The sequence below is a fragment of the Thunnus maccoyii genome, chromosome 12 (assembly GCF_910596095.1).
Source record: "Thunnus maccoyii chromosome 12, fThuMac1.1, whole genome shotgun sequence".
Lineage (NCBI taxonomy): Eukaryota > Metazoa > Chordata > Actinopteri > Scombriformes > Scombridae > Thunnus > Thunnus maccoyii.
This window is the reverse complement of record NC_056544.1, coordinates 25,541,361-25,803,416: the sequence shown is the minus strand read 5'-3', so window position 1 is coordinate 25,803,416 and position 262,056 is coordinate 25,541,361. Positions and strand designations below refer to the sequence as shown.

At 39.6% G+C, this 262,056-nt stretch overlaps 8 protein-coding genes and 3 long non-coding RNA genes across 47 annotated transcripts; 3 read left to right on the top strand and 8 right to left on the bottom strand.

Annotated features, from left to right (window-relative positions):
• Positions 1-44,718: 44,718 nt before the first annotated feature.
• Positions 44,719-61,496, top strand: LOC121909024. Of its 4 annotated transcripts, none has more exons than XR_006099355.1 (4): positions 44,719-45,266; positions 55,945-56,067; positions 60,061-60,181; positions 60,758-61,496. It is a non-coding gene; the product is annotated as an uncharacterized LOC121909024 (long non-coding RNA). The 4 variants fall into 4 exon arrangements; XR_006099354.1 differs by lacking the exon at positions 44,719-45,266 and adding an exon at positions 54,358-54,422; XR_006099356.1 differs by lacking the exon at positions 44,719-45,266 and adding an exon at positions 55,129-55,189.
• Positions 61,497-62,473: 977 nt separating this feature from the next.
• Positions 62,474-131,647, bottom strand: LOC121908136 (rho GTPase-activating protein 12-like). Of its 5 annotated transcripts, none has more exons than XM_042427871.1 (18): positions 131,327-131,647; positions 120,450-121,215; positions 81,047-81,316; positions 78,804-79,010; positions 78,211-78,291; positions 77,521-77,649; positions 76,631-76,705; positions 75,784-75,845; positions 75,027-75,108; positions 72,892-72,993; positions 72,325-72,423; positions 70,665-70,767; positions 70,269-70,388; positions 69,635-69,733; positions 69,321-69,398; positions 69,033-69,167; positions 68,240-68,345; positions 62,474-63,980 (listed from the first exon to the last, which is right to left on the bottom strand). In XM_042427871.1, the coding sequence occupies exons 2-18, from the start codon at positions 121,140-121,142 to the stop codon at positions 63,806-63,808; spliced, it is 2,616 nt and encodes an 871-aa protein (XP_042283805.1). In that variant the 5' UTR covers positions 121,143-121,215; positions 131,327-131,647; the 3' UTR covers positions 62,474-63,805. The 5 variants fall into 5 exon arrangements, with proteins under 5 accessions (XP_042283805.1, XP_042283803.1, XP_042283807.1 ...); XM_042427869.1 differs by having other exon boundaries at positions 131,337-131,647; XM_042427873.1 differs by lacking the exons at positions 120,450-121,215; positions 131,327-131,647 and adding exons at positions 110,002-110,162; positions 119,494-120,238.
• Positions 131,648-135,446: 3,799 nt separating this feature from the next.
• Positions 135,447-155,315, bottom strand: LOC121908635 (kinesin-1 heavy chain). The gene is made up of 26 exons (XM_042428811.1): positions 154,913-155,315; positions 150,294-150,381; positions 150,081-150,154; positions 149,888-149,992; positions 149,016-149,064; positions 148,381-148,436; positions 148,183-148,270; positions 147,961-148,085; positions 147,723-147,827; positions 146,181-146,326; positions 145,719-145,867; positions 145,412-145,599; positions 145,027-145,095; positions 144,166-144,372; positions 143,503-143,646; positions 143,019-143,210; positions 142,802-142,919; positions 142,141-142,196; positions 141,708-141,817; positions 141,340-141,441; positions 141,119-141,179; positions 140,713-140,784; positions 140,480-140,584; positions 139,994-140,210; positions 139,641-139,776; positions 135,447-138,532 (listed from the first exon to the last, which is right to left on the bottom strand). Exons 1-26 carry the CDS (start codon positions 155,036-155,038, stop codon positions 138,529-138,531), a joined length of 2,892 nt encoding a protein of 963 aa, XP_042284745.1. The 5' UTR covers positions 155,039-155,315; the 3' UTR covers positions 135,447-138,528.
• A 5,327-nt stretch (positions 155,316-160,642) lies between these two features.
• LOC121908252 (sodium- and chloride-dependent betaine transporter-like) lies at positions 160,643-168,354 on the top strand. Its single transcript, XM_042428150.1, has 14 exons — positions 160,643-160,959; positions 161,037-161,171; positions 161,382-161,519; positions 162,094-162,196; positions 162,606-162,738; positions 164,431-164,565; positions 164,846-164,949; positions 165,204-165,328; positions 166,269-166,381; positions 166,476-166,613; positions 166,709-166,811; positions 167,203-167,303; positions 167,494-167,664; positions 167,776-168,354. Exons 1-14 carry the CDS (start codon positions 160,806-160,808, stop codon positions 167,881-167,883), a joined length of 1,761 nt encoding a protein of 586 aa, XP_042284084.1. The 5' UTR covers positions 160,643-160,805; the 3' UTR covers positions 167,884-168,354.
• A 2,722-nt stretch (positions 168,355-171,076) lies between these two features.
• LOC121908331 (sodium- and chloride-dependent betaine transporter-like) lies at positions 171,077-180,465 on the bottom strand (the record flags this gene model as incomplete). Its single annotated transcript, XM_042428247.1, has 14 exons — positions 171,077-171,554; positions 171,768-171,938; positions 172,120-172,220; positions 172,639-172,741; positions 172,838-172,975; positions 173,070-173,182; positions 175,156-175,280; positions 175,538-175,641; positions 176,055-176,189; positions 176,805-176,937; positions 177,339-177,441; positions 179,839-179,976; positions 180,184-180,318; positions 180,396-180,465. Coding segments are annotated over 14 exons (1,677 nt in total), but the record flags the coding sequence as incomplete, so codon positions are not given.
• A 4-nt stretch (positions 180,466-180,469) lies between these two features.
• LOC121908256 lies at positions 180,470-183,403 on the bottom strand. The gene is made up of 6 exons (XR_006099203.1): positions 183,272-183,403; positions 183,093-183,171; positions 181,907-182,011; positions 181,672-181,777; positions 181,518-181,591; positions 180,470-180,541 (listed from the first exon to the last, which is right to left on the bottom strand). It is a non-coding gene; the product is annotated as an uncharacterized LOC121908256 (long non-coding RNA).
• Positions 183,404-190,142: 6,739 nt separating this feature from the next.
• Positions 190,143-199,248, bottom strand: LOC121908330 (sodium- and chloride-dependent betaine transporter-like; the record flags this gene model as incomplete). The annotated part of the gene is made up of 14 exons (XM_042428246.1): positions 190,143-190,366; positions 190,580-190,750; positions 190,923-191,023; positions 191,439-191,541; positions 191,638-191,775; positions 191,864-191,976; positions 193,939-194,063; positions 194,321-194,424; positions 194,838-194,972; positions 195,588-195,720; positions 196,122-196,224; positions 198,622-198,759; positions 198,967-199,101; positions 199,179-199,248. Coding segments are annotated over 14 exons (1,677 nt in total), but the record flags the coding sequence as incomplete, so codon positions are not given.
• A 4-nt stretch (positions 199,249-199,252) lies between these two features.
• On the bottom strand, positions 199,253-202,427 carry LOC121908255. The gene is made up of 6 exons (XR_006099202.1): positions 202,353-202,427; positions 202,055-202,275; positions 201,876-201,954; positions 200,455-200,794; positions 200,301-200,374; positions 199,253-199,324 (listed from the first exon to the last, which is right to left on the bottom strand). It is a non-coding gene; the product is annotated as an uncharacterized LOC121908255 (long non-coding RNA).
• A 6,503-nt stretch (positions 202,428-208,930) lies between these two features.
• On the bottom strand, positions 208,931-225,445 carry LOC121908250 (sodium- and chloride-dependent betaine transporter-like). 20 transcript variants are annotated; one of them, XM_042428139.1, is made up of 20 exons: positions 224,518-224,597; positions 224,375-224,421; positions 222,893-222,964; positions 220,714-222,815; positions 219,294-219,633; positions 219,140-219,213; positions 217,961-218,106; positions 217,749-217,883; positions 217,404-217,541; positions 214,904-215,006; positions 214,370-214,502; positions 213,621-213,755; positions 213,104-213,207; positions 212,722-212,846; positions 210,647-210,759; positions 210,421-210,558; positions 210,222-210,324; positions 209,706-209,806; positions 209,363-209,533; positions 208,931-209,149 (listed from the first exon to the last, which is right to left on the bottom strand). In XM_042428139.1, exons 6-20 carry the CDS (start codon positions 219,148-219,150, stop codon positions 209,042-209,044), a joined length of 1,764 nt encoding a protein of 587 aa, XP_042284073.1. In that variant the 5' UTR covers positions 219,151-219,213; positions 219,294-219,633; positions 220,714-222,815; positions 222,893-222,964; positions 224,375-224,421; positions 224,518-224,597; the 3' UTR covers positions 208,931-209,041. The 20 variants fall into 20 exon arrangements, with proteins under 20 accessions (XP_042284073.1, XP_042284066.1, XP_042284076.1 ...); XM_042428132.1 differs by lacking the exons at positions 224,375-224,421; positions 224,518-224,597 and having other exon boundaries at positions 220,714-220,792; positions 220,893-220,958; positions 221,036-222,815; XM_042428142.1 differs by lacking the exons at positions 224,375-224,421; positions 224,518-224,597 and adding an exon at positions 225,357-225,445.
• Positions 225,446-227,265: 1,820 nt separating this feature from the next.
• On the top strand, positions 227,266-239,684 carry LOC121908248 (sodium- and chloride-dependent GABA transporter 3-like). Of its 3 annotated transcripts, XM_042428123.1 has the most exons (15): positions 227,266-227,354; positions 229,889-230,037; positions 230,114-230,248; positions 230,461-230,598; positions 233,658-233,760; positions 234,180-234,312; positions 234,901-235,035; positions 235,598-235,701; positions 235,951-236,075; positions 237,255-237,367; positions 237,462-237,599; positions 237,695-237,794; positions 238,718-238,818; positions 239,055-239,225; positions 239,459-239,684. In XM_042428123.1, the coding sequence occupies exons 1-15, from the start codon at positions 227,347-227,349 to the stop codon at positions 239,615-239,617; spliced, it is 1,812 nt and encodes a 603-aa protein (XP_042284057.1). In that variant the 5' UTR covers positions 227,266-227,346; the 3' UTR covers positions 239,618-239,684. The 3 variants fall into 3 exon arrangements, with proteins under 3 accessions (XP_042284057.1, XP_042284058.1, XP_042284060.1); XM_042428124.1 differs by lacking the exon at positions 227,266-227,354 and having other exon boundaries at positions 229,765-230,037; positions 230,555-230,598; positions 233,678-233,760; XM_042428126.1 differs by lacking the exons at positions 227,266-227,354; positions 229,889-230,037 and having other exon boundaries at positions 230,157-230,248; positions 233,678-233,760.
• Positions 239,685-241,983: 2,299 nt separating this feature from the next.
• On the bottom strand, positions 241,984-259,292 carry LOC121908253 (sodium- and chloride-dependent betaine transporter-like). 9 transcript variants are annotated; one of them, XM_042428155.1, is made up of 21 exons: positions 259,213-259,292; positions 256,025-259,116; positions 255,882-255,947; positions 255,693-255,781; positions 254,352-254,457; positions 254,197-254,270; positions 254,039-254,119; positions 252,275-252,337; positions 252,042-252,176; positions 251,716-251,853; positions 247,543-247,645; positions 246,995-247,127; positions 246,249-246,383; positions 245,736-245,839; positions 245,358-245,482; positions 244,355-244,467; positions 244,123-244,260; positions 243,925-244,027; positions 243,491-243,591; positions 243,135-243,305; positions 241,984-243,023 (listed from the first exon to the last, which is right to left on the bottom strand). In XM_042428155.1, the coding sequence occupies exons 7-21, from the start codon at positions 254,094-254,096 to the stop codon at positions 242,916-242,918; spliced, it is 1,728 nt and encodes a 575-aa protein (XP_042284089.1). In that variant the 5' UTR covers positions 254,097-254,119; positions 254,197-254,270; positions 254,352-254,457; positions 255,693-255,781; positions 255,882-255,947; positions 256,025-259,116; positions 259,213-259,292; the 3' UTR covers positions 241,984-242,915. The 9 variants fall into 9 exon arrangements, with proteins under 9 accessions (XP_042284089.1, XP_042284091.1, XP_042284092.1 ...); XM_042428157.1 differs by having other exon boundaries at positions 255,693-255,947; positions 256,025-256,077; positions 256,220-259,116; XM_042428158.1 differs by having other exon boundaries at positions 255,693-256,329; positions 256,429-256,488; positions 256,956-259,116.
• Positions 259,293-262,056: the final 2,764 nt, after the last annotated feature.

Below are 262,056 nucleotides of genomic sequence, written 5' to 3'. Positions count from 1 at the left end.
ATCCATGACAATACATCAGAAAACAAAAAGATGTGGCCTCTCATTCAGCCTAAAACAAGACAGCCTCATCAAATGATCCGCACTGCAGATTCTGGTGAGAATTTCCGCAACGACGCTCATCGAAACAGATCATCCGCTCAGCAGGTTGAAGCTCCGGCGGTCAGGACAATATTCGACTGTTTGGCGGTGCCTGATTACCGACCTCTGGATGCCTTCAGTGTGACAGCAGAGGATCCTGGGCCGGCCCCATGGAGCGAGGCAGAAGATATCTGTGAGCTCTCTATCAGGCTGAAAGAAATCGAGTTATGCAACATGATAGGAGAGACCTCTGTCATCCCACAATGTAAGTAGACAATGATAATAATTACCTGCGCTGCTATTAGACAATTCAATAGGCCATTAGTTCCAGGGTTGAGTTGCTTTGAAGTCATCGTCAATATATCATTTAGACATGATCAATAGAATAAGACAGCTTTACAGTCTCTTCAGTTCATCTGAGTCAATGACATGCACAGAGGAAAAGAGATATTGGAGAAAAGGAGTGATGTTGTCATTCGTATACCATATTTTATTTAATCGGCTCTGAATCTGCCTGTCTGATGGTCTCTCTCTGTTTCAGATACATTTCTGAGGAATATCAAGTATTGCAGGGTCAAGCAGAGGAGAAAGCAGAAATGGAAGAACCCGTCATGAAGCCAGAAAGACATTATTTTTAATAGATGCAGCTCACTTCTTGTGTAAATTTATTGAATAAACACCTGTCAACCATCTTTAAGCCAATATCAAACCATATACAAGCTTTTTTAAATCTAACATCAGTGACCTTTCTCAGTTATCTAGCAAGAGATTATGTGGAAGTGTTCACATTTAGAATAAAAATGTTGTTTTTATGAACTTGTATGTATAAATTCCAGTTAGATGCACTGTATGCAAGTCATTTCAATAACTATAAATGGTTCAGTGCATTTATAAGTTTATTCAACTGAGGTTTGTGGTTATAATTACAACAGGTGGGTCAAAGCAACGTTGATTCAACACACAGCAGGAGTTTCTAGACCAATTTGTGTAACACAGAGCCACCTGGGGACGAGGTTATGCTGTCACATTAAACAGAGCAGCTCCAGCGCTGAATATCAGCTGAATACATTTATGAGGGAGAAGCTTTTGGTTTGAATTCTGCAGATGGTCAAGAAAAGGCCCTGAAAACAGAAGAGAGGGGTAGGCATGCAGAGAGAGCCAGCAGAGCAATCTGATAATGAAAAACTACTGAGAGTATAGACAGCAGGGGAATCAGATGATAAAAAAAAACCTGTTGAGAGCAAATACAGTGTGGGAATTCCAAGTCCTGTTCAAGAAAATCGACACAATAGGTCATAATGTCAGTCGCCAAAAACGACCTACAGTTACGTTTGAGTGACAGACGCCATCTAGTGGCTGTAGTAATTATGACCTGGAGAAGTGGCGCAGTTCAGATGACGTCTATATAAGGTGGCGGGTTGTGTGGCAGGTTAGAACCTAACTTGCAAAAAGTGGACTTAGTGGACTTTGCTGCATGAGACTGCTGTTAGCTTCCCGTTTGCAGCTGCGAGATGGGACAGTTTATTAAAAACCGTGACTATGATTGTTGTGGTCTGTTGTGTGTACTGTTGCCATGATTAAAAAGGTTGCCTAACTTTAAGGAAGTAGTAGCTTTAACTGAGTGATCAAGTGATCATTTTAACGCAAACCATGATCTTTCCCTAACCCTAACCAAGTGGTTTTTGTGCCTAAAGCTAACCAGACCTTAACCACAGCGTTGTCACATCATAAAACATTGTTCACTAACTGAGACCACACCGAGAACATTAGATTTCAATAGTTTAATTGAGATCATGAAAGAGAGCTGATATGTCGATGGATGGGTTGGAGAACCTGATGAAGGATTAGGGATGGAGGGATGAAGTGATGGGGGGAGGAAAGGGGTGAGGTGTGAGAGCTGAGGCTCATAGAATGGAGGGTTGAGGGACGATGATGGATGTATGGTATGTCGACTGGACGACGACTGCCGACAGTAGGGAGGTAGGAGGGAACAGGGGGGAGAGGTTGAGACTCTGAGTGGGGGAACTGTCTCTCCAGTCCATCGCCTGGATAGAGCCCCCTGTTCCTGTGTCAAAACGGAGGAGAGAGGATGGTTGATGAAAAGAGAGGGGTTAGGGTGGGAGGGACTTTCAACTGAGACGAGGGGAGAAGAACGGATGGGGTGTGCCTAAATACTTTGTTGTGCGGAAGTGGAATGTGTACTCGGCGTGGTCTCTGTTCCCGAACCTTGTTTATGAATCTAGAAACTTCATTTATTTTTAAAAGTGATTAGACAAATTATGTTGTCCTACAGATTAGCGCTAATAGAGGCAGTGTCGCTCCTCTATTAAATGTTCCTATGTGTCAATCTGGACCGCATGGTCAAACAACCTACAAGGTTGTTTAATTTGGAGGACTTGTTTGGGGAATCAGGTAACACTGAAGCCAGAGTCTGTCAGAAACAAGGGATCACAACTTGTACTCACACACAAACACTCATCACGAACATCACAAACCTCGGTAGCCTGCGGGCACACTGCACACAGAGAAACCAGCTGGCTGTTTAATGTTTAAATCAGCCGGCTGAGGCATTTTAAATCTATGTGAACCTGAGATGTACTAAAACATAAAGGAAACAGCAGGCTCCTCAACGCAGAAAGATTTGAAAGACTTAACAATGAGAGTCAAACACAAACAGTGACACACAGCAGGAGAGTTAGAGAGATACAGAGAAAAAGAAAATGGAAATTCATAAAATTTAGCAGCAGAAAAGAGAGGAGAACAATAGATACTCACATACTCAAATAGCTTTGCTCTCTGGGGTTCAGGGCCCATATTTATCAAATTTCTCAGAATCACTCCTATGAATTTCACTGAAAGTGATCTTAGGACTGAAAATACTCCTACCTCAGAGTAGGACTTAAGACTCATTATGTCAATGTCACTGTTTTACGACACTCAGAGCCACAATGTAGAAACTACAATGACATGTTGTAGCTCTCTGATATAGATATGTACACCACTGTATGGCATCTTCCACTCTCCGATTCCCATTTAACTACACCTCCTGTTAACTTGGACCTTTAACCTGGGAAATGCACCGTGTGAACTAGCCTGTATCTAGCCTAGATTAAAAAACATAAGATTTAAGAACTTATACAAATATTTTTGATGTAATGAAGTTGACATTCAGCAGTCTTTCCAGCAAGGAGGACATGATTGTGTTCATGAGTTTTTGTCCTCTTGCGCATGCGCAATATCTATATAAGCGCAAAACACCTCAGTCTTTCAACACACTTATTCTAATCAAGCTTTCATAAAACATCTCACAGAATATCTCAGCCTGAATACCATTTCCTGGACCTCTCCTAAATATCGACCGAGATAGGAGTGATTTCCTAAGTTAAGAAAATTGAAAAGATGCTCTTACTTTTGGCCAGTTAGGAGTGATTTCCTACTCTGAGAAGTTAGATAAATATGGCCCCAGAACTTCTTCTTTCCTCTAGTGAAGAAAAATACTTTACCATCTCAGTTTTATTAAGTTTTTACTATGGATGAAGTTTCCCCTGTGAAAAGAGAAACTAGAATGATTCTATTTCTGTTTTGTTAATTGAAGATTAGTTGATGCTCAACATCCCTTTGGGGGCCAGTTTCACAAAGAGATTTTAGACTGGTCTTAGGTATATACTGTGCTGTTATGGGCTGTACCAGATGAAAGATGACCAACATGAAACGTGGCGATATCTTTGGTTGTTGCTTCAAAACAGCAGTCCTACGTCACACTGTGAGAGAGGTTCAAAGATGGCAGTTGTTACGGTCTTGTGACCAAAGATAGCCTGGGACAAAATTCTGACAGTGTCAGAAACTTAGGATAAACATCTCACAATGTGACTGCTGCTACAACCTACATTTACTAACCAACCAATAGGAATGCTGCATGAAATGACGCACTGATCAACGCGACACTAACCTCAATGATGGAGGTAAAACGAGCAAAATTAAATGTTTGGGATTGCCACAAAGAAGAAAGTCTTGTTGAGTTGTGGCAGCAGAAGCCTTGTTTGTATGATGTGTCATGACAGCGCCAAGAAGGATGTAGCATGGAAAGCTCGATTCTTGCTTAGCTTCATTGTTTACCACTGTAGCGGCGCAGATGGATGACACACGCTGATGACATTTTTTTGTATATTGACTTGCGGCATAGCCTACGATTCAGTAGGTGTGATCATCACACTACATCAAACTTGATGTCATAGTTTACTAGAACCATATCACAGTGTGGCTTGCAATAAACTTATAAGATTGCTGAAATCTCACAGTCTGTAGGCGCCTTTAGCCAGACTTGATTTTACTCTCAGATTAGTCTAATGTAAATTAGACACTTTCACAAAAATAATGAAAATCAGTGACACCTGCTGACCAGTGCCATTGACTCAAAACAGCAAACCATGGCTCATAATTTGTGGTTTTCTAACAATGATATGGAGCAAGTAATAAGAGGGAAAAGAGTTTTTAGAGAGCAGTGAAACTGCAGCGAGGACATTGCCAGAAATTCTCCTGAGCCTGACTAACGAGTTAACAGAATTACTAAGTCCTGCCACATTAGGTTGTCACAGCATATGAGCTCGGCAAAAGGTCTGTACGGCACTGAAATTTTATGCTACTGGAAGTTTTTTGTTTCGTTGCACTCTGTTACATTGAATTTGCCCAGTAAAATGTCCATGACGCTTTGGGAAATTATTTTCCAAAATATTTAACAATTCTTTCAACACCTGTCAATTCAGATTTGTTTCCTGCAGTTTGTTCAGATTACTCCACATTTGTCTCGAATGAAAGTTGAGTTTTTTCAGGTTCATCAGTTAACTGGTGCCGCTAGAGACCAGATGGCCTCACTCTCACTTGGCCAAATGAATTAAACTAAGCTGAGTAAAGTGTTCAGAAATGGACTAAACACTTCCAAACATGCTTGTGTTTGATTGAGCGCTCGTTCAGCCAGTAACTCCCAAAGGGTCCCTCACAACTAAACCATCTTCCCTGTTTCTGCCAAAAACAGTTCACAGAGGAATTTCTGTCTCTGAGCTGCCAAGTTAGTCGGTCAAAGCTGTCGTTAGGTTTTAACGAGTGTTTGCAGTGCTGACTTTTAGAGATACATGCCGTGATAACAACCTCTCTGTAAATGTCAATAGGACAAAAGAAATCAGGAGAGGAGAGGAGAAAATCACATTTCCATCAGTGGGTCATCTGGTGAAGTTTTTGATAGTTTAAGGATTCTTGGCATACACATCTCAGACTCCCTCACACGGTCTGTCAACACCAATTGCATCTTCAAGAAAGCACAGCAGAGACTGTACTTTCTGAGGCGACTTAAGAGGTTTCATATGAGCACCAAAACTCTTGTGAACTTTTATCTCTGTACCATTAAGAGTGTCCTGACAGGCTGTATCACAGTGTGGTTTGGCAACCCGACTGCTCAGGACTGCAGACTGCTACAAAGGAGGGCAGCGAAAATCACTGGCATGGAGATACCGCAATTTAATAAGATTTACCACCACTCGCTGCAAAAGGAAAGCTCAAAACATCATTAAGGACACCAGCCACCCTGCTCATGTTCTGTTCTCGCTCCTTCCATCTAAAAAAAATGTTACCAAACCATCAAATCACACACCAACCGTCTCAGTAACAACTTCTCCCCACAGGCAGTCAGCTTACTGAACAGCTGATGCACCCATATGCACTTTGTTGTTATGGTGTACTGTATATTGTGTTTATAATGCATACATATAAATGTGTACATGTGTAGGTCTGTAGTGTTTTATATAGCGTTTTGCTGTTTTGGGATGATGTGTCCTTTATGTTAAGGTAGAGAGAACCATAGCATAAGTATTTCATTGTATTTTTAATACACAGGACAATAAAGATGAGCTTGAACCTGAACTTGATCCCTGCGGAGAGACAACACGTTACTTTTGCACCACACGGTCATCAATGGAGTGCTTTTTTCCTCACCATGGTAACCTCCAAAATGGCTAAATAGAGATGTTGAATGGACTTTTGAAAAACAGAAAGGAGAGAGGCATGAGAATGAGCTGAGTGAGAAGCTGTTTTGGTTGTGAATAAAACAGAAACTAAAGGAAAGATTATGAGTAAATATAGTACATTATGTAGTGATTAGTGTTTTCACTTTGCTAAATTTCTACAGCTAATCATTATAGCCATCAGTATGTACTATATGGGGTCAAAGCTGCAGTCTGCTCTCAGTTATTAGTAGATGATGGAGTAAACTGAAGTATTAAAAGCTCAAAGTGTCTCTGACATGAAGAGTCAACTTGCTGTTGTATGATGTGAGTTTTTTTTTGTGGCTGTTCCTGAGCCACTGCCTCGCCTTTTTGTCCACACTCGTATTTATGTTGAATACCAGATGGAGCGAGTTGGTGATCGATGCACTCTGACTCTGCTTTATATTCACAGCAGCAGCTGCAGGCTGTTGGAGGCCTGCTGCCCGACCGGCCGGCCAGTTGGCTGAAACAGAAAAGACACTCAGAGTTTCTTTGAGAGTGGAGCAGAGATCAAGCTGCTGGCTGCCAGACAAGAGGGAGAGAAATCAAGGAGTTTCACAGAGAAGTCAGCTCTTCTGGGTACTGTACACTGACGTATAGAATCATAAGTTGCGAGGACGGGAATAAGGGGGTTGCTCCTCTGTCTGCTGTTAAGTAAAGACCCATTTAAGTCAAATACCACTCTGAGTTATGCAGTGTCTACATGAAAATTGCATTTTTTCTGAGCTTTCTAGACATAGTTCAAAAATGCATGCATGCTCGTTATCACATAAGAAATGTTACAGCTTCCTGTGGGTGTGTATGTGTGGTATCAAGGTGGAGGGGCGATGATGTGGGTGCCGTGCAGAGGTTGGAGTTTGAAAGTGATGTCAGATTATGTTGACACTTAGCATATATAATAACCCCGAAAACTCTCTCAAAATTCTGCTCAGACATGATCAGGCAATGAAAGAACTCAACATTATAAACTGTGATAAAGCCAATCACATATTGTCATTAACCTGCTTTTACTGCATGTTTATTTCATCAGACGACAATACAATTACAAAATCGCGATTTGATTGTTGTCTCAGTGCATTGATGCAGGAATCATCCATTCACTTGGATAACAGGAAGCATCTATAAAATAAGATTGAGTCAATTTTATACCCATTCAGTTGTTTGACAACAGAAACTGAAAAATATGTTCATGAGAACAACTTATAAGTTGAAACTGAACAGAGGTTTAACCAACACCAGGTGCATCAGCTAGGTGCTTTTTCATTCACTGGTTTTTATTTTCATTTTCAATTTTCACATAAAAATGGCTGAAAATTCGAAAAAAAAATCTCTAAATATTTCAAAAATGTTTTTACACTTGGCTGAGATGAAAAGCTGGTGTATCGATAGAAGTAAAATTCAATGGAAACAGACTTAAATCATGACGCACGGGAAGCATGTGACGTAATATCCACTGAAACGTTTTCTCCACTGAGGAGACAAAAAATATCTGCAGGTGATCTGTGTGGACTAATAACGAGACTTTAACTTTCCTCAAATCAACACATGAAACCAACATAAATGTCATATTTCCATCATGCTTTCAACATTATTTTTCACTGTGTGAGGTTTTCTTTTGCAATGGTTTAATGAGCTTGAGCTGATTTTTCATATTTTTCCACACTAAATGTGATTTTTTTTGGAGGGGAGTTTCTCTTTTATCCGAATTGAGGGTTTAAGAATGGAGGATGTATGCTGTACAGATTGTAAAACACACTGAGGCAAATTTGTGATTTGTGATATTGGTCTAAAATTGACTTGACTTGACTTCAGGCGCTATAGTGTGGGTGGAGATTTGTGATGTTCTCTTGAGGTTGCTCCAGTTTGTGCTAGTGGGTGATCCTTACTATAGTGTTTCCATACAAACTGTATAATTCCTTGTTTATAACCTTCAGAAACCAACCAAAGGTCATGGCTTTGGCCTGCAGTCTTGTCAATAACACATCAAAATGGAGGAGCGGGAGGGAGGGAGGGAGGGAGGAGGGAGTGTGTTTGTGTGAGTGAGTATGTGTGTGCGTGCATGTGTGTGTGTGTCCTGAGGTGCCAGTAAAGCTTATTTCAATGTAAACTTGAGTTTTCCTGTCCTTGATAATGAAAACTGATTTGAAAAACATTCCTGTGCAGACTTTTAGCACTTGACATTTAAAGTAACTGTGTGAGTCACAACAAAATTATTTCTTTGAATTACACATAAATCAAACTATATTAGAAACAGTTATAAAAATCATACTAATATTCTAAAACATCATGATTTCACTCTGGTTTTTGCAGAGTGAGATTAATTAAAGCCTGTTATGCAGATCATAAACATATGACAGTAGACACATTTGAATAGATTTCCATTTCAATGCAACTGATACCATTTTTTGCATGTCTTTCTGTGAATCATGTTCCAGTTTTATTTAGATGTAATGAATTTATTCATGTAACACACATTTTATTTTGGCAAAGAAGCACAGAAAGTTCCCAATGTTTCAGTGTCTCAGAGTCACGCTGTTGGCTACCAACACCTCCTGTGTTCATGATACATTTATGTTTGATTCCAGTTTATGTTTCTTTCTTTAAAGGTGCACTATGAAGAATTTAGTGGCATCTAGTGGAACGGAAATGCAATATAATATTCAAAAGTATGTTTTAATTAGTGTATAATCATGTTTTCGTTATCTTAGAAGGGCCCTTTATATCTACAGAGGGAGCGGGTCCCCTTTCACGGAGCATGCCACCATGTTTCTACAGTAGCCCAGAATGGACAAACCAAACACTGGCTCTAAGATGCCACTAAATTCTACACACTGGTCCTTTAAACAATTAATTGTGGTTAAACTTGTAGTCTAATTTTAGGGGGCAGACGTGTAGTTAAAGTTCAACTCTGAGCCTCTACACATTTTAAAAACCTTTTTTTCTTTTCAGTAATATTCTTCACCTCATAGGAATTAAAGCTCTTTTCATTCACTTGTAATCCACACAGTCTGAATGAACAGCATGAAAAAGACTCATTTCCACTTCAATACATAAAACCATTCTATTTACTACAAGTACAGGCATTATACGACATGACCCTGCACAAATTGCAACAGAAACTCTTTTCTAGTCTCAAAATACTGAAATTGGTGATGCCACAATTTCCCCAATGCCACCAATCTTTGGTGGCATTGGGGAAATTTAGGGCTTTATAAACAAACAGCAGAACCTTAAAATCAATTCTGAACTGTGCAGGCAGCCAGTGGAAAGAGGCCAGGATTGGGGTAATATGGTCCCTCTTCCGGGTACCTGTCAGGAGCCTGGCTGCAGCGTTCTGGACCAGTTGCAGGCAGGACAGGGACAACTGAATAATCCCAGTATACAGGGAGTTGTAGTAGTCCAAGCGGGAGGATATAAAGATGACTTACTCAAGATCTTTGAAAGGGTTAGGGTTAGAAACAGCTTGATTTTGGCAGTAGTAGTAGTGGTAATACTAGTATCCTAGTTCAAAATCTGCTAAAAAGTCAAAAATAAACATATTTCAAATGTGAACTCATTCTTGTGTGGACCAAAATAGAATACAAATCATTATTCTTAACCAAAATTATGAAAATGGCATATCTTTATTATTCTTTAAAACACATTGATTATAATATGGGTTATTTTGACCCTCTTATGGATGGATTATGCATCTAAAGGTTAACAAATTGAGTGACCTGCAAAATTCATGTGAACAGGAGTCATTGCAAAAAAATATCAAGTTGAAGGTTGCAAAATTTGCAGTTAGTGAAGTTCATTAATTATTTGTCAGTTACTGTACTGTAAAGATTAATATCCATCTTCTGTTTGTGATTTTAGCACCATGAGTGCAACAACGAGTGACCCTCCAAGATGTGCCATCTGTAAGCAGCCTGCAGAGAGAGGAGAACAGCCATCATCTACCCTTACTGAAAAAGGAGAGTATCACCATCAAGTACAAGAACAAGTACAACACAGGTACGAGTTGTTCTGGAGTGCACGGACTAACGACATCTTTTGTCATTAAATTTGGAGGACTTGCTGTATATTTAGTATATCTATTCCTGTCACTGTGATGAGTACATAGAAACAAGGTTGAGTATCATTGAAACGGTCCTTTCGAGCGAAAGAAGTGCTTCTTTCTCAAGAAGGGTTAGAGATTAAGGTTAGCGATGACAAACAACCTCAGAATCCGCTTTCTCTTTTGGCCTCTAAGCAGCGAAAGAGTCGAGAGTATAGAGTCTATTCAAGTTAATTTATATAATACACTTGTAGAAACATCTCAGCCAAACACTGTCAGTATCCAGGTGGTGTAATGATGTCGAGATGTTCATCCTGTGCTGATTTCAACGCGCTGTATCCTAAAAACAATCAGTACACAAAATGGGATTGCAGGTGTGTTAACTGGGAGCAGCAATATTTTACTTTATGTCCAAGAAAATTGCATAAGGCTCATAAAATTTAACAAATTTAGTGATTGACAGCTGATAATGAGACTCTACATTGTAATTAGACTCATTGCCCTGATATGAAATGATATAAAATCTTCTTGCACTTCATTCTATGTTGACAACAAATGAATAGCACTTGAATTATCTTCACGTTTTTTTTGACATAATCCTCTGACAATCGATAATTAATCACGTTCCTATCTTACGAGATCAAATCTAAGAATATGTAATATTAATCACGGATTGACGAAAAACACCTACCAGCCATGCACTTTAATGACTTATATAATTACCTCTGCTGTCTGGATTTAATGACCTTCTCTAAGAATTAATGACTGAAAAAAATCTCTAAAAAAGTGCACAAAAAGTCCCCGACACACTTGATCCAGACTTTGCTTTTTTTTCTACCTCTTTTATGTGAGAAGGTAGATTGTTAGCGTGTGTTAGAGAGCCTCAAGAATGGATAGTTCAGTATTGTTTAATCCTTACCTGACAGATGGTGTGAAATGCCTGCAGGCTGCCCGTCAGATGATGAAGACGGCAGCAGGTTTCCTCAAAGAGGTACTTCCTGGCTCTGCCAGGTGGAGTACAGGTGTGCTTTTCTTCATCTGATCTTAAAGAGGAGAGAAGTTTTGTTGAGATAGTGGTTTCATGTGTGTCTGAAGCTCTATGTCTTCATCACTGCTGGCTCCGGGAAAAAAGAAATCAGTAGTTTGAAGTCAATATTGTAAAGGTGTGTTCAGAGAGAAAGCAAAGCAAATTCTCACATGAATTTATCCACTGGACTATTTGTGCAGTCAGTGTTTATCCAACCCAAACGGCCAATTTACCAACTGTGCACAACATAACATGTTTCCTCATTTCTCTGTCTGTTTCTGAGGCAACGTTTGATTCATAAAGCCCCAAATGCAAAGTTTTTGTTCAAGTTAACACATTTTCAACCCGTGCGGATGCGTATTTGTCTCAGTTCTTGCTGCCCCAGGCGAACTTGTGCCCGTTCATGTCTTTCCATCAGCTTTATACTTTATGCAACTGCACCGCCTCTAAAATTCGCATTGAGTTTTGTCTGAACACACAGTAAGATCAATGTCCCTGGTGTATCTGTAGCCAAAGTTTAAAACTCTCACATTATCAGTTTTTACTCGTCTCTAACATGTTAAATATTGTGCTGGTGGTAGGCAGGTTTTAGGACTTTGAGACTTTTTGGAAGAGCCAGGCTAGCTGTTTCCCCTTGCTTCCAGTCTTTATGCTAAAATAAAGACTCCTGGCTCCAACTCAGTACTTAAAGCACAGACATGAGATTGGTATTAATCTTCTTATCTACTGTAACTCTCAGCAGAAAGAAGAAAGTAAATAGGCTTAATTTTTTCCTGAAAATGTCAAACCTTTCCGGTTGCCATTTGACACAGCCACCAATTAGCATTTAAACATTTGTTCCTAGCAGAGATGCTACTTGTGCAGCTGTATGGATTTGAGAAACACACCTTTGAATTGTCATTAGTTTCTAGAGAAATTACCAGTGAAATTTGAAAGGTCACAACATTAAGAAGAGCAGCTTCTGTCAGTCTTAAAATACTTAGCAAGATCTGAGTCAACCACTGAGATTATTTCTTCCTCCCAGAAATGTTTCCTTTATTTATACAGAACCTTTCCAGTCCTGAGACATCACAGAGTGCTTCACAGAAGAAATAAAGCATAAACATAAAACACAATAAAAGCAGAATTAAATAGAAAACAGAAAAAAATAATTAAAGGCAAGTCTAAACTAGTGGGTCTTGAGCTGCTTTTTAAAGGCGTCCACAGATCTTAAGTCCAAAGGGAGAGAGTTACAAAGTTTAGGAGCCACAACCTCAAAAGCACAGTCTCCTTTAATTTTAAGACTAGATCGAATAACAACAAGCAAACCCTGATCAGAGGACCTTAGAGACCTGCTGGTGACAAAAAGCAGCAGAAGATTTCTCAAGAATGCTTGGAGAATAGTTTTTGAGTCTGAGTACAGGAAGTAGAGCAGAGATTTTGTCTGTTTCTGTGTAATCCAGGAGTAAACGTGAGAAACCTGAGTTGCCCTTAAAAGAAACCAACAGGCTCAGTGAAGGCACCGTCTGGACTGCTATTTTACTTTCCCCACACAGATTTACCCCGCTGTTCTGGGGATTGAACCAACAATCTTCTGGTTATATGCTCGCTTCGCTAACCTTTAGGCCACAGCTGCCCACTATGTTGCTTATGTATCACCATGAGCCTTTGAGCGAAGTATTGAGCCCCTTTTGCTCTGGGTCAGAGCGTTAGATGGAGGTGAACGGATCTGAGTTATCTTGTCAGACTTTCACTCACCTTGCAGAAACTCCTTTCTGATGCCATAAATATGAATGTTGTTTTTACTCAACTCGCCTGGTGCAATAACAGCTTATGAAACTCAAGGTGTTTTATAAGCCTGGATTTATGGAAACCATGTCAGAGAAGAAAGAAGATCCAAGTGGCATTAAAAGTGAGCTCAGTGTAACCTTCTACTGTTTTATCCTTGAAACACTGAAGTTAGACAACTACAGACAGCGCCTTTCACTAATCCTGTTGGTTCCTCTTTCAGGGCAACTCAGGTTTCTGTTGTTTTAGAGCAAAGCTGATCAGCCGGGCTGCAGCCTCCTGAAGCTTCAGACAGTCGATGTTAGTCGGTTCAGCGCAGCCGGTCTCTGCCAGGAATTAACAAGCTTACAGCTGGATTACACAGCAACAGACAACAGCTCTGCTCAGACAAAACTATTTTTTGTGACCAAATTTTTAGTGGATGTTTTTTCTCTCCTGGGAGTGAGACATGAGAGTTTTCCCACTTGCCTGTGGTTACATAAGATAAGAAAAATAAATAAAACTCAAAATATTCAACATCAAAATAACAAAAAAGAAGTCAGTTGAATAAATGTAAATATTCTATTTTTCTCTGTTTCAAGGTCATACTTGAATAGCTGAATGCAAAAATTCACATTGGAAACTGTTCAACTGGTTTATGTTCTGCAGTAAATAAAAAAAATGGTGTTTTGGTGAAGTCAAAAGAAAAATCCACGAATCTGAAGATTCGTCAGTTTTCCCTTTTTTTTTTTCCATTTTTGTGGTAGAAATTTCTGATGTGAGTGTTGATACTTATTGTTTAATATGATTGTCTGTCTCTGCAGTTCAGCACTTTACTTAGTTTACTTTAGTTTATTCATTTGCACAGAGGTTACAATAAAATATTACACAGTAAAAAAAAAAAGTTATATTAATCATGCAGGAGAGGAAAGAAGCCTAGAGGGCTTAAACAAAGTCCTCCCCTTCATTTCAACAAGTCATTAAAAACACAGTGAGTCATAAAAACAAGACAATATCAAATAGACAAGGCAGAAATTTGCACACTTTAAATGTGTAAGAGATATAATACATACCCAGTCACACAAAATTCTATTTAGATATTTTTTAAAATGTGTTTTGAAAGTCATTAAAAAAGACGACGACTTCAAAGTTGTACGTATTGAATTCCAGAGATGGGGACATTTAATTTGAAAAACTGATGATTGGAAGCGCAACAATAAGGTAAATGAAAGTTGTTTGAGCGCCTTATTGAATAACAGTGAATGTCTGACGATAAAAGGAAAAAATTATGAAAGGTATCTGTAAGGTTTTGCTTGTGATCTATGAATTTAAACATAAACATGCATTAGAAGAGTATTTACAGAATAACAAAAGTTTAAATGTACTAAACAAAGGTGCAGATGGCTCTTGGCTAGTGGAGTTTGAAATCATTCTTAAAAACCTTTTAAGGAGGTATGACGGATATGTAGCAGCCAAAACAATATTGCAATAATTGATATATGGATAGATGTGACTATAATTATAAAGAGTTAAATGAGAAGAAAGATGAATCAGAGAATATCCCAATCATTTTCATTGACCTTTTATAAACATATTCAATATGTTTTAAGTTAATCTTTCATCTACAATAACTAAGAATTTTGTTCTGTATCATTTATGAATACTGTAGCATCATTTTATATTTTTTGTTTTTATCGCAAAATATTATTGAGAGTAAATTTGTTCATCCAAAACCATTTAGAAATTGAAGATATTCCATTGTTTGTATGCCGGATTAGTGCTTTGAAATCATCATGAGTAGCTATGAGATTAGTATCATCTGCAAATAAAATATGAAAAACATCTTCATAAACCATGGGCAAGTCATTAATGTAAATCAAAAATAGAAGTGGGCCAAGAATAGAGCCTTGAGGTAATCCACAAAGTAATTTTAATCTATTTGAAATGCAACCATTTATGCATACATGATTTAAATAATTGACTAGTCATTCAAACATCTTGTAATCCATATTTGTTAAGCTTGGAAATAAGAATATTGTGATTAACTGTATCAAATGCTTCGGATAAATCTAAAAAGATGCCGAGTGCAGAAGAAATCTTGTCAACAAGCTGCAACAGTGCCAATTCTGTTGAGCAACAACCATACTGATGTTTGTACAGGATGTTGTTTTTGCATAAACAACATAAACAAGGTAGAATAGAGATTGGACGATAACTTGTAAAAGTGTCATAGTCACGTGATTTGTAAACTTTAGCAACTTTGAGAACACCTGTTTTTAATGATAAGAGAAAAATATAAGAAGATGAACGACTGAGTTAATAATTTCTTTTATCAAGTTACTTCTGATTCCATCATGTCTCTCAGCAGAATCCTTTAACTTTATACTAAATACTATGTATTTCTTTAGCAGTGGGTGGCTCGAAATTGCAAAGCGAGGAAAATTTAAGTGTGATTAAATCAGCTGGAGTCTCACCAGAATCATTAAAATTCTTGGCTATGAAAAATCCTACATTTATAAAAAATGAATTAAAACCATCAGCTTTCTGCCTGCGGTTAAGAAGAATTCCATCAATCCTCAACATTTCAGACGGCCCAACTACAGGAGCTTTTTCTCTATTTAGTAATTGATTGAAGAGGATGATTTAATATCTTCAGAGGCTTGGGTGAATTTTCCTGAATTTTTTTTTTTTTTTTGGCTTTTCTTAATAATTGGGTAAAGTTATTTTTATACTTCTTATAAGTAATAAGTTATAAGTTTAGAGCAGTGGGGATTCATAATAAATTTCTTATATAATTTGCTCTTTATAATAAAGGATCTTTTTAATTCTTCAGTCACCCGAGGTTTCACATTTGTGGAGTCATTTGTTTTTCACTTATTAATCAATGGAAAACATTTATTAAAAACAGAATTGAAACCAGCTGAGAATGTGTGATAGACTCTTTCAACATCCTGCTGATTGAAAACCTCTTCCCATGAAACTTCATTCATCAATGACTTGAAAAACTCAATATTCTCTCTGGAAAACTTATGATATTTTATGATCTCTTGTGCAGTATTTTTAGATTTGCTGTGCTTATTGACCCTGGTTTCAACTGAAATACCTACAGATGATCAGAAATATCAGTCAGCAATAATCCTGCACTAATATTGTAATCTAAATAATTCATATGTTGTCAACAAGCATAGCAGATGACCTTGTTATTCTAGTAGGTGTATGAATCAAGGTTCATACGTTGAAGAAAGTATATTGAAAAAAATCAACAGTAGATGACAGTTTGTCTTTATTGAAATAACCAAGTAACAAACACATTCTTTCTTCCTTACATATCATTTCCTGGGTAAAGTAGAGGGCATCAGCCTGGTCGCCAGAATAAAACGTCGGCATTGTATGTTTCTGCAAACCACAGAAACGTTGAATATCTATGTTTCAACATGTGTAATACGTAGCATATTAACATTTCAACAATACGTATCATCTTAACATTTCTAAAGTGACGTAGTTCACATGCGATCTATATGAGCTGACTTTCCTATTAGGAGGAGGAGGGGTCAGTGGACGGTTAGGAAGTTTCTTGGCAGTAAGTTGGAAATCAGCAGAGAGCACAGCTCGAGACCACCTCGAAACCACTTCCCGTTTCAACCGACAAAAGCAGGTGTTTTTAGTGAGACGTCAGGACATTTGCAGCCGTTTTTATTTTATTTTTTATTTTATTTTAACCCAAACCATGACCTTTCCCCTAACTCTAACCAAGTGGTCTTTGTGTCTTAACCTAACCAGACCTTAACCACAGCGTTGTCACACCATAAAACATCATTATTCAACAGATAGAAATGTTAATATGCTACGTTTGTAGAAATGTTAATATGATACGTATTACACGTGTTGAAACGTATATATTCAACGTTTCTGTGGTTTGCAGAAACGTTCAATGCCAACATTTTGTTCTGGCAACTAGGTTGAGGGCATCCATGAAAGTGCTGATGTCAGAATCAGGTGGTCTATAAATACTTCCAGTTAAAATACTTTTGCCATCAAATACTGAACAACAGGGAATTTCGATGAACAATGACTCCACATCAGTCTTATCTAAACTAAGCTCTTTTCTTTCAATGAAGTTAAAATTGTTTAGTAAATAAATTGAGACTCCACCTCCTCCTCTGATCTTCCTGCAGGAATGAACAGCACTGAATTATGACGTTGGATAAAGATAAACTAAATCCTCATTAAGCTTTCTGATAAAGCAATCACTTCTTATCTGCTGAGCAACAATAAACAAACTAGTAACTTTCTATAATATCAGCATTACATATTTATGTGGGTCAAAGGTCCCAGACAAGTGATGTATAAATGGATCAAAGGCGGTCTTTGTTTTTTGGGGTATTAATTACCGACGTAAAAGGCTGTTGTTACGGTCACTACTGCATTCATGGTATTGAACTGTCAGTGATGCACATAACATCCATGTACTACAGTAAGATGATATCCTCTCTGATAATCTATTGATCAATCTGTGCAGTTACTGGAACACACATGGATTCACATTTGCTTTAAAAAAGACACTAAAATAATAACAACTAAATCTAAAAACGGAATTTGTGAAAAGAGTCTCAAATTTGATCTGTGAATGGTGTCCAGAAGTAATTAATCAACTCGTCAATAGGCGCTCTGTAGATAACCGGAATGTCAATGGATTCCACCAGAGCTTTACCAATTTTGTGCATTAATGACCTCATTAGAGGAATAGAGGGGGAAAAGTTTAATTAAACCTGAAAATAGCATTTCAGTTCACCTTCATTAAAAGTGTTTTTCATTTGAAACTTGTCTGAAACCAATTCATTATTATTGGGGAGCAGCAGCTCTACTATAGTGAGGATTTAATCATGAAGTTCATACATAATCAATGCACAAGTTTAATATGATTTACTTGGACATATTTTCTGTTGTAATGTGATGTTATTGAATGTAGATTGGTTTCTTCATTTCAGTCACCGCTGCCAATGTGCAATTCTTCTTCACTATATCACTGTGCTGTATAGCGCAGAGAAGAATAAGAAGAGTTTTATCCAAAATAGCTCAATTACCCAGAATATTGTCCGGCTAACATGGTGCGCCGACAGACAGGCAGGCAGGAAGAAAGAAAGAAAAGAAGCCAGATAGACTGAGGGACTGGCGGCTGCACGGACAGCCAGCGGAGTCCTGGGAAGATGAAATTATTCTGGAGGAAAAACCAATTCGATGCAGTTTCACTTCCTGACAACAATCACCACAGTTTCAAGGTGGGCTCCTAAGATTAGTGTCACCAATTCAGTATCTGACCAAATGTGAAACATGGTCACAATCTCCCCTTCTGTTCCTGCGTGGTGTTGAATAACGACCAGAAAAGTGTTCTTGCAGAGTTTTATGATGTCACAGTGAAGTTGACCTTTACTTTGACCTTTTGGATATAAAATGTCATCACTTCATTATTTTATCCTATTAGACATTTGTGTGAAAATTTGTCATAATTAGTGCATGAATTCTTTGACCTTGACCTTTGACCTTTGACCACCAAGTTCTAATCAGTTCCACAGATCAAGCCTGCAGGAATACAGGGACGCTCTCCAACTGATTCTCTGAAGACCTGAAATGCTCAGTGGATCATGAATGCTGGGCTTGACAACACAGAAATAAATGAAGGGCTGACTGACAGAGATGCTGGTCAGCAGTTGGACTCCTACATACAGAAGTCACGTGGTGGACAGGTGAGGAACGGCAGAAAAACACACAGGCAGTAAAACCAGAGACAGCGCAGGGAGGCGAGAACTGAGGGCAGAGAAGGAGGAAGGATAGAAACTGTCCAGGACAAGTACAGGACACCGTGCTTTAGCTGCACTTTGTTGTGCCATGCTGTTAAAATTGCTGTTTTCATTACAATTTCACAGCAGGCGAGGCATGATGGTCAACATTTTTAAGCATGAGCATTGCTGAAGTCTATTATTTCCCTGCTCCGGCAGACAGACCTCTTACCTTTTCATCTCTCACACTTACACCTCGATGCATTGTGAGTATCCATGACCAAAAATATAAAGGATTAACCAGAACTGTCTCTGGAGAATCTCCATTTTTCCTGCATGCCTCCTCCTGCAGACTGAGACGGTACGCTCTTAATTCCAAATGGTACATGCCAAAACTCTACCAGGTATGACAAGTCAGCACCTTATATTAAAAAACAAATATTAGCATTTTATCCCATCTAGTTTATCATAGTGGAGGACAACCAATACTGCATCTTGGTTGCCTCATGAAGTGCAGACAGAAAAAAAAGTATTTCTTTCAATCACTTTTTCCCTTTCTTGTCAGAAGAAAACATGATGTGCGAGTATGTGGATATAGAAATGAGCCACGACTGTGATATCGCCTTTAATTTTAGATATTAGAAATAAAGTTTAGGATTTGGTTGAAACTTAGACAAAACAGTCCCAACCCAAGGTCCACTTAACAGCCTCTGAAGCTTCAGTCGTCGGGTCAAGAATGAACTTTGATTCAGAGTCCAGTTTGGTCACGAGTTAGTAAGAGGCTATTTCAAAAATGTAAAACTTTTACTTTTTACCACATCAGTTCAAACTCTGTCTTTAAGTAAGACAACTCCACAAAAAATTAAAAAAAAATTCTCTGTTTCCATAGAAAATCATTTATATGTCACATTTTGGATATTTCTGTATAAATTTGACTCTGGGGTTTCATATTTTGATATCTGTACCAGCAGTGGAGCTGAAATGATCAGTGATGACAACAGAGATACATACTGCAGTCATGGTGTTAATAATAGGAGGAGAAAAAAATCACCCTCAAAGGGGAAATTGATTTTTTTTTTTTCTGAGTCTTGGAAGCAAAAATGACTATAAAGCATGAAATATCTGCACTTCTTTAGGTGTGTAACACCCTCAGAAACTGAAATATTCTTTATTGTATCATTACTGTTTCATTTCAGATCTCTGTTCACTTTACTCAGATGAGATTTATTCACATAATATCAGACAGGAGTAAAAATATACATGAAAATGTGAAGTGTGAATTGTCTGAAGCTGCATTTAGTTTATCTTTCCTGACACACTAACAGCCTCAGAATTGGAAGCATCTGTTTCATGATAAGGGACAGCAGAACTCCTTGAGCTTTCTCGAATATATGAAAGATATAATAACTGTTTATCTCACATCAGCGTCTGGCAAATATCTTTTGGTCAAAAAAAAATCTTATCTCCCAGCATGCATATTCCTTTCACTTCTCCTGATATGAAGAAAATAGGATCCTGAGTTGAGTTTTAACTTGAAACAAACTCAACAAAGTCCCGCTCACTGACATTTATTCAGTTGTCTATATACAGTAGTTTATTTTTTTGGTTGAGATAATTGATCTCTGTGGATCTGACAACACGCTATGAGATGATCTTGTTGTTTCTGATGATTATCTCTTCTCTTTTCAAGTGAATAAAGGTTTGCACGACTGTCTCGTTTACTGTGAGACACTCAGAAAGAGATTAATAGAGAAATAGAGTCGGTGAAGCAGCATTTGCCTGCAGATATTTTCCACAGAGAACAAGATGCTGCAGTAATTTCACTGAGGACAGTGAGACTGATACCGGAGTCAACAGAGAAATGTTTACCTGCTGTTAAATCTGTGAGCACCTCTAGCTATTGAAGCGGATGAGAGAGAGGAGAGAAATGAACTGAGGTTAATAGAAACAGACTGAAATACACTGCTGTAATTATACCCGTGTTCAGACACCTTTAGTGTGATTGGTGAAGAGGCAGGTTATAAGAAGGCATACATTAGATCGATTTTCTGCAATAGATTTAACCGCAGGACCGAGCCTGAAGCTGCAGCAGCAGCGGGACTAAAATATCTTTCAGTGGGGGGGCTCTGTTGTCGGGTGGAGTTTCTGACACAAGCTTAAATCTGTTGGTGGGAAAACTGACAGGTGATTTTCCACTTACTGACAGACTCAGCGTGTAACTGACTGATGGATTGAGTGACTGTTACCGCGTTTCTTTATAATTTCATTCATCTGACACTGAAAGGTCAAAGAGGGGATGTTTATCATGGAAACTGCTCAACTGACCCACTTTTCTTTTTTTTTTTTTTGATCTATAACATGTCAGAAAAAAGTGAAAAACACGGATCATAAAAATAAATCACAATTTCCTGAATACCAAAGTGACATCATCAAATTGCTTGTTTTTCTTCGACCGACTGTCCAAAATCTAGTCACCCTATTTTTTCAGTTATAATCAGTATATACATTCATAAATCAGTATATACATTTAATAAATGGTTTATAACACACTATAATGCCAGCGTGTCACTTGTTATATGGAGGAAAGGGCAGGGAAACCCTCTTAAATGGAGTGCAGACGGCTGATATGACCTTTATCAGCTGATAGTCAATGCATGATAATTGGAGAAAAGCTGGTTGAAGATGAGATATATTGCAGGATAAACCAGATATCAATCTGAACAATGTCATTCTAGCAACTCTGTAAGTTGGCCACACTTATTTGCTTTCATATTAAGAAGCTACAATGTCTCTGCCTTTGAGTTACTTTAAAAGGGAATACATTAAATATCACTGACTTAATTTTATTATTGAATATTATCCCAAAGAGCACAGATACCGAGACACCATCATAATTTCACATGTTATTTTATTTAAATTAATCATGATTTCCGAGATTAATACACTAAATCACAAGCGGCATGTCCAATTTTGTGTGGTGAATTTAAAATGTAGCAGAAATCACATCGTTAAACAAGTTTATTGGTTGATTCAACTTATTGTTGGGAGTCGGGTTAAGGCATCTAGCGTAGACAGAGGAAATTAAAAGATAATTACATAAAAGGACATGAAGGGACAACACTAATAAAGCTGCTTGTGCTTCTTGTAATTACGGCTCATACACTGTAACTTCACTCTGAACAAAACAGGCTTTGATGACCTTTCATCAGATTATAGAACAGTGAAGGCTGGAAGGCAAAGAAAACTTGCAATGCAAATGTGCTTCCAATGTTTTGGAGGGGATTTTGGGAGAAAGCTGCTGAATTAGAAAAAAAAAAAAAAAAAAAAAAAAAAACTTCTTGTGCAAATTTAGAAAGCCTGAAGCCATCCTGCTGAGTGCCAAGGACATCTTCAGCTGGGAGTCCAGAGCTACAGCTTTGTGTCAGACACAGCTTTGTCCTGTGAGTTAGCTGCACTCTATAACAAAAAAAACCCTTCTCAATTCAAAAAAACACATTATTAATTCAACACAAATCAACCCAAGGGGACCATCATCACCAAATCTATGGAAAAACTGGCCCAGTTAGAAGAGGTATGGGGACTGAAGGCTCACCAACGAGCTCATGCAATAAAAAGTTTTAAAAAATGTCCTCAGGAGGAAAAAATGGCGGCTGAGAGCCACAGACAAGGTGAAAAAGTACTGAGAGACAGACTAACGCCTTGTTGTTTTGATGACAATAAGATTATAATATAATGCCATATAATGTCTTGAAGGCAGCTACTCATATTTCAACTTTTACAACCGCAATAAATTTATAATACCGATGAGAAACAGCTCCTAAGCTCCAATCAGCCTTAATGTTGCCCTGAACATCACTCACACAGTCTCATGTACAGATGTTCTGCATCACAAACATCCAGAGGTTTTGTTACACCTGGAGCTGCAGTAGTTCTTGTGTATGATCCTACACTGCAGAGCCTGGAGGTCACATTTCTTTATGCGCTAGTGGTGGGTGTTACTTTTCCGCTCTACTGTATGACATGTTGCCAAACGTCAACAAAACCTTTCATGTTTTTGTTAACTTCAGCATCGTTGAAGGAGTCAACAGACGCTTTGAGGAGACGCTGTGAGGAGATTCAGAGGGAGTTTGAGCGTGAATGAAAAGTCTGACAATGAAACGGGCAGATGAGATCCTGAAGCTGCCATCTGAGCTGTAAACTGACATCTGCTGCTGCTGCTGAGATTTATCTTGCAACAAACTGCTACAGGAATTATCACCGCTTTTGTGTATTGTAGTATGCTGAAAGGAGCTTGTCACAACATTTCAGTGGAGAGCTTTTTTTTCCATAACTGACAACTTTCCTTCAAAAAAAAAAAATGCAGGATTCATCACGATACAAAAGTACATCCACTGGCCTAAACTGCAGAGGACAAGAGGTAGCAGTTTGGGTCTTTTCTTAATATTAATTGTACTTTATTTGATCTAATGCACAATACTTTGCAAGGCTTTTACCTTCTACAGTGTAGAATCAGCTGTGTAAAAGAAATGTCAGAATCACCTGCAGCACAAGAAGAAGAAGAGGATTTACCTTGTGAGGCAGCTGGATTCACAAGATCACGAGATTACGTGGGAATCCATCTCGCCAGGCTTCAAGTTAAACACTTGTGTCCAAACCACCGGTGGTTCAGACCAATCAGCAATCCTGTGAGGATTCTCGCGTAATCTCGTGAATCAAGCTGCCTCTCAAGGTAATAGACAGACGGTTCATCCGATCTCCTGCCAAGTATTTTTTGAAAGCGCCGGCTCTTTGCCAAACAGTTTCCAAGGACTACTTCTCAGATGGTTTTCTGTAACAAACCATCTGGCAGGTTAGAGGAGGATGGCAGGCCAAAGGAAAAAAAAAACTGACTTGAGGAAAGTGGTGATTGAACCATCGCAGCAAGACAGGAAAAAAAGCCCCCGACTCCCCCTGCTGAGACTCTTCTTACAATCTGGAAACACACTGAGAAGTGGTCTCACATGGCAAAACTCACTCAGCCCCAAAAAGTTCCCAAAATAGCAAGAATGTAACTGTCATGATTCTGTCCCAGTCTACGTCTAGCTGCCATTCTCCACCAGTCCTCCAGAGACCCTCTGACTTTTCCTCTTGTTTGTTTGGACTGGACTGCCTTTATTAGTTAGTCTGCTCTCTATGTCCTCCTGGTGTTTCTTTTCCTCTGCCTCCCAGTCTGTGTCTGTCTGTGTGTGTGTGTGTGTGTGATGTGGGCATGTCTGTACACACTTTCCTTTCACACCTGGCCGGCATTATCCTCGTTAGTCCTGCCCTGCTCCAGGTGTCTTCCCCAGCCGGTCAACTCCCAGCCTGCCCTTGTGTCTCGTCACCTGTTCCCTTATTAGTTCTGTCTGTATTTAAGTCCTGGTTTTCAATTCAGTCTTTGTTGGATTCTTGGTTCTGTTCGTTTTTGGGTTTTTTTTTCAGATCAGCCAGCTTTGTTTCTTGCCTTTGAGCCTTTAATAAAGAAGTTTCTTCAGATTTTGCTCTGCCTGCTGCGTCTCATTTGGGTCCATTTCCTGTTACTCTTCATGACAGTAACACTTAAAACTAAACACATCCCAGTTTGTTTATTATACTTGTTTAAGGAATAATATGATTATGTTAGAATGTAGAAATATGGATGTTTTATCTTTAGTTAGTTCAGCCTGTATGATAATATTTATTGATTTCTATTTCTTTATTCATTATTATTTTATTTTTCTATTTAGATGTTTGTTATTATTTACATCATTATTGTTTTATTACTGTTGTCACTGTCTTTATTATAAATGTTACTTTTACAAGTCACTAAACATTGTCTTGTTTTGTTTTTTTTGTATTCTTTGTTCCTCTGTAGACTCTGTTTATTGTTATGGTTAAATATCTGTCAAAATGAACAATTTTGATCATTAAAAAATAACTGAGGGATGACGATAAGAAACACCTGGGTGAAGAGATCTTCATACTGTCTTTTACATCTTCTGTTCATACAGCTTGTATTTATAAATCTTCACATATAATCTTTTAATTAATATTTGACACTAATATTAATACATTTGTAATGACATTAACCATTTTATGGTAAGAAATAGGTCTGAGGTGACCTTTTGATGTGTTGATCTATTGGCCCAACAAAGCCAATCTCATGTGTCCAAATATTAATTTTAGAAACCAGATAAACTAACCTAAATAAACTCACTCATTATGTTTGTCCTTGTTTTACACTGATTTTCATCTCTTAAGATATTTATTTTTCATTTAATTTAAATGCTTTTGGACATTTTGTCCTAAACTGACTCTGCAACTGGCTCTAAATATCTGTTTTTACCATCGACTGGCTGCCTATTTGACTTTTCAGGTTTACTGTATATCCAGCCGGGGAGCTTTGAGGAGTGTTGTGAAGCGTGATATTAGACCCTGAGCCTCACAGCGGGAGGCGTCAGAGTCCTAACAACCTCTGAGCATCTCTGACCCGTCAGCTGTGACTGACAACCGCTCTCATCTGGAACAAAACACCGCTAAAAGAGAGAAGCAGCTTCGATGAAATGAAATGACGAGGAGAGGGTCAGAGGACCAAACCTGCTATTAGAACAGAGTGACTGTCTACAGATCATCGAATGCTTTGAGAACACTGATGGATTTGGATGAGATTGAGGGAACTTACTGTTTTAGGACAGTGAACCAGGAACCAGGAAGGAAGGAAGGAAGGAGGAGACTTGAGGAAGACACTGAACCCTTGTCTGCATGTCCAAAGCATAATTCAATGCACACTGCTCTACTGCTCCCCCTATTTCAAGATTCAAGATTCAAGATTTTTATTTGTCAATTCTCTACATGTGCCAAACATACAGAAGAATCGAGAAAACGTTTCTCAGTATCCCGCAGTGGCAACATTAAAGTAAGACAAGTAAGACAATAAAGTGCACAACAAATAGACATATACTATAATAAATAAAATAAAAAAAATAAAATATATATTGTCCTGTATAGTGCAAATAGTGCAGCAGCATGATATTATGCAGTAGTAGTGCAAAAGACAGTCCGTTTCTGAGGGTCAGGGTTCAGAGTCCAGGGTGTCCAGGAGGGAGTGGGAGGGTGGGGAGAGAGTTCAGCTTCCTGACAGCCTGGTGTATGAAGCTGTTAGTGAGTCTGGTGGAGCGGGCACGGAGGCTTCGGTACCTTCTCCCTGAGGGCCGGAGGCTGAACAGACTGTGTGCGGGGTGGCTGGTCTCGTGCACAATCGCGGTCGCTTTGCGGGTGAGGTGGGTGTTATAAATGTCTTGCAGGAAGGGGAGACCATGTTGTGTGTCTCCAACAAGTACAAGTTGTCCTGTATCGCACACGCTACTTCCAAAATCATTGGTCTTCCAACCCCTGACCTATCAGATCTCAGTAACATAGCCATCACTTGCATAGTGCTCACCGTAACACATGACACTAGACACTCCCTCATCTTTCACTCTAGTCCCATCTGGTTGCAGATACAGGACACTTCGATGGAAAAAGCCACGTTTTAGCAGAAGTTTTGTCCTGTCTGCTGTAGTGGTTTTAAATTGCGTTGCCTGCTAATCACAAGATTACACTATGCATTCATCTTTTGTCTGCATGTACTGTACTAGTGATGAAACTGTAAGTATCTATGTTTTGGAGTTACGTAAAACATAATGGACCTGAGGGAGGTTATTACTACATACAGTGGCGAGGAAGAAAAATCTGTAGCACGCTGCTGTTTTGGTGAGTTGTTTCAGTGGTTTGAGGTACAGGACACTTATTCTTTGATGCTTCTCTGCCTACTGATAAGAAGATGAAGGCCTTCATGTCTGATTATTTATAATTATTATTTTCAGGTTTTGTTCACATCTAGTATAAAAAAAAATATTTCCACAAATCTGAACTCTAAGCTGCCATTTTAGCGCGACCAGTATTCTTGGAAACATTTGCAACTGAAAATCAGATCCAGTTAAATTACTGTAATAACAACCTTTCAAAGTTGGGCTTACACAAAAGCTGCATCGTTGGGTTCATGAGTTTCAAGGAAGGCATCGTTGTTTCAGTACACACGAGTCTTTAGTGTGTGAACATCAGGGTTCCTGCAGGTATTTTTCTTGGAAAAAGGGGGCAGATTTTGGTGAGAGTTCCCAGTATTCATCCCTACTAGTAAACTGATTTTAAATGGGAATATGGATTTCGAGAGGACTGGTCTGACTGGTCTGAGGGTTTAAATCACAGGCTGGTTGGAGTCATTTCATGAAAGACTGCAGCACTGATGTACTGGTTTCAGGGCTCAAACCTATAAAAAGGAAATTGCCCACATATACATTCGGACAATTATTCATTTCTAATAACCTGCTTCACACTCCTTGGTAATAACATAATTTCCTGCTCTTCACTAACTCTTAATGCATTTAGCATTGCCTCGGGCTACATTCTTCATGTAGATTAAGTTTCTCTGCACACATGTAATTTCCGTCACTGACTCTCCTCCCATCTCACTGCGTCTCTGCGTCCTCCTCCTGTCTGTCTCCCTCCATCTGTCTATCTATCTCTCATCAGTTTCTTCTCTCTTTTTTCCTCTCACTCCTCCTCTGTCTTTCTTCCTGTCAATGTCGGTCATTTTTCTCTGCAGGGTTCCTTCCTGTCACAGCTGACACTCATTTCCCCTCCACCAATCTCCTGCTGACAGCAGCCGGGCTGATCTGAGCAAACTATTTCTCTTCCCATGTAAACATCCATTACTGACCACCGAGAGATAGACAGAGCGAGAGCGAGGGCGGGGGAGGGGGGTTAAGGTGCTATGAGGTGTTTCTGCTTCCACAGCTGACGTGTTTCAGACGTCTTCGACAAGAGAAACTTTGTGAAAGTTTGACCTTAATTCTACAACAGGTGAGGACATTCCCATACAGACATCTGCTTCAATTCTTAGCATCAGTTGTTTCCAACAGCAGCTCACTACAAGGTGAAAACATGATCTATACTGTACATGTGACAACTGTATAATCAGCCTTATGGATTGGATAGTGACATTATATTTATCCCCCGGGGAACACAATCTTTATCATGATCAAAGTTGAGAAATATAATCACACATAAGCTGCATTCATTGATTTTTTTTGCCACTATGAGGCAGAATCATGCACACCATATGACATGTCATATTGGTGTGAATACAAGACAATATTGTATTCTAGAAATTACATTTGAAAAAGTGTGAATCATCATATATATAAGACAATTATGTGTTCACAAGATTGCATATTCTTTTTGAATGAGAAGGTTTAACACTGGCTCCTACAGAGAGTGTTGCATTATGGGTTCTTTGTTAGCCTTAATGTTGCTAAGCTAGCAAGTGTCTTCAAGCACTAGTGTGTTTTTTGGAGTCACTCAGCCCTAAAAGTGTTTTTCATTAGCCCAGTTTAACTTGGAGGAGTCTCTGACAGCTCTTGTGATGCATTTTTTGCAATTTACGCCAAGTTTATGTAGTTAAGAGAGTTTGATGAATCAAACTTGGAGCACTTCCACGGAGGAAATAAATTCTTGCCATTAAAAAAAAAACAACATATCCGAACCGCCAGTGCAGACACACACTCTGGGGACTGAGGTACCGCTGTCATAGATGAGGAAGACGAGGAGCTCATAACGACAAAAAGACAGTCTGAAAAATGCTAACTGCCAGAGAAAATAATTTTGACCACTTCCGAGAGCCTGACGGGAGAGAATGTGAGTGTGTGACTGACAGATAAGCTACACAAATGTGGGATTTATGTTCTGCTTTAATGGAAGTATTTCACCTCTTTCACTAAGAGTGAAAAGGTTTCCAGGATGGGGGACTCTCTTCTCCTTGAATTGATTCTCACTAGCTACTTAAGAAAATATCTGGCTCTTTAGCTCCTATATGTTCCACTTTCTTTATCAAGAAAGGTGTGCTGCCCGCTCGCTCGGTCCAGGGCAGTCGGCATACACTTGACATGACACTTGAGCTTATTTGCTGCCTACTTCTGATGGAAACAGGGTCATTAAAATCTAAACTCACAGGATGTACAACCAAAATAAAGTGCAATTGGAAGCTCCATAGCTCCGTAGAGCATTTTTGAGTATTTCAGCTGATTAGACTTTCTTAAAAGTTGAAGTTGAGTGCAATCAGCTACTCTGGGAATCATGTGAGAGCACCGGATAAGGGTGTAATTTCACATCTGAAAAACACTGTTAACAGCCAAATTAAGTTTGGGAAGGCTGTGTCCTTAAATATAAAAATAAGTGGTGCTTTAAACTGTGTGGAACATAAAGTAACTGCCAAATCTCAGACATGTGCTGTAATTTAGAGATTCATCAAAGCCATGGCTAATTGCGGACTATATTAACACTTAATGTTTTGTAGCAGTATATGTGAAAGCAGGAAGCATAAGTCACCCTGTCCTCATTTTTGCGGTCATTTCGGGTTCAGCTTTAATTTTCCCTGTCCAAAAAACACATTATACATCTTACGTATCATCCATCATTACGCACGAAACATCAAATGGAACCAGATTTAATGAAGTCTCAGATGATGAAACGTTGTACAGAACATGATGCTCTTGAAGTGTTGACACCTGAGTGTAAAGCTGTCAGATCCTTTTTTATTCCTTCATGTCCTGCTCTGTCTCATTAAAGGTGCTATATGTAAGAATTACGTAAGAATTTCAGTTTAAAACATTCTTTGCTATAAAGGCTCATGCACACCTTCAGTTTCTTGTTGGCAGGTGCATAGGAGGAAATGTCCGTAGGCAAAAGAAGAAAGAATTCCTGCACACGATCCTTTTACTTGCAAAAAACTTTATTAAAGATATAACGTTTTGGTCCTTAGACCTTCATCAGGTAAAAGTTTTACCTAGTTTAAAACATTTAAAAATTAACTGAAATCATCAACCTATTCATCAACCTTCTTGGTTGCCTATAACAGCCTGGGGACTGATTTCTATGTGAAGGACTGTATGTGAGGCCAGTTTTTCCACAAAAATCCAAAAGATGTGACGTTTATGCACGATCCCAAGTGCCTTGCCTCTCTCCCGCTACAGTACCAGCAGGGGGCAACACTCGCTAGCTAGTGTAGAAATGGAGTCCACTGACATCAACAAATGACCGGCACCCACCACAACACAGAGTCCGACACAAAGTCCTAAGCCCAAAAAACACAAAAGTTTTATCAAGTGAAGCCCGTCTGTCCAGGTGTTATTGCTCCAGAAGCTCAGGCTCTGCAGCTGTCTGTTAGCGAGCAGCGGCTCTTTACCTCCACTACGTCCGGTTCCCCACACTAACTCTCACAGACTCAGTGCTGAAACATCAGCTCTGGCTCCTGCAACACTAGCTAACATTAACTAATGACTTTCACCCAAGCTGGCTTTTTTCCTGTTGGAAAGGTGAGCTAACATTACTGCAAAGCATGTGAAATATATTACGATATTGTGATTTTAGCTGCTCACTCGCACTGACACGTGCAAGAAAAAAGGTGCTGTCTGCAGTTCCCCACCAATCATCGGTGTCATTAATGAGAAGGCATTTCTCATTCTTACATATAGCACCTTTAAAGGTCGGACTCAAGCTACAATGACACTAAAGCTCAGACTCACACAGAATAGGAAACACACAACCAGGTTAAACACCTCATTTTCCATCAGCACTTTCCTACAAAAGGTCAAGCAATCACACGACAATTCAGCATTTTTATCGGTGAGCTGCTCTGTTCATCAAAGCTCGGGACTGTCTCAACACTCGCCATCAAAATGTCACCAATCATCTGTTGATTCAGTATCTTAATGTTTGACTTTCACAGCTACACTTTACCCGAATTGTGACTTTTTCTCCGAGCCGAATCAGGAATTACTCCTCTTCTCAGTAACTGAAGACCTGCTTGTTTAGTCCGCAGGCGGTTTGAATTTTTGTCTACAGGAGGTGAACAGCTGAGTGTGGAATTAATGGAGACGCTAATGACTCTACTGAATCAGAGTGGAGCTGTTTGTGGTTCAGTGGCTGTGAGTTCAAAGGGTTAATGGCTTATTTCTCCTTCAGGGCCAGAAAGGCAAATAATGTGGTGATATGGTAATCAGAGGAGAGGAGAGGAAACTTGAAGAGAGGAGAGGAAATGAGAGAAGAAGAGAGGAAACAAAGAGGAAACGAGAAGAGAGAAGGAGAGATTCCTGATTGGATTTACAGATTGAACAAGACCATAAAAGGTGTGTACCATAGTCTTCCTCTTCTATATGTTCTTTCTCTTCTAAACTGCTACTTCTCTTCCTCTCTAAAGGTGCAACCTGCAAACACCTTTTAATCCTCCTTAACTGTGACAGCTGTGACGCAGCAGGTCATTTATTTATAGTTACACTCGTTTATGTACTACCAAGACTAATTATCTGCTTAATATTCCTTTTTTGTTACAGCAGATTTAATGAATGCAAGCAAAGAGAAAAAAAAATCTCATACTAAATCATCTGTTTCTTTCTGTAATGAATAAATATTGTGATGAAAACTGGCAGTGTTATGCTGCCATTCAGCAGTTCAAAGACCTAATTGTGATTAAATGAATGCTGTGTACAGTGATTAAAAACTCATTTAGGTGACTTTGAAATCAACTCCGGCCTATTATGAACCCAGGGCCTCTTGGAAATAACCACCGTGTCAAATTCAATTAAATAGAGAGATAATGAATGAAGTCTTTGCTTTGTGAAGCTCTAAACTCATAATTCTTGAAATCTAAACCTAAGTTTCCTTTTTTTAAAGTATGTGCTATACAGAGTTCCTCCCTCTTGATCTGCAAGTTAAATGGTTTCAAGACTCAGATAACAGAAGTCTCCAAATTTGACACCTAAAATTTATAGTAATGTTGCAAAAAAGTGGGTCCTTGATTTTAGACGAAAGTAAACAAACTCAGTCTTCTAATTTTAGCCAGAGACCACTGATTTTGACAAGCAACACAAAGTTTTGGTTTATTATTAGTATTATATCTTTATTATTAGTAGCATTTTCAACCCATTTCAGTTTTGCAAGAGAATGTGAGGATGATACTTCAGAATACATTTTTATTACCACTGAGTAACTTGCAAAACAACAACAATTTTTACAATTCACTTATAATTAACTAATAGCCTACTTTATTCCCTGTTAATATTATAATATACTGTATGTTAAAACACGAGACAAAAAACAAGTTTTAAATGACAAATGATAACAAATAAATAACAAATGTAGTACCAATACTTTAGGTATTGATCTGCAGCCTGGTCGTCAGAATAAAACATAGGCAGTTTACGTTTCTGCAAACCACAGAAACGTTGAATATCTATGTTTCAACATGTGTAATATGTAGCATATTAATATTTCAACAAAACATATCATCTCAACATTTCTAAAGTGACGTAGTTCACAAGCGTTCACATGGATGGTTAGGAAGTTTCTTGGCAGTAAGTTGGAAATCAGCAGAGAACACGGTTCGAGACCACCTCGAAACCAATGTCCGCTTCCCGTTCCAACCGACAAAAGCAGATGTTTGTAGCAAGACGTCAAGACATTTGCAGCCGTTTTTCTGCCGAGAAAAGCGAATGTTTTTAGTGAGACATTGGCCGTTATTATTTTATTTTTTATTTTTATTTTAACCCAAACCATGATCTTTCCCTAACCCAAACCAAGTGGTCTTTGTTGTCACACCATAAAACGTCATTACTCAATGGGTAGAAATGTTAATATGCTACGTTTGTAGAAATGTTGATATGATACATATTACACATATTGAAATGTATATATTTAACATTTCTGTGGTTTGCAGAAACATTCAACATTTCTTCTGGCGACTGCGTGATCTGACAAACCTATGATCCCCTTACCTTGGAATTAATCCTAACTTACCACTGTAGACGGTGAACTAGTACTTAGCCAAATGTTATCAGTGTTATACTTTTGCTTGTGTTCTTGGCTTTTAAAGGTCGGGGAAAAAGACACCAAACTCTTTGGATAATGAGTATAGCTCCTAGGATCTGTCAAGCTATTCGGTTGAAAGGGTTTTAATGAAGGATCGATTGAACTTTATATCAACAAAAAGTAAAACGTGATCCTCCTAAATGTAGACATCTAAGGTACACAGTGAACGTTGGAATCACAGAGATGGTTGTCCTCCAGCTTCATCTGAAACCAGCCAAAGGCAGTCTGCTGTAATGACACAGAGCAGTGGGTTGTGCGCCGTCGGTATCCAACCAGGCTTCCCATCAGCAGAGATGGACTGGGTTCAGTCACATCATATTGGCTGTGTAAGTGGGACTCTCACAGCTCTGTGTAATTATCACCCATTTGACACAGTCTGAGCATCTCGTCCGGAATATGAATGAAAGAGATAAAAATACTGAGATCACAGTGAACCGGAGCCTTGTACCTGAAAGAATTATCAACGGCTCGACTCCCATCAATGTCCTCGCTGAGCCCTCGCTAACACACAACAATTATCTCGTTTGTGGCCGCTTTGCTGCCTCTTCAGGCTGGTAATTTATTTCCTTTGAGATGTGAATTCCTGCTATAATTCCTAAACATCAGCTAGTGTGTTGCAGATTTGTAGAGGCTATATGGCACAAAGCCCAGACCTGCTATTGATGTGTACAGCATTTAGTGATGCAGCTAATAGGAGCTTAATGATTTGTGTGTGTGTGTGTGTTTGTGTGTGTTTAGGTTTTTAATGCTTTCTCTCCTGGGAATCTGGTTCCCAGATATCAGAGGTCATGTCCAGGCAGTTTGTCATCACATCCTGTTTACTGACCTTTGTTAAAACACAGGAGAAATCAGGCCTTTTAAACATCCTCTTTAGCCTTGACCTTCCTAAATTATGCTAATCCAGAGCACTCACTGGTAAATTAAATCCAATCCTTTCGTTTCACTTCCATTCAATGGCTGATATGTGACAAAAGAAACAAAAATGCATTTGAAGTAGCTGAAGGAAAGCGTGTTAATTGTTCAGGCTGGTTGAGGAGTGAAAAGACATGTTGATGGAGACATACATGAAGTTTTCCACTGTTAAATGTGGGCTTTATATGAAGGTTTTCACCAGTTTTATTAATTAGATAAAATAAAAACATTCTAAATACAAGTATCTGTGTTTTTAATTCCATCCAGGAATTATCCTTTATGTACTGTCACAGAAATATTTTCAGTTTTATGCACATTTCCAGGTCTATATTTATATATCTTGGACTCTAATGGAATATCTGTGCATGATTTACAGTTCAAAAAACTCCTTATTTATCTTATATTGTTCCTTTATGCAGCTCCTGAGTTCAGCCTCTGTCTGAAACACTGATTGGTTAGCAGCCAGAAGCGTCCGTCGGCTGCAGAGGCTACGTAAACAAACAGCAGTAGTAGAATTTCACTTATTTTCCTTGTACTTTAGTCAAAATGTCAACTTCTCAAAAATACATCTGTACATGTGACAACCTGAATCCGGTTCCGAAATATGCGAGTGGACAACATGAACAGCCCACAGAACAAAGATCGCGGACAATCTAACCTCAGTTCAACGGGGAAGTAGAAGTAACGAAGTAGCAAACGAAGCATTCAGACCAGGTTGAAGCACTGGCTTTTGACTTTCAGGGAGCATTTTTACATCGATCACCTCAAGTTTTGGACTTTTGACCATGTTTACTATAGACATCTGATATTATAAAAGTATATAAATGGCAGAAAATCACAAAAATTAAAATATTTCACTGTAAAGATTCATTGATAAAGAGGTACATGTACTGAACACCTCTGACAGAGACATTTAGTTGAACTCAGTACAACTAAATGCAACCTCACACACACACACACACACACACACACACATACACACACAACCATCATATGAAATTGATTTGTCCTAAAAGGTTGAACCCTGTATTATCGACCCGATGGAAACAACTCGTTCACTAAAAACAGGATGTGATACATCACTGAGAACTGCTCGCCAACAACCTCCACACTCATCAACCACTGTGACTTCATCCTCACTGTGTCATCAGCAAATTTAACAAAAATATGTGTGTTTGTGTGTGTATGTATGATGGCTATGTATGGTACTGTGGGTATATGGCTGCATTTCAATAAAAAAAACTCTTTCTGATGGTTACCGCAGATCCATCGAGAATGTAACCAACCACAAAGAGAAGACGGAGAAATTCAGCGCTTTCAAACTGCTGTCAGGTACAGTAATGGATTTCAATTGAAGGCAACAGTGGCAGACAAAGAGAGAGAGATAGAGGCAGGAGAGCAAGGTAATAAGAGGAGGAGACAGACGGTGAAAGAAAAGAGAACGAGAGAGAGAGAGATGAGATGTTTTGGAACATTCGGCCAACTTGCATGTAACGTATCCTAACGTGGACATAATGGGAGAGCTAAACAAAGAAAGAGAGAAGATAGATGGAGAGAAATAAAGGTTGTTTTTTTTTTTTTTGTCCGACACGTCAGCTGTCCAGGTGTCTGTGTGGAAATAAAAAGAGCGAGCAGACGGGACACTGGAGCTGTGAGCTCAGCTGGTGAGTGGAGCTCCTCTGGGAGATCACATTTACTTTCTCTCTAATGTTTATCGAGGGTTGAATCTCAGTCATCTAATCCAGAGCGGCTCCTCAGATGAGCCAACAAGCATCGGGCCTCATGTAAGAGACGCTCATACAGACACATTTCTCATAAGTTGCTTGTATCTGTATTGTTGTGCATGTTACACTTTATTGTAACTTGACAGACAGGAACGACATTTTACCCAATTTTACACTTGTATAGATTAAGACAACACAATTGTTTAACTAAATCCATCTACATGACTATCAGTAAGTGATGCCTAAGCTCTAACAGATGAAATTAAATATTGCAAACGGTCTAGTTCTGCATGGTGAAATTTAGTTTAATTTCAGATGACTGCTTACAAAAAATGATAAGGAACCAAAAAGAAGGAGACTTGTATTTGTTCCCAGTTGTTTCTTAAATAATTTCCTCCTCCTCTCTTCACTCTCCTTCTTGCTGAATGGTTACCGGAGTCTTTTGGAGGCACAGAAAGAGGAGGTCCTGTGTAAGTTCAGATGCTCAACTCAATCAAAGATCTTCAAGCAGAGCTTTGATTACATTTTAGAAACAAAAATCTGCAGTTTGTCCGATTGACGGCGGAGGAGATGCTCTGGATAACTGCTTGAGATTCTTTACCAAAGAGGCTCTGATTGGGAAGATTTCCTCTCATCATCATCATCATCATCATCGTCATCATCTCCTTGTAGATTAATGCACACACACACACACACACGTCAGTCTCTGAAGCTCTCCATTACGTAGCGCTGTGAAATTGAAATAATCAGTCTCGGACTGTGAGACGTGACCAGTAATGTCAGTTATGATACAGAGCTGTGCTGAATAGTAATGATGCTGCAACTACCTCTGTCACACCTTCACCATCAATTCTCTCTCTCTCTAATATCCAGCGTCCCTCTCCTATATGAAACTACTTCGCCTGACTCTCTGCTCAACGCCAACTCTCACATGACTCATTTGTAGTCGACTTTCTCCGGGTCTCTGTTGGATACAGTAACAGGTGGTGACAATGAGCTTGGCTGCATATTTTTAAAGTAGACTAACGCTATGTTCAGCAGTGCCAGAGAAGGAATTACGTAACCAAGTAACTGAATTTGTTAGATGTTGTCGATAATCCTAAAAACAACAAACCCTGTATGTTTTTAATACTATTTTGTTTTTATTGACAATATTTCAGCAAAATTTCCTTTTGGGCATCAACACAGTCTAAATTCTTGTCTATTCCCAAGTGAAAGTATAATTTTAGTGTTCAACAAATGTACAGTTTCTCCTGAAACCTGTTATATATATAATTAATGTGTGAAGGGGTGCAAGACTATTTAAAAAAAAGCATCAATAGGAAAAGAGTTATTAAACATTTTGACCTGACGGAGATCTGACTTGATTGAAATGTTGTCTATTTGAATAAAAATTGTGGTTTTGGAGTATTCCTTTAATGTGGACAGACTAACCCAAACCCAGTACCTCAGAGGTGACGTTTTGCCTCATTAGGACCAGGTTTTGGCCCCCATGAGGACTATTGGTCCTGACGAGGTCAGTGTTTATACTTGAAAAGGTCCAACTGAGGTAACAAAAACATGCATGCGCGTCACACACACGCAGGGCTGTGTGGGAGTAGATTTGATGCAGCCTTAATTAATGATTTGTTAACCGTCGAGGCGTTAAACTGAGTGCAAGGAAAGCAGAGAATCCCAGATGAGGAGTGAAAGCAGAGCCGAACCTTCTGTTAATACAATGTTAGTCTCCCCCTGCAGTAACACAGTGTCTTTCAATCTGTCCTCTGTCTGAATCAGCTTCTCTTCCATCTCCCTCTTTCTCTCCCTTGATCTCTGTCTCAGATCAGCACAGCAGGACGCCTGCAGCGCGCCGCTGGTGGTACTGTAAAATGTGGAGGAGGAGAGCTATCGTATCTGCAGACTCTGTGATCGCTGCGGCTGCCGTTTCATTAGAAAGCAGCAGTTGTTATTTTACCTGGACAGAGTCAGATTGTTAATGAAACGATCTGTGAGTCAACTTCAAAGAAAAAGTAACCGTGAGGAGCAGATTCAGTCTGAAGTTTGTATTCTCAGCAGATCATTTATTGCGGGTGGGCTACAGTCAGCAGAGGTTAAAGAGGGGAATGTGACTTTTATGCACACGTTTATGTTTTTCAACATGATCATTAGGGAAGAGTATAAGTAATAGATTAATAACTAATTAGACATGTGCCTGATCGATCTTTTATTCCCCCCTATTTAATCCTTTTCCTTTAGTATCTATGGACTGTTTTTTCTGGAAATTATGTTTAATAAAGCAGAGGCTGCACCGATTAGTCGATTAATCAGTTAGTTGCCAACTACTAAATTAATCGCCAAAGATTTTGATAATCGATTAATTCTTTAGGGAAAAAAATGTCACATCCTGCCTGGCCTTTATTTGTGTTTTTTGGAGTTTCCTGTGTTGCACCTCTGTCAAGTCCATCTGGTGGTGGTTTTCTTTGTCGTGATTCGTGTGGTGGGTTTACAGGACTGCCTTTGTTTAGCCTAGGGTGTTGTGTTTTTTGGTTTTCTGGTTTCCTTGTGTTTTCTCCTCCTGTGTTCATGTGCTCTACCTCTCACCTGCCCTGCATTACCCTCGTTAGTCCATCCAGCCCTGCTCTGTGTCTTCCCCACACCTGCCCTGTATCAGTCTCGTCAGCCCCACCTTGCTCTCAGTGTCTCTCCTGCCTATCAGCTCCCAGCCTGCCCCTGTGTTTTGTCACCTGTTCCTCGTTGTCTGATTAGTTTGGTTTATATTTAAGGTCCAGTTTTGCATTCAGTCTTTGTCGAGTCAAGTGTTTATGGTCCGTTTTCTTGTGTCTCAGTGTTTCATGTTTATCATTAAATGTTCTGCATCTAATCCTACCTACCTGCCTGCCTGGCATCTCCTGAGTTTGGGTCCACCTGCTCCACTCACTACCTGTCCAAAAAAATGTCCAAATTCTCTGATTCCAGCTGCTGAATATCTTTGGGTTGTTGTGGACAAAACAAGACAGTTGAGAACGTCACCTTGGGCTTTAGGAAACAGCAATCAATGTTTTTCACCATTTTCAGACATTTTATGGACCAAACAACTAATCAATTAATTGAAAAAATAATTAAGAGATTAATTGATAATGAGAATATATGTTAGTTGCAGCTGTATTATTCACAGCATCAGATATTCTTTCTGTCTAAATGAAAGGTGTCTCTTACTAAGAGCGTCATGTCATGGGTTGTTTGTAGCTTCATTGTTGCTAGGCTAGCGAGTTTCTCTTTAGTGAAACTGCCCTAAAAGTGTTTAGGGAAGTCCAGTTCAACCGATAGGATGTGATGGCTTATGTAACATGTTTTACTGCCACCGAGGACGTAACACCAACAAGAGCAAGCATGACACTTGGAGCAAATCCACAGCAACAATGGTATAATGCTTAAAATGTAAACAAACTAAATTAAATCCCTGCAGCCATGTGAAGGCAGAAGGACACATATGGTGATATATCTGCAGCCCCCAGAGCACAGTACCATTACACAGCTGTTTACTGTGTTTACCTTCATTAAATCACATGCAGATGACACCAGGCTGCTACAGAACAACCACATACACCTCTTCACACATCAGACCGGTCTGCTGTAACTCGATATTCTGCCTGTTAGCATCGAATTACAGGAGCGCATTAATCCTGTGAGTCATGACCTCCTATTCAACTTCATGTTGCGTTATGTAAACACTGCTGCGCCACACACAACATGAGTTACAGTAAAATTTTTAAAAAAGCATCGGATTAATGCAATCATAATAATCAGCCCGGTCCCACCAAATGGTGTCTGAATAACACGCCAATTTCTTCTCATTTCGCTTGGTGTCACTAAGTATTTTAAGCTTGTTGCGTGTCGTTTCACGCCGTTATGTTTAAGTGACAGAGGAGGTGACGCACTTCAGATGACGTCAGTATAATGTGACTTAGTTTTATTTTATATGGTGATTTTGGCTTATTAGTAGGAGGCGGGTCGGGCGGATGGCTTGATAGCTTGTTGACTAAAAGTTGTACAAGCAGCAGAGGAGCACCATTCGAGACCACTGATCGGACAATCTCTACTGTGACAGGACATTTTTACTAGACATTTTGACCGTCACACATCGGGCATTTTAGTGCCGTTAAATGGGACGTTTTGACCATGACCTCAAGACATTTTTGCCGCATTTTACTGTTTTAACCCAATCTGTGATCTTTGAGATTAAAGCCCTTTTCCACAACCCTACACTGAGGGGGTTCTATCTGTAATGGAAAACAAAGTAGAGTCGAGTAAAGCTGGAAAAACAGCAATGTAACAGCAAGAATTCACACATGTAAGACAGTAAAAATAAGCTTCATACGGTGATTGATTGAAACTTAACTATATGTTTTCGTTGGCTCAAAAAGAGCGTAGAGAGGTAAAAGGTTTGATAAGAGATTCATAAGAGTCTCAATGAATCCAGGTATTTTTTTCCCGACTGGTACAAAATTTAACCAGCCATCCTTATCTGGGACACATAAGAAGTGTACAAATGCTATAGATCAGCAGGATGAGAGGAAGTGGGCATAACATAGAGCAGCAAAAATTAGTTGGTTAATTAATTGGTCAATCAACAGAAAATTAATCAGCATCTATTTCGATAATCGATTAATCGTCTTAGCCTGTTCATATACAAAGATTTGATGCTTTTATATAATTATACACTGAATATCTTTGAATTTTTGACTGTTAGTTGGACAAAACAAGAAATATGAAGATGTGGGTTGTGGGGAAATTATAACAGATATTTTTCACTATTTTCTGACATTTTATAGACTAAATGATTAGTTGATTAGTCATGAAAAAAAGGCAAATTAATTGATGATAAAAAAAAAGTGTTAGTTGAATTTGTGAGCAGCCCTGGTGCAACAAAAATAATTACAACACAGCACCACAAATGACCTCTTCATGAGTCAAACAGATTGAAAACATTCCTACGCTGTGAGGAAACTTCAGTGTCTTAGTTTGGAGTCATCAGTGAAGCAGGTACAGTAACAGTAATTTGTCAGTGTGGCTCTTCCCCGCTGTCATTAACAACCTGGCCGCAGCTCTGATCTGCTCTCTGAGCTGCAGGCAAAGTCAGCCAATAAAGAAACAGGACAATTACACACATAATGAACACTGCCGAGAGGAGGAATTAAAGTTTAAACCGAGCCTGGTGTACTGCTGAATGAGAGAGAGAGAGAGAGTCGAATGTGCCGGCAGGTTTATGAAATTAGACAGATGAGAGGCAAAGGTGGGACTGAATAAATGATCAAACTGAAGTGAGGTGAAAATTAGTCATGATTTCAGATTTCTCTTCATCAGCTGCTGGTTCCAGATCAGATGGCGTGCGGCGATGGACACAAAGAGATGAAAACACAGAGAGAGAGAGAAAACACATTATGTCTGTTATATCTCTCGCTGTCAGCTGCTTTCTCATCAAACATTTGTACAGTCAGTTTTGAAGGTTTTAAGGTTTTTGGATTTTACAAAGGCTCCCGCTAATTAAACGCCTTCCACTGTTTTTTTTTTTTTTTTTGTTTAAAAATCATGTAGCTGCAGACTTTTGCAAATGTGACTGTCTGAAGATCAAAGTGCTTTTTATTCAAGAGAAGGAAGTTGTGTTCACTGCAAGCGAGAGAGCTGCCTCGTAACTCTCTCTCTCTCTCTCTCTCTCTCTCTCTCTCTCTCTCTCTCTCTCTCTCTCTCTCTCTCTCTCTCTCTCTCTCTCTCTCTCTCTCTCTCTGATGACCTTATTTTCTCTAAAGTATAATTCAGAGGTCTTCAGCTAAGCGGCCTTTTGATCCAAATGATGTTATTAATCAGCTCCCAGAGGAGAGCAACTGCTAATGACCTTTATAATGAGAGGGCTGGAGTCAACATGCGTCTTCTTCTTCTCCTCTCCTCTCCTCCTGCTGTGCACTCTTCCCCCTTCAGTGTCTGCCCTTTTGTCTTCTGCCCTCATTTCTTTTCTTTTCCCTAATTTCTTTCCATTCTCTCCCTGCCCTCCTCATGCTTTTAGTTTTACATAATTATTCATTTCAAGTGTAAAATCTCCTTAGGGGGAAAACTGAGAGATTGAATAAGGAGATGGGTTTTGAAGGGGAATAAAGTACTTGTCAGTGGATGCTTTAATCCTGGGTGTTCTTGCACACTGTGACTGTATACGTTTTGTAGAGCATGTATCCTCAGTGGGAAACAAACCCCACGGCCTGCTGCCATCCACTGAACCTGTGAGTCTGTGTGACAGCTCAGACAGCTGCAGTCTGCATCAGAGGGTCCAGCTGGACTTTGGGATGTTGGAGAATCCAAATGACTTCTCAAACTAACTAGTTTCTCCTTGTTACTTTTTTCTATGTAGTATTTTTAGTATATAATATAGTATATTTACATTACTCTACATATTTTAAATAGTAGCCAACAATGTAGTATGATGTGTTGCAACATGCAAATGCAAAAACAGAAAGTTGCATACATTTTCTGTGGCTGAGCAACACTAAAGTATATTTTTCAACAACCCAACAGGCTTTTATTACACCTGGCAGAGATCGTGTGTGTGTGTATCTGTCTGCAGTTAATCTGGCATACCACTGGACGCATCAGCCTAATATTTTTTGTGCACTTTTATGACTGTATGCTCAAGGATCTCTCCTGGTTGCGGTGATTCACAGGTGTTGGAAAAACCCTATTTTTATAACGCATTTTATATCATTATGACTGCTGACTCCTCACTCATGCAAAAGGCATTTCCAGCAATCGGTTAGGCTAAAAACAAGTCTGTTGCAGGCCACGTTTTTTGCCTTTGTCGTGGCTCAAAACCTGACATCCATAGAAAAGTTTGGTCTCATCTTGAACCGGAGCATCTGCAGATTAATTCTATACCTGATATGTTATGATGCACTAAAGTTAGGCACAATATGAGAAGAATAAAGAGAGCCAGGAGAAACAACTGAGTGAGATTCAACTCTTCTTTGTTTGGGAGAGGAGAGGAGAGGGGAGGTAGGGAGGGGTTTTATTTTGTGTGGTGTGTTACAACAAAATGTTCTAAATTATTAAGTTTATACAGTTAGGTGAACCCAGGAGGAAGCTCAGTTATAATACCATCACACTATTCTATGCATCTTAAAGAAAACAGACTATACATGCTCCCCCAGACACACCTGGCAGAGATCTGCACTCCTCTAGTTTTGAAGCTGTAGTCCTCTGTGATACTTATGATATATTCTCACTGTGCAGCAAGTAGCAAGTATAGTTTTCTAAGATTAATATAATGACCCAGTTTTTCTTCTTGGCTATTAAAATACATATTAGGGAATAAAATAAAACCACATATTAAGGAATTCTTCGAAGGAAAATTAAAATACATAAATACAGATTTCAGAAACTAAGATAAAAGTGACTAAGATCTGTTTCCATAACTTGAAGAAATAAAGTTTTTACGACCATAAAGAATAATCTGAATACTTTAGCATGTTACTATTATACCAGCCTACTATCCTTCCATCATAGCCCCGTTAGGGACCGTCTCACACAGTGTGTGAGAGATAGTCGCTGATTCAAACACTAATGACTCCAAACTCAACTCGGACCTGAGGTGTGTCAGGTCAATGATGTAAGAGCACAAGAGCCAACATTTTGACAAAGTCTTCCTCAGCACTCCACAGCGCTTTGTTTTCTGTTTGTACTTCTTTGTCATTGACCATGAAGCATCACATCTAACCCCTGAAATGAATTGTTCCTTGTAGTCGAGGGTTTGTAAATCCTCTAACGACTAGTCAGCTCACATATTCTCACATCAACCCACTAACCAAGCAGAGAGATCATAAAAACCCGCCGGGAATGAAGAAAAAATATTCATTCTCAAAACCCGACTAATTTACATTTTAAGAAAAACTGTGAAATAGAATAAAGAAGATATGAGAAGTTTCTGAATAAAGTAATTACTGTTTCTGGTGTGAAGAAAACAAAATATCACTGAGAGATGAAAACACAAACACACACACACACAATCAGCAGCTCCACCATCCAAAACTGTAATCATGCTAATCCTCCTTCTGGAGACTTTGTCCTGTTTGTTTCCTCTTTGTGAGAGCATCTGTTTGGAGTCGAGCTCATTCTTTAGCTGATTCTGTCTTCTAATGTTTGGCACACGAGCCAGGAATCCACACAGCGTGCAGCTTTCTAAGTACGAATACAGACTGCAACGTCTCACTCCGGGAGACACGCAGTGAATATTTAACGCTTATATGTAAAAGTGATAATATATTCTGTTGTTTCAGCTCTTGTTCTCTCCTATCATGTGTGTTCGTCTGTGCAGTGTTATTCTTCTTTTTACATTTTACTACAAATGCAGAACATGATGCAAATAAGTCTGTTTGTTCAACTGAGCAGTTAATTCATGGTATAATGATTTACAGATGATGCGATGTTCATTTCCTCTGGACCACTCATTGATCAGATGCTTTATTTTTCCAGGCCCATAATTTGCAAGCGGCAACAACCGTGGCTTGAGGCTGAAGCCAATGTGGAAGCACCCTAAAGCGCAATACCACCAATGGTATCTAGATGCTCCAATTGACTCCCATTCAAAAAGCCTCAACTTCTCTCTAGAAATACAAAGTCAATCATTTTTTTCAACATGTCATTACGGTCTCATTGTCTAAATTCGGACCCTCTAATAAGTGTGCTGGAAGTCATTTTTGAAATTATTGTTCCGTTAATGAGATTTGAAGACTTATAGTAGCTTTGATGTCTGCTGTGTGGGCCTTGATCGACAGCTGTGATTGACAGTTGGCTCACGTGCTGCTCTCCCCAGCTCCAGGTCTCACACTTAGTGGGACTATTGTAACAATATTTTAATAAATTTAATGTTACTTGTTAGCACAATTTAGCTCAAGTAGCTAATGTTAGCCCAAGTGTGTTCCCAGTAAGCTAGTGTTAGCTTCAGTCTAAAGTAGCAGGGCCTGTTTCACGAGCATGAAAGTCAACACCTCGCACTCCTTATTTGGAAAGTCCTGAATGGCGTTGACCATAAGATGCAACTTTGGGCTTCGGAACGGCTCCGATGCAAACCAATGGGTGACATCACACATCTCACTACGTCCATCTTTGTATACAGTGTATGACAATTTCCAAGAAATTTCATGGACCAAAGCTAAGCTATGGTAGCTCCTAGCTGTCAAAGTTTAACAGCAACAAGATGATTGGCTCACACAGTTTGTGGCAAATTCTGATTGGTTTAACGTAGAGAGTGTACGCCCTCAGTCAGCTGATTGAGTTGGAAGCGGGAAGAGGAAGAGACAGTTTAGATACGTAGAGTAAGATTTTGCTAAGCTTCATAGCAACATACAAGTTATTAAGTAATAAGTTGATGATTTTCCAGTAAACAGTAACATGCCTCTGGCTTCCTTTAGGCAGACAACAGGTCTGGGATATTTTACCGTCCTCCTTCTGTTCTCCAGAGCTACAGACTCTTGTTTCATTCTGCTGCAGCTTTAAAAGGAGAAACAGCTTTGGACTACAACTAAAATACCAAAAGTACACTGGATATAGATCAAAGTGATCCTCTGTTCAGAATATTTTTCTTCTTATACAGAGTTATGGCGACACAGAGAACATATGAATGCTGTCTGGAGACTCAAAGTCACCCCAGTGAAGCGTCTCTTTTATCAGAATTCACTGTTCATCTTGTCTCCTCAGACACTGAGACTGAAGTTTAGACCAAGGACACCAACAAGCTCCAGTTACTGAACAAGTGCAACTCCCACCAGAGAGAAGCACCTCCTGTTGTTGTTGTTGTTGTTGTTGTTGTTATGGCTGCGATGAAGTGACCTTGGACTTGTTGTGCTGTGAGAATTCAAGACAAAACTCGTGAGGAGTTTTTGTTTTCCATCAACATTCAGCTGCAGCAGATAAAGTCCTCAGAGAGCCAGACGTCCACAATCACAACAGGTTTGTTTGTAGCTTTTCTCTTTTATATGCAAGGCTGCTGGCTTCTTATTTAATAGTTAAAGTTGCAAATTTGCCTCATTAGTTGCTGATCATTTTCCCAGATGATGGTTATCGCGTTAATAAGTAATGAGAGTCAGGTGTGTCTGCAGCAGCTGTCGCCTCAGCATGTTCATATCAGAGAGGAGGAAGTCCGAAAACGGGAGCAGGAGCAGCTATAACATTTACATATTTCAGCTTGTGGGACACCTCCATAGATGATTTATATTGTATGAATTATAGATAATAACTGTTACTGACAGTCACAAGCCACTCCGGTGATCACAGAAGAAGAAAAAAAACTCTTTTATATTCCAAGAAGTAAGTTAAAGTCCTCATACTTCAGCATTAAAGTGGAGTTTGAGAGTGTAAATGTATAAATGTTCTGCTTCTGCTTCACCGAGAGACTTTCCGACAGTCCTGAGGAGTAATTATGAATCTTCGCTCTGAATGGCTTAAAGTCATCAAACAGCTCCGTCCTCTGCGCCACGCCTGAGCAAACTCTAAAGAAGCCATTTAGTAAGCAGGATTTCCCTTTAAATCCGCTGATTAAGGCGCGTTGGATTAAAACCGACTGAATGCATAAAGAGCTGGAGAGCAAACTGTGTGGATGTTTTTGTTTCGGTGTACAGTGAATTAACTGACTTTGCATTGTTTATCTCTGGCTATAATTTTCAACAAATGTTTCTAAAATCATAAATCTTACAGTAAATACATAAAGCTTTATTTGTTGTCCCTCACGGTGACGTCAAGGGAACAACTATGGATCACAAAAACACACATTCTCAGAAGCTACTGTTAATTCACTAAAATTGGATGCATTTCCTTCATCCAGTCTTGCACTGACTGGTTAAAGGAAGCGTAACATTTCTTTAAATGTACCTCTAGCAGTGCAACTGAGCATTGTTTTTACGAGTGTGTCGCTGTTATGTTTGCACACACACAAGCAAGCGGACCATGCAAAATTAACATCTTGCCGTTGTTTTCACACTAATCCGCTAATTGACAGTTGGTGGAGGTAACATGCAAAGAAGTGCAGCAATGATGCACCAATAAAAGCAGTGAAGAAGAAGATGGCAAGCTAGTTAACATGAATGAGTCAACAATGAACAATAGAATATATATTTTAAAAAGGCTTTTTGTGACATGTAACATGTTTGTTAGATACACGCAAGGTGTTTTGGCGAGTAACAGTGAATGAAAACATAACTTTTGTTTGTTTACAAGAAAACCCCGCAGGGCAGCTTTAATTCTGGTCCATGTGTTGTGCAGCATTTCACACAATGCTGGTGAGATTTGATTAAAAAAAAAAAAAAAATCTCCTTTTTAACAAGCAAGGAAAATATTCCAGTATCGAGAGAAATGTGCATCATCACAAACAAAGGGAACTGCAAAACATTATTTGACCTTAAAGTTCCTGGTGGCCTCAAGGTTTACAGTGAGCCACAGAGTCCACGGTTTATTTATTGCTTGTCATCTCTCTCTATAAAGTGTGAAATGCTCCAAAACAAAGTAAAGAAGACATATACACAACAAAACTTCAAATACAAGATGAAGAAGCTCAAACCTTGATCATCTCAGCCTTAATTCAGCTTAATTTATAGATATTATGACTTTCTTGAATTGCCACTTTTGTAGTATGAACATACAAACTCAATCAGATGGTGAGGCAAACTGAAACCATCATGATATGTCGTTTTTTCTGAAGGATATACTAACTGACATTGAAGTGTTTTTTTTGTTTTCATGTTTTATTTATGTTTCTGAGCTCTTCAGTTCTCTCCATGTGTGCCTCTATTTAGCCCCTCAATGTTAAAACTTTAGATGACCGGAGAGCAAACTGTCAGAAAAGTGTTTGATGGAGCCACAGACAGCAGAGAAACAGATCCAAAAGTCCTGTGAAGCTCAACCAGTAGAGAAACTCCTCCACGGTCAGTGGTTTTATTTCCACTGGGACTCTCTAAACTCAGAGTCCGTGCACTCTCTCTCTGTGCTGTGAGCTGCTGCAGATAAGAGCGACATGTACATATGATGACACCGAGGTGTCGATATCTGTCTCTGTCTGCTGCTTCTGTCTTCTGTTCACATGCTGCGTCATCCTGTTGGCTGTGTTGGTGCAGAGACAAAGAGGAAAAACTACTGCTACCAAAAAACCCTCCTGGCTGAGCCAACGCTTTCTGTCTGACGGCCTCCTGATACAATCCAGATGAGACTGGACTCTTCCAAAGGTTTATCAGCTGCAAACAGCAGCACAATTACACCACAATCTACAATGGAAACGCTTACTGGAAACAGCTTCTGGAAATTTACATAACTTAGAACGAATGCCTGTCTCTTTTTTATCGTCTCTGCTTTTCTTTTCGTTTTTCTCTCTTCAGTCTTGCAGCTTCCCAGCATTATTCTCAGCTCCACGGTTAAACCCGTTAACTTGCATTACACGGAGCAAAAGGATTCCCTCAGTGTCATTCACATTGCTGTGATTTCCAGGACTGTTGTGTTGTGCTGGCAGGTTTCAGTTACACAGCGATTAGTGAAGGAAACATAGAAAAAACATCGTCTTTTCTATCCAAAGCAGCTTAACACACACAAACATCTTCCCAATCCATCTTTGCAGACCACAGGAAGTAGTTTCTGGGATGCATTTCTTATTTGTTATTGTCTTATTTCTGTCACATCACAAGGTTTGAGATCTTCGTAGAAACAGCAGGATGGTGAAACGGGGGGGGGGGGGGGGGGGGAGATAAGCTGTTATTTACCCCAGAGGCTCATAGTGAGTAGATAGGGCAGCTTTAATGCAAATGACTCCAGAAATCAAAGCGTGTGATGTTTTCCGTTATAACTTGTTGACACTGAATGACTGGAGAAGTGGAACTTGTTGGGAGTAATCAGGCAAGACAGCGAAGCTCGAAGCCGACACGGTGGACAGACTTAACTGAGCATGTAAAATCACAACGTGCTGTTCCTCCTGCTTTGTTCGACAGTCTCCCTGCAGAGCAGGAAGCTCGCTGATCTAACCAAGCATGCTGTGTTAGCAGATGCTGAGACGATCTGCAGGATTTCTTTAATGATTTCAGATGCAGGTTTGTCTCTCAGTTTCTTATGAAGAAAAACAACTACAAACAAAAACAAAGCAAAACAATCATTCATCCTTGAAGACCCAAGTTTAGGAGGACATGATTTTGCTCGTGTTTTTTTTTTTTTATGCAGTGAATATATTTACTGCAGACAATGTGCAGAAGAAGTGTGGCGACAAATCCCTGAGCTGATTCTTGACACTTTATGCTAATCTGCTCTATTATTTGCTTCCATTTGCCCTTGATGGAGACAGCTGCACCCTCAGGCGTGTTGGAGAAACTGTTCTTGGATTAATGCATGCCACACACACACACACACACACACACACATATCTGACTTTCACTACTGATCTGTGTCACCACTACAGCCAGCAGATATTTATGAAATTTGTCATCCAAAACAACAGGAACAGTTTCTGTGAATAAAAGCATCTGCTTGAGTTTAATATGCCGTTGGAAATGTAAAAAATGGATTATTATGATAAAATGTTGAGAGGTTGAACACAGCTGATTGTTTTTTCAAAAGAAGAAGAATACAGTCGGTACATTTACCTCCATCTGCTTTTATTCGCATATTCAATTTCAGTGGAAACACTGAAAATTCGGAATGATTCCAAAATACTGCAAAAAAGTTTTTACACTTGGCTGCGGTGGAAAAGTTGGTGCATAGAAACAAACTTATAGATTGAATGATGTAAATGAAGCATGTGACTTCCACTGAAGAGACAAATACATCAGATCTGTTTGGAGCGATGAGGAGACTGTAACGTTCCTCAAATTAATATATGAAACAAAAACCAGTTTCACCGGTTGAGGTTTGACTGACACTCTACTTTAATTACATCATCTTGTTGCGCCCTTTTCTTCTGCAATGGTTCGATTACCACTAACTGGAAAATTAGCGCCACCAACTGTTTATCTTAACGATCTAACTCCAAATATTTACATAAAAGCCGTGGATGGCATCGTGTAGTAATTTGAATGATCTTTTACTGATTTTTTTTTTTTAATTTTTTTAATTCAGTTTAAAATTACTCTATTGAGCCACTCTGTCAGTTGGAGCAGTTAGGGGTTAAGCGCCTTGCTCAAGGGACCTAAAGTAACCCCCACCGCTAACCTCCACCTTCTGGATAAATCCACACTCCTCTAAACTTAACATCAAATTCTAACCCCTATTGAAGTTTTAGATTGCGGCGGCAACAAATTATTGTTTTTCATTATCATTTACTCTATTTTCTTGATTAATCGATTAATCATTTTATCTATGAAAGTGTCGAAAAATGTGAAAAATGCACATTCTAGTTTTATAACGTTCAATTAAAATGTGCAAATTGAAAATTCAATGGAAAAATCCAACATAGAGCTCAAGGTGACGTCTTCGAACGTCTTGTCCGACCAACAGATCCAAATGACACATAACAAGCTTCACATCCTCATAGCTGCAACCAGCATTTAAGCTTTTAAAAAAAAAAGTTTTTTATGCCTGGCTGTGGTGGAATGGATAATCAGATGTGTGAACTGGGAACAAACAAGAAGAGGGAAAAAAGGCAAAAAGAAAATTTAAAGAATGAATATTGGAGGCAACATGACTGGTGTCTGGTGATGAAAAAACAAATTTTAATATATAAAGTCTAAACCAGAGGTTTACAGATTTAAATGCAAAATACAAGATGAAAAAAATACAAGCAGGTATTAACAGGCAAGTTGCTTAAAACTAAATAAACCACAAATACAGACCTGGAGTTTAATTATGGAGTTTATTCGCAACAAAATATTTAGCAGGTCTCAAAATTAAAACCTAATTATTTTCTATTTTCTATTATCTATCAAGGCATATTCAATGTGCATATGCATAAGTTTAATTGTGGCATTTTGTTATATAGTTGCATGGATTGAGAGGCTGACATAGCCAGACTGTGATCTGAAAGAACCGCAAATAGAAACACACAACCTCTGATTGTAATAAGGTGTTTCGCACGCTGATTTTGAACTAGGAAAACACACCTTCTCTTCTAAAGTTTTTTATTGCATATTTTTTTTAACGCACAAAGAAGTATGTTTTGTTTGGTTCCAGTTAAACTTATGTTTTCTTTTTTGTGCTTTAATGTTTAGCCTGCGGGTAAAATCAGGCCACTTATCGATCAATCTACAGCGAGAGAAATGTCACAGTGTGGCTGTGGATCAGCAGATTTGGCCTTTCTGGATAAATCTCATTAACTCTGTAACATTGCCGTTCTGCTGTCAGTCATCAAACCAAAATGTCAGGAGAAAGCTGGCACCTTTTGCTCCGAACGGTGAGGTGATTCAAACAAGGTGATCAAACATTTAGGAGGCAGAAACATTTTGTTACTCATTTAGTTTATCTAGCAACAACACTCTTTAATTTTCATAGAAGTATACTGAAATATTGAGTGAAAAATGTGTATCCAAAGACTTTCTATGTAGAGAAGAGTTCATTTCAGTTTCAGATCAAATTCAATCAGCCATTCTCTTTCAAAGAGATTTCTTTCAAAAGACATTTTTTTCTTTTTGGATTACGATCACTACCTGAAGTTTACAGTATGACCTAATACCATAGACTGTATATAAAGATGGATTTAGTGAGGTGTGACGTCAACTAGTGGTTTGCATTGGAGCCTGTTTGAAGCCCAGAGTTGCAGCTTATGATCGGCACCATCTTTTCCATTTGGAGCCAGGACCTTCCAAATAAGGATTGTTTCCTTTCATGGTCTGGAAACACGCCCCGCTACCTCAGACTGAAGTGAACGCTAACTTACTGGGAACACATTAGCTACTTTTAGGTGAATTGTCCTAACAGGGCAGGCATCATACTCAAGTAACATTAAACTTACTAAAACATTGCTACAATAGTCCCCTGGAGCCGGGGAGAGCAGCAGGTGAGCCAACTGTCAATCACAGCTGTCAATCAACGCCCACACAGCAGACGTCAGAGCTGCTATCAGTCTTAAAATCTTACTAAGGGAGCAATAATTTCCAAAATAACCACCAGCACACTTATTAGAGGGTCCAATTTGAGACTATAATGACTCATTGAAAAAAACTATTTTTTTTAGTATTTCTAAAGAGAAACTGAAGCTTCTTGAATGGGAGTCAGTTGGAGTCAGGATCTAGCAGCCGTTGGTGCCACTGCAAATAAGGGATTTCTGCATTGGCAATTTAATTTTAATATTGTTTATTTCATTATTATTATTACCTTACTTCTGTCTATTCTCATTCTTCTGTGTTGCATTGTTGGGAGCAAACACCAAGACACATTCTTTGTATGTTTACATTGGCTAATAAAACAGATTCTGGTTCTGACTGAATGGGTTATGTCATGCTGACATAACATCCCAAAACCAAGAATCATAAAGATACAGTAAATCTCCAAGGTTGTGTAAATAGCCTATTAATTTCTGTCAGAAGCTTACTGGATGTGTTTATATGCCCAGACATCTTTGCAGCCTTGTTTCTTCCCTTAACGATAATTAAAGTGATATAAGGCCTTACACGCTGCTACTGATGTTTCTAATTTGATCACATAGCCTATGGCATTTTGTTGAAAAGCGGCCACGGTATAGGCGAAGCGAGACGATAAAGTTCATGATGATAAATAATGAAAGTAAAGTTCATGCACAAATCATTCAATCATACTGCTTGCTTTTGTTTATTTGCACATTATCGGTCACACAAAGAGACAAATCATATATAAATATAATGCCTGTGGATCCTCATGTCGCAGGATTACAGATAAATGTAGCATGATGCTTATGAAGCAAGATGTAAGAAGTACATTTATATCTTAATTGCACATATTGTGTTGTAGATGTTTTATTGGAAGCCAATAAAGTGATGAAAGCAGCTGTGCTCTGTGAGATCACCTGAGCCAGAGTGTCAAAAGGGCTTCCAAGCATGCAGTATCCTGACACAACCAGTAAAGGTTTGGTTATTGTTTGCATATTGCGTAGTAAACATTACTGTTCAGGGTATACAATATTAAAATCACCTTGCCTGCCCCACAGAACTAAACCGTTGTTATGACTGTGGTTGTAATTTGTATTAAAATGAGTTTTGCTTCTTCAGACTGGATGTGTCTGTGTCAGGTGTGTGTGTGCATTTATGTAAATAGGCAGACAAGGGAGGTGATTGGTGGATCAGTTTCCAGCTCCAGCAAGTGATTGGCTGCTTTAAGAGGAAGTCAGCTATATATAAAGAGCCAAGATGGCGTCACTGCTGCGTAAGGGCATCTCCCATCTTCCTCCTCTCCCAACCGACCACATTTCTTATCCTGATGTTGTTTAATCATGGTTTTGTTCTCTTTTTTTTAAGCTAATAGAGTTTGATTTAACTTCAGGGTGGACAAAGGCAAACATAACAAAACAAAACACTTCTAACTAGGAAGTAACCGATATAAACTCATGAAAACAAAGAAACTAAAAGACAACAACTTACCTCCCTACTTAACAAAACATGAGAAACCAGAAGTCCACTCCTATCTACATTATTTAACTTTGTAAATAAGCCTACTTTCTTTATATTGAGCCAGTTGTCTCTGTGGCTTCATGGGACTTGGGGAAGATGGATGTTGTATTCATGTTGTGTCTTAGACACTCCTAGACTGGGTATAACACCTGTCTAAATTGGCGGCTTCAAACAATCAATCAACTTGTGAAGGAGGTGTCACTTTACCCTGAAGAGTAGATCTTTCATTCTCGAGACAAACTTCTCGATTAGTGCCAAATGAGTCAGGCCATCTGCTCAGTGATGCTTAGCATCAAAAGCACTAAAAATGACAGATGAAAGACTAGAGTTGAACGCCCTCAGAGGAGTGTGAGTTTAGGTCAGGCTTGACCAACTTTAAGAAGGAGAAAGATAATAAAACAAGCTTTGGTTTACAGTCTGAATATCAAAATATCTGATGTAAAAATAAGCAGCATGACACAGGAGTTTTATACTTGCCCTCCATAAATACCGTTGTCAGTGCTGTTGAGCCTGAGATGAGCTGCACAAAACCTCAAAATGTCTTCTTCAAGACATCAATGACCGCAGTGATGTACATCCGAATGGCCGTGACTGTCCTCTAAAGAAAAACGACATAGTAGGTCGTAATGTCAATTGGCCAAAAAACAACTGATGACAGATGCCATCTAACGGCCGTAGTAATCATGACCCGGAGCAGTGGAGCAGTTAAGATGACGTCTATCAGTTGACAAATTTCATTTTTTGGAGGAGGATGAGTGGATGCAGGATTTAACCCAACTCTGGGACAGCTGCGAGTCGGGACACTTTTTTAGAAACCACGACTACGATCGTTCCCTAACCTTAATCCTGTGGTTATTATTGTTGCCATGACGATGAAGGTCACCTAACTTTAAGGACATCTCTTTTTCTCCAACCTTAACAGAGTGATCATTTTAACCCAACCTAACCATGATCTTTCCATAAACCTTACAAGTGATTTTTGTGCTTAAATCTAACCAGACTTTAATCAAAGCGTTATCACATCATAAAACATCATTATTTTTGTGATTTGTGACGGTTTTGGAAAGCACAGACAAATGATGTCCTGCTGATTGCTGCCAATAGGGGCGCCAGATTAGAAAACACTCCTATGTGATGTTCTGGAGTCACATGGTCAAACGATGTATTTGGTCGTTTAATTTAGAGGACTTGTTGGAACGGCCCAATGATTACGTATCAAAAATATCTGAAAGCTCTGAGTTCACCTATTCAACATATGCTAATATCTTTCTTTTCATATTTAAATTATCGTTGTTAGCTTCCCTTTTCCTGCTGCTTCATACTGACATGCAGAAAACTTATTTAGCTTATTATTAATATTCATCTAGCAACAGCTTTCTCACAAACTTAAACCACATAAATGCCACTTCTTGAGTGGAAAATATAACCACATGATTATCACTTGAAAGCAGGAACAGATATGACTTTAAAGCACACGTTGGGTGTCTCTGCAAGAGGAGGGAAGACTCAGGCAGGGAATCTGGGTAGGGAGGAGCAGGGTGTGAAATATATTCCTTTCTGACAGGTAAGAAACAACTCTTCAGTCCTGTCTGCGATTAAAAGTGGCAATTCAGAGCAGTGTTCTGAGAGTTTAAGCAGCCTCCGAGCAGATTTTATCCTTCTGGTTAGCTGGTTTTTCTCCTAGTACTGACTGGCTTACGCTGTCTCCCATCACTGCCAACCAGAGAGAGAAAGAGAGAGACTGTTAGATACTTGAAGCTCTTGTCACTCAGGTCAATCTTAATAGAGATCTTTCTCACAGCCTGGAGAAACCGCTGAAGCTCAAAGCCCTGCGGAGACAAAAAGCTGGCCCGAGAGTCCATTAGCGCCTTCCAAAACGTCACATGACAGATGTAAAAAGAAGCTATATGAGTATTTTCTATTCTTCCACCTTTATTGTTAAAGTTAATTCAATTGGATGTCTGAGCCTCGGTGTGTAGAATGATGTATGTGCAGAGTTTGAAACTAGAAGGCTGTTTTCACATTCATCTACTCAAGGGGGGAGAAAGTCTCTCTGAGCTCACTAGAAATCAAAAAACAGTCTCCCTGAAAGGCTCTCGGAGGCAGTCAAAATTGTCTTTTTGAGCTCATCGTCGTATGTGGAAGTGGTAATTGACAGCTCGACAGAGGATTGAGTCGTCTTTACTGCAGTCTGTTTCTGCAGTAAAGACGACGGAAGACGCTTTGGACTCATTTTTACCCGTCATAAATTTGGCAGAAAAAACATGTTACGCAAACCTCCTGATACACTGACAGGACTCAGACTGGAAGAAACTCACTAGCCTAGCAACAGTAAGGCTACAAACAACCCATAATGCAACACTCTTTGGAGGAAGTGGTGTTACACTACTATCACTCTAATCACTACTCTCTCCATTCAAAAAGAATATCAAATATATCATTCAATATCATTCAAAAAGTGAACTTATAACTGTCCAGTCTTCAAATATAAAACCACCCCAATGTCTTATATTCTGGCCAATACGGTACTTACATACTACATACAATTTTAATTATATGTAGTATCATTTAATGCAGGACTTTTACTTGTAATGGAGTATTTTTTACATGGAATCACTGATATTTTCACTTGAGTAAAACATCTGAATACTTCCTTCACTGCTGATTAAAGCACAGTGCAAATTGACTTTCCCTTTTATGAGTAAAACCACTAATTGCAGTGATTCCCCTGAAATGAAATGAAGCATTATTTTAAATTATTTTCCAGCCATGTGGTTACTTGTGCCATATTATATTTATAAAGTTGCTGAATTGTGAAAAAAAAAAGTGGATGAAAACTATTGATTATACCGTATGTACTGGGAGAGCTCGATACCGCTGGATAATGCTGTTTGTATTATTAATTTCTAAACCAAGGTTTGATATTTGAGTCTTGAAAAGTCAAAAGTCAATACCTTCAAGGAACTTTTAATAGAGCAGAGCAACACAGCGTGAAGTGGTCGTACTGCATGTTAAGTCTCTCTCTCTCTCTCTCTCTCTCTTTCTCTTGTTGCATGTCGACACACTCCGGCCCACCTGGCTGTTAGCATTCAGTCTGGGTTAAGAGCAGAGAGGTGTGCCGGCGTCAGCAACATAAATGACTGTTGGGAAGGCGATCATCATGCAGAGCTGCTCGCTGGAGTCAGAGAGAAAACCCTGTCAGCCTCTAAGTGAGTGTGTGTTTGTGTGTGAATGGCTGAAGAAACTGTAATCACCATGCAGGACTGGTAGCGAGAGTCACAGAAGAGGTCTTGTCTGGATTTTGTGTGTGTGTGTGGACGGTTTGGGAGATCCTCTAAGGTGGTCAAACACACACACACACACAGAGGAGATAGAAGATTATGCATTGACCTGCCTGTCATTATGCGCTTGATGTTCCTCATGCTGATTGCGTTGATGTCTTTTCATCCTCTGAGGCTGTTTATGTCACTCAGCTGCTTAATGAAAAATACATTCATGTCAAAATATTAATTACTGTAACAAACAATCAGACACCTTATTAAAAAGAAAACAGAGAGCCACGAAAATTAAACCTAATTGGATGAAGCGTGAACTTCTTTCCAAGACAAAAACTAGAGGTTATTAAACAGCTCAAACAGATTAAAATTGCATCATGTTTAGAATAGTTATAATGGAAAATTATTTGTTGACTCATATACTCGCTATCTTCATCATTCATGTTAGTTTTCTGTTGATTGTTTGATCGTTAAATCGACTGTTAAGTTAATCAACTAATCGTTTAAGTCGTGTATCAAAATGCCAAATATTCCAGCGTCTCTAACATGAGGATTTGCTGCTTTGCTGTCATGTATCTCCGCTGCAAATCTTTGGATTTTTGAGTGTTGGTCGGACGAAACAAGTAAAGCGAAAATGTCACCTTTCAATCTGGGAAGCTGTGAAGGTCATCTTTCACTATTTTCTGACATTTTATAGACTAAACAATCAGTTATTCCTCAAATTAAATGACAAATGAATAGCTGATTTAAAAAAAAAAAAAAAACAACCCTTGGCTGCAACCTTAATTCATATTCAAATCACGTCTTGTTTGTCATTTTTTATAAAATAGAACAGCTGTAAACACATCTGCATGAACTCTACCACATGTGAATTATAAGCACTTCATGTTACCATGTACAGTACATCAATCAGACAATTAAACCTCATTGATTGCAGCAAACATTACAATAATATTTACTATAAATGTCGTTTGTTGCAGTCTCAGATAACATCAGAAAAGGATGTTTAATCATAACTTGAATATTGAATCCAATTGCATTTTTGTGGCTAGATTCCAGTTTCTGATATCCTGATAGATGGACAGCAGCTCAGCCTGTGTTTAGAATTTCCCATGCAGCCAGCCACAGAGCAGATATTAGCTTGGACTTATCAGCAGGAGCCACAAAGGGCTGCGGGTGAAATGGAGCTGATACCGAGGCGGGACACGGCTCCGCTGGGAGGAAGCTAACGATCGTCCCCATTTACGGCGCCTGACACTGGGCCTGGGGCACTGCCACAGCAGCCTCTCTGTGGAGGAGCGACAGCAACAGCAACAACTGGTGTATAATTTTAATGTTAACAGAAGAATCACCTTATTCTATAAAATGACTTAAAACCTCTCCCTCTTCCACATTAGATCATGAATAGTGCTGAAATGTTGATTTATTAATTAGTTCATCACCAGAAAATAAATAAAAGTGAATCATTAAGGTCATTGGTTTCATCTTTTCAATGTCTTTCGCTCTTTAAAATAGTTGTAAATTGAATTTACTGTGACATTTAAGAAAAAAACTATTTTATGACATTTTAATTACTGTAAATAATGGAAAAAATAACTGCAAAATAAAATATTGTTCTAATCACATTAGATTTCCCCTCTGACGACAGTAAACCTTTTCTTTCTGTCATGTTGAAATTGTGTCTCAGCCTTGTGAGTTGATATGTGATTTTAAAAACTTAAACTCTACTTCAAGCCAATTTTATTTACAGTATATGAATTTGCCACAATGGGCTTTACAAGCTGCACATCATAGTCATCTATTCATCCTGTATGTTAAAAGTAGATTCAGTTGGTTTAACTGAGTCTGATTGTCAAATGTGTCATGGCAACGCATATGAGGTATCATGTTGTCACAGTTTAAAGATTAAAATAGATTAAAGATCCCCCCCAGACATGTTTTTAGACATATAAAAATACTCTTCAATTGGCTTCCAAACTAGTTGTGATGTCACAAATCATGCTCTTGGCTACACGCCTTAAACTCAGATTTAAGGTGAGCACAGAGAAACTTCCACCCCTTCAGTAGATCCATGTGAAAACAAACTGCATGTTTGATGGACTCAATGTGCAAAATGACCTGTAATATTGAGGTTAAAGTCATTAGAAAATGCTCTACATGGCAATATCATATTCAATCAATGACTACCAGAGGAACAGTGGCTGTCCTGACCTCCTCTCTCAGGTGTAACTGGAGCAATTTAAAGTAGGTCAATTCTAAAAAGAGCAGCATGCAAGCTCAGCAAAAAACATTTTTCCAGAATAAAAGAAGACGCACTGTTGTGAGAGGCCGTGAGGTGGTTTGCCTTTTTTTAAAAGTCGATACATAAAGTAATGTGCGTCAAGAGCCGTATCTCAGGGATATAAAACACTCCACTGAAGTGATTTCAAACATAAACAAACAAGTGATAAAAGGCAACTGTGTGCCAGTTTTCTCACTGTGATTACAGTGTGAACAGACCTGTGACTAAGAACTGGAGTTGGTGAGAACATCAACATATCAGGGATGCAGGAATCGTGGGAGGTGTTTTTCAGCTTTTCTCGGTGGTTATCCACCTTTTTTTTTTTTTTTTTTTTTTTAAAGTGGTTAGACTGCACAACCTCTACTTTGGTGATGATTCCTGCTCTCTGTAAAACTGTATCCTGATATTTCTGAGTGAAACATCTTAATAAATGATGATTTGTGGTCTGAAGAGGTTCAGCAGTTGCAGCAGCTGTTCGTAAGTTCAAACTAGCTAAGTTAAAACATAACTGTTCACTACGTGGAGATTTACAAATTAAAACCAGTTGCATCACACAAACTAGTTGTTACATAGAGATTATTTGTTACTAAATATTAACTGCTAATAATTAGTTATACTAAATACTGAAATTCGATATTTTCCTCTCTGTAAACTGCATGAAAAGGTTTGAAGTTCTGGAGCCGGTTGCACCAGCTGTTCATTAGCTCAAACTTAGCCTAACATACTGTAAGTGTTTATTAAGTGGATATTTACAGATCACTAAATTAAAGCCAGTTGCACCATACAAACTAGTTTTTACATAGAGATTAGTTGTTACTAAATATTTACACCAACGAACTGTTGCGTAAGACAGCTGAATGAACCAACTGACAAAGCTAATGTTAGCTTGCTAATATCTGACCCGTCTAGATTGATGAGTAAAAGAGGTAGCATGGTCGATATATCTGACCTGACACTTTACATCTCAAAAACACACACTAGACCTCAAATTACAAAACTTAAAGTTTATAAGTAGAATAACTGCTAATAACTAGATAGCGAGAGTAAATGACCAAATAACAGTTAGCTCAGCATAATCGGATATTTTCCTCTCGCTGTAAACTGCATGAATACTACAAATTCTAAAACACATATTTCTCCAGGTATGCAGATATAAATAAAACAAAATCACACCTCCATTCACAAAGGATTGGTAGTTACATTTTTTTTGTTTTTTTGTTTAATTGTTTGTTTTTTTTAAATCTTTTGGCCCCTAAAACAGTTATTTTTGGAGGTTATGTTACAGTTTGTGATGCTAACAGTGACTCCCTGTTTACTGGCTGCTTTTTATTGGACAGCACTACAGATGTTTCCTAGCAACTGATTGACATATAACTAAAGTGATTACTAGCTCAGACAAGTTTTAATGGTGCAACCTGATTTAGTAAATCACTAGTTTGAAACTAGCTAGTTACTAAGAACCTAAGAAGGACTTAATGCACAAACTTATGGATGGATTTACGATAACATCCCCCCTGAGCTGCTGATGCTTGGAGATTTTAAATTATAAAGCTAATCAGAATGTTCTGTTGAGGGAATCTTAAAGCCTGTTGGAGAGCAAACACTTGGATGTCTAATAGATTATATGTGTATCTCTTGAAAAGCAGATACTTCCTTCTCTGTGGATCTGATGCACCGAAGCAGTCAAATGGTATATCAAAGACCAGAGAACAGCAGGGGAAAACTCAAAATTTTGCCAGTTTCTTCAACATTTTAGATATTTCCACGGTAAGATATGACAGCAAACCTTTTGCCCTCAGCCAAAAAGCTTTGCATCTGCCTCTGTACACCAGGAAAGGTCTGATAAAAGAATCCATTATGAAGGTTTAACACAGAGCCAGACATTAAAGATCTTATCTGGATCGATGAGTCACAATACCGCTGTCTGTTTGAGCGTCTGCGTTGCAAAAATTTGACTTTGTGCTTTGCCTCGATGCGATTTCCGATTGTAATCGTGCTCAATTGAAAATCGTTGTGTGACGTAGCTGTGTGTTTATGTAAAGCTTACTTTAAAAAAGGCACCAGACCATTTGAATCTAATCTCATCTCAGATTCTTATTTGTTTTGCATCGACACCACAATATAGTTCTGATCACAAAACATCACTTACTTTAACTACATGATACTAATGTTGACACACATTTAGAATTATTATATATATCTTTCTTCACTTGTTTGTTATTATTTGTTATTTAAAAGGTTTTTAAATGTTGTTTTAAATGTTTTTTACTTTACAATAAGACGAAAGCATCTTAAACATCTCTGATCCATGTGAAGATTATAGTTTCTCTCTGTGTCTTCGAGGTGAGACGATGATTCTCCTTCTTCATCACCATGCGGGAAATATTTTTACCTCCTCTGCCGCACATCGCTGCCCTCCTGTTTGACATTTCTATCAGAAGTCGTCATGCAGGCCGACCGTCTTCTCAGCAGGACAGTGAGCTGAATATTCAGAGCTGGCTCACTCTAAATATTCTATCGGGATCATCTGAGAGCAAAAAAACACCTGAATCAAACATCAGATGTGCAGTGTATGAGTCAGATTCATTAACAAGTTTGTTCAAAGAGCTGAATTTGCTTGTGGTTTAATCACTGAAAAAGTGTAGTTTTTATCTCACCTGCTCAAATATAAATAATTTTGATTCTCTATATTGTTAAAAAAAGATCATCTGAAGTCTTTGTTGTCTGAAGGAATGTAACTCTGACTGGTTTTCTTATTTATTTCTTCAGTTAAGAATGTTTTCAGGTTTTAATAAACACAACATTGTTGTTCATTTAACAAACATAGATATTGCTTGGCCCATAAATAACTAAAGTCAACTCAGGATTGACAGCAGCTCATGTGTCTGCAGCAGCAAACTGTTATTGTTATATCACTTTCTGCTTGTTGACAGGCTTCATTTGAGACCTTTAGCTTCTTCTATTTGTGTTACAGTATATTTCCTGGAACATGTATTTGATATTTGTTGAGATATTCTGAGATTTTTGACTCCAAGCTAATGCAGAAGAGGAATAGTACTCTTTTTTCTCCACTTACATTAAACTTACATTAAAAAAACAAAAAAACCCAGCACATCCAGAACATTTCCAGTTTTACTGTTGATTTAGTGTCTAGAATCTCATGTTTTTAACTTAACATTTTTTCCTTCTGAAGCTCTAAGTGACTTACAAATTCAATTAAGTCATATTTTTTTATGGCGTTAGCTGAGACTGGTTAATCAAACCTCACTGTGGTTAACACAACCGCAACTGAGCAACTTTACGCTGCCAATATGAAGTGTTTTCTGGCTGGAACCAAGTAACATTAACGTGAATAAATACAAATAAAAACAGAAAAAGTGATTTTTGTTTATACACTTATTATTGTTATTATTATTATTATTATTATTATTAATATTAATAAAAACACTTTAACAATTTGACTCCTTCTAAAGCCATCCAATCTCAAATATTTGAAGGGTCATGTGACATCTCTGTCTGTAGGCATCAAACATGGATTTATTAACAAGGCTCAACCTTGAATTTTTCCAAGTGGTTACAAAAAAAATCCCCTGCAGCCCAAAAAGCATTTTCCCAAAGACCACCATTAAAAAAGAGACGTCTACTGTATAAAACTGTTGACAAGTCATCTCCACCTGCAAACAAGGTCAATTATTACTCTTTGTATGATGAATTTTTTTTTAAAGTTTTACATCTGTAAAACTTTCCTAGAGCCTGGAAAAGTGATTTTAAAATCTTTAACGTCATCTCAATGTTAAGTCTGTGGGCCGAGCGGGAACTCATAAACGGGTCCAGCAGGAAAAACACTACTGCAGGTATTCATTGGGCCGCACAATGCAGAAGGTAGAAACTTTTTAAGGTTATTAGCCAGGCAAGCAATTTTTCATTTTTGAGTCTGGTATCCAGTTCCTATAATAACATCCATGGAATCAAACCTCTAAATCTGACAGTCAGTATCTTGATCTTCTTGCTGAGTCACATGGAAACAACACAGGTGGAGTAAAACTAATCACGAGAACATAAAGACTATCTCTAGAGTTCCTCTCTCTAGAGGTCTTTATTCCAGTTTGACAAAGCAAACAAATGTTATTTTGCAAAATTACATTCACAATCATCCTTTTACCTCACTCACAGTTATACCTCCACATCCCCACCTCATAACTTTATTCCTCACAACTGTTGGTTACACTGCTCCCTCATAACATATTTTAACACTCTGTAGGTGTGTACGTATTTAGTATTTGTACAATATAAGGTACATTGAATCCATTCATCCATCCACCCCCCAATTACATGCATACACATAAACACTGTACAAATGTTTCAATAGAGAGATGTTTAAAGGCTGTTTTTAAACATTTCATATCCATGAGTCAAGGAAAGACACAGCTGAGTACCGTTTGTTTGTATTTTTCAAGTTGATGTTCTGACCGCTACAAGATGATTTGTTCTAAAAGCCAAATGGAGAAGGTGTCGTGCAGATATACTGTAATACAGACAAGAACACGATAACCTGTCATGTGTTCAAAGGACCCTAGTCCAGTATTTCAGGATTTCAGAAAGGAGAAACAGATTGGGAGAGAGATGGAGAGACAGCGGAGGAGAGGAAAACATTTAAAATAAAGAGAAAGTGAAGGAGAGTCAACAACGTTGAGCAACCTATAGTTCCTAAATAAAAGACCTCCACGTCATCCCTTCTTCTCCTTGTTCTAACTTATTTCTTCTCTTAGTGCCTAAACATCTATAGTCAAGCTGAGGGTAGAAGGAGTTTGATTTCTTCAGTTGTATCCCAGTGTGGTTCAAACAGGAGTGATTGAGTCTATACAAGTGATTAGATTTACAGTACGGTACATACAGGGTGCAGCCAACATCATTAACCTCCAATACTGACGGCTCCTTCCTACGAGGCAACAAAGGCTCATTATTCCGCAGCTCCTTTGGTCTCAGTCAGTCTGTGCACCAGTAGCGGCTTGTTTGGCCCATCTATCAGTTTTTAGGAATCCAGTGTTGGGACAGGAGGACGCCACCTTTTGCTTCAGTGGCACAAATGCAGCCGCAGGAGAAAATGAGATACTGAAAAGTGCAAAGAGTCTAAAATTTTTGGTCGCTAGTTAGCTACATGTATTTAGCTACTATGTTTTGGTTCATGAAACATTTTGCGTGGCTTTGGTCCAGAGGTTGCGAGATTTGGAGAAGCCGGTGACCACAGGTTGGTTTGAGATGAAGAGAAGCTGCCCCGTGCCAGGCCGGGCCGATCCGGGCTGTTTTTCGCAGGGCCATGCTGGGTTAGGAAGAGCTCTGCGTTGGTAGAGAAAAAATAAAAAGAAACGGCTAATCCTTTGGCGTCTCCGTCTACCTCCCGAAAATGTTCTCGTACTCCAGCAGTATAAGCTCCACTATCTGGTTCTGGTAGACCATGTGGACCGCCATGTTCATGGTCTCCGTCTCAGGCCGCAGCAGCGTGGGGCCGAACACGATGGCCACGCTCTGGGTGGTCATACGGTTTTCCTCACCGTGGTCGATCACCCTGGAGGGATGGAGGAGGGTTAGATACAGTCTGACAATAAAAAATACATTGGTTCACCTTCCAGAGGCTGGTGAACTAAGAAGATTTTACTAAAAAAACAGTTTTAACAAGCAAAAAAAAAATAAATTAGTGCACCCTTCTCACAGAAACACTGAATGTCAATCTGGCCAATAATGCAGTTTTGTGTAGTCAGGTTTATAACAAAATAGAGTTCACATTTTTAAAAAGGCATGTGAGGAAACAGACAAACACATATGCACAAAAGAAGGTTACATATTGTATGTGGACTTTTTGCAGTAAAGTGTATTGAGACTTTAGTGACTATGCACAATACATACATTTATTTTGCTGGTGTTGTGGGTGACCCAGTTTACCTTTCAAAGGTGCATTTTTCCAGTGTTTTGGACCTGCAAGGCTATAACTTTTGGGCCCTAAAATTTATAGTAAAATCATTTACGTGGAAATCTCTAAATGGTCAGAATTGCTGAAAATACATTTGAATCTCTCTGATACACACTGTTCAAGTGTAGAGAATTGTGCCTTTTTATTGGGACTTCGTATTAAAACTCATGTTTGACCTCTTGTTTTGGGGGACAAATAAACATCAGTAAAAATAACAAGAAAGAAAGAAAGAAATCATGACTTCTGGATGAGCACGCAGTTGGAGTAGGCGGGAGATTCGTAGCTCTCCCATGTTTTTATAAAAAAAACTTTGTCTGCCCACAAGTTTCTTTCCTCTTTGTTAGCCAAACGACTCTTTCAAGACTTATTTAGTCACATCAGTGGAGACATGGCTCAGAGCTCACAGAGAAACACGTCAACTAAATCTGCTGCTTCCACTCAGCTAGGGGCACCTGGGCTAGCCAGAGAAGCTAACATTAGCCCTAAGAAGCTACTCAACGACCTGGAAAACTTCCAGTCAGTGACTGACTCCCTCTATCAAAGAGACAATTGTTTCACATGCCAATACAATCGAGACAATCGAGACCAGCCTGTCAACTTACAGCAACAAAGTTACCAAACTGGAGTCTGCCTATTGTGAGCTTCTCTTGAAAAACGACATGCTGACAGCCAGACTGGACGACCTGGAGAATCGCTTGTGGAAGTGGAACCTGAAAGTCACCGGGGTGCTGGAGAAGCTGCAGGTTCAGTTCATGACTTTGTTTTTCCAGGTTGTTGTTGGCCTAAAAGTGTTCCCTCATCCCCCCATCTTGGACCGAGCACACAGACTGAGGAGAGCAACGGACGCCGGCCGTAAATCCTCACCTAAACCCCAGAGCCTTCATTGGCTGCTTCCTCCGCTACCAGGATAAAGACCTGATTCTAGCGAGGTGGTGAGAGTTGCTGACTTTCCGGGGCCAGCGGATTAATATCTACCCCGACCTCAGTGCAAGTTTGGCTCAGCAGCACGCTGCATTCAATACGCTTTGCCATCCTGCCCGGCTCCGTGTGGAGTTCAACGGTGAAATGCTTTTCTTCAACGGTCCTGAAGCGGCCCAGGCGTTTTACGAACAACACATTGAGGACTGACGTGAGGTTGGCTCTGTAACAGTGTGTGTGAAACCACTCTTGGAGCAGTTGTAAGTGACACTACAAGTAAGTGTTACTGACTTGAACTCTTTCTCCATAAACAAGCTACTCCCTGTCTCGGTGATGCTCAGTCTCCCCGAACAAGCACTGAACTGATTTAACAACAAGTGTAAGCTCACGGAGCAGCTGTAATAACTGACACTACAGGTAAGCGTTACTGACTTGAACTCTCTCTCTCTATAAACAAGCTACTCTGCGTCTTGGTTATGCTCATTCTCCCCGAATGAGCACTGAACTGATGTAACAACAAATGTAAGCTAACAGAGCAGGAACACCTTTTTTCCTTTTGTTGTGGTTTTGAGCTACAATCTGAGTTAGGTTTAAAAGATATATGCGTTAGTAGTCATTTGTTTTTATTTGCCTGTGGGTTTCTTAGTTTCTGGAAAGGAATCCTAGGACTGTTCATCTGTCAGGGGGTTTGGAGGGGTTGAGGGGTTATTTAGTTTAGATCTTCCTCTTATTAAGAGTTAGTGATGGCGAGCTTCAGGCTCCTGTCAGCCGGTCGTGCTCCGTGTAAAACTGGTCTGCGGTGCACACACAGACACAGAGCAGACACTTTCAGTTTATAGTTGTAGCGTCCGTCGTCCAACTAAGTATTTACAACGCGCTTAGTATTTTACAAATTATAGTTTTTTATTTGATGAACGTGGATGCTGATACACGAAAATGAACTAAATGGGTTTTATTTCTATAAAAGAAACCCAAAACGACGGTGGGGGCAGAGGGAAAGTATTGTAATTGGTGTATACCTGAACACCGTTTAACACCAGTAACACATTTTGCTCAGCTCCCCCCTCCACACCTAATTTAAAAATTCTGTTTATCACAAATAACATTACCTCTGACCCTTTTTCAACAACCAGTTTTGCTTGCCAACGTTTACACTCCCAACTGGGACAATAAGACTTTTATTAAAAAAACAAAACAACTTTTGTCCTCCTTTCCCAGCATAGACACACACAAACTCATACTGGGTGGCGACTTCAGTACTGTTATTTATCCAGTCCTGGACAGATCCAGTCCAAATGGTCACTTCTAAAATAGCTAAATCATTGTCCTATTTTCTGAATGACAATGGGTGTATTGATCCTTGGCGGTTCTTAGATCCTTCCTCAAAATCTTTTTCTTTCTTCTCCCACATCTATTGCACCTACTCATGAATAGATTATTTCTTCATAGACAGGAACCTTCTCGACCACGTTTCATTTATTGACTACTTATCTATAGTTATCTCTGACTACACCCCTATACAAATGGATGCTGTTTTCAACTTTTATCCCAAAGACCATCCCCAATGGCAGCTTGTTCGGGAGAAGACATTCTTAAACTGTCGTACACCTCTCGAAAATTCATCTCCAACATCGATAGTAACGTTAAGTCTTTGGGAAGTGATTCTGCTTGGTCCGATGCCTTACATAGGATCAATCACACTCCTCCTGCGCATGCCTGAATCTGATCCAGCTCGAAGTGACACATAGAGCCTATCTGTGTGTGGCAGAACTCTACCATAACGTTAGTCCAATGTGTACTCGCTGCTCCGTTGGCCCTTGGGAAGACTAATTTCCCTTGGGTAAACAGTCATACCAATGTTAGCACAAAAGATTATACACAGGAGAGCTAATTAAAGAATCAACAATGTGCAGCCATTGTAGAGACCGTACACAGAGGGGTTAATCAGTAACATGATATTTTGGTTATTTGCTGTGTGATTAAATGCCAGCAGGCCCAATTTTATTTATGGATTTTGGGGAAGTTTGAGAAACCATTGTTTCCAAGCCAGGTGAAACTGTTAAAAAGCCCAATATAAGCTCCACAACAGGGGAGTTATGAACAGTATATAAAATGATGTTCTGTGATTTTGCATTAGGTTCTCATCCTGGGACTGAAGTCTCGGTTTGCTCTGTATTACACTTGATGCACAATAAACCTATTCACATTGAACTCTTCTTTGAGTCTGAATATATCTGAGTCTTTCTGAGTTTTAATGATGTTTGGGAGACCTGAAGATTTTTCACAGCACCCTGCAACTCTTTTACAGATGTTCTGGTCTTGCTCAAAGCTCAGAAAGTTTTGATCTCAGAGGGGTTAAATGTTTGAACTTAAGGTTGCCCTTTGCTAACCGTTTTCAGTGTGTCTAGAGTCCCACTTCCCTGCAGCACTGTTGTGTCTGACACGATCGCTTTCTTAATGCTCCTGGCCAGAAGAAGGATACTCTTATCCTGGAAATCTCCCACTCCACCTCTAAACTACTATCATGTTCTTTCTCCAGTTGGAGAAAATCAATTTCACTCTCAAAGGATCAACAGACTTATTCTGTAAGAGGTGACAACTGTTTTTTGACATATTTTCAGAACCAGTCTGTAAATTCAGACTTACAAGACTTACACTGCCTTATCTTTTGGGATCACATATGTATGCAATGTATAGATGTATGTAGATTTTGGCGATTCGCCAGTTTTTTGGTCATTTTTGTTTTGTTTTTTTCCTTTTGTCTTTCTTTCTTCTTTCTTTCCTTCTTTATTTATTTACCTTGGGGTTGTGGGGGTGTTATTGCTAAAATCCCTACACAGTGTGTACCTTTCCATTATTGTTTATGGTGCCCTCTTTGCTTTGCACAGACATCAATAAAACGTTAAAAAACAAAACACAAAATGATGTTTTCTTCTTACCTTCGGAGGTGTTTGAAGAGAGCCTGCATGGTGTCGTGGTTGGGCTTTGGCAGCTGTCTGACCAGCTCTTTGATGGCCTGAACTCGCTGCTTATAGTCTGGATTCTCTGCAGAACAGAAAACAAAAACAGGAAAAGTCAGAGACTTGGCAGCTTGCTAAAAGCAACAGCAGTCTTCTGTTGGTTTACTGATGCAATGTTTGGGAAAGCATACTTTGATGCTAATGTTTGTGAGATTGCAGAGCATTTGCAATCAACTCTCCCTGATCCAGATATACTTATTCACCAGGTAGAAGATTTTTTTAAGCAGGATCTGGACACCTCAGAGGTCCATGAAGGGGGTTTCATAGGTTCCCCAAGCAAAGTAATTTAACTAGAGGACAAAAATTCAAATCTTCTTGTATTTAGCTTAAAATTCTTCATCCTTAATTCTCTGAAAAATCTTCTGGAGTTCCTGGGTTAAAGTGATAGTGATACAGACATTAACAACAATTCATTATGTGAGTAAATGCATCAACAAAAGACTTTCTTGTCCAATCTGCAGATAATTATGTGACGTGTGTAGAGCTGCAACAATTATTTAGACATAAAATGAATCGCCAAGTATTTAGATAACTGATTAATCTCTTAGTCACTTTTTAAGACAAAAAAATTGCTGATTCATTTGGATAATGGGCGTCACCTTGGCCTTTGGGAAACTGTGATATGTTTAGTCCATCAATCAAGAAAATAATCACCAATTAATGGATAATGAAAATAATCTTATCTAACTGTGTGTGTGTATTAGTTACGCACTGATGCCGCTGACAAAGTCGTGGAAGAGAGCGTAGGTGAAGAGAGGCTCCGGCAGCTCTCTGAAGTACATCTTTAAAGCTCCAGTGGTCACATGGATGTCCTCCCACTTCCCGTCTGCCAGGTTCACCTTCTCATCTGGACACACACAGAATACTCTAAACCCTTATAACAACTTACATGACCGCAAGAAACTCCCGAAACATTAAAGTCAGAATACTTTTAAATAGCTTTTCAGTCTTTTCTTTCAAAAATAATGAGGAGAAGCTTTTACAGAGGACAGAAACGTACCATGATTGACAGCAAAACGTAGTTTTTGTATGACAGCAAGGTTTCCACTAACTCTGTACAGCCCGTCCACACACAGACCTGCAGGGGATCATGGGAGGAAAGCATTGATCATTTCAGTAAGAGCTGAATCCTCCAAAACAACAACATACAGTAAAAGTAAACAACTTTACAGTGACTGACAACTTATCTGAAATTACCTGTGTTATCAGGTGCTGTAAACCACGTCCCTCCTTTACTATATGCAGGTTATAAGAAACTAGAAAATAGTTTTCTCTTAATTCGAGTCTGGTAAAGTGACTGAGATCAGAACCCACCGTTGTTCTCCACATGGTCGATGCATGTCTTGACAAAGATGGGCACTGTGCTGTTCTCCCTGTGACACAGACTGGAGAGACTGCAGCCAAACACCTGATCTGAGGTCACATAGAAAACAAAAACACAGTCACGAAGCAGTCCAAAGTCCTCCATTTATTTATTAGAGATAGAAGAAAGGAAAAGTTTCTTTCTGCGGGTTCTTTAAAATGTCATTTAGGCTAAAAGCTTAAAGAAACAAATTATTATTATAGAATTACAAACTTTTACTTGTCATGCTTCCTGTTGGCAAACTGGCCTGTTGCGGGAATAATATACAAGTTTAAAGCAAATAGATTTATATCAAGCTGTAAATTTAATTTATTCATAAAGTCAAAGTGTTGCTTTCTGTTGTTAAAAATAGCAGAAAAACCACCAGCTTATACCACAAATATATCTGAACCTAACCTGTGTCTTAAATACTTTCTCCTATATTTCTGTAAAGTAATCTGTTAGTAAAACTCTGTTATTTCTAGATTATTCAACTAAAAACTCAAAATTTTTTCATTAATATTCCAGGAATCTCAAGAAAACCGTAGACACAGAGCATACTGTATATACTGAAATGTGAGCAGAGGTGATGTTTTTCTCTGGTACCTTTGATGTATCCCTTGTCTCTGACGGCCTGCAGGGTCGGACGGCGGGTGAGGAACTTCTTCAGCTTGTGTCTGGTCTTCTTGTTGTCGGAGGCGTCCATGCTGGTCGAGGTCTTCATGGCTGGAAAGGAGAGATGGGAAAAGACAGTGTTGTCCACCACTCGTCTCAGCACGCTGATCGGCATGACGGCAACGGGATGCGTTTGGGGACTTAAGCTGATAAGCAGTTGTTTTTATAGTAGAAGTATCACACGTGACGCTGTCGAGGAACTGATTATTTATGATCAGTTCACCCAAACTTGTATGTAGTACTTTACTCGCTAAATACCTCAAACATGATATGTGTTTATTTGATATGTTTGAACATCTGTTTAACAGCATTAAACATCACACAGACCTCTGCCTTTCTTGGAGTCTCTGTGTTCTTTCTCTTTGTCATGTTTCTCCACACCAGGTGACTCAGGCATGTCTTCTTCTATGGCCTCATCAGACTCCCACGCCTACGACACACACACACACACACACACACACACACACACACACACACACACACACACACACACACACACACACACACACACACACACACACAAGGACATAAGATACAACTGGTTGTAAATACCTTCACATGCACCTTTGGACTTTCAGTGCAGAAAAATAAATAACAACATAATAAACACGTGAAGACAAATAAAGTGAAGCTAAACTGATGACAGTGATATTCAACTTTTACTTTACTTAACTTTTCAATAATGTAGGATAATAAACCCAGGAATATAAGAGGAAAAGTTTAATTCTTTCAAAAACATTATGACGTCTTTTGGCCTCACACACACTCACACATGGACCCGATGACCTAAAGTCATATGGACGTCAAGAAAACATTTGACAGGACTAAACACCACCAGTCACAGAGAGAAAATGAACAGTTTTAGAAACGAATGACTTTGTTTTTCTTGAGAGACAAACAGACTGCCACAACGTGGAGGGGCCTCCCTCCTTTCTGCGGCTCGTTCTCATCTCTTAAGTCGTAAATTTTGGGAAAAGCTGCATTCCTTTCAGTCACTCTCCTCCTCTCTTATTTTTTATATACAATCAGTGTCTGAACTGGTCAAAAATGCCACTAAAATGGTTAACTTTTCATGTGTTTAGAACAATTTAATTAGTTTATTATGGGAATAATAAACCCTTTATGGGAAGTCACACCTGTTATTGTATTTGATTTATTTGATATAAATGGATTATATATAAGTGTATCATTTGATTGCTAGGATAATGCTTTCTTAATAGATTTAATTACAGATTAGATATTTAAGCTTTATTGATTTTATCCTGTATTTTATGTGGTTAATCAATATTACAATTTCTAAGTGTTCTCACTGTTTCATGATGATGATGACATTGACGACAGATTGAGTGAGTATTCAATTTGCAAGCAGGTAATTTTCAGATATCCAATAGGAATAAAATTATTCCCTTCAAAGTTCATTTCATTTTCAAGGAAACTTTAGCACTTTTAGCTTTTTCACAAATGTTTTAGTTTTACTTTCAGTGTTTTTAGTAGGGCTGGATAAATAACAGATGACAAAGTCCAAATTTCCTTTTTCCATTACCCTGCAAATATCACATATTTTTAGTGTTTTTTGTGATCCTGATGTTGTCGAGGATGAAATTCATTTTGTATTTCATTGTCCTTTGTAAAGTGACTTATGTTTAGTGTCTTGTAAGCTCTGTGTTTTTCACACTTCTGTTTGTTTTCTAAGTTTGCCTGCAGTGCTGAAAATGAGCAGCTGGTGTTCAGGTGGAGATGCTGCTGAGTTCAAGGACATCTGTCCTAAAATATGTAATTTAATCAATTAACATTAAAAATTAAAATGCCCGCAGTATAAAAGGTAACTGACAATCCACTCTCTTCTCAAATATCTGGCTCGACCCCAAACTCTCCTCCCTATTGACTAGTGACTGGGAATCTTCCTTTAAGCCGCACAACAAGTCTTCTCATTGCAGACATCCATATTTTCTGATCTGATCTTAAATCCGAAGCTGTTGGTCCTCACATGGGTGCTGATGGTGTCCTGCAGCGTTCGGTACCAGTCGTTGATGAGGCTGTCGTTTTCCGACTGGATCAGCAGCTCTGTGCCCTGCCGAGTCTTTAGCTGCGACCGGATTAGAGACACAATATAATCAATTCCAATCATCAGCTCATCAAAAAAAGACCTAATGTGTCAATATTGTGGTATTAAGCCATCAGTGTCATGAGACGAGTGTGTGTATGTGAACGCAGCACTCATTAACTAAATGTGATTGAGTTCTGGTTCACTGTGCATTGTCCATATCAGTTAGTTTATCAACTAAAAAAATAGTGTTTGTTTGGTGTGTTAACAGTTGGAATGAAAAGTCATTTTCACATATTTATTGCCAAATTTTGTGTTTGAAGGCAGAAACATTTTTCATTTTCCTGTTTAGACATGAGGACCAGTGAGTTACTGTAATGAAACTACACTTGAAGGATGCTCTCCTTTGTATTTGAGACATTGCAGTGCTTTCTTTTATTATACAAATGGCATAAATGTAGATTCGAAACAAACAGAAGATCGAGGTAGGACGAATAAACTCTCCCTCACCTCTATAACATGCTTCTTGCTGGATTTGTCCTTGGAAGCCCATTCCACCGAGCCGCCCCTCACATCCACAGTGAACTCTGGTTTGGACTGACTGCCTCCAAACTGGACAGAGAGAGAGAGAGAGAGACAGACAGAGAATCAAAGGAAAGCAGATTAACATACAGAGGAGCTATTCAAATCATTTACATGTGTTCAGCCTCAAATGTTCAACAAAACAATTTGTGAAAGTCAGAAACATTATTCTACTTTGATAACGGTGCACATGTAGGCACACACATTCCTAGATGTTTTAAAACTTATCTAACTAACTAACTACAGTAAGCATGGGTTGGTCATCTGTCATTTGTTGCTGCAGAATGAGGCATGTTAAATGTAGGATTCCTACAACATCACCATTGCCTTTACTTTAACAGCTCAATACAAAATTAGTTATATGATTTGGCTGGTGATTTTATTTCTTTCGTCAACAAATCTCATGTGCAGAACCAAACCAACAATGAACTCATCCTACTTACAAGTATTGTGTGTGTGTCCAAAGCCTGATATATCTTATTCCTTACTGTGCTGTAGACCTCTGAGAAGTCAGGTGGTTGTGATATGCAGCACAACAAGCTATTGAAACTCTGTAAACAGAACCATGTTCCTGCACATGCTCAGTGTCTGCCTTACACAGAACTACTCTCTGGAGACTGAAAACATGATCGCTGTTATTAGTCTTTGGAGCCGTTTCTAAACATACTAACATGCTCAAACTCTTTGTGTACAAAGAACATGTCACCCAGTCAACAGTGTGGCTCACTGTTATAATAATTTATAATTTATAATAACAGTGGCGCTCTACAGCACAGAGGAATGAGATATATCAGGCTTTGGATACACACACAATACCTTTCAGTAGATCAATTAATTGTTGATTTGTCTTTGCACATTTGTTGAAAATAAGGAAAATATAGAAAAAATTGAGCCGTATCTACAGCCAGCCATGTCCTTTAACACACTAAGACTGGATGCAACGTTAAAAATATTCTGTATATTTTACTTTGTAGAATAATAACTGAAGTTCCACTTAAGCATGAGAGCTGTTTGAGTTTTACATAATCATCCTACTTCAGACCACACACATGCAAACTTGAATGCAATCCTGCTTGTGTCATGCTCTGTCCATGTGATGGCCAATCAGAAAGCACAACACCCACGAAAGATCTGATGTATCCTGATCAATGCCTCAACTTTATGATTTCTCCATTTCCACAATGTGTTTAATGTACTCCAACTTATCTCTCCTGGTAAATCATCAGCTAAATGCCTCTAAAGCAAAATAAAGATGCCTGTTCCGAAATTTTTAATGATTTTGCAAAGAACTGCACCATTGTCCCTAATCGTTGCCTCATGCCAGTGACTGATAACACACAGAGGGGGTTGGGATCAGAGCATGACAGACAGGAGGGAGGTGGCATGCAGAGGAGGAGGAGGAGGAGGAGGAGGAGGAGAGGGGAGCACACATAAGGAAGGAGGAAGCACATACAGAGGAGGCTCGGCTGGGCCCAGAGCAGCCATAGGAGACAGCGGGACGTTTCTTAGCTGTTGGCCTCCAGTTACTCAACAGTGACAGGAGCAATTCAGAGAAGGAGCCACTGTGGTAGTATGGCTGCATGGAGGGATGGACGGGGATGGGGATGAAGAAAAAGGAGGGTGTGTGGGTGAAGCCGAGGGTGAAGAGATGGAGGTATTAAGAGAAAAATGGAAAGAGAAGGAAAAAGGAAACATCGAGAAGAGAGAAAATTCAACCCCAACTCCCTAAAGCCCATAATCTAAAGTTTTAGGCACAGGCAACACAAAGTGAGCATACAAACTAAAGAATGAAAACGACACAGGTGTACATGTCTTTATGGAAGTAATTTAAACTGACACTGCTGAGATAATAAGACTTTTAAGCTGTTTTAAGATAATCTAAGAGATTTCGGTGGATTAAAGAAGTCACTGGAGAAAGCTTTATAATGCAAGAGAGCAGCACAACAATGCAGAGATGACATTCATCCATCTATGTTAATAAAATACTATTTCTACTGCATGCGCATTTGTCTAGACAAGATCTTATTGTCCTCTTTTAACAATCAAAGGTCTCTGTCACTCACCCAGCTGGTCCCGCCTCCCTGGCCTTTGGCAAACAGCAAGTTGGATCCTTGCAGAACTGTCCAGGAGGAAGTCCAGTTCTTCCTGCAACACATATTCCACAAATACTGTGAGTAAATCTGTATAAACCTTCTAATTTATTTACTCAGTAGTAAGGTCGGGTATCAAACTCCAATTTCTTTTTGGGTAAAGACCACATTGTGTCTGTGGCACCAGGTTTAAAAAAAACTGTGTCGAGAATCGGCATCAAATGCTTGGTTACACAGAACAACTCTCTAGAGAGTGAAAACATGATTTTTGTTATTAGGGTTAAAGCTGTTTCTAAACAAGCTAACGTGACCAAAAGTCTTCGTGGCCGAGGAACATGTCACCCCGTGCAGCAGTGTGACGTGTCTCTAATAGTTTCTGGATGACAGAGGTCTACTGCACAATAAGGAATAAGATATATCAGACTTTGGATACACACACAGTACTGTCACCAGGGAATACTGTACTATAAGTAAGCAGGATGAGTTCATTGTTGGTTTGACTCTGCACATGAGATTTGTTGACAATAAGAAAATGATCGCCAGCCATATCCTTCAATGTTTAGATATGATGCTTCTCTTGTTACAACTTTTTGAGTATAACTGGTAGGAAAATGGGGAAACATAAACAGAACCAAACAAATACATCTAGCTTAAAGCAAAACTAACTCAACATAACACTGTCAAATGTCAACATTGGTCTAATTTCAGCTATAGATACTGTTCAACTCACCGAACTTTCTTGCCGTTCTCTGTTATCTTTGTCACATTCAGAACGCCGCACTTTTCAGACGGCTGCGGAGAAAAACAAGTATTACCGGGGAGGCGAGTTATAGGCATCAATCCCACAAACCATGATTGACAACCACAGCAGGATCACTGGAGAAGAAGCTGCTATCAAAAATTAATATTGGTAAACATTATGCATGTATCCTGCGACAGAAAGCAGCTCCATTTAAAAAACACACCACCACCAGACGATTCCCCGCCACCGACACAATCACCACTTTCAGCTCGAGGGGAAAAAAAAAAAGAGTCCTATTATTATTATTCCCATTCAGGAAAGCGGCTAAACACAAATATGTGCATGGACAGACAAAGGACAAAGGACAAATAAATTAGAAAATGTAAAAGTAGACCAGGGGATTCTGGGTTGAGCTACTTTTACAGATTTTAGCCAGTGATCTTTCATATTTTTTTGTGACACACAGGGACATTTTTAGGGCAACACAGATGATCAATTCACCCAGAAACAAAGCCAACAATTTATCTAAATGTTCCTCGGCAAGAAAAGACTCCTCGTTGATTTAACAAGGCCAAGCGATACATCAGGTATCGGAAGCCATAAGCACTGAATATTAACAGGGTTTCTACACAGACTCAAGATTCCTTTCAGATAAAATAAATTTCCTGTAACAAATACAGAATATGCGAGATTGAAATTTGTTTTTTGTTGAATATACAGAAACATATATTTCCTGTGTAGGAACCCTGCAATACACTGCAATATGTGTCACTGCCTTCAATTGGGGCAGAGCCTGGTGGGCGGTGGTGGCGTTGGTGGTGGGGGGAGTACTAACAGAGGTGGGGGGCTTGGGAGATGAAGGGCAGGAGTCAGAGTCAGGAGAAGGGGGCTTGGGGCCCAACGGTGCATCCTAGTGAGGAGAAAAGGATGAAAAACACACTGTCACATCAGTGAACAACAGGAAGGTTAATGAGAAGATTGTGCAAGGTTAAGAAGACACGGTCAGCTGAAAGAGTGTGATGGCAATTAGCGGTGAGATCATAACGCTTTAAAGTGTATCGAGTGCCCCTGTGATGTCCAGGAGGCACAAATGGATTATTAACGAGATGTGGAAGCAGGTGTTTCTCAGAAGGCTGCTACTGAAAACTGCGTCATCTTTAGGTAATTAGTATTTTCAAAGTAAATCGATCAGTGTTGTCATTGTGGCAAACTCTTCAATATACAAGTTCATCATGTTCATGATTGAATGTCAAATGAGCAGGTTAATCAATTCAGTGAATCAGGTGAGAAAAACGGCTGTATTTGTTGATGAAGATAGGGATTTACTCATTATTCCTGTTGTGTGATTTGTTCATTCATTCATTCCAGGTGATTGTCTGTTTGGATTCAGGGCTCTGATTGGTCTGTGGGAGGTGATGGACAGGCTACTGACTTGGTGTTTGTACGGGTGTAGACGGGCAGAGCCTGAACGGAAACGCCTGGTTTTGCGCATCCGCTGTAAAACAACCAAGTCTACAACTGAAAGTCTGGACTCACGTCACTCAAGTGGATACATATGTAAAGAGGAAAGATTGAGCACAACTGGCAAGTGTGAAAGAAATGGGTTGTAAGATTTTCTGTGCTTTTCTATTACCATTTTCACAGGGGGTTATTTTTTGCTAGCAGTGATATGAAACATTTGATAGTGAAGCTGATCTTTAATCTTTGTGAACTCGGGTATCAGACCTTGTCGCTTGGCTCTTGGACGTAGGCGCTGTGTCTCCACTTGGTCAGGACGATGGGCTCCGCGTTTTTCCTGTCCAGACTGCGACTCTTTGGAGCATCTGCGGATGGCTGTGGAGGGGAGTGGTTGTACTGGAGGGAGGGAACGGGAATCAGTGTTCACTCTGAGTTAAACCTGATTCAGCCTAAATTTTACATTAGTCTATCGACAGAAATTTAATTGGCAACTTTTTCATAAATTGATGAATTGTTTTGAGCCCTTTAAGAAAAAAAAAGCCAAAAATTCTCTGGTTGCAGCTTCTTAAATGTGAATATTTTCTGGTTTCTTTAGTCCTCTATGAAAGTAAACTGAATATCTTTGGGGTTTGAACTGTCGGTCGGGGACAAAACAAGCAACATCAATGTCACCTCAGACTCTGAGAACTGGTGATATTCACAATTAAACACTAAATTAATAATTAAAGTAATCATTATATGTAGCCGTTTTGCACTCAGACTTACTTGGTGTTCACTTCTTAACCAACCACATTGATAGCAGGCTAGAAGCATCACATTATTTTTGGACATTGATCTGCAGTTACCCCTATCTCCAGCATGCAAAGCTTGATCAGTACAGCTTAATTATCTACCAAGTGCTTCGAATTTTGTAGAAAATACATTCAATAAATTGAAAGGATTGCTTCAGACTCTTACCTTTGGCAACTCCCATTCTGACCTGGAACCGTCTGCACTGTAGTAATACGGCCTGCCCTGGTCATCAACATGTTTTAACCACTGGTGGTGCACACACACACACACACACACACAGACATCAGAAACACAAGACTCTGTGATATTTTTGACCCTAAAAGTGTATGTGTGCAACAACTTTAAAAGGTTAAAGAAGTTTAATCCTCTGATAAAATATACATTTTGTCATATGTCCATGTCTGTTAGAGTAACTTAAACTGTATGCACCAAGAGCACAAACAACATCACTTTTACATCTCATCTAATGTTTCAGCTAAACAAAGATGATTCATTTCTGGATACTGAGGAAATAGCTGTGTGTGTGCCTTATGAGGAAATGGCAGGAAAACTGTTCTGTACAGTCATAATTTCTCTAATAGAGGAAACTATTCTCATGCTGTGATTGCACAACACTGCCTAATCAATGTGGAAGAGGAAACATCTGAGTATTGCACTATTAGCAGAATAATTCACCACAAATGAGCCCGCTTCCCTCACGCAGCTCCAGAAACCACGACATTAAAGAGCCAGCAGAGATCAGTTCAGTGCAGCCGTACCTTCTCATTAGTATAGTCGCTGACGTACAGCGTGTGGCCGTGCTCGTCCATCTCCTCTGACCAGCCACGTGGCGGCGAGCCATACTGACTGTCTGATTGGCTAGAGTAGGTACTGAAGCAGGTGTCCTCCGACGACAGAGGCTGGAGACGACCGATGGAGAGCGAGAGGAAGGGGAGGAAAGACGGCGATAGCGAGAGAGGAGTGGTCTAACCATTAGTGGAAAGAGAAAGAGAGAGAGAGAAGAGAGAAAAGAAAAAAAAGATCTTTCACCATGGAGTTACAGAGGAGAGGAATCATGCACCCAAAACCCACCAATTTAATACACAGAGCAGTACAGAGAACCAAAAGACCCATCAGAGACAAAAAAAAAATCACCATTTCTCATGCTTGATTTTGTACAGTAAATCTAAAAAGGAGGCTGCTGCAGTGTGACACAGAGCAAATGAAGTGACAGGGACTACTTTTTGTCTGTAGGTGGCAGTGTTGTACAGCTGACTCGAAACCAGAGATGACTCCCTAATTGATTCAGGCTAATCTGATATGTCAGAACGTGTGTTTGTGTGAGAGTCGGTCATTAAAACATATATCAAAACTGTGACTGGTGAGATATCTGGGTTAAAAAAAGGCCACATGTGTTTTTAAATCAAGAGAAAAATATTCTGATGTTGGTGTATAAACAAGCTGCATGTCAGTAAGAGAGGAAGAAAAAAAAAAGTTTCATTTTCTCTGAGATGTATTTTTTCCTGACATGTTTTGTGTCCACAATAAAATAAGAAGATTATAGATCCGTGAGTGCTGGTGTTTTGTTTGTTTTGATTCTTGCTACAACTGTGCACCTGATACTGTGTTCAAGATTTGGGGCTGTGCGTGCAGATACTTTTCACTATAACAACTCAAATATCCCATAACAATCTGTCAGAGCTGTGTCTCACTGTGTCTGCATGTACAGTGTTGTTAATCATAAGACAGTCATAGTATTAGATGAATGCTAGCGTGCGTGCTGTGTTGCTATTTATTTAATATTCGTCTCTAATGTTAAGCAGCTCTGACTCATGATGCTCCGACACCGGATGAGTACAAGTCAGCAAGTGTGTTTTGTAGTAACCAGTTTGAGTGAGTCAACAGTGTCAACAGTTTTTACATTACAAACACAAATTCACTGATTTGCTCAGGGGTAAAACTTTCAATTTAGCTATTAGACACTGTTTTCTATTCTTTTTTTTAATTCTACGGTTCATGAAATTTGTCTTCATTTCATTTTAAGGATGTTTTTAAACAATTACTGCTGTAATTGTTTCAGGTTAGTGATTTGGTTCCCTTTTAGATTGCTTGTTGCAGACATTGCCTCTGGTGTTTTTGTTTCATACTGTTCATATTGATGCCTGACGAACCAAAACGTCGGCTCTCTAATAAACTCAGCGCTCAGCTTTTAATTCTAGAGCAAAGGTTAAGGGCCCGTTCTTGCTGTCTAAAAAAAGAGCAGCTGAGGCAGTCTGAAAGCAATGAAAAGCTTGTGTTTCAGATGTTCAGAGAGGAGACAGTCTGACTCAAACAACTTCCTGAAACTGACGTTCAGACCGATACACCTGCTTTCTGCAGTGACCAGATGTCAAATTTGCAAACTATTTTCTTTACATTCCTCAAATTCCAACATTCTCCGCTGTCAGCGCTTACATTCGAGCCACGTTTTTTGATGGGACAAGGAGAAGTGAGATTTAAACCAGAATAAACTTTTGAACTCTACTTCACCTTTTTCAAAGTCTCAGCTGCTATTAAACACAAACAAGGCATTGATCTACCTGTGTGTGTGTGTGTGTTACTTGTAAAAGCTGTATTTTATTTTCTGTTTCTTGTGTTTTAATCTCTTGTAACCGTGACTACCAACCCTGATGACCAGTTTCTCTCTCCACCTTCGAAGAAGCCACTTTTGAAAAGTTTGACCCCAGTGTGCGACACATCTGACCTTGTTGTGTATTCTCACTTTTTGACGTTAAAATAAGTTAACTGCTCTTCAAAAGAAATGATTTGGAGTTTCACTCCTCTTGTATGACCGTCCAGTTAGCCAACTAACAGCCTCTTAAACCAGAGTGATTGTTTTTATTGGCTCATAATTGGCTTTTTACTGGTGTTGTTATGAGAAGTTACCAGCCACATTGTTGATTTATTCCATATATTTATTTATTTATCTAAGAGAGAAGGACAATATGTATGTTTAGTTGAACCCTCTGTATGTGGTCCCTACCTCAGAGCTCTCTCCTGCGCTGTGGCTGTCTCCTCTGGAGTTCCCGCTGCTGGTGTCTCTGGCCCGGGGCGGCTTCCAGGTCCTTTCCTGGGTGGAGCGGTTGTAGTAGAAGTGCCTGCCGTTCTGGTCTTTGTAGGTCTCCCAGTCTCCCAGCACATGGAGGGGGGAGCTGGTGGGCAGAGGGGGCAGGTTGGACTGGGTGATCTTCAGTTCCTGGAGGTTGGTGTAGACGGGAGACTCGGAGCGACCCTGGCCTGACGAAGATACCGTCTGTTGGGGGGGGGGAGAAAGAAAGATGAGAGAGAGGTGGATGTGTGAGTAATCTGTGAGTGGATACAAGTCTGTTATATAATCGGAAAGAAAACTTAAAAACTTCCCGGACTGCGAGTGACAGGCCGTGATGTAGGAAATTCACAGCTTTCAGAGTGTAAATCAACAGCTGCGTGAGGAAGCTTGAGCACTTTTAAATACCGAACATACAAACACCTCAACCCCCACACTGTTAATGCCAGGTTTCTCCTCATGGTGTCAATCAACTGAAGTTTTAAAGCGTGTATGTGCTTTACTCGACTCATTGAGCTGCATCGGTGCAAAAGGGAAACGGCTGAAAGGTCATGAGAGAAATAAGAAGCTGCAGTTCAAGCTGACATTTGTTGGTCATAAAGGAGCCAATGCATCAAATGAACTCAGAGGAGGACAGGGGGAAGGAAGTTGCTGTTGTTATATAACTGAGAGTTGCAGGGACCCGTGTCAGGTAGAAATAAGGAAGTAAAACTGACTATCAAGATGCATCCTGGATATTGGGTGGACAGTGTGTCCAGGCTCATTCTTACAGCTGTGAACAATGTAGAAATATTTCCCACAGAAGAAAAAGCTAAAAGACATACAAGTATTCTGGAAAATGTCGAAATATAGATCCTCTTATTTGTACATCAAATTGTGCAAGTACTTTTTGGGTGTTAAACTGGTTGCTATGTACTGTAGATGTCAAGTAGATAAGTCAGTCATGATGAACATTCACTATGAAACAATAATCAACAAAACAGTCAATGAGCCACACCGCTGCCCCGGTGACATGCTTTGTCGCCCCGGAGACAACGGCTACCATAATTTGTTTAGGAGCAGCGATAAGATTGTCATTCTCCACTCACTGACATGTTTTTTTAAATAGTTTCTGGACCACAATGGAGGTCCACGACACAGAGGAACACCATATATCAGGCTTTGGAGACACATACTTGTAAGTAGATGAATTCATTGTTGGTTCAGCTCTGCACGTGAGATTTATTGATAATAAGAAAAATATAGAAAATCACCAGCCTTAATGCCCATCACAATTTCCCAAAGCCTTTCAGATCTTCAAATTGCTTGTTTTTGTTTGACTAACAATCAAAAAAACCCCAAAAATGTTCAGTTTACTACAATATAAGACAAGAAAAAGCAACAAATCCTAACATTTGAGAAGCTGTTACCGTTAAATGTTTTTGCATTTTTGCTTGAAAACAATTAATTTCCCGTCAACTGACTACTCTATTATTAACTTTCATCTCAACAACAGGTGATGATAACCATTTTAATAACAATATCTTTTGTAAATGAATACCTTCAGTACAGATTGATAGCAAACTATAATTACTTTGTCAATCCTTTTTTAAAAAAAAATAAAAAATCTCATTTTAGATTCTGGTCTATTCAGATTAGATTTTCAGTTGCTATTTTTATTTAAACAAGAAACGAAGAAAAACCTCTGAAAAAATTCCAACTCTGCAGAAATGGACAGAAAACCAAATGTCTGTAGGCTGTTGCTGGTAAGATTGGGATGGTCTCCTTTACCAGTTTGGCAGGTGTCCAACTACAATTTGCAGGTGTCAATATATTTGAAATATCTTGGGTTAATAACGAGTAAAAAAAAAAGTCTAGTGGATGTGGTTATGAACTACAGCACTATTGGTAAAGTTGACAAATAGACCAGTCCTGTATTGAGTCTAACTACAACATCTCCACAGCTCTAATGACAGAACATCCGTCTTCAAAAACCCTGACGCGCGACTGATCCAGTCAATGGGCTGCTTGTCATGATTATTTCATGCTGACATTACAAAGAAGCTGTCTGGCTGTGTGCAGCGACAGGGCAGAGAGAGAGAGTCATAAATAATGCTGGTGCCCCGTGGCTCTTAACACTGGCTCTGTGATGTTTTTATTGCACGGGGGGGATCAATAGGGATGAAATATGCAGGAGTCGAGCAAACAGCTGGAGGTACTCATGAGAATCGAATATTCAGTGGACTAGGAGGAGCGGCGCTGTTCAATACAGTATCAAAGCACTACAAAGTCAAGGTGCAGAGTGCATATATTATACATAATATACATGTATTTACAGTAGTTTCTTCTACCTGTTATTTTAACTAGAGAAGTCAGCTTTTGACAGTTCCTGGTTGGAAAGCTGAGACAAAACAGGGAAACTTTCTTTGCAAATGCAAAGACCTCCAACGTCAAAGACTGTAGTTTTACTAGAAAGCTCTGTACTGCTACTCTGCAGGACTGCAGACTGTGAAGCAAAGTGCAGCTTAACAGTCGTGCTGAATAATTAAAAATATATATATAACATTTTACCTCCGGCGGTGAGCAACTAGTAAACACATCATCGTCATCTTCGTGTAGTGATATAGATCGAAGAAAATTTCTCAAACGGGGAATTGCCATTGTGATTTTCCTCCTTTACAGTGTGCAGCGTTCCACACTGGCGACACTGCTCTGTGGTCTTCCTGTATAACGCTGTGCAAACATGTGATTTAGTGCGTGGATCTGTCAAAGAGGAAGTCCTGGTAGTCAATCGACCGTTAAGAAGCCAGTTGGATAGTATCCCACTTCAGTGTCGGCCACAAAACCACGTCTTCCTCTCGAGTCTGAAATGGAACTTCCACTTAAAAGCGAGGAAACCCCCAGAAAACTGACATGCTATGAGATGTTTAATTACCTTTCTGTCACAGCATCATATGGATTTAATATTTTCTAAGATTATTAAGCAACTGATTGTATACGTAGGTGCCAGACTTGTGCAGGACTCAAACAGTGTTATCAGTGTGTGATAAAAAATACCTGCTCACACCTAATACTACGCAATCTGCTCTCTCTCAACTGATTAACCGATTTCAATAAAGGGAGGGGAAGTTGTGGATGAAAAAGAAAGACGGTTTAAGAAGGTTTTTAAGTACAGAAGCAATTGAGACATACATGGATGCAACTCAATATCTTCAAATGGCAACTTAACCGCAAGCAACTTTATCATCAGACTGTCTTCAGAGCTCTTACGTATTGGTTTTCAACTGAATCCCTAAAACTGCAGAAAGGTCTTCCGATGACAGCGGCAATATGCTCTTCATCAATAACAGCGCCCTTTATGTAACTAAAGGCTGCACTGCCAGGTTGGCTCATTAAAAATGCACAGAGAGTGTCTTAACTCCGTTATATATCCCTGAGCAGCTGGTGCTGGACATCTGGTGTGAACAGACTGACCATCTAATCAATATTGAGCTCTAAAACCACCGAACCACAGTGGGACATTACGAGGTTGACCTCTTACACCGACAAAGCTGCTCTCTCTCTGAAAACACACTGTGCTTTAAGTAAAGGTCGCCAGGTGGACAAGTGGTTGCTGTGTACTACGGAGTCGCAAAGTGGGAGGAATTATTTACAACATCCGGGGTTTCGGAAGCTGAAGTCATTTTCTGCATAGACGATGTTATGTGACCGACAGTTGAAGCACTTCATAGGTTTGGACGGGCATGAAACTCTCCCAGTGGAATCATACAAATGCATTAAAATCTACTTCTTTGATAAAGTGACACGTAGAAGCTTGTGTGCATAAAAAAGTTAAGGGGGAGATGCTAGCTACAACTCCTGAGGAGAGTTATGCAAAGAAAAATCCAATCACCAAGCTCAAAAACCTGTTGCGTGTGCTACCAACAGCGAGCTAAAGACTACACCTCTTATTCAGATATTTATCCCAGAAGGGCAATTCAGTTCTACAGCCTACCCAGACCACACACAAGAACAACTCACAGGCAGGCAGCAACACGTCAGAGACAACAGATCAGCACATGGGTAACAAGGAACACGGGTAACAGCAAACACACTCTGGCACCCTCCAGTCGCCCCGTATATGCAGGCTTACACAAGGAACCAGTAGAAAACAAACACAACAAAAAGTAATTCACATAAATTTAAGGAATGAATCATTCAGCAACACTCTGGTACCCTCAGGTCACCCTGTAAATGCAGGCTTACACAAGGAGACGGCAGAAAGCAAACAAGGATAAAATAGTTCACATAGGTTAAATGAATGTGTCGTTCATTTAAAATGACTCATGTTGGCATTTAGCAGCCTGATAGCAGAAGGAATGAAGGACAGAACATGGTCACTTGCTCTATAACAGCTGGAAAACCTGATAAAAACATTCAGCACTTTTAATCAGTTCACTTTCACATTCTGGGTCAGTTTAAGAGGAATTAGGAAGCCAGTTAGGTAACATCTCTTGATGCACCAAAAAAAAACATGGTGCAATTTTTTGTTTTCACAAGAAAGTGTTCAGAATGTACCTAAGCTCTGATTTGCGTCAGCTGTTGGAGAGCAGTTTGCAATACCAAAGTGACAGAAAAAAAAAGGGGACTTCTCATAAATGAAGTTGAAATATTATAACTGACGGCCATAATACAAAGCTATAGTATCATTTGATTATGCAGGAGACTTCAGAATTTCTCTGTGATGAAAGAAACAAGAAGCCTTAAAATAAAACTTTCAAACTACTTCCTGCATTACTGTAGTTAAACACAGTTCCACAACCAGCGTCTCCTTTGCAATTAAGGACAAACCTCTAACAGTGATGACATGAGCAAACAAAAGCTGATGGTGAGGATCAAGGAGCTCCTCAAAGAGTGATTATAAAACTCTCTAACTGCTGTTTGGTTTTTAATTTCTACAGATACTCTTACAGCTCAGCTCAGAGACGGTCATAAGTTCAAGACCTCTAGCTGAACTGATATTTACACAGTCTGAACCCTCACAGCACTGATCATTAGAGCCTCAATCACACCAAGAAGTCAGCTGCAACTATAACAACACATACTGTACAGTCTGGTGACAGAAACACTGAGGGCGTACAGCGCTGCAGCAGCCAATTAACAGCTTTGATTGCAGCGTGCTCGTAATTTCCTATTTCAGGCCGGAGCAAGGGGTTAATGGGTAGAGAATGAGAAGGCACGACGGAGAGTGACGCTGCCAATTCCAAACAGAAGACCTGCATAGTCTTATCTGCACTGCCTGCAGCTCTGCAGTGGAATAATAATGAACCGGTCCAGTGTTCTTCAACCGGAGATAAACCACATCACAGCCAGAAAGACAGACTGAGTGAAACAGAGATAGAGAGAAGACTTCAGCTTCAGGCAGCCAATGCATCAGAGCTAATATTAGACAGAAACGGCCGCAGACGCTTTAGCATTACGTAGTTTATATTTAGACTGGGATGGTGTAAGATTTAGAACAACGTGTTCATTTTATGCATTTATTTAAGTTGTTGTTCGTGTTAGAAATAAGTTATGGTTGCTTTGTCTGCTAGTTTGTTTCAGTTGCGGTTTCAGTTGCTGTTTCGTTGGCTGTTGGATCAGCTGGTTCAACTTCTAGTCTTCAGATTGCTTATTGTCTGACAGTTACATCCCCTAAAACGTACTCAATTTACAATGATAAGAGAGAAAAGCAGTGAATATTTTTACTTTGCTGGAACCAGCAAATGTTTTCAGTTAATTAACCAACTGATCTTTTGACCATCATCACTTCTATACTACCGTTTAAAGGTTTAATGAAATATATTATGTACTATTATTATTATTATGAATTATAATGATATACTGAGCAGTTTTTAACCAGCTTAAGTTGACAGTAAGGATGTCAACACCTCTGATAGCCATCTGCACGGCATGCACACACAATAAAACAAGCTACTGGGAAACATCTAAACTTGAGGAAATACATACTACAACCTGCACTCTATATATGTGTTTAATGCTAAAATGATTAGTTGATTAATTAATTAGTTAATTGACAGAAAACAAATCGCTAACCATTTTGATAATCAATGAAACCTTTCAGTCATTTATAAATAAAAATGCCAACCATTTGCCATTTGCAGCTTCTCAAATGTGAGGATTTGCATTTTTTCTGTTCTGCATCATTGGAAATTTAATTTCCTTTGGTTTTGGACCGTTAGTCAGACAGAACATTTCAAGATTCTGACTTGTGCTTCAGGAAATTCTGATCTGCATTTGTCATGTTCTTTCTTTTTGGCACAAAGTTTGTGAAGACATTTCATAGACTAAACAACTATTGCACAGTCATAGTCAATATGACTGAGCTGTCTAGCCTTCATCAGCTGATACCTAACAGAAAGGAGTCACAGATCGATGCAGGATTTCTGAAGTTAACTAGTCGTCCGACTATAAGTAGAGGCAGAGCTCTCATTGACGGTGACATCTCTCAGTGAGAAGTCTATTCTTCTCAACAGCAGAGAGAAAGTCACAGCAGACTAAAGGTGCAGGCAGCAGTGCCCTTTAGGTGGCAGCCTGACAACAAACTTTGTGAAGTGTTAAAGGGACGGGCCAGCGATGGAGGCGGGATCCAACGCTTTCACCTCCTCTCTCTCCCAACCTCTTTTTCTGTTTGACACAGACGAACCTGCTCAGCTGCATACCGCAGGGAGCTGGGCCATGCAAACACAAAACATACACACACACTTCGATGACAACCTTTAAGTACATGGGTTTGACAAATAAACACACGTGTGCAAGTTCGCACATGTACAAACATGCCCACAAACACAAACATGTACACAAGGTTTAATTAAGTCACTTTTGGTTTACTTACAAAGACTAGCATTCATTTCCTTACCCTAACCATAACCCTAATCTAACCATAACCCTAATCTCAACCCTATAACACACACCTCTCTTCCACTCCCTTGTCCATTCAGTATTTTGTTACACTGGGTGTGCAACGTTGTATGTATGTTAGTGAGGCTGATATGTCTGAGGTCAACCGCTATATTGCACAACATAACAAAGACATATTCATTATATTTCCTTCTTTGACTGCAACGTCACTATAGCTGACAGAGGCAGAAATTCAAATATTTTCTTTCACATGTGACAGAGGTTTGATCTTTGAATAAGTCAGCAAAAAGCAGCACCGGGTCACTTTTCTAACTAATTTTGAATCTGGACGACATTGCTGTAGGGTACAAAATTTGATACTGATGCAGGAAGTCTACTGTACATACAGCTTATACATCACAATGTGTCTGCCAGAGACAGCTATCATAATTTTGACAGCATTGCTGAGCCACTGTAGCATGACAGACAAGAAGAAACACCAACATAAACACAGCAAGAAAAGCAAACAGACGGTTTTATTCATGTTTGGGCAAAAGGCTCAGTGTAACATTTAAGATTTATACTGTTAACAATATTTGTTCAAAGCTATTTCACATTGAATTTTAAAGAAATCCTTCTAGGAACAAAAATGGGGAAAATGTAGCTTCAAAAACAGACCTGGTGCATTGTTATTCTTAATATGTGATGGTGTTTCTTTTAAATCACTGTCAGTTCTTTATTCTTTTTCTGATGTGGTTTGAATCAAGGCTTGTGGTGAAAAAAAGCTGAAGTTGTTGTTGGGTGTGTCCGAGATAAGCAGCTACACTAACAGCTGAACATGAGACAAGTGACCAGTGAAACCAGCCAAGAGGTGTGACGGCACCTGATCGAAACAGGAAGTAAGGAGATCATATTAGTGTTGTAAACAAGGGAGAAAAAAAAAGCCACAGATGTCACAGATGCTGTAATACACTTAGAGGTGTGAGTTAGATGAGGGGAAATGAATTTATTGCTGCATGATTTCGATTTTTTATATAAGTTTGCAGATCTACTGTTTTTATTTGTAGTTTCTTTTTGTCAGAGTCTCTACATTTTCTAGGGGAAGGACTGAGTGTGTGTGTGTGAGAGAGGAAAAGAAATAGTCAGCGTGCAGTAAATTAACCACACAAAAAGACAAAACATTATCAGGACTGAATGACTTTGAGTCCAAAAACAGACCTTGAAAAACCTCAAGCTTGTAAAACAGATGCCCATTACAGCCTGGTGGCTCTCTGAGTGTGGTCTGAGGTAATCTCACTAAATCTGACTGAAATGAAATAACAAGGAAGAAAAGCCAAAAGAGGACAAAACACACTACAAGACAACACAAGAAGGCCTTGAAACACCGGCACCACCCAGTTCTATTACGCAACAGTGGTGCAATTACATTCAACAAGAGAAAAAGAGCAGACAATGCAACAGAGGGGAAAACAGTGGCTGCAGCGAATAGCCTGAGGTGAGTTTGTTCCCTGACCGACCTCATGAGGCTCAGCGCTGAAGTCAGGGAGGAGTCGGGCTGACCCAAAATAACACAGAGCACTTATCAGGCTGATACGTCCATATTTAAATGAGGAAACTAACTATCAACTCTTACAACAGAAACTAAACTATCTATTTTTGGACAACATCCACTTATTCACACATTAATTCATAACACAGCCCAGTGTGACAAAGGCCGAACACAACGAGGAGATACGTTTGAATTGTGCAATAAGAGGGCGTTTTACATTGTCGAATAAAATCTCAGGAGGAGGAAAACAAACACAAAAAGAGGAATAAAAAGGAGAGAAAAAAGCACATCGCTGACAAAAGGCTGAGTTTAGTTTGTCCTCTGAATTGACTATGAAAGCATTTTAAACACATTGTGCATTACTCAAGATTAGAGCAATTTAAATGAGGGGAAAAAACAACATTGTTTAAATAAGCTATGGATGGTGTTGAATGCGACTGATTTAGAGCTGCAACTCAGGCTGGATATTAACAATAATCTCTGCATTCGATTACATTTTGATCCAGAAAGTTTCAATTCAACTCAGTTTCGATTCTTTAACACTGACTGAAATCAGATGAATACTAATATTGCATAAATAAGAGAGTGTGTCTGAGAATTTGCCAGTATTTTGCTGATCTGCGTCCAGTTAGCGCTGAAGCTGCTGCTATTTTGCCGTTCCAATACCACGGCATCGAATGAAGCCCTGCTATTCTGATAATCAAATAATCGTTTCTGTCATTTTTCAAGCAAAAACGCCAAATATTCTCTGGTTTCATCTTCTCAAATGTGAGGATTTGCTGCTCTTCTTCGTCACATGTGACAGTAAATTAAACATTTTTAGGTTTTGGTCTGTTGGTCGGCAGGGACCGTATATGTAAATTAGCTCTATAGCTAACTCTGGCCCGACAGCTGTGTTGTGCATGGCCCCTGTTAACTCTAATAGTTTGTGGGTGTGTTTGATACAGCGATAACAATTCTATTTTCTTTGCAGTTGTGTGATCTACATATGCAATAATCCGTTTGGAGTTGGAGAAGAAAAGAAAAGGTTTAATAGAACATCAATGTTCTTTGTGGGACAGGGAAGGCAACACAGTTACAGATCAGAGAGAAGAGATGTACGATGTCCTCTTTTACATAATCCCACTTCAGCGTTGCATCCCCGCTGTCTGTCAGAGCGGCGGGTCCACAGAGGAATCCTGGTCTTGTTCCGAATCTAGCTCTGATCTACTCGTGTCTCTACACGAGCTGCAAATGGGTCAAATGTAAGAAACAGCGGGAGGGAGAGAAAGTAACAAAGAAAGTAAAGGAGGATGGGAGAGAAGCTGTACGAAGATGTAAATGTTACATGACTTCTGATGGGTTGTGTGCATGCAAGTTACGTCGTCATTTACTGAAATATAATGGAAAAATGTCAACCTTTATATGCTTATGGTGCAGGTACAAGGTACAACTACAGGTACTTTGTGTCAATCAAATTATAATGCAGCTGGGTCTGATTGTGTATCAAAATAAAATCTATTAGAAGGAACGGTTTTCCTCCCAGTATCTCATTTTTTAAATCATCTCTAAGCAGAAGTTTATCAAATATAAGCCTCATTAACTGGTCGGCACACAATTCTTCATCATCATGCTGCAGCTCTGTGTGTTTAGACTGAAAACAGGCCTGCATTGATAAAATGCAACAGGCTGTGTGGTGGGGGTGTGTTGTTTCAGGTACCGGTCACGCAAATAAATACGATCCAGGAAGTGCAGTTGGAATAATTGATCCATTAGTATAAAGGTGTTTCAGACACTAAAACAGTTCACAGCAGCACTAGAAAGTTAATACATGGGCATTTATCTTATATTTTGCAACAATCACAGCGTTCACATTACAAAGTAATCTTGCGTGTGTTTGATTGGCCACCTCCTTGCTGGATGATGCCAAGTTACGGTTGAACCAGGTTCAAGTTTTTGGCTGGACAACACTGCATTGTGCATCCAGCTCATGTCAGACTGTCTTGAGCTCTGCGTGAAAAAACACTATCATTGATTTGAATGGGAGCGGTCAGCTGATGCGGCGAGGTTGCCGATGCAAAGGTTTTCGGCGAAACAACGCCGTCTTCCAGCAGAAAGTTGAACCAGGCTCAACTTTTGATGCATGACATCATCCGGCAAGGCGAGATTATTTTGTAACGTGACACCGTGTTTCCACTGTTGACCTCGTGATTGTTGTGACCAAAGATAAAATAGTTTCTGCTGTGATAACTTTCCAGAGCTGTAAAATCCTGTCTGTTAAACTCCTGTAATGTGTTTTGACATCTGAGAAGCCTTTAAACGCATTCATATGTTGGTCCAACTGGACTTCCTGGATCATATTTCACTGTCTCACCAGTACCTTGAACAACATACCACCACCGACCCAGCTCCATGCTTTAACGCAGGGCTGTTTTGGATCTGAATGCCTGCTGACTCTGAGACAGACGTCTGACTGCTGCTCTCTGTCTGCCTCCTGTGAACTCGGGCCCTGTCATCACAAACAAAATAGAAAATCTTTTTACAAGTTTCCTCAAGTAAAGTCATTTTGAGGACTTTCAGAAAAGCATAAATCCTGAGACCAGCTTTGCAAAATAAAAAGGATGTTTAAAACTAAATTTGAGTCCTATCTTCATGATGTCTGTTCCACTAGATGCCACTAAATTCTACTTACTGCACCTTTAAATATATCTCTTGACATTCTTTCAGCCCCTTTAGACTCACCTGAACTTGTGATAAATCATCTTGATAATGGAACAAACTGACGCAAAATAATAACGTCTCTCCCTCCAATGATTTAAAGCAATACATCACATTTTCCAACAGGGCACGATGTGCTTTTAATAACCTCATTCTCTGTAGGGAGTGGGTACAGTCGACTGGATTGCGTGACTAAATATACAAAAGTACACGAGAGCGCGACTGACACAGACAGAGAAAAGTGATTAGTGTTGGCACTGCCCAAATGTAAAAAAGGAAATGTACTTTTCCAGATGTGTGTGTGTGTGTTTTTTTAGATTCCAGAGTGTATGACCATATGCCTGTGAGTCTGGAGCAGCAGCTGTCTGGATGCTGCTCTGCTCTGACCTCTCCACAGTGGGGGGGGGACGAGGGGTATTCCCTGCAGACTGAGATATGATGACTGAGCCCGCGGTCACCCTTTCTAAGCAGAGGAAATCTCATTTTGTAACAACACTGTTGGTTTTTCGGACACTTTATTGACATTTGTAACCAGACACACTTAAACCACGTACAGTAAGCAGGCTTCAGTGTGCTCAAGGAAATATTTTCACTCTCTGGGTTTGAAGCTTTGCCCACAATGACACATGCTTTTATAATAAATGCTAGAAAACGTCTGTGTAATATTCTCAAGAGATGACTCAGCCTTGTATGATCGGTGACGTTATTATTCGAGGCCGCAGAGCCCGAGGGAATACAGGGCAGCCGGGCAGCTGACGGCCTCGACCGAATGATTAATCCTCTAATTCCATCTACCTGACTGGTCGCAGCTAATGACGCTAATTCTCCTGCGTGGTGGTTGGATGGGGGCTGGAGGAAATGGGTATCCGCTCTAAAGACAGCTGGCGTGTATGCGCTGTATATGTGTGTGTGTGTGTGTTTAGGTGATTATGTAAGAGGGTAGCTAGGGGACAGGTGTGGTCACTGCTCAGGACACATAATGCAATGAGATGTGACTTAGGAAGAAGAAGCATGCTGTGTGTAGCTTTCTGTGGACTATTTAATGTTATTATCTAATGCATGCATGCTGGGCTATTAAACCCTGTTGCCAGGTGGAAAAAGTCTTTAAAATCCCTTCTTTTTAGCCTGACATGCATTATAGACCCCATTTACAGTTAGTAGTAACATCACCTTCTTAAAGTCTTTTCAGGTACCTGGTTGTGGAGGCGGGTTTATGTTTTGTTTTTTTCCTATTAGAGGAATTTGCAGGGATTCCACCTTCAGGGGTGGGGGTGGATGGGGTGATGACCTCTGGTGTTGTCTTTGTCTTGCTGTGTGATTCACCTGCTTGTTTACTTGTGCAGGTGATTATTAGCACAGCAGGCAACACCCTCCCAGGTTATTTAAGTCCTGGTTGCAGCGCAGCTCACTCTCTCCCGGACTTGCTGCCACTCTCTCCCTTGTTTGGTTCAGTTATTATGTTTTAGTTTATCCTTATGTTTTGTTTTGCAACCTACAACACACCCACACACACACATCCTCCACTCACGCACATCACACAACACTGACTCTACCGATTTCCACACTTCATATTGTGAATATTTAGTTAGTTTCTGGTCTAATCTGGTTAATTTGTGTTAATAAACGTATCTTTTGTTAAACATTGACATGGTGTATTTCCCTTTTGTTGTGGCCACTTGAGCCAGGTCATAACAATACATTATCTAGATAATGAAATCCAATCCATGGGTCTTTGCATTTACAACTGGTATTAAAATGCATTCTCGTTTTCAAGCTGAGTGGACCTCAATATGGAAATTAGCTAAAGAGATCTGGCGGATTTGTCAGTTAACATGTAACTAGAGCTGTTATGGTATGATTTGGTGGTACTGCCCAAACCGCACTCAGACGAGATTAGCCTATCTGCTGCTCTTCAAGTTGTATCTCTTAGAAATAAATGGCTAAACACACCACAAGAGGCTTTGAAGACAGTATCACCGCAGATGGATGTTTACATCTTGACGCCCGTTATCTCGATCCAGCTCTGTTGAGCCAATGGAGCTAAGAGGGATGAAGATATGAGGTAGAGATATAGTAACTCTTCATATCTGTCTTGTCCTGCTACAGAGTTAATGCCAAACCCAGTCTCAACATCCTCCTGTAGACCTGTACACAGCTTATCTGTTTATTCTGCGCCACATCGTGCGTATTAAATAGAGAGCTTTATGAAAGTCCTCTGCAGAAACACCCAGTTTACTCTGTGTCTTTATTTAAACAATTTATTTATCTTGGGATTGTGTGGCTCTACAAATAAGTTTCTTTTTTCAGCAGCGCCATGCTTTACATTAATAAAGTTGCAAACTCTCAAGGCCTGAGGAAAGGACAGCAGCTGGGTGTTACATTCACTCGCTAATGGGTAGTGTGTTCAGCTTCAGGGACAAAGCGATTTTTATTTACCTCCCACTCAGATTTATCTTAGCTGGTGTGGGGATTTGACTACTGTGCAGCTGCTCTCCAGTGCGTGAGTTTGAGCCGACCGGAGCAGCTGAACTGACCTAGAAAAATCAAAAGAGCAGTAGCTATGTAAGCCAAAAAAAAAAAGAGACATTTATCTCCTGTTCTGACAGAAGACTTGTTGCTGCAATAGAAAGCAATTACGGGTTGAATTTTTGTGGGGGTCGCGACCTTCGAGGAGTCACGAGTTAAATCGGAGCGGTCATGGGATGTTTAATTAAAACAGGAGCGAAGGAATATAAACATTTACGATGAAAACACTTTTCTGACCCGACTCAGGCCTCTTAAAAGTGTTATAATGAGAAAATCTGAGGAGGGAACATCACTCTTTGGTTGAGCTGCTTAAAGTTTGTTGACATAAGCAACCTTTGAGGATCGCAAGCAGACACCGCTTTTCTATAGTAGCTCAAAAACCCAAAATGTTGCAACTGTATTATTTCCCTAATTCACACTAGTAGCATGTAAATCCTCCGCAATTATTTGTCTACTTCTAAAAATGTACAGTTTTTTCTTCCTGTTATCGAATGTATTTCTGCCGAGATACACTTTACCGTAACAGTGACAAAAATAAAAATGTAAATGGACAAAGTGAGAAGAGGAGGTGAACAAAAACAACACTCACTCCTCATTGTCACCTTCCTGCAGCGGTGAATGTAAACAGAACAGCCGGCGGAGCATGCCAGACATTTCATACTGAATGAGAAATGGGGAAAATGTGGTTTAGAGAGCTGACGAGGCAGTGAGACAACAATGTGGAGCCTGATACACCTGTACGGTCCGGTCTTTCACTCTGTTCTGTAACACCGCACATCACCAGTACAGCACCAGCACAGCGGTACATTTTAACCTAGTTAAATCTGACCTACGGTAATACGGTTTAACCCTTGTCTTGACAGTTTTATGTGCCGGTTTGAGTCACCAAAACCTCTGATTGATTTGAAAGTGGGGAGGCAGATGGCTGCATATATGTGTGTGTGTGTGTGTGTGTGTGTGTGTGTGTGTGTGTGTGTGTGTGTGTGTGTGTGTGTGTGTGTGTGTGTGAGAGAGAGTGAGAGTGTGTGTTGTAATCCCTCTGTGGCAGACAGAGCACATTCAGTTAATTTCCTATTCAGCAGCACATTACAGAACACAAGCGGGACACAGCCTGGTTTCCACTGAAGTCTGCTAATAATAACAGGATTACTTTTCATTTACATTTGGTTGCATCAGTTGTTTATCTCGACTTAATGAACCATTACAGTTTGGGTGTGGCTACGTAGACTTTTAGTTTGTCATTTATATACCGCTATAATGTCTGATGTCTATGTTAAACACGATCAAAGTTCCAAAACTTGAGGAGAACGTATGTAAAAATGCTCCCTGCAAAGTCAAAATCATGCAAATATATATACCAGTAGAGCCCCAGAATAAACATATAGATCTGGAAATGCTCATGCTACGTCCCTTTTAAGTTTATTTCACTTCTAATTAAATATTCTTTTGGCTTGAATTAAAAATAGTCAAAGGTGAACGTGGTGATTTTCGGTGTTGCCCGCTTGAAAGTTTCCATGATCCACGATTTCCATGACGATCTTACTACCTTACTTTATTAACACTTGATGATTCATCCGGCAGAAATGACTTTATCGGATGAGTTAGCGTGTAATTCTATTTTATTCTACATACTTCGCAACTGAGGGAAGCTGGAAACAACAGGCCAGCTGATTTAGAAAACCAACACACACACACACACACACACACACACACACACACTGCATTGAGGAGTTAAAGACATTAGTTTCCTCCCTGTTCATCTTGTCAGATCACATTACAACAGACACAGCTTCACTGTTGTGCAGCCTGACCCAGCTGGGCTCAGTGAATGGGTTAAGACCAAACGCAGCGGGGTAAGGAACAGGACTGAGTATTATTCCTTCAAAACACAGACACGGGTCCTTTAAGGTCATCGGTCCAAATGTGTTGGATGTCCGTTCATGGGCATGAATGAGTCTGTATGTCTATTAACCCGGCGAACAGGGAGACAACACGACTGATGATGCAGTGAGCTTATAGTGTAACTGACGGAGATAAAAGCAGGCTCAGTGGGGAGCGGTAAATATCTAAGTAGACTTTATCCATTCAAAGCTACATGGCGGCCTCAAGGCCACAAGCTAAATTACAGTCTGTCAAGAAACGTCTTTAGAAACTGTTGCATGTTGTCTACTTGCAACTAAAAAATGCTTGTCTTGTTTCTGGGCCAATGCTCCATAAAAATGAAAAATCACATTATTTTCGCAAACTATGGTTTTCAAAAGTTAAACCCTATGGAGTCAAAACCTTCAAATGCAGGCAGTTTGTAATCATTCAACGCATAATATGTAATTTTCTGCTGCTCGGGGTCTCTCAGTCAAAACAATAACAAAAGACGGAGTTTGATGACGTCGTGAAGTAGCGTGGGATCATGGGCTTCATGGCAGCTTCTCTTGGTTAGGATTCCTACAGCGTTCGTCTTTCAGGAGGTTTTTTACCAGGAGCTGAATTATCTGCAGAGGTCTCCTCCTCTCCGAAACAAACAGACTCTGTAATTAAAACTGGTAAAAACACTGAATAAAGCAGTTTCACATTAAAAATCAGTGTTTCTCTGATGTCCAGATGACTGAACGTTTGTTCAGCTTGTTTCTCTGATAACTTAAGTTCCAGACGTCCAATGACTAAAATCCTTCATCTGGTTAAAAAATATAGTTAAAAAAGACCAAGATCTAAATGTGCATTGTAAAAACGTGGCTTAAAACTGGATAAAAAGTAAATTTATAACAGCTTCTGGCGGACAACCACAATGCATATGCAAAGGGGATATGACGCCATTGACAGGCGACCAAATAAAACGGACCATTACCTTGATTAAAACTACAGATTTCTCCAGGTTTGAACATTGTTGGAAAGTTAAGTGCACGACTCAACAAAATATATAACATAGGTCTAGTTGTTTTTAGACAATTTAATGTGGAAAAGTTACGTACTGGTCCTTTAATAAGAGTCTCAAGAGTTCCTAAACAAAACAGTCACAACCTTCCAAACAATGCTCTTAGTGACCTTTGTAGGAGGTACAAAGAATTTTCCGACACATTACCGACTTCCTTTTTTGTTTGCAAAGTCATGTGTTGTTCTCGTTATTTCCTTACTTAAGTATGTTACTGTAACTTTCAGCAGGACTCTGCAAAATTCTCCTGACTTCAACAAAAAAGGCTTGTTAAATAAAAACACGATTCGTAGGACTTTGTAATTGTCCAAAAGAAAGACAAAACTAATCTATGTGGCTTTATCCTCTTAGATTATTTTCATTATTGATTAATCTTGTAAATTGATTATTTTCTGGATTCATCAATTCGTCGTTTGGACTGTAAAATGTCAGAATATAGTGAAAAATGTTGATCAGTTTCCCAAAGCTTTTTCATGTCAAGATTTTCCTTCCTGAGACTGGGTTCAGTGCAGAATTACAACTTTTAACCTAAGAGGTAACGATGTGTAAATCTTTCATCAGAATAGTTATTTTGCTGAGTGAAAAGATTAAATTAAGGTTTTCCTCATATTCTTGTGAATACCTTGCAATAACTTAATGGACCCCTGGGGGACCTCATTGTCAGAAGAACAATCTAACCATCAGTAATAACCACTAATACCACCCAACGGCAGTCTTCAAGCTTTAGGCCACAACTGTTTCTTCCCACTTCAAGCCACATTCTTTTCCTCTTCGCATTAATAATGAATGTGGGATCAAACGTGTGGGTGAGAAGTCAAATGCCAACAGGGCTGATGACAGAGATGTTCAAAGAGACTGTAGGTAAATAAAAAGACAGCCTACATTTAGTACGATGACTCAATATTGCCTCAAAAGTACCCTAATAAAGTGACATCAAAGGACAGCAATGAACAAACATGGGATGAAGATAAGATCTAACCAAATGTAGACATTACAGAACGGAGACGAAAGATCTGAGGATAGAAAGTAGAGTGAAATACAGTCTGAAACACATGAAAAAAACAAGCAGGGAATATAAATCTCTTATTAAAATAGGCTAATACATAAAAATAAAGAAATGATGGGAATGCTAAAAGTCATACATTCAAGGCACATACCGACATTAGATGTCATAAATGAGTGGGCAATGGAAAAGTGTGAGTCATGCCTGAGACATGACACAAGTGGCTTTTTCTTTTTTTTTTAACAGACAGCACATCATTACAAAACCCAGAAATTAAGGGATTACTGTAAATAAGATGAATATGTTACACAAGAGGGAGTAGTATGTTACAGCAGCACTAACCCTGATGGCATTCAGGGTTATATATTAACTTACTTCTTCTTCCTCACAAATTTCCATTGAAAGACGGCTTAAAAAGTGCTTCTTCATCTACAGTCCACAGTATGTGGAAAATCACAAAATTTAGCACCAAATGGAAACCAGTTTACCAGCAATCAAGCTTTTAAGAATAGAATCAATGCATCAGTGGAACTAGATAAAAAAAGCAGAAGTAGTGGATTGAACCAACGTTTGTCTTTATTTGGCTGGAGTTTTTCTATATTTTGCTGATAGTGAGCCAAAATACAACACAATCCACTGTGCTAGCTTAAATTTCAATGTCTCACAAGGTTGCAATTTCAGTAGCAAATGATACACTGCCTACATTGAAGAGGTCTGTGCGGCGCTGGCCTGATTGGGTTTAACTGGGTTACTGGCTTGACATTTATATAGGACGCTCTCACTGATGGACCCAGTTATATTTAAAGCTAACTGGGCTTTATTTAGAAAGCCAAAAGGCAGATAAGAGATGAGATAATGTAATTCATCTCTCATACTGTCTTTACACATAGAAGCAATGCTGACTGTTGATCTGTTGTTAATGTAGATACACATCACAGTTACTGGAGATAAAAATCAAAGGACGACACGAGTTTTATACTTCGTTTCCTGTGTATCACCAGTGTTTCCTAAATGTGACAACTTTAAGATACCATGAAGCGGGCACTAGAACCGTTACTTCCTGGAAAACACATCAGTGATGATCTCCTGTTGTACTAGTAGCTGCATCTAAAAAAATCAAACCAATAAACTGACTGGGATAAAACATTTGTGATGAAACTACTAGCCTACCGATTGGTTTGCATTAAGGGTGCTTTCACATCTAACCGGTGCGGTTCAAACTAACTCTGGTGCGTTTGCCAGTTTAATGCAGGTATTATGGGCTGGTGTGAAAGCTGTCAGTCGAACTCTGGTGCAGACAAAACAGCTGGAAAGATAATAAAAGGGAAGGTCTGCTTCCAAACAAACTCTGTTGTGGTTTGTTTCTAGTGTAAAAGCAAAGCAAACCAACCACAGGACTCAGTGATAGTATGTGAATATATTATTTTAGCATGAATTCAAAGCTAAACTACTATTAAATTCATCTGCTGATCTTGAGCTGTTCTTCCAGTCTGTATAAGCGGAGCGATATAGCCTTTATCTGACAGTTCCTGATATATCAGAAAGTAAAAAGGAGTTAAAACAGAGCTGTGTTGAGCTCGTATGCATACTGTGTACTCTGACCAAACTATATAAGTACAAGTAGAGCTGCAGTTGGAGCCCGACTGATATATCAGTCAGCCGATATTGGCTTATCACAGATATATCAGTATCCATGAATATGCATTTTTTAAAATATTTTATGTATATTTGATCCTTTTTCTTAATTAAAGTGTAATATATACATACAAATGGTTTATTATTGTTCTGTTTTTTTAATTTTTTGTTATTTATAATTGTTAAATTCCCAGTGAAGTTTACTGTTTCAAGATTATCGGCTAATGTATCGATATCGGTTGGGCCCCTAGCTGCAATCGATCAGTCACTCGACAGAAAGTAATTGGTAACAATTTTTATAAACTAATAATTGTTTAAGTAATTTTTCAAGTGAAAAAGCCAAACATTTGATGGTTCCAGGTTCTTAAAATTGAGAATTTGCTGCTTTTTTTTTGTTTTTATATAATTGATCGACATTTTAAACTGCTTTCTGATGTTTTATAGACCAAACACAGCACTAAGTATAAAATCAGAAGTAAAATCAGAGTGATATTTGACAGTTTACAACAGAATAGAATATACAAGGAGATCACTGCATGCCTGTAGGTTCAGACAGATAGTTGAACACACTGTAATACAGCGAGTTAAAAGACCAATAATTACAATGCAGGAAAGCTGAGCAGCAGCATGCAACAACAAAATGACAGAGCAATAAGAAAAGCGCAGAGTGTAATTAAGCTTGACAATGTGCCCAAATACTCCCTTCCATGTCTTTTCACAAGGTCAACAACAGTGCAAAGTAGTTGGCCGTGAGTGATTAGACAACAATGAACAACTCGAGCCGATCTGTGCAAAAAAAAACACATCTGGTCATGGGACAACTGTGCTTTATGAAACTCGATTACATTAAATGTATCAGCTTTGTGGCTGTTTTCTGTGGTGCTGAAGTAGATCTGAGTGAATCTGCTTCTTCCTCCGCCCATGTAGGTTATCCTGCTGTGTTTTCCTGCCTCATTGATCAAAATGTATCCCAGTTAAACCACGAGACACTGCAGAGAGCTACTTCTAGAAAACAGGCCGACCACATACGTACTTTCCTTTAAAGAGGAAACCACAACAGACAGGTCACTTTGTATGAAAAGAACTTTTACGGTCAGTTTTGTTTAGTAATAAATCACCGATTGCCTACACCACAACCGCTGCTATTAGATAATGTTCTCAGTGAAGTAATATTTAATTTCATAGCGGTTTCCTTGACAAATGAAGTGGTGTGATGGGCCACGAGCTGGTGTGAAAATCTGAGTAGTTTGAAATACTGAATATCAGCTCTTGTTTCTGCTCTTGGCAGCTTTCAACAACATAACGGTGGAGCCTTTCTGTACTTGTCCCTTTGAAAAGGTCTTCTTTCTTGTCATGTCCTAAGTGCCAACTTTTTAAAATTTGTTTCCTCTCCTTTTTGCCCGTTTCTGAATCTCTCAAAATTGTTGTTGCTCTCTTTTTGTTCATCAGGAAATCATGTATCAACCCGTCTCTGCACACCTTAAAGAATGTGGCGGAGAGGGAGAGGAAAAAAAATAAAAACTTTTCGCCTCCTCCAGCTACACAGAAAAAAGCCACGTGTCCCAGTTTCCTTTACAGCCACATGCCTGAACAGCGCACCTCTTTATGGAGGAGGAGGATAAAGGGCAGGTATGAGGAAGACAGATGCAGGAAGAGAGATCCCCTTGGCTAATGATGATTGTACATTCAGCTTGTAGCATGACAGGAAAAAAATCAGTTCATGGGCTCAAGTTGAAAGAAATTTATGTGCAAAATTGACAAAAAAAGCCCTGCTGTATCCAAAGAAATGTAATTAAAGATAAGTATTTAAGTATAATTAAGCTCAACAAATAGAGTGTGATATTACAGGGAAAAATCCACCCTAAAACAAAACTTCAGTGTCTTCACAGGCAGACCCTCGATATAAGTTATGTACTTCTCAACAATAGCCGAAGTGAACTGAAAAAGTATGTCATGTGGCTCAATTCGTGTTTAAATAAGGACTGTAGTTTTTTGAAAACTTTGTGATATTGTTGTTTATTCAACATTTTTCAAAATTTCACTAAATGTCACAGTCCATGAGGGAGTCAAGGTGTCGCAGTGAGATCAGACATGTCTGTAACAACAGCACGACAAGGAGGAGAAAACAATATGGACATTTTTAGACAGCAGATATTACAACTAGAAAGTTGAAGTAAAAAACTACTTTAGGAGAAAGAGTTGGTGAGATTTATTGATATGAACGAAACCAAGTTACAATGATGTATGTACCCGCACGACTATAATTTTATCTGTGCTAAAAAATAGTTGTTTAACTGTTAAAATCACGAAGGTTTCAATTTCTTATCGCAGCTGTAGTGGATGACAAATTGTCTTAGAATATGACAATGCAAAGAGATTGTATTGTGAATCAGAAGTTAGTGGAAAAGAGACTAGACCAGACATGAGATCATGACTTTGGCTCCCAAGAAGAGAAAAGAGGAGTAACAATAGAAAACAACTGTCACTCCCTGATTCTGGTCTAAGTGGGTAAAAAAAAAAAAAATCTATAACTGAGTCCAGTCAGCTGTCTACTGTCCTCAAAGATTAAGGGGATACTTAACAGAAAGGTGGGCTTGTGACTGCAAGGATGCTGTTAAGATACAACGAGGCGGACATGTGAATGAGGAGCCCTCCAGGAAGTCAAAATGTGGGGAACTAAATGAAAAAAAAAAAAAAATAGGGTGAAAGAAACTGCATCACACAGCTGTTGACAGCTGCTGTAGCTCGTCTCTAAAATGACTCCCGGCGGTTTTTCATCCGCTGGCTTCCACTCCGGAGATGAAGCAACAACACAGAGAGAGAGAAGAGGCTGAGATAGGAACTGCTGGCTGTGATTACTTCAATGACCATTCAAATCCTGCAAGGTTATTCTGATATGCACACAGGGAGGCAGAGCGGTAGAAACAAATAACTCTGCTACAGTTGTGCAGTAGTGAGAACAATTCGACAGAGAGCTTTGAATATATAAAAAAAAAAAAAACACGGTAGCACTCTGCTGTTTCCCCTGAACATGTTCCAACCTGAACAGAAAAATGAGACGCTGCCCAGAAAGCATTCAGGAGCACTCCCACGTACTGTAAGTGCTGCAGTGAAAAAACTACTTAGTAAAGTAAACCCTAAACTACCACAATCTAATCAATCAATCCGCTGGTGTTGCAGCACATTTCCTACTTAATGAGTCTCCACCACACTGCCCGCTATTCATAGTTTTTGGTGTCACTTCCCTGATCTAGAGTAAGCCTGAGAAGTTCAACCTTTACATCACAATATGAGACTTGTTTTCCAGTAGGCCATGATACAATGTTCCCTTCAACAAAGGGCCTGCAGGTCAGACTGAAAGATCAATCTGATAAGTGCTTGTTTTTTCCATGAATGATCTGAAGCCAATAGGCATCAAAAAGCAGAATCTTTATCATTTGTTTATACAAGCAGCCGTGTTGAGAAGCAATCATTTCTTTAGGTCTGATTGTATTCTAAAACTCCAGCAAGGTGGTAAAATCACAATATTCACTTGTGATGTTTTGGGATTTACCTGAGTAGCAGGATTTGTTAGAGGTAGAGGCTGGACGATAAAGGGTAATTCTGATTTATTACAACTTGACTTTTTGTAGTTGTGTACATTCTGTCTTTCTAACCCTGTTCAAACCAAATTAATTGCTAAGTTCTGGAAACTTTGCCTCATCGCTATGATAAAGTCTGCGAATAGACAAACTGTTTAGCCAAATTATCTAAACCACTTTACCTGGTGGTAAAGCCATATATCCATAATAGTTTCTTATTTCTCAGGAAAACTGTGTGCACTCAACTGTTCTGTAAACTGTGAAGGATGTTTACCACAAACAGTTTGGGTAATATTTAAGAGAAGCCAACCTGGAAGTTTTTTTAAAACCTGTCTGATTGCTTGTGTTTCTTGATGAGTCTCACTTCTCTTTAACGTTGTCACAGCATTCCCAGATCTCAGCATTTCACTTAGTTGGACTACACCTATAAGACCCAAGTTATACTAGACTGGAATTATTCTTTCTCCTTTATACTGGCAAACACTAACCACGGTCACGTGGATGTGAATAAAACACTGAATGCCTATTAGCTTTAGGGGAGCACTAACCCATTGTTGCTAACTTCGGGGCTTCACTTTTCGAGCAGTTGGGGAAACAACTGACGAGATTTTTCTTTGTCTTATTATTAACTGACACATTGTAACCTAAACTGTACATTTAGTGCCAAATTGACAACTTACTGCTAACCTTTTCCTCTACTCTGCTCGCATACACTGTCACTTTTCTGCTCCTCACACTTGCTCAACCACACACTCACTACACATGCACATTACGTACTGTCCTATTCCTTAAAGGAGCTCTGCTACCAAGAGTTTCCAAGGCAATGACACAGAGGTTGACACATTTCGGAACAACGCTGCACAGAGGCTCCCAAACGCTACTGATTTCTGAAGTAATGGATATTTGGCGTTATTTTTGGCATTAAAAGACAGATTTTTTTGGCCTGGTGGGGGTTCTCGTTGGCCTGGCAGCCCACCAAGCCTCTACAATTACAGGGGAAATGCTGTAGCCTTATGATCTGACCTCAAAGATGGCCTTTTAGATGCCAGTGGTTCTGACACTTTTCATCTCATTTTATCATTTGCTCTGAAAACTAAAATAAAGTGCTGGTATCTCTGTCCCTTGTCCCTCAGCTACAGGACTGGGTCAGGATGAACCCTGTTCATTCGCAGCCTGCCTGATCTCAAAACAAGCTGATAAAACACAGAACCAGGCCTGCAGAGGTTTGCGGATTGGTAAGATTTTGTGGGGCAGTCTCGACACCTTACAGATACATTTACTCTATTACTGTGTGAAGCAGAGCGGTAAGGAGGATCGGATTCAGCTTGCACTTTGATAATTACAAATGACCAGAATACTGTGAGCAGAGGGGCCGGCTCAAGGTTTTGTGACACTGACAGATAACAACAAGCGCTGTTTGATTTGACTTCAACCGAGAAAACTAAAATCCAACTGTCCTTGGGGAAAAAAACACTTGCTTTTCCCTTTTCAGAATACCAGCCATTAATTAGGCCTAAACCTGTATTTCTGGTCTTGAGAGCAAATGAACGAAGGTGTGCATCATGTCTTTAGCATCTCAGACAGCAAACCTGCTCACGTCAAACCAGTTCAACAAGACAAAGGGGGCTCGCTGGGTTTTCTCTGTAGGATTTAAGCACATTTACACTGAGCTACAAAGGCAGGACATTACACAGATAATGTGGAATGATACGTGATATCAGTTTAACACTTATTATGAATCATCAGGGGGCAGTGTTAGGAGGAAAAGGGAAAAGGAGGAGGAACAGGAACAGGCAGGCAAGTTTCCTAGAATAATCTACTAATCTAATCTAAAATGGAATTATCCCAGAGGCACGGTACCAAACAGGAAGTTAAGGAGCTTTTTTTTTTCCTGCAGGAGAGGAGCTGACATTAAACCTAGAAGAGCTGACAGTGTGCAGCCAATTCCCCAGCATGACGCTGCAGGTCCGTCTACTCGTGCTGTAATCTTTGTTTTATCAGAGCAATTCAATCACAGTGTTCCAGACGGTGCATTTGGGGAATGATTTTGTAAATCACTCTGAAATGTGCAAATTGCTCAAGGATTCAGACAGATGCATGGGGAGCGAGCAGACGTTCGCGGCTGCACAGCTGCTTGATGACAAATTAACAAATACAGATGCTGTAAAACTACGTTTGAACTTGTTGCTATATAGATAAATGTCAGAGCAGTCCAACTATTTCGCCACACTGCGAGCTACCATGTGTGCTGAGGAGGGACTATCAGCAAATACTTGTAATACATGCATAAACATGCCTCAGCTAATTTATGATTAAACTCCAAATAAGGAGGTCTTGAGCCTATGAAGAAACATTCAGGCCTGTTTCATTTCGAGAACATCAGAGGCTAGAAAAGACAAAGAATGCATAAATTCAGTTTGTTCTAACCAGTTAAATGAGGCTCTGATGAGCTGGTTGTGTCATTTAGTTATAGTTACATCCTTTAAATGATGCTGCTATCCAAACAGCATTGTAGACAGGTGCTACGCTTGTCACCACAAAGTACGAACTGCTTAAATCTGCATTGAGATCATTCCTCTTGTGACTCCTCTGTTTTTTCTCTGACCAATCAATTTGGATGTAGAGACAGTCAAGTAGAAGTTGACTTTAAAATTAAGCTCGGTCAAACACTGAAACGAACTCAGATGAACCATGCATGTATTATAGGAACTGGATACTAGACTCAAAGACGCCTATTTGCTCAAATGAAAATTGCTCGCCTGGCATATAAGCTAGAGAGCTTTTCTATGTTCTGCGTAGTGTGGCCCACTGTATATTTGCACTAGTGTTTCTCCTGCTGGTCATTAGCTTTTCTTAGCTCTGGGAAAGTTTTGCAGATATAAAACCTTCATGGATTAGAAATCATAATACAAAAAGTAATAATTGACCTTGTTTGCAGTTGGAGGTGTCCTGTCAACAGCTTTACAGGCATCTCTTATACAATGTCGATCTATGGGGAAAATGCTTTTTGGGCTGCAATATCGCAAGTGATCACTGGGGGAAATTAGTAGCAAGGCTAAGTGGTGGCAAGGTGTCCAGTTCTCTCAATACATCCATGAGTTGAAGAGAGATGATGATGAACTGGATGAATGTTTCACTTGACTGCAAACTGCCATCTCATTCCCCATTGTTTTTAGGACACATTTGACAATGTGGACAACAAATGGATCTTTTTCAGGACCCGAAAATGAGATAAAACGACCATTTGTTGTCAAAACGTGTCTTGCTGAACTCAGAAAGCATGTACACAAGTACATGAGATTTGGAAATATGAGTTTTACATAATCACAGGTTTACATGCGACCAAGAGTTTCTAAATTATGAAAAAATGAGGTCTTTACCAGCCTGTTTGCCATGCACAGCACTGGAACAAAGCTTAAGCTGGGATCACGCTGTAATTGATCCCCAACCAGATCATAGTCCTCCCATTTACACACTGGTTTCTTTATCCCGTGACCTTGTGCCCTGCGTGATTATAACAACACTGTAAACCAGTCTGGACTATGTTGTTAAGCTACGAGGAGAGGGTTTAAAAAAAAACTCATTTGCTTAAGATGCGCTGACCCACTGACATCAAACCTCCAACTTGTGACGTCTATAAGAAACTCACTGTAAGCCCTGTGAGGAAAGTAGGTCTTTGTAATTGAAGGCTAAACCAGCCTGACTGCCTAACATGCATTGTCCTCATCTAGGCTTTAGTTGCACAAACACACACATAACATATGAATGACTCCTACACATTCCTTACATGCCCCATGCCTTGCAAATTAAGGTAATTGTTAGCCTCATGTTAGCAACGGTATGGCATGATGACAGTGACATTATCAGAAAAATAATAGAGAAAATATAGCAGCAGATGAAGCAAATTTCCCTGAAATCAATCATTTTTATCTCAAATACAACTGGCATATTCAGCAATATGTAGCAGTTTATTTATTGAAATAATTTTACTGAAGAATCATTTTTATTTTAGTCTAAACTTTCTTCATCTTTTGACATGTAGATTAAGTAATAATTGTTCACGTTGAGATCTTCAAACGGCTTGTTTTGTCCAAACAGTTTACAATGATATAAAACAGAGAAAAGCTGCAAATCCTCACATTTCAAACACTGAATCCCGAGAATGTTTGGTGTTTTGGCTTGAAAAAGGACTACAAAAAAGTGCATTGGTTATAAAAATAATTGCATATTTTTTAATTTTCTGTCAGTCATCTACAATTCTGTACTGTATTCAGTCGATTTTCAAACAGATGCGACAGATACTTCACAGAAAGACAAAGTGAAAAAAGAAAATAACAACAGATAGTTAAAAACATTACGCACGTGCATTACAATCAGATCAAAAGGCTAAATGTACATCTAAAAAAAAAAAGTCTGTTGCCAAGTTAATCATCTCTGAACTACACTCTGGGGGCAAAGTACAAACAAAGTAAGTCCTTTCAACTGGAAAGTGAGAAATTATAGTGTACACCGCCATCGGCCAGACAAGCATGAGTACACATGGGCAGGGCCACAAGGAAACCTTTATTTATGTTGGAGTGGGAGATTATATGGTGAGAACGGCTCTCTGTCATTTAGAGGTGCTCGGATATATACGCTGGGTTATGAAGAGATAGATTTCATAACTTGAGGGAGAGCAGTCTATAAACAGTTGCATTAAAACAGGACGTTTTTCTAATGTATTATGAACTGGTCACATTAAAACTACAAATGTAATTGTAACAGTATATCTAATAAGAGGTGAAAGGTTTCTTAAGATGCTGGGAATTGTTGTCTTTTTTTTGTGCATTTATTTTTTATAGTATGTAACACTGGATAAAAAGGGAGAAAATGAAGGAAATGTTACTATTAGTATGTCAGTTGAAAGTAATGTTATGTAAAATGCATATAATTGTAATTGGAAACATCAATGATTAAAAAGCTGTTTTTAAAAAAGGGTTTTAAGTGAACTGAACTAAAGAGTTAATGGTTTTAAGATCATTCATTTTTAAGACACTAAACATAAGTTAAGTTAACATTCAGTTCTTGATCATTTTGAAAAACAAAGCACTGTTCTGTGAAAAATATTCTCTTCAGTGCATTAAATACCTAAAATATAAGTCATGCTATCTGTGTAAATAAAAACTATATCTGAAATCCAAATAAATATCACAGAATATTCTGTCCTGCGTGCCAGCCCGCTTCCTCCTCGTCCTCTCTCCTATCGTCACCGCTGCCCTGAGCTCGTCTCACCAGCCAGCTGTCCAAACAAATGTTACGTAGCTGGCGCTTATGTAATGAAGCATGCCAAGTGCTTAGCGCATCCTCTTAGCTACCCTGTCGCATGCCATCATCAGTTTTGAACGTTTCTGGATACAACTGAACATCCTGTCTTCTTCCTCCTGGCTACTGATTTTATGGACTCAGTTAAAAAAAAAAAAAAAAAAAAAAAAAAAGTAGCCTGGATTCCAACGATCAATGTTATGGATCAGTGTGAGCACTCTTGGTGAACGTATGGATATTAAATACAAGTCTGCCCCTGAGCTTGTGAACGCAAGCTGCATGATCAGCAGCTGTGATTGTGTGTATGTGAGAGAGAGAGAGAGAGAGAGACAAAGACAGAGCTGAGAAAGAATAGTCACATAAGCTCTGAGTGTGTGTGTGTGTGTGTGTATGACTGAAGCAAGATAACTTTAGAGCTCAGCGCTCTCTGCTTGCGTGACTGGGATGAAAATATCAGAGCTATGTATAGGAACACGCCTAATGAAATTTAAAAACAGTCAGGACTTCATTTAAAAGATAATTCTCTTAAGAGTGCGACAAACAAGAGCAAAGGCTATAAAAGCAGCTGTGTGCATCTGTGTGCTTCCTGCAACCCCCCCGCCCCCCCCCAAAAAAAGATGCCTTGCAATGAGTTGCATTGTGTTAAGAGATATTAACAAGCATTCATCACTGCACGATACATTGTCTGATACAAAAATATACAGTATTGAGTCACTGTTGTACTGCTGTGACTTGGCAAAAAAAACTGACTGTTTCTGTAATTTTTGAGTGTTTTCTGGCTCCGGTACACGTATGTGAATAAAGAAGCTGTCTTACCGTCTCATTCTCATCTGGGTACATACTGTCCTGTAGCAGAGTTGCCGCTGCAGAGGAAATAAGTCTTGTAGCCGGCGCTGCTGCTGACACGGACGCTGATGATGCAGAGAAACACAGCAGCCACTGCCTATTCACAAACTCTCTCCCTGACTGACATGTCACTGTGGGCAAACCAGATAATGTCACTCTGGGATGCTCTCTAAAAAATGCACACACACTCAGAAACACGCACGCGGACTCTTCTTCACTCACACGTTCTTACATAAACACAGAGAGAGAGAGAGAGAGAAATAGAGAGAGAGATCACACAGGGCTCAGTGATACTCGCTCTCCCTGAACTACCACAACACACACACCGCTTGACCTGCCCTCCCATAATGTCATAATGCCGCTCTGCACGAACACACACACACAGCACAGGACGCCCAGGCTGACATAATAACTAACATGCATGTACACACACACACACACACACACACACACACACACACACACACACACACACACACACACACACACACAAATATCCAATTGAAGCTCACAGAGGGATTAAGAAAAGCTCCATAAAGTGAGGAACTGTTTGCCCCCTGCCCCCCCCACCCCACACACACACACACACACACACACACACACACACACACACACACACACACACACACACACACACACACACACACACACACACACACACACTTTGCTTCTCTGTCTCTAATCAAAGAAGCCATACAGGGCAAAGTAATGGTTTACACTGGATGATCTCCTATAATCACTATCTAGAATATCTATTATACCGCTCACAGTTGTGGTTTGTTTATCTTCTTGCTTATCAGGAGCATGATTCTGATCATACAGGCTTAGGGCTGGGTGTTGAACTTCAATATTTTTTTTGGACACACAGAGTATCTATATAAATGTATTAAGCTGTCAGCTAATATTACAATGTTATTCATAGGAAAGCTGGTGAAGGTAGTGGATCATCTAAGTAACCATAGATCATTATAAAAAAATTTAAATTTAATTTAAGCATTAATTAAAAACAAAAAAAACAAAAGAATTAAGTATATTGAGAGCTACTTTTGGACAAATCAAGCACACAATAGGGACATTAATCAACAGATTTGACTAAACCACTTATACCAAAGCAGCTCTCACTTTAAAATATCTAGTACTTTTAGGCCATCTTAAGCAATATTTTAAAATAATAAGCTTGAATGCTTTATGATATACAGTATATACTTTGACCATTTTATTCACATGACCCACTGCCTGCACAAAATATGTACAATTTTGCAGTATTTGAGTTACAGGGAGCTCATCTTTTTTTAAAATGAAGAAAGACATTACTGCATGTGAGCCTATTTTTTGCAGTGTTGAAGGGCGGTCGAATCACAGTGCTGCATCATAAAGAGGTTTATTCCGACTGCTAGACAAGAGCTGGAAGAGAAGCAGGTGAATTTGAAATGAGGACAGAAGAAAACAGACAGAAACTTGCCCCTGCTCTTTTACACAAGAACCAAGCAGTGGGTCAGCTGCCAGACCGCCTGAAGCTCGGTGTGTTTGTGTGTGTGTGTGTTCGAGGTGAGCACAGTACAGAACGGTACTATAAACCCCTCGGGGCTGCTTCATAACGCTGACAATGAGCACACAAACTGACACTCCCACAGCCTTCAGTACTCCACTGAGACTTCCCTTCTTTTTTCCCCCCAAATGAACTACAGTTTGCTGACAGTGATTTTCTTGAAAAGGAGACATCTGTGAAGCCTTTTTGAGGCTCAAATCCCAAAATACATCAGAATTCATGACAGACAACAGTGCATCGAGTGCACCAAATATTTTGTCTTCATTAAAGGACCAGTGCCTGGATTCAGGGGGATCAACTGGCAGAAATGGAAAATAGTATTAATAAGTATGTTTTCATTAGTGTATAATCACCTGAAACTAAGAATCATTGTGTTTTCGTTACCTTAGAATGAGCCCTTTATATCTACATAGGAAGCGGGTCCTCTTCCATGGAGCCTGCCATGTTGCACCGCCATGTTTCTACAGTAGCCCAGAACGGACAAACCAAACACTGGCTCTGGAGAGGAACTTTCATGTTTTTTGTGAGTTTTGCAGCCACTGTAGGTTCTCTTACATGCTTGAAAGAGGAGGGTTAGATGAGGGTATTCAGTTGGTTGCAATCTACAATCTCATCGCTAGATGCCACTTAATCCTACGCACTGGTCCTTTAACCGATACTGATGCATTTCAAGAGGGGACTAAGACAACCAACAGTAGAGCTGAAGGTATTAGTAGGTTGACAGAATATTTAACTCGATTCTTTCCACTATCAATTAATCTGTTGATTATTTTCTCAATTAATCGATGTTTGGTCCATAAAATGTCAGAAAATGGTGAAAAATATCGATCACTGTTTCCCAGAGCCCAAGATGAGGTCTTCAAATGTCTTGTTTTGTCCTGACCAACAGTTCACAACCCAAAAATATTCAGTTTACTGTCAAAGGAGACGAAAGAAACCAGAAAAGAGAAGCTGGAATCACAGAGTCTGGACTTTTTTTTCTTACAATGTGACTCAAAACAATTAATCAATTATCAGACTAGATTAATTTAATAGTTGGCAACTAATCAATTAATTGACTAATTGTTGCCGTTCTAGAAGATTGTAGAATAGTAAATAGACTTTCTTTGGGTTTTGGACTGTTTTTCAGCCAAAACAATCAATTTGATCTTGGGTTCAGGAAAGTGGGTATTCTTCATTGTTTTCTGACATTTCATAAACCAAATAAGTTTTTGATTAATCAAGAAAATACTGCAGATTAATTGATAAGGAAAACAACCGTTCAATGCAGCCCTGATAAACAATGAACACTGAATGGTGGCTCAGATGCAAGAGAAGTGGGTTTGTGACAGAAGGTCATCAGTTATAATCCTCAAACAATCTGGCAGGAAACCTGACAGAGTAAGATAAGAAAGAATATAAACCCACAGATAAAAAAATTATGTAACCAGCAACTTTAGCAAATGTTGGGAAGATAGTGAGTCTGTGAAAGTCTGCAGGTGGTTTATTTAATTTCGGCGTTGCTACACTCTCCTCCTGTCGACAGTTCAGCGTCATTGTGCCCTTGAGCAATGCATTTAATTGCTGCAGTGCTCAGTATCCAACAGCAGAAGCAGAGAGAAAGTGTTTAAACTGTATAAATGTAAACCAAGTCAAAACTAGCAATAAATTCGTGCTCTATTACATTTTTTTTTAACAAATTGGAGCCGGTGGTTTATTATTTTTCCATCTGGGGGTCTTGAAAGAACATTTGAGACCCTCTGAAAGAGGATGATTTAGCATCTAAATAACTCTGCAGTGAGTTCAGACCCTCCCTGCCAACTTGTGATATAATAAGCCTTTTTAATAAGGCAGAGAATGAGAATTAACAGTAGTGCAGATGGCTTGGCTCCCATAACAGATCCTTCTGACTATGTGTGTGTGTGTGTGTGTGAACAAATTTGTATGCATGTGTCGGCTCACGTGTGTCTCCGCATAACCGAACAGCGATGAATGCTAAAAAGTGAGCGAGAGAGAGAGTGAATGAATGACTGACTGGATTAATAAATGACCGATTTTATGCTCTAAGAACATACGTTTATGTGCGTGGGTGTGTTCGACAACTTAATGTAAAACAAGGTGTGACGGTGTAAAGACGCACACTTGCAAACTCAACTTCCTACCACTCTAGGTAATCAAACAAATGAGGAAGTGCTTCCTCCAATCAATCATCCTGGTGAGAGTCATTAGAGGTTTTTAGTTGATTACAGCTGTCATAAAGAACGATGGGAGTCTACAGGGTTGAGTGGGTGTTATTGACTGTGACAATCAAGAGAATCAGAGAGGGGGGGCGAGGGGGTACAGACAGAGAGAGACCAGACTGGCTCCAGGTCTTATTTATGTAAATCTAACATTTGAAGACTTTTAAGTGCCTGTCATTTTCAAAAGTGAGACACTGGCCAGAAGCTTCATTCTTCTACTTTGTTCTAATTAATTTGACATCAAATGCATCTCATATTTGAAGTTAACTGTTAATTTTGTTATATATTTTCTTGCTTCCTACTGAAAAGAGTGTGCCAAGCAACACGAGCAACTGATTTACAGACTTAATGTTGATCCTTATGAGAAGATCCTTTTGTTTGGGGGGTAATTACAGACTTCTTAGGCTTTTAATATCAGTTTTGAAATCAAAGACTTAAAGCTTCCTCAAGACTTGCAGATTCTCTGTGAACACACAGTAAAGAGAAAGAGAGAGGTTCTAGTTGAAAGGGGGACGTATCATGCACATTTCAGGTCTATATTTATATTCTGGGGCTCTACTGGAATATCTTTGCATGATTTACAGTTAAAAAAAAAAACACCTTTTTATCTTATACTGGCCCTCTATGAAGCCCCACAGTTCAGACTCTGTCTTTTTAAGGCAGTAGTAGGATATTACTTCTTTTTCTTGTTCTTTACTCGAAATGGAAACCTCTCAAATGCATCCGTGCGAGCCTGATTCTGATCTGAAATATGCGAGTGGACAATGTGAACAACCTCAGAAAAAAGGTCACGGAACGAACGGCTGTTTGTGGGAATGCACGAACGATCTGATGTCATCACAAGCAGGCTGAACCCTTGACTTTTGAATTTCAGGGAACATTGTTACATACGCTCACCTCAAGTTTAGGACCTTCCGACACCATAACAGCATGAAGGAAAAGCATGAAATGTTCCCTTTTACATCACAGTGTTTGCTGAATAACAGCTCCAGGTTAATTCAGGGCTAAGCTGGGCTGAATGAGGATAGAAACACAGGGCTAATCTATTATAACACCAAGGCAATCAACGCACCAAAACATCAAGCTGAAGTTCAAACTCTGGTTCAGGTACAGTAGTTTTTCCTGAACATAATAATGTTCAGTCAATATGCATGCTTTACATGCCCCCACATTTTGTGTGAGGTCCGGATATCCTCATGTATTGAGTAATAAGTGAATATGATCTTTGCACCAGTGTCAATGAATGATAAAAACTCATCTGTAACACACCCCTTTACCATATGAGGCCTGTCATTAGATGCCTTTACTACATTACTCAACTCTTCAACAAGCTGATTCAGTTTGTAAGACATATAAGGAGCATTTTAAGCTCTGCTCTTGAATCTGGAATATTTAGTCTGTTATTTCCCCACCTGAAGAGCCAATCTCTTAAACTCTCCTTTTTAAATTAATTTTGCATCATAGAGGTCCACATATTTTTATGCTTCAACTGTAAATTTCTCCTCATGCACTGTGACAGCTCCAAGTCCATCCAGTGTGCAATCATAAGACGAGAAAAGGTCAGGGTACAGTAGCAAGGATGTTACAGTGTGAGTCTGCTGTTTTTGGAGCTGAAAACTGAGTAATAATTTCCCCAAAGTAATTATACAATGTTTTTAAATTCAGAGCATATAGCATAGTCGGTGTTTCTCACATGTGCTGTAGGATTATTATGATCCTGAAGGAAGAGGGATGATGAAAAGCAGAATGGATGAGGTGGTGCAGTGAAGCAGCAAATTAAAATACACTGAGACCTTGACAGCCATTATATTCAGTGGCTGGAGGGAAACATCTGCTTCAGTGAATACAATGATCAGTCCCCCGTGGCCAGGGGCTTTAAGAGGTACTGTGTGCATGGAAGTATCAAGTGATATTTCAGTCGGTAACTTCAACATCTTTCAACTAAGGATCAATGGCTAATGGGCTTAGAAGAAACTCAGTAGTAATGTATTGAGAGCTCTTTGCCTAAAACATTTCTTTTATCACTTTATAGTTGTGTTGCAGCATGTCTCCTCTAAACTATGTGCTTTCTGCTTTGGATTCAGTGGGTGCAGCAGTACTAAATGGGGACAACATTATGGGAAAAATATTGTTTACCATCTGTTGAGATTAACTGCAATAAATGCCTGCTACTTTTTACCAAAACACATACCTATACTGATCTGCCAGTAATGCTCAAAAGCAAATTTCCACTCACTTCTAACCTCTGTTAAAACCTGAGCTAACCCAAGCTAACTACCAGCGGTGAGTACGACTCAACACTTCCTGTAGCTATCAATTCTCTTTGCTGGAATGTCAAGAAGCGACAGGAAGTGGTGAGCTTACAGTAATAGCTGGACTTTGTCCCTGTGATGCCTTGTACAAAGCAGTTGGGTAGTAAAAAAAAGGAAACACAAACGGCCTTTCTCACAAGACAGAATGACACAGTGGGTCCTTATGAAATAGGCTAATGCTTGTTAGCTTGGTTGCTAACAGGACAATAAGCTGGCACAGTTTTCAAAAGATGTATTATGTACCATCTTATCTCATAAATATCTGTGAACCATTCCTCTTTTGTAGAGCAATTTATACTCAAACAGAAGAGGGTTAAATAAAAGTAGATGACAGAACAAAGCTGATCAGCAACCGTTTGACTGTCCAGCTCTCTATTCCCTCAAAAGGTCTGCGCTGTCAAGGTGGCTTGCTACAGGTCAACAGCACAAATTCAAGTGTGAAAGTTCAGCTAAATTTAATTATGCCACAGATTTGCACAGATTTACTCACCCTCCCTTGAGCAAATCCACAGATCACAGAATTCCACTGAAATTAGGCTAATCGATTTTAAATTCCGGTGTGACCCGGCCTTTAGGCAAACTGGGAAAATCCTCTTTTTACACTAAAATGGAGAGGAAATAACTCAGTAAAAGCCCAAATCATCCAAATCAGTCGTTCAGATCTAATAAAAATGTCAGTTTAGAGAAGGACCCATAAAGAGGAGATACGACTAGGGATGGGTATCATTAGGATTTTATCAATACTACTACTCCTACTGATAATCCTTATCAGTCCGGCTCTTTATTGATACTCTTATCAGTTCTTTGTCATTACTAATGAACTGCTTTCTAAAAAATATATACTGTATATATAATATTTTTTAAAAAGAATAAATTCAGAACAGGATTAGAAATTATTTACATTTTAAATGTAGCTAAATACTGTTTCCAGAGCAGCAACAGTACCTCTGAAAGTCACTATATAAACTCAATAATATATATCTCACTGGACACAAATCTAAAATGTCAATAAAACAAATATCATTATATTTATGATATATTATATTATCATATTCCTGACATCAATACTGAGCGAAGTTTAGAAAGGATGAAGAACATATAAATGAGTCACTATCATTCATTCATCCTGTCCTCCTCCCTCGGCTGCTGATATGATTCACTGCCTGCAGGTACCGCTGGTAAAGAGAGGAGGGGCTGCCGGGGCTGTGGTTATGTAAAACATACCAGCGGTGGATGGGATACGGCAGGCAAAGCAGTTGAAAATAACGCTTTTCAACACGTTTATGCTTGTAGGACAGGTGTACTCTTATTGGCTTTTTACTTTGAGGGGTTTTATGGCACTTACAGTAACAAGCGTAGCTGTCGTCAACTCCAGTAAAACGTTATCTTTCACTTCACCTGGTTCAGTTTCTCAACAGTGATCTCCCTGCTCTGCTGTCCGCTGTGTGTGGTGAATCAGCTGAGTCCCACCCTCAAGTTAAACACCGAGGTGAGGCTGCAGCACGACCATAAATTACACCAATATGTAAAAATTTAGAACTGGTTACAACTCAGAACTAGGTTTCAGGGGGGCATCCCTATTTACAACTCTCCCGAACCTTCTTAAAAAGCAGCTCAGCTGTCTGAGATAATGACGAATAGATGGTGTAATCACAGTCATGCACTCCGTTCCAATTACAGTGCCAAGGAATGAGGCTTGAACAGTGGTGACTGTTGAAAGTGGAGTAACCACAAAAGTAGCGACAAAGTAGGCCTGAGTGTCAGGTCCAGTGTAGGAGATAAGAGCCTGACAAGGAGTCGCTCTGCAGACACACTCATCTTAGGCCTGACCGAGCAGCTTATCGGAGTTGAATGCTGAATGAGGTGGCAATAAGGAACAACGCCCGGAAGCTGGAAACATAAATACACACACACTGCTCTACGTTGTGCATTTATATTGCTGCTTTGGTTTCATGTTAAGTCATTCTTCTCCTGCTTTATCAGTCACCCCCTTATTTCCTATCCTTTTAAAAAATTACGCAAAAGGAAAAAAAATAGGTAGATAAGATAACACATGAGAGGAGAAAAGATAAGATGAGGGGACGGGCAGGGGTGGGGGGGAGGTAAGGCCTGCATATTTTAATAAGTCCTGAGTCACGACTGAGCTGTTTTTACCTGCATCATGCTGTCAGGACAGAGGAAATACAAACAAGCAAGTCGGTTTCACAACACCAGGCTCGTGCAGGGAAACACCCATTCCCTGGCTCGCTCACATGGCTTTGAAGGTTTTCACCTGCCCAAACAACAGTCAGTCACTAAAGGAATAGCATGGTGTTAACAAATTCATCACTCATCTTATTGATGAAAATGGTACTGCACCAATATGGAGCCCTATATATTAAAGACAGAACAACACAGAGAAGGTGAGTACAGATGAAAGATTTGATCCATGAAGATAATTCACAATTACATGTCCTCATATAGGAAAATATTCAACAAGGTATAATTTCACAGCTAACTGTGGTGTCCCTCAGAGTGCTTTATCACAGTTAAAAAATTAAAACCTATCATGCAGAACTTAAGCATGCTGGTTTCACAAAAAGTTCTGATATAAAAAAACAAACCATAAACAGCATCGGGAAACTTTAAAAACTATATGATCATTTTTGACTTCAGGTACCAAACTACGGATTGTACCTTTAAGTGTTTCACATAGAGTATTAGTGCTCTTACTGTGATTAATTGCGGTCTAAAACAGATGTCAGTTCAAGGACATTCATTTAGAAGAGGAACTAAACTGATGACCATAGCTATGTATCTAATTTTAACAGCCAATCAGAAATAAATACTTTCCGTTGCCGTGGAATAGAAGAGCTTCAATCATTAACTGAACAAGTACATGAGGGAGGAACACGTGTTAAAAAACACACACATGTGATTTTGTATTTGCTGTGATATTTGCATTTTGCTGATCAAATGACAAAGACATGAGAAAAATCACAACAGAGTTTACTTGGTAGTGAAAGCTGAACTGGTTGTCTATATAACCAAAACGAGCTTTACTACTCTGACCTTTCTTCTCCCGTTTACATTACACACAGGAAGGAAGGAGCTCCATTGTGACGTGGAACTGAATGGCCTTCATGGTGTATATGGACTTTGAAACTCACTTTTAGATAACCTTTCACAAACAAAGGAGTCTGTAGTTACATCAACGTGTAATGCGTCACAAATCAAACTAAAGTTTCAGTAGGTCAGTAGATTGTGTTGTCCCTGCTAAGTCAGCTTTGGGCGTGTTGAAAACGTGTCAAAGAAAAATATCAGTTCAGCATCTTACTGTCTTACATTTGTTTTTATTAACCTGTCACTTGTTATAACACAAGATGGTTTTAAAACATCTCACCAAGGGACTGCAGCTGAAAATGCATCCGCTGGGTAATACTGGCACAGAAATGCTGATGTCTGTTGTCCTTAATTAGAAAAGAAGAAATATAATAACAATAATAACGTCATCTCTAGAGGGTAGTTAAATCATGGTTATAACACTTGAAAGAAGAAGGATAAGAATAGAAAGAATTGCTCTGTGAAAATGGACTATAGTGGGCAGAATTCCTCTAAAGTGGTTGACAAAAAAGTGAAAGGAGGATGACATAAGCGCACACCCAATAACCCAAATGACATTAAGAAAATCTGCAATAAATCTTCAAAGTCAAGTGTTTTAACACAAATAACTTTGCAAAGCAACAGCGGTGTTAGAAGACTATTCTTGTTTGCCATGGTACCGTGGCAGAATTGATATTTATGACACATTAGTGCTGGTATTTAGGTCACAATTCCACAAACTGTAAAAAGCACATGTAACTTGAACACAACCTTAACTGTAATCCACTCCTTTGCGTACACAAAGAGGGGTTATACCCGGTGGCAGCGCTACACAGACCTGGTTTCTATTTTCTCACAGGCTTTTGTTCAGCAGCAGACTGAGCTAATGATCTCAGGAACAAACATCCCCTTTGACCAAGCTCGCTAGTAATCAGCTGTCTCATCCCGCTGAGGCTCGCTGTCGGAAGCTGCATTTAGCTGCTCCGCAGAAGCTTTAGAGCCTGATTGACACAACAAAAAGTTCTTCAGTCGGTGAAAAGGTCAGATCCCCTAAAAATGTAAAATACATGAAAAGGTCATGAGAGGAATAAGTAGAAACTTCTGCACAAAACGTGGAGGGACAATTCCAGCGTCACACAGGAAATCATCTACCAACAGAAAATGGTAACACCGCTAAATGGGAACTAAAATTAGGGTCAAGTTTCAAACATATAAAACCGTTTGACAGCGATTCAATCAAATTTTCTCTGACTTTACCTGAAGATGTTCGGTGGAACTGCTGCTCAGTTCGTCTCCGGACTCGGAGTCATTGGTGCGTCTCTCTTCACCCGCAGAGTCACAGTGTTGGGTGCTGTCCACATCCAGCGGGGCTCTGATCATGTTCGGGGATCGGGCTCGGGTGCGGGGTAGGGACCCGCCTCGGTGGGCGGGCTGGGGGCCGCCGCCGTGGACGAGGATGTCAGCCAAAGCTCGTTCGTGGTCGGTGGGAGTGCTCGGAGGGTGATGGTGGTTACTGTCCCTGCGCTGATTCGGGGGACTGAAGTGTCCAGAAGAGGCAGATTGAGCGGAGGGTGAGCGCCGGTAGCTGGACTCGTGTCTGTGAAGGTTCTCGGTCGAAGTGTTGTGGAGTCCCAGGTCTAGATTGGTTGGTTTTACCCAGAGTGCTCCGCCGCTTTGTGGGGTTGTGTTACCGGTGGCGGCAGGAGGATGTGGCAGAGGTTTAGGAGGAGGCATGAGGGCCTTGCGGACCTCTCTGACATACTGAGCAGGTACATAGATAGGTTTACTCCCCTCCTCCTTCTTCACCTGCCACCAGTCGTCGTTGGTTTTCTTGACCAGCATGTAGCATTCCCCCTGTTGGATGGTGATGAGGCGGTCTTTGGACATGTATTCATAGTCGTACTCTACCTCGATGTAGACCTGGCCCGGGGCGATAGGCAGCTCCGCCATGATGCCTCTTACTGTCCACCAGACAGCTCACCGCAAGAGGAAGATCTTTATTAGCATGGCCTCCAGAGCAAAGCTGAGGGAACACAAACAGATTCAAAGTAAATATCAATAATAGTTCCATGTAAATACATTTCCATTTATATACTTTTGATTGTAACTTTATATTCCAAAATAATTATCGAATCTGTACCTAGATGTCTAATATGTCTACCGTTTAACTGCAATGTCCTTGGTTCAAATCTGACCGGGGACTTTCTCTACATTTCCTGACTGCTTCTCTACTTTGTTATTACATCGAGGCAAAAATGCCAAAAATTCATTTTAATAGTGTTTTCACTGTTGTGTCGCTTCCTCTAAAACACATTTCACTTTGCAGCAGGAATTTGCTTCAATATTATGCAAAGATAACAATATACATCTTTACAAACAGTTTCATATAATCTACTTTTCAAATAATAAGTTTTCAGGCTGTAAATTAGTTTACTTTCCACTGAGAGGTTGTATTTTACTTAAATGAATTCTTTAAGGAAAACAAATTTTAACTTTACTTAACACTAGAAAAAAATCCTTCAGCACTATGAAAGTTGTGTGTTTTACATTTCTATCAGAGATGGCAGCAGTTAAGATTTTTTAGATTAGATTAGATTTAGATTTCCTTTAATGGTCATTTTTATGCACTTTCATACATAAAAATGAAAAAAAAACGTGTTGCTTAAAAACACCAGACAAAAATAAACACAAGACACTGCAAGGGTCAATAAATAGTCAATAAATATAGTAGCTAATAATTAAATGAAGAGGTGGCCGGTGAAAATATGAGTCACATAAAACAGTTCACGCTCCATCTGATCCAGAATGATCACATGTTCAGGTTGATAAGATAAAGAAGAACTGGGTGGATACCGTAGGAAGCAATATAGATTGTTGCTGGTCAGCTAAAGAAATTCAAACATCATGAAGTAAAAATCAAAGGGAAAAGGTGTTTTAGTAACGGATAAGCTGCCAATTGACCTCTGGGAAGGACAATACATTGCATCAAAGATGGACTTTAAATCAAATTAAAATAATAAAATGTTTACAAAAAAAAAAAAATAGATAAATGAGAATGGTGCCTCTTCTTTTTCCATCTCTCTTACACATCACACGCTGAATCAGAAGCAAACAACCATGTCTTTCAAAACTCAGTTAACCCAATCAGAACAAATGAATGAGATACAAACTGAAGAGCTGTAATCCTCTTCAAAGGCTGTGTGCACAGTCCACTCAGAGCTTCAGAGCAGGACATCAGATTATACGGAAGAAGGGAAGACAGTAATGTGACTCGCATTGTCGTCTTCCACTACTCTTGTCTCTGTTTTTCTGTGTCTGTCTTTCTCCCTCCCTGTTCCTCTGGCTGCCGCTGACAGCTAGTCAAGCAGCGACTCAGGCATGTTGCTGCTGAGCGGAGAGATTAGTCGGATGGCACACATAGTTTCCCGCTGAAGTCACCTATGTGTACACACACACACACACACACACGCACATGCACACACACCATGAGGTGACGCGCCAGCACACCTTGAGCAACACGTGCTTTGAAGTGTTTTTTTTTTTTAAACTTGAGCAATTCAAAAAAAAAAAAATCCTCATAACTCTACTGACGGTGACCACAAGAATTATACAATGGAGCCAAGCCTCAGATTAAAAGGCATGTCTTATCTGTGTTGAATGTTTTATTAAAGTTATGGTTCAGCTGGTAAGCAGGAGTGTGACGGTGCAGATTGAGTTGTCATGTTCTGCCTCGGGCTACCAATGTACATGGGCTATTTTGATAGAAAGACATGGTGTAATGTTGCTACTGATGCTGGTTAGAACTTCAGAAAAGAAATATTTCATGCTTTAAGAAGTTTAAAGGAGACAAAGCACACACATTTCCAGGTCTATATTTATATTCTGTAATTTTTGCTGGAATATCTTTGCATGATTTACAGTTCAAAAAATTTCTTATTTATCTTATACTGACACTTTACGCAGCCCCTCAGTTCAGCCTCTATCTGAAACAGGCCGTTTTAGCTCCTATCTCTATAAGGCCCCCGCCCCCGATGAGCCCACTCTGTTCTGATTAGCCAACTTCAGGAAGCTGAATCTCAGAGGCTACGCTAACAAACAGTAGTAGTAGCATTTCACTGCTTTTTCTCATTCTTTACTGGAACTGGAAACTTCTCAAAGACATCCGTACATGTTTGTACATGTACATGCTACAAAACGGACAGGTGTTTGTGTGTATCCACAAACAATCGGACATCATTACGTAGAGGAAGTAAAGGTGACCTTGGCTTTCAGGGAGCATTTTTACATATGTTCACCTCAAGTTTTGGACCTTTGATCATGTTTAACATAGACATCCAACATTACAACAGTGTAAAAATAACAGAACATCACAAAAACCATATGGTGTCCCCTTTAAGAATTGAAGGACGTGTATCTAGCTCTGTTTATTGTGTTTTGTGTTGTGATTTTAACAGCACTCAGCCCATAGACTTCACCCTGCTCTCTATGGCCATATTGGAATTGGATGTTAAGTTTTGGCATTGCATAAAAATGCCTCATATACCTCTTTGTTGGCTCTTATTTTTTAATATATATCTAGCCCCAGTGTTTGTTTTGCGTTAAAATCATAGCTAGAGATAACTGGGATGTTCATGATCTAGGAGATTAAACTTTTGCAATCATTGTAAATCACTCTAAGACCGAGTGTGAGTCTTTACTTATGCCTAAATGTACACTTTAACAAATAAACGTGTCAAGTCATCTAGCATCAACGAGCACACATATGAAAACAATGAAATAACTTTTAACCAAATTAGACCGACAAGAACACTATGCGTAAATCATGTAAACTTGACAAGTTTTAGCAAAAAATGAATTTAATCCGCATAGTATTTTAAAAGCCAAAAACAGCCCAAACAGCCCAAAGTTCATATGTAAATGTCTGGAGTACAACATGCAGAAACAAAATCAAACTTACCGTCTATGCTGAACACTTTAGCCTCTCTAAAAATACATCTTATGTCTCCTCTAAGAAGTTTTAACCCCAGCTGAGCGACACCCTGACAAGACAGAGGTGCAGTCTGGCTGGACATCATCTTATATTGGGGTGGCAGGATATTACAGCGTCAGCAGCAGTTACGTCAGGATATGACAATGACAGTCGTAATGACAATTCTGCAAAGTCATCATTGAGTAACATCCAGTGAAACATTTGTCCTATAAAACATGTGAAGGTGAAGGTGTAGACATTAATGAGTAATCAAGTCTAGATATGTCTTTATATTCATGACTCACACATACACAAACACACACACACAGATCCACATGTCCTATGATGGACTTCTTTAATAAGAGTCGCATCCTTTTTTTCAACCCAGCGCAATTGCTGCAGATTGGGCACCAAACCGAACACACAACAAATAAATTTCACTGCCAATTCTGTGGGTCGTGGCTGACAAAATGCTACTGGATCGGATCTATTTGGGTGGCATATTTTGCAAGCCTATTCTTATCTAGTATGAGACAAAGAAGGTGTGCAAATTGCACGTGTATAAAGCCACATTACTTACGCCCTTTTATTACCACTTGAATAAAGGTCAAATGATGTCATCATAGAAGTTGGCGCTGAGCAGTAGGGCCTTACTCATTAACCTGTGACCCAATTCATGTGGGTGGCCTGGCAGGAAGTGGACCACGTTTTTTCTGTTTCTATCTAATCCTCGTGCTAAAGACATGTGGACTCCAGCACACACAAAAAAAGATAAGCAACCTGACTAATGGGGTACTTTAAAAAAAAAAAAAAAAGGAGAGCAATGATTAAAAATATGCAAAGAATAAAATCAAAGATATTGGAGCCTGTTGATGAGACAGCGAGAAAGTGCAAATGAAAGAGTGTAATAAAATAATCACGTTCTTTACATCATTGAGAGCAATCAAGATAATCAATGATTAGTGCTTATTACTCACAACTGGGCGGCCATACAGCACTTTCTCTACTAGTCTGCACCAATGACTGTACATAAATATGGACGTCATTGCAGCTCTAGGTCATAAGTCCCGCCCCCTCCATGTTAGCAGATGGGACATGAGCCAAACTAAAAAAAAAACAAAGTACACGTGAAATAAATTTCTTCCCAAAGATGGTTTCTGTCATTTTAGGTAGTCCTTATCACACTGATGTTTGTCCAAGTGCTCATTTTTCTAATAAGTTTGTTTTTAATTAGTTATTTAACGATATAAAAAGGGGGTGTGACGTCATGATTGACAGCTGTCACAGCTGCTCTCAAACCTCCGTCAGATGGCGGGAAAGCTGAGGAGGCGTGTCCCGTGGGCCGTCATCCCACCGCCCGTCTCTACTGCGCAGACTCTGGTTTCCGAATGATGTCACACGAGCAAGATGGCAGCTCCCAGGAACAGAAGTTTGACTTTTGCATAGCGGTGGGAAGTGGAGAGGCGTCGTCCATATTTATATACATTCAGTGGTCTGCACTCACATCATCCACAGTAGGTGTGAGATTTTATCTGTGCTCTCTTCCACATCACACTATCACACTATCTAACATGATGTACTGCATATCAGAGCTCTGTGGTCGGCTCAGAGCTGCCACAGGCGGATCTTTCCTTTAGTTCTCCAATACTGGAAAATATAACTAGGAGAAGACAGTGAGCCTTTCTTTCTACACCTGCAAAGTCTGCAGTAAACATTGTTCTTTGCTCTACTCTAGAAGTGTTATCGGCTGATGAATTAGCCCCGGTGGCTGGGGATTTCTGGGACTTACAAGTCACTGTATCTGTTGCAGTGAATTTCCTGTCCCACTTGCACAACATTTCCCCTTGTTGTTTTCATTTCACTCAGTTCAATTCAATTTTATTTATACAGCGCCGAATCACAACAAAAGTCATCTCAAGGCACTCCTCTTCAATGTTCTGCCAAAGTTTTAAAGTAAATAACAGACCAGTCTGACAGCTGTGGGTTAAAAAAATTCATTTAGACTGAAACATGTCACCTCAGGTGATGGAGTGCAACTAAAACCTTGACTGAAGTTACACTAAAATGGAAAACTACAATACAAACGTTTTCCATGATTTTACATCTTCTATGTAACAATAAATGCAAGAAAATTTGACAGTTGTCCAACCACATTTACTTCTAGGATAAGGGTTTATCTTTGATGGTTAACTTATTCTGTACTCTAAAGCAGAAACAAAACTTTTAAATGTTAGAGCTGCAACTAACGATTATTTTCATTATCAATGAATCTGTTCAAGTTGTTCAGTCTCTAAAATGGTGATAAATGTCGATCACTGTTTCCTAAGATGCAACCTAAAATATCCAGTTTTGTCCTGAACGAGTCTGACAGTCCACAAACCAGAAAATATTCACATTTAAGAAGCTGGATCCAGCAAATTTTGGCATTTTTTCTTAAAACAATTAAGCGATTATCAAAATAGTTCTGTTGACCGACTTCGGCCACATTCAGACTAAATCAGGCAGTGCGGCGACAACACCAGTCCTCCCATTCATCTGAATGGGGGTTGTGTGTTTAGGCTGGGGGAGTTTTGGCCGCAGCAGCGAGAAAGCAACTTATGGAGAAATGCAACCTGACGTCACGCTGCAGTGGCCAATCACAGCCGACGATAAGACTGCTGAGAGCTGTAAAACTCTGCCGTGAAGGAGTACAAAGACGTTACTAGGAGGAAGGAAGGACATTTCTCTTTGATTGATAACGTTAAAAGTTCGATTTTGCTGTCAGCTTCCTGACTCATTTAAAAAAAAAGATGAGAGAAAAATTAAAGAGAGAGAAATTAAAAATGTATTTTAAGATGTTTTCTAGACTAAAATGTGTTATACAAGTAGCCCCGCCCCCACCGGGTCTAACAACTGAGCATTAATATCAATTTATGCTGTCAAAATGTCTTCTCCCTTGAAACTGTGCAAGTCTACTAACAAGACAAATATTAATTACGACTTTTTTTTATCACTCTTATTCTTCATACTGAATAGGATTAGCGATTGAAGTCCCTCGGGCAGTTGTCTCTCTCACTTATCCTTGCCTAGATTAAACTTCAGCATCAGCACCGCGTTTAGTAGACGGCACAGATCTTCAGACTCCGGTCAACAAAATCAGAGGAAGGGCCTTAATTTGATGTGATGGTAGTAAGATTTACAGCAGGTTGTGGAGTGGATGGGTGGGTCTGAGGAATAAAACTATCTATGGCTACAGGACATCAAGGAAAGGCTTTTCTTAGCCGAAGCGCTGGGATTGATGGGAAGAGAGAAGAGTCTTATGTGGGTCTGTTTGAACCGATATGTGGTGGAAAATCTGCCGTTGTCAGCACATGTAGGAAACACACCCTCCTATTTTCTCCCACCTCAGCAAAATAGAAAGCAACACCTCTGAAGGGGTTTTTTTTTTTTTTTGACATGAGCGCAGGAAAGGTTTCCACTGAAACATGGACAAGTCGGGCTGAGTGAGACTGCTGTGCATCGGGTCTCACATGACTCTTGTTAGCAGACTGTTTCTATCCAGAGCTGGCCTGCCAGTGATTACTTTAAGTGAGTTATTTTCATCAGAGAGAGCTAATTTCTCTTCTATAATGGAGGTATTTATAGAGGAGGGAAAATAGGTTGGAGAGATGGTTATCAGTCTCACAAAGCTCAGCTTCAGTGTTCACATACTGCTGCTACATAACAACCAACATGTCAACTTTTCAGAGAAATATAAAACAAAACACTATGATTTTTTTTCCCCCAGTTACTCTACATTATCCACAAATGTCAGCTTTCATTGGAAATACATTTAAGAAACAGTTCTTAAAAAAACAGTTGAAAGGGAGTACATTTACATCTACCCAGGGTCCGAAATTAACACCCGCCAAGCGCCAAATGCAGGTAGATTTTCAGAGTAAATCTCAGAGGGCGGGTAAATGTCTGTACCAAAATAGACATGTAATAAAAATATCTGGCGTGATGGCTCAGAGGAAATTACGCAAGTTTGTCCCTTTACAGTGTAAACACGCCCATCATAGTGTTTTTTCACGTGTCTGACAGTCTGAGGCGATTGAGCGCCACCCACAGACCGTCTCGAGTGCTGCTAGTTTCGTGGCACTGTTTACCGTACGGGATATCAGCTAATCGACATCGCAACTCTCCGCTAAACTGTCCTTTGCTGCCAGTCTGCTGCTGGCTACCATTAAAAAGGCAATTTATTATTGTGGCCATTTAAAAATATGAGTGGCTGGTGGATTTTTTCATCTACCAGTCCTCTCGGCAGGTGAGTCAAACACTTAATTTGGGACACTGACGCCACTGTATCAGCACATAAAAGCAAAACTATCAGCATGGATAAGTGAGGAAATATGTATTTAAGCCTTGGTGCAGGCGACAGCTGTAACAGGAGGCATTATGTTTTCAGGGTGTCCATCCGTCCATCCCATTCTCATGAACGTCTACTTGGACTCAAGGATGAACTGATTAGAATTTGGTGGTCAAAGGTCAAAGGTCATAACCACTGTGACCTCACAAAACATGTTTTTAGCCATAACTCAAGAATTCATATTCTAATTGTGACACAGTTTCACACAAATGGAAAAAATGATGAAGTGATGATATTTTATGTCCAAAAGGAACAAAGGTCAACTTCACTGTGACATCATGTGACACTGTAACACCTTTGTGGCCTTTATTTGACACCATGACTCAGGAACAGAAGGGACTGGAGATTGTGATCATATTTCACATTTGCTCAGATGCTGAACTGGTGACACTAATTTTGGGTGTCCACTTTCACACCGTGGTGATTGTTTGGATGCGCTGCCGGGTTGAAGATGTGTGAAGCATCCATGTTGTTGAATTTGTAGCGTCTTAGCAGCAACATCCTTATCTGAAGCTTTATCTACTGTCACAGCTACAACTTTGTGTTCTATCAGAATCAGCTTTATTGGCCAAACATGTGAACACATACGAAGGAAAATACACTTAATACCTTTTATTAAATCCCTTCAAAATCTTCACTACAATTATAACATGAGTCTGGACAGACATGGATGTTTTTTGTTTTTGTGGTTTGGGTGAACAAAACAACCCTTAACCATGAGAAACTGATTCCACTGGTTGTAACATCAGGAACAAGCTAAAAACAGTCAAATAGTGCACTGTGACCTTCACACGTGGTCACACCAAATATAGGTTCCTGTTCCCCTGAACTGCTTAGATTCAGCACAGGCTGCTCCAGTTAACACCTCTCACCAAGACTTTCCTCGAAACTCAGCTCCCCGGGGTCTCATACGACTGCTATAACCACAATCTGTCACACCTCAACAAACCTCAGCCAGCTGCAGCTCATCTAATGTGAGCATCTCCAGAGTTCACACAGCATAGATTAAACACACAAAAAAAGTAAATGCTTTGATGTAGGCAGGTTTCCCACAATATAAACAAGAGCGGGGACTTCAGGTGAACAAAGTCATCTGAGTATGACATAATCTTCCTCCCATGTTCCTGTGCAGGAACCACTCAGTAAATAGTTCACCTCAGTTACAAGTAAATAAACCAGTTCACACGGGCATCACAACTGTCTGTAGCCAAAGAAAGTCTATGATTTATGGTGTTCAAACAATTTGGTGATTAGCTCATTGACAGAGAATCAGTTTTAGAATTATAACTAACCACAAAAGTACAAATGTTTTTTTGATGAACTGACTAATTGTTTATAAAATGTTTATAAAATGTCACAAAATCTTCAACTGGCTTGATTTCTCCGACCAAAAGTCCATAACAGAAATTTGTTCCATTTACAACAGGAAAATCCTCACATCTTTTAAAGCAAACATCTTGCACTTTTATTTGATCAATTAACAAAATTGTTGACAACTTATCCTCTCGACACTAATCAATTTGTCATTTCAGACATAAGTATAATGATGTTAGCAATTGCAAGTAATTGTTGTTGATATTCTCCAATTAAACGATTAAAAACTGAATACTTTTCGTCATTATATGACATCACTTTGGGCTGTAACAACTTCTAGGGCTGCAACTAGTGATTATTTTCATGATCAATTAATCTGTTGATTATCTTCTCAATTAATCGATTTTTTTATTTTTTATATTATTATTTGGACTATAAAATGTCAAAAGAATGTGAAAAATGTCCATCACAGTTTCCCAAAGCCCAAGATGCAACCTAAAATGTCTTGTTTTGTCCCGCCCAGCAGTTCACAACCCAAAAATATTCAGTTTACAATCATAGAGGACTAAAGAAACCAGAAAATATTCACATTTAAGAAACTGATCCAGAGAATTTCAGCATTTTTTCTTTCAAAAAGAAATGTCTCAAAATGATTAATCGATTATAAAAAAAATACATACAGAATAATTTTCTATAGATCAACTAATTGATTAATTGACTAATTGTTGCAGCTCTAATAACTTTTGATGGACGTTGTTATTATTGTTTATGTTATAGGCAAAATGATCTACAATAACATAACACAAATCAATAATGAATCGACCAGCCTCGCTGTGATTTATTTTCCACTTTTCACTGCTCTTAGTCTCAATTTAGAAAAGGAGAACATTTGAAATCTAATCTTCACCTTGAATATTGTCATTTATCACATTCAAAAGTTTAAATTATAGGTCACCTGCTCTCCTCAGCAAGCTCTGTGAGCTGCAATAACAAACAACTGCTGCATCATGACAGGTTCATTTCACTGGTGACAGCTAGTGAAGTTCAACCACAACCCAAATTTCACCATTTATGCCTAAATTAGCGAAATACCAGCATAACATCAACTTCATAGTACAAGCAGAGTCACCTTGTTACGCGTTATGGGAGTTTTTAATTTATTCGTTACCCTTGGATGACATTTGGCTTATTCCTGAAGGGATTAACTTTCAGTTCCTGATATTTGTACAGCATTCATCTCAACTTCACAACTATGGGGGCACTTCGGTGCAATTTCTAGTGAGGATATACAAGATTTAACTTATCTTTAATTTATATCCACGTTTTGTAATCTAGCCGTGAAGTTACACCTCCTCGCTGGGCGTGTGTCTTGGGTTTCCAGGAGCTAATTTGTCGCTAACGTTAGCTTGCTAATTAGCTTTCTGGCTACATATTCCTGGTGTCCCGTAGTCAAAAGATCCACACCTTAACGTACCTTCTCCGCTGGTGTCAGACAGTCCTTCGGAGACGATAAAACACACTCCAGCGGTCCCGGCTGACGTTTAATTCCCCGTTAACTTTCCTGTCGACCGACCACCGTCTGAAAGTAGTTCTTCACTTGTCAGGTTTTTGAGACGGCAGCGCTCCCGTCCTGCTCTGTCCCGGCCGGTGTAATCCGCAGCAGCGCGGTGCTCGCTCCCGTTGACTCCTGCCTGCTCTGCCAACTTTGGCAACTACCTTCAAGCAAAGATCGTATATTAGTAAGACGAACCACTCTGCTGCTTTTTCCCCTCCCGCACCCGCCCGATCTGTGGACACCCCGAGTAAACACTGGTGTTACCATGGTGACCAATGTAGTACAGAGGCACTGCCGGTACCGATGTTTCGAGCAAATAATAAATATAGTTTTATTTGACAACCGTTTGTTTCTGTGAAGAGTATTGTATAGTATAAGCAGTGGCGGAAACTAACTAAGTACATTATTTGAGTATTTCCATCACATTTCAGAGGGAAATATTGTACTTTTTACTCAATTTCTACATTAATTTGATAGATTTTGTTAATTTTCAGATGAAGATTTGACATAAAGTAATATATTTTGATATTCTAACTGTTGTTTAATTGTTCTTTTCTTTTTTTATTTGATATGCACTTTGAGCTGCATTAATGTGTGGAAGATGCAACATGAATAAACTGTATTATTAGTATTGTTATAATTAAGAAAACATATGATACAAGCATATAATTATAAATAATAAGATATGATACCCAAAGTATCTAAAATTGACAACACTGAAATGCTCTTACATATATTTGTTAGTGATGAAAACAAACAATGTAATATACTAAAATGTTATATAGTCTAAACTGTAGTCTAAATATTTATATAAACTATTTAGATTACAGTATTTACTACTTTTACTTAAGTAAAGAATCTGAATACTTCTTTCACCACTTCTAAGTTTCATTAGCATTTCCATTAACAGTAATTTAAAAAAAGTACCACGTTTCGATGAGCGAAAATATGTTCAGAGTGAGGACTCTTGTCTAATTTGTACTCTATGGTCGGAGCCCTCAGGTGTTCAGGGTGCAAACAGGCAGTAAGCGCCACCTGGTGGTGATCACACGGAACTACAACTATATAGCTGTGAGGTGGTGTTGTTCCTGATAGGAGGGAAGCTTGAGTTATAGGACAGGTTCTCCCTTTTTCAAGTCTGTCTTAAAACAACAATCAGGTGCCAAAATGAACATTGAAACAGGTTTTTCTTGCTGTAATGATTCCTCCGGTTCATACGGTCCATTAGAAGATCCCTTCATGATGCACTTACAATGTAAGTGATGGGGGGCAAAATCCACAGTCCTCCTCCTGTGCAAAAATGAAGCTTCAGCGTCCAAATGAATCAAATCAAGTAGATATCTTTCAATGCTGCAGTCTTTTTAGTGCCAAAGTCCCTCTTTTTGTTACTATACTCCCACCGCAGCTCAACAGGGAAACACTGTCAGAGGAAACACAAAGAGGGAATGTGATGCTAAAAAGACTGTAAATGTGGCAGATATCCACTTGATATGACTAACTCAGACTGCTGAAGCCTCATATAAGCTTCAGATAAATACATTTTTGCACAAAATGACTAAATTACGCCTGCTTCAGTACAACTGGATGCAGACTCATAACTCCTCTTACATTAACATTTCAAATGTTTGTTGTTCTTCATATTGTGATGCACTTCTGCCAACTGTTGTAAGACTAAAGCAGTGATGCAGGTTTGCAGAACATTAGGTGCTTGTGAGTCTTCAACTCACAATATCCTCAATCTCTTCCCTAATGAGAAGAGAAATCTCTTCTTGTATCAACTGTAACAGGTGGAGAAACAGGCTATTTTTAGGGGTGGTTATCTAACTTTATTAGACTGTCATATTAGAGAGAGTCAACTGTAGTGTTTCAGGTTTTCAGATACCCATCCAGCAATAACTGCATGGTCAGACACCTGTTTCAACTATAGCAGTCTGACCAGAGAGAATATCAGGTCTATATGAAAATTCATGACGTGACGTAACATTTGATAAAAAGTCAAGCTCATATCATCATTGTTATATACCATCATTGACCAAATTTGCATTTTAAAATGTTTCATGGTCTGGCCCCTCCTCCGCTCAATGAATTCATTAAACAAAATCAAACTCATCTACCAGAGGGGATTGTAAAAAAACCACATAGAAAAAGGACCTTTGGGCTTTCAGCCTTTTCCTAACGAGCAGCACATAACTGGAACATTTCACCCATCACAGCTCTCAACTCTTTCTCCAAATCTATAAAACTCTGGTTACTGGATAATCAAACATGCTGTCATAATCTGGAGTAGTGGTTATTGTTTTACTATTTTTCTGTGCTCTTGTATGTTTTCTTTTAATGTTTCTTATATGCCACCAACCTGCCAGGAACTGCAGATGAAAATTAAGTCTAAATCTGGAATATTTACACAACGGACCCAAGTGCTCATGTTCATTAATGTGTCTAGTCCCTTCCTCAATAAATAACCAGTAAACACAGGATACTCCCACACAAACATTAGGGGGAAACTCACCATGACAGTCTCAGGTGTCTGCTATCTGCATGGACACCAGCATTAAACTGCTGGGCGGATTAATAGTCTGCTGTGCTGTAGCAGGTGGGCAAACATTTTATAACTCCAGGCAGATGAAAATATGTTTCAAAATGCAACCTGTTGCTAGGTAACATGTAAATAAATAAATAAATAAATAACTAATGTTTGCACTTTTCCCCTAAGATTTGTAAAGGGATTGCTATGCGAGTGCTGACGTCACAAATGGGGCCACTTCCACCAGAATGAGACGTTGGTTGCCTTGGTAACGAGGTAATGAGTTAGTGCAGCTAGTAAGAGTGAAGTCAAACATAAAAAACCTTCACTATGGTCACTTGACAATGTATAAAATTTCCAAATTCTGTACTGTGACTCCTTATTGGTACAGACTAAAATTATTCATTATAGAGTTCAGTTTTTGTTTTAACAGCATTAAGTTTTGACCCTGATGAACCAATAACTACACCGGGGGTTTTCAAAGTCTCAGACTGTGAGCCTCCCCTCAGACAACACTTGGAAAAAGTCGCCCCCTCACTCCTGCTTAGTTTACTTGCTTAGTTTCACTCAATTCCTGGATGCCTATGGGATCATGATTATGTTGTTATTTGATCCCATAGATACTCAACAATTGAGCCAAGATAGCATAATATTAACTTCAGACTACAAAAAGGCATTGATTAGTTTCTGGCTCTGGGAAAGTGGGAAAAATTCCCCAAAACTACTGTATCTTTTTAACCAAATCACACACATTTAAGCTGTTTTACATGTTCTTCTTTTGATAACTAATCTAATATTTTTTCATTTCCATTCACTGAGCCTCCCCTGAAACTGTTTGGAGCCCCACTGGACTACAGGATCTTAATGACCATTTAAGAGCTGATCTACACTACACTTGAGGATTAAGTCATTCCAAAACCACGGACATTAATCTGCCGCTATGGACCCACAACCTCCTTTCTTCTAAGACGGCGTTCTACAACATTTTGGAATATCATTACTGGAATTTGCTCCCAGTTAGCCACTGATGATGGGCGATAGGATCTGGTCTGCAGCTTTTCAGTTCATCCCAAAGGTGTTGGATGAGGCTGAGATCAGGGCTCTGTGCAGGCCAGTCAAGTTCTTCCACACCAAACTGGGGAAACCATTTCATTATGGAGCTGGCTTTGTGAGAGCACTGACATGTTGAAAGGGCAAAACACAAATGCTGCCAAATTGGAAGCATATTATTGTCTAAAATAAAATTTTACGCTGTAGGATTAAGATTTTCCATAATTGGAAGTAAACAAACCAGAAGTACACAGAAGTATTGGCCATATAACATAGACTTCATTAAATAACTTTACTACAAGATTAACAGTATCAAATATGATTACAGGAAGTTAATTTGTGAACACAATACCTCATCAAGATTAAATGACTTGCAATTTTGTTCTGACGTTTGACTGGCTGTTGCAAAACAATCAGCGAGTCTCGACCGAACGCAGGAAGGACAGAGATGGAAGTGTTTTCTCATAATTATTTAATCACACATACATTTACATCATGCAGTCAATCCAAAACTGTGATCTCATTAACTTCCCATCTCCGTTCATATCAGAGCCCTGCTATTTGTGCCCCAGTTCTCCAGGAATGATCCAGTACCTCGTCCACTGATGGATCCTCAAAACTGTCCTTTAAAACTTGACCGACTATTACACAGTAATAAAAAAAAGTAGCTACACTTTTTAAATTTAGAATTAATGCAAAATTCAATTTAGGTAAACACCACAAATATTCTTTGCTGTTTTTATTTTTAACTATATTTTTTTTTCCCCATTTCATATCCAGTTTTGGTTGGAGGTCAAAGGATAAACATTTTGAGGTCCATGCTGCAAAGTTTTAACTAATCTAGAAGATTACACAGAGGGAATAAACCATCTCGATAGACACCAAACACTGTCCTGTCATAGATACGGGGGGGGGGGGGAAGCTACTCCTCCCTGCAGCTTGTACAAAGTAATTATTACTAGTTAAATTATTTGCCGTCAACAAACAGATCCATTTACAGGGCTTCGGAAACTTCTTTTTTTTCCTCCAGTCAAAAAACAGCCACATATGGAGTGTTTTTTCTGAGTGCAGATATTGTGAAGAAGTGCTATTAAACCCAATTTTCCTGTTCCAAGATGACAGGTTTTACTATGACATCAAACTCCCGTCCCCCTTCCATTTCGAGCTAGATTTGTTCCACTATTGTCAACAGAAAAAATATATATTTTCCAGCAGTTTCTTTAAAAGCTGAAACTTAATTGTTCATTTTCTAATTTAAATATCTACTACTGCACTGGATGGAGTTTATCTTTCAGCACAGAAGTAGATACTCCTTAATCTTAGAATATGGACAGAAAAATCCCTGTAATCATGTTTCAGCTTTTAAGAAAGAGCAAAGAGAAAAAAAACCAAAAGTTAGTGAAACAGACGCTAAAAGAAAAGTGGGACAGGACTTTGACTCTGTATGGCAGGATTACCGCTGCAAACGCACCCTGATCACACCTGCCAGTCGACTGATTTACAGTGTATTTAACAGTATATTGCACTTGCACAAGATGTTAGTGTTCTCATGCTGGGATTACAATCACAACAAGCTCTTTGCCGATGCACTGGGGCTTCACAGGGTAAAAAAAAAAAAAGAAAAAATCAAGCCGTAGTGGGATTTAAAAGGGGGGGAAAAAAAAAAAAAAATCATGAAAAACACTCTAAAAAATACATTAAAGACAACAAAACACAAAATAAATCCTACACCGCTGACTAGATTTCGTTAAATAAACCCTTCCCTCCAGATGATGACAGAAGATTGTTGTGCAATTTTAGACCCTGCTCTCCTGACTGGCTGATCAGCGGCAAAAAGGTCCGAGCCATCGACTGACACCCCCCTGCCCGCCCGCCGTTTCCCCCCCCATCAAATATGCATCTAAGCTTTCTGATCTATGGAACAATGAAAGTGATACAGTACATAAAACCCAGCGAAACACATTGCTTTATGCAAATTACAACAAAAAAAGGGGTGTGGAGGGGGGGGAACGTACAATTACAGGTCCTAAATCTATTCGAAACAACCAAAAGAGGGTGTAGGGGGAAGGAAGACGAGAAAAAAAAAATAATATAGAAGCGAGGCACCCTTGAAAAAGAATTCAACTTGATACGGCAGGGATCAAATGAGGGCTTACGACTAAAAAAAACAAAACAAGGTCCTGAATATGTGAGCGAAGGTGGTGGGAGGAGAGGAGAGGAGGGGGGGACGCATGTTGGGGACGAGTGAGTGACAGCGACCCAGCTAGGACAGGACAAGCATCGTGTGTGCTATCAGTCTATATGCCTGAAGTCTATGTGCTCCGATGTGCGAGGAGATATAAATAGCGTCCATTAAACACAGCGTTTACTAACCACTGAGAGAAGTAAAAACAGTACATTTAGCTACTGAGCATAACGTCTATGCTTAAAAGTGGAAGTGTGTCGTGTTAACCGGATCATTCTCATCTTTCCGTCCTTCCTTTTCTACATTCTTATTCATCCTTCTCATGAAGTCACCAATAACGAGTATAGGTTTTTATTTTAACTTAATGATAAAAACAATTGGCCTCCACAGGTATTTAGTTAAATACATCTACAGTACACTGTCGCACGTCTTGGCTTTTTATTTTTTTTTTTAAATCCTTCTTTTTAGCCGTTTCCCCTATTTCCATACAGCTCTCTCTCACCAGGGAAGCGTGTGCAGTAGTGCCAATTTTACAATCTGTACATCAAGACCGGACAGAACAGTAGTGCTCGACGCCATCTAGTCATTTCAAAACCGTACGTATTTTTTTTTTTTTGTAGTTTTTTTTCCTTAAAGAAGCATGTAAAATCTATCCAGAGAAAAGTGTGGTTAACAACCAATAGTAGTAATGTTGAAATGTACAGAGGTTAGCCTATAGGGTCAAGCTATTTCTCGTGGTAGGGTCTCCTTTTTTTTTTTGTTTTTTTTTTTAGTCTTTTTGTTTGTTTTAGGTGTGTTATTCATTTTTTTTTTTTTAAGTCGGATCTTGCTACCGTTACATTCAGCTTGGCACAGTGCAGAACTACTCGCACGACGACGACAGATGACGACAGACTGTGCAAAACAAAAAACGAAACCGAAGCTACACATTCCAGTCGTGTGCGGTTTCGCTCGCCGAGGCTGCGCTCAAGACTGCGTTTGGTTCGGTGGATAAGAATATTATCTTTTGTAAAATTAAAATTTGTTGTCTTTTTTTTTTTTTTTTTTTTTTTAATTATATCCAGTAAGAGAGGAAAAAAAAAAAAAAAAAAAAAAAAAAAGAGATAAGTCGTGATGAGAATTGAGGGGGGGGACATAGGGGTAAGTGGGTTGGTGAAGGTGGGGGATTGGAGCTGTACAGGCCAGGAATATTTATAATATATATATATATATATTTATAATTCAGAAACTCCTTCGTGGCTCCAAAGCAGCGACGAGGAGCTTGTCCGCTGTAATGGAATGACAGGTTGTCGGGGTGGGCGGGGGGTGATATTGGCTTCTTCTGTGATGTCGTCCTTCTATCCAGCTGCTCTTCAGCTGCGGATAGACACAAAGAAAAAGGTTGGTGTTAGTGAATGTCATATTCTACCATCGATCATGAAAGTTACATCGATAAAACTCTCAAAAAGACGTCTGTCAGTGTGAAAACGGAGGCAGCTTGTATGAATGCAGCTGCTTTTTCACAAAAGGAACTAATATACAAATAAAGTCGATTTTATTTTGCGTAACCCAATATCACGAATCACAGATTTGCCTCAGGGGGCTTTACAATCTGTTCCTCAATACAACATCCTCTATCCTTAGACCCTCGATTCGGAAAAGGAAAAACTACCTGCTCAACAAAGAAAAAACTGAAGAAACCTCCAGAAGAGCGACAGAGGAGGGATTCCTTTTCCAGGACGGACACATGTGCAACAGATGTTTTCAGACTGTTATCTTCTAATTATGGACATTCACATTTAGACAATAAAAACTGATTACTACTAATATTTGATATAAACTTTCATCTGATTACTGAGGTAAGGGTATAATCAGTGTAAAACACCTTCAGTATTTCATTATTTTATATTCTCTTTCCTTCCATTTGACATTTTAATCCCTTGTATTATTATATAGACTGGGGCTTTTATTATTATCATCATTAATAGTCTTACTGTGTTCTATTATAATCCTGTTAAGCTTTGTTAACTTCATGTTTTGAAAAGTGCTTTTCAAATAAAGCTATTATAAATTATAATGTAATTACTGTTTTCTGTGACAGAGGTTAGAGTGAACATTTCATTTTTCTGTTGTAGATTTTTATTTCCAATCTGCAGTAAGTCAGACGCAGCAACGCTAGCTCACGTCTGTAAACCCGAACAGGAACGTTGTAGTTCCATGGTACGCTTCTTAAAGCATTGTATCACCAGGGTGACCTTCATCTTGAGATGTAATGAACTTTGTTTCAGTATTCAATAAGGGGAATTCATCAGATCATCATAGCGAAACCTGAATGTTCACAGTTATGGGATCTTGGTTCTGTATTTTCACCAGAATGTCCTTTCACAGTTGAAACTCGCTTCCTTTTCCACCAGTTCACAATTCTACAGCGCGTTAACCACATCCCTCGGATAACACGTTGTCTTGTTAACGCAAAGACACTTACTTCTTGTCTGGCTTGCCGCTGCTTCCTCCTCTGATGGACACCGTCTGGCTGTTCTGGTAGAAGCTTCCTCCGCTGCGGTTGATGTTTGGGTGAGTGGGTGATGCCACTGGCTGCTGCCCAGGCCGGATGGGTTTGGCTGAAGCGGGGAGGGAGATGAGACGATTGAGGATGGGATTTACAAAGACTACGGCCGTCAAGTGAAACCTAACAGTATGGATCACGTGATTCTGGTAGAAATCTTTCTGTTTGTTGCTTTGTGGTGTACAGTTTGACTCTGCATGTCTGAGATCTCACTGTAGAGAATAAGAGCAGGTGTAGACGTATATATCTCGTCCAATCCTCCCCGTACTCACCGATCTGGGCCGAATGTCCCCTCCTGGCCATGTTCTTGGCCCTGACGGCCTCCTTGATGCGGTCCACCTCCTGCTGGTAGCGCTTGCGGTCGCGGGCGGCGTTCTCCTTGGCCTCCTTCAGAGCAGATTCCAGGGCCTTGACCCGCTCAGCTGTAGCGCGAAGACGCTTCTCCAGTTTTGGAAGCTCACAGCGCAGGTCTGCATTATCACGCACCAGCTGCAGGACAGTTTATATCGGTTGAAAACATTTCTTTCATCTACATTTTTATCAGTCTGACAGGAGGAAAGTACAGGAGGAAATAGGCTTATAGATCGAGCAAAGACAGCAGTGGCAGGAAAGTAAGATAAAGGTGGTAGAGCAAATGTGGAAAAAAGAGAGAATGGCTTATACAGGGAAGAAGAAGAAAAAGAGGAAAACTGCGAAGAGATCAATCGGAGATGGGCAATGTGAATATTTAAAGCAGAGTGTGTATATCAAACTCCTACCTGTTTGTGAACTTTGGTGAGCTGCTCAAGATTGTTCTCAAGAAAGGAAATTTTCTGTTTCTGAGCTGCACTCCCACCTGTGTCGTCTGAGTCCATCTCAGCGCTCTGCAAAACAACAACAAAAAAACATATGCATTATAACTGCTGTGTTATCAATTGTGTAGTTTGTGCCTTTTTTTTGCAAAACAAATTATCTCTTATTGTAAAGAGCTTTTCTTTTCATGGTGCTTCACCTTTTTCACTCTGGTAGCCAGGTCCTGGACAAAGAGCTTCCTCAGGTTATGCAGGGTCTGCAGCTCCTTTGCCTTGAATGGAAAAAGACAATCAATCAAAATCAGAAAAAGTCAGGTTGAGATAGTTGGAATAAACTGAACAAACAAGTGCAGTGTCTGAGACTTTTATCAGAAATTACAGGTAAGACTTTTTCCTTTTGGAGCTCAACAATACAATCACTTCTACTGATGGTAAGAACCTCTAAATTTTAAATAAGTGAATTAGAATAGTTCTGGATGTGGTTAGAGAGGAAACATGAGTCCAGGTTGTAGTCTATGTCTGATGTGAGATTAAGGTTGTCGTCCATCTTAATGTTGTTTCCTTGTATCTGTGTCTTCAATCATCAGTTAATTCAGATAAACTCACCACTGTCTCCTCCAGTCCCTTCAGGTCCTGTCTGGCCTGCTCCCTTCTGTCCTGCATCACCCTGAACAACAACAACAAAAAATACTGTTGTTAAAACAATGTTGTATGAAATTACAGACAGTAAACATGTACATGCAGCTCAGTTTCTGTTGTGAACATTTCAACGATTCTGAGCCGACAAAACACAAAAGTAAACCAGCGGCCGACGGTGTGAGACTTACGTGAGCTCGTGCAGCTTGCGGCTCTTCTCCTGATCGGTGGATTTGAGTTTCTCATGCTCGACTCTGAGTCTCTCCTGCTCCAGCATGATCTTCTGGTTCAGACTGGAAGAGACAACATATCCTCATGTTAATATGAACGCACTGACTGGATGTGAGTATTTTGTGTGAATAATGAATATGTGAGTATTTTTTTTATGGCAGGAACAGTCCTAAAGACAAGAAACATTTCCCTGTATCTGCCACGGTCTTCCTTATTATTTAAAATGTCCCTTTGTCTGTTTATTTTAACCTTTATGTGGTAATTTCATCACTAACAGAGGAGTAACTGAAGTAAAACAGCAGAACACAAAGTTAGACAGAAGTCTTACTCCTGCAGCTCAGTGATGAGTTTCTCCTTGTTGTCCAGCTCGTCTCTCAGGCTGCTGATCTGCTTCTGGTGAGCTTCGCGATGGGAGTGGATCTGCTTCTCCACCGCTTCCTGTACACACACACATAAACATACAATATGTACTGCAATATTTGACAAAATTGTTGACAAAAAAAGCATTAAAATATATAAGGAACAAAAAATGTGAAAATGTTCAAAATAAAACAAAATAGCACACATTCCTTTTTGCCAGATATTGTTGCAAAAGTTAACAGGGTTAGCATTAGCATGTTGGGATTATTTACACAATATTTTTAGTCGTACTAGATTTAAACTTTCATAAATTTCCATGTGTCAGAACAGACACTAATCTGAAGTCTGAATAAAACTGTGGTGAACACTTGTATCCTGTTTAAAAAGACGGAGGCACATACCTTGACTTCATTGGCCGTCTGGATCTCGTTCTCTTTCTCCATAGCATGAACTTTCTCTGTAAGACAGAAACATATGATTCCCCGTTATTTGATGATAAAGGGATAAACTTTTGAATGCAGCAGTAATGTTAGTAAGAAGTTAGGATTGGGTATTGTTTACAAATAAATTTGTGTAAGAAAGGAAGCAATGATATGTTGAAAGCAAAAAACGCATTTATGTTCAGCAGATTTAGGCTTCCATGAAGTTAACCTGCTACATTTCCTGAGATTTATTTCATTTTCCTCCCTGTTAAAGAGTTTTTCATTCCAAATTGAGGGTTTAAGGATAGACAGTGTTGTACGTTGTACAGATCGTAAAGCCTCTTGAGGCAAATTTGTGATTTACTGGACGTTATTTGCTCATAACACTGCCTCTTAACCACATTTTTACATATTTTCAGGAACCAACTGGAACAGAAAAGTGTTTCCTAACTAATCACCAGTTCTTATAAATTTGTAGGCAGTTCTGATCAGAATCACTGCTTGAAACCTAACAAGTTTTTCAAGTTGGCTGACTATGTTGAGGTTGAAGAATCCTGAGAGCCTGTTTGACTTTTACTCTACAGCACCAGTTAGGATTCATTTCCTAGAAGTATTTGAGTGGATTCAAGTGGCGACATACCCTGAGCGCTGAGCTTGACGAGTTCCTCATTCAGAGAGTCCACGTTCTCCTCCAACTGCCTCTTCTTCTGCTCCACATTCTGCAGGTACTCCGTCAGGGACTTGATCTTAGCCTCATGCTGGAAACAGAAGACATAATGTTTAATACATCATTTTTTTTACATCGGTTATGTTCTAGTTACGGGTCACGGTACTGTTTGTGGTTCGTTCCTGCGTACCTGGGAGATGCGCAGCTGGCAGGCGGCCAGCTCCTTCTCGTTCTCGTCCATCTTCTTGTTGCTTTCTGACTGGGTGCCCTCCAGCTGCTTGCAGCGTTTCACCATGGTCTTCACTTCTGATTTCATCTTACTGATGTAGAGCCGGGCCACCGTGAACTCCTCGTCTATCAGACCGCTGCCGCCCTCATGTTGCTGGAAGGACAGATAAGGAAAGTTGGAAAAACATCATGGAGGACAAGAGGGTGATGGAGGAGATGGAAGGAGAGTGATTAAAACTGGAGCTGGATGCAGGGAAGTTGAAGATGATATTGTCTTCATGTACTCCATCATCAGAATATCCTAATGGACTGGGATTGAATTTAGTTGTCTATACATTGTCTAAGTTATTCTCCATACAAAACTTTCCTGCATCAGGAAATATTTAATCAATGTAAACATCTAGAAGCCGGTGTTGCTACTGTCGCTGCAGAAATCTTGTCAGTACCTTGATATCATTGCTGCCCACAGCGATGCCGATCTCAGCCAGGTCTTTGAGCAGTGATGACATCATCTCTGTCACCCTCTTCTTCTGGTGGTTGGACATCTCCTTCAGCTTCTGGAGCTCAGAGTCCAGGGATGACAGGATGGACTGCAAGGAAGGATAGGATTTTACTACCAGAAACAGATAATATTCATTCCTCTACTGCTTTTACATACTCTCAATGCTCATTTTTCCCCTTTCTACTTCATCATTGACATAGGTTTACATGATCCCCATAGCTACATTCTTATTTTCTGTGCCTTATCCTATAAAAAAGGAATATTATTCTTAACCCAGTGCTCTTTTTTTTTCTTTACTTTAACTGGTTTGACCTGAGACACATCATGAGAATGAGGTTATAATTTCACTTCAATCCAAACCTGGACTGGTTTTAAAAAGTGAAGTACAGAAAGGGGGCCGTAGCGGCTGTAGATATGTGTATGTGTGCATGGTTGCATGTGTAAATAGTCATCTTTAATCCTGCAGATTATACAAGTTTAATCATAGTGTTGCGTGTCTGTGCGCTACATATTAACGTAGCCAAAATCAAGGACAAATAAAAGACACATGACCAAAATTAAAGTGCAACAGTGTCTCTGGGCATGCTGACATCTGTCCTTGGCTCACCGATTTCTGGCTAAGCTCCTCGCTGATGGCCTCAAACTCCTTGGTCTTATCCTCCACCTCCTGGCTCTTCTGGTCGTAGTTGACGGCCAGCTCCTCCAGAGCCTGAAGCACTTCCTTTACCTCCTCCTTGGAGGCTTCGTTCTCCGCCTGCAGGCGGTTCAGCTCTGCCTGGAGGTTCTCGTGATCGCGGCGTGAGGAGGCCAGAAGCTGTAAGGCGGGGAGAAGAGTGTTATTGTTTGATTTTTCTTTGTGAACGCATTAGGGCTGCAGTAATTATTCAGTTTTTTTTTTTTACAATATGGAAGAAAAGGCAATTTGCATTTTTAATTTGATATCAAACAAGATTTCCTCCTTGCTGACTTTTCTTTTGTACTCTGAAATTGCACTGCATGCAGCGCTGTAGTACAGTGTGGGAATGCAGGACAAAGTGTGTGCGTGGCTGACTTACAAAAAACACATCAAGTCTGCCAATAAAAACCAGTTAGTAAAAATTTGACTCATGGACATAATTATTAAAGTGGAACTACACACTAAATCCTTTTTTTTTTTGCACTGTTCACATGATCACATCCCTCCTTTCTGCCTCTTTCCAACACAGACAGAGAGTCTGACAACAGCTGCTCATGGCTGGTTAATGACAACCAGCTCTACATCATTATTAAGCTACAATTTAAATAAAATACCTAATAGTAGGTGGTAGCGCTGTTCAAAACAACAGGACTGGAGTAAGTGAAATATAAACACAAGCTGACAGCTCTGAAAGCTTCATATGTTCAGTCTCCTCACACCTCAGAGACTAGAAAGATCAAAAGTTTATGCTACACATGAGACCCTCTACCCGCCCAAACGTCCGGTACTCACCTCCTCCTGATCCAGCATCTGCTGCTTCAGCTTCTCTGCCAGCTGGCTCTGCTGGTTGATCTCCTCGTCCTGCACAGAGCGGAGACCCACAGCGACATTAACATTAACCGCAGGTCTAATTGACTTAGGGAACAAGGTGAAAAACTGTGCTAAACTTTTGCAGCCTTGAGAAAAAATAAACGGACCACCATCTTATTTTTTTAAAAGAATATCTGAAACTGTCTAAATTATTATATTATATTATGTAAGAAATAAAAAAAACACTTCTCCATGTCTGGTTGCATATTTTAACATGAAATCCTGCTATAATTTTGTTTAAAGATGCTGCCAGATCCACAAATCCACATTCATACACCAGTTACTAACATCCCGTGCTCTTCCTCACCTTATCATCCAGCTGTTTGTAAAGCTTGGCCAGCTCAGCCTCACACTTGTCCTTCTCCACGTCAGTGAGACGAACACCGGGTACGTTGGGCGTGGTGGCCGGCTTGTCGTTGATAATGTTGTCCAGGGCCAGAACCTCGGCGTTGGCTTTCTCCTTGTCAAACTGCTCCTCCACTGGCACGCTCTCGCCTGAGATGGGAGGACAGATAACACGTATTCAGTTATGTTTCAAAGAACTTCCACTGTATTTGCATTTGTGTTTGAGTTTATTAAACAGTGTACAACACAGGCAAAGTCCGCTGCCCTACCGTTTCTCCAGCGATTGAGCTCGTTCTCCAGCCAGGTGATGGTGTTCCTCAGGGTCTTGTTCTTCTCCTTCTCCCTCTCATACTTCTGCTTCCACTGCTCTGCTGTCAACTCGATGTTCACCGTCACAGTGTTCTTGATGGTCTTTGCTCTGATTGTAGAAGAAAAACAAAAAAGGTTTTTATTACACTGACAGAACTCAAATTGGATCATAATTCCTTCAAAAAGCTTCATAAATGGACCAGCGACCACGCCATGAAATTACTTTTCCATCTTTTCTATCTCATTACTTATAATGGTGACTAAATTTGGAGGTTATCTTGTTCTGGTAGGTTTTCAGGATCTTCATTACTTGATTAAAATTTTAAAAAATATGTAAATAAATAAATAAATAAATATGGTATGCAGCCAACTTATTTTCGACAACAGCAGTATGGCTGTTTACTTTCTCCTGGTCTACCAACCTCTGTCCGAACATGAGGGTGGATTTGGTTTCAGCCTCATTATAGGAGGAAGGCGAGCAGCAGATGACGATGGTGGTTCGACAGTTACCACCCAGCGAGTCCTGCAGGATACGGGTCATCTTGCTGTCTCGGTAGGGGATGTAGGCCTGGTGTACAGACACAAATATATACGTTTAATGAGCTGAACAGACATTAACTGACGTAGTGGACTGTATGAAAACTGAGAAAATATGTGGTTCATTGATTTTCTCTATTCATCAGTAAATACAGCCTTGGACCAAGACGTTAAACACCTCTTACAAAGCAATTCATGTTATTCTGCAGTGTTTTACAGCTGAGGTGGACCATCTCGCCTTAAATAAAGACCACCTCTGCTAAGATAATAAAACAGAGGTTGAACAGAGGTGTTATTTCACACAGCTAATGCCATGTGTTTAATAAGAGTGGCTACTGTTAAGCCAACATCTTATAACTAACGTGATCATGAGATGAGATGCATCAAGGTCTCAATAAAACAATTTTGTGGTGGAAATCTTGTAACTGTAGATTATTTGTCAAACGCCTACGACAGACATTAGAGTTCGACAGAAGAAAAACAAACCCAGAACAAAGTAAGAGGTTCTATAAGCTGGGATGATGAATTTTAACATGCTGCCGCTGCTCTGAAACTGAAGAACACAGCCTGAGGCTTCATCAGCACTGTGCCAACAGGATGTGATGGCTTCAGTTATATTTCTCATGAGTTTAGCAAAATTAGATGAAACGACAACATGATATGTCAATAAATGATTATTGACATAAAGGGCTAAGCTGCAGCAGTTCACTGTAATTCTTGAGACACCACTACTACGCTCGGTCTGGAGTAAGACACGTCTGAACAATAGCTCGCTTGTTTCAGACCATCACAAATATATCAGCTGCTGTCCGCCTCAGGTTGTTTACAGAGGGAAGGGACGCTAGAACAAACCGATCGTTGATCAAAGTGAAAAGGGTGAAATCGCTATGGAACAGCTAAAGAAAACATTGCTCGGAGGAAAGTTTTTTATCTGCTTAAGTTGTTTCAGCGGCATAAAGGACGCGTATATGTTCGAAAACGGCAATTTCACATAAGATGACTGATAAAACGTGCTGGTTTTCCAGACGCACACCTAGCTCCGGGCTGTGCAGCTGGTTAACCAGGCTGCCCTTCTGTCAGTTACATTCATAGTAATGTCTGTCATTTCAAAAATGCTATAAAAATACTTTTGGGGGGGAAAAAAAAACATCACCTGAGGTTGTTGTGTTGACTTAGCTTGATGATAACGCCTAAAACAAACATGAGCTCATAATGTTCTGGAGTAAAGCTTTCAGACAACAATTAGTAAACACTTTCACCTCATCAGATGATTCACTTTTGCTTAAAGTGCTACTTGTGTAATCAAATCCCAGAACAACACCACAACATATTCAACAAATGGATCTCTATAATTGCACCAAATGGCAAATTTAAGAAACAACAGCAAATCCTCTATGACTGTAGAGAGTTGAAGTAGAGTTACTGACTGTTCCTTCAGCCAGAGCTGAGATGACGTTCCCCAGGGACGACAGAGACTTGTTGATGTTCTTTGCTTCATCCAGCACAGCTCCCTCCGCTCCTGTTTTACTGACCTGAAAAAAAAAATCACAAAGACGATAACCTCAGCGACGAACGGACTCTGTGTACACCAGGAGCTACTTTGCGATATAGAAACAATAAAGTAACTCATGGACTGGACTGAATATTTCCTTGGACTCTTTGTACCTTTTCACTACCAGCCAGATCCACCAGATAGAGTTTGCCGCTGAGCTTCTGTTCTGTCTGAGTGTTCTCCTGTTTGACGTTAATCAGGAAGATACTGTGACTCCTGGAGCTGTGCTCGTTCATGTCTAAAAAGGGAGAAATGACATCCGTTTGGTTAAAACGGCATCGGGCTCAAATGCAGAATATATATGTACAGATTGTCTCATGAGAACAGGATCTTACTTGTGACTGCTACATGTCTGTTAGATTTGCCTTCATCAATTGTATCCATGACCTCCTCCGGACTGCAGACAAACCTCTCAGTACAGCCCTTAAAATAAATAAATGAAATAAAAAAAATAAGAACATGAGGTTAGATAATTGGCCTACTCTAACAAGTTTTACCAAGTCTTTTACATGTGGAAGGAGGTTAGTTCTCACCTTGACGTAGGGCACTCTGTTTTTGTCTTCATGCACTGACAAATTAGTCTTTGACACTGGAGATGAGAGAAGAAAATGTGTCAGGGACATCGTCCACTTCCCACTACAAATGCATCACATGTTCTGGGTTTTACTTTTTAAAGCTCTTAACATTTCAGATTTTAACATTTAAAGACAGAGTTTCAATTCTGTTGAATTTCTTTTCAGCCTCTGAACTGGAAAACCTGCTTTCAGACAGTTTATATTACTTGCAATAGATGAGCTACAACTCTTAGCCAATCAGAACAATTAGTGTGGAGACGGGCTTCAAATTCATTTACTTTTCATATTACTAAAACTGATTGCAAAACAAATATAAGCTTACCAAGTTATAGTATTTTAGACAACAAAAACAAAAAGAACTGGGTGCTATGGGAACTTTATAAAATAAAATATTACAGGTAGAACAAAAAAAGATATTTTAATTTTCAAGTTTCTGCAGCTCAATAACTAAGTTAGTGCATTTACAGCAGTGCAACACAGATGCTCCGTCATTATCTCAGTGTCTCAGGCTTTTAGCGGTTCATTCTGTCATGTCTGGTATAATTAAGAGAAATGAGAGATACAGTGTTCACTCCACCTTCACGGCCACTTACCATCCAAAAGGTCCCGGATCTTGTCTAAGTAAATTTCAAAATATGAAACCTGTGAACAGAGAAGCGATCTCATTATTGGCAATGCAGCTTGAGAGTTCAGAGCAGAGAATCTAAAGAACAGCTTTCCTAGTTTTGTTGTTTCCAGATTTAGATTTTATCTGCAGAGTGATAAAACAGCGGCACAGTAATACTGTTTGAAGTTTTAAAAAAAATACACTAAAAACAAAAGATGCCATTTCCTATTAGTTACAGTTAAGGTAAAAAATGCAAGTCACAGTCACTTCAAACACAAAAGGAACCAAAAAAAATCATAAGTATAATGTGTTTTGAAAATTGCGTCTGTTTTTTATTTTCTGATTCTTTTCTTGAATAATTGAATTTGTTTCTTCAGCTTTATTATTTCCAGACAGGTAGCTAAAGTCTGATATTTTAGAGCAAAAAACACTGCAGCAAGTAAAAGTCTCACCACTAAATGTTTATATTTCATTACATATATATATATATCTATCACTCCCATCACTACAAGCATAGTAATAGTAAAGATCGACGAACATGAAGGAGAGCCAGCAAGGAACTATGATGCAGCAGCACAAAGTAACGTGTGATGTTGCGGGTAAAAAATGCTGACCCAGAATGACAAACAGAAAACTTCAAAAACTGGAAGTACGTAGTTTGTTACCAGCACTCACAGTTTGTGTTTAACATTTAGACAGAAAACCATAAATATCACATTTTAAACATGTATCTGAACTTAATATATGATCCTAGAAGATCAAAAATGGCACCTCTAGTTAGTGTCTCCATCACCAATGCAGCACTCTGCCTCTCAACTAGCGGTGGGACAGTTCAACAGCTTGTCTCCGTCTACTTACTTTGATATGAAACTCCAAATTTTCATCCATGGAATAGATGTAGTTGAAGATGTCTTGAACTATCCTGGGGATGATGCCCATCGAATCTGTGTCATGGAGGTTCCCCTGCAAATTGAGAAAGAAATTAATATAATGTCATGATGTGGAAGTTAAAATATTATTCAAAAACAAGATGTATACAAGTCATCCTTACCTCCATGGTGTGTGTTTTGCCAGATGATGTCTGCCCATATGCAAAAATTGTCCCGTTGTATCCCTCCAGAACATCTACAAGACACAAGCACAGAACTTATTTAATTTAAGTTTTTTAAAGCTTGGCAAATGCGATCATCTTTTGTTGTGTTATGGCTCTAAAAACAAATCCAGTGTGTCAATAAACTGCTAAAAAACAAAAGTGACACCTCACCTTTTACAATCTTCTGGGCGCAAGCGTTGTACACTTGTTCCTGTGTTGTATTTGATGCAAACACTCTGTCAAACATGTACGGCTTGCCCTGAAATAAAGAGGAAAAAGGAAGAGTGAGTAATGGCTACAATACCAAAACCAAACCCATTATCTTGCAGCCTCTCTCAAAATTGTCATCTGTGACATGTTTAGTAAACAGATCCATCTGTACTACACACACAAAAGTGATTCAACATGATTCCAATAACCAGACTCTGAAAAAATACTCATACGCATACATGTCCAGCAGCAGCAACACTATTTTTTATTTTAAATCGATGTAGCATGATAGCAACAAGAGGGGACAAAGAAAAGAGATCTGAATGACACTTCATCATGCAGCATAAACCGACCCTACTGTTGTACCCTGATGCTCAAAACAAATGTTTTACTGACGAGAAAGCTGACAGAATTTCTTCTGGGAACCTTCATCGAATAGCAACCATAGAGAAGTGACAGGAAACGGTGAATTATAGAAGAAGTGACAAACAACACAGATCATTCGCCTGGCTTACAATTATAGTCTGTGTCTTAAACCTCTAGGCCACCAGGACGCCTCTAGCTGTCACGATTTGATGTTCTCGACCTTACTGAACTCCTGAAAGTGAGTATATCTGTCCTGATTCGGCTTCTCTCATCCCGTTTGAACCGATCTTCAACAATCTCTGCGCGGCCTTTAAGTGAACTTACCTAGACCCTGAGCTTTTACCGCTAGCTTAGGAGCCAGTCTGCCTCAAACAGGCAGAGAGTGTAGCTGATTTTGATATCCGACTGGCTTGTTAAAAAAACTTCAAAGCACAATTTTAATGAGATAGCAATCAATAGCTGGATTTAAAAGGAGGCGACCTCAGGGGAAAAAAGCTGATGATGATGCTACAAGCGATTCTGAGGTTCAACTGAGATGGCACACTGTCTTTGGACGTCTGAAGTCCCAGCTGACTCATCTCGTCTCCAGACTGATGGGTGGGGTTCTAAATGTGGAGAGAGTTTAAGAAAGCCCCGTCCAATTCTGATACTCGAGGGTACAAAACAAAACATATATATATCTTTTTTATGAGATTTTCTATTGTCAGGTTCAATGTTAACACCTGTATTAGCAGGGAAAGGCCCCAACCCATAGTTGAGAATGTGGACAAGCAGCTACTGTCACCCTGGAGAAGCCATAAATCACTCCTTCCTGGTTTGAGGTTAGTGATACATGTAAACATATTCAAAAGCTGGCTTGGATGCTTGTGAAACCACAAATATGTCACTGGTGTTAAAAACAACACGGCAACTTCAACAGAATTATTCTGAACTACTGCAGCAGAGATGTCCTCAATTTGCACCCCGGCTCATAATCCCTCCACCGACAGACGGTCACATCTAAAGCGCGGCTCGGTACAACACAGACCAGCAGCATCTTAAGACGTTGTTAATTCACTCCGGCTACCACACATCCTGGAAATGAACCTTGCCCAGAACAGGAGCGCCGAGGCACTATCGGCCCCGCCAGATGCTGAGTGCAAACAATAGCATAGGCAGTGTTTAAAGTCCTCATTGTTACCCGGCCTCGTTACCTACACTTCTGTCTAATGGGATTACTTGCTGAAAACATAATTACAGTGAAAAAGCCTTGCTAGAGTATTCATAAGTCCTCCGTCAGTTTCCTGCTTCCTGATGGCTTTGTTATGATACTGCCCCTGTTAAGCTATTCAGGAGAGACAGTACCACACAGTCCAAGGTTATTCTGCAGCATCCACATGATTCTTGTTGAATGATGCATGAAATCTAATTGGATTTGTGTTGCTAGGCAAAATAGGTCAGTATTCCACAGTTTATCAGTTTGGGTTTGTTGGCAATTTCGCTTCCTGGTACACAGCTGGCAGGCAAACAGAAAAAAAAAAACAGGTGTTGATTGCTTCGATGTTATCTAGCCTACCAGTTTTACATGTGATTAAAAGGAGCACTTTTACTTATCTCTCTAATCCTTTTCTTCCTTTTATCTAAAAGTAGCTCGGTGGCGTTCTTGCCGAGCGTCCCAGGTTACTGTATGCAAATAGGGGATGTGACAGCAAAGCATGGGGGAATGATCTTTTTTGTGCACAGGGAAAGGAACCGACAGGGAAGTAATGGATGCATGAATTATTCACCTGCTGCACGCTCACACTACGCTGGCAAAACTAGCTGAGCAAAACAGGGTAGTTACGACACCAATACCACTTCATCTGGAAACTTCATCTCCCTCCTTTTACAGCAAAAGGCAGGCAGGACTTTAAAGTGAGCTGCAGCTGAGTAAGACTGTAGGAATATGCTCAAAAAGACAAAACTCTCTTGTGTAGAGGATCAGTGAGCCTCCGTGAATATGTGAGAGCATCATAGCATCACAGAGGCCTGCGAGCTGCTTGTCAGGAGTCTTTACAATGGGCAGTGGTGGTCAGCTTCACCACTGGCAGAGCGATGAAGCACTTCAGTTGAGGCTTCAGCCCTAATACAGGGTCCACGCCCTAGATTGTTTGAAAACGGATAAAAAAATACGAGCTAAGTGAGTCAGTCACCCTGGATAAGAGCATCTCTGCAAAACAAAGTACATCACCATAATAATTACCCTCCCCACCCGGTGAGATCGCCAAGCGCCTGACCAACTGCCTGCTCTGATTGGTCAAACAGCTGGTTACCAGGAGAGAAAACACAGGGGGATTACCCAGCAAGCCTGTGCCGCTGCTGCTGCTGCTGCTGCTTATAGGCACTGTGAGTGTTGTACTTCTCAAAGCAGATGCACCAGCAGAGGCTAGCGGGCTCTGGCCTGTAACACTTGCGTCTTTCACAATGTGCACTGGTATTTTGGCACTATGACTGGCACTCTGTAATGGGCTGGGCCACACCATGCCTGAGGGGCACAGACAGTACGCTTGCTATTAGTTAAAGGCCTGAAGTCAGTGTCAGCAAAACTATTCATAAAGTCGCCACAGCTATAACAGTCTTCTGTGTTTTGCATGACAGAAAATGAATAGTCCTGTTGTATTCTAAATTCACTGCCTAAATTAGTAGTTAAACTCCAAAAGAAGATGTGATTCATATGCACTCAGCCAAAACTTGCAACTTTGTGGATGTATTTCAAAAACAGTTTCTATTGCCTTGTAAACTCTGTTAGAGCGGCATTTTCATAGGTGGATCTATTACGAGGCACCAAAGTCCACAGAGAGCGTGACAGTTTGTTACAAAGAAGACCTAATGTTTAACCACAATTTTAGAATAATACGCTGTTGACATTGGCATGTTTAGCATGTACAAGTGTGAGATATCAGCCGGGCCCTTGCACTGTTGTTGTGCTTCTCAATTACTACAGTCATACTGTACGGCAGACCAAACCCTCTTCCTTTTGTGAATGATTTTTAATCCTGCCAGTCTAAGTTGTGTAAACAGTGCCTCTTAAAGATATATAAGCCCATGATGACAAAGCATCAAGTGTACATCTCTTGTAAACTGACCTAAGGGCAAATTCTTTGTTACTTCATAACAGTGGCAATGCATTAGTAAAGGCATTTCCTTCTTTTGTCTTTGTGAAAATTGTGCCCATGCCATTATCCTTATCAAGTGCCAGAGGGTTCTGTGTCACTCAAAGGCTAATTAAACTAAAGACAACAAACTTTGCTTGGATCCCGATCTAAACGTCATGATTAAAAGACAACCAATAAAGTATACCCTCACATATTTGAATATCTAGTTGAGCATGTGGTGTTATTAAGATTGTAAAGTGTCCAGTTACTGAAAGCTAACAGAATACCACTGACCTGCATGCAATTTGACATTTCTGTGGATGCCACTGATATTATTTTTGACGTTTCCTATTCCTTAGTGGAAGCACATTATAATTCTGTGTTAGATTCATTAATCTAAGTATTTTTTTACTATATCTATACAGAAAGGTTGATCATTTGGCCAGCTGGTCAGCTAGCTACTGTTAGCTTTAATTAAGCAGCAGTATTAAAACTAGCCAGCTAACCAAGGCCGGCTAATCTGTCAACTACCAGCTGGCCTAGCCTTGCTAGCCAACAGTCTGCTAGCCACCACTAAATCAAAGCTGGCTTACGCTTTTATGCTGACGCAAACTGTTCATAATTAATAGCTTTATCGTTACAGATGCACAGCTACTTATTAATTCATGTCGTGATAATAATGTAGCTAACATTGTTCAGGATCTGCGGGCGAGGTTTTCACCTGTGCCAGGCGATGTGTTTGTGGCTTTGTTGAATGACAGCTCGCTAGCCATGACAGGGCAACTGTGAATAGTGATATTTAACGGCAAAAGCGTTAGTATGAACACTAGTAATGTGAAACTGAGAGCTGCTGCCGACTTATAGACAGAATAAGATATGAGTTAAATATTTTTCAGTGTTTATGTGGCGCCAGAAGCTGGGTGCAGCTCAGGGCCGGCGGAACAACGCAGCGGTGAACAGGTCAGTCCCTGCTAACGGTGGCTAACAGGCTAAGGTGCTAACTACCGTAGCTACAAGACAATCAAAAATGGCGTACTGCTGACTGTGCCCGAGGGCCCAATCAAACGGGCAGCTAACGCCCTTCAGCACAACATAACTCACCGCGATTACAACGGTGTCTTCCCCTTGAAACTTGGGAATGTATCTGTCGCCTCTGACCACCTCAGAGCTGTTCAGGGGCCTAAAACGGCACATCACTTTGATGGTGCACTCCGCCGGGTCGGCCATCTTCCACGGTTCACGAAGGCAGACTCAACAATGAAATGATAAAGTATATCCTGGATCCCAGTAGGCGACCGTGTGTGTGGATGGGGGGGGGCGAAAAGGGAGCCCGAGCCCCTCAGTCCCACTCTCAGTTGTCTGGAAAGGACGATAATCTGTCGGTCGCTCGACAAAAATCCTTGTTTTCCTCTCATTCACTTCCCCCTCCTCGTTAGGAAGCCATGATACCGGCGGATCAGCGGCTGGCCACCTCACCCCTCCTGCTGCTGTGGATGTGGATCACAATGACGTCACCTCTCCTCTCCTCACTGTGTGTGTGACTCTGTGTGTGTGTGCGTGTGTGTGTGTGTGTGTGTGTGTGTGTGTGTGTGTGTGTGTTATTGTAATGAAATCCTCAATAATCTGTGGACACACAAAAATGCCAACCTGCAGTGGTGGAGAGTAACTAAGTACATTTACTCAAGTACTGTACATAAGTACAATTTTGAGGTACTTGTACTTTCCGTACTTGAGTATTTTCCATTTGATTTTACTTTATACTTCCACTGTACTACATTTCAGAGGGAAATATTATTTCTATGTATATATATTGTTAATAACGAGTGTGTAATCAGTGTATAAAAAGCAGCATGTTACTGTTGTAGCTACTGGAGGTGGAGCTAGTTTCAACTACTTTATATACAGTTAGCTAGTTTAGTCCAGTGGTTCCCAACCTATGGGTCGGGCCCCTCCAAAGGGGTCACCAGATAAATCTGAGGGGTCATGAGATGATTAATGGGAGAGGAAAGAAGAAAAAATAAAGTTCTGATACACAAATCTGTTTTCAGTTTTTGGACTTTTTCTCGAATCTCTGATTTCTGGTGAAATATTGGATCATTTGAACATTTATTGAAATTAAACCATGTGAGAAGTTTAGAGGGAAAAATCACTATTTGGTGGAGCTGTTAACAACTCATACATCTGAAATGTGACCCTTACTCTGAGAATGATGGAAAATACAGTAAATCACCAGGTTTCAACTTTATCAACTTTATCTCTATTTTCTGCAACTTTATACTATTACTTCACTACATTTCAAAAGCAAATAGTGTACTTTTTCTAACAGCTATAGTTACTATTTACTGCACAACAAGTATTTTTACTTTTAATTCTTATGTAAAATTATCTGATAACACTGCAGTACTTCTACTTCACTACGTGTTTAAAAATACTACATTACAAGTAAAAGTATTGCCTTTATACTCTCTTCTACTACAGTTGAGGAGAGCTACAGAACAGCAGAGCTACTACTGGACTACTCCACACTGGCAAGTTTAAACTCCAACAGTGAATCAGATTTTATGAGCTCATTGTATGTTATACACTTCAAATCACTTTCTCCAAAGAAAGTTGTTGCTACAGTTCTGAAATTTACTGGAAAAGTGCAATACAGTATTCCTCTTTGAAATGTTGTTGAGTATAAACACAAAGTCTCATGACTTGCAATATATTTAATAACACAGTATATGTAATTTTATATTGCTATAAATTTTTGTATAGTACATTATATGTTTATGGATAAAATAACCAGACTGGACTATCTGCTTTGGGCTAATTTGACCTTTGCCAAACATTTGTTAATGTGAAAAATGTGCCTGTAAATTTTTGTCATGCTTTCTTACCTGCATAACAACATAGACCTGTTTTCATGTGAAATGCATGATTTGCAGACAGTCCACAGTTAAACCCCATAAAGCTAATTTCTACTTAAAACCTCAGGGTTTTCCAGGATGACAAAAATGTTACGCTGATTTACAGGAAAATGAGTGTGAAATAAGACACGAGATAAGTAGAATTTTCCATTTGACTTGCAGCCATAAAAAACTGCTTCTTAGTTTCTTACATTTCTTTTAGTTTCTTACATTTTCAGTCAATATAAGTGTGATAAAGCTTCAGTGGAGCACTGGAGCAAGCTGACACAGAGTATGAAGTCACACAGTGTGGAAGATGTTTTATCTCAGCTGCTTAAATGGAAATATTATGAACACTAATGCTATTGTTATACTCCAAAAGAGGATATTACTGTAGCCTGTGACTCAGCTGTCTTTACGACTGTACACTGGGAGCTGCAGCTGTGAGACCTCCTCCTAAATAAAAATGCATGATGTCTGACCTCACTCAACAGATGCCATAATGGAGCAAAGCCATGGAAAACAACTAGTGGCTGAACACATTTTCTGGCCACTCCCTGAAACAGTGAAGGATATCCTTTTTCATGTAGGAGTGCATGGCTAATTCAAATACCAGTTCTACTGGTCCACTTGTGTGTTCACTAAGGGAGTGAAAGGGCGTGGCGCTTCTGTGTGAGCTAACAGGGTAGTGTGGTTGTCATTGATCAACAAGTCCCCAAAGGCATCAAGAGAGTAATAGAATAAAAGCAGGGTTATTCAGAAATATGAGCTGGTTTCATCTTCTTTCTTTACACATTCTGCTATTTTGCTTCAATATAATGAGAAAGCAGGCTGAGGTGATACTTTATGAGTTATTTATTTGAGACCACCCCGCCCCCCACCCCACTATGTAAAAGACTCAGCATCCAACTAAGCCTATTAATTGACAGCTGTGTCTTTGTTATTACAGTCTTGTAGTGTGTGGATTTACTTTCATTGTTAATGCAATAGCTTGCAGGCATAGATGTGTTTTGAGAATAAAATTTACATTAATCTACACTACCGGTCAAAATCTTGGACACATTTTCTCATTTAAGTGAATGGGAAAGTGCTTCCAAATGTTTGACTGGTGCTGTAAATTGTCTGTAATGCCTGATTAGTGCTTACAAATGAGTAAATAACTATTCGTTTCCATGTCATTCATTTTATTTTCACAATGCTATCCATGTATTTTAGGGAAACAACACCACTCAATATGTAAAATATAAAATCTGCAAAAGTCGTGTCATTAACAAGGGATTTTAGAGATAAAGCTGAAGAATAGAGCATTTGTGAAGCTGGTAGGGATTCACTGCTTACCCTACTTCAGCAGTGCAGGTGCCTTTCTGATGATGCATAGCAATTAAGTTCAGTCTTAAGGGGACTATAAAAATTTAACCGCAAATTATGTATACTGTACCTTTTTTTGCATATCATTTTTAATGCACGCTGTACAGCTTTAGCTCAGCTTGCCCTCGGGTGGGTACCATTCATTTCTACTGTCTTCTCTGCTATAAAAATCTGTTAAGACTCATGAGACTTGCTTGAGTTGTGTAATCCATCAAGTCTGCGTTCATTTTTGTCAGCTGGTTTTAAAAAATATGCGCTGCATTACCTCACAAAAAAATTTTGGATTACATAACTCAGGCAAGTTTTTAGAATCTGCTTATTGATTTTTATATTATACGTAAATGAAAAGAAACTAGCACATTCCTGTATCAGTAGAAAAAAGTACATTCAAATGAAACACAGTAGCATAGTTTTCAAAATGATTTACAGTCATGCAAAGAGATTTGAAGTACATTGACTAAAATATGCAAAACCAATGGTATAGTCACTCACAATACATCTATTGCCCAGGACCATATATTGAACCTCATGAAGGGCTCAGAAACATGTAGTATACAACTCAAAATTAATTAAGTTACAATTAGATTTCAGTTTATAGATCCATTAACAGCTGTGTTATTCAAATTCAGTTGCAGCATAGACTCAAGGTTAGAAAACCTGCATGGTCATCGTAGCCAGTGTGTGTCTGTCAGAGGCACGACGCTGAACCCATCTCCTCACTCAGGGCTTTATTGCTCAGGGCAAGTGGCTAAAAGCTAAACTATGTCCAATGAAAACTGGGGTGATTATCTAGGGATAGTAGATAAGATAGTAAATACCTCAAATTTTGTATTTATTGGATATACATATGAAACTGGTGCAAATGTCCCATCATGACTCAGAATTTCACAGTTGAAAATATAAATCTAAACTGAAGAGTATCCACAAGTCAAAACATATTAATGCATTTGTATTGTTTAATTGTTTAATGTAACAATTAAAAGCTTACACAGAATATGACATTTTAAGTAATTTGACTCTTCAGGTCTGCTGCATAACTATGATAAAGACACTCTCAGTTCGACACTGGTTTCTCTCCATTTCCCTCCTCTTCCAGGCTGGAAAGAAAAAGTTGAGGGAGAAAGACTGTTACATAATTATAAAGTCCTCTGTGTGACTTTCTTTATATACAACTTTCAAAACACAATAGTTGAGGCACCACATAATCACTGAGCGCACCAGAGGATTCGTGTCATGATGCTAAATATTAGTTTGGCAGTGTGGGACAAGGAAAATGAATACAAAGCTTTTGATTCAACTGAAAAAGAACTGCATTCAGTTTCTTAAGTAAGAAACAAATGTGAAAATACACTTGATATAGACTAATGAAACTGATGAATTTTGCCTTTAATTACTGGTTTATTTCCATCTTGCAGCACTTAGCACTAGATAAAAACCAAACAGCTCTTTTTAAGGTCTGCTGATTCTTCAAGGACGCAGAAAACTGTTCTTGAAAATGCTGACCTGCCTGAAGGTAACACACCTGGAAAACACACCTGTCCTGTCCACTGTGGCACCAGAGTAAAAGAAGAGAGTGTGTACACCCAGACGTGGCAAAAGCACCAGTCAATAATCCTGAGGGGCTTGTAATCAATCAGGGACAAGATAAAGGAAATCAAATCAAAATGAAAATCAGAGTTCTTAAATTTGCACTTTATTGCATTTTCAATATAGTCTGCATTATTTATCAGAAAACTGTCAAATATAATATTATGCTGAACCAATGGCCAAAAAGGAGAAAACCAAGATTTGAAAAGTGAACTGTTTGCTGGACTGTGAATGCAGCTTGTGTTTTTTGTTGTTGTTTTTCGGTTGGTCAGCCACTGACATATCTCAACTATTGAATATATTGTCATGAAATTTTGTACAAATATCCATAGTCACTAGAGGATGAAGTCTGCATACTTTGGTGATCCCCAGACCTTTTCTGCTTTGACATGACATTCCTCAACAAGTCACAGAATCTGATGGGTCAGAGAATACACTATAACAACAACACAAAGAAAAGAAGAGGGAAGCGGAAATAAAATTAGAAGCCAATCTGAACTTCAGTGTGTACATATTGGGAGCTGTAATGGGAAAACTACAGAGGATCTTTTGTCTTATTTTTTAAGCTGTTTCATGCACCAGGCAGACATGAAATCCTCGTCATCTGTTTTTGCTTCTTCTTCTTCCTCATACATCTGACCTTGGTCACTGAGATGAATGACATGTTTCCAGGATAGCACATTCAAACAGCAATTGTAAAGAAATGTATGTAAAAAGAATTTCATTTATTCAACTCTTCTCCTTCTCCTCTCAGTAGGGATTTAAATATTTCAGTTTACTGATTAATAGAGTGCTACTAGAGCAGAGTCATCATTTTAATGATATGATCCGACTATTTGTGCCTTAAGTGTTTTCTCAGTGATGATTTATGAGCTGTTTTCCTAAATTTGACACTTTGATGGTCTTAACAACGTGTTGAGTCTAGTCTGGGTGTAAATCACACCTCATCGTTTAATTAAAAAGCTATATTACAAAACAAAGACCTTAACCGACCAGAATGACTGGCTTTGTTTTTAAAGTGATCGCTGGCTTTGAGATGTGTTCTATGTATTCAAATTAGGAAAAGACACGTTATATAAGCAGCAAAGATCAGTTTGCAGTATTTTGGAATCATAACAGAAACAGCGGACGAAGTTCTTGATCTTCACATGAACAGAGAAAGAAGAAGAGAGAATCAGAGAGGGGATGGAGACAGAGGACGATGGGCCAATAAAAAAGAATATATTCTGGTTGTTGCAGGAAATGTGGTCGGCTTGGGCAATGTTTGGAGATTTCCTTACCTCTGCTACAAGAATGGAGGAGGTAAATCATACAAATTCTGAATTTAGTGAAGAGTTAATTGCATGATCATACATGTCTCTGTATTTATATACCTATAGGTGCCTTTCTGGTGCCATATAGTCTGTTAGCTGTGGTGGTTGGGATACCTCTGTTCCTACTGGAGAGTTCAGTTGGTCAATACACCCAGGAAGGGTTCATCACCTGTTGGAGGAAATTGTGTCCACTTGCACAAGGTGAGTTGATTTATGTTGAGCTAAAAAGGTGACAATCAACAGATGATGAAACATCACAGTTTACAAGAGTGAAACATCACAGTTTCACTCTTGTAAGGAATCAAATTCTTTGTGTCTAAAACTAACTCTGAATATGTTGCTCAGATGAATATCTGAACTAGATCTAAAGATTTAAAACTATTTTAACTGAACTATTTTTCTGTATTTTAGGAATTGGATATGCACATTTTGTGTTGAAACTTTATGACTTCAGCTACATTATGATCCAAGTCTGGGCTCTCTTCTACCTGGTGTTCTCATTCAGATCCCAGCTCCCCTGGGCCACATGTGACAACACCTGGAATACAGGTAAAGGTTTGACTGTAGTTTACTTTTAATTATATAAAAATGTTAGATAAACAGGGCATTACAGTAGTCAAGGTGAGATTAAATAAAATCACTTGCAGTGAAACAGCAAAACTAAGGAGCAAATGAGGACAGAGTGTCAAGGAAACAACAGAAAACAGAGGGTTGCACATTTTGGCAAACGTATTGCCTCGTTCATCTGTCTACATCTGCAAGTTCAACAAGGAGAGATTAATTGGAATTAAATAACATAGAAAGAAGAAAATTATTTAGAGCAGAATTGACGATGAAACTGGACTTTTTTTTTTAGCAGACAATAATAAAATTCACTAATAGCACAATAAAACATTACAAACATTAGAAGAAAGTTTTGTACTTGCTGAACTTGTCAAACTTTTTTAGAAGCTCTCATCAGTAACAGCTTGTTTTTATTGTCATACAACTAGTAACAACAGCTTGCAGTTTATCTGTCAGTTCTTCACTAGTTGTTCTGTTCTCTTCCTGTTGTCAAATGTTCTCTGTTAGTTTGTAGTAGTGATTCCTCACATTTATCATTGTCATTTGTTCTCTAAACCAGTGAACTGTATGAGTCTTCAGACTTTGGATTCTATGTCGCCAAATGTGACAGCAAATCAGACCATGTTGACCAACACCACCTCTGCTGCTACTGAATTTTGGGAGTGAGTCTAATGTTCTTTTAATGTTCTTTTAAAGCTGTCTGAGGTTTGTAAAATGTCTTGTGATTGATGTTTGATGATGTCACCCGAGTCATCTCAGCTCTGGCTTGGACAAAACAAATTTATAACAGAAAGCCTGCGTTTCTAACTTGGGCTGTGGAGTATGAAAGACATGGACATACAAGGAGACAAAGAGATTCTATGAAAGATGCTAATCAGGTGCATTATGGGAAATGTAAGATTCAGTGATTTTGCGGTTCAATTTTGACTTCTCTTTTTTCCATCTGTCTTTTCAACTTTATAAAAGTGCATTAATAAATTACACAATCGTAGATGACCTTCACGTTTAGCCACCATCCAGTGTAGTAAACGGTGTCACGTTATGTTAATGTGTAATTTCTCCTCTCCTCAGACGGAGGGTGCTGGCCATGTCTGGAGGCATTGAGGAGCTGGGCAGTGTGAGATGGGAGCTGGTTTTGTGTCTTCTGGCCTGCTGGGTGTTCGCCTACTTCAGTATTTGGAAAAGTGTCAGATCCTCTGCAAAGGTGAATTGATATTTTTTCCTAAATGTTACACTTGTGGTGATACAGTAGAAACCACTGTTAATATTTAACTTATTTTCATTAATTAAATTCAGTCAGTTGCTCACCTCAAACTCCCTGTGCATTTTAGAACTGATTTAAATATTTTGATTACAATTTTTAAGGCTTTGCATGGTCAGGCTTCTGGTTATATCATTGTTATCCCCTATGAGCCACAGCGCAGCCTGAGATTCGACAGCAACTAAGTTTGCCATCACTATGCATTGCTATGCTGACGATACCCAGCTCTTTCTGACATTCCCACTGGAAGACCACACAGTCTCAGCTCGAAACTCATCATGCCTTGTCTATGTATTGACATAGATGAAAGAACGCCACCTTCAACTCAGTCTCTCTTAGACCAAGCTCCTTGTCATCCCAGCCAGTCCCTCTATACAACAGAACATCAGCATCCAGCTCGAATCAACCCAACTCATGCCCAGAAAGTCTGCCCGAAACTTGGGTATCATGATTGATGACAAACTAACCTTTAAGGTTCACGTGGCCTCGGTCATGTTGGTTTGCCCTGTACAACATCAGGAAGACCAGATCTTACCTGTCTCAGCATGCAGCACAACTCCTGGTACAGATTCTCTTAATATTACACATTTAGTACTGCAACTCCTTACTGGCAGGCCTCCCCACATGTACATTTAAACCTCTGCAGATAATCCAGAACACGGCAGCACGGCTGGTCTTCAACCAGCCCAAAACAGCATGAATCACCCCACTGTTCATATCCTTCCACTGGCTTCCAGTTGCTGCCCACATCTTATTCAAAACCCTCACACTTGCTTACAAAACAGCAACTAAAACGGCTCCCACCTAACTGAACTCCCTCATTCAGGTCTACAGTCCCTCTCGCTCACTAGGCACTGCCAATAAAAGGTGCCTGGTACCACCAACACAACAGGGCCCTAAGTTGCTAGCAAGACTCTTCTCTTCTGTAGTTCCCTGGTGGTGGAATGAAATACCAAAGTCTGTTGGATCTGCAGAGTCCCTCGCAGTCTTTAAGAAAAGACTAGAGACCCAGCTCTTTCACGAACACCTCTGCACTTGATGAACTGAAGGTAGAAAAAACAAATCTGCTTCTATGCACTCTTTGTATTGCCTCTGTGCACCACCTGTTGGCATCTATGTCCTATTGGACTCAAACTTAGCTTTATGGCACTTATTCGTGTTTTTCTCTCCTGACTAGATCCCTGCTTGCATTGTATCAGCTCTCAGATGTATGTTGCTTTGGATAAAAGCATCTGCTAAATGAAAAATTGCAATTGTAATTGTTTGCCAACACAACGTAATTTTGAAGAAAAAAAATTAGTAGTATATAAAGGTAATTTCTAGGAGACAAGGTTGAAACTCACGTTCATTCAAAGCCTTTTTTAAAAAAATGTAAATATGTTTTTATCCTGTTTTAATTTTGTCTTTGTATGCTCCTCATTGTTTCACTGTTTTATTCTGTCATAGTTTTAATTTCTAATTATAATTTCATTATTTTAATATGTGTATTCCTTTCAGTCTTTTTGTTATGCACTTTGCAACTCTGTTTAGAAAAGTGCTATATACTGTAAATATAATTATCATTATTAATAGTAATTCCCATTAATTCTGATTATGACAAAAAATATTATGTTAAAATTATGTTTTTTTTTTAAGGTAGCATACTTCACTGCCACCTTCCCCTACGTGATGCTCCTGATATTGCTCATCAGGGGATTGACTCTACCTGGAGCTTGGGAAGGGATCTACTACTACCTGTATCCAGATTTGAACGGCCTGGCTAACCTTGAGGTATTTTATATTAATACCATGTACAGAAGAGTTTATTTAGACACTTTAATGTTCATCCAGTTAGTTAATGTATTTGAATCTATGATGAGAGCTTGGCTACAGGAGACTTCAGGCTAGACGACAAATTTTTGTTGTCCAGGTGATGCTGCCTGCAGGGGAGCAGCAAGTGGAGCCCACTCTGGAAAAAGACTTACTAGAGAATTAACTGTACATGCTACTTTTATTTTGGTATGCAGGACTTCCCACCACATATATATTATATTTATTTGTTATATTACAGGTCTGGATAGAGGCAGGATCTCAAATATGCTTCTCCTACAGCGTGTCCACAGGTACTCTGAGTGTTTTGAGCAGCTATAATGACTACAAGAACAACTGCTACAAGTAAGTATAAGCAGCAAAACACATGTTTTATAAGAGCACTTTAACTAAAATGTGTCTCTGATGTTTGAATAAGTTAAAGTATAAGTTAGAGTTAATTGTCACAAGCAAAATAACAAATACAGTCGATGCAGTTCACAATGCATTAATATTACAATTAATCATCACTAGTTTTCACATCACCATTTAAAATAGCTTATATACCAATGCAAATGTCTGCTCTTTGACAAGGTATTCTGTCTTAATGTGACCTCTAGGGACTGTTTCTGGCTCTGTCTGCTGAACAGTGGGACCAGTTTTGTTGCTGGATTTGTCGTCTTCTCTGTACTTGGATTCATGGCTCAGAAACAGGGTGTTACTGTCGACGCTGTGGCTGAGTCTGGTATATTCAAAGATTTGAAATTTGTTTATTTTTGAATATCTTTTAGCTCAAGGCTAGTCTCCCAAGAGTTCATGTTAAAATCACACACAGAAAAAAACGTTTTTGTAAACAGTCTATATACACATACTCACCCACAAACTTTTATTGATAAAGGATTTGGCTGGTGATTTTCTATTTCTATATGTCTAATTTTTTTCTTATTGTCAACAAATCTCATGTACAGAGCCAAACCAACAATGAATTGATCCTACTTACTAGTATAAAGCCTATATATATCTTATTCCTCTGTGCTGTAGACTTCTCTTGTTGTCCAAAAACTATTAAAAACACATCAATGAGCCTCACCGTTGCACTGGGTGATATGTTCCTTTGGCCTGAAGATTGTGGTTGCGTTAGTTTGTTAAGAAACGGCTTCAAAGACAATAACTACACTGTTAATTTGGCAAAGAACTTCATTACAAAGTCAAGATGTCGTGTTATGTACCACAAAAAGCTAGTAAAACTCTGTAAATGGAACTGCATTTCTGCACATGCTCAGTGGTGTCTGCCATACACGGAACTACTCTCTGGATACTGAAAATACGATCACTTTTATTAGTCTTTGGAGCCGTTTCTAAACAATTATTGTGAGCAAACTCTTCGAGGTGAAGGAACAAGTTACCCAGTGCAGTGGTGTGGCTCAGTCACGTGTTTTTGGACAACAACAAAGGTCTACAGCACAGAGGAATAAGATATATCAGGCTTTGGACATACACACAATACTTGTAAATAGGATCAATTAATTTTGTGGTTTGCTCTGCACATAAGATTTGTTGACAGTAAATAAAATATAGAAAATTGGCAGCCATATCCTTTATATTGAAATGAAATACTGTGTTCAGTAATGAACTACAGCTACAGAAAGAACGTACTTTCCAACTTGTTTATTTACAATCCACAGGTCCAGGTTTGGCCTTCATTGCTTACCCACAGGCAACAGCTTTGATTCCTTTACCACAGTTCTGGACTGTCTGCTTTTTCCTGATGATGATTTTCCTCAGTGTTGACACACATGTATGTTGTTTTGTTGTATTACCTTCTGATTAATAACTAATGCATTGCAGGCACAAACTAATGCAGTTGTTTACTGATTTTATTTTGTCTCCAGTTTGTGACAGTTGAGTGTTTTGTCACCTCAGTGAGTGACTTGTTTCCGAAGCTGTTTCGTAAACCAGGAAGACATGAGATCTTTGTCCTCGTCGTTTGTTCATCCTTCTTCCTCATACATCTGACTTTGGTCACTGAGGTGAATAAAATAAGTCCATGAAAACACATTGAAACAACACACAATCTGTTTAAAACCATTTTCTCATATTCAAATCTTGTCTCTTCTGGCTCTAGGGAGGGATTTACCTATTCCAGCTTATTGATTATTATGGTTGTACCAGAGCTTTTCATTATTTCATGGCTTTATCTGAGTGTCTGGCTCTGGCTTGGGGTTTTGGTAAGCAAAAAAGCATTTATATTATATCCTATTTTCATGATATGATCTGACTATTTGTATCTGACTATCTGTGCTTCAAATATTTTTGTTTTCAGTAATAAGTCATGAGATTATATCTTTGTTCATATTGTCCCATGTCACAAAATAGGACAAATAGAAACGCTTCTAATTTGAGTGTTTGTTATCATTTAATTTTAGATAGCTTTGGCCAGACTGGTTGCATTTCCTGAATGTAACCAAATGTTTCAAAGTGACTGTTTATCTTGTCCGTCTTATTCACAGTCATTCACATTTTAGCAACAATACCCTGCAATACTAATAAAAACCTCCATATGACTTTGAAACCTATGAGATCCAACGCAGAAACTAGTCTAATCTAAATTCCCATCAGGTGCTGACCGTGTTATTAACATCATTGAGGACATGACTGGACAGAGACCATCTGTTTTCTTCAAAGTGTGCTGGAGATACATCATTCCTCTGCTGTCACTGGTAAGTCAGAAAAGGTTTAATAGACTGTATTTAGTTCCATTACCTAAATAAAATAAATGACATTTCGTGCTGAAAACCTTTGGCTACTTTTAACTGTTTCTGTACTTATTCATCTCTTCTTTTTTCATTAAACTCTATTTTGTTCCCTCTGGAAAAAACAAAAAACAAAACAATCTCTATACCTTCTTAGATTTCCTTTATCCTGTACCTGGTTGATTACACACACCTCAGGATTAACGACAGGTACGTTTACCCCAACTGGGCCTATGCTCTAGGCTGGACCTTGACGCTCTCCTCTGTTCTCATGGTGCCACTGTGGGCAGCTGGACAGATGTGTTTGACAGCAGGCACCTTCAGACAGGTCAGTGTTCAAAAGAATTTCCTGCAACTCTGGATGCCTCAACAAGAGCTTCTTTGTCGTCCCAATGATTACAGTTGTGTGTAAACTTACTCACTCATCTTTTTTCCCCAGCGTTTGTCTGTCCTTCGTCATCCTGTTGAAGATCCAGTCTCACAGAGAAGAAAAATGGAAGAGGATGGGATACATGTGGAGCTGAGGACGTCTGCAGAGACATCTTAGTGCCGTCTGCAAAGTCACATCAGCTAGACACTTCATCTGTCATTGGTTAAACTTATTGTATTCAGTGTGGCTAAAATGTATTTAAAGACAGATTTTTGTGCTGAAATGATTAGTTGATGAATCATCTTAATGTATCATTTAAGTCAAATGATTTTTGCTTGTTCCAGCATCTTAAATGTGAGGATTTGCAGCTTTTGTCAGCGTCATATAAACAAAGTATATATTTAAACATATTATAAATTAAACATTTAATCACTGACACTGAAAATCATGAGTTTCTACTTTAGCTCTATACAACTGTGGTGAGGATACTTTATGTTTGGTTTTGTACTGATGTCTGGGTGTTTTATTTTACATTTTCAAGTGTAAAATAAAGACTATTGTTCAAGATGATTGGGGCATATTTTGAACTTCCCACTGAATTATTTATAGAGTTAACACACGGTTTGGACAAAATGTATCCACAGCAAATTCCAGTGAGCGAAGAGAGTAAAATAATTCTTAAAAATGGTGGTCCTGTGTATTTTGTCACATCATACACCATGTTTAGTGTCAGTTTCCAACAAGTGTATATTTATATTTAAGTAGAACATGCTACAATGACATTTTGAAAAGAAAATATTAGTAAATAAAATTATTAAAATATTAGTCATCCTAAATGGCCAAAACCTCAAATTACATCAGAAATTACCTTTAACATTTGTCATATAATAGCACTGGTTATTAGATTTAATTTCATGTTATTTTTTCAGTCAGCAGTTTGTCACATCATGTATAAAGTCTCCCTCCACTCAACAATGTGTTGTTATTGTTACTTCACTGACTGTTTGAGCATAACTGTGCAGAATGACGAATGTGCAGAGTGACACTAGAAGGATTTTTTCACATTTATCTGCAGAATTGTAAACTTTCTCTGTGCTGACCATAAATCTGAGTATAAGGTGTGTGCCTATGAGTATGATTTTTACAATCACAACCAGCTTGAAGCCAGTCATGGTCCAGTATGCAACTTACACACATTTGATGTGGAAACTTGAAGCCTCAAGAATAGACTTCAGGGAATCTTGTATCCATTTTGAAATGAAAAATATTTGGATAGTCATAGATTCTGGATTTTTCAATGACGGAGAAGGAGCAGGTGGAATATTAGAAATTGCTTACCACATGACACCCAACTGGATTTTTTAATGGAAAAATCATATCAGACACAAATGATTTTTCAAAACATCCTGTTTTTATAAATCTTAAAAATGTCTGGAGGGGATCTTTACATTTCTCCTCACCTCAAATATTGGCCATGTGTGGAGGCATTGAGGAAAAAGCTGTCATCTTTGAAACGGTTGTGGTGGGATTGTGTGTAATGAGAGTTCTTCATGTTCATTCTGTGATTGTCAAACTTACTGCACTTGACCTAAAAAAACAACGCTTGCAAAACATAATTTACCGTCAATTGTTCTACTTTCTCTCTTGATCAACTTCTCACTAAAGAAGCTCATCCTTAACCCCTCACAATTAATAATTATAAGCCGATCTCAAGTATCATTCCTCAGCAAAAATATTGATAGGATTGTTTATATCATACCATGTATGGGCTTGCTTTCTTTTTTATTTTCTCTTGAATCTTGTAGTGTCTTGTAAGCCCATGTGGGCTGGGCACCTTAGGGTGTAAGATTTCCATGCCTTCATCTCATCATACCTGAATTATTGCAACAGCTTTTTTATTTGCCAAAAATCTGCTGATTGACTGCAGACTGTCAGCTGCCAGGCTTTAAACCAGAACCAAGAGACATCACTCCTGTTTTAGCCTCTTTACACCGACTCCCAGTATGTTTCAGAGTTGTTTTTCAAGATCTTACTGATTACTTTTAGGGCTCTTCATGGCCTCTCTCCCTGCTATATCTGACCTCTTAGTAAAGTACGAGCTGGTACGTACTCTGAGATCTTTGGACAGAGTAATTCAATAAATGAATTCATTCATTATCTCGCAACAGTAATGTAACTTTGACAAAAATAATTGCACTCTGACTTGATGTTCAAAGTGATAGAGTCTGCTTAATGACTTTCATATCTTATGGAAATCAACAGAAACCAGCAGATGCCTGGAAAAAGTGAAACACAGTGGTATAGTTTGATCAATGATTTGCAGTGATGCAAAGTACACGATTTGAAGAGGCTGAGACATGTTAAATCTGGTATTGTCCTTTAATGCTCACTCTGCTGCACTGGTAAAATACATTTAGCTATAGTGTACCACAACAACTGGAGGGCAGAACAAATAAACCAAACCATTAAATTTACACTGTAATGTGTTAAAACACACGCCCAGAAACATGTAGCATGGAACGCAAAGCATTTAAGCAGTTATAAGGAGATTATAGTTTGGAACCAGGAACAACTTGGAAAGATACATAACTGGGAGGGGTGTCTGGGGGTCCTCAATTAGAAATTTTTTTTTAATTTAAAACAAATTTCCTGCATTTCTACACCACCTAACCTCTTGGATTAAGTCTAGAAACAGCCTAGATTAGTTAGATTGAAGGTGCTATGAAAACTAAGAATGCAAGGTACTTACAATCATGACTTTGCATAGACAAACTAACCTAAAAACCTATTACTAGGAATTACGGTGTCTAAATAAATCTTAGCCACACTGAAAACTATGAGCTGAAAGGGGACCTATTATGCTTTTTCTTATTTTCAGTCATATATATGATGTTACAATGACGGATGTTCATGTTAAAAGTGACCACAGTGTCAAATAATGAGGTAAATGTATGTAGAAGTAAGCCAGTGAGCAAAAAGCACTGACTTCAGACTACTCTGAATGCTTGATTTCCACCAGTTTTTTCTACTTTCAGCCCGAGACTTCAACTTCTACTTGTGTCATGACTCAAGTCAAGCTGGCACACTGTAAGTATTTTTCCATTACCCAGCACAGCAAAGTAAAATAAGTAGTTTACTTGTTGGATGTACGCTGGTTGTCTGCAGGTCTTCATCAAACATCATCATCCCTGTGGCTGTTTCTGCTTGTACTATTCCTCCCTGCATTATTTCTAACTGAGATGCTGAACAAAGAGCTCCAAATATATCGATATCTTGTTATTTTGACCGTTTTTTAGCGCCACTAACGAAGCTCTGCTAATTCAGTGAGGAACACATTTCACATCCTGTAAATTCTTCAAAATAAAAGTCTCCAATTATTTAGTCATTTAAAAGCTTTTAATTTGATGGTGTAAAGCAGGAAATGTGTAGTTTGCATCGGTCGGTAACTTAATACGACACTGATACAGCTGCCCCTTGGCAGCTTCCGGAAAACTGGACAATCAGAGCACAGTGGGCTCATCAGGAGGGGGTCTCAAAGAGACAGGAGCTAAGACTGCCTGTTAGAGGCAGAGGCTGAACTGAGGGGCTGCATAAAGGGCCAGCATAAGATGAACAAGGAGTGTAAATTGTGAATCATGCAAAGCTACTCTAGTGGAGTAAGAAAATAAAAATATAGAGCTGGAAATAAGAATAACAGGTCCTCTTTAAACAATGACAGATGAAGTGTCTAGCTGATGTGACTAAGATGTCTCTCCAAACGTCCTCAGCTCCATATGTATCCCATCCTCTTCCAAATTTCTTCTCTGTGAGACTGGATCTTCAACAGGATGACAAAGGACAGACAAACGCTGGAAAAAAGATGAGTGAGTAAGTTTACACACAACTTTAATCATTGGGACACTCAACAAGACCTTTTGGATTTGGATAAGAGAATGTCATGAGTCTTTCTCTTTTTCTTCTCATCTTGCAGAGCATCTCTCAGTAGATATAAAACTTAAGTTGAAATCATAAATCAGAAAAAGAGGCATCCAGAGTTGCAGGATATACTTTTGAACACTGACCTGTCTGAAGGTGCCTGCTGTCAAACACATCTGTCCAGCTGCCCACAGTGGCACCATGAGAACAGAGGAGAGTGTCATGGTCCAGCCTAGAGCGTAGGCCCAGTCGGGGTAAACGTAGCTGTCGTTAATCCTGAGGTGTGTGTAATCAACCAGGTACAGGATAAAGGAAATCTAAGAACGTATGGGGATAGGTTTTTTTTCCAGAGGGAACAAAACAGAATTTCATGAAAAAAGAAGAGATGAATAAGTACAGAAACAGTTAAAAGTAGCCAAAGGTTTTCAGCACAAAATGTCATTTATTTTATTTAGGAAATGGAACTAAATACAGTCTATTAAACCTTTTCTGACTTACCAGTGACAGCAGAGGAATGATGTATCTCCAGCACACTTTGAAGAAAACAGATGGTCTCTGTCCAGTCATGTCCTCAATGATGTTAATAACACGGTCAGCACCTGATGGGAATTTAGATTAGACTAGTTTCTGTGTTGGATCTGGGATTTGCATGTGATTTCTAAATAGCAGTGTGTTGAGGTCTCTTAAGTTTCAGAGTCATATGGAGGTTTTTATTAGTATTGCAGGGTATTGTTGCTAAAATGTGAATGACTGTAAGTGAGACGAACAAGATAAACAGTCACTTTGAAACATTTGGTTACATTCAGGAAATGCAACCAGTCTGGCCAAAGCTATCTAAAATTAAATAATAACAAACACTCAAATTAGAAGCATTTCTATTTGTCCTATTTTATGAAATGGGGCAATATGAACAAAGTTATAACCTCATGATTTATTATTGAAAACAAAAACATTTGAAGCACAGATATATACAAATAGTCAGATCATATCATGTAATATAAATGCTTTTTTGCTTACCAAAACCCCAAGCCAGAGCCAGACACTCAGATAAAGCCATGAAATAATGAAAAGCTCTGGTACAACCATAATAATCAATAAGCTGGAATAGGTAAATCCCTCCCTAGAGCCAGAAGAGACAAGATTTGAATTTGAGAAAATGTTTTGAAAACAGATTGTGTGTTGTTTCAATGTGTTTTCATGGACTTATTTTATTCACCTCAGTGACCAAAGTCAGATGTATGAGGAAGAAGGATGAACAAATGATGAGGACAAAGATCTCATGTCTTCCTGGTTTACGAAACAGCTTCGGAAACAAGTCACTCACTGAGGTGACAAAACACTCAACTGTCACAAACTGGAGACAAAATAGAATCAGTAAACAACTGCATTAGTTTGTGCCTGCAATGCATTAGTTATTAATCAGAAGGTAATACCACAAAACAACATACATGTGTGTCAACACTGAGGAAAATCATCATCAGGAAAAAGCAGACAGTCCAGAACTGCGGTAAAGGCATCGTAGCTGTTGCCTGTGGGTAAACAATGAAGGCCAAACCTGGACCTGTGGATTGGAAATAAACAAGTTGGAAAGTACGTTCTTTCTGTAGCTATATTTCATAACTGAACACATTTCATTTCAATATAAAGGATATGGCCAATTTTCTATATTTTATTTACTGTCAACAAATCTTATGTGCAGAGCAAACCAAAAATTAACTAGAAAATGCAATTTCTGTAGAAATTGGTGTTTAGTCTGTCAATTGCATGAAATTGACAAAGCAGCTCAGCTCAGCTCAGCTCAGCACAGCTCAACTCAGAGATTGACATCACCTGGACTCCTTCATCTCTACTGAGTTCTGCCCAAAGCAGGGCTCAAACTCACAACCTTTGGATCTAAAAGGAGTTCAGAAATGACATGACCTTAAACCACTGGACTACTCACACATGCTGTGTAGTGCAGGAAAAGATGTATTTAACAAGCATATCAATCCATATTTTAGGTAGTAATGTTAAGGTGAGCTAGAGAGGAATTGAATTCTGGTACAGGATAAAGATGTGTGGCAACTTTGTACATGAGAGCAATATTATGAGGAGCACTGCAGTGAGCAAGTATCAAACACACAACCTTGTCATCTAATGTATTGCTGATCATGAGAGCAGTGCTCTAAACCACTGAGCCAACAGACATTCACAAAAATGAGAGGAAAAAATCTCCATTTTGATGAGGAAAATGTATTTGTCTCAAACCAGAGCTTGAAGCCCAGAGATTTGTACATCATTAGTGAAAGCAAGACTAGTTTAACATGAGAATGAATGATATGTGTAAAAAGTGTTTGAAGGAAGAGAGAATCTGTAAGTTTAAGAAACTGCAGTGAGAGAAGACACACATCCTGCAGACTGTATTGCAGTCAATGAGAACATGACAGCGACTCTCTATCAATTAAGGTTCAGATGTCAAAAACTATAAGTCCTATGTGAAATGTATTTACATTGTGAGAGAGAGGAGGCTTGTGGCAACATACTGAGGCAAGATATGTGCGTGAGGAGTTAAAATTGTGGGAGTGACAGCAGTTTAGAAAAACATTTCGGGCCTAAAAATATCTGTGCTCTCCACTGTGCCTGATCACATGACACACTGGTGAGACCTGAAAAAGTCCTCAAAACCCCTGACTTTGGGCTTAAATTGCTGAAAAACTACAAAAGATATCACTAAACAATCTGATAACTTTGATAAAGTTCAAAGTTTTGTGAACATTTTACAGTTTGAATGGCGTCTGTACGATAAGGGACTTCCGGGCAGTTGAGTGTCAAAGTGACCAAGGTTCCAACTCAGTTGGACGGTTCGTCCCATAGACTGCCATTATAAATTTTTCATGTTTTAAAAAATTATATAAAATCGCTGAAACGTGTTACATTTCAGAAAAATGCAAGCACACATCTGCTGAATGAGTTGCACAGATTGACAGTTGAATGGTTTTTATAGCACAAAGTATACAGCAGTTGAAACACAGCAAAAAATGTACAGAAGACGGAATAAGAATAAAGAGTGAGAAGAACAATCTTCTTCTTCCAGCAATCACACCTTTTTGTGGTACATGACATGACATCTTGACCTGACTTAATGAAGTTCTTTGAGAAATTAACAGTGTACTTATTGTCTTTGAAGCCGTTTCTTAACAAACTAATGCAACCACAATCTTCAGGCCAAAGGAACATGTCACCCAGTGCAACGGTGAGGCTCATTGATGTGTTTTTAATAGTTTCTGGACAACAACAGAAGTCTACAGCAGGCTTCATACACATGAGATTACATGAATATATGAAATTTGTTGACAATAAGACAAATATAGAAAATATATAGAAAATTGCTTGCCGCATCCTTTATCAGTATAACTTTGTGTGTGAGTATGTGTATGTTTGCTACATAGTGTTTATGAAAATATTTCTATTGTGATTTTAACATGAACTCTTGGGAGACTAGCCTTGAGCTAAAAGATATTCAAAAATAAACAAATTTCAAATCTTTGAATATACCAGACTCAGCCACAGCGTCGACAGTAACACCCTGTTTCTGAGCCAAGAATCCAAGTACAGAGAAGACAACAAATCCAGCAACAAAGCTGGTCCCACTGTTCAGCAAACAGAGCCAGAAACAGTCCCTAGAGGTCACATTAAGACAGAATACCTTGTCAAAGAGCAGACATTTGCATTGGTATATAAGCTATTTTAGATGGTGATGTGAAAACTAGTGATGATTAATTGTAATATTAATGCATTGTGAACTGCATCGACTGTATTTGTTATTTTGCTTGTGACAATTAACTCTGACTTAGACTTTAACTTATTCAAACATCAGAGATCCATTTTAGTTAAAGTGCTCTTATAAAACTTATTGTGTTTTGCCACTTATACTTACTTGTAGCAGTTGTTCTTGTAGTCATTATAGCTGCCCAAAACAATGAGAGTTCCTGCGGTCAGGCTGTAGGAGAAGCATATTTGAGATCCTGCCTCTATCCAGACCTGTAATATAACAAATAAATATAGTATATATGTGGTGGGGAGTCCGCCATAGTGAAATAAAAGTAGCATGTACAGTTAATTCTCTAGTGAGTCTTTTTCCAAAGTGGGCTCCACTTGATGCTCCCCTGCAGGCAGCATCACCTGGACAACAAAAATTGCCATGTAGCCTGAAGTCTCCTGTAGCCAAGCTCTCATCATAGATTCAAATACATATATTAATTAACTGGATGAACGTTAAAGTGTTTAAATAAACTCTTCAGAACTGTTTTCGAACTGGATCCAGATGATCTAATTGGACCCGCAAGTTAGAAATATTACCTGTGACTGATGGATTGCCAACCACTCTGGACAGTCTTTCTCTCACATGACCTAAAATGACTCAATGTGCTATACATGGTATTAATGTAAAATACCTCAAGGTTAGCCAGGCCGTTCAAATCTGGATACAGGTAGTAGTAGATCCCTTCCCAAGCTCCAGGTAGAGTCAATCCCCTGATGAGCAATATCAGGAGCATCACATAGGGGAAGGTGGCAGTGAAGTATGCTACCTTAAAAAAAAACACAATTTTAACATCATCTTTTTTGTGATAATAAGAATTAATGGGAATTACTATTAATAATTAAAATTATATTTACATTATATAGCACTTTTCTAAACACAATTGCAAAGTGCATAACAAAAAGAGTACAGCATAAACATGCTAAAATAATTACATTTTAATTAGTATTTACAACTATGACAAAATAAAACAGTGAAACAATGAGGACCATATGAAGATAAGAATTAAAAAAGGATAAAAATATAGCTGCATTTTTTATAAAAAAAAGGCTTTCCAATGAACATGAGTTTCAACCCTGTTTCCTAGAAATTATGTTTATATACTACTAAATTTTCTTCCAAATTATGTTGTGTTGGCAAACGTAGTTACTGTGGAATCTCAGGCTGTGCTGTGGCTCATAAGGGATATCAATGTTATAACCAGGGGCCTGACCATACAAAGCCTAAAAATTGTAATCAAAATATTTAAATCAGTTCTAAAATGCACAGGGAGTTTGAGGTGAGCAACCGACTGAATTTAATTAATGAAAATAAGTTAAATATGAACTGTGGTTTCTATTGTATCTACCACAAGTGAAACATTTAGGATAAAATATCAACTCACCTTTGCAGAGGATCTGACACTTTTCCAGATACTGAAGTACGTGAACACCCAGCTGGCCAGAAGACACAGAACCAGCTCCCATCTCACACTGCCCAGCTCCTCAATGCCTCCAGACATGGCCAGCACTCTCCGTCTGAGGAGAGGAGAAATTACACATTAACATAACGTGACACTGTTTACAACACTGGATGGTGGCAAAACGTGAAGGTCATCTACGATTGTGTAATTTATTAGTGCACTTTTATAAAGTTGAAAAGACAGATTGAAAAAAAAATTGAACTGCAAAAACACTGAATCCTACATTTCCCATAATGCAACTCATTAGCATCTTTCATTATAATCTTCATGCCTCTTTGTATGTCCATGTCTTTCATACTCCACAGCCCAAGTTTGAAATGCAGGCTTTCTGTTATAAATTTGTTTTGTCCAAGCCCGAGCTGAGATGACCTGGGTGACATCATCAAACATCAACCACAAGACATTTTACAAACCTCAGACAGCTTTAAAAGAACATTAAAAGAACATTAGACTCACTCCCAAAACTCAGTAGCAGCAGAGGTGGTGTTGGTCAACATGGTCTGATTTATCGTCACATTTGGCCACATAGAATCCAAAGTCTGAAGACCCATACAGTTCACTGGTTTAGAGAACAAATGACAATGATAAATGTGAGGAATCACTACTACAAACTAACAGAGAACATTTGACAACAGGAAGAGAACAGAACAACTAGTGAAGAATTGACAGATAAACTGCAAGCTGTTGTTACTAGTTGTATGACATAAAAACAAGCGGTTACTGGTGAGAGCTTCTGAGAAAGTTCAACAAGTTCAGCAAGTACAAAACTTTCTTCTAATGTTTGTAATGCTTTATTGTGCTATTGGTGAATTTTATTATTTTCTGCTTAAAAAACTGTCCAGTTTCATCATTAGGGCCTGAGCCCCAAAGGGGTATTTTGTGTGTTTGTTTGTTTCTTTCTTTTTTATTAATCCGCCAATTCAACCCTTAATTTGACCCCCTAAACATGCTCAAAAACTCACCAAATTTGGCACACACATCAGGTCTGGTGAAAAATTTGATAAAATGTCAAAATGATCCCCTAAAGTGCCAAAATGTGCTCGATAGCGCCACCTATGTATCTAAAATGGCCGCCACGGCCCGTAGGAATGTCGTACAGAGATCAAACCAAAACTCAATTATACATCTCATCAAGACCTATAGATCATATGCTGACACCCCTGACCTAAATCCAACAGCAAGTCCACACACATGAAAGTACAACTTTTCCCCAATTTTGGACCCCGAACAAACGCTATCTCCTCCTAGGGCGTTAATGGTATTGGCTTCAAACTTGAATACATGACTTATTAGGTAAAATTGGCTATCAAGTGTTTGTCTAACGGTAAGACACCTGGAGATGATGGTTTTGAAGTATTGAGTTCTATAAACGCTTTCAGGATATCTTGACTCCCTTTCTTACAATATTATATAATGATATTACGTCTAAATCAATGCCTGTCAGCATGCGAACAGCTGTAATTTCAACAATACCCAAACCTGGCAAAGATCATATGCAAATGAGTAACTACAGACCTCTTAGTTTGCTTAACAATGACTACAAGTTATTTGCTGAAATGCTTGCAACACGTCTTGAAAGAGTGGTTCCCTCATTGGTCCATTTTGATCAAGTAGGGTTTTTTAAAGGCCGTCATGCGGCAACCAACATGAGAAGGCTCTTTCAGATAATACATAGAGCCGCTTCACTTCAGCATCCAGCAGTAATGTTATCGCTGGATGCTGAAAAAGCATTTGACAGGATCAAATGGCCATATTTATTTTATACTTTAGGAAGATATGGCTTTGGACCTATATGTATGCAGTGGATTAGGGCACTGTATCACAAACCACTTGCCTGTGTGAAAACAAATGGAATTGTGTCCTCACCCTTTGAGCTAACTAGATCAACAAGGCAAGGATGTCCAGTCTCACCAATAATTTTTATATTGGCATTGGAACCCTTAGCATGTGCTATTAGAGCTAACCAACAAATAAGTGGTATTAATATATATGGTTATGATTTTAAGATACATTTATATGCAGATGATATATTATTAATACTCTCAAATCCAGCAACCTCAACCCCACACGTATTTAAGCTCATAAATGAGTTTGGCAATCTTTCAACTGGATGACTTTTCCAGCCCATCTTACCCAAACTCAGGTAGTCTGGAAGAAAGAGGGACTGAAATATCTTGGTATTAATATCATCTCCCCCATTGAGAAGATATTCGAGATAAATGGTCCTAAATTGATTAAAACAGTCAGAGAAGATCTTGCCAGATGGGGAACACTTCCGCTGTCCTTGTGGGGTAGAGGCCTTTAATGGCAAATACCCTATGCTCTGGGCCTATCATGAACAGTGTGAGGCCGGCAGTTGGAAATAGATGGAACAAAAAATTGTTGGTGAGAGCAAAAAACAAGTATCCCTTTCTTCTTTGTGGTATTGTACAAAGCTCAATATAAATATTAAGAACCCAATTATCAGTTTTTCATGTGAAATAGCAAAAATAATTGAAAAGAAATGTGCAATTGATGGAATACTTTTGCTTTCATGTCCATTATGGGAGAACCCATTATTCGCTGCTGGAAGGAAGACTCTTATTAATAAGGAATGGGGAAGCCATAATGTTAAGAACCTAGGCCAAATCTTAAAGCAGGAGAGAATAATCAGATTTAATGAGCTTAAAGCTAACTTTGACCTCAGTGATCGGTGTTTTCTGCAGTATCTACAGTTAAAATCTATAATGCAGACACTTATCTCTTAAGGTGTCATACTGTCCTCAGATAAAAATGCAGATAACACATTCATTCCTCTGTTTTCTGTTGTTTCCTTGACACTCTGTCCTCATTTGCTCCTTAATTTTGCTGTTTCACCACATTACATGATTTTATTTAATCTCACCTTGACTACTGTAATGCCCTGTTTATCTAACATTTTTATATAATTAAAAGTAAACTACAGTCAAACCTTTACCTGTATTCCAGGTGTTGTCACAGGTGACCCAGGGGAGCTGGGATCTGAATGAGAACACCAGGCAGAAGAGAGCCCAGACTTGGATAATAATGTAGCTGAAGTCATAAAGTTTCAACACCAAATGTCCATATCCAATTCCTAAAATACAGAAAAATAGTTATTAGTTAAGTTAAAATAGTTTTAAATCTTTAGATCTAGTTTAGATATTCATTTGAGCAACATATTCAGAGTTAGTTTGAGACACAAATAATTTGATTCCTTATCATTTCATGTAAAAAGTGAAACTCAGATGTTTTTCATCATCTGTTGATTGTCACCTTTTTAGCTCAACATAAATCAACTCACCTTGTGCAAGTGGACACAATTTCCTCCAACAGGTGACGGATCCTTCCTGGGTGTACTGACCAACTGTACTCTCCAGAAGGAACAGAGGTATCCCAACCACCACAGCTAACAGACCATATGGCACCAGAAAGGCACCTATAGGTATATAAATACAGAGACATGGATGATCATGTAATTAACTCTTCAGTAGATTCAGAATTTGTATGATTTACCTCCTCCGTTCTTGTAGCAGAGATAAGGAAATCTCCAAACATTGCCCAAGCCGACCACATCTCCTGCAACAACCAGAATATATTCTGTTTTACTGGCCCACCGTCCTCTGTCTCCATCCCCTCTCTGATTCTCTCTTCTTCTTTCTCTGTTCATGTCAAGATCAAGAACTACGTCCGTTGTGTGTTTCTGTTATGATTCCAAAATACTGCAAACTGATCTTTGCTGCTGATGTAACCTCTGTGTAAATTCTAAGAGTTAAACGCACAATATGTAATTTCAGCCTCTAGAGGTCTCTCAATCAAAACAATAACAAAAGACGGAGTGTGATGATGGTGTGAAGTAGCAAGGGATCATGGGAGTTGTTGTCTTCATTGTTGAACAACCAGCTTCTCAGGGATAGGATTACTCCAGTGTTCATCGTTCAAGATGTTTTTACCGGTGTTACAAATCAACGACAGCAGATGTTCAAATCACAGAGAGGAAACTTTGCTGACCTTGTAAATGTCTGATTATGATTGTATATCACTCATAATTTCACAGACTAGACTATCCATCTGGTTAATTCAGCTTATGGTTTATAGAGTTCAATGAAACTTTGGGATCAGAAATATTCTTAACCATATTTTGATGTATTTTCTTCAAAATAAAAACTCCCCACCCGGGTTTTGACACTGGGTGTTAAATATAAAGGAATACTTAGAGTACATTGTGCTACACCACTGAGCAATGTGGCTTTGAGAACTACCAATATACCCAAACACACAGCCTATTTGGAAGCAAAAACAACTGTATGTTATCTTTGTGTTTTGAAATACCTCTGCTAGATTACCTTGTGACCACTGTTATTGCAGTGATAGCAGCCACACAAGCCCAGTTTGTTGTGCCTCTGAAGTTGAACATTTTTCATAGATGCATAAACCATCAATAAGCTGAATTCATCAGATGGACAGCCTAGTCCATGGAATAATGAATGATATAACAATCTAATCTAATCTGCCCCACACAGACCCAGTGGAACCATCTAGTACATGACGTGCATTCAATCTGAAAAACAAAATAAACTTTGGGCTCACAAAGTGAAAATAAATTCAACATTATGGAGCTGAGTTATGGTTTCTTACCCAGTCAACATGGGTCTGTGCAGTCATTCCTGGGCTTTTCTCCCTACAGAAATGGCAAACATCCTCCATTGCATCTGTCACAAATATAGTTATTGAATTTTCTGTATATTTAGTTAAGCATTTAACTAAATATACATGACCATCACATTCATACCTGACTCGGAAATCAGCATTTGGGCCATTTCCATTCTCATTTGGTTGACTGCCTCCATGTCAACCGGAAAGTCTGCCCTCTGTCCCCTTAATATATGCACTGCCACCTTGAATACAGATTGAAGTAAATTGTCTCATTGAAAGAGATGGATTAACTGACAAACTGGAAAACACACACCAGCACCCCACATGATGTAGTGTCATGTTGGTGGGGATGAGAAATTGTATCACATGACCACTTGGAGATGTTTATGTTCCTCCTTCTGATGAAGGCTCTACATCAGAGGTCACTAAGCGCAGTCCAGGTCCGGACCCAGAAGCTGTCCTATACGGACCCGGACCTACAGCCAAGACAGAAGGTTATGATTAAAAACCTGACGGGCGCCTCTATTTTAACTGGCGCAGCTTTTGTAGTCTTTACGGTAAATGTTTAGTAGCTGAGGAAACGCACAGACCAATTGCATGCGAGTGAAGCCATACCACGTGATACAACTCAGCCAATGAAGTTTGTGCATTCCAGGTAGGAAACATTGCGACTCCGCGGTGCAGACAGGTGAGAGAGAGTTGGAGACAGGGCAGGTGAGACGGTGAAAGTTGAGAAAAAGACGAGTGAGACGGAGAAAGGGAGAGAAAAAGACGAGTGAGACAGAGAAAGCTGAGAAAAAGACGAGTGAGACGGAGAAAGGGAGAGAAAAAGACGAGTGAGACAGAAAGCTGAGAAAAAGACGAGTGAGACAGAAAGGGAGAGAAAAAGACGTGTGAGACAGAGAAAGGGTAAATACAAACGGATGAGACAGAGAAAAGGACCAGTGTGACGGAGAAAAGGAGAAATACAGACGGGCGAGACAGAGAAAGGGAGAGTAAAATAAAGAAGGAATGGCGCTCTCCAAAAAAAAGAAACGTGGACAGCGAAAATAGAGCATTCAATCCGGAATGGACAGACTCATTTCTGTTCATACTTCCCACTGGGAACACTAAACCAGTGTGTCTCATAGGTTCAGAAACCGTGGCATTAAACCACCGTTAAACCATTAAAACCGTTACATTAAACATATCAGCAGTCATACATATATATTATTATTATTATGTTATGTGACAATAAATATTGTCAAAAAGCTTTTGAATTGTACTGAATTCATTTGATTTGACAGTCAGGTATTGATTACATGCAGATGTTGATACAACTACTAGGCTACTGAAATATATATCACATTAAATACTTAGACATTATATCTTCCGGACCTTTGCTTCAAGAAATTTTCTCTAACTTGACCTCTTTAAATTTTAGTTGAATACCCCTGCGCTACATCATGAAGATAGAGGGGTGAAAATATGAGATGCTACTTTGTTAGCTATATGAAATAGTCTGCCACACCAGAGATAATAGGTGCACCTACAAGGGATCATCCAAGATTTGCCTACCTTGTCATTTCATTGCATTTCTTCACCTGGGCACTGGTGGCACCAAAAGGGTCAACAAACGCTCCTTGGGGTACATAGCCTGTTAAAAATACACAGATGGACTCCTAAATATGCATGGAGCATGAAGAGTCTAGGTGTGCTAAAGATGGGCATACAAAATTGGACAAAAGTCCACTTACCACCAGCGTCCAGTGTCTGTCCTTGCAAACTGCTCCAATAAGTACATCATATTTTGCAGCATCCAGCTACAAAAAGTCCAGTTGTTAAAATGAACTTAACATTCTGAATAAGACATTGTTAGAATTTGAATAATGATGCTCATCTTTCTTAACCCCCAGGATGTGTCAGTGACAGTGAGCTTGAGAAGATCCATTCCCACCAGCTCAAACAGCTCAGATACCTGAAAGATATGAATGAGTATTATCTGTACTATACTGGAAGGTTAGTTAGAGCACCTAGTGGCACAAATAACCTCACCTCTATTGGGTTGTACTGTGATTTTTCCTTAAGGCTGGCCCTCTTGGCCTGGCATGCTGGGTATTGACTGATCTGGAAAATTAATGGACACAAAGTAGGCCAATATCTATCATAGGTCAAGTCTGCCTTTACAAGTACCACTGGTATGCGGAAAGAGAGAATACCACATGTTCTCATATCACAGTGGTTGTTTCCCCTTTGTGGCCACAATATTGTGCCTGAATTATAGATGCTGATCATCAATTTAATAAATGGAAATCATTTCAAGTACGTTTTATGAGGTTAATGAGAAAATAAAAAAAATATAAGTATAGGGTGTGGGATTATTTACCTTTAAGGACAAAATGTGCTGCTCTTCTTTTAATTATGTATCTCTCCTTTTTGTCGCATCCCTTGGGGAATTTATTATGGACTTTGAAGTCCATGAGCTCCTTAATAATTTTTGGGTCCATGTTGACACAACTGTTGAATATTCAGTTGCTCATAATCATGGTTCCAAAATTTCTACTTATATGGAATTGTGGGTAATTGCATAATTGGATGAAAATTACTGACCACTTGCAGCTGCACTTGTTTGGTTTATTGCTCTTATAACTTAATGTGGCAGGTGGCACCAAACGGAAAAAGGGGAGGTGCACCAATTAGTGTGGTTTGTCAAGATATAAGGCTACCTGAAGGAGGGACAGAGTTCTTTTTGCTACTGTTGGTTCAGGCCAGTTGATTGAGGCAGGTGCACACCTCAATCCATGCTGGTATGCAGGGAAGGCAAGAGTGCACAGTCACTGTGAAAACACGTAAGGCAAAATCATACAGAAATAGTCTGATCATATCATTAAAATGATGACTGCTTTAGTCGCACCATATTAATCAGTAAACTGAAATATGTAAATCCCTACTGAGATGAGAAGGAGATATGAATAACTGAAATTATTTTTAAAAACATTTCTTGACAATTGCTGTTTGAATGTGCTATCATGGAAATATTTCATTCATCTCAATGACCAAGTGTAACAGGTATAGAATGGACCCAATTGCAGCACAAATGACACCGATATAAATTTTACAGTCTTTATTCCACACAATGTCAAGACAATAGTAGCACAGTCAGAGAAACACAGTTCTGATGAGTATGGCTCCACCGGGAATCTAACCCCAATCTTCCACTCCCAAGGCGGACAAACCACAGCACTGGCAACAGTCCAACAGTTCTTAGGCAGGCTAGATCGGTGACGAAGAGGGAAAGACGCAACACTGCACAAGAACAGTCTCTAGTCCAGAGCCGTAGGCACATTGGAAAGGAGAGAGGCCAGTGGCAGAGCAGATGAGGGAGTTGTGGGCATATTCTACCCACAACAGCTGTGAGGACCAGGAGGAGGGGTTCTGGGAGGCCATGCACTGCAGGGCCGTTTACAACTCCTGGTTCATGCGCTGTTTGCCCATTGAGGGTGGAAGCCGGAGGACAGACTGGTGGTGGCATCCAGGAGACTGCAGAACTCTCTCCAAAAAACGGAGGCAAAATGAGGCCCACGGTCCGACACCACATCGACAGGGAGGCCATGAAGACGGAATATGTGGAGCAGGACCAACTGAGCAGTTCTCTTGGCTGAAGGGACAGTATGGCCTTCAGAAGAGGGAAAGCCCATCACAAAGTCCATGGAGATGTGGGACCACGGGCGGTGGGGAACAGGAAGAGGCTGCAGAAGTCCTGCTGGGGCCTGGCGGGAGGTCTTGTGTTGATTACAGACTGGGCAGGCTTTGACGAAGTCCTGGGTGTCCTCTTTCAAGCTGGGCCACCAGAAGTGCTGGAGGAGGGCATGCTGTGTCCGTCGAGCACCAGGGTGGCAGGAGAGCTTGGAGGAGTGGGCCCACTGCAGCACCTCTGATCTCAAGGCTGGAGGGACGAACAAGCAGTTTGGCGGGCAGGAGCTGGGACCAGGCTGTCCCTCAGCTGCTGCTCTCACCCTCTCCTCGATGTCCCAGGTCACCGCGGTGATAAGACAGGACCCAGGGAGGATGGGCTCTGGCCTCTTTCCAGATTCCTCCACTCTCTGGAATTGCTGGGACAGGGCGTCGGGCTTGGCATTACAAGACCCAGGGCGGTAGGAGAGGGTAAAGTTGAACCGGGCAAAGAACAGGCACCAACGGGCTTGGCGGGAATTCAGTCTTTTAGCTGATGTACTCCAAGTTCTTGTGGTCAGTCCAGACAAGAAAAGGCTCTTTGGTACCCTCCAACCAATGACGCCACTCTTCGAGAGCCATCTTTACCGCCAGCAGCTCCCTGTTGCCAATATCATAATTCCTCTTGGCAGGCGACAAACGCCGAGAGAAGAAGGCACATGGGTGGAGCTTCTGGTCAGTGGCAGAGCGCTGGGACAGGACAGCCCCTACCCCCACATCAAAGGCATTGACCTCCACAACAAACTGGCGATTAGGGTCAGGCATCTGAAGGATGGGTGCTGAGGTGAACCGTGTCTTGAGAGTTTGGAAGGCTTTGTCAGTGGAAGGTGACCACTGAAAAGGCACCTTGGAGGAGGTCAGGGCGGTGAAAGGAGCTGCCATGGGGCTGTAATTGCGAATGAAGCGGCAGTAGAAATTGGCAAAACCCAGGAAGCACTGAAGCTGTTTGCGGATCTCAGGAACAGGCCAGGAGGTGACGGTGGAGACTTTAGCTGGGTCCATCTGTACACTGTCTTTTGCAACTATGTACCCCAGGAAGGACACTGAGGAGGCATGGAACTCACACTTCTCAGCTTTGACAAACAGGGAGTTCTCAAGGAGGCGCTGGAGGACGGCTTGGAAATGGTGAATGTGTTCCTCTCTGGAATTGGAGAAGATGAGAATGTCATCCAGGTAGACAAAGACGAACCGGTTGAGCATGTCTCGAAGAGAGTCATTGATGTAAGTCTCCATGGCCTTTCGCTCAGGCTCAGACAGGGAGTACAGGCGTCCCTTGGGGGGTGAAGTCCCAGGCAAGAGGTCAATAGCACAGTCATAGGGGCGGTGCGGAGGCAGAGATGTGGGTTTGGCTTTACTGAAGACCAGGCAGAAGTCGTGGTACTCCGGCGGCACCCTGGAGAGATCAGGCGAGGAGCTGAGGACGTCTGCAGAGACATCTTAGTGCCATCTGCAAAGTCACATCAACTAGACACTTCATCTGTCATTGTTTAAGCCTACAGTATTCAGTGTGGCTAAAATGTATTTAAAGACAGATTTTTGTGCTGAAATGATTAGTTGACGAATTGTCTAAATGTATCATTTAAGTCAAATGATTTTTGCTTGTTCTAGCATCTTAAATGTGAGGATTTGCAGCTTTTGTCAGCTTCATATCAACAAAGTATATATTTAAACATATTATAGATTAAACATTTAATCACTTATAGACTGACACTGAAAATCATGAGTTTCTACATTAGCTCTATACGATTGCAGTGAGGATACTTTATGTTTGGATTTGTACTGATGTCTGGGTGTTTTATTTTACATTTTCAAGTGTAAAATAAAGACTATTGTTCAAGATTACTGAGGCACATTTTAAACTTCTCAGTGAATTATTTATAGAGTTAACACGAGGATCGGACAAAATGTATCCACAGCAAATTCCAGTGAGTGAGGAGAGTAAAATAATTCTTAAAAATGGTGGTCCTGTGTATTTTGTGACATCATACACCATGTTTAGTGTCAGTTTCCAACAAAGTTTATATTTAAGTAGAACATGCTACAATGACATTTTGAAAAGAAAATATTAGTAAATAATATTAAAATATTAGTCATCCTAAATGGCCAAAACCTCAAATTACACCAGAAATTACCTTTTACATTTGTCATATAATAGCACTGGTTATTAGATTTAATTTCATGTAATATTTTCAGTCAGCAGTTTGTCACATCATGTATAAAGTCTCCCTCCACTCAACAATGTGTTGTTATTGTTACTTCACTGACTGTTTGAGCATCACTGTGCAGAATGACGAATGTGCAGAGTGACACTAGAAGGATTTTTTCACATTTATCTGCAGAATTGTAAACTTTCTCTGTGCTGACCATAAATCTGAGTATAAGGTGTGTGCCTATGAGCATGATTTTTACAATCACAACCAGCTTGAAGCCAGTCATGGTCCAGTATGCAACTTACACACATTTGATGTGGAAACTTGAAGCCTCAAGAATAGACTTCAGGGAATCTTGTATCCATTTTGAAATGAAAAATATTTGGATAGTCATAGATTCTGGATTTTTCAATGATGGTGAAGGAGCAGGTGGAATTTTACAAATTACTTACCAGATAACTGAATTTTTTAATGGAAAAATCATATCAGACACAAATGATTGTTCAAAACATCCTGTTTTTATAAATCTTAAAAATGTCTGGAGGGGATCTTTACATTTCTCCTCACCTCAAATATTGGCCATGTGTGGAGGCATTGAGGAAAAAGCTGTCATCTTTGAAACGGTTGTGGTGGGATTGTGTGTAATGAGAGTTCTTCATGTTCATTCTGTGATTGTCAAACTTACTGCACCTGACCTAAAAAAACAACGCTTGCAAAACATAATTTACCGTCAATTGTTCTACTTTCTCTCTTGATCAACTTCTCACTAAAGAAGCTCATCCTTAACCCCTCACAATTAATAATTATAAGCCGATCTCAAGTATCATTCCTCAGCAAAAATATTGATAGGATTGTCCATATCATACCATGTATGGGCTTGCTTTCTTTTTTATTTTCTCTTGAATCTTGTAGTGTCTTGTAAGCCCTTGCGGGCTGGGCACCTTAGGGTGTAAGACAATTTCCATGCCTTCAACTCATCATGCCTGGATTATTGCAACAGCTTTTTTATTTGCCTGAACCAAAAATCTGCTGATTGACTGCAGACTGTCAGCTGCCAGGCTTTTAACCAGAACCAAGAGACATCACTCCTGTTTTAGCCTCTTTACACCGGCTCCCAGTATGTTTCAGAATTGTTTTTTAAGATCCTACTGATTACTTTTAGGGCTCTTCATGGCCTCTCTCCCTGCTATATCTGACCTCTTAGTAAAGTACGAGCTGGTACGTACTTTGAGATCTTTGGACAGAGTAATTCAATAAATGAATTCATTCATTATCTCACAACAGTAATGTAACTTTGACAAAAATAATTGCACTCTGACTTGATGTTCAAAGTGATAGAGTCTGCTTAATGACTTTCATATCTTATGGAAATCAACAGAAACCAGCAGATGCCTGGAAAAAGTGAAACACAGTGGTATAGTTTGATCAATGATTTGCAGTGATGCAAAGTACACGATTTGAAGAGGCTGAGACATGTTAAATCTGGTATTGTCCTTTAATGCTCACTCTGCTGCATTGGTAAAATACATTTAGCTACAGTGTACCACAACAACTGAAGGGCAGAACAAATAAACCAAACCATTATATTTACACTGTAACGTGTTAAAACACATGCCCAGAAACATGTAGCATGGAACGCAAAGCATTTAAGCAGCTATAAGGAAATTATAGTTTGGAACCAGGAACAACTTGGAAAGATACATAACTGGGAGGGGTGTCTGGGGGTCCTCAATTAGAAATTTTTTTTAATTTAAAACAAATTTCCTGCATTTCTACACCACCTAACCTCTTGGATTAAGTCTAGAAACAGCCTAGATTAGTTAGATTGAAGGTGCTATGAAAACTAAGAATGCAAGGTACTTACAATCATGATTTTGCATAGACAAACTAACCTAAAAACCTATTACTAGGAATTACGGTGTCTAAATAAATCTTAGCCACACTGAAAACTATGAGCTTAAAGGGGACCTATTATGCTTTTCCTTATTTTCAGTCATATATATGATGTTACAATGACGGATGTTCATGTTAAAAGTGACCACAGTGTCAAATAATGAGGTAAATGTATGTAGAAGTAATCCCAGTGAGCAAAAAGCACTGACTTCAGACTACTCTGAATGCTCGATTTCCACCAGTTTTTTCTACTTTCAGCCCGAGACTTCAACTTCTACTTGTGTCATGACTCAAGTCAAGCTGGCACACTGTAAGTATTTTTCCATTACCCAGCACAGCAAAGTAAAATAAGTAGTTTACTTGTTGGATGTATGCTGGTTGTCTGCAGGTCTTCATCAAACATCATCATCCCTGTGGCTGTTTCTGCTTGTACTATTCCTCCCTGCATTATTTCTAACTGAGATGCTGAACAAAGAGCTCCAAATATATCAATATCTTGTTATTTTGACCGGTTTTTAGCGCCACTAACGAAGCTCTGCTAATTCAGTGAGGAACACATTTCACATCCTGTAAATTCTTCAAAATAAAAGTCTCCAATTATTTAGTCATTTAAAAGCTTTTAATTTGATGGTGTAAAGCAGGAAATGTGTAGTCTGCATCGGTCGGTAACTTAATACGACACTGATACAGCTGCCCCTTGGCAGCTTCCGGAAAACTGGACAATCAGAGCACAGTGGGCTCATCAGGAGGGGGTCTCAAAGAGACAGGAGCTAAGACTGCCTGTTAGAGGCAGAGGCTGAACTGAGGGGCTGCATAAAGGGCCAGCATAAGATGAACAAGGAGTGTTTTTTTAAATTGTGAATCATGCAAAGCTACTCTAGTGGAGTAAGAAAATAAAAATATAGAGCTGGAAATAAGAATAACAGGTCCTCTTTAAACAATGACAGATGAAGTGTCTAGCTGATGTGACTAAGATGTCTCTCCAAACGTCCTCAGCTCCATATGTATCCCATCCTCTTCCAAATTTCTTCTCTGTGAGACTGGATCTTCAACAGGATGACAAAGGACAGACAAACGCTGGAAAAAAGATGAGTGAGTAAGTTTACACACAACTTTAATCATTGGGACACTCAACAAGACCTTTTGGATTTGGATAAGAGAATGTCATGAGTCTTTCTCTTTTTCTTCTCATCTTGCAGAGCATCCCTCAGTAGATATAAAACTTAAGTTGAAATCATAAATCAGAAAAAGAGGCATCCAGAGTTGCAGGAAATTCTTTTGAACACTGACCTGTCTGAAGGTGCCTGCTGTCAAACACATCTGTCCAGCTGCCCACAGTGGCACCATGAGAACAGAGGAGAGTGTCATGGTCCAGCCAAGAGCGTAGGCCCAGTTGGGGTAAACGTAGCTGTCGTTAATCCTGAGGTGTGTGTAATCAACCAGGTACAGCATGAAGGAAATCTAAGAACGTATGGGGATAGGTTTTTTTTCCAGAGGGAACAAAACAGAATTTCATGAAAAAAGAAGAGATGAATAAGTACAGAAACAGTTAAAAGTAGCCAAAGGTTTTCAGCACAAAATGTCATTTATTTTATTTAGGAAATGGAACTAAATACAGCCTTTTCTGACTTACCAGTGACAGCAGAGGAATGATGTATCTCCAGCACACTTTGAAGAAAACAGATGGTCTCTGTCCAGTCATGTCCTCAATGATGTTAATAACACGGTCAGCACCTGATGGGAATTTAGATTAGACTAGTTTCTGTGTTGGATCTGGGATTTGCATGTGATTTCTAAATAGCAGTGTGTTGAGCTCTAATAGGTTTCAAAGTCATATGGAGGTTTTTATTAGTATTGCAGGGTATTGTTGCTAAAATGTGAATGACTGTGAATAAAACGGACAAGATAAACAGTCACTTTGAAACATTTGGTTACATTCAGGAAATGCAACCAGTCTGGCCAAAGCTATCTAAAATTAAATAACAAACACTCAAATTAGAAGCATTTCTATTTGTCCTATTTTATGAAATGGGGCAATATGAACAAAGTTATAACCTCATGATTTATTATTGAAAACAAAAATATTTGAAGCACAGATATATACAAATAGTCAGATCATATCATGTAATATAAATGCTTTTTTGCTTACCAAAACCCCAAGCCAGAGCCAGACACTCAGATAAAGCCATAAAATACTGAGAAGCTCTGGTACAACTATAATAATCAATAAGCTGGAATAGGTAAATCCCTCCCTAGAGCCAGAAGAGACAAGATTTGAATTTGAGAAAATGTTTTGAAAACAGATTGTGTGTTGTTTCAATGTGTTTTCATGGACTTATTTTATTCACCTCAGTGACCAAAGTCAGATGTATGAGGAAGAAGGATGAACAAATGACGAGGACAAAGATCTCATGTCTTCCTGGTTTACGAAACAGCTTCGGAAACAAGTCACTCACTGAGGTGACAAAACACTCAACTGTCACAAACTGGAGACAAAATAAAAAACAACTACATTAGTTTGTGCCTGCAATGCATTAGTTATTAATCAGAAGGTAATACCACAAAACAACATACATGTGTGTCAACACAGAGGAAAATCATCATCAGGAAAAAGCAGACAGTCCAGAACTGCGGTAAAGGCATCGTAGCTGTTGCCTGTGGGTAAACAATGAAGGCCAAACCTGGACCTGTGGATTGGAAATAAACAAGTTGGAAAGTACATTCTTTCTGTAGCTGTATTTCATAACTGAACACATTTAATTTCAATATAAAGGATATGGCCAATTTTCTATATTTTATTTACTGTCAACAAATCTTATGTGCAGAGCAAACCAAAAATTAACTAGAAAATGCAATTTCTGAAAATTGACAAAGCAGCTCAGCTCAGCTCAGCTCAGCTCAGCACAGCTCAGCTCAGCACAGCTCAGCTCAGAGATTGACATCACCTGGACTCCTTCATCTCTACTGAGTTCTGCCCAAAGCAGGGCTCAAACTCACAACCTTTGGATCTAAAAGGAGTTCAGAAATGACATGACCTTAAACCACTGGACTACTCACACATGCTGTGTAGTGCAGGAAAAGATGTATTTAACAAGCATATCAATCCATATTTTAGGTAGTAATGTTAAGGTGAGCTAGAGAGGAATTGAATTCTGGTACAGGATAAAGATGTGTGGCAACTTTGTACATGAGAGCAATATTATGAGGAGCACTGCAGTGAGCAAGTATCAAACACACAACCTTGTCATCTAATGTATTGCTGATCATGAGAGCAGTGCTCTAAACCACTGAGCCAACAGACATTCACAAAAATGAGAGGAAAAAATCTCCATTTTGATGAGGAAAATGTATTTGTCTCAAACCAGAGCTTGAAGCCCAGAGATTTGTACATCATTAGTGAAAGCAAGACTAGTTTAACATGAGAATGAATGATATGTGTAAAAAGTGTTTGAAGGAAGAGAGAATCTGTAAGTTTAAGAAACTGCAGTGAGAGAAGACACACATCCTGCAGACTGTATTGCAGTCAATGAGAACATGACAGCGACTCTCTATCAATTAAGGTTCAGATGTCAAAAACTATAAGTCCTATGTGAAATGTATTTACATTGTGAGAGAGAGGAGGCTTGTGGCAACATACTGAGGCAAGATATGTGCGTGAGGAGTTAAAATTGTGGGAGTGACAGCAGTTTAGAAAAACATTTCGGGCCTAAAAATATCTGTGCTCTCCACTGTGCCTGATCACATGACACACTGGTGAGACCTGAAAAAGTCCTCAAAACCCCTGACTTTGGGCTTAAATTGCTGAAAAACTACAAAAGATATCACTAAACAATCTGATAACTTTGATAAAGTTCAAAGTTTTGTGAACATTTTACAGTTTGAATGGCGTCTGTACGATAAGGGACTTCCGGGCAGTTGAGTGTCAAAGTGACCAAGGTTCCAACTCAGTTGGACGGTTCGTCCCATAGACTGCCATTATAAATTTTTCATGTTTTAAAAAATTATATAAAATCGCTGAAACGTGTTACATTTCAGAAAAATGCAAGCACACATCTGCTGAATGAGTTGCACAGATTGACAGTTGAATGGTTTTTATAGCACAAAGTATACAGCAGTTGAAACACAGCAAAAAATGTACAGAAGACGGAATAAGAATAAAGAGTGAGAAGAACAATCTTCTTCTTCCAGCAATCACACCTTTTTGTGGTACATGACATGACATCTTGACCTGACTTAATGAAGTTCTTTGAGAAATTAACAGTGTACTTATTGTCTTTGAAGCCGTTTCTTAACAAACTAATGCAACCACAATCTTCAGGCCAAAGGAACATGTCACCCAGTGCAACGGTGAGGCTCATTGATGTGTTTTTAATAGTTTCTGGACAACAACAGAAGTCTACAGCAGGCTTCATACACATGAGATTACATGAATATATGAAATTTGTTGACAATAAGACAAATATAGAAAATATATAGAAAATTGCTTGCCGCATCCTTTATCAGTATAACTTTGTGTGTGAGTATGTGTATGTTTGCTACATAGTGTTTATGAAAATATTTCTATTGTGATTTTAACATGAACTCTTGGGAGACTAGCCTTGAGCTAAAAGATATTCAAAAATAAACAAATTTCAAATCTTTGAATATACCAGACTCAGCCACAGCGTCGACAGTAACACCCTGTTTCTGAGCCAAGAATCCAAGTACAGAGAAGACAACAAATCCAGCAACAAAGCTGGTCCCACTGTTCAGCAGACAGAGCCAGAAACAGTCCCTAGAGGTCACATTAAGACAGAATACCTTGTCAAAGAGCAGACATTTGCATTGGTATATAAGCTATTTTAGATGGTGATGTGAAAACTAGTGATGATTAATTGTAATATTAATGCATTGTGAACTGCATCGACTGTATTTGTTATTTTGCTTGTGACAATTAACTCTGACTTAGACTTTAACTTATTCAAACATCAGAGATCCATTTTAGTTAAAGTGCTCTTATAAAACTTATTGTGTTTTGCCACTTATACTTACTTGTAGCAGTTGTTCTTGTAGTCATTATAGCTGCCCAAAACAATGAGAGTTCCTGCGGTCAGGCTGTAGGAGAAGCATATTTGAGATCCTGCCTCTATCCAGACCTGTAATATAACAAATAAATATAGTATATATGTGGTGGGGAGTCCGCCATAGTGAAATAAAAGTAGCATGTACAGTTAATTCTCTAGTGAGTCTTTTTCCAAAGTGGGCTCCACTTGATGCTCCCCTGCAGGCAGCATCACCTGGACAACAAAAATTGCCATGTAGCCTGAAGTCTCCTGTAGCCAAGCTCTCATCATAGATTCAAATACATATATTAATTAACTGGATGAACGTTAAAGTGTTTAAATAAACTCTTCAGAACTGTTTTCGAACTGGATCCAGATGATCTAATTGGACCCGCAAGTTAGAAATATTACCTGTGACTGATGGATTGCCAACCACTCTGGACAGTCTTTCTCTCACATGACCTAAAATGACTCAATGTGCTATACATGGTATTAATGTAAAATACCTCAAGGTTAGCCAGGCCGTTCAAATCTGGATACAGGTAGTAGTAGATCCCTTCCCAAGCTCCAGGTAGAGTCAATCCCCTGATGAGCAATATCAGGAGCATCACATAGGGGAAGGTGGCAGTGAAGTATGCTACCTTAAAAAAAAACACAATTTTAACATCATCTTTTTTGTGATAATAAGAATTAATGGGAATTACTATTAATAATTAAAATTATATTTACATTATATAGCACTTTTCTAAACACAATTGCAAAGTGCATAACAAAAAGAGTACAGCATAAACATGCTAAAATAATTACATTTTAATTAGTATTTACAACTATGACAAAATAAAACAGTGAAACAATGAGGACCATATGAAGATAAGAATTAAAAAAGGATAAAAATATAGCTGCATTTTTTATAAAAAAAAGGCTTTCCAATGAACATGAGTTTCAACCCTGTTTCCTAGAAATTATGTTTATATACTACTAAATTTTCTTCCAAATTATGTTGTGTTGGCAAACGTAGTTACTGTGGAATCTCAGGCTGTGCTGTGGCTCATAAGGGATATCAATGTTATAACCAGGGGCCTGACCATACAAAGCCTAAAAATTGTAATCAAAATATTTAAATCAGTTCTAAAATGCACAGGGAGTTTGAGGTGAGCAACCGACTGAATTTAATTAATGAAAATAAGTTAAATATGAACTGTGGTTTCTATTGTATCTACCACAAGTGAAACATTTAGGATAAAATATCAACTCACCTTTGCAGAGGATCTGACACTTTTCCAGATACTGAAGTACGTGAACACCCAGCTGGCCAGAAGACACAGAACCAGCTCCCATCTCACACTGCCCAGCTCCTCAATGCCTCCAGACATGGCCAGCACTCTCCGTCTGAGGAGAGGAGAAATTACACATTAACATAACGTGACACTGTTTACAACACTGGATGGTGGCAAAACGTGAAGGTCATCTACGATTGTGTAATTTATTAGTGCACTTTTATAAAGTTGAAAAGACAGATTGAAAAAAAAATTGAACTGCAAAAACACTGAATCCTACATTTCCCATAATGCAACTCATTAGCATCTTTCATTATAATCTTCATGCCTCTTTGTATGTCCATGTCTTTCATACTCCACAGCCCAAGTTTGAAATGCAGGCTTTCTGTTATAAATTTGTTTTGTCCAAGCCCGAGCTGAGATGACCTGGGTGACATCATCAAACATCAACCACAAGACATTTTACAAACCTCAGACAGCTTTAAAAGAACATTAAAAGAACATTAGACTCACTCCCAAAACTCAGTAGCAGCAGAGGTGGTGTTGGTCAACATGGTCTGATTTATCGTCACATTTGGCCACATAGAATCCAAAGTCTGAAGACCCATACAGTTCACTGGTTTAGAGAACAAATGACAATGATAAATGTGAGGAATCACTACTACAAACTAACAGAGAACATTTGACAACAGGAAGAGAACAGAACAACTAGTGAAGAATTGACAGATAAACTGCAAGCTGTTGTTACTAGTTGTATGACATAAAAACAAGCGGTTACTGGTGAGAGCTTCTGAGAAAGTTCAACAAGTTCAGCAAGTACAAAACTTTCTTCTAATGTTTGTAATGCTTTATTGTGCTATTGGTGAATTTTATTATTTTCTGCTTAAAAAACTGTCCAGTTTCATCATTAGGGCCTGAGCCCCAAAGGGGTATTTTGTGTGTTTGTTTGTTTCTTTCTTTTTTATTAATCCGCCAATTCAACCCTTAATTTGACCCCCTAAACATGCTCAAAAACTCACCAAATTTGGCACACACATCAGGTCTGGTGAAAAATTTGATAAAATGTCAAAATGATCCCCTAAAGTGCCAAAATGTGCTCGATAGCGCCACCTATGTATCTAAAATGGCCGCCACGGCCCGTAGGAATGTCGTACAGAGATCAAACCAAAACTCAATTATACATCTCATCAAGACCTATAGATCATATGCTGACACCCCTGACCTAAATCCAACAGCAAGTCCACACACATGAAAGTACAACTTTTCCCCAATTTTGGACCCCGAACAAACGCTATCTCCTCCTAGGGCGTTAATGGTATTGGCTTCAAACTTGAATACATGACTTATTAGGTAAAATTGGCTATCAAGTGTTTGTCTAACGGTAAGACACCTGGAGATGATGGTTTTGAAGTATTGAGTTCTATAAACGCTTTCAGGATATCTTGACTCCCTTTCTTACAATATTATATAATGATATTACGTCTAAATCAATGCCTGTCAGCATGCGAACAGCTGTAATTTCAACAATACCCAAACCTGGCAAAGATCATATGCAAATGAGTAACTACAGACCTCTTAGTTTGCTTAACAATGACTACAAGTTATTTGCTGAAATGCTTGCAACACGTCTTGAAAGAGTGGTTCCCTCATTGGTCCATTTTGATCAAGTAGGGTTTTTTAAAGGCCGTCATGCAGCAACCAACATGAGAAGGCTCTTTCAGATAATACATAGAGCCGCTTCACTTCAGCATCCAGCAGTAATGTTATCGCTGGATGCTGAAAAAGCATTTGACAGGATCAAATGGCCATATTTATTTTATACTTTAGGAAGATATGGCTTTGGACCTATATGTATGCAGTGGATTAGGGCACTGTATCACAAACCACTTGCCTGTGTGAAAACAAATGGAATTGTGTCCTCACCCTTTGAGCTAACTAGATCAACAAGGCAAGGATGTCCAGTCTCACCAATAATTTTTATATTGGCATTGGAACCCTTAGCATGTGCTATTAGAGCTAACCAACAAATAAGTGGTATTAATATATATGGTTATGATTTTAAGATACATTTATATGCAGATGATATATTATTAATACTCTCAAATCCAGCAACCTCAACCCCACACGTATTTAAGCTCATAAATGAGTTTGGCAATCTTTCAACTGGATGACTTTTCCAGCCCATCTTACCCAAACTCAGGTAGTCTGGAAGAAAGAGGGACTGAAATATCTTGGTATTAATATCATCTCCCCCATTGAGAAGATATTCGAGATAAATGGTCCTAAATTGATTAAAACAGTCAGAGAAGATCTTGCCAGATGGGGAACACTTCCGCTGTCCTTGTGGGGTAGAGGCCTTTAATGGCAAATACCCTATGCTCTGGGCCTATCATGAACAGTGTGAGGCCGGCAGTTGGAAATAGATGGAACAAAAAATTGTTGGTGAGAGCAAAAAACAAGTATCCCTTTCTTCTTTGTGGTATTGTACAAAGCTCAATATAAATATTAAGAACCCAATTATCAGTTTTTCATGTGAAATAGCAAAAATAATTGAAAAGAAATGTGCAATTGATGGAATACTTTTGCTTTCATGTCCATTATGGGAGAACCCATTATTCGCTGCTGGAAGGAAGACTCTTATTAATAAGGAATGGGGAAGCCATAATGTTAAGAACCTAGGCCAAATCTTAAAGCAGGAGAGAATAATCAGATTTAATGAGCTTAAAGCTAACTTTGACCTCAGTGATCGGTGTTTTCTGCAGTATCTACAGTTAAAATCTATAATGCAGACACTTATCTCTTAAGGTGTCATACTGTCCTCAGATAAAAATGCAGATAACACATTCATTCCTCTGTTTTCTGTTGTTTCCTTGACACTCTGTCCTCATTTGCTCCTTAATTTTGCTGTTTCACCACATTACATGATTTTATTTAATCTCACCTTGACTACTGTAATGCCCTGTTTATCTAACATTTTTATATAATTAAAAGTAAACTACAGTCAAACCTTTACCTGTATTCCAGGTGTTGTCACAGGTGACCCAGGGGAGCTGGGATCTGAATGAGAACACCAGGCAGAAGAGAGCCCAGACTTGGATAATAATGTAGCTGAAGTCATAAAGTTTCAACACCAAATGTCCATATCCAATTCCTAAAATACAGAAAAATAGTTATTAGTTAAGTTAAAATAGTTTTAAATCTTTAGATCTAGTTTAGATATTCATTTGAGCAACATATTCAGAGTTAGTTTGAGACACAAATAATTTGATTCCTTATCATTTCATGTAAAAAGTGAAACTCAGATGTTTTTCATCATCTGTTGATTGTCACCTTTTTAGCTCAACATAAATCAACTCACCTTGTGCAAGTGGACACAATTTCCTCCAACAGGTGACGGATCCTTCCTGGGTGTACTGACCAACTGTACTCTCCAGAAGGAACAGAGGTATCCCAACCACCACAGCTAACAGACCATATGGCACCAGAAAGGCACCTATAGGTATATAAATACAGAGACATGGATGATCATGTAATTAACTCTTCAGTAGATTCAGAATTTGTATGATTTACCTCCTCCGTTCTTGTAGCAGAGATAAGGAAATCTCCAAACATTGCCCAAGCCGACCACATCTCCTGCAACAACCAGAATATATTCTGTTTTACTGGCCCACCGTCCTCTGTCTCCATCCCCTCTCTGATTCTCTCTTCTTCTTTCTCTGTTCATGTCAAGATCAAGAACTACGTCCGTTGTGTGTTTCTGTTATGATTCCAAAATACTGCAAACTGATCTTTGCTGCTGATGTAACCTCTGTGTAAATTCTAAGAGTTAAACGCACAATATGTAATTTCAGCCTCTAGAGGTCTCTCAATCAAAACAATAACAAAAGACGGAGTGTGATGATGGTGTGAAGTAGCAAGGGATCATGGGAGTTGTTGTCTTCATTGTTGAACAACCAGCTTCTCAGGGATAGGATTACTCCAGTGTTCATCGTTCAAGATGTTTTTACCGGTGTTACAAATCAACGACAGCAGATGTTCAAATCACAGAGAGGAAACTTTGCTGACCTTGTAAATGTCTGATTATGATTGTATATCACTCATAATTTCACAGACTAGACTATCCATCTGGTTAATTCAGCTTATGGTTTATAGAGTTCAATGAAACTTTGGGATCAGAAATATTCTTAACCATATTTTGATGTATTTTCTTCAAAATAAAAACTCCCCACCCGGGTTTTGACACTGGGTGTTAAATATAAAGGAATACTTAGAGTACATTGTGCTACACCACTGAGCAATGTGGCTTTGAGAACTACCAATATACCCAAACACACAGCCTATTTGGAAGCAAAAACAACTGTATGTTATCTTTGTGTTTTGAAATACCTCTGCTAGATTACCTTGTGACCACTGTTATTGCAGTGATAGCAGCCACACAAGCCCAGTTTGTTGTGCCTCTGAAGTTGAACATTTTTCATAGATGCATAAACCATCAATAAGCTGAATTCATCAGATGGACAGCCTAGTCCATGGAATAATGAATGATATAACAATCTAATCTAATCTGCCCCACACAGACCCAGTGGAACCATCTAGTACATGACGTGCATTCAATCTGAAAAACAAAATAAACTTTGGGCTCACAAAGTGAAAATAAATTCAACATTATGGAGCTGAGTTATGGTTTCTTACCCAGTCAACATGGGTCTGTGCAGTCATTCCTGGGCTTTTCTCCCTACAGAAATGGCAAACATCCTCCATTGCATCTGTCACAAATATAGTTATTGAATTTTCTGTATATTTAGTTAAGCATTTAACTAAATATACATGACCATCACATTCATACCTGACTCGGAAATCAGCATTTGGGCCATTTTCATTCTCATTTGGTTGACTGCCTCCATGTCAACCGGAAAGTCTGCCCTCTGTCCCCTTAATATATGCACTGCCACCTTGAATACAGATTGAAGTAAATTGTCTCATTGAAAGAGATGGATTAACTGACAAACTGGAAAACACACACCAGCACCCCACATTATGTAGTGTCATGTTGGTGGGGATGAGAAATTGTATCACACGACCACTTGGAGATGTTTATGTTCCTCCTTCTGATGAAGGCTCTACATCAGAGGTCACTAAGCGCAGTCCAGGTCCGGACCCAGAAGCTGTCCTATACGGACCCGGACCTACAGCCAAGACAGAAGGTTATGATTAAAAACCTGACGGGCGCCTCTATTTTAACTGGCGCAGCTTTTGTAGTCTTTACGGTAAATGTTTAGTAGCTGAGGAAACGCACAGACCAATTGCATGCGAGTGAAGCCATACCACGTGATACAACTCAGCCAATGAAGTTTGTGCATTCCAGGTAGGAAACATTGCGACTCCGCGGTGCAGACAGGTGAGAGAGAGTTGGAGACAGGGCAGGTTAGACGGTGAAAGTTGAGAAAAAGACGAGTGAGACGGAGAAAGGGAGAGAAAAAGACGAGTGAGACAGAGAAAGCTGAGAAAAAGACGAGTGAGACGGAGAAAGGGAGAGAAAAAGACGAGTGAGACAGAAAGCTGAGAAAAAGACGAGTGAGACAGAAAGGGAGAGAAAAAGACGTGTGAGACAGAGAAAGGGTAAATACAAACGGATGAGACAGAGAAAAGGACCAGTGTGACGGAGAAAAGGAGAAATACAGACGGGCGAGACAGAGAAAGGGAGAGTAAAATAAAGAAGGAATGGCGCTCTCCAAAAAAAAGAAACGTGGACAGCGAAAATAGAGCATTCAATCCGGAATGGACAGACTCATTTCTGTTCATACTTCCCACTGGGAACACTAAACCAGTGTGTCTCATAGGTTCAGAAACCGTGGCATTAAACCACCGTTAAACCATTAAAACCGTTACATTAAACATATCAGCAGTCATACATATATATTATTATTATTATGTTATGTGACAATAAATATTGTCAAAAAGCTTTTGAATTGTACTGAATTCATTTGATTTGACAGTCAGGTATTGATTACATGCAGATGTTGATACAACTACTAGGCTACTGAAATATATATCACATTAAATACTTAGACATTATATCTTCCGGACCTTTGCTTCAAGAAATTTTCTCTAACTTGACCTCTTTAAATTTTAGTTGAATACCCCTGCGCTACATCATGAAGATAGAGGGGTGAAAATATGAGATGCTACTTTGTTAGCTATATGAAATAGTCTGCCACACCAGAGATAATAGGTGCACCTACAAGGGATCATCCAAGATTTGCCTACCTTGTCATTTCATTGCATTTCTTCACCTGGGCACTGGTGGCACCAAAAGGGTCAACAAACGCTCCTTGGGGTACATAGCCTGTTAAAAATACACAGATGGACTCCTAAATATGCATGGAGCATGAAGAGTCTAGGTGTGCTAAAGATGGGCATACAAAATTGGACAAAAGTCCACTTACCACCAGCGTCCAGTGTCCGTCCTTGCAAACTGCTCCAATAAGTACATCATATTTTGCAGCATCCAGCTACAAAAAGTCCAGTTGTTAAAATGAACTTAACATTCTGAATAAGACATTGTTAGAATTTGAATAATGATGCTCATCTTTCTTAACCCCCGGGATGTGTCAGTGACAGTGAGCTTGAGAAGATCCATTCCCACCAGCTCAAACAGCTCAGATACCTGAAAGATATGAATGAGTATTATCTGTACTATACTGGAAGGTTAGTTAGAGCACCTAGTGGCACAAATAACCTCACCTCTATTGGGTTGTACTGTGATTTTTCCTTAAGGCTGGCCCTCTTGGCCTGGCATGCTGGGTATTGACTGATCTGGAAAATTAATGGACACAAAGTAGGCCAATATCTATCATAGGTCAAGTCTGCCTTTACAAGTACCACTGGTATGCGGAAAGAGAGAATACCACATGTTCTCATATCACAGTGGTTGTTTCCCCTTTGTGGCCACAATATTGTGCCTGAATTATAGATGCTGATCATCAATTTAATAAATGGAAATCATTTCAAGTACGTTTTATGAGGTTAATTAGAAAATAAAAAAAATATAAGTATAGGGTGTGGGATTATTTACCTTTAAGGACAAAATGTGCTGCTCTTCTTTTAATTATGTATCTCTCCTTTTTGTCGCATCCCTTGGGGAATTTATTATGGACTTTGAAGTCCATGAGCTCCTTAATAATTTTTGGGTCCATGTTGACACAACTGTTGAATATTCAGTTGCTCATAATCATGGTTCCAAAATTTCTACTTATATGGAATTGTGGGTAATTGCATAATTGGATGAAAATTACTGACCACTTGCAGCTGCACTTGTTTGGTTTATTGCTCTTATAACTTAATGTGGCAGGTGGCACCGAACGGAAAAAGGGGAGGTGCACCAATTAGTGTGGTTTGTCAAGATATAAGGCTACCTGAAGGAGGGACAGAGTTCTTTTTGCTACTGTTGGTTCAGGCCAGTTGATTGAGGCAGGTGCACACCTCAATCCATGCTGGTATGCAGGGAAGGCAAGAGTGCACAGTCACTGTGAAAACACGTAAGGCAAAATCATACAGAAATAGTCTGATCATATCATTAAAATGATGACTGCTTTAGTCGCACCATATTAATCAGTAAACTGAAATATGTAAATCCCTACTGAGATGAGAAGGAGATATGAATAACTGAAATTATTTTTAAAAACATTTCTTGACAATTGCTGTTTGAATGTGCTATCATGGAAATATTTCATTCATCTCAATGACCAAGTGTAACAGGTATAGAATGGACCCAATTGCAGCACAAATGACACCGATATAAATTTTACAGTCTTTATTCCACACAATGTCAAGACAATAGTAGCACAGTCAGAGAAACACAGTTCTGATGAGTATGGCTCCACCGGGAATCTAACCCCAATCTTCCACTCCCAAGGCGGACAAACCACAGCACTGGCAACAGTCCAACAGTTCTTAGGCAGGCTAGATCGGTGACGAAGAGGGAAAGACGCAACACTGCACAAGAACAGTCTCTAGTCCAGAGCCGTAGGCACATTGGAAAGGAGAGAGGCCAGTGGCAGAGCAGATGAGGGAGTTGTGGGCATATTCTACCCACAACAGCTGTGAGGACCAGGAGGAGGGGTTCTGGGAGGCCATGCACTGCAGGGCCGTTTACAACTCCTGGTTCATGCGCTGTTTGCCCATTGAGGGTGGAAGCCGGAGGACAGACTGGTGGTGGCATCCAGGAGACTGCAGAACTCTCTCCAAAAAACGGAGGCAAAATGAGGCCCACGGTCCGACACCACATCGACAGGGAGGCCATGAAGACGGAATATGTGGAGCAGGACCAACTGAGCAGTTCTCTTGGCTGAAGGGACAGTATGGCCTTCAGAAGAGGGAAAGCCCATCACAAAGTCCATGGAGATGTGGGACCACGGGCGGTGGGGAACAGGAAGAGGCTGCAGAAGTCCTGCTGGGGCCTGGCGGGAGGTCTTGTGTTGATTACAGACTGGGCAGGCTTTGACGAAGTCCTGGGTGTCCTCTTTCAAGCTGGGCCACCAGAAGTGCTGGAGGAGGGCATGCTGTGTCCGTCGAGCACCAGGGTGGCAGGAGAGCTTGGAGGAGTGGGCCCACTGCAGCACCTCTGATCTCAAGGCTGGAGGGACGAACAAGCAGTTTGGCGGGCAGGAGCTGGGACCAGGCTGTCCCTCAGCTGCTGCTCTCACCCTCTCCTCGATGTCCCAGGTCACCGCGGTGATAAGACAGGACCCAGGGAGGATGGGCTCTGGCCTCTTTCCAGATTCCTCCACTCTCTGGAATTGCTGGGACAGGGCGTCGGGCTTGGCATTACAAGACCCAGGGCGGTAGGAGAGGGTAAAGTTGAACCGGGCAAAGAACAGGCACCAACGGGCTTGGCGGGAATTCAGTCTTTTAGCTGATGTACTCCAAGTTCTTGTGGTCAGTCCAGACAAGAAAAGGCTCTTTGGTACCCTCCAACCAATGACGCCACTCTTCGAGAGCCATCTTTACCGCCAGCAGCTCCCTGTTGCCAATATCATAATTCCTCTTGGCAGGCGACAAACGCCGAGAGAAGAAGGCACATGGGTGGAGCTTCTGGTCAGTGGCAGAGCGCTGGGACAGGACAGCCCCTACCCCCACATCAAAGGCATTGACCTCCACAACAAACTGGCGATTAGGGTCAGGCATCTGAAGGATGGGTGCTGAGGTGAACCGTGTCTTGAGAGTTTGGAAGGCTTTGTCAGTGGAAGGTGACCACTGAAAAGGCACCTTGGAGGAGGTCAGGGCGGTGAAAGGAGCTGCCATGGGGCTGTAATTGCGAATGAAGCGGCAGTAGAAATTGGCAAAACCCAGGAAGCACTGAAGCTGTTTGCGGATCTCAGGAACAGGCCAGGAGGTGACGGTGGAGACTTTAGCTGGGTCCATCTGTACACTGTCTTTTGCAACTATGTACCCCAGGAAGGACACTGAGGAGGCATGGAACTCACACTTCTCAGCTTTGACAAACAGGGAGTTCTCAAGGAGGCGCTGGAGGACGGCTTGGAAATGGTGAATGTGTTCCTCTCTGGAATTGGAGAAGATGAGAATGTCATCCAGGTAGACAAAGACGAACCGGTTGAGCATGTCTCGAAGAGAGTCATTGATGTAAGTCTCCATGGCCTTTCGCTCAGGCTCAGACAGGGAGTACAGGCGTCCCTTGGGGGGTGAAGTCCCAGGCAAGAGGTCAATAGCACAGTCATAGGGGCGGTGCGGAGGCAGAGATGTGGGTTTGGCTTTACTGAAGACCAGGCAGAAGTCGTGGTACTCCGGCGGCACCCTGGAGAGATCAGGCGAGGAGCTGAGGACGTCTGCAGAGACATCTTAGTGCCATCTGCAAAGTCACATCAACTAGACACTTCATCTGTCATTGTTTAAGCCTACAGTATTCAGTGTGGCTAAAATGTATTTAAAGACAGATTTTTGTGCTGAAATGATTAGTTGACGAATTGTCTAAATGTATCATTTAAGTCAAATGATTTTTGCTTGTTCTAGCATCTTAAATGTGAGGATTTGCAGCTTTTGTCAGCTTCATATCAACAAAGTATATATTTAAACATATTATAGATTAAACATTTAATCACTTATAGACTGACACTGAAAATCATGAGTTTCTACATTAGCTCTATACGATTGCAGTGAGGATACTTTATGTTTGGATTTGTACTGATGTCTGGGTGTTTTATTTTACATTTTCAAGTGTAAAATAAAGACTATTGTTCAAGATTACTGAGGCACATTTTAAACTTCTCAGTGAATTATTTATAGAGTTAACACGAGGATCGGACAAAATGTATCCACAGCAAATTCCAGTGAGTGAGGAGAGTAAAATAATTCTTAAAAATGGTGGTCCTGTGTATTTTGTGACATCATACACCATGTTTAGTGTCAGTTTCCAACAAAGTTTATATTTAAGTAGAACATGCTACAATGACATTTTGAAAAGAAAATATTAGTAAATAATATTAAAATATTAGTCATCCTAAATGGCCAAAACCTCAAATTACACCAGAAATTACCTTTTACATTTGTCATATAATAGCACTGGTTATTAGATTTAATTTCATGTAATATTTTCAGTCAGCAGTTTGTCACATCATGTATAAAGTCTCCCTCCACTCAACAATGTGTTGTTATTGTTACTTCACTGACTGTTTGAGCATCACTGTGCAGAATGACGAATGTGCAGAGTGACACTAGAAGGATTTTTTCACATTTATCTGCAGAATTGTAAACTTTCTCTGTGCTGACCATAAATCTGAGTATAAGGTGTGTGCCTATGAGCATGATTTTTACAATCACAACCAGCTTGAAGCCAGTCATGGTCCAGTATGCAACTTACACACATTTGATGTGGAAACTTGAAGCCTCAAGAATAGACTTCAGGGAATCTTGTATCCATTTTGAAATGAAAAATATTTGGATAGTCATAGATTCTGGATTTTTCAATGATGGTGAAGGAGCAGGTGGAATTTTACAAATTACTTACCAGATAACTGAATTTTTTAATGGAAAAATCATATCAGACACAAATGATTGTTCAAAACATCCTGTTTTTATAAATCTTAAAAATGTCTGGAGGGGATCTTTACATTTCTCCTCACCTCAAATATTGGCCATGTGTGGAGGCATTGAGGAAAAAGCTGTCATCTTTGAAACGGTTGTGGTGGGATTGTGTGTAATGAGAGTTCTTCATGTTCATTCTGTGATTGTCAAACTTACTGCACCTGACCTAAAAAAACAACGCTTGCAAAACATAATTTACCGTCAATTGTTCTACTTTCTCTCTTGATCAACTTCTCACTAAAGAAGCTCATCCTTAACCCCTCACAATTAATAATTATAAGCCGATCTCAAGTATCATTCCTCAGCAAAAATATTGATAGGATTGTCCATATCATACCATGTATGGGCTTGCTTTCTTTTTTATTTTCTCTTGAATCTTGTAGTGTCTTGTAAGCCCTTGCGGGCTGGGCACCTTAGGGTGTAAGACAATTTCCATGCCTTCAACTCATCATGCCTGGATTATTGCAACAGCTTTTTTATTTGCCTGAACCAAAAATCTGCTGATTGACTGCAGACTGTCAGCTGCCAGGCTTTTAACCAGAACCAAGAGACATCACTCCTGTTTTAGCCTCTTTACACCGGCTCCCAGTATGTTTCAGAATTGTTTTTTAAGATCCTACTGATTACTTTTAGGGCTCTTCATGGCCTCTCTCCCTGCTATATCTGACCTCTTAGTAAAGTACGAGCTGGTACGTACTTTGAGATCTTTGGACAGAGTAATTCAATAAATGAATTCATTCATTATCTCACAACAGTAATGTAACTTTGACAAAAATAATTGCACTCTGACTTGATGTTCAAAGTGATAGAGTCTGCTTAATGACTTTCATATCTTATGGAAATCAACAGAAACCAGCAGATGCCTGGAAAAAGTGAAACACAGTGGTATAGTTTGATCAATGATTTGCAGTGATGCAAAGTACACGATTTGAAGAGGCTGAGACATGTTAAATCTGGTATTGTCCTTTAATGCTCACTCTGCTGCATTGGTAAAATACATTTAGCTACAGTGTACCACAACAACTGAAGGGCAGAACAAATAAACCAAACCATTATATTTACACTGTAACGTGTTAAAACACATGCCCAGAAACATGTAGCATGGAACGCAAAGCATTTAAGCAGCTATAAGGAAATTATAGTTTGGAACCAGGAACAACTTGGAAAGATACATAACTGGGAGGGGTGTCTGGGGGTCCTCAATTAGAAATTTTTTTTAATTTAAAACAAATTTCCTGCATTTCTACACCACCTAACCTCTTGGATTAAGTCTAGAAACAGCCTAGATTAGTTAGATTGAAGGTGCTATGAAAACTAAGAATGCAAGGTACTTACAATCATGATTTTGCATAGACAAACTAACCTAAAAACCTATTACTAGGAATTACGGTGTCTAAATAAATCTTAGCCACACTGAAAACTATGAGCTTAAAGGGGACCTATTATGCTTTTCCTTATTTTCAGTCATATATATGATGTTACAATGACGGATGTTCATGTTAAAAGTGACCACAGTGTCAAATAATGAGGTAAATGTATGTAGAAGTAATCCCAGTGAGCAAAAAGCACTGACTTCAGACTACTCTGAATGCTCGATTTCCACCAGTTTTTTCTACTTTCAGCCCGAGACTTCAACTTCTACTTGTGTCATGACTCAAGTCAAGCTGGCACACTGTAAGTATTTTTCCATTACCCAGCACAGCAAAGTAAAATAAGTAGTTTACTTGTTGGATGTATGCTGGTTGTCTGCAGGTCTTCATCAAACATCATCATCCCTGTGGCTGTTTCTGCTTGTACTATTCCTCCCTGCATTATTTCTAACTGAGATGCTGAACAAAGAGCTCCAAATATATCAATATCTTGTTATTTTGACCGGTTTTTAGCGCCACTAACGAAGCTCTGCTAATTCAGTGAGGAACACATTTCACATCCTGTAAATTCTTCAAAATAAAAGTCTCCAATTATTTAGTCATTTAAAAGCTTTTAATTTGATGGTGTAAAGCAGGAAATGTGTAGTCTGCATCGGTCGGTAACTTAATACGACACTGATACAGCTGCCCCTTGGCAGCTTCCGGAAAACTGGACAATCAGAGCACAGTGGGCTCATCAGGAGGGGGTCTCAAAGAGACAGGAGCTAAGACTGCCTGTTAGAGGCAGAGGCTGAACTGAGGGGCTGCATAAAGGGCCAGCATAAGATGAACAAGGAGTGTTTTTTTAAATTGTGAATCATGCAAAGCTACTCTAGTGGAGTAAGAAAATAAAAATATAGAGCTGGAAATAAGAATAACAGGTCCTCTTTAAACAATGACAGATGAAGTGTCTAGCTGATGTGACTAAGATGTCTCTCCAAACGTCCTCAGCTCCATATGTATCCCATCCTCTTCCAAATTTCTTCTCTGTGAGACTGGATCTTCAACAGGATGACAAAGGACAGACAAACGCTGGAAAAAAGATGAGTGAGTAAGTTTACACACAACTTTAATCATTGGGACACTCAACAAGACCTTTTGGATTTGGATAAGAGAATGTCATGAGTCTTTCTCTTTTTCTTCTCATCTTGCAGAGCATCCCTCAGTAGATATAAAACTTAAGTTGAAATCATAAATCAGAAAAAGAGGCATCCAGAGTTGCAGGAAATTCTTTTGAACACTGACCTGTCTGAAGGTGCCTGCTGTCAAACACATCTGTCCAGCTGCCCACAGTGGCACCATGAGAACAGAGGAGAGTGTCATGGTCCAGCCAAGAGCGTAGGCCCAGTTGGGGTAAACGTAGCTGTCGTTAATCCTGAGGTGTGTGTAATCAACCAGGTACAGCATGAAGGAAATCTAAGAACGTATGGGGATAGGTTTTTTTTCCAGAGGGAACAAAACAGAATTTCATGAAAAAAGAAGAGATGAATAAGTACAGAAACAGTTAAAAGTAGCCAAAGGTTTTCAGCACAAAATGTCATTTATTTTATTTAGGAAATGGAACTAAATACAGCCTTTTCTGACTTACCAGTGACAGCAGAGGAATGATGTATCTCCAGCACACTTTGAAGAAAACAGATGGTCTCTGTCCAGTCATGTCCTCAATGATGTTAATAACACGGTCAGCACCTGATGGGAATTTAGATTAGACTAGTTTCTGTGTTGGATCTGGGATTTGCATGTGATTTCTAAATAGCAGTGTGTTGAGCTCTAATAGGTTTCAAAGTCATATGGAGGTTTTTATTAGTATTGCAGGGTATTGTTGCTAAAATGTGAATGACTGTGAATAAAACGGACAAGATAAACAGTCACTTTGAAACATTTGGTTACATTCAGGAAATGCAACCAGTCTGGCCAAAGCTATCTAAAATTAAATAACAAACACTCAAATTAGAAGCATTTCTATTTGTCCTATTTTATGAAATGGGGCAATATGAACAAAGTTATAACCTCATGATTTATTATTGAAAACAAAAATATTTGAAGCACAGATATATACAAATAGTCAGATCATATCATGTAATATAAATGCTTTTTTGCTTACCAAAACCCCAAGCCAGAGCCAGACACTCAGATAAAGCCATGAAATACTGAGAAGCTCTGGTACAACTATAATAATCAATAAGCTGGAATAGGTAAATCCCTCCCTAGAGCCAGAAGAGACAAGATTTGAATTTGAGAAAATGTTTTGAAAACAGATTGTGTGTTGTTTCAATGTGTTTTCATGGACTTATTTTATTCACCTCAGTGACCAAAGTCAGATGTATGAGGAAGAAGGATGAACAAATGACGAGGACAAAGATCTCATGTCTTCCTGGTTTACGAAACAGCTTCGGAAACAAGTCACTCACTGAGGTGACAAAACACTCAACTGTCACAAACTGGAGACAAAATAAAAAACAACTACATTAGTTTGTGCCTGCAATGCATTAGTTATTAATCAGAAGGTAATACCACAAAACAACATACATGTGTGTCAACACAGAGGAAAATCATCATCAGGAAAAAGCAGACAGTCCAGAACTGCGGTAAAGGCATCGTAGCTGTTGCCTGTGGGTAAACAATGAAGGCCAAACCTGGACCTGTGGATTGGAAATAAACAAGTTGGAAAGTACATTCTTTCTGTAGCTGTATTTCATAACTGAACACATTTAATTTCAATATAAAGGATATGGCCAATTTTCTATATTTTATTTACTGTCAACAAATCTTATGTGCAGAGCAAACCAAAAATTAACTAGAAAATGCAATTTCTGAAAATTGACAAAGCAGCTCAGCTCAGCTCAGCTCAGCTCAGCACAGCTCAGCTCAGCACAGCTCAGCTCAGAGATTGACATCACCTGGACTCCTTCATCTCTACTGAGTTCTGCCCAAAGCAGGGCTCAAACTCACAACCTTTGGATCTAAAAGGAGTTCAGAAATGACATGACCTTAAACCACTAGACTACTCACACATGCTGTGTAGTGCAGGAAAAGATGTATTTAACAAGCATATCAATCCATATTTTAGGTAGTAATGTTAAGGTGAGCTAGAGAGGAATTGAATTCTGGTACAGGATAAAGATGTGTGGCAACTTTGTACATGAGAGCAATATTATGAGGAGCACTGCAGTGAGCAAGTATCAAACACACAACCTTGTCATCTAATGTATTGCTGATCATGAGAGCAGTGCTCTAAACCACTGAGCCAACAGACATTCACAAAAATGAGAGGAAAAAATCTCCATTTTGATGAGGAAAATGTATTTGTCTCAAACCAGAGCTTGAAGCCCAGAGATTTGTACATCATTAGTGAAAGCAAGACTAGTTTAACATGAGAATGAATGATATGTGTAAAAAGTGTTTGAAGGAAGAGAGAATCTGTAAGTTTAAGAAACTGCAGTGAGAGAAGACACACATCCTGCAGACTGTATTGCAGTCAATGAGAACATGACAGCGACTCTCTATCAATTAAGGTTCAGATGTCAAAAACTATAAGTCCTATGTGAAATGTATTTACATTGTGAGAGAGAGGAGGCTTGTGGCAACATACTGAGGCAAGATATGTGCGTGAGGAGTTAAAATTGTGGGAGTGACAGCAGTTTAGAAAAACATTTCGGGCCTAAAAATATCTGTGCTCTCCACTGTGCCTGATCACATGACACACTGGTGAGACCTGAAAAAGTCCTCAAAACCCCTGACTTTGGGCTTAAATTGCTGAAAAACTACAAAAGATATCACTAAACAATCTGATAACTTTGATAAAGTTCAAAGTTTTGTGAACATTTTACAGTTTGAATGGCGTCTGTACGATAAGGGACTTCCGGGCAGTTGAGTGTCAAAGTGACCAAGGTTCCAACTCAGTTGGACGGTTCGTCCCATAGACTGCCATTATAAATTTTTCATGTTTTAAAAAATTATATAAAATCGCTGAAACGTGTTACATTTCAGAAAAATGCAAGCACACATCTGCTGAATGAGTTGCACAGATTGATAGTTGAATGGTTTTTATAGCACAAAGTATACAGCAGTTGAAACACAGCAAAAAATGTACAGAAGACGGAATAAGAATAAAGAGTGAGAAGAACAATCTTCTTCTTCCAGCAATCACACCTTTTTGTGGTACATGACATGACATCTTGACCTGACTTAATGAAGTTCTTTGAGAAATTAACAGTGTACTTATTGTCTTTGAAGCCGTTTCTTAACAAACTAATGCAACCACAATCTTCAGGCCAAAGGAACATGTCACCCAGTGCAACGGTGAGGCTCATTGATGTGTTTTTAATAGTTTCTGGACAACAACAGAAGTCTACAGCAGGCTTCATACACATGAGATTACATGAATATATGAAATTTGTTGACAATAAGACAAATATAGAAAATATATAGAAAATTGCTTGCCGCATCCTTTATCAGTATAACTTTGTGTGTGAGTATGTGTATGTTTGCTACATAGTGTTTATGAAAATATTTCTATTGTGATTTTAACATGAACTCTTGGGAGACTAGCCTTGAGCTAAAAGATATTCAAAAATAAACACATTTTAAATCTTTGAATATACCAGACTCAGCCACAGCGTCGACAGTAACACCCTGTTTCTGAGCCAAGAATCCAAGTACAGAGAAGACAACAAATCCAGCAACAAAGCTGGTCCCACTGTTCAGCAGACAGAGCCAGAAACAGTCCCTAGAGGTCACATTAAGACAGAATACCTTGTCAAAGAGCAGACATTTGCATTGGTATATAAGCTATTTTAGATGGTGATGTGAAAACTAGTGATGATTAATTGTAATATTAATGCATTGTGAACTGCATCGACTGTATTTGTTATTTTGCTTGTGACAATTAACTCTGACTCAGACTTTAACTTATTCAAACATCAGAGATCCATTTTAGTTAAAGTGCTCTTATAAAACTTATTGTGTTTTGCCACTTATACTTACTTGTAGCAGTTGTTCTTGTAGTCATTATAGCTGCCCAAAACAATGAGAGTTCCTGCGGTCAGGCTGTAGGAGAAGCATATTTGAGATCCTGCCTCTATCCAGACCTGTAATATAACAAATAAATATAGTATATATGTGGTGGGGAGTCCGCCATAGTGAAATAAAAGTAGCATGTACAGTTAATTCTCTAGTGAGTCTTTTTCCAAAGTGGGCTCCACTTGCTGCTCCCCTGCAGGCAGCATCACCTGGACAACAAAAATTGCCATGTAGCCTGAAGTCTCCTGTAGCCAAGCTCTCATCATAGATTCAAATACATATATTAATTAACTGGATGAACGTTAAAGTGTTTTAATAAACTCTTCAGAACTGTTTTCGAACTGGATCCAGATGATCTAATTGGACCCGCAAGTTAGAAATATTACCTGTGACTGATGGATTGCCAACCACTCTGGACAGTCTTTCTCTCACATGACCTAAAATGACTCAATGTGCTATACATGGTATTAATGTAAAATACCTCAAGGTTTGCCAGGCCGTTCAAATCTGGATACAGGTAGTAGTAGATCCCTTCCCAAGCTCCAGGTAGAGTCAATCCCCTGATGAGCAATATCAGGAGCATCACATAGGGGAAGGTGGCAGTGAAGTATGCTACCTTAAAAAAAAACACAATTTTAACATCATCTTTTTTGTGATAATAAGAATTAATGGGAATTACTATTAATAATTAAAATTATATTTACATTATATAGCACTTTTCTAAACACAATTGCAAAGTGCATAACAAAAAGAGTACAGCATAAACATGCTAAAATAATTACATTTTAATTAGTATTTACAACTATGACAAAATAAAACAGTGAAACAATGAGGACCATATGAAGATAAGAATTAAAAAAGGATAAAAATATAGCTGCATTTTTTATAAAAAAAGGCTTTCCAATGAACATGAGTTTCAACCCTGTTTCCTAGAAATTATGTTTATATACTACTAAATTTTCTTCCAAATTATGTTGTGTTGGCAAACGTAGTTACTGTGGAATCTCAGGCTGTGCTGTGGCTCATAAGGGATATCAATGTTATAACCAGGGGCCTGACCATACAAAGCCTAAAAATTGTAATCAAAATATTTAAATCAGTTCTAAAATGCACAGGGAGTTTGAGGTGAGCAACCGACTGAATTTAATTAATGAAAATAAGTTAAATATGAACTGTGGTTTCTACTGTATCTACCACAAGTGAAACATTTAGGATAAAATATCAACTCACCTTTGCAGAGGATCTGACACTTTTCCAGATACTGAAGTACGTGAACACCCAGCTGGCCAGAAGACACAGAACCAGCTCCCATCTCACACTGCCCAGCTCCTCAATGCCTCCAGACATGGCCAGCACTCTCCGTCTGAGGAGAGGAGAAATTACACATTAACATAACGTGACACTGTTTACAACACTGGATGGTGGCAAAACGTGAAGGTCATCTACGATTGTGTAATTTATTAGTGCACTTTTATAAAGTTGAAAAGACAGATTGAAAAAAAAATTGAACTGCAAAAACACTGAATCCTACATTTCCCATAATGCAACTCATTAGCATCTTTCATTATAATCTTCATGCCTCTTTGTATGTCCATGTCTTTCATACTCCACAGCCCAAGTTTGAAATGCAGGCTTTCTGTTATAAATTTGTTTTGTCCAAGCCCGAGCTGAGATGACCTGGGTGACATCATCAAACATCAACCACAAGACATTTTACAAACCTCAGACAGCTTTAAAAGAACATTAAAAGAACATTAGACTCACTCCCAAAACTCAGTAGCAGCAGAGGTGGTGTTGGTCAACATGGTCTGATTTATCGTCACATTTGGCCACATAGAATCCAAAGTCTGAAGACCCATACAGTTCACTGGTTTAGAGAACAAATGACAATGATAAATGTGAGGAATCACTACTACAAACTAACAGAGAACATTTGACAACAGGAAGAGAACAGAACAACTAGTGAAGAATTGACAGATAAACTGCAAGCTGTTGTTACTAGTTGTATGACATAAAAACAAGCGGTTACTGGTGAGAGCTTCTGAGAAAGTTCAACAAGTTCAGCAAGTACAAAACTTTCCTCTAATGTTTGTAATGCTTTATTGTGCTATTGGTGAATTTTATTATTTTCTGCTTAAAAAACTGTCCAGTTTCATCATTAGGGCCTGAGCCCCAAAGGGGTATTTTGTGTGTTTGTTTGTTTCTTTCTTTTTTATTAATCCGCCAATTCAACCCTTAATTTGACCCCCTAAACATGCTCAAAAACTCACCAAATTTGGCACACACATCAGGTCTGGTGAAAAATTTGATAAAATGTCAAAATGATCCCCTAAAGTGCCAAAATGTGCTCGATAGCGCCACCTATGTATCTAAAATGGCCGCCACGGCCCGTAGGAATGTCGTACAGAGATCAAACCAAAACTCAATTATACATCTCATCAAGACCTATAGATCATATGCTGACACCCCTGACCTAAATCCAACAGCAAGTCCACACACATGAAAGTACAACTTTTCCCCAATTTTGGACCCCGAACAAACGCTATCTCCTCCTAGGGCGTTAATGGTATTGGCTTCAAACTTGAATACATGTCTTATTAGGTAAAATTGGCTATCAAGTGTTTGTCTAACGGTAAGACACCTGGAGATGATGGTTTTGAAGTATTGAGTTCTATAAACGCTTTCAGGATATCTTGACTCCCTTTCTTACAATATTATATAATGATATTACGTCTAAATCAATGCCTGTCAGCATGCGAACAGCTGTAATTTCAACAATACCCAAACCTGGCAAAGATCATATGCAAATGAGTAACTACAGACCTCTTAGTTTGCTTAACAATGACTACAAGTTATTTGCTGAAATGCTTGCAACACGTCTTGAAAGAGTGGTTCCCTCATTGGTCCATTTTGATCAAGTAGGGTTTTTTAAAGGCCGTCATGCGGCAACCAACATGAGAAGGCTCTTTCAGATAATACATAGAGCCGCTTCACTTCAGCATCCAGCAGTAATGTTATCGCTGGATGCTGAAAAAGCATTTGACAGGATCAAATGGCCATATTTATTTTATACTTTAGGAAGATATGGCTTTGGACCTATATGTATGCAGTGGATTAGGGCACTGTATCACAAACCACTTGCCTGTGTGAAAACAAATGGAATTGTGTCCTCACCCTTTGAGCTAACTAGATCAACAAGGCAAGGATGTCCAGTCTCACCAATAATTTTTATATTGGCATTGGAACCCTTAGCATGTGCTATTAGAGCTAACCAACAAATAAGTGGTATTAATATATATGGTTATGATTTTAAGATACATTTATATGCAGATGATATATTATTAATACTCTCAAATCCAGTAACCTCAACCCCACACGTATTTTAGCTCATAAATGAGTTTGGCAATCTTTCAACTGGATGACTTTTCCAGCCCATCTTACCCAAACTCAGGTAGTCTGGAAGAAAGAGGGACTGAAATATCTTGGTATTAATATCATCTCCCCCATTGAGAAGATATTCGAGATAAATGGTCCTAAATTGATTAAAACAATCAGAGAAGATCTTGCCAGATGGAGAACACTTCCGCTGTCCTTGTGGGGTAGAGGCCTTTAATGGCAAATACCCTATGCTCTGGGCCTATCATGAACAGTGTGAGGCCGGCAGTTGGAAATGGATGGAACAAAAAATTGTTGGTGAGAGCAAAAAACAAGTATCCCTTTCTTCTTTGTGGTATTGTACAAAGCTCAATATAAATATTAAGAACCCAATTATCAGTTTTTCATGTGAAATAGCAAAAATAATTGAAAAGAAATGTGCAATTGATGGAATACTTTTGCTTTCATGTCCATTATGGGAGAACCCATTATTCGCTGCTGGAAGGAAGACTCTTATTAATAAGGAATGGGGAAGCCATAATGTTAAGAACCTAGGCCAAATCTTAAAGCAGGAGAGAATAATCAGATTTAATGAGCTTAAAGCTAACTTTGACCTCAATGATCGGTGTTTTCTGCAGTATCTACAGTTAAAATCTATAATGCAGACACTTATCTCTTAAGGTGTCATACTGTCCTCAGATAAAAATGCAGATAACACATTCATTCCTCTGTTTTCTGTTGTTTCCTTGACACTCTGTCCTCATTTGCTCCTTAATTTTGCTGTTTCACCACATTACATGATTTTATTTAATCTCACCTTGACTACTGTAATGCCCTGTTTATCTAACATTTTTATATAATTAAAAGTAAACAACAGTCAAACCTTTACCTGTATTCCAGGTGTTGTCACAGGTGACCCAGGGGAGCTGGGATCTGAATGAGAACACCAGGCAGAAGAGAGCCCAGACTTGGATAATAATGTAGCTGAAGTCATAAAGTTTCAACACCAAATGTCCATATCCAATTCCTAAAATACAGAAAAATAGTTATTATTTAAGTTAAAATAGTTTTAAATCTTTAGATCTAGTTTAGATATTCATTTGAGCAACACATTCAGAGTTAGTTTGAGACACAAACAATTTGATTCCTTATCATTTCATGTAAAAAGTGAAACTTAGATGTTTTTCATCATCTGTTGATTGTCACCTTTTTAGCTCAACATAAATCAACTCACCTTGTGCAAGTGGACAAAATTTCCTCCAACAGGTGACGAATCCTTCCTGGGTGTACTGACCAACTGTACTCTCCAGAAGGAACAGAGGTATCCCAACCACCACAGCTAACAGACCATATGGCACCAGAAAGGCACCTATAGGTATATAAATACAGAGATATGGATGATCATGTAATCAACTCTTCAGTAGATTCAGAATTTGTATGATTTACCTCCTCCGTTCTTGTAGCAGAGATAAGGAAATCTCCAAACATTGCCCAGGCCAACCACATTTCCTGCGACAACCAGAATATATTCTGTTTTACTGGCCCATCGTCCTCTGTCTCCATCCCCTCTCTGATTCTCTCTTCTTCTTTCTCTGTTCATGTCAAGATCAAGAACTTCGTCCGTTGTGTGTTTCTGTTATGATTCCAAAATACTGCAAACTGATCTTTGCTGCTGATGTAACCCCTGTGTAAATTCCAAGAGTTAAACGCACAATTTGTAATTTCAGCCGCTAGGGGTTTCTCAATCAAAACAATAACAAAAGCCGGAGTGTGATGATGGTGTGAAGTAGCAAGGGATCATGGGAGTTGTTGTCTTCATTGTTGAACAACCAGCTTCTCAGGGATAGGATTACTCCAGTGTTCATCGTTCAAGATGTTTTTAACGCTGTTACAAATCAACTGGTTTTCCTGTTAACTGGTTACCTTTATTTGTAATCGTCGGGAGTTTCCCATGGCGACAGCAAGATGTTCAAATCACAGAGAGGAAACTTTGCTGACCTTGTAAATGTCTGATTATGATTGTATATCACTCATAATTTCACAGACTAGACTATCCATCTGGTTAATTCAGCTTATGGTTTATAGAGTTCAATGAAACTTTGGGATCAGAAATATTCTTAACCATATTTTGATGTATTTTCTTCAAAATAAAAACTCCCCACCCGGGTTTTGACACTGGATGTTAAATATAAAGGAATACTTAGAGTACATTGTGCTACACCACTGAGCAATGTGGCTTTGAGAACTACCAATATACCCAAACACACAGCCTATTTGGAAGCAAAAACAACTGTATGTTATCTTTGTGTTTTGAAATACCTCTGCTAGATTACCTTGTGACCACTGTTATTGCAGTGATAGCAGCCACACAAGCCCAGTTTGTTGTGCCTCTGAAGTTGAACATTTTTCATAGATGCATGAACCATCAATAAGCTGAATTCATCAGATGAACAGCCTAGTCCATGGAATAATGAATGATATAACAATTTAATCTAATCTGCCCCACACAGACCCAGTGGAACCATCTAGTACATGATGTGCATTCAATCTGAAAAACAAAATAAACTTTGGGGTCACAAAGTGAAAATAAATTCAACATTATGGAGCTGAGTTATGGTTTCTTACCCAGTCAACATGGGTCTGTGCAGTCATTCCTGGGCTTTTCTCCCTACAGAAATGGCAAACATCCTCCATTGCATCTGTCACAAATATAGTTATTGAATTTTCTGTATATTTAGTTAAGCGTTTAACTAAATATACATGACCATCACATTCATACCTGACTCGGAAATCAGCATTTGGGCCATTTCCATTCTCATTTGGTTGACTGCCTCCATGTCAACCGGAAAGTCTGCCCTCTGTCCCCTTAATATATGCACTGCCACCTTGAATACAGATTGAAGTAAATTGTCTCATTGAAAGAGATGGATTAACTGACAAACTGGAAAACACACACCAGCACCCCACATGATGTAGTGTCATGTTGGTGGGGATGAGAAATTGTATCACACGACCACTTGGAGATGTTTATGTTCCTCCTTCTGATGAAGGCTCTACATCAGAGGTCACTAAGCGCAGTCCAGGTCCGGACCCAGAAGCTGTCCTATACGGACCCGGACCTACAGCCAAGACAGAAGGTTATGATTAAAAACCTGACGGGCGCCTCTATTTTAACTGGCGCAGCTTTTGTAGTCTTTACGGTAAATGTTTAGTCGCTGAGGAAACGCACAGACCAATTGCATGCGAGTGAAGCCATACCACGTGATACAACTCAGCCAATGAAGTTTGTGCATTCCAGGTAGGAAACATTGCGACTCCGCGGTGCAGACAGGTGAGAGAGAGTTGGAGACAGGGCAGGTGAGACGGTGAAAGTTGAGAAAAAGACGAGTGAGACGGAGAAAGGGAGAGAAAAAGACGAGTGAGACAGAGAAAGCTGAGAAAAAGACGAGTGAGACGGAGAAAGGGAGAGAAAAAGACGAGTGAGACAGAAAGCTGAGAAAAAGACGAGTGAGACAGAAAGGGAGAGAAAAAGACATGTGAGACAGAGAAAGGGTAAATACAAACGGATGAGACAGAGAAAAGGACCAGTGTGACGGAGAAAAGGAGAAATACAGACGGGTTAGACAGAGAAAGGGAGAGTAAAATAAAGAAGGAATGGCGCTCTCCATAAAAAGAAACGTGGACAGCGAAAATAGAGCATTCAATCCGGAATGGACAGACTCATTTCTGTTCATACTTCCCACTGGGAACACTAAACCAGTGTGTCTCATAGGTTCAGAAACCGTGGCATTAAACCACCGTTAAACCATTAAAACCGTTACATTAAACATATCAGCAGTCATACTTATATATTATTATTATTATGTTATGTGACAATAAATATTGTCAAAAAGCTTTTGAATTGTACTGAATTCATTTGATTTGACAGTCAGGTATTGATTACATGCAGATGTTGATACAACTACTAGGCTACTGAAATATATATCACTTTAAATACTTAGACATTATATCTTCCGGACCTTTGCTTCAAGAAATTTTCTCTAACTTGACCTCTTTAAATTTTAGTTGAATACCCCTGCGCTACATCATGGAGATAGAGGGGTGAAAATATGAGATGCTGCTTTGTTGGCTATATGAAATAGTCTGCCACACCAGAGATAATAGGTGCACCTACAAGGGATCATCCAAGATTTGCCTACCTTGTCATTTCATTGCATTTCTTCACCTGGGCACTGGTGGCACCAAAAGGGTCAACAAATGCTCCTTGGGGTACATAGCCTGTTAAAAATACACAGATGGACTCCTAAATATGCATGAAACATGAAGAGTCTAGGTGTGCTAAAGATGGGCATACAAACTTGGACAAAAGTCCACTTACCACCAGCTTCCAGTGTCTGTCCTTGCAAACTGCTCCAATAAGTACATCATATTTTGCAGCATCCAGCTACAAAAAGTCCAGTTGTTTAAATGAACTTAACATTCTGAATAAGACATTGTTAGAATTAGAATAATGATGCTCACCTTTCTTAACCCCCGGGATGTGCCATTCCACATGGCTGTCATTTCAGAAGTGTCTATGACAAAGACTTTAGATGTCACTTGTCTTGACACTACTTGTAAATATGCATTCAACACCTGCAAAGAGTTCACTTCGTCATTAATAGGCTAATCTGTTCCAACAAACTTTTAATACCCTGCTTAGTGCTAGATACATACCTCACTCTCCAATTTCCTTTCCAGGGGCAAGGCTCTGGATATCCGATGTGAATAACTTATAGGGTCCAACCTTTGCCCACAGTATCTCTCCCTTTCCCTAGAAGTCAGACACTGGAAAGGAAAATAAGTGAGTATTTTAAGAAGGGTACAGAGAGCGGAATGATAGTGGAATACAATACATTATGTTAAATGTCATATAGGTTTTACATATACATACCATTGCTTTGGTCACAGTGTGTGATGCTTGATTTCTGTTCACTGTGGCAGCTGGTAGTGGCCGGAGAGATGGGACAGTGTGTTAATGGAGGGGTACTTGTACAGGACTGTGTGGCAGAGGAGGCTGGTGGAGTGGAATGGGGGGGGTGCTGGCAGCATCAGGGGTGTTGTGACCTGTTGTGCTGTGGTGTGAGGTCAGAGGAGAGGGCCCCTCAATTCTTCTGAGCTTAGTTGGAACCCTCTCCTCTGGCTCAATGAAATGTGTGAGATGATCGATGTTTGCCGTCGTCTTAGTATTGCCTGTTCTAGATTGTAGTATGGCCCTTTTGTCCTTTAGCTCCATTATTATGAAAGGTCCCAGCATGTCACTCTCCATTTTGCCCCCTTTCTGTCGCTGTTCCCTTATATTTTTAAGCAGGACAGTATCTCCTGTTGTGAATCCATCATCCTGCCCCCTCTCCTCTTTCCTTTTCTTCACCTTTTGGTGGGATTTTCTCACATTTGTCTGCACCTGCTGATACACACCATGCTGTTTTTTAAGGCCCTCACAGACAACTTCCTCCCTCACTAGTGCCTCCACTTTATCATCCGTTATCTACAAGGGCAAAAACATAAGTGCATTAGTATAAAAAAAGGCATTACATTTCAATGATTGCCATATCCAAACATTGCAAACATTACTTTGACCCTCTTACCTCCCATTCACTTGGTACCTCAGAGGGGTATCTGGCCTCCCTACCAAACATTAAACAATAAGGACTAAACTGTGTTGTGAGGTGATTTTTTGTTCGTAGCCCGAACATGGTTGCTGCCAAGTTCTGGTCCCACCTATTAGGATCGTCCCTGGAAAGCTTGCCAAGAGATCTAAAATATTCAATTACATGTGGGTAGACAATTAACTTCATATATTCATAATTAACTGTGTTTTAACTTAACATTGTGATATGTATACTGCTGAATGGTGCTGTTAAGTTTTTCAACTAGTCCATTTGTTTGCGGGTGGTAAGGAGAGCAAAAGCTGCTCTTAACACCCAGTTTTTCACAGAGGCGTGTGTTAACCTTCCACAGTGTCAAAGACAAAACAAGTCAGCATGGATAAACAATTCTAGGGTACAGCAAATACTTGATTTTAACCTCACCTTATTTTTAATTCTGTCCCCTGATCTGTAAGCAGTCTTTGAGAAGCCCCAAATTTGTATACAAAATCAAGAATACAATGGGTTACCTCTTCTGCTGATTTGCTTTTAAGAGGATAGGCCTCTGCCCACTTCGTGAAGTAGTAAACCATTACACATATGTACTGGTTTCCACTCTCAGTGACAGTGAGCTTGAGAAGATCCATTCCCACCAGCTCAAACGGCTCAGATACCTGAAAGATATGAATGAGTATTATCTATACTATACTGGAAGGTTAGTTAGAGCACCTAGTGACACAAATAACCTCACCTCTATTGGGTTGTACTGTGATTTTTCCTTAAGGCTGGCCGGCTTGGCCTGGCATGCTGGGTATTGACTGATCTGGAAAATGAATGGACACAAAGTAGGCCAATATCTATCATAGGTCAAGTCTGCCTTTACAAGTACCACTGGTATCCGGAAAGAGAGAATACCACATGTTCTCATATCACAGTGGTTGTTTCCCCTTTGTGGCCACAATATTGTGCCTGAATTATAGATGCTAATCATCAATTTAATAAATGGAAATCATTTCAAGTACGTTTTATAAGGTTAATGAGAAAATTAGGGGTATATAAGTATATTCACTTAGCCATTTCTGGATGTCTGCCTCCATGCCAGGCCAATAATATCTGCTATTAATTGCATGATGGGTTTTATCAACCCCACAGTATGCCCCAACACTGCTGCAGTGGAAATCCTGGAATATAATATCTGCCTCCTCTGCTGACAGCACAACTTTAACTAAGTGCTCTTCGTGGTTATGCTTCCTCCTACAAATGTAGAAGAGCTCTCCATCTGGAGAGGGTATAGCTCCTGAATTAACTGAGCACCAACATGTCACTGATGAACAAAGTTTTGTGGATTTATGGGATTATTTACCTTTAAGGACAAAATGTGCTGCTCTTCTTTTAATTATGTATCTTTCCTTTTTGTCGCATCCCTTGGGGAATTTATTATGGACTTTGAAGTCCATGAGCTCCTTAATAATTTTTGGGTCCATGTTGACACAACTGTTGAATATTCAGTTGCTCATAATCATGGTTCCAAAATTTCTACTTATATGGAATTGTGGGTAATTGCATAATTGGATGAAAATTACTGACCACTTGCAGCTGCACTCATTTGGTTTATTGCTCTTATAACTTAATGTGGCAGGTGGCACTGAGCGGAAAAAGGGGAGGTGCACCAATTAGTGTGGTTTGTCAAGATATAAGGCTACCTGAAGGAGGAACAGAGGTTTTTTTGCTACTGTTGGTTCAGGCCAGTTGATTGAGGCAGGTGCACACCTCAATCCATGCTGGTATGCAGGGAAGGCAAGAGTGCAGGGATGACTGACCTGCTTCCCTGCTTGGTTGAAGGCGGCTGGTAGTCAGTACGAAAATAAATCGACGTATCAGAGCATCAGTGGTCCACTAGCTGCTCTTGCCGTGGGATTATTTGTATCATTTGTTTGTTTGTGTTTTTTGGGGGTTTTCTTTTCTGTCTAGTCTGCCCTGGCAAGTGAGCTGGTAGCGGGCAAAAAGATATGGGTATTGCCCTTGGGGCAGACTAGTTTTCTGTCCCCACGATTAACATTATTCAGGTTGCATCCCAGTTAAGCAGTCAGGGCAGGCTTAAGGTGTGCTGTGGTTGTTAGTCGGTTGCAGTGAAGATAATCACGTGTGCCATTTGGATTGTGCAACGCCCCTAGAACTTTTCAGCGCCTTATGGAGTGCATGTTTGGAGACTGCCATTATCAATCTGTCTTACTGTGCCTTGATGATGTGATTGTGTTCTCTTCCTCTGTCCAGCAGCATCTGGAGAGGTTGGAGGAAGTCATCTCTCGGTTACAGAAGCAGGGGCTCAAGGTCAAATTTTCAAAGTGTCATTTCTTTCAGAGACAAGTGAAATACCTGGGGCATGTAGTATCAGCTGATGAAGTTGCAACAGACCCAGACAAGGTTGCAGTTGTGAGAGACTGGAGGACCCCCACTAACCTGGCTGAGCTTCAATCTTTTCTGGGGTTTGCCAGTTATTATAGGCGCTTCATAGCGGGATTTGCAAAGATGGCTGCTCCTTTGTACCATGTGGTGGCACAATTGGGCTGAGGTACAAAAAAAGGTAAGACCCCCAGGGAGCCACTGGCCTCAGCCTGGACAGCAGAGTGTGAAGAGAAGTTTGGCCAACTAAAGAAAGCAGTAGTCTCTGCACTGGTGTTGGCCTACACAGATTTCCAGAGGCCATTTGTGTCAGAGATAGATGCAAGCCATGCATGTCTGGGGGCAGTACTTTCCCAGGATCATGGAGGGAAGCTCAGGCCTATTGCTTATGCTAGTAGGGCACTCAAACCTGCTGAGAAGAACATGCAGAACTATAGCTCTATGAAGCTAGAATTCCTCGCTCTTAAGTGGGCAGTGTCAGATAAGTTCAGAGAGTACTTGTTAGGGGGCTCCTGCACTGTGTATACTGACAACAACCCACTTAGGCACCTAGATACAGCAAGGCTTGGCGCAGTAGAACAGCGATGGGCAGCCCAGCTAGCTCCGTTTAACCTTACCTTAATTGAAGCTACTAGCAAAGTTTCAGGAGCAGGACCACACCTCAACCGCACCCCTTCCGGCAATCTCATGAATACTAACCAAACCCCTCTCCTCCTCTTTCGCTCTCGCATTATGCTCCAGAGCCGAGACCAAACATGTCGATTCAAATATCTTTAAAAGAAAAAACTACGAAGTTCCTCTTGCCTACTCACCATTTTCCGACCATGGATTTTGTTTCCCTATCCCCGTCGGACGATGACCTTTTCAGCCAGAATCAGGGCGACCAAATCCTGAGTCCCTGCCAGTCCACACCAAAGGATCCGGTTGACAGCTTCCCCGCCGCCTCAGTTCCCGAGACTCCACTTTCTGTGGCCCGCAAGCCACCCGGAAAGTGAGCGACTCCTTCAAGCTCAGTCTACTCCACGATCCACATTCCACCCAGTTCATCTCTCCTAAACATTCAAAACTACAGTTCACCCGAAGATTCCTCGGTGTCTCCCAGTCGATCTCCTCCCTCTGAAAGAGGGGATGAAGCGGTCCTAAGATCATTCATTGCCGTTGCACTCCCCAACTCCTTCGCCCACCAGGTTGGCTCCAGCTCACCGTCATTGTCCTGACACTAAGCCTTGCTACTTGCAGCAGGTCGCGGCGTCACCACACTCCAGGGAGGTCCCCCGAATGTCTGCCTGCTTCGAAAATCTCAGATTGGACTGTAGCAACTCTCCACAAAACTCTAAAAGAAAGAGGAATTCCGTTCCACCGCTCAGAAAACAAGGCCAAACTTTTCAACAAACTCATGTCAGCCGGTAGTTCACTCCACACCATCAACACCAGCCGTCTTCTGGGTGACGTCACAGCGCAAAGCTTGTCGCACCATGACGTCAGAGCGCCCGTTAAAGGGACAGAACAATCATACTCTCCAGCCCAAAGCCAAAGGAGTGGACAATATCAGAGAAAGAAAAGAGGATCACACGTACTACATAACACAAAGGATCAAGTAACCACCTCACAACTGCATAGCGTATTCTCATCTAATTCGGAAGAGGCACCAGGCAATACGATCCCAGGACCTTCCACCTCCCAATCGGCTTTTCATCCCTAATACCGGCGACCTTCACCATCCCGTGCAATTACCTCCGCAGCCTATGCATCTCGGCATCAGCCCATTCAACGGCTTACAATGGTGGGGGAGCCTGGCACCGGGATGCCGACGCCCCCCGCCATTCACTTCCAACAACTGCAGCCACCTGCCACGGCTGGGGCTCCTGGCACCGGGATGCCAGCGCCCGCTGCCATTGACCTCCAACAACTGCAGCCACCTGCTACGGCTGGGGCTCCTGGCACCGGGATGCCAGTTCCGCCCACTGCCTCCTCCCTCCAACTGCAGCAGCCAGTCTTGGCAGGGGCTCACAGCACCAGGATGTCTGCACCCCCTGCTGCCTCCTTCTTCCAACAGCAACCTCTTGCCTTTATGGGAGCTTCCGGCACCGGGATGACGGCGCCTCCCGCTCCCTCCTCCCTCCAACTGCAGCAGCTAGCCTTGGCAGGGGCTCCCAGCACCGGGATGCCTGCACCACCTGCTGCGGCGCTTCTGGCACCAGGATGCCAGAACCCTCCACCTTCCAGCCCCAGCAACCCTCGTCCGCTTTAAAATGGGCACAGGAGTAGAAACTATAACGTGTCACTTTAGGATCATAACCTTTTCCTAGTTTGTTTACAATGTATATCTCTCAGTGTGAGGTGTGACAGACTATCCTGTTTATTTTTAGAGTATTTTTCTGCCTCTGATTAGTCTGTATAGAGAAACATCATGTTTCTAAAATTGCGATTAGTTAAGGGCCGGGTCAGTCACTTAGAGCAGGATGGGAGTGTACGCTCCTCCGAGTCAGTGTGTGTGTTCTGATAATGTGGCGACTAGACACAAAAGTTAGTTAAGTGTCAGATTAGGTGAGTCTAGTAGTAGCCTAACTCATTTGTAAGGAGTTGTTTAAACAGCTAAGAGTTTTCGCTGGTACTGTGTCTCATCTTAACTCCACAGGCTGCTCCTGCTGCTTAGTTATTATTTAGCATGCATGCTAATGTCATGCTAGCATTTTATGTATGGACTCTGAAGCCCGCTCTCAGCATCAGACAGCGCAGTGTGACCAGACAAGCACAAGTGCACCATTGGGTTAACAAAAAGACCTACTGTTTGTTTCTTCCATGCCACGGTATGGAAGCCCATTTCCGCCAATGTGACTTAGTATCTCAAAATAATGAGTTAGTGGTGTAATGCCTGTAGATAGCGTTGCTCAGTTATTTTCAAGCTAATTCATGAACTGAAAAACAACAAATAGGGTGAAGATTAAATGAGAATGAATCATGGAGTGAAATAGTCTTTAATTGATTTACAATCCTAAATTTTGATCATTTTAATTATAGCATTTTTTTTTATTATTGCCCTTACTCATGGTAAACTGATTTTCAGTCTTATTGCTATTTCTGCCTATTTGCTGCCAGCTCAGTATTAAAAAGTCTCAAGAAATCAATACTCCAATAATCTTATTGACCTTTAAACCTTTATTCTATTTGTGAAAATGCAAAAAAGGAGATTTTACTTTGACCACTAACTCATTTTTTTTGAAATACTAAGTCATTATGTCATTATTTTGAGATACTAAGTCATTATTTTGAGAAAGTTTCTCATTATAATGACTTACAGGATATAGGCTACACTTATATAATGTGTCTTTTCCTAATTTGAATACATAGTCATCTCAAAGCCAGCAATCATTTTAAATACAAAGCCAGTCATTCTGGTAAGTCAAAAAAGTATTCCAGTGCACACTAGGATACCAGGATATTTATTTAGTAAGGGATTACATTGAGTGATAAAACGATGCGCGAAACGTGGAGTTTGCTCCTTTTGTTTGTTAATGTAATCCCTTTATAAACAGTGTTCATCCTAATATTGATGTTGTGCATAATTTGAGCTTGTGGGAACATGTAGATTTTTCAGGTGAATGCAGACCAAAAACCACCACAGACCAAGCTCCAAAAATGTTATTAGATGTACAGTACTGTAACCTGAAACATCAGTTTTATAATAAAATCATTGGAGCTTTGAATGTGGTCATCTTCCCTTTAAAGAGTTTAAACAGAAGAGACTCCAGTATTGACCCTTGGGGATCTCCATGTCATATTTTGCACTCAGATATACCAGTTGGCACAAAGATGTTGCTTTCCTGTAAAATGTATTTTCAATAATACAAGACCATATATCTCACCAACATAGCTGATTAAATGAATGCTCTGTGGTTGACATCCACACTTTGTTAAGGCCAACAAAGTGTTAACTAAAACAGCTCATAACGTATCACTGAGAAAACACCTAAGGCAAAATCATATAGAAATAGTCAGATCATATCATTAAAATGCTGACTCTGCTCTAGTAGCACCATATTAATCAGTAAACTGAAATATGTAAATCCCTACTGAGAAGAGAAGGAGAAGATATGAATAACTGAAATTATTTTTAAAAACATTTCTTGACAATTGCTGTTTGAATGTGCTGTCATGGAAATATTTCGTTCATCTCAATGACCAAGGTCAGAAGTATGAGGAAGAAGAAGCAAAAACAGATGACGAGGATTTCATGTCTGGTCAGTGTTTTCTAGAACAGTTTTCTGCCTCCTTGTAGAATCAAGGGCAATAGATGTAACATGCAACTATGCGGTTTCAGCAATAGCAAAAATTTTCTTAATAACTAACAAACTAAAGATCATATACATTCACTTAACGAAGATTATAAAAATAAAATATATATTTCTTGCTAGAAATGTTATCAAAATGCATTTTAATGCCGAAACTATTTCAAAATATTGCATTTTCTGCTGAGAATAATAGAAATCGCATCGCTTTTTGTTTTTTTTGTTTTTGTTTATTTTTGAGCAGACAGAAACTTGACAGTCACATGACCGACATAGCTGTTACATGTTTTGGTGTGAGACTGGGGATGCATCTGCCTTCCACAGTAGTTAACGGGAAGAATTGGTGTGTCACCTACACGCAAAATTGGACTTGTGCCACTTATATATCTGAGTGCAAAATATGACATGGAGATCCTCAAGGATCAATACTCGAGTCTCTTCTGTTTAAACTCCACATGTTTCAAAGGGAAGACGACCACACACAAAGCTCCAATGATTTTATTATAAAACCAACATTTCAGGTTACAGTACTGTACATCTAAAAACATTTTTGGAGCTTAGTGTGTGGTTGTCTTCCCTGTGATATATGCCATTACCATGACCAGCATCTAGTTTTTGGTCTGCATTCACCTGACAAATCTACATGTTCCCACAAGCTCAGATTATTCACAGCATCGATATCTGTAACCGTAATTATGTGTATCACACTCATTTACACAGCTGTATCATTTACATTAATCTGTTAAAGGTAAAACTGAAATATTGAGTTACTATAAATTTATTAGGATTATTGTAAGCAGATTGCTGTTACATATTTTCACCATAAAATTTGATTACAAGGTGAACAAGAGTTCCTCTGAGTTCTGCAAAACATAAACCTTAACCAACCAGAATGACTGGCTTTGTATTCAAAATGATCGCCGGTTTTGAGATGTGTTCTATGTATTCAAATTAGGAAAAGACACGTTATATAAGCAGCAAAGATCAGTTTGCTGTATTTTGGAATCATAACAGAAACACACAACAGACGAAGTTCTTGATCTTGACATGAACAGTGAAAGAAGGAAAAGAGAGAATCAGAGAGGGGATGGAGACAGAGGACGATGGGCCAGTAAAACAGAATATATTCTGGTTGCTGCAGGAAATGTGGTTGGCTTGGGCAATGTTTGGAGATTTCCTTATCTCTGCTACAAGAACGGAGGAGGTAAATCATACAATTCTGAATTTACTGAAGAGTTAATTACATGATCATACATGTCTCTGTATTTATATACCTATAGGTGCCTTTCTGGTGCCATATGGTCTGTTAGCTGTGGTGGTTGGGATACCTCTGTTCCTACTGGAGAGTTTGGTTGGTCAGTACACCCAGGAAGGATTCATCACCTGTTGGAGGAAATTGTGTCCACTGGCACAAGGTGAGTTGATTTATGTTGAGCTAAAAAGGTGACAATCAACAGATGATCAAAAAAATCTAAGTTTCACTTCTTACATGACACGACATGAATAAGGAATCAAATCGTTTGTGTCTAAAACTAACTCTGAATATGTTGCTCAAATGAATATCTAAAGTAGATATAAAGATTAAAACTATTTTAACTTAACTATTAACTATCTTTCTGTATTTTAGGAATTGGATATGGACATTTTGTGTTGAAATTTTATGACTTCAGCTACATTATTATCCAAGTCTGGGCTCTCTTCTACCTGGTGTTCTCATTCAGATCCCAGCTCCCCTGGGCCACATGTGACAACACTTGGAATACAGGTAAACGTTTGACTGTAGTTTGCTTTTAATTACATATATAAAAATGTTAGATAAATATGACATTACAGCAGTCAAGGTGATAAAATCATGTAATGTGTTGAAACAATAAAACTAAGGAGCAAATGAGGACACACAAGGAAAGAACAACAACAACAAAAAACAGAGGGTTGCACATTTTGGCAAACGTATTGCCCCGTTCTTCTGTCTACGTCTGCAAGTTCAAGAAGGAAGGATTAATTGGAATTAAATAATATAGAAAGAAGAAAGTTACTTAGAGCAGAATTGATGATGAAACAAAGTTTACCATATAGTAACCTTAGTTCTATAAGCACAGGCGGAGCCCTCTGCTCGACTATATGGGTAATACTCTTTTCAATCACATGCACGCCCACTGAAATTTGCATGTACGTAGCTAGCCAATCAGGATGCACCTACTGATTGCGTGTGTCTCGCACACTATATAAGCAGCGTCTTACTGCTGCTCACTATCTGAAACCACTTCAGTGGACGGCGCAGGAGTCGCAGGGTCCATAGGTAGACAGCTCTGCCTGCACTTATAGAACTATGGTTATTACATTGTAACCTTTGTTCTATGACAAAAAGGCTCTGCCCTCTACTGGACTCTATGGGTACAGTAGGAGCCCAATGAATGTTTGCCCTGCCGCAACATGTCATCAGTCTGCCTCACTGAGCCTGAGTCACTGAGCGCAACCGTTTGTTGCCGCGGCCCTCCTACTACTTTATAAACCCAGCCGCTTAAGCAGAGCAGTAGGGGGCCCAACCCAGGTCAGTTAACATGGACCTGAGCTTGGTGAAAACATGGCCTAACCTCGCAAGGGTCGTAGGTCATATGACATCTTGGATCACGGGAGAACGCAGGCGTATAGTTGCCCAGGGGGGATCAGGTGTTACACGGCTGACACTACCCTTTTAACTACCCTCAAGTCCTGAGTCACACCTGCAAGCACGGACCTTGAAAAGGAGCCCGTCATGTCCAAGAGATAGAATCTTATGAATGGACAAGGTGTAGACCAAGACGCCGCCATGCATATGTCCTCGACACTCACCCCACTGCACAAGGCTGTAGACACTGCCACACTACGTGTGGAATGCGCCTGGACCACAGTGGGGGACCCTTCCCTGCCTGCCTGTAAGCTTGGGAGATGCACTCACAAAGCCAACTAGCTAGGTGCTTGTTGGATAGGACTTCACCGGACACTCCCTCTCCATAGCACACAAACAGCTGCTCAGTGCGCTGAAAGGCGGCTGTGTGTTCAACATAACATGCCAGTGCATGTACTGGGCATAGGAGGTGCAGTTTTGCCCCCCTGGCATCACCGTGGGGCGGAGGACAAAATGCCTCTGTCTGAATAGTTCTTGACCTAAATGAGCTCCTTATGTTCGTAGGAACAAGGGAGGGGTTCGGTCATAGAGAAGCACTGCTGTGGTCACCATGAAGCAGCAAACAGCTGGGGTGAACCAACAGGGTGAACAGTTTGCTCACTCTCTTAGCTGAGGTCTGACATTGCCTTCAGAGAGGATTGCTTCAGAGGCTCATAAGGATCAGCGTGTCCCTCTCAGGAGCCAAGCCTGGAGAGATTGGCCTAATGTGGGCAGTGCGCCTATCAAACCCACCTCCTGGGACAGTGCCCTCCACACATGGAGGATGGACCAGGGCTGGGCCACCAACATGTGGGTCATATCTGCATACCACAGCACCAAACAGCAGTCCGGGGCTATCAAGATGACAGACAGCGACTCCCTCCCACTGACAGTCATTTCTGTGCTGCTGACTTTCCCTGGGCATAAGCCAGCTTCAGCAGATGTGTGACTTTGCTCCTTGCTGCAGCTTGGGCTGCTCCACGATTGCAGGAGGGCCAGTGCTGCGGTTTCTCTGTCGAGGTGGTGTGGGAGGTGGCTGAAGCAGTGGGGGCTGATGGTGCTCTGCCCTGCCTGCAAGCTCTCCTCCTTGCCATGGCGTTATGGCGCTGCACCTCGTCCCCTCTCTGGTAGTCTCCTCGAAGAAGGCAAGCGACCTTCTCTTCATCCAACCTCTTGAAGCACTGAGTCAGGGGAGATGGATCTGAAGAGACCGTCCGGAGCTGTGGGAGCTCCCACAAGGTCCTCTCTGTCCTTCCTCTGTAGGACAGTGTGTCCCAGCCACACATGACGTGAGCCTACTATGGCAAGTGACATCACTTGCTCGGCGGCAGTTGCACACCCAGGACAAAGTTGTTAATCTGATCGATGGTGCGACCCAGGAAATCAGCCTGATTTGCTGAGGAGGGGGTGTGCAGTGGTGTATTTGCTTCAGTGATGCCCAACACATCCAGATTGTTCGCTGCTGCGGCCAGCTGCACAAATGGTCGGAATATTTTTGCAAAATAGTCCAGCAGAGGCTGTTGCCCAGTCAACCAAGTGAGAGCCTCTTCCAGGGGGGCACACCGGAACAGCCTGTCTCTGTGTGGCCCTGCACTCTCAGGAAGGAAACCAGTCCCACCACTGGTGACTTCATTTTCAGAAGCTCCTTACAGGATTCTTTGATGCACTGCCAAATGTGCGGGAGAGAAGGTGAAACAAAGGTGGTTTGGGAGCCGGCTGACTGGTTTTGGCGGATGGAGGGCAAAGGGGGGGTGGATTTCAGAAGGTCAGTGAAGTTGCAGAGACAGACGAAAGGTTGTTGTGCATGTGATTGGAAAAGAGTATTTCCCACAAAGTCCAGTAGAGGGCGGAGCCTGTGTGAGGTAGAACTGGACATTTTTTTTGTTGTTGCAGAAAACAGTAAAATTCACCAATAGCACAATAAAACATTACATATATTTGAAGGAAAGTTTTGTACTTGCTGAACTTTTTGAACTTTCTCAAAAGCTCTCACCATGACCAGTTTACTTTTATGTCATGAAACTAGTAACAACAGCTTGAAGTTTATCTGTCAGTTCCTCACTATTTGATTTGAATTCAGACATTCTGTTCACTGCCTGTTGTCAAATGTTCTCTGTTAATTTGTAGGAGTAATTCCTCACATTTATCATTGTCATTTGTTTGTTGTTCTAAACCAGCAAACTGTTTGGGCCTTCAGATTTTGGATTCTACGTCACCAAATGTGACTGCAAATCAGACCATGTTGACCAACACCACCTCTGCTGCTACTGAGTTCTGGGAGTGAGTCTAATGTTCTTTTCATGTTCTTTTAAAGCTGTCTGAGGTTTGTAAAATATCTTGTGATTGGTGTTTGATGATGTCACCCGGGTCATCTCAGTTCGAGTTTGGACAAAACAAATTTATAACAGAAAGCCTGCGTTTCAAACTTGGGCTGTGGAGTATGAAAGACATGGACATACAAAGAGGTATGAAGATTATAATGAAAGATGCTAATGAGTTGCATTATGGGAAATGTAGGATTCAGTATTTTTGCAGCTAGATTTTGACTTCTCTTTTTTTCAATCTGTCTTTTCAACTTTAAAAAAGTGCGCTAATAAATTACACAACTGTACATGACTTTCACCTTTTGCCTGTTTGCCATCAGCCAGTGTAGTAAACAGTGTCATGTTATGTTAATGTGTAATTTCTCCTCTCCTCAGACGGAGAGTGCTGGCCATGTCTGGAGGCATTGAGGAGCTGGGCAGTGTGAGATGGGAGCTGGCTTTGTGTCTTCTGGCCTGCTGGGTGTTCACGTACTTCAGTATCTGGAAAAGTGTCAGATCCTCTGCAAAGGTGAGTTGATATTTTATCCTAAATGTTACACTTGTGGTAGATACAGTAGAAACCACTGTTAATATATAATTTATTTTCATTAATTAAATTCAGTCAGTTGCTCACCTCAAACTCCCTGTGCATTTTAGAACTGATTCAAATATTTTGATTAAAACTTTTTAGGCTTTGTATGGTCAGGCCTCTGGTTATATCATTGATATCCCTTATGAGACACAGCACAGCCTGCGATTCCAAAGCAATTATGTTTGCCAACGCACTGTAATTAGGAAAATTTAGTAGTATATAAAAGGAATTTCTAGGAGACAGGGTTAAAACTCACTCAGCCTTTTTTTGAAATGTAAATATATTTTTATCCTGGTTTAATTTTATGTTTGTATGCTCCTCACTGTATCACCGTTTCATTCTGTTATAGTATTCATTTCTAATTATAATTTATTTTAGCATGTTTTTCTTTACTCTTTGTGTCATGCATTTTGCAACTCTGTTTAGAAAAGTGCTATATACTGTAAATAATTATCATTATTAATAGTAATTACCATTAATTCTGGTTATGACAAAAAAAAAAGATTATGTTATGTTTTTTTTAAGGTAGCATACTTCACTGCCACCTTCCCCTACGTGATGCTCCTGATATTGCTCATCAGGGGATTGACTCTACCTGGAGCTTGGGAAGGGATCTACTACTACCTGTATCCAGATTTGAACAGCCTGGCAAACCTTGAGGTATTTTATATTGATACCATGTACAGTACATTGAGTCATTTTACGTCATGTGAAAGAAAGACTGTCCAGACTAGTTGGCAATCCACCAGTCACAGGTAATATTTCCAACTCATGGGTCCAATTAGATCATCTGGATCCAGTTCAAAAACAGTTCTGAGGAGTTTATGTAGACACTTTAACGTTCATCCAGTTAATTAATGTAGGTATTTGAATCTATGATGAGAGCTTGGCTGCAGGACACTTCAGGCTAGATGACAATTTTTGTTGTCCAGGTGATGCTGCCTGCAGGGGAGCAGCAAGTGGAGCCCACTTTTGAAAAAGACTCATGTGAGAATTAACTGTACAATAAAATCTAAGTTTTCACAACATTTCACTATCAGACTTCCATAATCATGATGTCAGACACAAAATAGTTTCAGTGTTAAATAAATACCTACCTGAGTCTGAAGAACAAAACAAAAAGGCTATTTTGATCGGTTGAAGACTCAGTACCACTTTTAGTTCAGTATGCAGGACTCCCCAGTATGTACTGTATATACTATATCTATTTGTTACATTACAGGTCTGGATAGAGGTAGGATCTCAAATATGCTTCTCCTACAGCCTGACCGCAGGAACTGTCAATGTTTTGAGCAGCTATAATGACTACAAGAACAACTGCTACAAGTAAGTATAAGTGGCAAAACACAAGTTTTACAAGAGCACTTAAACCAAAATTTGTTTGAGATGTTCGTAGTATAAGTTAGATTTAAATGTCACAACAAAATAATAGAATAAATAAAGTAGATACAGTTCACAATCTACCAATAATCCAATAAATAATCACTTCTTTTCACATCACCATTTAAAATAGCTTATATGCCAATGCAAATGTCTGCTCTTTGACAAGGTATTCTGTCTTAATGTGACCTCTAGGGACTGTTTCTGGCTCTGTCTGCTGAACAGTGGGACCAGTTTTGTTGCTGGATTTGTTGTCTTCTCTGTACTTGGATTCATGGCTCAGAAACAGGGTGTTACTGTCGACGCTGTGGCTGAGTCTGGTATATTCAAAGATTTAAAATTTGTTTATTTTTGAATATCTTTTAGCTCAAGGCTAGTCTCCCAAGAGTTCATGTTAAAATCACAATAGAAATATTTTCATAAACACTATGTAGCAAACATACACATACTCACACAAAGTTATACTGATAAAGGATGTGGCTGGCGATTTTCTATATTTGTCTTATTGTCAACAAATCTCATGTGCAAAAACAAACCAACACTAAATTGATCTACTTACAGGTATTGTATGTGTATCCAAAGCCTGATATATCTTACTCCTCTGTGCTGTAGACCTTCATTGAAAATCCAAAAACGATTAAAAACACGTCATTGAGCCACAGTGTTGCACTGTGACAAGATTGTAGTGGCGTTAGATTGTTTAGAAAGGGCTCCAAAGACTTATAACTACTTTGTTAATTTCTCAAAGGACTTCAGTACAAAGTCAAGAGGTTGTGTTGTACAGCACATCAAGCTAGTGAAGCTCTGCATAGAGAACCAGTGGTGTCTGTTGTACACAGAACTACTCTCAAGAGACTGAAAATGTGATCGCTGTTATTGGTTTTTGGAGCTGTTTCTAAACAAACTAACATGCCCAAACTCTTTAAAGCAAAGGAACATGTCACCCAGTTCAATGGTGCGGCTCACTGACGTGTTTTAATAGTTTTTGGACAACAAAGGTTGGGCCAGTTACTTGAAAATTGTAATCAATTACTGATTACATATTACTTATTGTAAAATAATTACATTACTTTAGCAAGCAAGCATTACTCAGCAGAAAAAGTAACGTGTTCAATGACGTGTTACTTTACTCAGTTCAAAATCCTCTGAACCCACACACCAAACGATACAGATTGAAAGGATTTACTGACCATCCAACAGCTAGTGTTGGATGGTCAAATTGTAATCCCTTACACTAATTGTCACTGAAAAAATAAATTATTACTGCTCAACACTGCAGAGGAATATGAAATATCAGGCTTTGGATACACACACAATACTTATAAGTAGGATCATTTAATTTTGTTGTTTGGCTCTGCACATGATTTGTTGACAGTAAATAAAAAATTGCCAGCCATATCCTTTAAATATATTGAAATGAAATGCTAAGTTCAGTAATGAAATGCAGCTACAGAAAGAACATATTTTCCAACTTCCTCTTGTTTATTTCCAATCCACAGGTCCAGGTTTGGCCTTCATTGCTTACCCACAGGCAACAGCTTTGATGCCTTTACCACAGTTCTGGACTGTCTGCTTTTTCCTGATGATGATTTTCCTCAGTGTTGACACACATGTATGTTGTTTTGTTGTATTACCTTCTGATTAATAACTAATGCATTGCAGGCACAAACTAATGCAGTTGTTTACTGATTTCATTTTGTCTCCAGTTTGTGACAGTTGAGTGTTTTGTCACCTCAGTTAGCGACTTGTTTCCGAAGCTGTTTCGTAAACCAGGAAGACAGGAGATCTTTGTCCTCGTTGTTTGTTCATCCTTCTTCTTCATACATCTGACTTTGGTCACTGAGGTGAGTAAAATAAGTCCATGAAAACACATTGAGACAACACACAATCTGTTTAAAAACAATTTCTCACATTCAAATTTTGTGTCTTCTGGCTCTAGGGAGGGGTTTACATCTTCCAGCTTATTGATTATTATGCTTATACTGGAGTTTTTTATTATTTCATGGCTTTGGAGTGCCTGGCTCTGGCTTGGGGTTTTGGTAAGCATTTATATTATATATATTTATATTATATCCCATTTTCATAATGTGGTCTGACTATTTGTATGTATCTGTGCTTCAAATGTTTTTGTTTTCAATAATAAGTCATGAGCTTTTGGGTCCTAATTTCGGGCTGGTGCAGGGCGGCAGGTTGGTATTTTGGTGACCTGCTGTTTACCTCTGGGGGAGGAGAGGTGCAGTTTAGGGTGTAGTGATCTTAATCCAGTAGTGGCTGGCAGTCTTGGTGCCAAGAATGAGTGTGTGTTGTGCTGCTCACCTGTTCAGAGCAGGTTGTGAGCTTGGTGACATTAATGACCACAAGAGTAAATAATACTTATTAATGATTGATTCTTACCTGCATGTGTCATCCACAGCAGGTAGATTCCTCATCACGTCAAATGCATTCTCTACTAGAATATGTTGCAATGATGAATGAGCGCTGTCATGGCACAATTAAGCACAGTTGGTTACGTTTTGTGCAATCAGCACCAACCTGTTGTAAATAAACTCAGAAACCTTTGTGCTTATATGTACGCCAAACTTGTCATTTATGATTTATTATCTGAGCAGTTTCTAATGCAAATCAACAGGTCTGGCCAAAATGTTGCCTTGAAGTCCACAATTTTAATCACAACATGGACACGTATGGCTGCAATGAGTAACATGTGACAGAGATTGTTCGGGTTAAATTTACTTATGTATAAATATTTTATCTTAAAAATTCCAGTTTATTGGTGGATCATTAACAGGATCCTGGGTATGTCCAATATGAAGATTAAATAAACAATAAATTTCATGTTCTGTACGACTTGCATGTGCGACTTGTTCTATGCTTATTTGCATTGTGCTTTCTGTGTTGCAGTAAGTTGAGCTCTCAGGTCCAACGCAGAAACTAGTCTAATGCACATCTAAATTCCCATCAGGTGCTAACCGTGTTATTAACATCATTGAGGACATGACTGGACACAGACCATCTGTTTTCTTCAAACTGTGCTGGAGATACATCATTCCTCTGCTGTCACTGGTAAGTCAGAAAAGGATTAATAGACTGTATTTAGTTAACTGGTAAAGACCAATATAGACATTGTGTAGAACACAGCATGTTAAAGTTTGTATGCAGCATTAGTCTTATCTACAGTTTGAAAATAATAAAAGCAATAATAAATGACATTTTGGGCTGAAAAACTACTACTGCTACTTTTAAGTGTTTCTGTACTGAATCTTTTCTTTTTCATTGAACTCTATTTTGTTCCTTCTTAGATTTCCTTTATCATGTACCTAGTTGATTACACACACCTCAGGATTAAGGACAGGTACGTTTACCCTGACTGGGCCTACGCTCTAGGCTTGACCATGGCACTCTCCTCTGTTCTCATGGTGCCACTGTGGGCAGCTGGACAGATGTGTTTGACAGCAGGCACCATCAGACAGGTCAGTGTTCAAAAGAGTTTTCTGCAGTGCCTCAACAAGAGCTTCTTTGTCTGACTAATGATTTCAACTTAAGTTGAAACTGAGGGATGCTCTGCAAGATGAGAAGGAAAAAGAGGAGGACTCAGCATGAAGTTCCCTTTTCCAAATCCTAGCTTCAGGTGTCCAAAAGGTCTTGTTGAGTGTCCCAATGATTACAGTTGTGTGTTAACTTACTCACTCAACTTTTTTCCTAGCGTTTGTCTGTCCTTTGTCATCCCGTCGAAGATCCAGTCTCACAGAGGAAAAAAATGGAAGAGGATGGGATACATGTGGAGCTGAGGACGTCTGGAGAGACAATTTATTGCCATCTAGAAATGTCTCATAACCTAGACACTTCATCTGTCATTATTTAAAGAGGACCTATTATGCTCATTTCCAGCTCTATATTTTTATTTTTGGACTCCACTAGAGTAGCTTTGCATGATTCACAATTAAAAAAAACTCCTTATTTATCTAATACTGGCCCTTTATGCAGCCCCTCAGTTCAGCTTCTCTCTCTAACAGGCAGTTTTATTTCCTGTCTATTTAAGACCCCCTCCTGATGAGCCCACTCTATTCTGATTGGCTAGCTTTCTAGAAGCTGCTGAGGGGCAGCTGTATCAGAGTTGTCTTAAGTTACCACCGATGCAAACCCAACATTTCCTGCTTTACACCTTCAAATTAAAAGCTTTTAAATGACTAAATAATGAGAGACTTTTATTGTGAAGGGTTTACAGGAGGTGAAATGTGCTCCTCACCAGGAAGCTTCGTTAGTGGCACTAAAAACCAGTTGAAATAAGATATGGAGATATATATGTTGCTCTTTGTTCAGCAGATCAGTTAGAAATAATGCAGGGAGGAATAGAACAAGCAGAAACAGCCACAGTGATGATGATGTTTGATGAAGAGGTGCAGATAAGGTAAACAACTTATTTTGCATTGCCATGCTGTGTAATAGAAAAACACTCACAGCATGGCAGCTCAAACGAGTCGTAGCTCAGCTGAAAGTAGAAAAAACTGTTGTTAACTGGGATCACTTCTACATATGTTTACCTCATTATTTGACACTTTGGCCACTTATAACATGAACATCCATCATTGTAACATTATATATAGGACTGAAAATAAGGAAAAGCATAATAGGTCCCCTTTAAGCTTATTGTATTCAGTGTATTGTATAGTGTGTATGGTATTCTGTAAGAGTGTAGTATTCAGCTAAGATTTCTCTAAAGACACCATAATTTCCTAAATTAGGTGTTTAGGTTTTGTATGCCTATTCAAAATCATGAATGTAAGTACCTTGATACATTCTTGGTTTTCATAGCACCCTCAATCTAACTAATCTAGGCTGCTTTGAGTTGCTTGCTAGATGTTTCTGAGAATGTGTTTTAACATATGAACCTATTACAAGGTAAATTAAATGGTTATTATTTGTTCTGCCCTTCAGATGTTGTGGTACATTGTAGCTAAATGTATTTTACCAGTGCAGCAGAGTGAGCATTAAAGGACAATACCAGATTTAACATGTCTCAGCCTCTTCAAATCGTGTACTTTGCATCACTGCAAATCATTGATCAAACTATACCACTGTGTTTCACTTTTTCCAGGTATCTGCTGGTTTCTGTTGATTTCCATAAGGTATGAAAGTCATTTAGCAGACTCTATCACTTTGAGCATCAAGACAGAGTGCAAGTATTTTTGTCAAAGTTACATTACTGTTGTAAAATAATGAATTTAATTCATTTATTGAATTACTGTGTCCAAAGATCTCAAAGTACGTACCAGCTTGTACTTTACTAAGAGGTCAGATATAGCAGGGAGAGAGGCCATGAAGAGCCCTAAAAGTAATCAGTAAGATCTTGAAAAACAACTCTGAAACATACTGGGAGCCGGTGTAAAGAGGCTAAAACAGGAGTGATGTCTCTTGGTTCTGGTTAAAAGCCTGGCAGCTGACAGTCAGCAGATTTTTGGCAAATAAAAAAGCTGTTGCAATAATTCAGGTGTGATGAGATGAAGGCATGGAAATCTTACACCCTAAGGTGCCCAGCCCACATGGGCTTACAAGACACTACAAGATTCAAGAGAAAATAAAAAAGAAAGCAAGCCCATACATGGTATGATATAAACAATCCTATCAATATTTTTGCTGAGGAATGATACTTGAGATCGGCTTATAATTATTAATTGTGAGGGGTTAAGGATGAGCTTCTTTAGTGAGAAGTTGATCAAGAGAGAAAGTAGAACAATTGACAGTAAATTATGTTTTGCAAGCGTTTTTTTAGGTCCAGTGCAGTAAGTGTGAGAATCACAGAATGAACATGAAGAACTCTCATTACACACAATCCCACCACAACCGTTTCAAAGATGACAGCTTTTTCCTCAATGCCTCCACACATGGCCAATATTTGAGGTGGGGAGAAATGTAAAGATCTCCAGACATTTTTAAGATTTATAAAAACAGGATGTTTTGAATAATCATTTGTGTCTGATGTGATTTTTCCATTAAAAAATTCAGTTATCTGGTAAGTAATTTTTAAAATTCCCCCTGCTCCTTCTCCCTCATTGAAAAATCCAGAATCTATGACTATCCAAATATTTTTCATTTCAAAATGGATAAAAGATTCCCTGAAGTCTATTCTTGAGGCTTCAAGTTTCCACATCAAACTTGTGTAAGTTGCACACTGGACCATGACTGGCTTCAAGCTGGTTGTGATTATAAAAATCATACTCATAGGCACACACCTTATACTCAGATTTATGGTCAGCACAGAGAAAGTTTACAATTCTGCAGTTAAATGTGAAAAACTCCTTCCAGTGTCACTCTGCACATTCGTCATTCTGCACAGTTATGCTCAAACAGTCAGTGAAGTAACAATAACAACACATTGTTGAGTGGAGGGAGACTTTATACATGATGTGGCAAACTGCTGACTGAAAATATTACATAAAATTAAATCTAATAACCAGTGCTATTATATGACAAATGTTAAAGGTAATTTCTGATGTAATTTGAGATTTTGGCCAGGATGACTAATATTTTAATAATATTATTTACTAATATTTTCTTCACAAAATGTCATTGTAGCATGTTCTACTTAAATATAAATATACACTTTGTTGGAAACTGACACTAAACATGGTGTATGATGTCACAAAATACACACCATTTTTAAGAATTATTTTACTCTCTTCGCTCAATGGAATTTGCTGTGGATACATTTTGTCCAAACCGTGTGTTAACTGTAAATAATTCAGTGAGAAGTTTAAAATGTGCCTCAGTAATCTTGAACAATAGTCTTTATTTTACACTTGAAAATGTAAAATAAAACACCCAGACATCAGTACAAAACCAAACATAAAGTATCCTCACCACAGTTGTATAGAGCTAAAGTAGAAACTTATGATTTTCAGTGTCAGTGATTAAATGTTTAATTTATAATATGTTTAAATATATACTTTGTTTATATGACGCTGACAAAAGCTGCAAATCCTCACATTTAAGATGCTGGAACAAGCAAAAATCATTTGACTTAAATGATACATTAAGATGATTCATCAACTAATCATTTCAGCACAAAAATCTGTCTTTAAATACATTTTAGCCACACTGAATACAATAAGTTTAACCAATGACAGATGAAGTGTCTAGCTGATGTGACTTTGCAGATGGCACTAAGATGTCTCTGCAGACGTCCTCAGCTCCACATGTATCCCATCCTCTTCCATTTTTCTTCTCTGTGAGACTGGATCTTCAACAGGATGACGAAGGACAGACAAACGCTGAGGAAAAAAGATGAGTGAGTAAGTTTACACACAACTGTAATCATTGGGACAACAAAGAAGCTCTTGTTGAGGCATCCAGAGTTGCAGGAAATACTTTTGAACACTGACCTGTCTGAAGGTGCCTGCTGTCAAACACATCTGTCCAGCTGCCCACAGTGGCACCATGAGAACAGAGGAGAGTGTCATGGTCCAGCCTAGAGCATAGGCCCAGTTGGGGTAAACGTACCTGTCGTTAATCCTGAGGTGTGTGTAATCAACCAGGTACAGGATAAAGGAAATCTGAGAACGTATGGAGATAGTTTTGTTTTTTTTACAGAGGGAACAAAATAGAGTTTAATGAAAAGAGAAGAGATGAATAAGTACAGAAACAGTTAAAAGTAGCCAAAGGTTTTCAGCACAAAATGTCATTTATTTCATTTAGGTAATAGAACTAAATACAGTCTATTAAACCTTTTCTGACTTACCAGTGACAGCAGAGGAATGATGTATCTCCAGCACACTTTGAAGAAAACAGATGGTCTCTGTCCAGTCATGTCCTCAATGATGTTAATAACACGGTCAGCACCTGATGGGAATTTAGATTAGACCTGTTTCTGCGTTGGATCTCATAGGTTTCAAAGTCATATGGAGGTTTTTATTAGTATTGCAGGGTATTTTTGCTAAAATGTGAATGATTGTAAGTAAGACGAAAAAATAAACAGTCACTTTGAAACATTTGGTTATATTAAGGAAATGCAACCAGTCTGGCCAAAGCTATCTAGAATTAACAAACACTATAATATATAATTATTAATATAATCTTATGATTTATTATTGAAAACAAAAACATTTGAAGCACAGATATATAGTCAGATCATATCATGAACATGGGATATAATATAAATGCTTTTTTGCTTACCAAAACCCCAAGCCAGAGCCAGACACTCAGATAAAGCCATGATATAATGAAAAGCTCTGGTACAACTATAATAATCAATAAGCTGGAATAGGTAAATCCCTCCCTAGAGCCAGAAGAGACAAGATTTGAATATGAGAAAATGTTTTTAAACAGATTGTGTGTTGTTTCAATGTGTTTTCATGGACTTATTTTATTCACCTCAGTGACCAAAGTCAGATGTATGAGGAAGAAGGATGAACAAATGACAAGGACAAAGATCTCATGTCTTCCTGATTTACGAAACAGCTTCGGAAACAAGTCGCTTACTGACGTGACAAAACACTCAACTATCACAAACTGGAGACAAAATAAAATCAGTAAACAACTGCATTAGTTTGTGCCTGCAATGCATTAGTTATTAATCAGAAGGTAATACAACAAAACAACATACATGTGTGTCAACACTGAGGAAAATCATCATCAGGAAAAAGCAGACAGTCCAGAACTGTGGTAAAGGAATCAAAGCTGTTGCCTGTGGGTAAGCAATGAAGGCCAAACCTGGACCTGTGGATTGGAAATAAACAAGTTGGAAAGTCTGTTCTTTCTGTAGCTGTAGTTCATTACTGAACACAGTATTTCATTTCAATATAAAGGATATGGCCAATTTTTCTATTTATTTACTGTCAACAAATTTTATGTGCAGAGCCAAACCACAAATTAATGATCCTATTTACAAGTATTGTGTGTATGTCCAAAGCCTGATATATCTTATTCCTCTGTGCTGTAGACCTTTGTTGTTGTCCAAAAACACGTGACTGAGCCACACCGCTGCACTGGGTAACTTGTTCCTTCACCTCGAAGAGTCTGTTCACAATAATTGTTTAGAAACGGCTCTAAAGACTAATAACAGCGATCCAATTTTCAGTATCCAGAGAGTAGTTCTGTGTATGGCAGACACCACTGAGCATGTGCAGAAATGCAGTTCCATTTACAGAGTTTTACTACCTTTTTGTGGTACATAACATCTTGACTTTGTAATGAAGTTCTTTGAGAAATTAACAGTATAGTTATTGTCTTTGAAGCCGTTTCTTAACAAACTAACGCAACCACAATCTTCAGGCCAAAGGAGCATATCACCCAGTGCAACGGTGAGGCTCACTGATGTGTTTTTAATAGTTTCTGGACAACAACAGAAGTCTACAGCAGGCTTCATACACATGAGATTACATGAATATATAAAATTTGTTGACAATAAGACAAATATAGAAGATATATAGTAAATTGCCAGCCACATCCTTCATCTGTATAACTTTGTGTGTGAGTATGTGTATGTTTGCTACATAGTGTTTATGAAAATATTTCTATTGTGATTTTAACATGAATCATTTCTTGGGAGACTAGCCTTGAGCTAAAAGATATTCAAAAATAAACACATTTTAAATCTTTGAATATACCAGACTCAGCCACAGCGTCGACAGTAACACCCTGTTTCTGAGCCAAGAATCCAAGTACAGAGAAGACGACAAATCCAGCAACAAAACTGGTCCCACTGTTCAGCAGACAGAGCCAGAAACAGTCCCTAGAGGTCACAGTAAGACAGAATACCTTGTCAAAGAGCAGACATTTGCATTGGTATATAAGCTATTTTAGATTCTGTTGTGAAAACAAGTGATGATTTATTGTAATATTAATGCATTGTGAACTGCATGGACTAAATTGTTATTTTGCTTGTGACATTTAACTGTAACTTATACTTTAACTTATTCAAACATCAGAGATCCATTTTAGTTAAAGTGCTCTTATAAAACTTGTGTTTTGCTGCTTATACTTACTTGTAGCAGTTGTTCTTGTAGTCATTATAGCTGCTCAAAACATTGAGAGTTCCTGCAGTCAGGCTGTAGGAGAAGCATATTTGAGATCCTGCCTCCATCCAGACCTGTAATATAACAAATAAATATAATATATATGTGGTGGGGAGTCCTGCATACTGAAATAAAAGTAGCATGTACACTTAATTCTCTAGTGAGACTTTTTCCAGAGTGGGCTCCACTTGCTGCTCCCCTGCAGGCAGCATCACCTGGACAACAAAAATTGTCATCTAGCCTGAGGTCTCCTGTAGCCAAGCTCCCATCATAGATTCAAATACATTAACTAACTAGATGAATTTTAAAGTGTCTAAATAAACTCTTCAGAACTGTTTTTGAACTGGATCCAGATGATCTAATTGGACCCACGAGTTAGAACTGTTACCCGTGACCTGTGGATTGCCAACCACTCTGGACAGTCTTTCTCTCACATGACCTAAAATGACTCAATGTACTGTACATGGTATCAATGTAAAATACCTCAAGGTTAGCCAGGCTGTTCAAATCTGGATACAGGTAGTAGTAGATCCCTTCCCAAGCTCCAGGTAGAGTCAGTCCCCTGATGAGCAATATCAGGAGCATCACGTAGGGGAAGGTGGCAGTGAAGTATGCTACCTTAAAAAAAACACAATTTTAACATCATCTTATTTGTCATAATCAGAATTAATAGGAATTACTATTAATAATGATAATTTTATATATATTATATAGCACTTTTCTAAACAGAGTTGCAAAGTGCATAACAAAAAGAGTACAGCATAAACATACTAAAATAATTACATTTTAATTAGTATTTATAACTATGACAAAATCAAACAGTGAAACAAGGAGGACCATACGAAGATGGAATTAAAACAGGATAAAAATATAGCTACACTTTTTTTTAAAAAGGCTTTCCAATGAACATGAGTTTCAACTCTGTTTCCTAGAAATTATGTTTATATACTACTAAATTTTCTTCCAAATGATGTTGTGTTGGCAAACGCAGTTACTGTGGAATCTCAGGCTGCGCTGTAGCTCATAGGGGATATCAATGATATAACCAGAAGCCTGACCATGCAAAGCCTAAAAATTATAATCAAAATATTTAAATCAGTTCTAACACTCACAGGGAGTTTGAGGTGAGCAACTGATTGAATTTAATTAATGAGAATAAGTTAAATATTAACAGTGGTTTCTACTGTATCTACCACAAGTGTAACATTTAGGATAAAATATCAACTCACCTTTGCAGAGGATCTGACACTTTTCCAGATACTGAAGTATGTGAACACCCAGCTGGCCAGAAGACACAAAACCAGCTCCCATCTCACACTGCCCAGCTCCTCAATGCCTCCAGACATGGCCAGCACCCTCCGTCTGAGGAGAGGAGAAATTGCACATTAACATAATGTTACACCGTTTACTACACTGAATGGTGGCAAAACGTTAAGGCCATGTACGATTGTGTAATTTATTAGTGCACTTTTCTAAAGTTGAAAAGACAGATTGAAAAAAAAGAGAGAGAGTCAAAATTGAACTGCAAAAACACTGAATCCTACATTTCCCATAATGCACCTGATTAGCATCTTTTATTATAATCTTCATGCCTCTTTGTATGTCCATGTCTTTCATACTCCACAGCCCAAGTTTGAAACGCAGGCTTTCTGTTATAAATTTATTTTGTCCAAGCCAGAGCTGAGATGACCTGGGTGACATCATCAAACATCAATCACAAGACATTATACAAACCTCAGACAGCTTTAAAAGAACATTAAAAGAACATTAGACTCACTCCCAAAACTCAGTAGCAGCAGAGGTGGTGTTGGTCAACATGGTCTGATTTATCGTCACATTTGGCCACATAGAATCCAAAGTCTGAAGACTCATACAGTTCACTGGTTTAGAGAACAAATGACAATGATAAATGTGAGGAATCACTACTACAAACTAACAGAGAACATTTGACAACAGGAAGAGAACAGAACAACTAGTGAAGAATTGACAGATTAACTGCAAGCTGTTGTTACTAGTTGTATGACAATAAAAACAAGCGGTTACTGGTGAGAGCTTCTGAGAAAGTTCAACAAGTTCAGCAAGTACAAAACTTTCCTCTAATGTTTGTAATGCTTTATTGTGCTATTGGTGAATTTTATTATTTTCTGCTTAAAAAACTGTCCAGTTTCATCATTAGGGCCTGAGCCCCAAAGGGGCGAAGACCCTATTGTATTTCATGTGTTTGTTTGTTTCTTTCTTTTTTATTAATCCGCCAATTCAACCCTTAATTTGACCCCCTAAACATGCTCAAAAACTCACCAAATTTGCCACGCACATCAGCTCTGGTGAAAAATTTGATAAAATGTCAAAATGATCCCCCAAAGTGCCAAAATGTGCTCGATAGCCATGTATCTAAAATGGCCGCCACGGCCCGTAGGAATGTTGTAGAGAGATCAAACCAAAACTCAATTATACATCTCATCAAGACCTACAAATCATACGCTGACCCTCATTGGTCCATTTTGATCAAGTAGGGTTTGTTAAAGGCCGTCATGCCACAACCAACATGAGAAGGCTCTTTCAGATAATGCATAGAGCCACTTCACTTCAGCATCCAGCAGTAATGTTATTGCTAGATGCTGAAAAAGCATTTGACAGGATTGAATGGCCATATTTATTTTATACTTTAGGAAGATATGGCTTTGGAACTATATGTATGCAGTGGATTAGGGCACTGTATCACAAACCACTTGCCTGTGTGAAAACAAATGGAATTGTGTCCTCACCCTTTGAGCTAACTAGATCAACAAGGCAAGGATGTCCAGTCTCACCAATAATTTTTATATTGGCATTGGAACCCTTAGCATGTGCTATTAGAGCTAACCAACAAATAAGTGGTATTAATATATATGGTTATGATTTTAAGATAAATTTATATGCAGATGATATATTATTAATACTCTCAAATCCAGCAACCTCAACCCCACACTTATTTAAGCTCATAAATGAGTTTGGCAATCTTTCAGGGTATAAAGTAAATTGGAACAAGAGTGAAGTAATTCCGCTCAACTGGATGACTTTTCCAGCCCATCTTACCCAAACTCAGGTAGTCTGGAAGAAAGAGGGACTGAAATATCTTGGTATTAATATCATCTCCCCCATTGAGAAGATATTCGAGATAAATGGTCCTAAATTGATTAAAACAATCAGAGAAGATCTTGCCAGATGGGGAACACTTCCGCTGTCCTTGTGGGGTAGAGCAGAGATAATTAAAATGAATGTTTTCCCCAGACTGTCTTTTATGTTATCGTTGGTAACCGTAAAGGAGGATTAGGGATACCAGAAATATATACATATTATTTAGCCTTTAATGGCAAATACCCTATGCTCTGGGCCTATAATGAACAGTGTGAGGCCGACAGTTGGAAATGGCTGGAACAAAAAATTGTTGTTGAGAACAAAAAACAAGTATCCCTTTCTTCTTTGTGGTAAAGCTCAATATAAATATTAAGAACCCAATTATCAGTTTTTCATGTGAAATAGCAAAAATAATTCAAAAGAAATGTGCAATTAATGGAATACTTTTGCTTTCATGTCCATTATGGGAGAACCCATTATTTGCTGCTGGTAGGAAGACTCTTATTAATAAGGAATGGGGAAGCCATAATGTTAAGAACCTAGGCCAAATCTTAAAGCAGGAGAGAATAATAAGATTTAATGAGGTTAAAGCTAACTTTGACCTCAATGATCGGTGTTTTCTGCAGTATCTACAGTTAAAATCTATAATGCAGACACTTATCTCTTAAGGTATCATACTGGCCTCAGATAAAAAATGCAGATAATACATTGAAAAAGATTGTAACAAATAGAGGCACAGTATCTAAGCTTTACAGATTTATATCTCTCTCCTCCTGCAGTGGTGTAGATAAAATCAAATCACAATGGGAACGTGATCTAGGAAAACACCTACCACTAGAACAATGGGACTCTATAATGCGACATACAAATTATTTATCGAAATGTGTCAGATATAAACTTATACAGATGAAAATTTTGTATCAAATATATATAACTCCACAGAAGCTGAATAAAATCAATCCTAATATGACAGATCTATGTTGGCATGGATGTGGAGAGAGAGGATCTCTAAAACATGTTATGGAATTGTCCAGAAATAAGACAGTTTTGGGTAGGAGTATATAAAATGCTATGTTCAATATTAAATGTAGATGTATCACTATGCCCAGAAGTGTGCTTACTGGGAGTTTAAGTGGATGGATTGAAATCTGTAGACTATATAAATAAGAGACTTTTAAGTTAAGTGTTTTTGACTGTTAAGAGTAAAACCAGCACAATTAAATAGAAACCTGATCCTTGTAGGTAGAATGGAGTATTCCTGTTTAAGAAGGATTGGCGATGTAATGATTTCTTAAACACGTATATTATATTTCCTTTGCTTATTGTCTGTAACATCTGGTGTACTGTTTTTATATTGTGTATGTATGCTTTGTTGAGTATTGTTTTGTTTTTGTCCATCTTCTTTTCTTTCATAATTAAAAATGTAAATATATATATTTAAAAAAAAGAGTACATGACACTGACACTGTGCTGAACAAAAGTTGTTAAAAACTTTGTAATAACTCGAATGGTTTAGATATTATAAGCCCTGAAAATTGTAGTGCCACATCACACCTTACAATGTAAACCAATGGGGAGACAATCTCTAGGCATGGACTTTGTGTCAAACAAATGGTTCTGATGTCTAAACTATAAGTCTGACCACTTTGAAACCTGTATCAATGGATTTGTGACGAAATTTCCTACAAACAGATGTGATTTTTAATAAAAGATTTGGTCATGGGATTTATGAGGATATTTCACAAGAAGAGTACTCCAAATCCTGCTCTCCAACTGAGAGGGAGAAGGAGGGAAGAAAGGGGGAGGATGAGTAAAGTCAGACCTGTCAGCCCAGGTCTGACAACATCTACATGCTTGTGACAGAAGCCCTTGGACTGTGCCACGCCCCGAACAGTGAAGGACAGAAAACACATGTAAATTCAAGATTTGTAGGTCAAAGTCTCATGACTCATTTAAAGTTCAAATGAACTTTGTATCTAAAACTATGTGGAAGCAGTAAATGTTCAAAAAAGTGTGGGTTCGCTCACACTCTCCATTCAAATATATGAGTATTTTTCTGTGTCCTGCTGCAGTTACTTATTGTCTCTACACACCTGACAGTACATATTTCAATCAAACTTTGACCAGGTCATGTGGGTTAAAAGTCATTACTTTTCTAAAATATAGACTTGATGAAAATTAGGAAGTTAATTTCTTTTACACACAAACTCATCAAGAGTTTTCAATTTATTTATTTAAATTAAAGTGAATGGGCCCAAAACTTGCATAATTTTGATGACACAGGGGTGAGCAAGACAGACATGTCTCACCCTGCAGAAAATTGTCATCCTCACACCGTTGAGATTTGATGTTTCACCATGACAGAGGAAATTGCTATAACTTTATTGTGCTTGCTCCAGTCTGCACCAAACTTTACATGTTTGTAAAGTCAGACCTGTCAGCCCATGTCTGGAGACATCTACATGCCCGTGACAGAAGCCCTTGGACTGCACTGCGCCCCAACGTGCGCAAGGGTGCGAAGGCCCGTTCAATGCTGCTTGCAGCTTTAATTAATTCTGCTCTGAGTAACTTTCTTCTTTCTATGTTATTTAATTCCAATTAATCTCTCCTTGTTGAACTTGCAGATGTAGACAGATGAACAAGGCAATATGTTTGCCAAAATGTGCAACCCTCTGTTTTCTGTTGTTTCCTTGACACTCTGTCCTCATTTGCTCCTTAATTTTGCTGTTTCACCACATTAAGTGATTTTATTTAATCTCACTTTGACTACTGTAATGCCCTGTTTATCTAACATTTTTATATAATTAAAAGTAAACTACAGTCAAACCTTTACCTGTATTCCAGGTGTTGTCACAGGTGACCCAGGGGAGCTGGGATCTGAATGAGAACACCAGGCAGAAGAGAGCCCAGACTTGGATCATAATGTAGATGAAGAAATAAAGGCTCAACACCAAATGTGCATATCCAATTCCTAAAATACAGAAACATAGTTAAGTTAAAATAGTTTAAATCTTTAGATCTAGTTTAGATATTCATCTGAGCAACATATTCAGATTAAGTTTTAAACACAAAGAATTTGATTCCTTACAAGAGTGAAACTTAAAAGTTTTTCATCATCTGTTGATTGTCACCTTTTTAGCTTGACATAAATCATCTCACCTTGTGCCAGTGGACACAATTTCCTCCAACAGGTGATGAATCCTTCCTGGGTGTATTGACCAACCGAACTCTCCAGTAGGAACAGAGGTATCCCAACCACCACAGCTAACAGACCATATGGCACCAGAAAGGCACCTATAGGTATATAAATACAGAGACATGGTTGATCATGAAATTACAAATTCATTTAGTGTAATCAACTCTTCAGTATATTCAGAATTTGTATGGTTTACCTCCTCCGTTCTTGTAGCAGAGATAAGGAAATCTCCAAACATTGCCCAAGCCGACCACATTTCCTGCAACAACCAGAATATATTCTGTTTTACTGGCCCATCGTCCTCTGTCTCCATCCCCTCTCTGATTCTCTCTTCTTTCTCTGTTCATGTCAAGATCAAGAACTACGTCCGTTGTGTGTTTCTGTTATGATTCCAAAATACTGCAAACTGATCTTTGCTGCTGATGTAACCCCTGTGTAAATTCCAAGAGTTAAACGCACAATTTGTAATTTCAGCCGCTAGTGGTTTCTCAATCAAAACAATAACAAAAGACGGAGTGTGATGATGGTGTGAAGTAGCAAGGGATCATGGGAGTTGTTGTCTTCATTGTTAAACAACCAGCTTCTCAGGGATAGGATTACTCCAGTGTTCATCGTTCAAGATGTTTTTACCGGTGTTACAAATCAACTGGTTTTCCTGTTAACTGGTTACCTTTATTTGTAACCGTTGGGAGTTTCCCATGGCGACAGCAGATGTTCAAATCACAGAGAGGAAACTTTGCTGACCTTGTAAATGTCTGATTATGATTTTATATCACTCATAATTTCACAGACTAGACTATCCATCTGATTAATTCAGCTTATGGTTTATAGAGTTCAATGAAACTTTGGGATCAGAAATATTCTTAACCATATTTTGATGTATTTTCTTCAAAATAAAAACTCCCCACCCGGGTTTTGACACTGGGTGTTAAATATAAAGGAATACTTACAGTACATTGTGCTACACCACTGAGCAATGCAGCTTTGAGAACTACCAATATACCCAAACACACAGCCTATTTGGAAGCAAAAACAACTGTATGTTATCTTTGGGTTTTGAAATACCTCTGCTAGATTAACTTGTGACCACTGTTATTGCAGTGATAGCAGCCACACAAGCCCAGCCCCTCTAAAGTTGAACATTTTTCATAGATGCATAAACCATCAATAAGCTGAATTAATCAGATGGATAGCCTAGTCCATGGAATAATGAATGATATAATAATCCAATAGTAATATCACAATCAGGCATTTGCAAGGTCAGCAATGTTTCCTCTCTGTGATTGGAACATCTGCTGTCGCCATGAGAAACGCCCAATGTTTACAAACAAAGGTAACAAGTTAACAGGAAAACCAGTTGATTAGAATTCCATACCATTCATAATTTCATAGACAATGCCATCCATCTGATTAATTTAGGCATTGATAGTTTATGCAGTCTAGTGAAACTGTGGGATCAGAAAAAATCCGTAGCCATATTTTGTTGTATTTTCTTAAAAAAAAACAAAACAAAAAAAAACACTATGGGGGTTTTGATACCAGACATGACATCCAAAGCAAAACTTATAGTGCCTTGTGCTAAGCCACTGAGCCATGCAGCTGTCAGAAAAACTTACACCCAAACATGTAATATATGTCGAAGCTAAAGCGGCAGATGCATATTATCGTCTGGCTTCAAAACACCTCTGCTGGATTAACTTGTGACCACTGTTATTGCAATGATAGCAGCCATACAAGTCCAGTTTGTTGCACCTCCGAAGTTAAACATTTTACGAGGATCATAATATCTGTCTAACGTAGTTGGGGGAAAATATCAGTCATTTCATGTTTGGACAATGTTTCCGCTTACTTCTGTGTGTGCTGTAAAGCACGTTGGATCATCAGTGTTATGTGTAATAATAAATCGATTTGAGTTAAGTTGTGCATAGTTTTTCTATTTGCAATGTGCAGCAGGACATACTGGGCACCAATATTCCTTCTCTGTTGGAGGCTGCCCCACATAGACCTAGTGGAACCATCTAGTACATGACGTGCATTCAATCTGAAAAACAAAATAAACTTTAGGATCACAAAGTGAAAATAAATTCAACATTATGGAGCAGAGTTATGGTTTCTTACCCAGTCAACATGGGTCTGTGCAGTCGTTCCTGGGCTTTTCTCCCCACAGAAATGGCAAACATCCTCCATTGCATCTGTCACAAATATAGTTATTGAATTTTCTGTATACTTAGAAAAGGATTTATGCAACCATCACATGACCATCACATTCATACCTGACTCGGAAATCAGCATTTGGGCCATTTCCATTCTCATTTGGTTGACTGCCTCCATGTCAACCGGAAAGTCTGCCTTCTGCCCTCTTAATACATGCTCTGCCACCTTGAATACAGATTGGAGTAAATTGTCTCATTGAAAGAGATGGATTAACTGACAAACTGGAAAACTTACTTTACACACCAGCACCCCCCATGATGTAATGTGCTGCTGGTGGAGGTGAGAAATTGTATCACACGACCACTTGGAAATGTTTATGTTCCTCCTTCTGATGAAGGCTCTACATTAGAGGTCACTAACTGGCGGACCGCAGTCCGGGTCCGGACCCAGAAGCTGTCCCATATGATTTAAAACCTGATGGGCGCTTCTATTTTAACTGGCGCAGCTTTTGTAGTCTTTACGGTAGTGGTTTAGTGGCTGAAGAAACGCACAGACCAATTGCATGCGAGTGAAGCCATACCACGTGATACAACTCAGCCAATGAAGTTTGTGCATTCCAGGCAGGAAACATTGCGACTCTACAGTGCAGACAGGTGAGAGAGAGTTGGAGGCAGGACAGGTGAAACGGTGAAGGTTGAGAAAAAAACAAGTAAGACGGAGAACGAGAGATAAATAGACGAGTGAGAAGGAGAAAGTTGAGAAAAAGACGAGTGAGACAGAGAAAGGGAGAGAAAAAGACGATGAGACAGAGAAAGGGTAAATACAAACGGATGAGACAGAGAAAAGGACCAGTGTGACGGAGAAAGGGAGAAATACAGACAGGTGAGACAGAGAAAGGGAGAGAAAAATAAAGAAGGAATGGCGCTCTCCAAAAAAAGAAACGTGGACAGCGAAAATAGAGCATTTAATCCGGAATGGACAGACTCATTTCTGTTCATACTTCCCACTGGGAACACTAAACCAGTGTGTCTCATAGGTTCAGAAACCGTGGCATTAAATCACCGTTAAACCATTAAAACCGTTATATTAAACATATCAGTAGTCATACATATATATTCAGTTCTATGTTACGTGACAATAAATATTGTCAAAAAGTTTTTGAATTGTACTGAATCATTTGATTTGACAGTCAGGCATTGATTACATGCAGATGTTGATACAACTACTAGGCTACTTAAATATATATCACATTAAATAGTTAGACATTATGATCTTCCGGACCTTTGCTTCAAGAAATTTCTCTAACTTGACCTCTTTAAATTTTAGTTGAATACCCCTGCGCTACATCATGAAGATAGAGGGGTGAAAGTGTGAGATGCTGATTTGTTGGCTATATGAAATAGTCTGCCACACCAGAGATAATAGGTGCACTTACAAGGGATCATCCAAGATTTGCCTACCTTGTCATTTCATTGCATTTCTTCACCTGGGCACTGGTGGCACCAAAAGGGTCAACAAACAGGGCCCTTCATTCCTTGGGGTACATAGCCTGTTAAAAATACACAGATGGACTCCTAAATATGCATGAAACATGAAGAGTCTAGGTGTGCTAAAGATGGGCATACAAACTTGGACAAAAGTCCACTTACCACCAGCGTCCAGTGTCTGTCCTTGCAAACTGCTCCAATAAGTACATCATATTTTGCAGCATCCAGCTACAAAAAGTCCAGTTGTTAAAATGAACTTAACACTCTGAATAAGACATTGTTAGAATGAGAATAATGATGCTCACCTTTCTTAACCCTCGGGATGTGCCATTCCACATGGCTGTCATTTCAAAAGTGTCTATGACAAAGACTTTAGATGTCACTTGTCTTGACACTACTAGTAAATATGCATTCAACACCTGCAAAGAGTTCACTTCGTCATTAATAGACTAATCTGTTTCAACAAACTTTTAATAGCCTGCTTAGTGCTAGATACATACCTCATTCTCCAATTCCCCTCCAGGGGCAAGGCTCTGGATATCCGATGTGAATAACTTATAGGGTCCAACCTTTGCCCACAGTATCTCTCCCTTTCCCTAGAAGTCAGGCACTGGAAAGGAAAATAAGTGAGTATTTTAAAAAGGGTACAGAGAGCAGAATGATAATGGAATACAATACATTATGTTAAATGTCGTATAGGTTTACATACCATTGCTTTGGTCAGGGTGTGTGATGCTTGATTTCTGTTCACTGTGGCAGCTGGTAGTTGCTGGAGAGATGGGACAGTGTGTTAATGGAGGGGTACTTGTACAGGACTGTGTGGCAGAGGAGGCTGGAGAGTGGAATGGGGGGGGGGGGTGCTGGCAGCATCAGGGGTATTGTGACCTGTTGTGCTGTGGTGTGAGGTCAGAGGAGAGGGCCCCTCAATTCTTCTGAGCTTAGTTGGAACCCTCTCCTCTGGCTCAATGAAATGTGTGAGATGATCAATGTTTGCCGTCGTCTTAGTATTGCCTGTTCTAGATTGTAGTATGGCCCTTTTGTCCTTTAGCTCCATTATTATGAAAGGTCCCAGCATGTCACTCTCCATTTTGCCCCCTTTCTGTCGCTGTTCCCTTATATTTTTAAGCAGGACAGTATCTCCTGTTGTGAATCCATCATCCTGCCCCCTCTCCTCTTTCCTTTTCTTCACCTTTTGGTGGGATTTTCTCACATTTGTCTGCACCTGCTGATACACACCATGCTGTTTTTTAAGGCCCTCACAGACAACTTCCTTCCTCACTAGTGCCTCCACTTTATCATCCGTTATCTACAAGGGCAAAAACATAAGTGCATTAGTATAAAAAAAGGCATTACATTTCAATGATTGCCATATCCAAACATTGCAAACATTACTTTGACCCTCTTACCTCCCATTCACTTGGTACCTCAGAGGGGTATCTGGCCTCCCTACCAAACATTAAACAATAAGGACTAAACTGTGTTGTGAGGTGTTTTTTTGTTCGTAGCCCGAACATGGTTGCTGCCAAGTTCTGGTCCCACCTATTAGGATCGTCCCTGGAAAGCTTGCCAAGAGATCTAAAATATTCAATTACATGTGGGTAGACAATTAACTTCATATATTCATAATTAACTGTGTTTTAACTTAACATTGTGATATGTATACTGCTGAATGGTGCTGTTAAGTTTTTCAACTAGTCCATTCGTTTGCGGGTGGTAAGGAGAGCAAAAGCTGCTCTTAACACCCAGTTTTTCACAGAGGCGTGTGTTAACCTTCCACAGTGTCAAAGACAAAACAAGTCAGCATGGATAAACAATTCTAGGGTACAGCAAATACTTGATTTTAACCTCACCTTATTTTTAATTCTGTCCCCTGATCTGTAAGCAGTCTTTGAGAAGCCCCAAATTTGTATACAAAATCAAGAATACAATGGGTTACCTCTTCTGCTGATTTGCTTTTAAGAGGATAGGCCTCTGCCCACTTCGTGAAGTGGTAAACCATTACACATATGTACTGGTTTCCACTCTCAGTGACAGTGAGCTTGAGAAGATCTATTCCCACCAGCTCAAACGGCTCAGATACCTGAAAGATATGAATGAGTATTATCTATACTATACTGGAAGGTTAGTTAGAGCACCTAGTTACACAAATAACCTCACCTCTATTGGGTTGTACTGTGATTTTTCCTTAAGGCTGGCCGGCTTGGCCTGGCATGCTGGGTATTGACTGATCTGGAAAATGAATGGACACAAAGTAGGCCAATATCTATCATAGGTCAAGTCTGCCTTTACAAGTACCACTGGTATCCGGAAAGAGAGAATACCACATGTTCTCATATCACAGTGGTTGTTTCCCCTTTGTGGCCACAATATTGTGCCTGAATTATAGATGCTAATCATCAATTTAATAAATGGAAATCATTTCAAGTACGTTTTATAAGGTTAATGAGAAAATTAGGGGTATATAAGTATATTCACTTAGCCATTTCTGGATGTCTGCCTCCATGCCAGGCCAATAATATCTGCTATTAATTGCATGATGGGTTTTATCAACCCCACAGTATGCCCCAACACTGCTGCAGTGGAAATCCTTTTTGGGTCCATGTTGACACAACTGTTGAATATTCAGTTGCTCATAATCATGGTTCCAAAATTTCTACTGATATGGAATTGTGGGTAATTTCATAATTGGATGAAAATTACTGACCACTTGCAGCTGCACTCATTTGGTTTATTGCTCTTATAACTTAATGTGGCAGGTGGCACTGAGCGGAAAAAGGGGAGGTGCACCAATTAGTGTGGTTTGTCAAGATATAAGGCTACCTGAAGGAGGAACAGAGGTTTTTTTGCTACTGTTGGTTCAGGCCAGTTGATTGAGGCAGGTGCACACCTCAATCCATGCTGGTATGCAGGGAAGGCAAGAGTGCAGGGATGACTGACCTGCTTCCCTGCTTGGTTGAAGGCGGCTGGTAGTCAGTACGAAAATAAATCGACGTATCAGAGCATCAGTGGTCCACTAGCTGCTCTTGCCGTGGGATTATTTGTATCATTTGTTTGTTTGTGTTTTTTGGGGGTTTTCTTTTCTGTCTAGTCTGCCCTGGCAAGTGAGCTGGTAGCGGGCAAAAAGATATGGGTATTGCCCTTGGGGCAGACTAGTTTTCTGTCCCCACGATTAACATTATTCAGGTTGCATCCCAGTTAAGCAGTCAGGGCAGGCTTAAGGTGTGCTGTGGTTGTTAGTCGGTTGCAGTGAAGATAATCACGTGTGCCATTTGGATTGTGCAACGCCCCTAGAACTTTTCAGTGCCTTATGGAGTGCATGTTTGGAGACTGCCATTATCAATCTGTCTTACTGTGCCTTGATGATGTGATTGTGTTCTCTTCCTCTGTCCAGCAGCATCTGGAGAGGTTGGGGGAAGTCATCTCTCGGTTACAGAAGCAGGGGCTCAAGGTCAAATTTTCAAAGTGTCATTTCTTTCAGAGACAAGTGAAATACCTGGGGCATGTAGTATCAGCTGATGAAGTTGCAACAGACCCAGACAAGGTTGCAGTTGTGAGAGACTGGAGGACCCCCACTAACCTGGCTGAGCTTCAGTCTTTTCTGGGGTTTGCCAGTTATTATAGGCGCTTCATAGCAGGATTTGCAAAGATGGCTGCTCCTTTGTACCATGTGGTGGCACAATTGGGCTGAGGTACAAAAAAAGGTAAGACCCCCAGGGAGCCACTGGCCTCAGCCTGGACAGCAGAGTGTGAAGAGAAGTTTGGCCAACTGAAGAAAGCAGTAGACTGTGCACCAGTTTTGGCCTACACAGATTTCCAGAGGCCATTTGTGTTAGAGATAGATGCAAGCCATGCATGTCTGGGGGCAGTACTTTCCTAGGATCATGGAGGGAAGCTCAGGCCTATTGCTTATGCTAGTAGGGCACTCAAACCTGCTGAGAAGAACATGCAGAACTATAGCTCTATGAAGCTAGAATTCCTCGCTCTTAAGTGGGCAGTGTCAGATAAGTTCAGAGAGTACTTGTTAGGGGGCTCCTGCACTGTGTATACTGACAACAACCCACTTAGGCACCTAGATACAGCAAGGCTTGGCGCAGTATAACAGCGATGGGCAGCCCAGCTAGCTCCGTTTAACCTTACCTTAATTGAAGCTACTAGCAAAGTTTCAGGAGCAGGACCACACCTCAACCGCACCCCTTCCGGCAATCTCATGAATACTAACCAAACCCCTCTCCTCCTCTTTCGCTCTGGCATTCTACTCCAGAGCCGAGACCAAACATGTTGATTCAAATATCTTTAAAAGAAAAAACTACGAAGTTCCTCTTGCCTACTCACCATTTTCCGACCATGGATTTTGTTTCCCTATCCCCGTCGGACGATGACCTTTTCAGCCAGCATCAGGGCAACCAAATCCTGAGTCCCTGCCAGTCCACACCAAAGGATCCGGTCGACAGCTTCCCCGCCGCCTCAGTTCCCGAGACTCCGCTTTCTGTGGCCCGCAAGCCACCCAGAAAGTGAGCGACTCCTTCAAGCTCAGTCTACTCCACGATCCACATTCCACCTGGTTCATCTCTCCTAAACATTCAAAACTACAGTTCACCCGAAGATTCCTCGGTGTCTCCCAGTCGATCTCCTCCCTCCGCAAAGAGGGGATGAAGCGGTCCTAAGACCATCCATTGCCGTTGCACTCCCCAAGTCCTTCGCCCACCAGGTTGGCTCCAGCTCACCGTCATTGTCTTGACACCAGCCTTGCTACTTGCAGCAGGTCGCGGCGTCACCACACTCCAGGGAGGTCCCCCCCCGAATGTCTGCCTGCTTCGAAAATCTCAGATTGGACCGTAGCAACTCTCCACAAAACTCTAAAAGAAAGAGGAATTCCGTTCCACCGCTCAGAAAACAAGGCCAAACTTTTCAACAAACTCATGTCAGCCGGTAGTTCACTCCACACCATCAACACCAGCCGTCTTCTGGGTGACGTCACAGCGCAAAGCTTGTCGCACCATGACGTCAGAGCGCCCGTTAAAGGGACAGAACAATCATACTCTCCAGCCCAAAGCCAAAGGAGTGGACAACATCAGAGAAAGAAAAGAGGATCACACGTACTACATAACACAAGGGATCAAGTAACCACCTCACAACTGCACAGCGTATTCTCATCTAATTCGGAAGAGGCACCAGGCAATACGATCCCAGGACCTTCCACCTCCCAATCGGCTTTTCATCCCCAATACCGGCGACCTTCACCATCCCGTGCAATTACCTCCGCAGCCTATGCATCTCAGCATCAGCCCATTCAACGGCTTACAGTGGTGGGGGAGCCTGGCACCGGGATGCCGACGCCCCCCGCCATTCACTTCCAACAACTGCAGCCACCTGCCACGGCTGGGGCTCCTGGCACCGGGATGCCAGCGCCCGCCGTCATTCACCTCCAACAACTGCAGCCACCTGCTATGGCTGGGGCTCCTGGCACCGGGATGCCAGTGCCGCCCGCTGCCTCCTCCCTCCAACCGCAGCAGCCAGCCTTGGCAGGGGCTCACAGCACCAGGATGTCTGCACCCCCTGCTGCCTCCTTCTTCCAACAGGAACCTCTTGCCTTTATGGGAGCTTCCGGCACCGGGATGACGGCGCCTCCCGCTCCCTCCTCCCTCCAACTGCAGCAGCTAGCCTTGGCAGGGGCTCCCAGCATGGGGATGCCTGCACCACCTGCTGCGGCGCTTCTGGCACCAGGATGCCAGAACCCTCCACCTTCCAGCCCCAGCAACCCTCGTCCACTTTAAAATGGGCATAGGAGTAGAAACTATAACGTGTCACTTTAGGATCATAACCTTTTCCTAGTTTGTTTACGTGTATCTCTCAGTGTGAGGTGTGACAGACTATCCTGTTTATTTTTAGAGTATTTTTCTGCCTCTGATTAGTCTGTATAGAGAAACATCATGTTTCTAAAATTGCAATTAGTTAAGGGCCGGGTCAGTCACTTAGAGCAGGATGGAGGTGTGCGCTCCTCCGAGTCAATGTGTGTGTTCTGATAATGTGGCGACTAGACACAAAATTTAGTTAAGTGTCAGATTAGGTGAGTCTAGTAGTAGCCTAACTCATTTGTAAGGAGTTGTTTAAACAGCTAAGAGTTTTCGCTGGTACTGTGTCTCATCTTAACTCCACAGGCTGCTCCTGCTGCTTAGTTATTATTTAGCATGCATGCTAATGTCATGCTAGCATTTTATGTATGGACTCTGAAGACCGCTCTCAGCATCAGACAGCGCAGTGTGACCAGACAAGCACAAGTGCACCATTGGGTTAACAAAAAGACCTACCGTTTGTTTCTTCCATGCCACGGTATGGA

Coding starts and splice junctions, on each gene's coding strand:
- LOC121908635 (XM_042428811.1), bottom strand. CDS start 155,038: ATGGCCGACCCGGCGGAGTGCACCATCAAAGTGATGTGCCGTTTTAGG. Junction 149,993..150,080: donor GCAAAACACACACCATGGAG/GTAAGGATGACT, acceptor CTCAATTTGCAG/GGGAACCTCCATGACACAGA. Junction 149,065..149,887: donor ATTTGGAGTTTCATATCAAA/GTAAGTAGACGG, acceptor CTCTGTTCACAG/GTTTCATATTTTGAAATTTA.
- LOC121908136 (XM_042427871.1), bottom strand. CDS start 121,142: ATGGCGGAGCTGCCTATCGCCCCGGGCCAGGTCTACATCGAGGTAGAG. Junction 72,994..75,026: donor AGGGAGGCGGGACCAGCTGG/GTGAGTGACAGA, acceptor CTCTCTGTCCAG/TTTGGAGGCAGTCAGTCCAA. Junction 70,768..72,324: donor AGGACACCATCAGCACCCAT/GTGAGGACCAAC, acceptor TGTGTGTCGTAG/GCGTGGGAGTCTGATGAGGC.
- LOC121908252 (XM_042428150.1), top strand. CDS start 160,806: ATGAACAGAGAAAGAAGAAGAGAGAATCAGAGAGGGGATGGAGACAGA. Junction 161,172..161,381: donor ATTGTGTCCACTTGCACAAG/GTGAGTTGATTT, acceptor TCTGTATTTTAG/GAATTGGATATGCACATTTT. Junction 167,665..167,775: donor CAGCAGGCACCTTCAGACAG/GTCAGTGTTCAA, acceptor TTTTTTCCCCAG/CGTTTGTCTGTCCTTCGTCA.
- LOC121908250 (XM_042428142.1), bottom strand. Junction 210,559..210,646: donor TCCTCTGTGTTGACACACAT/GTATGTTGTTTT, acceptor TTTTGTCTCCAG/TTTGTGACAGTTGAGTGTTT. Junction 209,807..210,221: donor GGCTCTGGCTTGGGGTTTTG/GTAAGCAAAAAA, acceptor AATTCCCATCAG/GTGCTGACCGTGTTATTAAC.
- LOC121908253 (XM_042428152.1), bottom strand. CDS start 254,096: ATGGTTCCACTAGGTCTATGTGGGGCAGCCTCCAACAGAGAAGGAATA. Junction 252,338..254,038: donor AGAAGGAATATTGGTGCCCA/GTATGTCCTGCT, acceptor TGGTTGTTGCAG/GAAATGTGGTCGGCTTGGGC. Junction 252,177..252,274: donor CTGCTACAAGAACGGAGGAG/GTAAACCATACA, acceptor ATATACCTATAG/GTGCCTTTCTGGTGCCATAT.
- LOC121908248 (XM_042428123.1), top strand. Junction 233,761..234,179: donor GCTGCTACTGAGTTCTGGGA/GTGAGTCTAATG, acceptor TCCTCTCCTCAG/ACGGAGAGTGCTGGCCATGT. Junction 235,702..235,950: donor TACAAGAACAACTGCTACAA/GTAAGTATAAGT, acceptor TGTGACCTCTAG/GGACTGTTTCTGGCTCTGTC.